This window comes from Urocitellus parryii, unplaced genomic scaffold (assembly GCF_045843805.1).
Source record: "Urocitellus parryii isolate mUroPar1 unplaced genomic scaffold, mUroPar1.hap1 Scaffold_282, whole genome shotgun sequence".
Classification (NCBI taxonomy): domain Eukaryota; kingdom Metazoa; phylum Chordata; class Mammalia; order Rodentia; family Sciuridae; genus Urocitellus; species Urocitellus parryii.
The window spans coordinates 1-228,253 of NW_027552667.1; the positions used below are offsets into that span (position 1 = coordinate 1).

At 38.6% G+C, this 228,253-nt stretch overlaps 1 protein-coding gene, 2 non-coding genes and 1 pseudogene across 3 annotated transcripts; 2 read left to right on the top strand and 2 right to left on the bottom strand.

Moving 5' to 3' along the window:
* Window positions 1-13,520: 13,520 nt before the first annotated feature.
* LOC144251911 (U6 spliceosomal RNA) lies at window positions 13,521-13,627 on the bottom strand. The gene has a single exon (XR_013342816.1). It is a non-coding gene; the product is annotated as a U6 spliceosomal RNA (small nuclear RNA).
* Window positions 13,628-89,895: 76,268 nt separating this feature from the next.
* Window positions 89,896-218,532, top strand: LOC144251909 (phosphatidylinositol 5-phosphate 4-kinase type-2 alpha-like; the record flags this gene model as incomplete). The annotated part of the gene is made up of 6 exons (XM_077794560.1): window positions 89,896-90,149; window positions 182,538-182,635; window positions 184,378-184,474; window positions 198,117-198,227; window positions 213,802-213,948; window positions 218,494-218,532. Coding segments are annotated over exons 1-6 (636 nt in total), but the record flags the coding sequence as incomplete, so codon positions are not given.
* Window positions 166,238-166,390, top strand: LOC144251910 (U2 spliceosomal RNA; annotated as a pseudogene).
* Window positions 171,228-171,330, bottom strand: LOC144251912 (small nucleolar RNA U13). Its single transcript, XR_013342817.1, has one exon. It is a non-coding gene; the product is annotated as a small nucleolar RNA U13 (small nucleolar RNA).
* Window positions 218,533-228,253: the final 9,721 nt, after the last annotated feature.

Sequence of the window (228,253 nt, forward strand, 5' to 3'; positions counted from 1 at the left end):
AAGCCGAGTTTCAAGTTGAGCAACTCTGCAGATAGATTTTGGTTCCACACCTGAGCATTCTGACAAAGAATGAAACTTAATTCTTCAGGAAAGTCCTGAAACCAAATAAAACACTAGTCCAATGGAACAAGAAGGACTTTAGTTTTCCCACACATTTCTGGATGCTTATGTGAATATACATTTCAACTCAATCTCTCCTTGTTAATGCGGAGTGAAGACAAATCATTTATGGTTGATCATAGAATATTTATTGTCAATCTTAATGGATAAATGTATTGATTTTATATGCTTTCTTGTGCCTAGAATCTCCTAATTTTATTTTCATTCCATCCCCCTCCTTTTATTCCCTATAGCACATGCATGAACAATATGGAAACCTGACTTTAATTAGGCACTGGCTCACACGTCATGTTTCAGTGAGAACTGTTTTCATTGTGAAGAAGTCTTACTGAAAAAAAACACTCATGGATCTCCCTTGAATCTCCTTGATCTAAATGAAAACCATGCTCACTTGTTTTACTCTGAGGAGAAATATTTATTCCTCCTACTCGTAATTCCAAATTGGCCCATGAAGGAAAGGGCATCTACTTATACCCCCATCAAGGAATGTTAGGGAGAAATATTCCAGAGCTTGATGACCGTCAGCCATGTTTCACATGTACAAAGGGTCACTGAGCTCCATCTTGCACAAATCCTCTATTCCTTGATAGATGAGAAGGAACAGTGCTCTTTGCTGCTTCCTGTCCCCTGAAAGTCATGATGTGCACTAACACCCATGCAGTAACCCTCTCCCCAGAACTCCAGAGTCTGGGAAGTCTTCAAAGAAAGGAGCCAAGACCTCTCTTTGGCCTCAGGTTAGAAATACACCCTCTAACACGGTTTTCCTGTGTGGTGGGGAGGGAAGTGGAGGAGATGGATCATTGATGTGGCCATTTTGAAAAGTGTGCCTATCATCAGTCCCCATAAGATAGTTGTTAATTGAGTGCAACTGTCAGAGGTTGAAGGAGATGGAGGTCTTCGGTCCCAACACCTAAGAGACATCTTTTGTTCCACCTGCAAAATAAAGCTGTCGGAGATTGTCAGCCCTTGAATGACTCCAGTGACCTTATAATGATTTCCCTTTGGATCTTATTTTATGAAGTATTAATTATACAGTTTTGCTTTGGGATACTTCTAGCTCATAAAATGTGTTTCTGAGAATACGCTGAGGATTCTACTAGGGTCTCATCCAATTGAAATGCTGCTTTCCCATCTCGTGGAGCCAAAAGCTTTCCATTTGTGTTAAACTTTAAAAATAGCTTCTTTGTCTAAACAACAGGCACCGCTTTGGCTGTCCCTGTAGCATCTGTGAGTGTATCCATGCTTGCTGCCATTCTCACACATCTAGTGTGATCCAGCTGGGCACTCCTCTCCCTGGTTCAAGCGCATATGTGGCATACATTTTACCACTTGGACCATCTTTTCTTGCTATTTAAAGAACAGCACCCTGGTCAGGAGGCCAGGCTACTGTGAAAGTTCAGATTCAATGTCATTGGCTGGTTCAGATTTTAGTGTTGTATAGAATTTGGGGTATTAGTATATCTCTAGATTCTTTTTTTCTTTTGATTTTTATAAAAAAAAATGGCTGGCAGTTCTATTGATAGCATGTTGTGATCATATCTTGGTTCAGCTGAAAAAAATAGTGTTTAGGATGGGCGTGGGAAAACTACTCTTCTCTCTCAAAGGCAACTAACAGTTCCTCCAAAAACTAATCAGGAACTCCTACATAAAATTCATGTTATTTTTTTTTTTTGTTGTTCAAAAGAGTAGACATACTATTAACATAGAATTAAAATAAAGAAAAGAGAATATAATATTCCATTTCATAAAAATGACAAATAATAAAGTGCATTAATTAATTCTGTGTATGGACTAATTGAAGGAGCCATAGACAGAGGAAGAGAGGAAAAAAACAAGGGAGAAGATCAGGTGGAGACTGAGATATGGAGAAATCCACACACATGCAGGGGCAGGGGGAAGCTCAGATAAGCCAAGTGCATAAACTTTAGAGTAACAGCCCTGAACTATGGCTTTTGAATATGTTACCATTAAATAATGAAATATTTTTATAAATGGAGCATCAATGAAGAAATTATGCACTCTCAGAGTAGATAGTGGAGGCAGAATTTGAGGCCACTGTTCTACCCCTGATTTAAAGAAAGAAATACTAGAAAATAGAATGGTTGAAATGTGCAGTATTTAGAGATTGAGCTTCTGTAGCCAGGAGTATCAAGAAGGTGATAGAAGGGGAAAGAGTGAGTCGTAAGAGACAAGGGTATTGCTGTGAGCTGGTTTCCATACACAATGTAGTCAGCATTGCCTATAAACCTGGAGATCCACAATAGAAAAGGGCAGGAAATCCTGCAATAAAAATCCAACAGCTTAAAATTTTCAATGTGGAGTGGCAAGTTTATTGAGGATAGAATACTTTTTTATTGTTAAAAAAAAAAAAAAAAAAAAAACCCAACAGCGATTCTGGCTGAGTCGACCCCACCTCCCATCCCTCTAGCCTGCTTCTCCACTTCATTCCAGTTCCCAGATGAGATACCTCCAGGAGCCTCCTTCTTGTGGAGATCAATATAGCTCTGAAAGGATAAAAAGCACAGAAGGGGCCACAGCCAATTCATACTGTGAGACTCAACAATTAAAGTTATAGGCACTTGGCACACTTGCTGGTAAACACAACCATGATTACAAACTAAAATTACATGCATATAAAATTAAATTATGTTACTATCAAAGGTAGTCAATACTGAAAACTCATCATGCCAGAATTATTTTTCATCTTTGTCTATTGTTTATGCTTACGGTTTATTTATATTTATTGCATCTATTCAGTGGAAATACTGCACAATGTTAACTTCCTAACTCCATAATGAGTGACGTCAGACTGGCGGCTTGAAATCAGCCACAATGAGAGTGTTCACACCACACAAAACAGCAAATTATATTCCCTGCATAGGTGATTATGTCAAAATGAACCCCTACCATGTATATCTAAAAAGAACAAATAAAAAATTTAAAAATGATATTATGGTACGTAGAGTTCTAATGAACTAATAAAAAGCCTTAGGGGGTGTACTGGGGATTGAATCCAGGGGCACTCAACCACTGAGCCACATCCCCAGCCCTATTTTGTATTTTATTTAGAGACAGGGTCTCACTGAGTTGCTTAACGCCTCATTTTTTGCTGAGGTTGGCTTTGTACTTGGGATCTTCCTGCCTAAGCCTCCGTAGCCACTGGGATTACAGGCATATACCACTGCACCCCACTTAATAAAAATATTTTTTAAAAAAGAAATCAGGAAACACTTTAAATCCAGTAAATTAATGCTTTTTAATTTCCCAGAGAACTAGTTGTTAAAATATTTACCAACACATCACTAAATAGAGGGAAAGGCAACCAAACTGCCAGATTTCTCCCCCCAAAATAAAATTCTGTAACCACAGGAATGAGATAGAATGGTCAAAAGTATTCTAAGTATAAATATTCACTGGGAGTTAGCAGCATCCCAGGTGTACATTCATGGTTTTCTCACCATCTGTTATATTGCGTTTGTTACTGGACTTTTGGCCAAAACTCATCATACTGCCAGCCCAGAGTGCACACAGGGTGTTGTGAACAGCTTGGGGTTGATCCTGAATCGACACACTGCTCAAGCATGCTGGAAGTTCTAACATTTCTCAAATACCCTCCCATCAGTGGAATGGCACAGCTGTGAACTTAAAAAGAGAAACCCATGATAAAAATCAATGTGGCATGTGCACATGTGCACACCTGTGTGCCTATATAAGTGGAAAATGATTTCTAGAAATAAGGAAACCACACAGAATGGGAATTACAATGGGCACTACATGATAATTAGGCACATCTTGTCAGCTATATCCACCATTCCTTCTGGACACGTATTATCTTATCCTTCAATTTTTCTCCTTTCATAATTACTCAGTACTTACTTATATCTCTATAAAGCTAGAGTTAACCAGATACAGAGATAAATATTTTCCTGACATAGAAAATATTTTATTTGGTTTATCCCAATACAACCTAAGCTCTCAGGCATAATTTTCCTCTTTCTTAAAAAATAAAATTCTTTAAAAACTTTGGGCCCTGTAATTCATGAACCTGAAGAAAGATGAACCTATGAGAAAGCAACTACCCGCCTACATGACATAGTTGGATGGATATCAGAAAAATCTTTTACTATCCTACTATTCCTTCATTTTGCTGAAGCACATAATACAAGCTTAATATTTTTAAATGAATCTTTCATCAAAGAGAGTTTCACTGCTTCGTATTTATCTTGACTGCATTCAGGCCCCCCAAAATGATACATAAGCTGGGTATGTGGGACAGAGAATTTATTCTAGAGGAATATCAGAAACAAAGAGAAGTAAACATTGAAGAGGAATGTAAATAGGTCTTTTTTTAAGACAAACTTTGATTATTTTTAAATGTAACTGAAGTTGATTTCAAAGAGCTTCAGGGATGAAGTTCAATGGTAGAACCCTTGCTTAGCATGTGGGAGGCCCTGGGTTCAATCCCCAGTATTGGGAAAAAAAAAAAAAAACCCTTACAAATAAACTGAAAGTCTGTTTACTGATATGGATCCTGGGGTTACCTTGAATCCTACAGGATTCCCAATGTACCATATGGGTGATCCCCTAAAAAATGGCCAGCATAAACCTGTGTTGGTTCTTAAGAAGTTACAGTTGTGTCCAATTCTGTTTAAGGGGCAGGCTTTGTCTTGTTGCACTTGGGAGCATTGTGCAAAGATCTGATGTTTGTCCCACTCTGGGTGGAAGTACTCAATGAGCAGCTGATTCTTGCTTCTATGGCTGATTTTTTACAACCACCAAAGCACCCTGTTCGAAGCAAAAAGCACAGCTTAGGAACTGTATTACATTTTCTCCTCTTAAAAACCTTTAGATTATTGAATTCTCTCTCAATTTCTCAAAATGTGGCATTAATGACCTCATCCTAACTTCGTCAATTTTCCACATATCTATCATCAAAAAGAAATGCTTCCTTCCATAAACTATCTCACTGGAGAGAAGTAATTCAGATTAATAATGCAGCTAAACTTTATTTTTAAGAGGCTAAGAAGTTCTTCCCTTCATAATGTCACCCTATGTGTCTCCATTCACTATTAAGGGAGAGGAAACAGTTTTCTGGGTCTCTGTGTTTTTTTAATTTGGTCACCTTTGTTCTATATTCTTATTTTATCTTTCAACTACCCATGAAGAAAAGGACCACTTAAGTGAAAAACAATCAAGATATCAAGTACAATATCTGGCTTACTTAATTTTCAGCAACTTGCTCACATTTAATATAATAATACAAATGCATTGCTCATGGGAGTGTAAAACTATACAGCCACTTTGTAAAACAGTTTGACAGCTTCTTTATGTGTAAGTAAACATACACTTACCATATGCCCCTGCAATTCTACTCATAGATATCTACCCCAAAGCAAAGAATACACGTGGTCTGTCCAAAGACTCGCACACTCGAACAAATGTTCATAGAGCATTGTTCATGATAACAAAAAAACTGGAAACAATCCAAAATCTATCAGCTGCTGAAAAGATAGACAACTGGTGGTATAAATATACAATGGGAAAATATTTTGTTTTATCCAATAAAATGGAGACAAATATTGGTGCAACCAACAATATAAATGCACCTCAAAACATTATGTTAAGTAAAAAGCTGGGTACAAAATACTGCCTATTGTATAATTTCACTTATATGAAAAGTCTAGAAAGGGGAAAATGAGACAAAATGAAGATCAGCAGTTGCCTTGGGACTAGAGATTGGGGGCCATCTGCCAATAGTTTGTGAGAGAAGCTATTGAATTATAGCAGTGGTCTAAAATTGAATTATTGCAATGGTTGCTGTCTTAGTCCATTTTCTAATTGCTAAAACAGGAGACCTGAGGTTGGGTAAGCTCGTAAAGGAATGAAGTTGTTTACCTCATAGTTCTGGAGGCTGGAAGTCAGGATTGAGCAGTCACATCTGGTGAGGGCCTCAGGTGCGTCATAACACAGCAGAGAAGCAGAAGGCAAGTGGGTGCCTGCAGAAGAGATAATATACTAGGAGCAACCTCACGGCACAACAATTGCTCTTGCAAAACTAATCCAATCCTGCAAAAACTACATGAATCCCTCTTAAAGGTTCCACCACCTTCCAACACTGCCACAATGACAATCAAATTTCGACATGAGTTTTTGGGAGTGTAAGCCATATTAAAATCATAACACTTTCACAACTATATATTGGGACTAAAAGATGTGTAAAGACACACTTAAAGTGGGTAAATGTCATGCTATGTAGATTATCCCCGAATAAAGCTGTTTTTAAAAAGTGCTCATGCGGTGCTCTACCATTAGTACATACAGAAAGAAAAACATAACTATCTTTTTACCTTTACAAAAAGAACTATAGGAAAGGTGAGAAATAAGCAAAGCAAGAAGTTGGTTACCTGTAAGAGGAATGTGGCAGTAGTAGAGAGGGAGAAAAAATAGCACCTCTTCAAGATGCCTTTCTGTATAGTGTTTCTTCTAGGAATATGACCCTTCCTATACTCAAAGATTAATTAAGGCAATAAGAATGGGACCAGAGAAACAAAAGGGAGAACAAATGGAAACAATCATTCCAATTATGTTACAAATGAATTGTACAATCACACATACGGAAAACAGGAAAAGAAAGAACTAATCCTAGCAATGAATACGATATTTGACTATGTACCCTCAGTTCATGGTGGGTGATTGGCCAGGGAGCAAAATTACAAACAATTTCTAATTCCCCCTCCCAGACTTGTTTTATGTAGAGGGAAGGATGAAGCAACTCTGAAACTATTTTAGATGTACTGAGAAGATAAGTAAAAGTATTGTTGTAGAGACCCAGAGCTCTAATTGAAAAAAAACCACAAATATGAATTATAAAAAGACAAGAAAAAAGAATGCAGAGATACATTGAAAAAGAAATTTCTATAAACTCACTAAAGTATATATGTTTACATGTATATGTATTTATCTATATATATTCATGCAGGTCCACATGTATTTGTATGTATGTATGTATATAGGTAGAAACATCCTTGTTCTCTCAACATAAAGGTACAAGAAAAAAAGATTTTCCAGAAGCAATGAGCATATCTTGCACCAGATCTTGATCCCTATTAACTTCCCTGAACCAAGACACTTCATAAAAATGATTGAATTTGAGACTAAAGCATGTACCCACAAGAAAAGCCTGGGTAATCTTTTTCTGCTACATATTAAGTGCCTCAAATGACTAGGGTTATCTCATATCATAAGAACAAAGGAGCCCACTAGTAAGGGCTTCACTAGCCAAACCTAGGGCAACTGAGCACCAAAATAATTAAGCACAGTAGTAAGTTATAAACTATGAGTCCACCCCTATGATAAATACATAATAATCGCCGTTCCTTCCTAACAACAAGTAAAAATCTGAAAGATTCACTCTTCTTAGATCCATGAGAGAAGTGAGATCACAACCAATGCATGGCCACAGGGAATACTGATGCTCCCCAAATTAGCAAATAGTAAGAATCATGACTTAATAGAGCAGAAACACAGGATTAGAAACCTACCCAAGAACCATTGCCAAGGCAGGAAATCCTAACCTGTATTTGATGAATCACTAGATGCTGAGTGTGAACAAGACTTGGAGTAAAATCTCCAAGTTTTAAAGGGGTCTCACACACCTCCTGGAGCTTTACCAGGTTTTTCTTTCTTTTTTTTTCTTTTTTTTTTTTTAAGCTTGGCTGTTTTTTTTTTTTTTTTATCCCAGGGCTGATTATAGAACCCAAGAAAAAAAAAATTTTAAGAACTTACCCATAGAGGAGCGAAAATAAGAATTACATGTGACTTCACTTTAGAAACAATACAAGCAGAAAGTGGAATGATACATTCAAAGTATTGGGAGGAATGAACTCACTATCCTAGAATTCTGTTCCTGCAAAATTGTTCTTCAAAAGTAAAGAAGAAATAAAGACTTTCTCACACAACCAAAAATTGAGGGAATATGTTACCAATATACCTGCCTTGTTAGGAATGTTGAAAGAAGTTTTTCACAGAGAAGGAAAACAACATGTCAGAAATTCAGATTGACGTGAAGAAAAGTTTTAAAAACCTCAGAGAAATTGACTAAGTGAGAGGAAAAGAAAAACATTTCTTATTCTTTGTTGATGCAAAAGATTAAAGTTTTCTTCAGACAATGAAGGCAACAACATGTTTAGTTGTGTGTGTGCACGCAGTTGTGTGTGCGTGCACACAGGGAGTCACAGCAATGATGCAACAGACTGCAGGGAGTAATTACTTGCATGACTAGAAAAGCAGCTTAATGTTATGTGAACAGGATTAGAGTCAATTATAATTATGTATTACAAACACTAGGATGACCACGAAATAATAAAAACATAATTGATATGGTTAAGAAAGGAGAGAACATAGAGTCATATCATATACTCAATTAAAACCAAAAGTAGGCAGAAATGGAGTAGACAGTAATAGGAGTAAACAACAAGTTCAACAAATTTTTTAAAAAGTGATAAATATGGTAAATAATAATCAACAATATCAATAATCCTTTGAAAATCAATGGTCTAAATGGATCAATTAGTAGATGTTGTCACAGTGGATAAAAAAAAATCTGTATATATCTTATCTACAAGAACCCTATTGTAAATATAAAGACACATGTAGGTTAAAATAAATAAATAGATGAAGGAAGATATTCATGCTAACATTAATCAAAAGAAAGTAAGAATAGCTATGTTGATTTCAGACAGAACTGTTATCAGAGTAAGAAAAGTCACTAGGGATGAAGAGGGACGTTACAGGGCTGAAGTGGTAGCTTAGTGGTAGAGCACTTGCCTAGCACATGTGAGGCACTAAGCTGGAACCTCAGCACCACATAAAAGTAAATAAATAAAATAAGGGTATTTTCCATCTACATTTTAAATTGTAATACAATTTTAAAATATTTTTTAAAAGTAGACACCTCCTATTAAAAAAGAGGTGCATTACATAATGATAAATGGGTCAACCCCCCAAGAAGAGTTAACAATTCTTAGTATTTATGCAACTGACAACAGAGTATCAAAATACATGAGACAAAACTGATGTAAATAGAAAAGTAGATAAATCCACTATTCTAGTTGTATATTTCAAGATTTCTGTATCAGAACTCAGCACCATCAACCAACCAGACATAACTGACATCTAGAACTACTTTATCCAAAGGGAAAAATCAACAAAACAAAAGGCTCAATTTTTTTATAACTGTTATTTTATTCAATTCCTGTTCTTTTTTAAATGATAAAAATAAAATGTATGACACTATGTGTTGAAATATTTACATTGTGCAAGGACTAAATCAAGCTAATCAACAAGTGCATTACCTCACATAATTTTTTGTGATGAAAACACTTAAAATCTCTTTTTGCAACAATTATGCAATACATTGTTATTAACTATAGTCATCCTGAAGTACAATAGATCTCTTGAATTTATTTATTACTTTCATCTAACAAATAGTCATTTTCCAACTCTAGTGCTCTTTCCTCATTTACTACTTGCACTTGATATTCTATTTTAAGAAGAAGCCTCCCTATTTTCCATAATTATTGATGTATTTATCGCAGATATGGACCCATAAAAAGGTTTTCTCAATGATTTATAAGTCTCTGCTCTGGCTCTAGTGGTACTTGATTATTTTGGTCTTTGAAGCATTCAGATCATTCATATACATGTGATGGAGTTTAAATTGGTATAACCACATCAGAAAACTGACAGAATCTACTAAAGCTGTAGATAAAACTATCTTATCTCCCTCCATATACACACATCTAGACATGTTCTTGAACATTCTTAGCACCAAAGTCTTAATAACCCAGTGCAGGAAACTACCCAAAGGCTCATCAACAAGAAAATGAATGAATACTCTGGTATCTTTACCCACTACAATATTATGCAGTGGTAAAAATATACAAACCACAGCTCACCAAAAAAATGAAACATCTCAAGCCTAAAGCCAGACCACACTCAAGGATATCCATAGTGTGTGTTTCCATGTACAGACACAAAACTGTCGAAATAAGTTTACAGTGCTATTTAACAGTTGTGGTGGAGGGATATGCATTTTTCAAACATGTCAAAGTCATTTTTAAAAAAGGAAAAGTTCAAGAATGAATGAGACTAAAGAAGCATGAAAATTAAATTCAATTTCTAATCAGAACCTATGTTTTGCACAAAAGAGAGGAAAATACGAAAGGCTCTCATTAGGTCAATCAATAAAATAGAAATACAAATGGTAGATTAAAGTATTTTGTCAATGATAAATTTACTAATTGGGTAAACCAGAAGTGGATATATTTCTAGACATGTACAACCTTCCAAGATGAAATCATGAAGAAATATAAAATATAAACAAATCCATAATGAGCAAGGAAATTGAATCAGCAATAAACATCTCTTGTCAAAGAGAAGTCCAGGACCTGCTGTCTTCAAAGCTGAATTCTGGAACTCTTTCAAAAAAGCTTAGAGAGAAAATTTCCAAGCTCATTTTACAAGGCCAGCATTATCCAGACACCAAAGTCAGACAAGTACACTATAAGAAACTATAATTAAAGACCTATATCTCTGATGAACATAGAAAAAAAATTCTCAACAAAACATTAACAAGCTGAATTCAACAGCACATTAAAATGATCATTCACCACAATCAAGTGGGATTTATTTCTGGGATATAAGGATAGTTAAAAATACACAAATAAATAAATGTAAACTACCACATTAACAGAATGAAGCATGAAAACCATATGATTATCTCAGTAGATGTGGGAAAAAAATTTTTGACAAAATTTAACATCCTTGCATGTTTATAAAAATTACACATAAAAGGTACATATACACATGCCTTACTTTACACATTAAAAACCATCTGTGAAAACCCCATAGATACTATTATAGTCAATAGGGGAAAACTGAAACTTTTTCTCTAAGATCAGAATTAAGATAAGGATGCCTACTCTTTCCACTTCTATTTAACATTGTTCTGAAAGTCTTGGAGCAATTAGACAAGTGAAAGCCATTTTTAAAGGTATCCAAATGATCTCTATTTGCAGATGATATGATCTTATATATAGAAAATCCTAAAGATTCCACCAAAAAAAATGTTAGAATGAAAGAATTCAATAGTTAGGATACAAAATCATTGTACAGAAATCAGTATTGTTTCTATACACTATCAATGAACAATCCAAAAGAGAAATCAAGAAAACAACCCCATTCACAATATCTACCCTCAAAATACTTTCTAATAAAGTAAACCATGGAGGAGAAAGATCTGTGCACTGAAAACTGTAAAACATTGATGAAAGAAGTTGAAGACACAAATAAATGGAAAATATTTTGTGTTCATAGACTGAAGGCATCAATACTGTTAAAATGTTCATACTATCCAAAGCCAATGCAATCTCTATCAAAATTCCAATGATTTTTTTCATAGAGATAAGAAAACATCCAAAAATTCATATGGAATCACAAATGACACACAAGTGATCTTGAGCAAAAAGAACACAGAGATGTCACACTTCCTGATTTCAAAATCTACTGCAAATATGTAGTAATCTAAATAGCATGGTACTAGAATTAAAACAAACACATAAACCAATAGAATAGAAGAGAGAGAGCCCGTAATAAATTAGTACATTTATGGTCAACTGATTTTCCACAAAGATACCAGAACAGACAATGGGGAAAAGTTGGCTTTCTCAATAATTTGTGCTGGGAAAACTAGATATCCACATGTAAGAAGAATGAAATTAGTCTTTTAGTTCACCCCATACAAATGAAAATAAATTCAGAGTAGATTAAAAACCTAACTGTAAGGACTGAAACTATAAATTTATTAGAAGAAAACAGGAAGAAAAGCCCATGACATTGTTCTGGACAATTATTTTTTAGGGTGAGGTATGACCAAAAACGCAGGAAACAAATGTAATTTGAAGCACAGCAAAGTAAGCAATTAACTGATTTTAAAAAATAACCTATGGAATGGGGAAAGATATTTATAAACTATACAGACAAAAAGGTGTTAATGTCCAAAACACATAAGGAACTCAAATTAACTGAATAGTAAGAAAACAACCCAACTAAAAAGTGAAAAAAAGAACTTGAGTAGACATTTTAAAAAAAAAAGAAAGAAAGAAATATAGATGACCAACAGGTATATGAAAAAAAAAGTTCAACCTCACGAATCATCAGGAAAATACAATTTTAAACCATAATGAGATATGACTTCACATCTGTTAGAATAGCCATCATCAAAAAGATGAAAGATCACAAGTGTTGGAGAGGATGTGGAGAAAAAGAAAGATTCATGTACTATTACTGGGATTATAGTAATTATGGAAAACAGTATGGAGTTTCCTCAAAAAATTAAACATAGAAGTACCACATGAGCCAGCAAACTGGGTGTCCACCCAAAGAATATGAAATCAGAGTATTGAAGAGACACCTGCATGACTATGTTCACCACAGCAGTATTCAGTCAGCAAGTCATACGATCAACCTAAGTCATCTATTGACAGGTGGAAGAATAGAGAAAATATAGTTCAAATACATAAAGGAATATTTTCAGCCCTTAAAAAAAGAAGGAATTCCTATCATTAATGACAACAAGGATCCTACTATATGCTGTCTACAAAAAAAGAAAGAAAAATACTGCACAATCTTAGTCACATGTGGAGTGTTTAAAAAAAAAAAAGTCTAACTCATAGGAGCAGAGAGTAAAATGGTGGTTACCAGAAACTATGAGGTTAGATGGAGTAAAGATTTTGGTCAAAGGACCTGAAATTTCAGTTAAGGAGGCATAAAGTTCAAGAGATCTATTGTATATTATGTTGATTACAGTTAATAACAACACATTTTATACTTGAAAATTCCAAGAGAGTGAATTTTAAGTGTTCCCATCACACAAAAATGATAAGTATATAAGGTAATACCTATGTTAAAAAGCTTGATTTAGCCATTCCACAAGGAATATGTACATAAAAACATCATATTGTATAACTTACATACAATTTTAACTAATTAACAAAATTAAAATTATGTTTACTGTATTTGTAAATATACTATGGTTATAGAGAATGTCCCTAATTTTAGGAAATGTTCATGAGCATTTTGCCCTAAATGGGGTGTGTGTGTGTGTGTGTGTGTGTGTGTGTGTGTGTGTGATGTATTTCCATATTAAAAGTTTAAAAATTAAAGAATCCTAAAAGTTGCCTTTTACCTCCAACTCTTTCTTCTAGGAGTAAACTAATATTAACAGTTTTATATGTGTGTTTTAGAATCAATTTCTGTGCATTTTTTACTGTGGTAAAATATACATAGCATAAGATTTAATATTTAAGCATTTTAAGTGCACATTTCAGGGCTTTGAGTACAAAGATGTAGAACTCTTCTTGAAGGCGTGTGTCATCCTTGCACAGGGCCTGTGCCAATCTTCTCTGTGTTGTTCCAGTTTTGTTATATGTGCTGCCAAAGCAAGTACTCCATGCATTTTTAAACATACATTCTCCTACACTATAAATATAATCATTCTGTACAAAAGAAAAGGTGAAAAAGAGACATTACGAGTAAAACAACATATATTCATCACTAACACAACTGCAGAAATGTTCAAGGAAGCTCTTCAAGCAGAAAGAAAATGATAACAGATGGAAATTTTAATCCACACAAAGGAATAGAGAATGCTAGAAATGGTAAACATGTGTGTATATATAAAAATATTCTTCCTCCTATTTAATCTCTTTAAAGATATTTGACAATTTAAAGGAAACAAAGTGTGAGGGTTAATAATATATGTAAAAGTAATATGTGTAACAATAATTGCACCAAGAACAAGAGGAAGAAAATGGAAGTATATTGCTGTAAGGTTCTCACTTGTCATGTAAAGTGATATGATATTGTTAAAAAGAGACTGTGACTAGTTAAATATTATAAACTCTAGAGTAAACAATTTTAAAAAATCATAAAAGAAGAGGTTAAGCTAGTAAACCAATAGTGGAGATAAACTTGAATCATAAAAAAATATTTGATTGATGCAAATGGATAAAGGAACAAAGAAAAAAACTAAAGCAAAAAAATAGATGGTACAGAAGGAAAATAATTATCAAAAAGGTAAATTTAAAGTCATCCATGTTAACAATAGTATTGAAAGTAAGTGGTCTAAATACTCACATTAGAAGACACAGATTATCAGATTAGGTACAAAATAAGATCCTACTATATGCTGTCTACAAGAAACAGACTTTACAGACATGGACAGGTTAAAAATGAAAGAGCAATGAAAGGAATTTCCCAAAAAATTACCCCCAAGATCAGACAAATGATAGATAAATATATGCTATGTAAGCTCTAAGCCAAAAGAAGGAAATTGATTATATCAATATTAGACAAAGTAAATTTCAGATCAGGTGCTCATAGTAATACAGAAAACATAACAATGCCAACAGAGCTTCAAAATACATGAAGCAAAACCAGTCAATGTAAAAGAAGTAGACAAAATTATAGTTGTCGACTTTTTTATACACATTTTTAGTTGTAGATGGACATAACACCTTTATTTTAATTACTTATTTTTAAGAGGTGCTGAGGATTGAACCCAAGGCCTCACATGTGCTAGACAAGTGCTGTACCACTGAGCTAAAACCCAAGTCCACTTGTGGACTTCAATACAGCTCCTAGACTAAAATCTACTATGCATTCCTGACAGGATATATTGCCTCACCATTAGCCCAAAAGCAATGAGACTAATCAACCATGAACTGAGGCATTCAAAACTCTGAGCCAAAACAAACCTTCCCTGTTTTTTTGGTTGATTATCTCAGACATTTTGTTACAGGAAAAGATCTAAATCTGGGAGCTGAAAACATTTTTTTAAATCCTTAAATGGCTTTTAAAAATCAAAGAATAAAATTTTGACATTTATTTTTGAAATCTAAATTAAATTTATTTTTAATGGATACATAAATATGTAGAAATAATAACCTATTAATGGTGTACAGTGTGATGTTTTGATGTAATGTGTCAGATTAAACAAATGTACTCAGGAAAAAAAAAACTGCACCTAAAAAAGGCACAAGTACACATAGAACATTTATCAGGATAAAACCACAATGGACTCTAAAACAAGGCTTGATAAATTTTAAAGGATTAATATACAAAGTATATTCTTTGATGACAATGAAATTCATTAGAAACCCCAAATAGGAAGACATCTAGAAATGCTCCAAAATTTGTAAATTAAACAGCATACTTATAAATGACACTGGTCAAAAAAAAGAAATCACAAATAAAATTGGAAAATATTTTGAACAGAGTGAAAATTAAAGCAGCATCTATCAAAAGTGGGAGATCATCTAAAACAGCCCTGAAAGGGAAATTGATAACTTACACTCTTACATTGGAAAGAAGAAAAGTTTGAAATTAATTATCTAAGATCCCACCATAAGAAACTAGGAAAAATAAGAGCAACAGAACCCAAACTACATGGAAGAAAATAATTAACCAGAAATTAATAAAATAATAAAGGCACAACAAAGAGAGAAGATGGATAAAACCAAAAGCTGATTCTCTGAAAAGTAGAACTGGTGAGTCCTTAGCCAAACTGGACAAGAAAAGCTGAGGACACAGTGGCCAGCATCAGGAATGAACAATTTCATACACACTAAAGGCGTAACAAAGCAATGTTACAAAAGTATGCCAATAAGTTCATCAAATTATTTAGAATTAATAAGTTACTTGAAAGATCAGAACAAATGACCAGCCATTCTTTTTCATTCATAACAAAATAATTTAAATATCCCTATCTAACAAAATTATGATTGTAAACCTTCCTGCAAAGAAAATCTGTAGGTCCAGAGGATTTTACTGATGCATTCTACCAAATATTTAAGGAAAGAATAAGACCAATCCTGTAAAACAGTAGAAGGAAATGTTTTCCAATTTATTTTATGAGGCTGATTTTACCCCAAAACTAATACTAGTAAAGAAATTTAAGTGACTTCACATCATGTTCAACCACAAGAATGCAAGAATTTGATCCTAATTAGAATAAGTTATACTTCATGTATGTATAATATGTCAAAATATATTCTACTTTCATGTATATATAAAAAGAACAAATAAAAAAACTTTAAAATAAATATGAAAGACTAGAAAGCTACAGACCAATATTCCTAAAGAATACAGACACAAGAATCCTTAACAGCTTTAGTAAATCAAATCCAGCTCATGTAAAAATAATACATCATGATCAAGTGGGGCTTATCCTAGAAACCTAAGATTGATTCACTATGTAAGAATTAATAAATGTAGTCTCCCAAATTAACAAACAAAAAAAGAAAATAGATAGTTGTCTGAAAAGGTACAGAAGTTTTTAACAAATTTCAAGCAGCCATCTATGATTTTAAAAATAAACCCTTAGCAAACTAGAAATAGAAGAAAACTTTCTCAACCCCATAAAGGAAATCCACCAAAAACCTAGGTAATCCCATAATGTAAAACTGAAGTATCTCCCCTAAGCTTGGAAAGAAAAGAAGAACGTCTCCTCTTGACTATGCTTTTCAAAGGTAGTTTCTAGTTAGAGTTATAAGGCCAGAAACCAAAATAAAGTTTAAGTTGTTTGGAAAGTAATATATAAAATTCTAATTATGCACTAGAAATGAGGCTATTTGCATAGAAAATCCTAAGGGGTCTACCAAAAGAGCAACAATAACTAAAAAGTAAATTTAACAAGATCACAGGATATAAAGTCAACATAGTAAAATCAATTGTATTTCTTTATACTAGTAGCAAACAAATGGAAATTAAAATTTTAAATATATTATATACATTGGTATCACAAAGTATACATTCTTTGGAAATAAATTTAACAAAATCATGATGGTATGTAGATGAAGAGACATTAAAACTTTGCAAAGATAAATTAAAGATCTAAATAAATAGTGAGGCATACATTGTTCATAATTCAATTGACTCAGTATTGTTAAGACACTTGATAAGGGCCCGTAAATTGATCTATTGATTCAACACAAACTCAATCAAAATCCAAGAAGGCTATTTTTGCAGAAGTTTACACAGAAACACAGAATCCTAAAGTAGCCAAAACAATTTTGGAAAAAAAACAATCACTACTTGCTTTTAAAACATACTGTAAAGCTAAAATAATCAGGACAATATGGTGTTGCCATACAGAGACACAGATCTATGAAACTGAATTCAGAGTCCAGAAACAGGCCCACACATAAATGGCCAATTGAATTTTCCATAAAGTGCCAAGAAATCAACAGGGGAAAGGGTTTTTTAAAAATCCTTCCAGCCAGGGGTAGTGACACTTGCCTGTAATCCCAGCAGCTCAGGAGACTGAGCCAGGAAAATCTCAAGTTCAAAGCCAGCCTTGGCAATTTAGAGAGACCCTAAGCAACTAAGAGAGACCCTGTCTCAAAATGAAAACTAAAAAGGGCTGAGGATGTGACTCAGTGGTGAAGTTTTTAAGAAAAACAATTTCAAAATGATACTTTTTCCAGCAAATGGGCCTGAAAAAAATTGAATTTTTATAAGAGAAAAGAATGCCACTCTTAACTCTTATCTTACACTACCAAAGAAAATTGACTCAATATGTATGCTAAACCTAAATGGAAAACCTTAAACCATAAAACTTCCACAAAAGAACAAGAGGAAAAATCTTTGTGATCTGGGACTAGGCAAAGATTTCCTAAAACCCAAAGTACACAAACCATAAGTAAAAACTTGCAGATATCAAAATTTAAAACTTCTGTTTCTCAAAATACAGTTGAGAAGGGAAAAGACAAGAAACAGGCTGGGGGAAAAAATTGCAAAGATAAATCTGGTAAAGGACTTGTGTCAAAAGAGCACAGGCAATGACTTCCTTGATAGGACCCTTAAAGCTCAGGAAATAGACCAAGAGTTAATAAATGGGACAGCATCAAATTAAAAAGCTTCTTCACAACAAAGGAAACAATTAGGAATGTGAAGAGAGAACCTACAGAATGGGAGAAAATCTTTGCTAGCTACTATTCTGACAGAGTATTAATATCCAGAATATATGAAGAACTCAAAAACACCAACAGAACCAATATCCCAATTAATAAATGAGCAAAGGAACTCAACAAACACTTCTCAAAAGAAGAAATACAAATGGCCACCAAATGTATGTTAATATTATTAACAATTATGGTAATGCAAATCAAAACTATACTAAGGGGCTGTGATTGTGGCTCAGTGGTAGAACGTTCTCCTAGCACATGTGAGGCCCTGGGTTCGATCCTCAGCACCACATAAAAATAAATAAATAAAATAAAGATATTGTGTCCAACTACAACTAAAAAATAAATATTTAAAAAAACCAAAGCTATACTAAGATTTCTTCTCATTTCAGTCTGAATGGCAGCCATCAAGAATATAAACAGTCGGGCTGGGATGTGGCTCAAGAGGTAGCGCGCTCCCCTGGCATGTGTGCAGCCCAGGTTCCATCCTCAGCACCACATACAAACAAAGATGTTGTGTCCACCGAGAACTAAAAAATAAATATTCAAATTCTTTCTCTAAAAAAAAGAATATAAACAGTAATGAATATTGGAGAGGATATGAAAAAAAATGAAAACTTTTACACTGTTTGTGGGATTGTAAATTAGTACAACCACTATGGAAATCAGTATGGAGCTTCCTCAAAAGGCAAGGCATGAAACCACCATATGGCTCAGTTATAGCACTCGTCGGTGTTTGTCCTAGAGAATTAAAGGCACAATGCTATAGTGATACATGCATACCCATGTTTATAGCAGCACAATCCACAATAACCAAACTATGGAACCTAATTAAGTGTCCATCAATAGATAAATGAATAAAGAAAATATGGTGTATATACAGAATGGAGTTTTATTGAGCCATAAGAAAAATAATAAACACTGGGAGTAAAACTGGCCAAATTGTATTTTTATATTGTGTGCATGTATAAATATGTAACAATAAATCTCACCATTATGTGCAACTATAATGCACAAAAAATATATGGGTAAAAAAAGAACTTGTAAAAAATTCTTAAAAATTGATAATAGAACAAATCACCTGATTTTTTTCTTTTTAAAAAAAATTTTTTTATTTGTTTTAATTAGTTACACATGACAGTACAATGACCTTGACATATCATACATTTGAATCAGATGGGATATAATTTCTCATTTTTCTGAGTGTACAGGTTGCAGAATCACATTGGTCATGCAGTCACATATATACACACAGTATGATTATTTTTTTTGTTAATGGGCAAAAGATATGAAAATAAACTTCACCAAATAAGATTATACTAATGGCAAAAACAAAACAACACATAAAAATACATTCAACATCATTCACCATAGGGAAATGCAAATAAAACTACAATGAGCTATCATCACCATGCACCCTACAATAGTTAAATTTTTTTAAACTAGTAATACAAATATTGAATATTGCTAAAACACTTGACAAATGCTCCTAAATTGATCTATTGATTCAACACAAACTCAATCAAAATCCAAGAAGGATAGTTTTATAGAAATTTATGCAGAAACACAGAATCCTAAAATAGCCAAAACAGTTTTGGAAAAGAGAACAATCACTACTTGCTTTTAAGACATACCGTAAAGCCATACAAACACTCAGATCTATGAAACTGAATTCAGAGTCCAGAAAGAGGCCCACACATAAATGGTCAATTGAATTTTCCATAAGGTGCCAAGAAATCAATAGGGGAAGATTTTGTTCCTTCTTGTTCTTTCTCCTCTTACATTTTCCCTGCCACACCTCTACCACTCTCAACACCTGGTGACCAAGGAATTCTTTCCTCTTTTCTATCATATTCCCAGGGCCTGGCACAGAGCCTGACGTAGAGTGAGTGCCTGGTTAATATTTGCTGAATGAATGAATGGTGTTGCTTTTCAATATTCATTAAGTTCTTATTTGTGCAGAATCAGCTTGTATATTCTTTACATTGGATTCTTTCTCTGTTCAGGTGAAGAACATGCTTCATTTTGACTTTTGGGGGACTGGTTGGCCTAGTTTATAAGAATGGTAAGAAAAACAGAAAAGCAAAGAGCAGAGATTTCTCCCATCCCTCCTTCAGGCACAGTCCCAGCACCCGAGAGTTCATATGTTCCTTTGGCCAAGCTTTAGAAGCCAAGTTGCAATTGAACTTTTGCAATACATCTGGCTCTTTCCTTTAGATTCATTGATATTCATAAGCCTGCAAAAAAGGAGGCTCTTTTCACTACTGGGCAGCAGAACCTTTGCTTGGTTTCACCATGCATTGGCTAGACTGCTGTCCCCCTGAGAAAAGCCCAGATGCTTCTGAAGAATTCCTTGGGTTCCTTGTGGAATTCCTTAGTTCTTCCAGATGGCTCCCCCAGCTTGAGCTGGGGCACTTTGACCTCGAGGGGTGAGTACCCAGAAGCCCAAGTCACCCTGGAAGACACTGATGAAATTTCCACCTCTTGAGTACTCTGTTGTGGTTTTCTTTCAGTTAATAACAAGTTCCCAGGTTCAGTATCCCACAGCAGTTAAGACGGAACATGAGGGCAGAGAGTAATGTCCTCAGTGACAGAGGTTGCTACAGTTCAATGGGCCAGCAGCCAGGGCGATTGCTTTTTCTTGGAATAGATTACTATTTCTGCTGTGTTTCTTGTTGTTTCCCCACACCCCTCCCCAGTTAGGTCAGAGACTCATAATATACACATGCCTTTGTTTTTCTTGATTCAATTAACCCATTTTCCAGAATAAGCAAGCTAGTTTCTTGTTTGATTATATTAACTCTCTCTTCTCTCTCTCTCTCTCTCTCTCTCTCTCTCTCTCTCTCTCTCTCTCTGTGTGTGTGTGTGTGTGTATGTGTGTGTGTGTGTGTGCATGTGTATATACATGAACTGAGGGATCTATATGTGGCACACTTTCAGGGAGTTCCAGCATATATAAAATTATAAACTAGAATGTTCTAGAATTTTTTATAAGAACACTAGCATATTTCACATTTATAGTATGCGCTACATACCAGACACTGTGTCAAATACTTTTCAAGTTTTGTCTCCTTTAATTCTTATGACAACCATGTGAGGTAGGCTGGTATTAATTAGCTCCACCTCACAGAGGCAGCTCAAGTTTCTCAAGGCAGAGCAATTGGCCTAAAGTCATCCCTCTGGGAGTGACGGGGCTGGCATTCAACCTCAGCAATCTGAGTCCAGAGCTTGTTTTTCATCTCCATTTTTTAATTCGATGGTTTAGTCCTTGGGCTAAGACGGTCAGATAAGGTGGGAGGACAATAGCCACCTCCTATGTCATATTCCTGGCTTTGGATGAACCACATTCTTCCCTAAAGTAAGGGTCAGAAGCATCTGGACTCTGACCTAAGTACTGGTTAACTTTTTGCAGAAGCAACTGCTTGGTCTTTCTCAAACATTCTGTAACCTAGACCCACAGGAACTTGACCAGGGTTCCTGGAAGGTGGGAAGGGCAGTAATGATTTTTTAAACGTTTGTGAAGAACTATAACTCTGCTGAGAAGAGAGCCCTCTGCCAGTTCTGAAAAAGCACTGGCGAGGGCCATTCCATCATGAGTTCATCCAATGTATTTAAACAACTTCTTTTTAAGGTGGTTAAGACAGCAACAGGCCCTGCCTTCAGAGAGCTTAGAGTCTGGTAGAAAAGACAAACAGTTAAATGAGCAATTATAGTAAACAACCCCTAGGCCAATGCTGTGGAAATACTGGATGTCACAGGAGCATTGCACACTAGGAGGACACCATCCATCAGAGAGGACTACCATCAGGATAGGGAGCCATGAAGAGGTACAGAAGCAAACACTGGGGTCAGTCACAACTATGAGAAGAGGTACCACAGGGTGCTACAGAGGGTGTCAATTCTAACCATCCCAGGACATTTTTAATGATCATCAAAAAAACAATTTGAGCTCTCTTGGACACTTCCAGAGAAAGACACTGGAGAGTTTCAAGATTCTGGTATTTCTGCTGACAGGCACATAGTGCCAAAACATTTTTTAAATTCTCATTGAGAGTGTCCACCACATTGCTAACTGGCTTTGCTCTACAGAAACTTTTTTATATCCAACCATTGCTAAAAGAGTTTTTTTAAAAAATATATTTGGGAACTGCTATCCTCTCAGGGAGAGTAATTCCTTTTCCAAAGTTGCTTTTTCTACGAAGTAAATTCTCATACTTTGAAAGCGTGCCATGAAGTGAGCTGGTGAGCCAGGGAAATCCCACCATAATGAAAGTGAGCACCTCAGAGCTGTCCAACTTGTCATCAAGTACCCCAAGGACAGAAGGAAGCAGGAACAAAACCCTGCCTGAAGAAACTTTGGGATTTTTTTCTTTGAAGGGTCTTCATTTATTTTGAAGTGTTAAATGTTAATTATATAATATATCATAGATTATATTAATATGAAAACAGTGCATTGCCTTCGAATCTTGGAGTCACTAATCCTCTGGGAAAAAGAGCAAGCTGCCACCCCCCCAGGGCGAGAAAACTTTTTTCACTCTTTATCATTACACATTGCTACCACGTACATGAAACTCATAGTAAAATCTGAAAATATTCCACAATCCCTTAACTATCCCTCCCCCCCTTTGGCATAGTGATCCCAAACCTAAACCAAAAACTTGGGATTCATCCTAGATCTCTTTGGATCTGTCTTTTGGCTTTATTTTCTTAATCTATAAATTGGTGACAGCAATATTTGTCTCATAGGGATGCTATAAGGAATAAATTGAATTGATGGATATGAAGTATCAGGCAATAATACATGCCCCACGAAAGTTGAGGTTTTTTTCCCCCCAGGTGCATTCATTTCAGTGCAATTGAGACAATTGACAAAGAAACAGTCAGTCCTCTAATCAAAACAGAATTTTTCATGGCATTATCTAAAAGCCAAAACATTTGAAGTCTAAAATAAGTGGTTAGAGTTCTAGACTTAAACTTTTATTTTCAACTCCCCAGCTGACTTTAGAAAATCTTTGATTCCTTCTACAATGTAGTCTTACTGTCCAGAAGTTGCAATAATAACACTGACTTGTACAAAAGTAAATGAGATTTAAAAAAAAAAAGACATTTTAAACATACATTAATGACTGCTCCGTGTGTCATCCTGGACCATGGTTTCCTAAGTCATTTGAGAAGTTTAATGAGCAACATTCTGAAAGAATGGGAATTCCTTGTCTCCTAGGAACAGATGAGAAATATGATGGACAAGGATGAGCTGGTGTTCCCAAGGCAATGTGGTAACCACTTAGCTGGCCATAAGAATATCAATGTCCCTGACATACACACCCATTGCCTGACAGCTGATGTCTATAAAGTTACCAAGCTAGCCCAACATTAGACTGACAATTTGAAACATATGATCAAAGACTCCCTTGGGGCTGGTTTTTTTTTTTTGTTGTTGTTTTTGTTGTTTGGTTGGTGTTTTGTTTTGTTTTGTTTTTTTAATCATACAGGAAGACTAAACAAAGAAAAAGAGAAATTATCATTGAGCCTCAAATTTATAACTTACTTTTTTATCACAATGTAGAATCCTACATTTTTATCACAATGTAGAATCAACAAATAAAATTTAAATGGAGAATCAATGGTCATATGCTATTAAAGTAGATAAATATTTATTATATCTTTAAAACAGCATAACCAGAGATAAAATAAGCTATGTAACACAAATAAATGGATTTATTAGGAATAGGAATAAGATAAACCTTCAAATTAATTTTTGTGCACTAAATTGTAATCCATCATTATTTTCTTATACAATAACAAAAAAATCTTCAAATATTTAGATATAAGTTAGGAAAGGCTACTTTTATAGCCAGATTACTCTAAAATAAATTTGCTAGCTTTAACCATTTTAAATAAAGGGACATTCCAACGGGCTCGTTAGCATTGAAGAAAATGAAACACCATTGCTAATACAAAAGATTCCTCTTTTGTCTTGGTAACGAGAAAAATGTTACATAATTTACTATAATACCATTAAGAATTCCTGCATGGATTTTACAAATATGATAGATGGAAATGGTTTAGGGGAAAAAAAAAGCTAGAAAAATGGTGACATTTCATTGTGCACATAGGATTCTCATTAGCTATGTGTTAGATGTGTTTATATTGTACAAGTATCATTGGCATTTTCCTTAATTTATTTTGTTCATTTACTGCATCATAATAACCTTGGTGCCCTGCAAGTCAAGTCTCCCAAATTTAATCTTTTACTATTATGCTTCATTTTCATATTACTTGACTATTCGGGGGGAAAAAGACCAGAGGAAAACTCTGATGCCAGGTTGTCAAATGAAATTAAATCTATGTCCTTAGAAATGAAATAGTGCACTCAGCATATGGCTATGCTCTTGCAGAATTAGATCTAGCATTGTTCCTGATGTTTCATGTTGCTGAGAACAATTTCTTGCTGTCTGGAAAATTCCTTTCTGAAATTATCTGTGCAATATTTCATTTAAATCACAAGAGAGAAAAATCTTCTGCATTTCACCAACATTTCTAGAATTACTATGTAAATAGACCCATCAGACTAAAGACAGAAGACTAGCTTATATGTGCAGGAAAAGAGACACAAATAGAAAAGGCACTGTATTTCCGTTTAACTATCTATGGCTGATGCTAATTATCAAGTATAATCTTTTGCCTGATTTGAGTTGTTAACACTTGAAAATCTATTTCCTGAAAATGGCCCCTTGTCATGAATATCAAGGTCTGTAAATTTCAATTAAACCAGGAGGAAGCAGAACTGTTTTAATTTCTTAAGAATTATAGTCAGACTTTTTTTTCACATATGTGTTTCTTTATTTTTTTATTAATATGAACATCAAATAACATTTGTTACAATGGCATGCATTTGTTGAATATCCTCGATGGGCCAGGCCTTGTACTTAGTACTTGACATGATTTACCTCCTATAAAAAGTAATTTCCTATGCTAGTCAACTTTCTGTTACTGTAACAAACATCTGAGATAAATATAAGGAGGGAAGGTTTATTTTGGCTCATGGTTTTGAAGGTTTCAGTTTATGGTCACTTGGCCCTGTAGCTTTTAAGGAAACTGTTCTTGTGGCACCCAGGAAAGAGAGAGGGGAAAGGTTTGGGTCCCTATGTCCTATTCAAAAAACCTCATTTCTTTCCACTAGGCCCCACCTCTGAAAGGTTGCACCACTTCCCAGTATTGCCACAGGTTAGTGACCAAGCATGCAACACGTTCCAGATCCAATCTCTAGCATTTACCAAAGGTACAGTCAGTACGTGGTGAAACAGCAATTTGAAAAGAAACATTCTGACTCTAGATCTCACGTTCCTGTACTACTATTCTGCTTCAAAAAGAATTTAAGGTAGTTTTGAAAGTTACACATTATATATCAAAAGAACTTGCATTAGAATAGGGAACAGGAATAGAAACAGGGCCGGAATTAGCCCAGTTTGTGAAATATGTAGTCCTTGCTTACCTTGAGCTACAAATTTATTCTTAGCTTTTAGCAGTCTTTGCAAGGATCCAGTAGACTCTGGTATCTATGTTACAAAATCAAACCATTTTGTCAAGTAAAGCACAAATGTTCTTTATGTATATTAATACCATGAAGCCTGTCTCCTAAGGATCCTCATAAACAGACACTATGGAGTATAATGAAATCCATTTTAAACAATACCTGTACATTAAATGTGATGGTGAATTGCCCTGGACTGTTTCCAACCGATCTGCTGACACAGGCAAATAATATAATCCCATCAAAGTCATCCAGAAGCACAATTCAGTTAAAGCAATTCTCCAGAAGGCCACCATCCCACCTCTAGATATACAAGGACCATATGAAAGCCTGAAGCCATTAATGAAGCCCAGAAAATTATTTTGGAAACAGAAACTTAGCCAGAAACAAATAATGAATTTCACTATACAGTTTTCCTTCAATAAAAATAATAACTGGCTTTTGTCTGTCGTCAAGATCTATGTTTGATATTTTTCAAGAAGCAAAAGTAATAAAAAATAGACTGGTACCTCAAGAGTTCATATCTTAGTAGTGGATCTTTCCAAAGTCCTGGTGTGGTTTTGACCCAAGTCACCCTTTGATTTCACATGCACTTGTCTTTGTATCATTTGTGCTCACTTTTCAAATATGCTTTTTAAATTTTTTTCCCTACTTGAAAAATAAAATCTTATGCATTATGGTCTGGCTTCCATGACCCCTCTATCAATTATTCTCTACCTCTGCTTACCTAACAGAATGGGTGAAGTCATATATGGTGTTTCCACAGTACTTTGAAATAGAGTAATAAACATTTACTCTACACCAGGCACTTTATCTTTAATCTTTACAATGACTCAGTGAAGAAGAAACTAGTACTAACCCCACTGTATAGATGAAGGAATTGGTATGCTAGAGGTAAAATAACTACCTCACAATCACACAGAGAGGAAATGACAGTCAGTTTTCAAAGCCAGGGAGCAGTTAGCCCGAGCTCTGTCTGCCTGGAATATACACCACTAGTTATCACTTGGTGCTAATGTTTAGTTGTTTATATTCTTATCTCTTTTCCTTCTTCTAGAGGTGGAGTGGCCCAGCCTAGCCGCCTCTACTCTTCATCTCCCACTCAGGCCTGCATTTCTTATGACGTGGCTTCTGTACCCACCACACCACTGAAACTGTTCACAGTAGCCACCGTGACCTCTAGGTTACCTGACTCCTCTCTTCCTCAGGAAACGATCCCTTCCCGGGTTCCCCCTGACCCCTCTGTTTTATTTCCTTTCTTTTTTCTTTCTGTAGTGTGGGGCTGCTCTTTCTCTGTCTTCTTGTTTTTTTTTTTTTCTGCCTACTTTTATATTTTCATCCCACCCACTCCTCCACCCCAGTTCAGTTCCCAGCATTCCTCTCTTGTCCTTCTGTGAGCTTTCCCTAGGAAGACTTGACCATTTTCCACTCTTTCTTTCCAGCCAAGAGCTTTCTCTTGTCACAATAGCCACGATGTCAGGTGTTCCCTTGTGTTTTCTTAAATAGGCTTCCATCATACACAGCATTTCTCATTCATTTTTCTCTTTTTGAGCACCTAGCATAGACCAGGTGCTTGATTGGTGCTTACGGAAGTAAGAGAATTGGGGTAAATGAGAGCAGAGTGTTTTGATAAATAAGACAAACAGATGACCCTGTGAACTAGAAAACCAAGAGGCATTCATCATACCATAAGTATAATACAGAGAGGAATGGCCTATGCCTTTGATCAGTTTTCCAGGAAATTGCCAATATTTCTTTTTATTTTGTTTAATGTTGCAATAGAGACACTCTTCCATGCAAAACAGAACCAAAAGATGAAGATGTTATGGAGCCATATGCTAATTCATCCAGCCTATAAGTACTATGAGAACTGAGGCCCTGTTGGTTGTATCTTGGCCCAGTAACTAGTATAGAGGCATAAACCAAATATGGAATAAACAGAGTGCCTTCTGTGTGCCAGCAACCGTACAATGTGCTTTGTGTATATTTTCTCCTTTGATGCTCACCCACAATGGGGGCAGGTGTGTGCTTATTTTAGGGGTGAGGATGCTAACAGTTGGAAAGGTTAAGTGCTTGTTCAAATTTATGCAGCAAACAAAGTAGCTAAGGCAAAAGTTAAACCTAGATTAGTCTGATACTAGAGGCCACCCTTTAATAAGATGCTACACATATTTCTCACATGTGGTAAAATTTTCCCAGAATATAAATTTATATTAGATAATTCAGAGGCTAGAATGAGAGAACACAAAAATATCTCCATTGGGGGATATATTTTCATGTGTTTGAATGATTTTTTTTCCCTTTATGAATTCTTACATGTGACCATTTAAAAAATGGAATGCTTTTATGTCCTCGTTCTTTCAGCACTTGATAGAATTCTCGGAATGCTATTCGATATTTTCAAAATACATAGATGGAGTTGATTCTTCATGATCTTGTGTCCGTGTGACTTGCTGCGGCTGTTGCTGTGTATGCTTCTTTGTTTTGATCAAAACTGCTACTTCCTTTCTTGGTGAGACTCTACAAGTCCTAAATCAGGAGCCCTCAGAGTAGGGAAAGTTTTAAGGGGGTTTCTGCTACTGAAGAGGAAAAGCTTTGGTAGAAAATGAAGAACTTCCCCGAAAGTGGAAAAAAAAATCAGACATAAGGAAATTTTTTTCAGTATGTAAGATGGAAAATATGAGACCTCAACACAAAAAGGGAAAAGGTTGAGGGTAGGGAAGAGAAGGAGGGACGCCCTACAGACGACAGACGGAAGTACAGCTGGAGGTGGCTGAGAGCAAGGCCAGAGGCAGGTTCTCTGAAGCAACCTTCTCAGCAATCCCACAAAGGCACATTGGTTCAATGGTTAGGAGCGTGAGAAGCTGTCAGAGGAAGAGGTGTGACAGCAAGCCTGACCGTGAGAAGAGCCCACGGCACACTGTGGCTCTATCCTCCATCGACCAGTGGCCTGGCTTCCACCCCAGTCCATCCAGGGCCGGCCCAGCCCCAACCTCACCCAACATGGACACACACCCCCATACACACCCTGATGAACTGCTGAGGGGAACCTCAGCCGAAAGCTGCTGAGTGTGTCTCCACAGGATAGCAGAGAAGCCAAATGGGACAGTGCAGCACTCTCCTGTTTGTACTTTGTATTTCTTCTATATCCTGGGGGGTAAGATAGAAGAATCAAGGGAAGCATGTCTAAGAATAAGAACATGAGAGGAAAATGTTTCCTTCCCAATAGAGTGAAATTGGAGGATCTTCTAGTCTGTTTCCTTTTAAAATAATATCCTTGCCTTAAAAAAAAAAAAAAGAGTTGTTTAATGTCCTGAAAGTTTCTTAAAACTAGCAATTTGTCCCCTATTTCTAAGCACAAGGCCAAAAATAGGAATTATTTGGTTTTCTCCTCTGAGGCAGATCTGGGTGAGGCCGGCCTGAGAAAATCCTCCTTGCCCCTTAACTAAGGGAGCTGTCAGGAAGGAATTCTGGGAATCATGATACACATGTATACACAGAATGTCCAGATGGGAAACGAAGCTGGATCTGGTTTTCTTCACCACAGGACCACACTGCTTTTTCTCTGCTCCCTTAATAGATAAGGGAGGAACACAGCTTTGGACCCACACTGCTACCACCTCTTAAATGCTCTGGCAACTGAAGTCACCAAAAGGAAGATGGTCAAGGTATGTTTTAATCAGATCTAGAAATCCTGCCCTTGACAGAGTAAAAACACCTTCTTTATCAAAAGGACCATTAAGTAATAATGGCTAACCTTGGGCAGGGGGTGTAGCTCAATAATAGAGCATTTGCTTACCATACAGGAGGTTCTGGGTTTGATCCCCAGCATTGCCAAAAAGTGAGCTTCCAATCTGCCTGTCACACTTGCTAAGCTCTTTGCATGCAATCTTATTTCATCTTCACAACAACCCTGCCAGGAAGTGCTGTGAAGACGCTGAGGCTTAGAGAAGTTGAGGACTGTGGTTACACAGTAATCAGTCTTAAACCCAGGTCAGGGGGCTGGAGCTAACTCTCCTGAGCACTTTGCTCTAAACTTACAAGTTAGTTATGGAGAGCGAACAGGAACATGCACATATAACCATAAGTGAGATTATGTTTTATACCAACTAAATGTAATGAACTTACACAGAGCCCAAGGAAAGGGTGCTTGCAACACAGCTGAGCCAGAGAGGAGCAGGCAGGGCCAGGGAGACGGGCTGCTCGCAGAGCAGAAAGGAAGTCATTTTTCACAAACACTTTAAGCTGTTATCTCCTTTGAAGCCAGCTGTATGAGCAAGCATGTGATCTCTGAGGATGTGTGTCGAGGGGCCCTTTTCTGCTGCTTGCAAACTTCTTCTCCTTTGGAAGGGCAGTTTCTTCAATTCAAGCCATCTTCCCCCAAGGCCACCGGCTGCCTGGGCCATCAGTTTCTAGTGAAAGAGACCCCAGGATAAAGTTGACAGTTCATGTGCCCTAATCTTGAACAAGAAGGAAAAGTCTTCCTCTTTTCTACCCCCACACCCTTCGAAATTGTCTTGCCTCTTCTGTAGTTTTTGGCAGACCCTTCAGGAAATATTAAGTTAAACTAAAAATCCAGAAGTCCCAGTAACATTCTGGGCTAAATTAAAATATCCAGCAAACTATGAATACAACATAAAACTATTTAAACATTGATTTTACTTATTTTAGCAAGACAGCAGCTGCCTAGAATCAGAACTGAGAACAATAAATAAATTAGAGGGAGAAAGGGAGAAAAGGAGGGATTTCACAGGATCTAAAATTAAAATGTCCTATGTCATAGGTATATTTCAATCATTACACAGTAACATTGACCCTCAAAGGAGAGTAAAAATATTAAAATTTGTTATTACCTCTCCCTTAGCCTCCCACATAGAATGTAGAACTTGACATCAGCACTGTTGGCCAATATAAAGGAAGGGTTTTACTACTTAACCCAGTGAGTGCAAGGGCCTGGCTGCAAATGTGAGCTTCCTCTTTGGGTGCACATTTAGCCTGTCTTTGAAGGACCAATTTGGAACAAAAGAAAAGGAAGTAAGAGAACAATTTCACCTTCAAATGTAGCAACCAAATGGGCGCACCCAAAATGGGAATTTGATAGGGTCTTGTATGGACACAGCATAGCATAGCATCCTTTGTGGGTTTTTTGTTTTTGTTTTTTGTTTGGTTGTTTGGTTGTCCCCCCACCTTTGGTCCTCACTTACCTTCATGCAAATATACTAAGATGTCAGAATAGCAGACATGTACAAATGTGAAGAATTCGCTCATAACTAAATTCATGCCCATGCAAATTGCACACTTCTCTTTCATCTCAGCATTGATTATACTCTTTACAAGCCACTAAACTGTGACAAAATGTGTACTTTACTGAAACAACATGTAAGCATTTCATAAATGAGCCCCAAATATTCATGAACTATTTTCAGACACCGTATTTATGAAACTATTAAAAACTCATTACTCTTGCCATTCCTTTTATAAGTTGGAAAGTAAGCACAGGTTATTTATATCATTGCCCTAGAGACGCTGGTAATTTTGGTCTGGAAGATATTTGCATTTAAGATACATCACACAACTGGCATCAGTTATTCTTTTTTCCCCTGAGATTGTTTATACACTTATCTATTGGTAGCAATTCTAGTTAGCTCTTTTAAAGGCTTGAGTGGAGGAAATATGGAAATATATCATGTCTTTATTTGATTAAGATAATTGAGAATTTTTGCTTTGAAGTAGAAGTGAAACAGTTTCTGGAGAAGGCTAAGTAGACATTTACTATCTCTCTGCTAAACTGGACCAGGAGGAAAAGAGGACCTCAGAATAAACATACCCTGAATTCTTTTGCTTGTGTAAGAAATATTGGGCTTCCCCTTACATGTGAAACAGGGAGCATGTTAGAACTGACATACACATGTCAGAGGGAGAAAGATCCCTGCACATCCAAAATCCCCTGGATATGAGAGCACAACATCTCATACAAAGTGATGTACACACATTTTGTTTTCTGCTAGTTAATTTCAAATGCACACATCTTTTCAGTGTGTGTGGGGGCGGGGAGGGGAGTATTATACATATACAGCTTGCTATCTAGCAGGAATGATTAAAGCTAGTTTCCTTCTCCATTTCACTACCACCAGTTCCCTGTCATTTTTCAGAGGCCCTTGCCTGAGAGCAGGTGTCAGAAGTGCCCTGGAGACCTGAGGTTTTCCACAGCCACAAGGTGTGTCTGGGTGAGTTGGATCACCTTTGGCAGAATGGCTCACTTCCTTGAATCTTGGAAGCCTGAGCTCCTGTTCCTGATGCTCTTGTCATTTTGCTTAATTTCTGATCCTCAGAACCACATCCCTGGATCATTGAACCCATTTCCTGGTATTTCTTCAAGCTTATTTGTTTGTATTTTTATTTTGATTTTCTAATTGGGAACAACAGGATGAGTCCAAGCTTCATTATATAAATGACCCTAGACCCTCTCCTTTGCCTCCCTGTCACATTCAGTTTACCACCATGGCCTCTCCATTCTACTCCCTAAGTACATGTTGAACCTGCCCTATGGGCTCCATCCTCACCATTGCACACCCCCCACATGCTCACCCCTCCATCCCCCACCCCCACCTTAGGACCTAGTGACCCTTCACCTGGAAAACTGTTATGGGGTCTTATCTGGCCTTCTCCAAATATGTTCCTCTTCAAACCCTCCTCCCCAGCAGGTCAAGGGGAATACTGTAAAAACTAATTTCAGTCACAGTTTTCAGAGATGGAACCCTCCCTTGGTTCCCCACCATCAATGAATTTTTTGATGTACACAAAAGGCCTTTCCCAAGTGGGCCTCTTTCCAGTACCCCAGACCTGCCCCTTGAACATGCTGAACTGCCACAGGCCACACCATTCCATAGGGAGCATGTGGCTTGTCAGCCAATGGCCTGCATCTCTGAACTCACCGCTATCTTGGGGACAATTGTTCCTATTCATTCGTTTTCAACATGGTGCTCCTGGTGCCTTGGGACACTCATCCCTTTCTCCCAGTCAGCTTATGTCCTCAGGATCAAGGGGACTGCAAGGCCTCTCCAGGCAGACACCCCCCCCCAAGCCAGGCCACACAGGACAACTGAAAACTGGTAAAACTTTGGGCGTGTGCCTTGCTGGTGGAATTGTTAGAAATTCTGAGGAAAATAATCATACCACCATCAAAATATAATCTGAAAGAAATGATGTCTAAGGTCAAGAACAAAAATAAGGGTTTCAAAGCATAGAAAATTTTGACTGAAATTCTAGTCTCAAAAATACATTTTTCCTCAAATGAATGACTCCCATAGTGTAGAACAGTGTGGAACAACACATTGGAAAGCCAAAGTGTCTCTTTCTCTCGCCTACCCCATCCCTCCACGCCCTACCTCAAGCAACTCTCCTAGCTCCTGAGGACCATGAGATCAGAATGTGAGAGATGTTTTTGTTTTGTTTTGTTTTACCTGATCTTCTATCAAAACCTGGGCCAGGCCACAATCACAGCTTCCTATGGCTAAATTAAATTCTGAATGGACAGGACAAATCTTTCCCTCAGATATATAAGCAATGACTCCCACACAATCAATCAGATCAAAGGTCAAAAGAAGAAGAAAAGGTGTGACGTTAGGAAGCATTTTGAGGAAAAGAGTACTTGGATCCCCCGGCATTTTTATCCCCTCACCCTCTACCAAGGATTTGAGTACAATGCCTCCTCTGCCCTCATCTCTGCCTCTCAATCTAGACTGAAACAATGAGGAGATGAAAGGATCAAACAAATAGAGCTTTGTGGTACAACAAAGAGGTACAGTGGAGTCTGGGGGTGGGAGAATAGGGTGGAGACAGCCTCTAGCTTGCATTCCTGGCTCAACTGTGATGGAGAGGAGAGGCCCAGGGAGGCAGCTCACAGATGGTGGAAGAGGGCTGCCTACCTCCCCCTTGAGGTCTCCTAATTCCAGCCTGAGATGATGAGCTGCTCTTTAGTAAAACAGGACTAGGTGGATATAGCTCAGTTGTAGAGCACTCTCCTAGCCTGCTGCCAGGCACCAGTACTGGAAAATAAATAAATAAATAAGCATGCATTATTATATTAATTAAGCTTATATTACATTATATTAAGTTTATACATTATTATATTAATTAATATTATTATTGTTGTGACACTTTGGGAAGGAAGGCTAGGGAGATGGGTAACATGAACAAGATCTAGTTCAATGTTTTTCTTTTAAAAATGCGGGGTAAGCCAGGCATAGTGGGGTGTGCCTGTAGTTCCCACTACTGGGAAATCTGAGGCAAGAAGATCCCTTAAGCCCAGGAGTTCAAGACCAGTCTAGGCAACAGACTAGGATCCCATCTAAAAGAAAAAAAAAATTAGGGGTGAGAGTTGCAAATGAAAAAGTTCCCCCATAACCATGGAAAAAATACTTCACTAAATGAGAGACTAGAGCCCAGCCATATCTGAACAGTCCATGCTAAACCTTGTCCTCTGGGTAGACACAGTAAGACTGATGAGGGGCCAGAGTTGTGGCTCAGTGGTAGAGCACTTGCCTAGCATGCATGAGACACTGAGTTCAATCCCTGGCACCACATAAAAATAAACAAATAAAATGAAGGTACTGTGTCCATCTACATCTAAAATAATTAAAAAAAAAAAAAAAAGACTGAAGAAAGACACACTCTAGATCCAGGCTGCTCAGTGTTGATCCTGACACCATCCCTGCTCCAACTCTGTGATCCTAAACAAGTTTCTCCCTGTGCCTCAGTTTCCTCATCTCTAACCCATTAAATCCCATGTTTTAAATTCTGCCAATATTTCAGTGAAATTGGTGCAGGGGCATGAAAACAGGTTAGAATGAAAGCTTATGCATTATTATTATTATATTAATTAATATTATACAATTTTTATTATTATGTAATTATATAACATTTAAACTTTTATATATATTTCACATCTGGGATGATGAGATAATGTGAGTTAAAATGAGAGTCAAATCACATCCACTTCTCAAAGTTGCTTTGAAGATGTTGGGAGACAGACAGATGAGGATGGTGGGAACATGAGGTTAACAGAACAATTCTATAAAATGGGCTCACTGTGCTGACCTCCACATGCTTTTAGCCAAAAAGCAATTTACCCGTAGCCCTGCCTTTGCCTAAGTGGACAGAATACGTCAAGTTTCTCAGCAAATTACCTGTTATCTGCAAGGAAAAGGAGACAAGGAATAAATGTTGTTAGAGGAACCCAAGTTACTTTGAAGAGACAGATAGTTATAACCCTTTTCACAGGCCAGATTCGGGAAGATAAGGATAATTCCTCCTAACCATAAAATCTTTTTTTTTTTTTTAAAGTTTTTTTTTTTTTTATAAAGAGAGAGTGAGAGAGAGAGAGAGGGACAGAGAGAGAGAGAGAATTTTAACATTTATTTATTTTTCTTAGTTCTCGGCGGACACAACATCTTCGTTTTTTGTATGTGGTGCTGGGGATCGAACCCGGGCCGCACGCATGCGAGGCGAGCGCGCTACCGCTTGAGCCACATCCCCAGCCCCCATAAAATCTTTAAAAAGGATTAGGAAACCAATTAGAACTAGTTAGCATGGGCCAAGGGGATTTAGAATCGTCATGGCACTAGGTACTTAAAAGTCTGATGTCATCTTGCTGTCAGTCAAAAGTCAAGAGGTGAACCTGGGTGGGATTCTCTGGGAGCTTCACTGGGATTCCCAATACAGCTAGAATGCAGGGGAAGCACACTGACCTTCTCCTCTCTGAGAGGACCCACTCTTTCTCTTGAGAGTGTCCCCTTCCCCTTTCCTATTCCTCGTTCCTGTTACTCTGAGGAACATGTCTAAAATCTGTCTGACTTAATTGTAAGAATCAAGATTTGAAGGGCTGGTCTTTGTACAGCCTCAGTTTCTCTGTAGGCCCAGCTCTGTAACAAGGGTTCAATGAGTTACAAATAAAAAGCACTCAGAATTCTCAAAAACTGTTAGTTATTACTATGTTAAATTACTTAGTCATTTCATGCCTTGGTTTATCATTATATAAAACTTTGTTTTTACTAACTTTATAGGACTTAGAAAAATTAGGAGAATATTTTGGAGAGGTTTTAAAAATTATTTCAGGTTGTCAGCTTGGGAGACACATTCAGAAAGTATCTAACAAGTAATAAAGACATGACCTTGTCCTTGTTCACACTCACTTCTTTTCAAAAAATCTCCCTAGAAGTGTCATTAGTTCTGACTTCTCTACACATCAGCAGGCTAAGAGAAAACAACCATCTGACTTAAGAAGATAAAAATGGATTTTTCCCACCAACCTTCCAAGTTCCCATGAAAACCAAGTCCGGAGGAGGAACTCAGTTCATTAGGTCATACTGTCTGAAAATTTAGAAGATAATCATTAGCTAGAATTTGTTAAATACATACCCTGTGCCAAATAATGTATAGGTAGTTTATATGCCTCTTGGCTGTAACCATAGAAATAAGAATGATATTATCCCATTTCACAAAGGAGAAGACTGAGATATGGAAAGGTTGAGGAAGAGGTCAGAGCTGTCTGATCCTAGACCCTATTGGCTAAACCATTGTATTGTGTTGCCTATTTTGATCCTAGTACATGAATGATGGTACTTTTCACCCAATACCTGTTACATTGGATATGGATAATTTGGAAGTTTCTTTCAGTTGTCAGATCCACATTTTAAGAAATACTTCCAGATTTGCTAAATACTCTTTCCTAAAAAAACCTGCCATTGTGAGATAACATTTTTCCTATTTCAGGGGATAAAAATGCCCTTCTGAAATATAAAATAATGGTACTGGTAAATGGTACATTTTCCTTCTTTCTAGAGAGCAAAACAAAAAATTCTTTCATAGATCTGCCAGTTTTTTTTTTTTTTTCTGTTCATTGATGGACTATGGGATTCAAACACCTAAGGACATTGCATCATACTTGGCATAGTCCCCACTAGACATTGAGACTGAGGACCTTGACTCTATCATTGCTCCATTTCATGGGATCACAGGAGCTTGGTTGGCCATCTTGTCAAATCATAATTTGATTTGAAATGGAAAAGATATTTCTAAGGAAATTAGGGGAATTAATTACGGTACAACACTCACATGATACCATGAAACTCATGTTAATTTGTTAGGGGTGATAATGTCATTGTTATTTTTAAAAGAAAGTCTTTACTTTATAGAGATGGGGTCTGACATGGGTAAATGGCACATCTGACATTTGCTTTAACATGCTTCCGTGAATTTTAAAAAGTAAAAGAAAAAGAGAGATGGAGCAAATATGTCAGTCTTCATTTTTTTTTATCTAAATGTTGGAGAGACATGGTCTACTATGTTTAAGTTACTTGAAATTTTCATAGAATGTGTACATACGTATAAGTACATATGATGTTCAAATCCGATCACTGAGGGCTGATACATTTCCCTCCTTACTAACTGTGAATTTAAGCAGTTTCTTCTTCTGTAAAATGAGGCAAGAATATATAATTTGCATATTTGGGATAAAAAGAGATGCCAAACCCTGAGAACAGATATTCAATCAATGTTGGTACACTTGCCTCCAACTTTTCTCCCCTTCTCATATCTTATATACACATTTAGAATTTTAAAATAATAGGTAGCACCTATTCACATTTTACCAAATGATTTTTTATGAAGTCCTAAAAGGAACAAATTTTGGTAATGCAGCTATATGATTTAATTTGTGGCAATAAAACATAAAGACATCTTTTCAGAAATATCATTTCTATGAAGTGAGATGTCGCTGAAATAGGAAATGATAGTCATTTGATAGAGTGGTTATAAAAGTGTTGCTCAGCAATTAATTTTTTAATAAATTATGCATCCTTCAAAGGATCTTTTAGATTAGAATTTGATAATAAGTATACTTCATTAATTAATATGTTCCTGCAACTATAATACTACTACTGCTTATATAACGCTATTAAAATCCTTCAGTCTCTATCACAATTAAGTTACTTAAATTTCTTCTTAATTTAATATAATTTTATGGAAATATTTTCAAAGCATACAGGATGCTAAAAATTCAGAAACTTTTTTGATAGCCAAAAAATTAGGTTTCTCTATGAGTATAAATAATTGTTAATAATTTTTATAGTTATAGTCACCCTTTTAATTGATATAATGCATGAAGATTCTTAATGAGATAACAAAGAATTATGTTTAAATTAGAAAAGAATCTTTAAAGGATTCGATAAATCCCAGAAACAAGTGACACATTAATAATACTGACCCAAAAGGCATATCTTTCCTAGCTTATCTCTCAGATCACCCTATTATTGCTTATTGAGTATAAATGCAGCACTATGGAAGGTACTTATATTTTTGAAACTTTTAAAAAGAGCAAGTGTGTTTACCATGCTGTGCCATGACTATTTCAAAATTTCAATTAAGATCTAACATTAATCATTTTCACTAGCACAATAATGTGCCCAGACCCTTCTAAAGGGCAGTGGAATGATTTAATAAGTTAAGTCCTGTCAAAAATAACCTATCATGCAGATGACAAAAGGAACCCTTGCTTTGAAGCTTGAAAAAAAAATACATTTCACTGTGAAAAATCATCTGTCTTTAGGATCTGTTTCATGTTTCTTCAAACGTTTCATGTCGACCTTTCCCTAAAGCAAAATTTGAGATGAAGTTGTGTAATTTATTGTCATGCTTTAAACGTATTATATGTATTCTTCCCTTTGATAGCTTTTTTCCTCTTAGGTCCTTGGAAACAGTAAGATCACTACAACTGACTTTTCCTGTGGATAAAGGAAAAGTGGAAGGATTTGCAGAAAACAAGAACGTGGCAGGAGAACAAGGCAGAAGACAGAATGGGGAAAGAGGAAGGTAGAGTCTCAGAATAGGAGTTTTGCTATTTTGAGAGCTGCCGTCTGGAAATCAACCCACAGGTAAATATTACATGTATTGGAAGGAGTGTGGTCCTCGTGTCTAGTGCAACTTGAGCAAATCTAACCAAGTCCTACAGTCGGTTGCACAAAGGAAGAGAAGTCATATTTGTTGAGTACCTCGTAGGTGCCAGGAGCGGTGGCAGATGGCCTTGTACGTGTTTAATCTTATGACTTCTGCATTTCAGTGTTGTGAAGTAGATGCCCTTTTCCCAATATACAGATCAGGAAACTGAGACACAAAGAAATTGTAAAATAAATCTCAAGTGACCTTTTCTGGCCAAGCTCAACTCCAATCTGTACCTTCTGAAGCTCACAGTTCTTCTCACCAAAGAAATCACCTTGCTATAAGATAAAAGGTCTATTCTCTCTGTAGCCAGCTTTTACCCAATTAGGGAGCCAAATCGATCAAAGGAAGCTGGTATAAGAAGATCCTGTCAATTGAAGTCTTTTAAGCCATAAATTAAAGAAAATCAATAGTGAAATGCATTCAAATGGGACAGAGACAAAAATCAGAAACTGGTGAGATGGTTTAAATGAGGCATTGATCATCTGGACTCATGGCTCTTTACCTTGATTTGGATCACGGGATCCTCTGAGACCTGAAGCTGAAAATTCACACACCCTCCAGAGGGATGAAGGGATTCTTAAACTCTATATTATGCAGTGTAAAATTCATTTAAATATGAAAATGTTTATGCATCTAAATGAAGGAGTTTTCAGATACCTTATGCATTCTGTGAACATCAGTTGCTTGAAGCTTTATTATGGTGACCCACATAATTTTTGAAAGAACTACTCATGCTAAGGGTTCACCAAGTACCTTGGATCATAAATGCACCATCTCAAGAAAAGCGCATTAGAAGGTAGCCATAAAAGAAGGATGTTGTTGGTGTGTAAAACCAGTGACATTATCCCACCCCTCAACGTTCTGGAGGACTAGAACCTAGTGTGAATGTAAATGTAGGTTTTTATTTCATTTACACCCATCAGATGAAATTACATCCTAATTATTTCATGTAAATTGATGCAGGAAAAGACAAGTCAGGCCCTGGGTTCCAACCAGTTCCAATCTGGGCTCTTCATGCCCTAGTCAGCCTCTTTCTAAAAGGAAAGGAAGTTGTTAGAGGAAGAGAAACTCGACCACCCACCACACTCTCTTTGCCAAAAAATCAATCCACTTCAAGAAGAACACAGGGGAAAATCAAGACAGTGGTTGAGACAATCACACAACCACCACAAGAAGAAAAAAAGGCTGGGTAGCCATGAATAAGTGAAGCACCATGAATAAGTGTTAACCCACTTAGTCGGCATCATATCCATGCTTAGATTAGAAAATCTCTGCAAAAGTTTGGCCTAAAAACACAACACTCTGGGAAAGCCAAACTACTGACAAATCCATTTATTTTTGCCCATTGTTTTAACTTGCTTTCCATATTTTTATACAAAGTGTTTATTAGGTCATGTTACAGAACCAACAAGGGAGGTTCTATCCTTGGATCTACCATCAATTTACTCTGAAAATTCAAGAACTTCTCTCTGGGACATGGCTCACACAAAAAGGGACCTAATGGGACTCTTCCAGTTTTGCTGATAGTTTAAGGAACCATAATGCACAGCAGATATATATGGAAAATTGTCCAGCGATACAACAAAAACAGGAAATAGGAAACTTCTGCACCAACTCAGATGAGGATTATTTTCTGCCCCACCCAGTCTACAATAAGGGGATAAGTAGAAGTTAGTCTACCTGGGGAAAAGGAATTGGGGGTTCAAATGGATACTTGTTTTCCCTTTCTAAGTTAAAAATTAAAGACTTAAGGCATGACCAGATACATACAAATCATCAAAGTGAGTAGTGTATTCCCAATACCACCCTCATTCTCTTTCTGCTTTTTAGGCCCCACTCTGGGGCCTCATGTGTTGAATCCTTTTCTCTCTTCTGTGTCCCCCACAAAAGTATGGCTGCATTTTGCAGGCTCTGCATGCCTACTCTTTTGAATTGTATCACATCTCAAAATTCTTCCATGACCCAGGCTGGGGGTGTAGCTCAGTGGCAAAACACAGTAGGTGAGGGAGTCATTGGGTTCTATTTCCCAGCACCAAAAACAAATAAATAAATAAAAACTTCTATACCAACAGCAAACTTTGTTATCTTTTATTTCTTGTAGGTGCTTTAAGAAAAACCACCTTATTAAGTCAATTTACAGTAAGATATGAATGGCTAATAATCCTTGCATATCCTAAAGTCATTTGCATTTTTAATGACATCCTGCAGAGAGAGCAGGAGAGAGCATGTGAGTGCCAGTCCTTTGAACTAGTGAGAAGGTGGATGCAATAAAATGCAATTTAAATGGGGGAGAAAAGAGCCTTAGGTTTGAAAGATATCTGAGCACATGGGCAGATGAAATCTGCTGAAGTCAGATTCCTGCACCTGTCTTTCACAGTTTCTTCCTTCCTTCTTTTGTGAATCTGAAGAAACTCTAAATGTCCCTTCTGACGCTCTCCCTGCCAAGACAGTTTTCCTGGAAATAGTGGAAACTCCAGCAGTTGAGGTAAGGGATAAATATTTGTAATTGTCTGCTATTTATAAGTCAGAAACAGCTTATGTTGGTAAGATTTTGAAAATTCCACCACTAAAATTGTGACAAATAATTCCTTTCTCAAATAATAAGTTGATGTCTAAAAACTAAATCAAGAAACAAAACATATCCTTCTTTGAACCATTTTGCTCTTTCACTGTTTCTGCTCTTCTGAAAAAGCCAAGCTGGGGAAGAGAAGGAGGAAGCACAGAAAGAAGAAAGAAGCCCTAAACCTCCTACCACCACAAACCCTGCCCCACCAAAGCCAATAGACTACCAGGAAAAATCTATATAGTCTTTTCAAGTGTTTGATGACGTCTCCATCATCTACAGTTTCCTGTGTAAGTTGACTTTTTGCCCATCCAACCAAGAAGGATGGGAGAATATGTGTTATAAGTGAAACAGCTTCTTAACACCTGCTTAAAGATTTATAAGCATGTGGTTTGGAAGACTACCCATATTGCAATGTTTCTATATCCCTTTGAACTTTATAAATGTGATTTGAAGTAATAAAAAAAAGATCTTTAATTTTTTGAAAATTATTCAATATTGGGAAAGTTTATATTATATATATAATATGAAAGTTTATATTATATATAATAAGTTTATATTATATAAGTATAATATAAGTTTATATTATATATTATATATTATTATATATAATATGACATATATTATATATAATATAAACTTTCCCAGTATTGAATACATGTTATATATATACTATATATAATATGAACTTTATATTATAATTATAATTATATAATATATATATTTACATGTAGATACATACACAGATATGAAATATGTATGTGCATATGTGTATATACATACACACATTCACACACATAGATGGTTGGATTTCATTCTAAATCTATATGCTTTCTCATTCAACTTACCCACTCATATTTTGAAAAGTTCATTTTGAAATCTTGTGATTACTGACACTTTACTATTGGTCACAGACAATCAAACCAGCAAACATGGTTAACTCTAAGCTGAAATGAAAGTTACAACTTTCATCGTATATCATACAAATACCAAGACCTTTAAAGTATTTAATTATCAAAAGAAGTAAAATATGTTGCACTATTTCTCCTGGCTTGATTCCAGATCTAATACAATCTGTGACTTAATGAAGGTTATTTCTACTATAGGCCATAGCAACAATAACCAAAATGCCTAACACATATTCTCCCAATTATCTAGAATCATTCTAATCTGAACTATGAAAGAGTCTTTCTTGGTTGGATGGGCAAAAAGTCAACTTACACGGGAAACTGTAGATGATGGAGACGTCATCAAACACTTGAAAAGTCTATATAGATTTTTCCTGGTAGTTTATTGGCTTTGGTGGGGCAGGGTTTGCGGTGGTGGGAGGTTTAGGGCTTCTTTCTCAATAATAGAAGCTTCATTAAGGAGAATTAGAAAATTATTAATAGTAGGCAAAACATGTAAAAGGGAAAAAGAAGTAGAAAACATTCCAATGCTTCCCTTTGCCTGGGAAAGGATATACTTCTCTAGTGACATTAGTGTTCCCCTGGGGTCAGGCAAGATCTCCAGTTAGTGAACACACAGTCTCCTCTCGAACAAAGTCTCGTTCTCTGAAACTTGTAGTGGGCAACAGGAAGTCATGTTTGCTCTGTGAAATCCAACTACAGATTGAATTAAGGGAAGAAGAGTCTAGTAGTGGAAAGGATTCGGAGTTAGAGAGAGCTGAATTCCAGTGTCATTTTTCTCTACCACCAGCTGAGTGACACAATCCTGAGCCTTGGTTTTCTCAACTGTACCCTGGGTATGATCAAGGGTAGTTCATAGGTTTGGTATATTCTTTCTAAGGGTGCTGTGGACCTGATGAGGACAGCCATGGTATGATGAACTAAGAACCCCAACCTACCGAGAACCCCAATCTCCCCTGCTCTACTCTATAATCTGTGAGGACTTCACAGCTTCTGAGTTTAATGATGTTCTTCTGGGTAATGAACAATAAGATGGAATCACTGAGGTGTCCTTTATTGGCTCTTCAGACAAGTAGGATTCCACACAGGAAGGCGGCAATGTAATTTGGAGTTTGAATTTTCACCTAATAAATTAACATTTTTTAAAGTTAGCAAAATTATTTGGTAAGGTGCGTGGCATTTGTTTTCTCTTGATTGTCTCTCATTCAAAGATCAAGGTCCAAGATAGTTCCTCCGTTTACTAGTGAGTGATTGCTGGGGTTTGACTATCCCCTCCAAAACTCATTGATATTTAATTACCACCATATCAAGAGGTGGAACCCTGCAGGATCATGGTGGAACATTCCTGAAATCCCAGCAACTGGGGAGGCTTAGATACGAAGATCACAAGTTTGAGGCCAGGCTTAGCAACTTAGTGAGATCATGCCTCAAAATTAAAAATTACGAAAAATGGACTGGGAATGTAGATTAGCAGTAATCACCACCACCACAGCAGGTTCAATCTCCAGAGAAGAAAGGAGAAGGAGAAGAAGGAGGAGGAGAAGGAGAAGAGGAGGAAGAGGAAGAGGAAGGAGGGGGAGGGGAGGGGAAGGAGGGGGTGGAGGGGGAGGAGGAGGCGGAGGAGGAGGGGGAGGAGGAGGGATGTAGGACCTTTCAGAGGTAATTAGGCCACGAGAGCCCCATGAATAGATTCATGTCATTATTGTAGGAGCAGGTTTGTTATCATACAAAGGTGCTTTTTCTCCTTCTTGCTCATCCTCTGATGCCATCTGCCATGTTCTGACGAAGCAAGAAGGCCCCCTTGCCATATGCCCACACCTTGATAGTGGCCTTCCCAGCCTCTTAAACTGTGAGAAATAAATTGATTTTTTTAAAAAATAAACTCCCCAGTCTGTGGGATTCTACTATAGAAACATAAAATGGACTAAGTTTAAGAACAAGTTCATTATTTACATCTTGAAACTTCAGTTTTCTCATATGTAAAAATAAATTCCTCATCTTTCATAACTGTTCGAGCTTTAAAATAAGGTAATGTATATACAAGCTGTGTAAGCTGTACATTTCTAGACAAATATGATAATATTTGCTAGAAAAATTAAAGTCATTCAGCAATGATGCTCAAACCTTGCCAGAAAATTACTCCCTTATCACTGAATTTAATATAAGGCAGAACTTCCTCAAGCTCATCAATGATAATTTACATAATGAAATCTCATTGACCTGATTTTAAGGGAATGTGGAATATGGATTAGGACCATTATATAGGGAAGCTCTCAGCTTTCATGTTTACCATGCTGCGTGACAGAACTCTTTTTCATATTTATACTTTAAAAAAATTAATACAAGCTCAATAATAAACTCACTGAATATGATCATTAGTTAAAATGACTGCCTTTCTAAAAATGCTTTTTTCTTGCTTTAAAAAGCATTCTTCTGTGTGACCCTCACTACTCAGAGGTAACCATTTCTCATAGGGATAACTTTCCTGTCTTTAAAAAAATGGACCCATATACAGAGAAAAACAGAGATGTAGATATCCATTGTAAAGTTTATAAAAATGTTATTTGAACTGTGTTTCATAACATGCCTTTTTTGTTCAGTAAGCATTCCAAATATTTCCATGTCATCACAATCACATTTTAATGGCCTTGTGATAGTCCACTGAGGACATGTCCCACTACTAATTCAATCCAGCCTTTTCTGGGAGATGTTATGTCTGTCTCCATTTCTTCCTGTTTTTAACAATGTCAACAACATTCTTACAGCTACATCTAACTACATATTCCTAATTATTTCCTTAGAATAAATTGACATTATTCAAAGAGTATATGAAAGGAGTATATGAATATGGTTTGGTAAATGTCCCTTCAGACAATATGCCAATTGATGTTTATTAAAGTACCCATTTCCTCCTATTATTTTTTTCTATTTTTATGCATTCTTCTTATTACATATTCATTGAAGATTGCTTAGAAAATGCAATCAAAGACATAAAAGCAAAATTTCCCATATTCTCACTACATGATTATAAGACTTTCTTGTATATCTTTATAGTATTTATAAAAACATATACTGCATTTTAGTCTGCATGTATATTCTTAGTTCTTTGTTATATCTACTTTATTAATTTGAAAAGTCTTTTCATGAAATACATGTTGCAAAATTTTACTGTTATTTATTTGTTTCTTTTTTTATTATTGGGGGAGTGTATGTCCCTGTGTGTGCGTGTTAGAATTGAACCTAGGGCCTTGCGCATGCATAGGGTCTTACGTTCATTATGTTTTTATATTCATGACTTAAATCTATTCTTTTGAAACTTTTACCTTTTGCATCATTCTTGAAAAGGGTTCCTACCCTGCTTCTTGCTGTATTCTTTTTACATTTAGCTCATTAATCCACCTGGAATCAATTTAGCATCTAGTGTGAATCTGATCATCCTTTTTTTCTCACATAACCTACCAATTTTCATGACACATTGATTTTTCTTTTTAATTGTCCTTTCACACTTGATGGGAAAGTCTTACATTCCTTGGACTTCCGTGCAGTTTCACTGTTTTCTTTCTGTTTATCCTATTCCCACACTCCTCAAGATACAAAACAACAGTGAGGGGAAGCGCCGGTCCCATTGCTGTGCCTGAGCTGCCTGTGACATTTCAATAGCATCGGCTCTGTCCAGCTGTCCACCCAAGGACACACACCTGCTGATGCACATGGGCACACACAGGGCTTGGCTCACAGGCTTCCGACTCCTCTTCAGTCATTTTTATGATTTCTGGTAACTTTAGTTTTTGAAAATTATGTTAAAACAAATCATTCTAACCATTTTCTATTTTTTAAAATTCCAGATTTTTTTCTTTACCCCAACCACTGCACATAAAATAGAATCTCAAAGAATACTAGTAACCTAAAATAATCTAGCATTTCCTTTCCTTCACTGACTAATCATTGTACATCTACTATCAATATATGTTAGAGAATTATGTAATTTAAATTATGCAATTTACGCATAGCTCTTATGCATGGTTCGAAATTCATTAAAATAAGTGGTAGATAAAAATCAAACAAAAATTATCCTCAAAATACAGAAGGGCTGCCAGAGGTTGTAGCACATGCCCGTAATCCCAGCAACTCAGGAGGCTGAGACAAGAGGATTGCAAATTTGAGGCCAGCCTCAGCACCAGAGTCCCTCAGGAAGACCCTTAGTACCTTGTCTCAAAATTTTAAAAAAATGAAATGAAAAGGGAAGGATACAGCTCAGTGGTCAAGTGCTTTTGTGTTAGATCCCCAATACAAAAATAAATAAATAAATACTATACTAAAGCCCGAACTTCAGCAACTCAAAACATTTACAAAGATTTGGTATTTAGATTTTTATGTTTGAAATACAGTACTATACAGAATAGAGGACACAGTAACCAATCCACAAAACTACAACTATCTTATATTTGATAAAGGGGCTAAAAGCATGCAATGGAGGAAGGATAGCATCTTCAACAAATGGTGCTGGGAAAACTGGAAATCCATTTGCATCAAAAAGAAGCTGAATCCCTATCTCTTGCCATGCACAAAAGTTAACTCAAAATGGATCAAGGAGCTTGATATTAAATCAGAGACACGGCATCTGATAGAAAAAAAAGTCGGTTATGATCTACATACTGTGGGATCGGGCCCCAAATTCCTCAATAGGACACTCATAGCGCAAGAGTTAACAACTAGAATCAACAAATGGGACTTACTCAAACTAAAAAGTTTTTTCTCAGCAAAAGAAACAATAAGAGAGATAAACAGGGAGCCTACATCCTGGGAACAAATCTTTACTCCACACACTTCAGATAGAGCCCTAATAACCAGAATATACAAAGAACTCAAAAAATTAGACAATAAGATTACAAATAACCCAATCAATAAATGGGCCAAGGACCTGAACAGACACTTCTCAGAGGAGGACATGCAATCAATCAATAAGTACATGAAAAAATGCTCACCATCTCTAGCAGTCAGAGAAATGCAAATCAAAACTACCCTAAGATACCATCTCACTCCAGTAAGATTGGCAGCCATTAGGAAGTCAAACAACAATAAGTGCTGGAGAGGATGCGGGAAAAGGGCACTCTTGTTCATTGCTGGTGGGACTGCAAATTGGTGCAGCCAATTTGGAAAGCAGTATGGAGATTTCTTGGAAAGCTGGGAATGGAACCACCATTTGACCCAGCTATTCCCCTTCTCGGTCTATTCCCTAAAGACCTAATAAGAGCATGCTACAGGGACACTGCTACATCGATGTTCATAGCAGCACAATTCACGATAGCAAGACTGTGGAACCAGCCTAGATGCCCTTCAATAGATGAATGGATAAAAAAAAAATGTGGCATTTATACACTATGGAGTATTACTCTGCATTAAAAAATGACAAAATCATAGAATTTGGAGTGAAATGGATGGCATTAGAGCAGATTATGCTAAGTGAAGCTAGTCAATCTTTAAAAAACAAATACCAAATGACCCCTTTGATATAAGGGGAGTAAACAAGGACAGGGTAGGGACGAAGAGCTTGAGAAGAAGATGTACATTAAACAGGGATGAGAGGTGGGAGGGAAAGGGAGTGAGAAGGGAAATCGCATGGAAATGGAAGGCGATCCTCAGGGTTATACATAAGGACATATAAGAGGAAAGGAGGGGTAAGACAAGATAATACAAATCGAAGAAATGATTTACAGTAGAAGGGATAGAGAGAGAAAAGGGGAGGGGAGGGGAGGGGAGGGGAGGGGGGATAGTAGAGAATAGGACAGACAGCAGAATACATCAGACACTAGAAAGGCAATTTGTCAATCAATGGAAGGGTAACTGATGTGATTCAGCAATCTGTATATGGGGTATAATTGGGAGTTCATAACCCACTTGAATCAAATTGTGAAAGATGATGTATTAAGAACTATGTAATGTTTTGAACAACCAACAATAAAAAAAATAAAATAAAAAAGAAATACAGTACTATACATAAAACCAGCACTTTAGTAGCACTTACCACAAGCCAAGAGCTGTTCTAAGGGTTTTTCTTATTTGATCTTCAAGATGAATTCCTCTAGGATTTATGTACTATTGTTATCTCCCACTTTACAAATTAGAAAATTGAAGCACAGAGAGGTTAAATGACTCTGCCCAATGGCACACAGCTAGTAAACAGAGAACTGAAGTTCAGATCTCGGCCTTGGATTACCATCCATGCACTTAGCCACTGTACTGTACACTGCTGCCCTCAAGATGCAGACATTTCAGAGACCATAAATCAATTAATCTTAAGAGAAGTCCTTTTAAATAATTACAAATAAGTAATTCATGTTAGCCTGAAGATCAATTAGTGATGAAATGTGACTAATAAGTTTGGAAATTAGCCTACCTGAAGCTCAGAGTTGAAAACATTTTATACTTTACAACAGTATTGGACTATGTGTCTTGCTTTTGTGCTCCTATAACAAAATAGTTGAAGTTTGGGTAATTTATAAAGAACAGAAATTTATCTTCTCACGGTTCTGGAGGCAGCTTCCATTGTCTGGTAAGGGCTGTTTCTCTGAGACAGTGCTGTGTTGGTCAACTTTCCACCACCATAAAAATAACGGAGATAAATCAATTTACAAAGAGAAATGGCTTGTTCTGGATTACATTTGGGAGACTTCAGTCCATGATCCATTGGCCGCATTGCTTTTGGGCCTACCAGGGCAGAAGCATGTTGCAGAGCAAAACCAGGAAGCAAGAGATAAACGAAGGGGTTGGGTTCCCACAGTCCCCTTTGACAGCACAACCCCAATAGCCTAAAGACCTTCCATTAGACCCCACCTCTTAAAGGTTCCACCACCTCCTGATAGCACAAGGCTGGGACCAAGCTTTTACCACATGGGCCTCTTGGGGACATTCCAGACCCAGACTATAGCAGGTACCTTGCTGCAGCACTCACAGGAGGGGACAGGAAGGGAGGAATGCCAGGTCCCACCTGGTATAAAGGCAGAGGGCAAACAAGCCAAATGCTGCAGGGAGCTTCTTTCCTAAGGGCCTTAATGCTTTCAAGGTGTCAAGGTGAGGAGCCCTCACAAACTAATCACCTCCTGGAGGCTCCACTGCTGAACACCTTGACCTTGGCCATTAAGTTTCAATGCTGGAATTTTTCAGAAGATACAGTCACATCATAGCATTGTGATATAACTCATAGGATGAGATTGGAAAATAATCAAGACAGTGGGGAAAAAAACCCAGATGCTTCTCATAACCCATCATAAATTGGAAATATCATAAGCTGAAGATCCACATGAGATACCTAAACTACCTGGCAGCTTAGCTTCACCAAGCCTACCTTAAACATGCTCAGCACACCTATGTTAGCCTGCACTTGGGCAAAATCATGTAGCACAAAACCTACTTTAAAATAAAGTGCTGACCATCTCGTGAAATTGATTGAAATCTATACACAAAAAAACACATATTTTCCGACAATGCAGAACACTGTAGCTGAATGGGTTTCTTCACATGATCAGGTGGCTGATGGGGAGCTGTGCTTGCACCCCAGTCCTGCCTCCCAAGAGAATATCATATGCCTATCACAAGTCCCAAAGACCAAAATTCAATATTCACAGTACAATTGCTATTGAATATAAATCACTTTCATGCCATCTTAAAGTTGAAAAAAAAATCACAGGACACACCACCGTAAGTGGAGGACTATCTGAATGCACACACTGAAATATACAAAGCTTTAAATAAACAAAATAGTTTGAAGGATAAAGATTAAAAGGAGGCGAGGCATTGGGGATGAATTCAGCATTTCCATGCATTTTTCAAAGAAATGTCATGAGGCTAGGCTGGAGGAATGGAAGAACAGCTGCTGACCCGGCAACACACACCCAGAAAATATTCCAAGCCATATTCAGTCAAGTGCTGCCATTAGGTACATCACCACGTGACTGGCTCAGGGCTTTAACTCTCCTGTGGCAAATCGGACAGGATTCGAATTACAACAGATGGCTGGCCCCGTGAAGGCAATGCCAACAGGAGGGAACTAAAGAGTTAGGAAGATGAGCCAAGAATTCTAAATGAACATTGTTAAGCACATACTTTGGATCTAATAGTGACAAGGAATTGGAAGGTATTTTCAAACCTGAAAATAGTTTCCGTGTTACTAATTCTATATAAAATAATACTCACCCATCTTCAAAGAAATTACAAAGTTTTTAAGATAAATATATGTGGAATATAGGCATAAAATACCACATAGATCAGTAAAACCATATTGGACACTAGACAACTGTTTTCTTTGCTATGATTGAAAAGTGTTTGGAAATTATTAAAGCGCTGGGAACTGTGTCAAGTGGTTCTTCACACAGGTGCACTGCAAATCCAACACTTTGCTGATAATTGCTTTTCAGGTTTGGATTTCTTCTGTCTCCAAAGTTTTATTATGTGATAAATGCTAGAGAAATTCTTTCTAAAGAACTGCAAATTGAAACTAAAGACATTTTTATTTGTCTTCTAAACCTAAAACAGTATTTTGTTTACCATCTGAGAGAAATGATTATTTTTAAACCATTTGGAATAGAAACAGGTGAATAATGCCAAAATCATCTTGAAAAGTTTCAAAGTTAAAAAAAAATCCTTCCTCTCAAAGGAAAAGAAAAAAATCTAAGAAAAATTGATAATGGTATTTGTGCAAAATATTTTCCTTACGTCATAAAAAACATGGAATAAAATTAATAATCATAACTAAGAACCAAGTATCATAATATGGAACTTAAATATTTTTACACAGCAATTATAGCATCATGAAACAAATTCTAGGTATACTATTTAAATGGGATGAGCTATTCCATACAACAATAACCAAACATGTATGTTGGTTTAAAAGTACAAGGTAAATGTGATCCTAGGACCTCAGGTTTTGTGCAGCTACCAAAAGTTCAATTTCATCTACAATCTTAACAGCCTTACTAATACTGACTATCATTGAATATGGTCATTCTATTTGTGCTTTTGTGCCTACCCAGAGCTACTTATGGCTTTGATTTGGCCAATCATTAGAGCAAATACAGGTTGTTTTTTAGGCTTTTCTGCTAAAATTCTACTTAGAATCATCATGGGAAACTCAAGGAGTAGAACGCCATTCTTAGAAATAGACCCTGGAAGTAGATAGAGATGGCAGGGGAGAATTTAAAACACGATGTGTATTTTGGTAATATATCCAGAGGCAAGACATAGGCTGAAAAAGTCTATACAGGCCAGACAGAGTTTGAAAGCTGTGCCCAGGAGTTCCATTTTATCCTGAGACTACTGTGGGGCACTGATAGGGTCCGATTGGCATTTTTGAAAACGTACCCTGGCAGCTGTCTACAGAATGTGTTACAGGAAAGTAAAGAAGGAGGCAAAGAGACAAATGAAGGGACTTCAGAAATAGACTAAGATATAAGGATGAAATGGGGTATGTTTAAGAGAGGTCCGACTGTTGGGGTCTATTACACATTGGATTAGAGATAGAACTAAAGAAGAGAAGGTTTCTGATTTTTTTTAAATGTCAATTAGCAGACAGTATTTTCATATCCAGAACTTGTATTGCTTTTGTGTGTGCACAAAACAAACAAACAAACAAAATTAATGGCCTTAATATGCAAAGAAGCAAAGAAAAACTTTTAATTTATTAAAGTTATTCTTTTTATCCTTAATCTTCTTATGACTACTATCCACTTTCTTAATCAATTGGCCCTGACTTATCAACTATAAAAAGAGAACTTTAATTAATTCAAAGGCCAAATAATTTACTTTTAGATACTGTCTTTACAGTAAAATTGTGACTAAAAAGATGAATAGAGGGTATAAGCATATGTGCATCCACTTTTGTGGGAAAAAAACAGAAAACCATAAAAAAGGAGCACAAGAATGAGGGACAGGTGGTGACCCTGGTCATCAACAATCATCTGTTGATGTGTCATTACATATTTTGAGTTCTTTAAGAATAGATATTTAAATGTAATACTGTTTTTAAAATCTGTAAGCTGTTTTTTCTCTTCAAAAAGAACTACCATAAAATATCAACTTAATGTCTATAACATTTGCCATATATCTCTTTTAATTACACACTTTAAAAACACAGACGTCTGGAATAGGTCTGTTCAATAACAAGAAAATAGAAAAGAAATTAAAACCTGTAGATGACAACAAAAACAAAATCTGTGATGGCATATCCTCTATATCCCAAATAAAAACACATTTGATCCTTAAACTCTGTAGCCTTCCATCCTCAGATATGGAAGTCAAGAGCAGTGAAACATCATCAATTTGGTTGTTCACATCGTCTTTAAAGTGTGTTGTGTGTGTGTGTAAAACATCGACATTCCTTATGCTTTTAGTCAGTTTCTTCATCACTGTTACCTGGATTTGAATTTTCATATGTATTATTTTAAGGAAAAACACAAAAATAATTGTTTTGAAGTACCCAGAATCCTACTTTGATGAAGGTCATTCAGTCAAGTGTCAAGAAACACTCATTTTTTAAAATTTATTTTTTCTTCTTCTTTTTTATATATGAAAGCAGAATGCATTACAATTCATATTACACATATAGAGCACAATTTTTCATATCTCTGGTTGTGTACAAAGTATATTCACACCAATTCATGACTTCATACATGTACTTAGGGTAATGATGTCCATCTCATTCCACCACCATTTCTAACCCCATGCCTCCTCCCTCCCCCTCCCACCCCTTTGCCCCATCTAGAGTTCATCTAATCCTCCCATGATCCCCTCCCAACCCCACTATGAATCAGCTTCCTAATATCAGAGAAAACATTCAGCATTTGGTTTTTGGGGATTGGCTAACTTCACTTAGCATTATTTTCTCTAAATCCATCATTTTACCTGCAAATGCTATGATTTTATTCTCTTTTATTGCTGAGTAGTATTCCATTGTGTGTGTGTATGTATGTATATATACATATATATATATGTATCATATTTTCTTTATTCATTCCTCTACTGAAGGGCATCTAGGTTGGTTCCATAATTTAGCTATTGTGAATTGTGCTGCTATAAATATTGATGTGGCTGTGTCCCTGTAGTATGCTGTTTTTAGGTGCTTTGGGTATAGACTGAGGAGAGGGATAGCTGGGTCAGATGGTGGTTCCATTCCCAGTTTTCCAAGGAATCTCCATACTGCTTTCTATATTGACTGCACCAATTTGCAGTCCCACCAGCAATGTATGAGTGTGCCTTTTTCCCCTCATCCTTGCCAACACTTATTGTTGTTTGTATTCTTAATAGTTGCCATTCTGAATGGAGTGAGATGAAATATTAGAATAGTTTTGATTTTCATTTCTCTAATTGCTAGAGATATTGAACATTTTTTCATATATTTGTTGATTGATTGTGTATCACTTTCTGAGAGGTGTCTGGAAACCCTCATTTTATTTATTTATTTATTTATTTATTTATTTATTTTAGATGAAATGATTTGCAAAAGAGAGCAGCTCAATATTGATCAGGAAGAAGAGATGGTGTGTGAACCTCACATTTAGAATTAATTGCCAGGAACAAAAGTCCCAAGAGCTCAGTGATCATCTCTGAAGGCACTGGGAACTTTGAACCAATACCCTAAAAGTTGGTGAGATGCTCCTTTGAAGAAATTGCTTTCAAGAATTTGAACCCCATATACACAGGTGGCTCAAAAATTGTTTCCAACCAGACCTCTTCTCTAAGTTACAGCCCCATCCATCCAGCTGCCTACATGGATATCTTCTGGGGAATCTCAAAGGTCTCTCAAAGTCAACATGTCTAAAACTAAACTTAATCATGCTTCCCAAACTTGATCTTTTTCCATTATTGTCTAGCTCAGTGATAGGTACCATTCACCAGAAAGCAAGCCAGCAATCACCCCTGACACCTGTCATTCCCAACATCCTATTAATCACTAATACCTGCGATCTTTCTTCCTCACTGTCTCTTGAATCCATCCAAATCTCTCCACTCCCAGCACCGCAGGTCTGCACTTAGGATGATTCTGGGGACTCAACTTTCACATTAGCAACCACAGTGAATAGAGGACCCCTTTGGAGATGGACAAGGCTGTGATCTTGTCACTATCACTATACTAGTGACATATTTGGCTGGTGTCTGATTATGGCAAAGGCCTCCAATACTGCTGCGGTTGCTGCTGCTGCTTTTTGGGGTTTTTTTTTGGCAGTACTAGGGGTTGAACCCAGGGGTACTCTACCACTGAGCTATAGCTGCAGTCCTTTTTGGTTTTTATTTTAAAACAGGGCTCACCAAGTTGCTGAGGTTGGCCTCAAACTTGCAATCCCCCTGCCTCCCATCCTGAGTAGCTGGAATTACAGGTGTATGACACCATGCCAGCTCTCTTAATACTCTTTAATACTCTTCTTTTCTGGCCCTATTTAAACTTTGCTTCATGCTTCAGACAAACTTGGAAGCCTAAATCTAACTCTGTTTCCTTTGTTTCTGAGACCATTGTGTGGTTTCTCATTGTTCTTAATGACTCAGGTCTTTTAACATGTTCTCTCATATTCTGCTTGGTCTTGTCTGTACCTACTCAGACCCCACTCTCATCATTTTCTCCAAGCTTTTCAGTCCCAGGAAACTTTCCTGATCCCTCCCCATCCAAGGATTTGCACATGCCAAGTTCATCTTTTCCTGTCAGTACCAGTTAGCTATTTGTTAGTTAGTCAATACTTCAAAACACAGTCTGTTTAAACAATAGACGTTGATGACCTCTCACAGACCTGTGAGATCAACTGGATGGTTCCACTGCTCTGAGCCAGAGTTAGCCTATTTCAGCTGGACTTGCTCGCTTAACAGGGCAGCTGCAGCCTGGCTGGAGTTAGATGCCCTCACTCATGTCTGGCAGTCACATGGCTGTTAGCTAAAGTGTCAGGAGAACCAGACTATGTGTCTCATCCATCAGTCTAGCCCAGCTTATTAATACAGCAGGGCCAAGATTTTCAGGGAATGAATGGTCATGTCCAAAGCCTCTTCAAGCTAAGTTCAGCTTTGACTTAATATCACTTCTCCATTCTATTAGCTAAAATAAGCCATAAAGCCAGTCCAGATAGAGTCACAAAATACATTTTCCAGATAGGAGAAGTTGCCAAGTGACCTTGTAAAGGGACAGAAATAATTGGAACAATTTTTGCAATCAATCTACTATATTATCTTTTAGATATTGTCTTAAGATAAGACTCCTCAGGGAAGCCTTTCACAAGCTTCCTGCCTAGATAAAATCACACTATTATGGGCTCACTCTGCGAACCTCTTCTTCATAGCACTTGTCACAGTTGGAATTGCACATGTATTTGTGTGATTATTTGCTTTTGGTCTATTTTGTTCCCTCCATATACCTCTTGCCCCTAGACCTAGAAGTCGAGAAAAATCGTACACCCCTTTGTACTCACCATGGTATTCCCAGCTCCTGGCACGTTGTAGGCATAAATATTTGTTTAATGAATGATTTCACTTCCCCATTGTTCTCTTTTCAGAAGATATGCCTTGACTCCTAATAAAAGGCTTTTTAAATAAAGTGAACTTTTGGTTATTTCTGGAAACAACCAGAGAATATTGAGTCCTATCCACAGCAGAACCACCCTCCCCATCCCCAACAAATAAAGTGAGTATTACCAGCTTTGGGGGATCTGGAGCGAAGGACACCATAAGGAACACCAAGAACTGGAAAGTGATTCACATAAAATATAGAGACTGTTTCAAGGTTTTCTCATGAATTGAGACCAAGACACATATATTGGGGGGCATTGGGAGAGGGCACAGCAGTTTATGAGAAAGATATAATGAGTTTCACTGATGATTTGTTGAGTTGAAGGTACCAGAGAATATGCATGTATCTAACACGTGGGAGAGGGCTGGAGATTAGAGACCCCTGTTGGGGAATCAACGGTGGATACAGGGGGAGTAATTTCAACCATAGACAGAGATTCAAGTGGACAGGATAAGAAGAGAAGGCTGAAGGTGGAATCAGAAGGACAATAATATCTGAGGCAAGAAAGCAAGCGAAGTGACGAACAGTGAGGAATGCTCAGGGAAACGAAAGCAGAAGAAAGGGCTCATCTCAGGGGTTAAAGGAGGAAGAGTTTCAAGAAGAAGGAAGTGGCCAGTTACCACCAGAGGCAGCTGAGAGGTCAGCAAGATAAGGCACAAAAAGACTCAATTCAAAACAACTGAAGCGATTCAGGTTCTGAATTATTTTTCTCCAAGGATTATTTCCAATGATGTGCATATTCAAAAATTTGTACATTTTACTAAAGGTTGTTTATGCAATAGTTTGCATAAATTGCAAGGTGATTTATGAGCAGTGCACCCACATGTTGTGCATTTTGTAGATGAACTGCTTTAAATATGTAGGTAAGCCCTGGTCAAGTTCCTGTCCCTTCCCGCTGTTCTTGCTCTCTCATTTATATGCACATTCAAAATTAGTTTTTAGTAATTCTTACTGCCACTCATATCAGTAACAAATACCACTTGAGCTTACATATAACTTATTTCCATGTACCACTTAACTTTAATTAAATGTCACTATGTCAGAATACCTCTAAGAAGAAATATTATGTTTTAAAAAGCAAGAACATATAATAAACTGGGCACAGTGATGCATACCTGTAATCCCAGCAGCTTGGGAGGCTGAGGCAGGAGGGTGGAGAGTTCAAAAACAGCCTCAGCAAAAGTAAGGAGCTAAGCAACTCAATGAGACCCTGTCTCTAAATAAAATACAAAATAAGGATGATGATGTAGCTCAGTGGTAGAGTGCCCCTGAATTCAATGCCTGCCCCTGAAAAAAAATGATATCTAATAAAGCAAATAAGACAAGTTAGATCCCTACCACCACATGAGAATATGGTCCTGCCACACCAACACAAATTCATTCATTTGTTTAATAAGTAAATTTGATTATTGAGCTTATCAGTTATTTCCAATAGTTGAGACTCTAGCTAAAATTTAGTAATTTTTTGCCAAAAAGTATTCCTGAAACAGCATCCATAACTTCACTGCACCAGCAAAGTGACTGAGCCTTCAGAAGATTATATGATGTGCCAAAAATTAGACTTAGACCCCAAGTTTCCCATTCCATGCTTTCCCCACCCTACCACATATGTATTTACAGTAAAAGATAAGTGAAAGTTAATAAATTGAATGTTATTTTAATCTACTAGGATGATTCTTGTTATCTAAGAAGAATCTTTTTTAATCAAATAAAAATTTCAGAATATTAATAATTTCTGTATATCATTTTGAAATTGTTGCATTGTTTATTTGTTTAAATAAAGCATGTTAGAAAAATATTATATAGTGTTTGCATTTCAGAGGGACTTCCTGAAAGACAACTCAACATTTGTACTTTGCCAGAGAATAATATTTTAACAAAAATGCTAATGAGGGCTTAGTGTTATATTATGGCAAGTACAACTCCATACCAATGTAATTTTGTCCCTTAAGGAACAGATAGTTTGTTTAAAAATCCCTGTATATTTATCCACAGCCCTGTGAAATTATTCCTATTGGAAGGTGGAGTCTGTTTCTCCACTCCTAATCTGGGTTTGGCTATGTGACTTGCTTTGGTCAATAGGACATTAGCAAACATGACACATGTACAGACTTGAAAGTCATTTGTACATTCAGACCTGCTCTCTTGCAGCTTTCCCAGCTTGTGGGAAAACCTGTGATTATCTATTAGAAAATGAGAGACAAGGTGAGATGATGTGGTCCCAGGCGAGGGATGAGCTATTCCAGCAGAACTCTCAGCACCAACCAGTTCTCATGTAACTGGAAGCCAGCTACAGAGCCTGAACAAGCCCAACCAAGACTAACAGAACTGCTTGGCTGTGCTCAGTCCAGATTGCTGATCCACAGACTCACGAGCTAAGAGATGATTGCTTTTTGAAGCCACTAAGTTATGGGGTTGATTACACAGCAAAAATCAACTAACATAGGGAGAAAAAACAAAAAGCCTTCAGAGATGTATTATTAATGTTTGGTAAACAAGATGAAATTGGAAATAAAAGAACATTATCTTTCTTATCTAATATATGGAACTGTAGCAGGTAAAGTCCCCAAACTTTCTCAAGGATCATATTTTTAATATACTAAAGATTTCAGACCAAAACTCTAAATTGCTAAAATACCAGCTGTGCTCTAATTACTATTCTGTAACTGCTCTAGTTGACCTGAAATACTGTAGTTCTATCAGATTATTAAAAGCTGATTTGGATTTTGGTGTGCTGATTACTATAGTAATGAAAATTTTAGATAATCTAGGTTACAACTAGTTGGATTCTGAAGCAAAAGGAATGCTTCCTTAGTTGAAAGAGAACATGTTATTACATTTAGTGAGTAAATTCTGGTTTTCATTGCTCTAAAATTAAAATAGAAATACGGAGGATTTTCCTTACTCATACTTTGAGTATTCTAGAATCTATATACTTACAATGGTTAGATTTATGATTTTTTTATTGTATAGTAGTATGAAAATTATACACATTCAGTAAAAACTAAAGTTCCAATTTTGAATTTGAATAACCAATACTGTATATAGTACACTGTGTCGCTCAACTATGATACATTAAATGTATTTTTTTACTTCAATATTTTCAGTCTGCAGTGAGTTTGTTGGACTGGACAAGCAGTTCTCATGGTATTGCATTCTTTAAGGTGAGGAAAATAGCCATATTTGTAATAAATGTGTAAGGTGAGGTACTCTACACAGTTTCCTAAAATATTCACATAGCTATAAAATGGCACTGGGTAAATGTAAGTTCTGAAGCTAGGTTAATTTTTTTCCTTTAGACTTCTATATTATACAAACAAGGTACAATACACTGTCGGTTGGATGAGAAGTGAGACCATTCAAGGTAAGTGGTCATGTTGCATTAGATAGAAGGAGCTTTAGAAGTGCTCCAAGCTCAAAGGAAAGGAACACAAACAGCAAATGGATAGAGTTCTGAGTTGAACACAGCGGGTGCAGGAGGAAGACTAATTGGAGAATTGTATTAGGGATACCAATAGGCAACACTGTATTTATTTGTTTGTTTAGGTACCAGGGATTGAACCCATGGTAACTTGACCACTGAGCCACATCCCCATCCCTTTTTACTTTTTATTTTGAGACAAGGTTTCACCAAGTTGCTTAGGGCCTTGCTAAGTTGCCAAGGCTAGTCTTGAACTTGCGATCCTCCTGCCTCAACCTCCCAAGTCACTTCGATTACAGGTGTGCACCATATGTCCAGACTCAAATTTTGTCTTTAGACTCAGAATAGAGGAAAGAATGCATGCATTTGGCCTGAGAGAAGTAGTACCCAAGACAAAAAGTTGAAATTATGAGGAGCAGGGAAACCCAGCACCATATGGCAAGCTACTGGCATTCTTCCAATGGCATCATATTGTCCCTCCCCATAATCACCAAAGATAAGCTCCTGCAATCAGAAGCAGCATCTATAGGTAAGCTTGAATTACCCATTACAGAGGAAGTGAGCAGGGGAAACCAGTACTCCAACTTCATCTCTTCCCTTCCTCTGATCTACTGCAAAGTTTCCTCACTTGCTAAATCTAATAAAAAATCAGAGCACCATGCAGCCCAACAATGCAACCCATGCAGATTAGCCTCCCAGGGAAGGGTAGGGTGGATAAGGGTAAAGAGAGGGTGTGTATAGAGTAAATGGAAACTGTCTGGATCAAATATATAGGGTAAAATGTTAATTACAATATTATAAGGATAAGAATAATTTTTAAACCATTGGAAGAACAACAGCAACAAACAGAGCAAAGGACATGCTTAATAGATCCATGTTCTAGTAGATTATAATTCCTAAAAGTTTGTCTACCACACCCCGCTTTACAATGATTCTGTGCCATTCCTCCCATTAAATAGTGATGTTTCCTGTTCTCCACCCTCCAACTCCAGGCTGGCTTGCTTAGACCAGCAAAATGATGCAGAAGTGACGTTATGGGCCTTCCAAGCTTGGGCCCCAAGATGCCTCGAACCTTCTGCTATCATCCTCTTGGAATGCTGCTATAGTTACCTTGAGCATAAGAGACCATATGGAGAGAGAGGCCCAGCTGAGAGCTAGCACCAACAGGCAGAAATAGGATTGAGGTCCCCTTTGAGCGGCCAAGTGACAGCACCTACATCAGTGGCCCCAGGTGGAAGAAACCTCAACTGAGCTCAGCCAGAAGTGCTGACCCACTGAAATATTAAGCAATAAAATGGAGGTTGTTATAAGCCACTGAATTGTGGAATGGTTTTTTTTATGCAGCAGGACTTTATTAACAAATTAAACTAAAGTACATTTGCACAGCAAACAGAAAGAAAATCCACTGCTACTTGCAAGAGTTACAAAAGGAAAATGACACCAATATTTTGAAAATAAGGGAACACAGAAATAACATAACTAAAAAGCAATATTAAGAATAGAAAATCCAGGCATGGAGGCACACACCTGTAATCCCAGCAGCTTAGGAGGCGGCAGGAGGATCAGGAGTTCAAAGCCAGCCTCAGCCACATGAAGTGCTAAGCAACTCGGTGAGATGCTGTCTCTAAATAAAATACAAAATTGAGCTGGGGATGTGGCTCAGTGGTCAAGTGCCCCTGAGGTCAATCCCCAGTACCCACCACCACACCCCTCAAAAAAAAAAAACAAGAAAAGGTAAAAATATTTTTGAATGAAGAAGGATATTTTAAATTGACAAAATGTACATTTTTTTTTACCAGAAATATACAAAAGTCATGAATTTTTAAATACCTAATGGTGTAACTTCAAAATATATAAAGTAAAAACTTTTAATATAAAAGGGAATTTGATTTTTAAAAATCTTAAAAATAATTGTAAAGATAAGTGAAAATAGAGAATTGTTTCATAATTAATAAACTTAATTGAAGAGATATATTTTAAGAAAATCTATACTCAACATATGGGAAAATGCATCAAATATTCTTACTTATCTTTTATGTACTATTTCCAACCTAAGGACAGAGGATAACATAAAAACATGTAACTGCCATGGGGATATTTTTAAAGCTTAACTCTTTTGCATATTTGTTTAGGTCTTTTTGTTTTGTTTTTAAGAAATAAAATGCTACAGATACAATAATACTATCCTATCCCGTTTACTTCTGCCCCTCTCTGGAAAGCACAGCTATTCTTATTAAAATGGTGAATTTCCCAATCTGGTTTTACACTTGAATTATATATATGTTTCCATAAATAATACATGGAAATATATATATATATATATATATATTTCCATAAATTATATATATGTTTCCATAAGCAATAAAAATTATTGTTTCATATATTTTAAGATTTGCATTGTAGGGAAATAAAACACAGCTTTTCCTTTACCCTTCTAGGTTTTGTATCTGGGGCTCAGGAAATTAAACTAACAGAGGGCAGATTAACCAAGAAACGTTGAATAATATATTAACATGTGTAGCTCATACATATAGGAGTAACAGGATTGGACAGAACTTGAGCTTACTTAACACTTTACAAAGAATAAATTTGTAGAGAAGTGAAAAAACAAATGAAGGGGGGAGGTTAGATTTTTAGAGATGGCAAACTATGGGAAGGTAAACTAATGGATGATAAGGGTTTTTTCAGAAGGTTAGGCGTGCAGATTTTTCCCAGTTTGAGACAAGTCAGAGTCATCTTTGATAATTGAAAATTCTGGTGATTAAGAGTTATTAACTCCTTCTGTTATGAGAGAAAGAGAGACAGTTGAACAAATGGAAATTTATGGACTGCTTTTAGCCAGATGGGGGAGGGAAATTTCTTAATTGCCTTCAACTCAAAGTAATCCTTATGCCAAAGTACCATGTTTTGGGTTGGTGTATTCTGATCCCCTACAACATAAAAAAATTTTAAATGATGTAAGTAAGTAGCTATCTGCCCACAATATTTTAAAATTCCAAATGAAATAACCAAGCTGAATCTGTTTAAATACTTAAGATCAAGTTTATTCTAAAATAAATGAACTAAAGTATAACTGTGAAGTATTAGATTCAATGATTCATTCTCCTCACTGACTGACTAAGTTGCTTCTCATTTTTTGCCATTATGATAATTCTTCACTGTGTGCCTTTGTATCTACGTTGATTGATGTATGCAAAGGCATTTCTTGGGGAAGTGGGATTGGTGGGCAATAGGTAGGGCACTTCTGCACCTTTACTATGCATTGCTAAGCTGTGCTGGAAAGTTGCACCCATTTATATTCCTCTAGCTGTGGCTGAAAGTTCTGATCTCCCCACTTTGTATTGTTAGACTTTTAAAAACTATGCCTCCTGGGAGTGATGTGGGAAAGTTTAGCTCAGAATATTATCCTAAATTGACAATTACATCCCCATTGTCATCTGGTGTCCAATGCTGTCAGTTTAACTGTCATTCTTGTGTGGTAACTAATTGCTCTGTTTTTAATATTTTTGTCTTTGACATTATACAGTTTACCATAATGTGATTAGGTTCTGATTTTTTAATTCAATCTGTTCAAGACTAGACATCCTTCTTATATAAGAACCTTTAAAATTTTTCTGAAAACTTCTCAATCATTACCTTTTAAAATGCTATCTCCTGACTTCTATTTTTAGCAATTTGGTGGATTGCGTGTACCCACCCAAGTACAGAACAATTTTTACATACATATTTCAAAAATATGTTTCTTGGCTCTCCGGAAAGCAAAGGAAAACAATCAGAGGCTATGAAGCACTAGAAAGCATGATCTGCAAGCACTCAAGCCAGCATTTAAGGAGCAACTGAGGGATGCTCCTTAGCCAGCATCTGATGTGACAGCCAAGCAGGTCAGACAGAGGCTACCCACAAAAGGCAGGAACTTCCACTAATAATGGCATGATAAGTGGTCGAACCAGAAAAGATACACAGTGAAAAAGATAGTGAGCCTGTTTTAACCTTTGCTCTGGGCAAGCCAAGAGGGGCAAAAAGTCTCCTGAGCATTTGTAGCCACAAGTATGCACTCACACAGCTTGGGGAGCCAGGTTCACATTATTTATGAAGAGGCCCACGCTAAAAACCCTCTCTAGAGGAACATTCTTCACTGACCTCAAAGAATTTCAAACTCTCGCAATCAAAAACCCCTGGACACATGAGAAGATAAACAATAATGAATTAGAGTTACAAGAAAAGATAAAATATGGGCTCAAATCTTCAAGGAATATAGAGATTAAATATACAAGAAAGCCTTTAAAACTTTTATTTATTGGGTAAAGACTTGAAAAAAGTGAAGGAGAAAGTTCTCTGGGAAGGGACAACCTCAGTTGCAGAATCAAAGTTCAAAGGTCTGGGGCAGGTGATACTTCAAACACAGCAAGAAGAGCAAAGTAGTCAGAACAGAGAAGTTTGAGAGAGACAATTGGGGCTGCTAGATCATATAGGAATGGGTATACTATTGAAAGAACTTTGACTTTAATCTAAGAAAAATGGAAAGTGTTGGTGGGTTTTGAGTAGAAAGGTGTTCAATATGACCTACATTTTAAAAAAGATCTTTCTGGATTCCACTTTGCAAATAAACTGTGGGGGTTGGGGACAAACATAAAAGCAGATAAACCAGATAGGTTATTGTAGTAAATTCAGGTGGGATTGATGATGAATCATGAGAAGTGTATTAAACTGTGAAACTATAAATGGACCTTCCTGAAGATAGAACTAACAGGATTTTATGATGTCTAGAAGTTATGTTTTTTTTGTTGTTATTTGTTTTCTAAGACAGCAGAATGCACTACAATTCTTATTACACATGTAGAGCACAATTTTTCATATATGGTTGTATACAAAGTATATTCACACTAATTCGTGTCTTCATACATGTATTTTAGATAATAATGATCATAATGCTCCACCATTAATTCTAACCCCATGCCCTCTCCCTTCCCCTCCAACCCCTCTGTCCTATCTAGAGTTCATCTATTTCTCCCATGCCCCTTCTCCCTATGAGGTGTCCCCCAAAGCCCACATGTGAGACAATGTTTTTATTAGTGCATTTTAGTTATACATAGTGGTAGAGTTCATTTTGATATAGTCATACATGTGTGAAATTTAATTTGCTCCATTTCAGTCTCCAGTACTTCCACTTTCCCTCCCCTCTGTCTTCACTCCTCTTTCTCTTCCTGTACTCCACTGGCTTCCCTTCTTTCTCTTTATTTACTGTTTTTATATTGGCACTTTATGGAAATATGTAAAGGTGGAATTCATTGTGGTACATTCCTACACATACATAGCATACTTTGGTAGATTTTATTCCATGTATATAGAAAACCCTAAAGACTCATCAAAAATCTGTTAAAACTAAGAAATGCATTCATCAAAGTTGAAGGATAAAAAAATCAAAGTACAAAAAAATTTGTTTTTCCTATACACTAATAACAAACTACCTAAAAAAGCAATTAAGAAAACAATTCTATTTATTATAGCATAAAAAAGTAAAATATTTAGGAAAACAACCAAGGAGAGCACAGATCTGCAGACTGAAAATTACATGAAAGAAGTTGAAGAAGACACAAATGGATAGATATTCCATGTTTACAGATTGGGAGAATTAATATTGTTAAAATATTCATACTATCCAAAGAAATCTACAGATTAAGTTCAAACCCAATCAAAATTCAAATGGCATTTTTTTCACAAAGATAGAAAAACAATCCTAAAATTCATACAGAAATTAAGAACCTGAATAGACAAAACAATCTTGAACAAATATAACAAAGCTAGAGGTATCACACCACCTGTTTTCACAATTCTACCACAAACTATGGTAATCAAAACTGTTAGATACTAGCATACAAACATATGGACCAATGGAACAGGATAGAATCCCCACATAAATCTATGTACTTATGGTTAAATGATCTTCAACAGGGTTCCCAAGAACACACAATGAAGAAAGGATAATCTCTTCAATAAACGGTGCTGAGAAGACTGGACATCCATCTGAAGAATGACATTAGACCCTATCCCACACCATACATGAAAGCCAACTGAAATGGAATGAAGCTGTAAATGAAAGACCTGAAGCAATAAAACTAGTAGAAGAAAATTAGGGGAAAAGCTTCTTGGCATTGATCTGGACACACACACACACACACACACACACACACACACACACACAAAATTATATATATAAGACCGCAGAAGCACAGGCAACAATTGCAAAAGTAGGCAAATGGGATTGCACAAACTAAACCATTTATGAACAACAAAAAAAGCAATCAGCCACTTGAAGGGACAACCTCTGAAGTGGGAGAAGATACTAGAAAATTTTTTATACATCTAATCAAGGATCAATATCCAAAATAAATAACAAACTTAAACAACTCAATCATAAGAAACTAAATAATCTGATTAGACATTTCTCAGAGAACACATACATTGGCCAATAGGTATATCAAAAAATGTTCACATTACTAATCATCAGAAAAATGCAAATTAAAACCATATTGAGCCCTCACCTCACACATTGTGGCCTTTCATTTAAGGCCTCGTTCCACTTTACACTTGTTAGAATGACTGCTGTCAAAAAAATGAAAGATAGCGGATAGAGTGCCAGGGATCCCAGCAGCCTGCAGCAGGGCCCCAGAGATCCAGGCCAACTGATTCGCGTGGCCTGCCCTGCGGCTACAGAAGGCGTGGCGCCTCAGTGAAGCCATTAATTGGCAAGCAGGGAGGTTAGGGAAGGCCATTAGGTGGAATCCCACCAGCCAATCCCACACGGACCCTAGGGCCGAGCACGGGATCTCAGAAGGGGAAGGAAGCGGTACAGTCCCATCCCCCACAGCGGACACTCCACCGAGGCAGTCAGCGGCCACCATCCGGGAAAGCTGAAGGATACACCGCCACTCTCCTTCAGAGTGCAACATCAAAACAGGTCGGTGTCATTCAGCTCACCCCCCAGACAGCGGGAATTCGCATAAAATCTCTCCTAGGCTTGCCGGGAGAGGGAGTATCAAGCTGAGCCTCCATAAAGACTAGGGGGAAACTAGAGACACCTGACCTCCAACCCCTCCTCCCAGTAGCAGCCAAAACGAAACCTGGCTAGCCAGCGCTGGGGGAGGGGCAAGCAGAAAAAATCAAAGTGATAGAGTGCCAGGGATCCCAGCAGCCTGCAGCAGGGCCCCGGAGATCCAGGCCAACTGATTCGCGTGGCCTGCCCTGCGGCTACAGAAGGCGTGGCGCCTCAGTGAAGCCATTAATTAGCAAGCAGGGAGGTTAGGGAAGGCCATTAGGTGGAATCCCACCAGCCAAGCCCACACGGACCCTTGGGCCGAGCACGGGATCTCAGAAGGGGAAGGAAGCGGTACAGTCCCATTCCCCACAGCGGACACTCCACCGAGGCAGTCAGCGGCCACCATCCGGGAAAGCTGAAGGATACACCGCCACTCTCCTTCAGAGTGCAACATCAAAACAGCGGACACTCCATCCAGGCAGTCAGCGGCCACCATCCGGGAAAGCTGAAGAATACACCACCACTCTCCAACAGCTTGCAACATCAAAACAGCCAGCAGCAGGACCCCGGAGATCCAGGCCAACTGATTTGCACGGCCTGCCCCGCAGCTACAGAAGGCGTGGCGCCTCAGAGAAGCCATTAATTAGCAAGCAGGGAGGTTAGGGACTGCCATTAGGTGGAATCCCGCCAGCCAAGCCCACCGCCCACGCCCGGAACAGGCCCAGCGACCTGCCAGCATTGTAGTCACGACACCCCAATTGGAATAGGGACAGAGCAGAGCCGCCTTCCACTCCCGGAACAGGCCCAGAGAGCCGCCAGGGTGGTAGACACGTCACCCCAATTGGAGTAGGGGCACAGCCGCCGCCCGCACCTGCAAGGGAGACTTTTCAAGTATACAAGAGCAACATAAATTAATAGGGGGTAAATTTCAAAACACAACAGTTGCACCAAGCAGAAAGAAAAGCGAGCAGTATGAAAAGACAAGGAAAGAAAGGACCACAAGCAATGCAGGTCAACTCAACTTTAGAAGAGGTAATAGCTGCAACAGATGGAATATCAGATAAAGAGTTCAGGATATATATGCTTCAGATGATCTGGAGTCTCAAGGAAGACATGAGACAGCAAAATCAGACAATGAAAGATCACATTGACAAACAAATCCAGGAAGTAAAAGATCAATTTCACAGGGAGATAGAGGTAATAAAAAACAAACAAATTGAAATTCTAGAAATGCAGGAAACAATAAACCAACTTAAAAACTCAATTGAGAATACTACCAGCAGAGTAGATCACTTAGAAGAGAGAACATCAGACAATGAAGACAAAGTATTTCAACTGGAAAAGAACATAGACAGCTCAGCAAGTCTGCTAAGAAACCATGAGCAGAACATCCAAGAATTATGGGACAATATCAAAAGACCAAATTTAAGAGTCATTGGGATACAGGAAGGCACAGAGCTCCATTCCAAAGGAATAAACAGTCTATTCAGTGAAATAATATGAGAAAACTTCCCAGAATTGAAGATTGAGACAGAATCCCAAATCCTAGAAGCCTACAGGACGCCGAATGTGCAAAATCATAAGAGATCCACACCTAGACACATTATAATGAAGATGTCCAACATACAGAATAAGGAGAGAATTTTAAAAGCTGCAAGAGAAAGAAAGCAGATTACATTTAGGGGTAAACCAATCAGCATAACAGCTGATCTCTCAACACAGACTCTGAAAGCTAGAAGATCCTGGAATAACATATTTCAAACACTGAAAGACAATGGGCTCCAACCAAGAATCGTGTATCCGGCGAAATTAAGCTTCAGGTTAGAAGATGAAATTAAAACCTTCCACAATAAACAAAAGTTAAAAGAATTCGCAGCTAGAAAACCATCTCTTCAAAAAATCCTTGGCAAAACATTACAGGAAGAGGAAATGGAAAATAACATTGAAAACCAACAATGGGAGGTAGGACAGTAAAGGGGGGAAAGTAGTCAAAGAGGATAACAAATCAGGTTTAGTAACATCAATAAACAAATATGGATAGAAGAACAAACCATATCTCAATAATAACCCTAAATGTTAATGGCTTAAACTCACCAATTAAGAGACACAGGCTAGTAGAATGGATCAAAAAACAAGACCCAACAATATGCTGTCTACAGGAGACGCATTTGATAGGAAAAGATATACATAGACTGAAGGTGAAAGGTTGGGAAAAATCATATCACTCATATGGACTGCGGAAACAAGCAGGAGTGTCCATACTCATATCTAATAAAATAGATTTCAAGCCAAAGCTAATCAAAAGGGATATAGAAGGACACTTCATACTGCTCAAGGGAACCATACACCAACAAGACATAACAATCATAAATATATATGCCCCAAATAATGGTGCAGCTGTGTTCATCAAGCAAACTCTTCTCAAGTTCAAGAGTCTAATAGACCAACATACAATAATCATGGGAGACTTCAACACACCTCTCTCACCACTGGACAGATCTTCCAAACAAAAGTTAAATAAGGAAACTATAGAACTCAATAACACAATAACAACCTAGACTTAATTGACATATATAGACTATACCACCCAACATCAAGTAGCTACACTTTTTTCTCAGCAGCACATGGAACCTTCTCAAAAATAGACCATATACTATGTCACAGGGCAACTCTTAGACAATACAAAGGGGTAGAGATAATACCATGCATCTTATCTGATCATAATGGAATGAAACTGAAAATCAATGATAAAAGAAGAAAGGAAAAAGCAAGCATCACCTGGAGAATGAACAATAGGTTGCTGAGTGATCAATGGGTTTTAGAAGACATCAAGGAGGAAATTAAAAAATTCCTAGAGTTAAATGAAAACACAAACACAACATATCGGAATCTATGGGACACATTGAAAGCAGTTCTAAGAGGAAAATTCATTGCTTGGAGTTCATTCCTCAAAAAAAGAAAAAACCAACAAATAAAGGATCTCATACTTCATCTCAAAATCCTAGAAAAAGAAGAGCAAAACAACAGCAAAAGAAGTAGAAGGCAAGAAATAATTAAAATCAGAGCTGAAATTAATGAAATTGAAACAAAAGAAACAATTGAAAAAATTGACAAAACTAAAAGCTGGTTCTTTGAAAAAATAAATAAAATTGACAGACCCTTAGCCATGCTAACGAAGAGAAGAAGAGAGAGAACCCAAATTACTAGCATACGGGATGAAAAAGGCAATATCACAACAGACACTTCAGAAATACAGAAGATAATCAGAAATTACTTTGAATCCTTATACTCCAATAAAATAGAAGATAGTGAAGGCATAGATAAATTCCTTGAGTCCTATGATCTGCCCAGATTGAGCCAGGAGGATATAGACAACCTAAACAGACCAATAACAATAGAGGAAATAGAAGAAACCATCTAAAGACTACCAACTAAGAAAGCCCAGGACCGGATGGGTATACAGCAGAGTTTTACAAAACCTTTAAAAAGGAACTAACACCAATACTTTTCAAGCTATTTCAGGAAATAGAAAAAGAGGGAGAACTTCCAAATTCATTCTACGAGGCCAACATCACCCTGATTCCAAAACCAGACAAAGACACATCAAAGAAGGAAAACTACAGACCAATATCTCTAATGAAACTTGACGCAAAAATCCTCAATAAAATTCTGGCGAATCGGATTCAAATACATATCAAAAAAATTATACATCATGATCAAGTAGGATTCATCCCTGGGATGCAAGGCTGGTTTAATATACAGAAATCAATAAATGTTATTCACCACATCAATAGACTTAAAAATAAGAACCATATGATCATCTCAATAGATGCAGAAAAAGCATTCGACAAAGTACAGCATCCCTTTATGTTCAAAACGCTAGAAAAATTAGGGATAACAGGATCATACCTCAACATTGTAAAAGCAATCTATGATAAGCCACAGGCCAGCATCATTCTGAATGGAGAAAAATTGAAGGCATTCCCTCTAAGATCTGGTACAAGACAGGGATGCCCTCTCTCACCACTTCTGTTCAACATAGTCCTCGAAACACTGGCCAGAGCAATTAGACAGTCAAAAGAAATTAAAGGCATAAAAATAGGAAAAGAAGAACTTAAATTATCACTATTTGCAGATGATATGATTCTATACCTAGCAGACCCAAAAGGGTCTACAAAGAAGCTATTAGAGCTAATAAATGAATTCAGCAAAGTGGCAGGATATAAGATCAACACGCATAAATCAAAGGCATTCCTGTATATCAGCGACAAATCCTCTGAAACGGAAATGAGGACAACTACTCCATTCACAATATCCCCCAAAAAAATAAAATACTTGGGAATCAACCTAACAAAAGAGGTGAAAGATTTATACAATGAAAATTACAGAACCCTAAAGAAAGACATAGAAGAAGACCTTAGAAGATGGAAAAACATACCCTGCTCATGGATAGGCAGAACTAACATCATCAAAATGGCGATATTACCAAAAGTTCTCTATAAGTTCAATGCAATGCCAATCAAAATCCCAACAGCATATCTTGTAGAAATAGATAAAAGAATCATGAAATTCATATGGAATAATAAAAGACCCAGAATAGCAAAAACAATACTAAGCAGGAAGTGTGAATCAGGCGGTATAGCGATACCAGACTTCAAACTATACTACAGAGCAATAGTAACAAAAACAGCATGGTACTGGTACCAAAACAGACGGGTGGACCAATGGTACAGAATAGAGGACACAGTAACCAATCCACAAAACTACAACTATCTTATATTTGATAAAGTGTCTAAAAGCATGCAATGGAGGAAGGATAGCATCTTCAACAAATGGTGCTGGGAAAACTGGAAATCCATTTGCACCAAAATGAATCTGAATCCCTATCTCTCGCCATGCACAAAAGTTAACTCAAAATGGATCAAGGAGCTTGATATTAAATCAGAGACACGGCATCTGATAGAAGAAAAAGTCGGTTATGATCTACACGCTGTGGGATCGGGCTCCAAATTCCTCAATAGGACACCCATAGCGCTAGAGTTAACAAATAGAATCAACAAATGGGACTTACTCAAACTAAAAAGTTTTTTCTCAGCAAAAGAAACAATAAGAGAGATAAATAGGGAGCCTACATCCTGGGAACAAATCTTTACTCCACACACTTCAGATAGAGCCCTAATAACCAGAATATACAAAGAACTCAAAAAATTAGACAATAAGATTACAAATAACCCAATCAATAAATGGGCCAAGGACCTGAACAGACACTTCTCAGAGGAGGACATACAATCAATCAACAAGTACATGAAAAAATGCTCACCATCGCTAGCAGTCAGAGAAATGCAAATCAAAACTACCCTAAGATACCATCTCACTCCAGTAAGACTGGCAGCCATTAGGAAGTCAAACAACAATAAGTGCTGGAGAGGATGCGGGGAAAAGGGCACTCTTGTTCATTGCTGGTGGGACTGCAAATTGGTGCAGCCAATTTGGAAAGCAGTATGGAGATTTCTCGGAAAGCTGGGAATGGAACCACCATTTGACCCAGCTATTCCCCTTCTCGGTCTATTCCCTAAAGCCCTAACAAGAGCATGCTACAGGGACACTGCTACATCGATGTTCATAGCAGCTCAATTCACGATAGCAAGACTGTGGAACCAGCCTAGATGCCCTTCAATAGATGAATGGATAAAAAAAATGTGGCATTTATACACTATGGAGTATTACTCTGCATTAAAAAATGACAAAATCATAGAATTTGGAGGGAAATGGATGGCATTAGAGCAGATTATGCTAAGTGAAGCTAGTCAATCTTTAAAAAACAAATACCAAATGACTCCTTTGATATAAGGGGTGTAAACAAGGACAGGGTAGGGACGAAGAGCTTGAGAAGAATATTTACAGTAAACAGGGATGAGAGGTGGGAGGGAAAGGGAGTGAGAAGGGAAATTGCATGGAAATGGAAGGCGATCCTCAGGGTTATACAAAATGTCATATAAGAGGAAAGGAGGGGTAAGTCAAGAGAATACAAATGGAAGAAATGATTTACAGTAGAAGGGGTAGAGAGAGAAAAGGGGAGGGGAGGGGAGGGGAGGGGAGGGGGGATAGTAGAGAATAGGACAGACAGCAGAATACATCAGACACTAGAAAGGCAATATGTCAATCAATGGAAGGGTAACTGATGTGATACAGCAATTTGTATACGGGGTAAAAGCGGGAGTTCATAATCCACTTGAATCAAACCATGTAATATGATGTATTAAGAACTATGTAATGTTATGAACGACCAATAAAAAAAAATGAAAGATAGCAAGTGTTGGAGAGCATGGGGAGAAACAAAGAATCCTATACAGTATTATTGAGATTGGAAATTAGTACAGCTATTATGAAAAACAAAATGGAGTTCCCTCCAAAAAGTTAAACATTAAAAAAAAGCATGTGAAGTATCAATAAATGTGATGGATTCAAACTGAAAAGTTTCTTCTCAGCAAAAGAAGCAATCTGTGAGGTGAACAGAGAGCCTACATCTTGGAAGCAAATTTTTACACCTCACACCTCAGATAGAGCACTTACCTCTAGGATATATAAAGAACTCAAAAAGCTAAATATTAAAAAAAAACAAATAATCCAATCAATAAACTGAACAGACACTTCTCAGAAGATGATATACAATCAATCAACAAATATATGAGAAAATGTTCAACCTCTCTAGCAATTAGAGAAATGCAAATCAAAACTACTCTAAAATTTCATCTCACTCTAGTCAGAATGGCAGCTATTAAGAATACAAACAACAAACAATAAGTGTTGGTGAGGACGTGGGGGAAAAGGTACACTCGTACATTGCTGGTGGGACTGCAAATTGGTGCAACCAATATGGAAAGCAATATTCAGATTCCTTGGAAAATTGGGAATGGAACCACCATTTGACCCAGCTAGCCTACTCCTCAGTCTATACCCAAAGGACTTAAAGACAGGGACACAGCTACATCAATGTTTATAGCAGCACAATTCACAATTGCTAAACTATGAAACCAAATTAGATGCCCGTCAGTAGATGAATGGATAAAGAAAATGTGGTGTATATACACAATGGAATATTAATCAGCAATAAGAGAGAATAATATCATTGCATTTGCAGGTAAATGGATTGGAGAAGATAATGCTAAGTGTAGTAAGCCAATTCCCAAAACCAAATGCTGAATGTTTTCTCTGATATTAGGAAGCTGATTCATAGTGGAGTTGGGAGGGGGATCATGGGAGGATTAGACAAACTCTAATAGGGCAAAAGGGTGGGAGGGGGAGAGAGGGGCCATGGGAGTAGAAATGAGGGTGAAATGAGATGGACATCATTATCCTAAGTACATGTATGAAGACACAAATTGTTTGACTCTACTTTGTATACAACCAGAGACATGAAAAATTCTGCTCTATATGTGTAATATAAATTGTAATGCATTCTGCTATCATATATAACAAATTAGAATAAAAATAAATAAATAATAAAAGCATATGATCCAGTAATTATATTCTTGGGTATATATGTCCAAAGCAAGCAAATCAGCATCTTGAAGAGACAGCTGAATTCTTATGTTTATTGCATCATTATTCACAGTAGCCATGATATGGAAACAACCTGAGCATTCATTAATGGACAAATGGAAAAATAACAAGTGGTGTGCATGCACACACACACACACACACACAGAGAGAGAGAGAGAGAGAGAGAGAGAGAGAGAGAGAGAGAGAGAAATATCATTCAGATCCAAGAAAAGAAGATAATTCTGTCATTAGTAACAACATGGGTAAACCCAGAGGACACTATACTAAGTGATAAATACACAAAGAGACACCTACTGTATGATCTCACTTATATTTCAGTGTAAAAAAGTCAAACTCACAAAAAAAGAGTAGAATGTTAGTTTCTGGGAGTTGAAGGAGAGACAGCAGGAAATGGGGGTAGTGTTGGCCACAGAGTACAAAGTTTCAGCTATGTAGGATAAATAAATTCTGGAGTCTAGTGTAGAGCATGATAACCACAGTTGATAATACTGTTTTATACAACCCCCAGCACCACCACCACCACAACAAAAATAATATTATATTGCATACCTGAAGTTCTCTAAGAGAGTAGATCTTTTTTTTAAGAGAGTAGATCTTAAATGTTTTCACCACACAAACACACAAAATAGGTGTGTATGTGTGATAATGAACATAATAATTAGCTTGAGTGCAGTAAGCACTTTGATATATATATATATATATATATATATATATATATATATATACACACACACACACGCACACATTACTATATATATAATTTTTATTTGTCAATTCTACCTTAATAAATATGGAAAAATTAAAAATAAAAATAAAAACTAAAAAAGACAAAATTATCAAAGTGAATAAAAAATACGATAAGATACCAGCTATATGCTGGGTACAGTTGAAAGACATCAATAGATTAAAAGTAAAGCAATAAAGATATGCCATCCTAGCATTCAGCAAAAGAAAGTTGTAGTAGCTATATTAATTCAGATAAAATAGAATTTAGAACAAGGAAAAATATCAGATAAATATCTAGGTAGACCCAACTCTACTAAAATACTTGAATCAATAATAAACAACCTTTCATAAAGGAAAGCCCAGGTATCTATGGTTTCACTGCAGAATTAAACCCAACATTGAAGGAAGAAATGGTGCTACATTTTTCCCCACGTTGTTCCAAATAAGAGAAGCATGAGGAATACTATGTAACTTATTCTATGAAGCCAGAATTCCTCCAATATGAAAACACTGCAAGAAAGAAAATTAACAGAATGATATCTTTCATTAACATAATTGCAATTGTCAAAGGAAGTTAGAAAACCAAATCCAACAATGTGTAAGAAGCATCATCCAACACAGCCAAGTGAGCATTATACCAGGTTGGTTCGACAATCAAAAATCAATTAACACAATCCACATGTCAACAGACTAGAAAAGAAAACCATATGATCACATCAGTTGATGCACAAAAAGTGTTTGACAAAAATCCAACCCCTTCTCACGAGAAAAACTCTAGTAATAGAGAAGAATTTCCTCAATTTGCTATGGAACATTTTCCAAGAAACCTACAGCTAACATCAAGCTTAATGCAAGGATCACCTCCTATTATTATTACTTCTAGTCAACATAACACAGGAAGCATTGTTAAGATGCCATTTCTTCCTTATTTGATCTATACGTTCAATCCAATCCCAATCAAAATTTAGGCAAGCCAGTTTATGTATGTTGAATACTAATCCTAAAGTTTACACAGAAAGGCAAACTTAAAAATTACTGTAAAACAATAGTAGCCAAGGCAGTGTATTATCACAAAAGAACAGACATATAGATCAACAGGACAGAATCAAGAATCCAGAAATATATCCACACAAATATAGTGAACTGGTCTTTGACAAAGGAGCAAAGATAAGTCAACAGAGGAAGGCTAGGCATGTCAACAAATGGTGCTGGAATAATCTAGAAAAAAGATTCTAGATATGTAGACTTTACCCCTTTAACAAAATTTATCTCAAAATGATCACAGACTTAAATGTATAATATGATACTATAAACATCTAGAAGGAAACATGAGAGAAAATCTACATGATTCTGGACTTGGTGATGAGGTTTCAGTGTAAAATATTTGATTATCAAATAAAACTCAATAAGTCAGATTTTATCAACATTTAAAACAGACTGATAAGAGAATGAAAAGATAAATCACAGTCTAGGAGAAAATATTTGCAAAATCTATTTCTGATAAATGACTTGTATCCAAAATATACAAAGAACTCTTCAAACTCAACCATAAGAAAACAAACATTCCAATTTTAAAATGGTCAAAAGATTTGAAAGAGGACTTCCCAGATGTGATTAAATAAACATTTTTGATTCTTGTTTTTTCTTTCAAGTTAAGTATTTTGGAGGGAAGATTATCTTAGATTATCCAGATGAGCAGAATAATCACTAAAGTCTTTATAAGAAAGAAACAGAAGTCAATGTCAGAGAAAGCAATGAGTAATAGACACAGAAAGATAAGGAGACCTGAGGATGAATGCAGTGCGCAGAGTTGGAGATCTTAAGATGTTAAGCTGCTGGGTTTTGAAGTGGAGGAAGGGGCTGTGGGCCAAGGCAAGCAGACAGCCTGTAGAAGCTGGAAACGGAGGGAATGGGTTCTCTCCTAGAGCCCACAGAAAGAACACAGCTTTATCTACACCTTGACTTTATTCAGACCACTGAAGCCCATTTTAGATTTGCACCTCCAGAAGGATAAAATAATAAGCTTGTTATTTAAAGTTACTAATTTGTTACATTCTCTCAAATCCCATGCCAGCCTCCTTCTAGGAGGGACCCTTTGCTTGGTCTAATTTGAGCAGCTCTGACATGCTACAGTGTTCTAATTTTACCATACTTTGTAACTACCACAATAGGAAACTGATACAGTCTGGCAAAACTGCTACACTGTGGACTTAGCCTACTGCAGAAGGCAGTCTCCCGCCACTCCCCTAGGTGAATGGCATGGTTTCTTTGCTCCTTGGTCAGGTAAGGGGCAGAGTACAGGCAGGACAGACTTTTGAGCCATCCTGAAAACACAGCTCAGTTCCAACATTCAAACTGTGCTGACCAAGGCCATTACTCCTGGATTTTAAAACCTTGGCAGGCTTGTCTCTCAGGCCCTTTGAGAGATCAGCTGTCACATGGACAGACATGGCACCCTTACCACTTATTTAAAATATCTCACTCTATTTCTAGCTTCTAGAGACTTCTTTTCCATTTTAGCTGAGATATTTATTGAAAACATTTTTGTTATGTTTTGACCTTCATTTCCAAATAATTGCTACGTTCAAAAAATTGAAAAGGAAACTACAAACTACTTAGAAAAGGGCAAAAATAAAATATAAAATGAGTGCAGGCAGAGTGGTACTTAGAGAAGCATTTAAGGACACAAAGGTGGATATTACAAGAGATTAAAAATAAACAAAATATCCAATCATTCAGCTCAATAATCTAGAAAAGAAATTAGTTGAGATGTAAAACCTAAAATTAAAGATATAAGAAAATGAGCCAAAGGAATTAAAATTAATCAATAAAACTTCCTTTTGAAAAAAAAGAATAAGAATAAAGAAAAAAACTGAAATTTTGGTGAATAAGATCAAGAAAAAAACAGAAAATATAATTCAAAGCATTATTAATAGAAAAATGTCTATAATTATTGGTGCAAACAATATTAATTTTCAAGAAAATGCCATGTAGTTATTTATAACCATAAAACATGAAATCTATCTAAATGGCTAATTTTCTAGAAACATATATTATAATAATTGACTAGATATAAACAGGTTAAATAACTACCCTCAAACTCAGAAATTGACATTATGTAAAGAGGTTCTACTCTACCTTTAAAGAACAGATGACTCACATCTTATTTAAACAGTTCCTTCGACAGAAAAAAATATGTAAAGTTTCCTAATTTATCTTTACTAAAACCATATAATATGTATTGATAAAGACATTATTACTAACCAAACTCACAACAAAATGCTAGCCATCAAACCTAGACAGTTTAATGCATAATATCACATCATTGGAATAAAAGAAAAATTCCATTGATAAAAAGGGCCAGGGAACACAGTACATGGAACCAAACCTAATAAGAAATGTGTAAGGTCTATGTGAATGAAATGATAAATATCTATTGAAGATCATAGAGAAAAACTTCAAAATTGGACAACTCTATCATTAGATAAAAGTCCCAATGTTGTCATATTGTAATATCTAATTTAGTCTGTGAATTTAATGCAATCTCAATGTCATCTTCAAATTCACAAGAAAGAGAAAATGTCATGGGGTGTAGTGGTACACCTATAATCCCAGCAGCTCTGGAGACTGAGGTAGGAGGACTGCAAGTTTAAAGCCAGTCTCAGCAACTTAGCAAGATCTTGTCTCAAAATAAGAATAAATAAAGGGCTGGGGATGTGGCTTAGTGGTTAAGCATCCCTGAGTTCTATTCCTGGTGCCAAAAAGACAACAAGAAAATACCTAAGTATTATCTATTTTTTCTAAATTAAGTAACAATGGTCAAATGGATACCAAAATATATAAATTCAGTGATTTTAAAGTGAGATATTAAGAGAAAAAATAGACAAAAACTGCTAGAAATCAGAAGTAAAAAAACTTTCCCATCTAAATTAAAATTTTAATTCTGGTTAGTATGCTCTCTTATATTAGTCTGTAAAGAATAACCAATTAAATGTATGGTCTATTACTTCATATCATGAATAAAAAAATAACTTCTGAGGAATTAAAGAGCTAGACATTAAAAAATAAATAAAAGCATAAAAGTATTCAAAGAAAATATGAGGGGCCTGGGGTTGTGGCTCAGTGGTAGAATGCTCACCTCGAATGTGTGAGGCCCTGGGTTCAATCCTCAGCACCACCTAAAAATAAATAAGGATATTGTGTCCAACTACAACTAAAAAATAAATATTAAAAAAAATATGAGATATTTTTATAATCTTGGAGAAGGGAGATGAACAAATTTGAGTACATAGAAACAACTAGTTTTTAAAAATAAATAACCCTTTAACAAAAAGGCCAATGATCAACTCAAATAAAATATTTGTAACACATATAATATACAAAGGATTTATATCCAAGGTAAAGCCTCAGTACAAAGCAATAAGGAAACAGGAAGCCTTTAAACAAACAATTCACAAATTCTGAATATACTGAGCATAATGTTTACTGTGCTGTGCTGTGCTCTGGTACTGAATGAAGGGTTTATTTCTCCAGTGCTGAAAGTGTTGCTGGCTGACAGCCCTAACCAGCCCTTTTTGGGAATTGCTGTCAGTGGAAAAGACTCGCCTCATCCAAGAGCATGCACTTCCCAGGTACCCCTCATCCAACAACCGGAGGATCTGGGGCTCTGACCACCATGCTTTATCCTGGGCAATTCAAAAAGCCATCTTAGCTTCAGAGATCACCAGGGGTCAGTTGAGACCTTAGTTGTGACAAGTGGAAGCAGAACTTCTCCCTTTGCCCATCTTGTTTATTCCCATCCTCTCAGATGTTAATGAATAGAGTACTCCCTAATAGCTTCCTGCACCTTAATTCATTTATTTCTTAATTTTTATTGCTTAATTCTTCATTTCAGCCTCTGCTTCCCAGAACTTGAACTACAAGAGTCTGCGAGTATGAAAAGGTGGCTTATCTCCATCCTTTAATTAGGGAAATGTAAATTTTTTAAAAACCAAAGGTCCTATTTTGCCCATTAGATTGGCAACATTTTCAAAAACTGGCAATACTAAGAGTTGGTGAGAGTGAGGAAAAAAACTGCATTTTCACACACCATCATAAAGTAAATTTCCATAATCCATCAATTTCACCTCAAGGTACTTAGATAAATCTAGTATATCTGTATAAAAAGATATCCATAAAGCAGTACATTGAAATTTTGTTCTTAGTTGTAAAAAACAAAAAAACAAAAACAAAAAACAAAACTGCAAACAATACTATATATGCTGCTTTGTAATCTGCTCAGAATTCTTCCTCTGGAAAACCAATCCTTTCTATATCACTTAGAAACGAGATGGTAGAGCTGTCCATCACAATAGCTCCTTCCTCTATCTTGGTATGATGGTGAGCACAGGACCAAGTCGTGGTCAGTTAGAGCATTGGGCTGATTGTGGACATAGTCCCAAGAGGCCCAATCTCAGATCTGCCATAGAACTGATAAAGGGATGCTGGAACAAGTAAGCTCTGTGCAGAAGTTTTGGTAAGGCAGGGTTTCTTGGTGGCCACCTTCCCTGACTTGTGAAGTAACAATGGCCAACTGGATACCAGTTTTAATGTCTGTGAAATGAAAACACACACACACACACACACACACACACACACACACACACAGAGAGAGAGAGAGAGAGAGAGAGAGAGAGAGAGAGAGAAAGAACACCTGATCAAGAGCTGGAAACATTGCTACTTGAAGCAATCATCCAGTCTCTACAAAACTGCTGGTGTAGCAGATTTCTCAGCATGGGAGTACAGTGGAATGGGCTCTGGTGTGGGCCAGAAGGCATCTAAAAGCAGAGAAGATCTAGGCCTCTCTTATTAGGGGTGTCCAAGGAGGCTGAAAGCTTGACAGAAAAGAACCAGGCAGGACCAGAGCAGTTAATAGTGCTGATCACTTGAGGGTTCAGGGGAGAAGCCCCAGGGAAGCCCAAACCACGTGACTCTCTCAGAGTGGCAATGGTGGCTAAGAGGAAAGAGCAGCTCTGCCTGGCTGAGAAGTTCCAGGAGCCCAGGCCTGAGCAGAAAAGACCGCATTGTGATGGAGACACCTTTGTGGAGACAAGCAGACCAACAATCCAACAGTGATCTCTATTCCAAAGCCCAGAGCATATAATCCTTCTACCCGCATCTTATGTCACCAGAGAGAGAGAGAGAGAGAGAGAGAAGGATTAACTTTCACCAAGTATTCTCTACTGGAAACTGAGAGAAACTCAGAATTTGTCTGAGTTTAAACTAGAAGAGACTCAATCAAGGTTTCTGTAATTTAGCTAGCAACTGAGCTAAATGCCAAATTAAGTACAGGATAGAAAGAGGAAATTACAAAAATTTTGTATACATGACATTTGTGATAAAGAAAGTCATTCTTGTTATTCTAATATGGAAAGATTGTCAAGATATAATGTTAAATAGAAAGGAATAAATGATTTCTTTCTCTTTTTTATTAATAATATGTACAGTACATTGTCATTTTTATAAAAGCGAACATATACTAGTGCATGTACATATATGTGCACAGAAAGGACCTTGGAGGACCTACTAAGACAGCAGGGGAGCACAGGGGAAAGTGGGAAGCAGGGGTGGAGGTATAGAAGGAGGGACTTTCCCTTTTTAGTCCATGCCCTTCTGTACTGTTTGTGCTTTTTAAAGAAATATAATTAATTTTGTGTAAATAAGAAGATATTATTATGCTGAATAAATTTTTTTAAACTCAAGTACCATCATCTCGGGATCTCCTTCTTTGGATGTGCCCACTCTACTTTCCCTCCTTCTCCTGCCCCCACAGTTGATCAAGTGGTTCTTCCTTCCTTGGGGCATCCAGAGAACCAACCCTAGGGCCTTGCTATAGCATGTGCTGAAAATGGTTGGCTTATGGGTTTAGTTTCTCCACCGCACTGTGACCCTCTCAAGAACCAGAGATGTGTCTTCTTCATCTTTGAGCTGAGATTCTTCTAGGATTTCAAGCTATATGGAATAAATCAATGAGGAAAAAATTATAATAAGCCTATTTCTGACTTCAGTCCCTGAGTTCTATTTTATCAAGTTTTAAAATACCAGTACTATGACCTACTTAAATTTTGATTTTGAAAGCCAAGATAGAAATGCCTCAATTAACAAAGGCAAAAACAGCATCCTTCATGGAAAGTAAATTTTATAACATCTACCAACTCTCCAAGGAAGAATCATGACATATTTAAGATGAAAGCACAAATAAATTACATGAATATGATAAATGATCAACAGTCCCATGTCTTTAAAATTCAGGCCTGGATCTTTATGTAACAATGATTTCATCTGTAGCTTCCTTTTAGTTCGACACTGGAATGCTAGCTAGCACTAAAACTATGTAAGGGAATTACAAGGTGGGTTTTTGTTTGTTTGTTTTTTGAGTCTTAAAGCCCATAGAGCCCAACTTTTTCATCTCTCTTGAGATTTTACAAGTCTTGAGAAAGTGGTTGGTGGGAGAGGTCTGAGGTGACAGGAGGAACATGAGATTAGATACATGAAAGTAGATAGCACTTTGCATCAGGCACCCAAATCTGAAATAGTGAGAAAGCTCAGGGACAGAATTCTGAGGTCTGACTAGACATGACACAGAAGTTGCAGTGGATTTGTAGACTCCAGCACAATCAGCTGGGGTAAGTCTTATAGGTTTCCCAGGTTTGGGAGCAAAGGCTTGAGGGTTTAGATGGGTTTGGGGTCCCATTAAAGCATGCCTCCTGACTGATGGTTCTGGGGCTGCTTTTGCTTCTGCTTCTGCAGGAGGTGGCAGTGACTAATTTCAGGAACTGAGAGCAGCAAGGAGGAAGTGGAAACAGCTTGGGTAGCAGTGAGAATCTCTCTGGGACTCCTGGTTCCTCTTCAACTCTTCACTTCTTACCCCTGGGGTGATGGACAGGAACTGCAGGGGCTAATCAACGCAGGCACTTTGTAGTACTAGTGGGACAGGCAGACGTTTTTCCTTCACGATGTTCAAGGCTACTGCTTTGTATCTTCTATTCAGCTCACAAATGGCAGTGGAGACTACAGATCACCCCCTCTCTAATTATTAGACACGACAGCACAAAGACGGCTGTGATACTTTTCTTTATGGTAACCTCAAGATACATTTCTTTGGATGTATTTCAAATATATTCTAGAATCATTTCTCTAGATTTTCTTTAGTGAAGCATCAGTGTGGTGTATACCCTATTTTAAAATAAAAATACCTCCATTAAAGCAGTCTTTAGGGGGGATTTCACCCTCATAAAGAGCAGGGGGTACCCTTGGTAGCAGGCATGTTAAAAGCACAAAGGAGTGACTGCAATCTTTTCCCTACAAGCCACCTTAGGCAATGAAGCCTAGTTTGCACTTTCTCTACCTGCAGCCTCTGCTGCCCCTTGTAGCCAAATTCGCCTATTTCCCCCCATTATCTTTATTGCCAAGACTTAAGTCCATTCTGCCATCATCTCTTATCTGGATTTCTGTAATTGTTTTCTTATTTCCCTATTTTGACATTTAAATCTCTTTGATCTGTTTTCCACATAGGAAAGAGCCACTGACTTTTTTTTGGGGGGAAATATTTTATATGAAGATTTTATATATATATATATATATATATATATATATATATTTTATATTTATATATATATATATAAAATCTTCAGTTTCCTGTTGTACTGATAATAAAATCCAAATTCCTTGCCAGGGTTTCAGTGACCTGATGCCTGCCTGCTTAGCCAGCATAGGCCTCCTTTGGGTCCTGGTACAAGCTCTCACGATTGGTGATACCTCTTTCCAGGCATCTCTCACTTCATTCCATATACAAGCAACTCCTTTTCTTTCAGACTTCTAGAGGTCTTCCTTGGAGGGGTTCTTCCTGATCATTTTACCTATTTTCTCCTACTACCTTTAGAAACTTTATTCCTATTTGCAAATATATGGTTGTTTGCCAGCTGGTAGTCTTTATCTTCTCAGACTGTTAACTGTATAAAGGAAGAAATCATATGCAGCACCTAGAAAATTATCTGGCACATTGTAGGAATAATAAATATTAACTGCAAAAATTCATTTTTATTTTAAATGTAAATGAAAAATAGCTCTGAGAGCAAAAAAAGTAAAAATACCCTCCTTCACAGTTGTCACACTTAACTTTTGCTACAGTCAGGAGTTTGGGCAAACTCACAGGTGTTTTTCAGGGCTTCCTCAGTTCCTAGTATAATCCTTACCAGCTTTCAAAAGGTGAGGGCCCTTGCTTCTGGCTTCTAGACATCATGGTCTCTTCCCTAGACCAGGACAAACAACTCAGGCTAAGATCAAATTCCTCTGCTTTTATGCACCATTGGCTTCTGGTGAAGACCTGAAGGTTATACCAATTTGTATGGACATTGTTGATCAACAAAGAATAAATCCTTCTGTCATAGTCAATTTTCTGGTACTATAACAAAATGCCTGAAAACAGGTAATTTATAAAGATGTATAAAGATAAATTGACTCACTGTTTTAGGCTGGGAAGTCTAAGAACATGGTGTGTACATCTGCTCAGCATCTGGTGAGTGCCTTTCCTCTGTACCATGAACATGGCAGAGGATATCATCTGGTGAGACAGAGCAAGTGTGCTGGAGAAAGGAAAATTCTATAACAAAACCACTCCTTGATGAGCCATTAATCCACGAGTGGATTGATCCATCCATGAGGGATGAACCCTTATAACCAATCACCTCCCAAATGTCTCACCTCTCAAATATTAACCTATAACTTAGGGGATTCGATTTTTAATACATGAAATTTAATAGACACATTCCAACCATAGCAACCCCCTTTTCCCAGGGCATTTAAAAACTACCTCAAGTGATGGGCATTCTTATTTCCACAGGTTTCATACATTTGTTGTATCAAACATATTAAAATACATTGATAACCTACATTTAATATAAAACTTTTGTTATAAAATACATTAGAAAGGATTTTTATAATTTTTCTCATGGAATTTTTAGCTATGATTAACTACAATTGGCTATTATTTTTATCAATTGCTATGTGTACTTATCAAAGAAGAAAAACTATCTTGCAAATTGCTTATAAGTATTGTCACTTTTGTATTCTAAATTTGGATTTAATAAACAGTATTAGGTTTTGCAGACATTAACTCAAGTGATTATTATTGGTATTGACCTTGCTGTCCTCTTTTGAAGTCAATATTTTTGTTTTGCATATTTTGAACTTTTTCCAGTTCCCTGAAAAACTCAGACCCTCTGCATTGGGCAAATGATATCCAATAGTAAAATGATGCTTCTTCTGTTTTCCTGTTTGCAGCCTCCTCCTTCTCCTTCTCCTTCTCCTTCTTCTTCTTCTTCTTCTTTTTAAGAATTCTTTGCAAACTCAGAGGAGTTCTCTTCCCTCCCACAGAGAGGACAATGGTCTGTTCTACTACAGGCTTTCTTCACCTTTACCTAATCGTAATAATAAAAGCAAGGAGCACCGAAAAGTCTGTCTTGTACAGAAATTGGGTTAGTATGTTGAATGCCATTACCATGTTTCTTATTTAATGATGGAACATGGTTGCATTTTTAAAATTTATTATTATAAAAGTAATATATATTCACCTTATAAAAAAATGGAAAATGAAGACAAATATATTTTAAAAATCCTCTATAATCCAAACTTCACCCCTGATATAGCCAACATATATAGTCAACAATATGATGTATTTTTAGTATTTTTTAGTGTTTCATATAATACACATATCAAAACAATATCATAAAAAACAATATCATATATGCAATTGTATTCTATTTTCACTTATATTACTATTATGACTTTTAATAATTAGCAATCAATAATGATTAATGATTATGCCATCATATTTTCTGTGAAAGATAAATTTGGTTTTGATGCTCTGGATTGAACTCAGGTCCTCGCACATGATAAACACACTCTACACCCCTAGCCTTAGAATACCATTTTTATTGGGTGCCACAGTCTACCATATGGATCTACTGGAATCCTGCACTTAATTGCTTTTCTAACGTTGGAAATTCCTGTTTTTATTATGAAAGTGCATGTAATAAAAATATAATGCACTGGAAATTGACTCATGTCTTCCATATAGCTTCCTTACTTTCAAGGGGCTAGCTTTAGTTCTTGGACTCTGCTTAGAGAATGAAGAGTAGACAGGCTGGAAAATGATTGGTACATTTGTAAGCCCCTCATACCTGATCTTTTCCAAGTCCAGCCTCTCAATATCAGACTAACCAAATAGGTGCCAACTAACTGGTAGATTCCTGGAATTGCTACCACAATTGCTGCCACATGTCCCAGCCAGCTACCAAAGCCAGAAGAGTCACCATTAATATTTTAATTGAAGTGGAAAACCCCAACCAGCTGGTGCCATACCCCAGTCAGTCCAGAAGGTATTTGGAAAGCATAGCATTTCCTGGGAACTCCCAGATAGTAAGCTCTGTCGCAACTGTTAATATCTCTCTCCAAAGAGTATTTCACATATCATAATTGAATTTTTGAAGTCCATTTACTGCATTTGGATCCCACTTATAGCTTTTTGGATAAGTCTGACAATATATATACTTTACAAACGGTCTTCCAAAATAATAACAATTTCAAATATGAAGGTTCTGGATGACACCACAGAAGACTGAAGAATTATCCCACATCTTACTCTGTTTTCTACATAAAGCAATGAAAAGCGAAAATGTATCCAAATAACACGAAATCAAGGGAATTAGAAATTTCCTTTCTTGATAATTTCTAGGTGGAATTCTTTAATTGAAGAAGTATTTTTTGATAAAAAGGTAATAATAATATAAATATCATAGTATCTATACTATTTCAAGTTCCATTTCTGGCTCTAGACTTAGTCATCCTAAGACTTTGAGCATTCTGCTTACTTATTATAGTTATTTTGATGATGCGGACTCATACTGTTTTATGATATAGTAAGTTGACTATAGTTTAAAAAAAAAGCAAAATCAAAACAACAGCAACAAGAAGTATAATGAATCCAGTACTGGTAGCCTTTGGATCTTCCCACTTTCTTTTTTCTTCTTAATGAACTTTGCTGCTGGGGCATTTCTTGCAACTTCAATGACTTTGGTGACTGGGTGAACAACCAACAGTTCAAATACAAAAGGGTGTGGCCTGGGGAGTCAGGGACACAGAGAACAGGTTCTTGACACAACCACGTGCCTTTCTTGAGGCTCCACTTGCTCTTGTCTCTAATCACACCTCTTTTCAAGACCTTTGGTAAATGCTGGTGGTCTGGGTTCTCCAATCCTTGACAATGTAAGCAAACTGAACCAGATGCCTAGTCAAGTACAAGCAGGATACACCAATTGTTTCAATATCATGCAAACATCAAAGGAAAACAGTGATCAAATTGTTAGATCGTTAAACTCATATAGTATTTAGCTGTGGATCTGAAACATTATGCCTAGCCTATCCTATTTCCCAATTAATTATTTATAAGTAAATCCTGCACAAACATTTCCTGTGGAAACTTCACCTATGAAATTTTCCTTTTCATTTATTCATCAAAACTTTGCTTTAGGTGCTATGGAAAAGGGGACATACCAGGTTCATGAGGAGGCTTTAGAAGCGGGTACACCCTGGACTTACTGCAAAAAGTTTCTTGGGCTGGGGTTGTAGTTCAGTGTTATAGCACTTGCCCAGCATATCCCTTGTGAGATTGAAATCTCCTGCATCACCAAAAAAGTTAGGTGCAGCAGCACAGCCTATGATCCAGTTGGCTCAGAAGACTGAGGCAGGAAGGTGACAAGCTGGAGACCAGTCTTGGCAATTTAATGAGATCCTCTCAAAATAAAAAAAAAAAAAAAAAAAAAAAAAAGGACTAGGGGTGTAACTTAGTGGTAGAGGGATTCTGGGAGTAGGAAGCAAAGTGCCAGTTTCTTGCCTCCCAACAAGTCACATTTCTCTAGAGTTCAGTTGTCTATATAATGTATACAATTTGAGAACTGGATTAGGTACTTTTTGAAGTCATTTCTGTGATTCTAGAACTCCTGCATTGTATGTCCTCCACAGAACACAAAGATAACACGAAAGATTATTGGCAAAATCATTTAATGATGTATTTGTGAATGGCATCGTGTTAAATGTCACCAAAGTAAGTTAAATCACCCAGAATTATGCCCTACCAGTCTCTTCCTATCTAAAAACACCATCTGGATTTTCATTTCCGAGGCTTTGCCCTTTGCCTCTCATAGGAATGACATTAGTCTCTGCTGCCACTCCATAGATTGCTCCTCTCCTGTAGGAAACCTTGCCTGACAATGCCACAGGTATCCATTTCCTCTTCCTGTAGGCTCATTCGGCACTTTGTCATCATTAAATTCAGTTTTTCAGCATTTGCAAAAAGCCCATTGTCTTGCATTATTAATATACAATTAAGTATAATATAGCTATTATGAAACAAATAAAGTGCTATAGAAGCACTGAAGTGGAAGGATTAATTTCAACTAAGAGGATAAGGAAAGCACCAGAGAAGAAAAGATTTGAGCATAATTGTTTTCAAGGGCAGGATCTGGTAAGGGGGTTATATGGAGTGGTGATGAAAAGCAATAATTGATAATGATGTGACACTCTCAAGCCTGGGTCAATGAAAATTTGTTAAATAAATGAACTTCTAATGGGTTGACTGAATAGTATGAATACCATTTCCAATATAATACAAGAGATGAAGCAATGTGCTTGATGCAGAAGATGATAAACTTGGTTTTAGACACCTTTGTAAAGGTGCCTGAGGACAAATGATGCAGACATGTTCAACCAGGCATTTCTCTGAGCTCAAGGGAGAGTTTGTGGGTCATTTGGAGTACTCTACATTTTACCTTGTGTTGGGTAGTTTACAAAGGGCTTTCATGGCCATTAGCTAATGTTGATTTTTATTCTAACAAACATCCTATAAAGTACTCCCTAACATGATATTTATGTCTAATTATGCCCATTAATACAAAGAACCTGAGGCTCAGAGACGTTAATTTGAACAACCAAATAAAAGGGCTACACGTGAAGCATAGTGGTCTTACTAGAAATTTAGAATTTTTTTTCTTTAAACCATGAAGGGGGCTGATGAATGATTCCAAGGAAGTAGATATTATTTTAGACAATAGTATGAAGGAAGCCAGAAAGAACCAGAGGCCTTCTGGCAACATCTGTGTTTAAAGAACCAAGGAAGAAGGGACACAACTGAAGGTGACCACAGGATCTGCTGCCTCTCCCCTCAACCATGGCCCCCATGAGGGACAATGTTCTGTCTTCCTTTGTCTCCCTGATAGAACCAAGCAAAACACCAGAGGCACAGAAGGTATTCACTATATTTGAGTGGAGTAATAATAAGAAATAACACACCTTTGGGTGTATGGGTAGGCTGAGGCGGAGGAAATGCATGGCCTCAGCTTGGAATGGCAGCTTCCTAGGGGTGACCAGGTATTCCTATAATGAGGATGAAGAGAGCAAAGAGATTTCCATAAAAGGTGAGTATACAGGGAAGAGAGAAGGGTTGGCAAGAAGCACCAAGGTGAGTATACAGGGAAGAGAGAAGGGTTGGCAAGAAGCACGGTGATGCATTCGAAGCATAAGGTACAGCTTGGGGCATGATTCTCGGCCAAACCAAGGACTTTCCATGAGGAACCCAGGGGTGGGATGGGAATAGTAGTTCAGTGTATTAGGTGGGAGTCTCCCTTCTGCAAAACGCGCAGTGCGGGAATGCCTGACAGTTAAAAGTCACAAAGGGATTAAGAAGTCCATTTCAGGGGCGCTCTGGGAGGCGGCTGACCACGTGCCACGATCCTTTCCCTAGGTGCTAGGGAAGCTCTTGTCTCGGTGCAGCATTTCAGGTCTCACTACCTCTTCTGGCCCTTGGCACTGGTAAGTCGCGGTTCCCAGGGCCAGCTTCCTTCCGCTGACCCACGCCCCTAGGGACTCCCCTCCTTAGACCTCCCACCCCCACAAACCCATCCTTTTCTCCTTTCTTCCCGGGGAGCGGAAGGCAGTGTTCCGCCGGAGTCTTCGTGGCACCGCACTGCCCACCGCGCGGCTTCCCAAGCCGGCCAGGAGCTGCTGGCCAAGCTCGCCTGAGTACAGGGGGCCACCTGGAAGCCACCGAGCGGGAGCCCGACCCGGAGGCGGAGGGCGCAGCCTAACGGTCCCGCCGCCGCGCCGCGCCCCGCCCGGCGGCGCCGCAGCTGCTGCCCGCCCGCCCCCTGCGTCATGACGCTGGCGCCCAACGCGGAAGCCCTCGCGGCGCGCCTGGTCCAGCCGCGGGCAGAGCGCGGAGCCGCGGCGGGCGCGGGAGCCGGGCGGGGCGCGAGCTGAGCGCAGCCTCCTGCCCCAGCCGGGCCGAGCGGGCGGAGCGGGCACTCGAGCCGCACCGGGCTGAGCACGCGGGCAGCGGCAGCGGCGGCGGGCGGAGCGGGACACTGCGCGCCGGGGCCGCCGCCGAGGGGATGCGGCTGCCTCCCCGGGCCGGTGTGTAGAGAGGGCGGGTCCCCGGCCTCGGGAGCGCGGCGGTGGAGGGGACGGAGGAGGCGGCCATGGCGACCCCTGGCAACCTGGGGTCCTCCGTCCTGGCGAGCAAGACCAAGACCAAGAAGAAGCACTTCGTAGCCCAGAAAGTGAAGCTGTTTCGGGCCAGCGACCCTCTACTCAGCGTCCTGATGTGGGGGGTAAACCACTCGGTAAGGGCTTGGCTGCAGCGCGCAGTCCCCTTCCTTCTCCTCTTCCTTCGCGCCCCCCTCCGTCTCCCGCTGCAGCTGTTGGCGGGGCGGAGAGCCCTAGCCGGCCGGGTCAGCGGGTCCCCAGCCCTTTGGCTGCTCGCCTTCGGAGCTGCCCGCCCGCCTCGGTGTCCCTAGCCCCACGACTTGCGCCCGCTCCTCCGGGCAGCCCCGAGCCACTTGCGCCCTCTTTGGACATAGGGCCGGATGCGGGATGAGAGGTCTTCTCTGCATCTGAGCCCTGCATCGGGTGCCTGTGCCGACCCCTGTCCGTCCACCCGCGGATCGGTCCCAGCAGCTGGGGAAGTGGGAAGTTTGTGTGGGGCACAGCTCCGCCTCGTCTGTCAGCCCCAGTGGGGGCTGCTTGGGGTCCGGGTCCGGGTCCGGGTGATCGCCCCCTTGCTGGGGGAGGGGGGAGGTGCGGTGTGGCCGCCGGTGTCCTCCACGGGAGGGCAGGTGTCGGTATCCGGCTGGTCAGGTTCAGAACCTCCTGCGAGAGGACAGAGGTGAGACTACTGGAGTGCTAGGAGATTTGGGGCAACAGCTTTAGTGCTTAGGATCTTTTTTCCTTTAAAGGCAATATTAGTGGACACGAGGAGTCTCTTTGGCAAAGAAAAAGCCAATGTGAATATGGCACTAGTGTTGAGCATCTTCTCTGCTCCTCTCCTGAATCGCGCTGCCGCTGTGCAGGCTGAAGAGCTCTTGGCGGGGAGTCTTCTTCCCCACACCTCCTCCCTCTCCTTGGGGAACCAGGCAGAAGTCACCGACTGCGGAAGGGCGGCTGGGGCGGTGACAACTGGAGGGGTCCCGGTGGACGCGGATGAAAGGTGGTCTTGAGTTGATTACATCCGCTTTTGGGGTTTGTTTAAAAGGCCGGAGGAGAACGCTTTGGAAAGGCTAGCTTAACACCACATCCAGGAGTGGAGGAAGATGCGCCGCTGCGGGCTATGCGGACTGCGGTTTGAGGGTCTGAAATAGCCTCCTGCTGATCTTACAGCAAGAAACTCCTGCAGTTTTAATCTACTTAGATATAGGATCAGGAAACGTGATAGGCAGCTTTTGACAGAGCCATGAAAGTTTAAATGAGCTTGTGAATTTTGACCGTGACCTTATCCACTGCAGTTAGCATCTGAGGAAAAAGTGTAAGCCTGCTTTCTGTGCTTTTGATTTCTCTGGGTGCAGGTGTGTCCTTTTCAGCATAAAGGAAATGTCAGAAAACCGTGTTGTTGTTGTTGTTGTTGTTGTTGTTGTTGTTTTCACTCCCAAATTGACAAAGTTGCTTAAAATAGCTCATAAACATTTTAAAAAATATTTTCCTTCCCTAAACTGAGTTGGGGAAAATGAGAAGCAATATTAGAATTGATAGTGTTTTATGGAGTGACTTTTTTTTAGTTGATAGATTATTATTTTCTGACAGATTAATTCCTCTTCCACTGAAGTTTATTTTAAGGTCCTGACAATTTAACTATTAGGAATGTAAACTAAGCCCTTAGGACAGTCTATAGATTACTGCACAGGAACTCCCCCAAGTTTTAAATAGAAAACGAAATGAAAATTTTCCTACATAATGTTTACAATTTAGTTATGTTTACTTTTGGTAAGTTTTCTTGTTGTTGAAGTTCTCTTCACTAGAATAGGACCTAATAATGAAAATAGGATGTGTACTGTAGTGCTTACTCATATTTATGGGTCTTTTTTGTCTCCTTTGGAGTTCTGGTGTTTTAGTCCAGAGAGTGTCTCTGGATTGAATCTAGAATTGTCAACAATATGCTTCTGAGGGCTGGGGATTGTGGCTCAGCAGTAAAGCACTTGCCTAGCACCTGGTTTGATCCTCAGCACCACATAAAAATAAATAAATTAAATAAAGGTATTGTGTCCAACTACAACTAAAAAATATTTTTTAAAAAAACAATATGCTGCTGAAAAAAATGTTTGTGCATTCTCTGGGAATTAGTCTGGACTTCCATGTTACTTTAGGAAAGCCTATAACTGAGCATAATTTGCTGTAATCATTTACGTTGTTACCTTATATTTATGAATTGCTACATTTGTTTTTTGAGTTTCTTTCTATTGGAAACATTTTGAAACTACTTAAACCTTATAAAAATTATGTATGATTACCAGATAGTACATTTATTGTTATTTTCTTTTGCTTAAGTTAGCATTCTTAAGTATACATAGCCAGAGTACTGGAGATTCCATAGTGTACAATGTAAGCATGTTATTCATTCAGTAAATATGTATTGAGCACATATAGTGCCACCCACTGTAGGAAAAGTTGCTAAAAATACATATCATATTTTTGTCCAGATATCTTTATTTTGAAGGCTCTGAGTTGATATAAGAAAGGTCTGTTTCACAGACTATTTTCAGATGTCTATTTTCATATATATATGCATATATATGTATATATATGTGTGTGTGTGTGTGTGTGTGTGTGTGTGTGTATATATATATATATATATATATATATATATATATATATATATTTGTTTTTTTAAAGAATGCAGGTGCATATAGAGATGAAATCCAGATTGATGAAATCTGGTTGATTTCATTTTAGGTGGCAAAGTGTGATACCAGATAAATGTTTTATCATGACCTTCTGTGCACCAAAGTTTACAGAATAATGTGGAGAAAATATGTCCAACATATTAAAAATCTGCAAGCTCAAAGGGGAATGAAGGGAAGGGAAGGGGGGAAGGAATAGGAAAGACAGTAGAATGAATTGAATATAATTTTCCTATGTTCATATATGAATACACGACCAGCATAACACCACATCATGTTCAGCCACAAGAATGGGATCCTAATTAGGATAAGTTATATTTCATGTATGTATAATATGTCAAAATACAGTCTACTGTCATGTATATCTAAAAAGAACAAATAAAAAAAGACTAATTGAAAATCTCAAAAAACAACAACAACAACAAAGAATCAGAGAGCTGAGTGTAGTTAATGGGAACATTTGAGAAAGTATAGTAGGGAAGGAATAGATAATCGTATCAGACAGAATATTTTCCGTGTGTGTGTGTGTGTGTATATATATATATATATATTTTTTTTTTTTTTCCGGTACCAGGGATTGCTTAACCACAGAGCAACATTCCCATCCCTTTTTATTTTGAGACAGGGTCTCACTAAGTTACTGAGGATGACTTTGAACTTGTGAGCCTTCCTAGTAAATCACTGGGATTATAGGCATGGGTCACCATGTCTTGCCCTATATTTCTAATATGATCAGAATGAAAAATGACTTATCATGAATATAGCATGATAAATTTTAAAATTTCTTTGGACTGTAAACTGCATGTTTATTTTATCATGTAGGCATCTTATGATGGGCATCTTTCCATTGCTATGGTGAAAATCTCACTGGATCTGTGTTTTAATTCTTTCTTTAATTCTAACTGTTGACCTTGGTGTGCTAACCGGTTTTTGCATCAGTGTTTGTATCTGTTAAATGAGGTTGTTGGACTGAATGATTTCCAAGCTTTTTTTTTTTTCTCATTTCAGATTCAAACATTTTTATAGTCCAATAGATGCTTGACATTATATTTGAACCCACAGAAGTAGTAATAGAATATAGTAGAAGTTGCATTGCTGTTATGAAGTGGCAAATGCAACAGCATTCAGGGAGTTTCCAAGCCTTGACTAGAGGTGAAAGAAATCTATGGTGATTTTAAGAGATTGTGAAGTAAGAGTTTGCTAGATTGATTGTAGTTGGACTGTGTTACAGTCTATTAAGTCAAAGTCTATTCGATAGAAATGTAAAAACTTGCAATTAAGGTGAAAATGTTCAAGTCCATTGTAGTGGTAATGAAAATCTTGATTTGGGCAATGCTCAGTGTCTGACAATAAGCCTGCCTTTGTGTGGTTAATTTGATATGTTACTGCTTTCTAACTTAAAAATACCCATCAGTGAATGGACAAGTGCCAATTTTTATTTTAAGTATTTTAAGCTGAGAATATAATTGAATACATAAAGGAAAAGATGACTTAAGAAGGCAGTTTTATCTGTTACTTTTGGAATTAAACTAAAAATGATCAGGCGGTTAGCTTCTTAAAATGACATTTTAATAGTGTGTGGAACATGTTGAATGATCTGAGCCAAGACTTGTTTTAAATAGATATTGCAAAAGATTTTTATATACTGAAATATGAGGCTTTTAGAAATTAGTATTTAAAACTCTATTTAAATAGCTGAAGAAAGATGTTCATCGTCTCTATAGAGAAATTGTGAAGGATGTTATTTGTCACACACTACTTCTATTCTTATTTAAGTATACTGTATATTTAAGTAATATAAGTATATTCAAGTAATACATACATATTCTTCTATACTTATTTAAATCAAACAAGTTATTTGTGGCTCTATCACGGTAGAAGGGCAGATCGGTAATCAAACCATGAGAAGAAACAGGTACTTGGGTGCTGTTGGGACTTTCTGTCCATTTTGGCTTCATTCTTCATAGGCCAAGGAACTAATAGTTTCTGAATTTCCCACTTTGTCATTTCTACCCCATAGAAATATTTTGCATGGTCTGATTTGGGTTAGTTATAGCCTCCTTCTGGAAAAGCAGATATGAAAACCTGGCAGCATCTGCCTGGTGGAGTTGGGAAAGAGCCAACAGGCAGTTTTTAATCTGATGTCTCTGGGTCCTGCCTTTGGAGATCTATAAGGGCCAGCCTTCCAACATCGTGCCTAGTTTTGTGTGAATTGAGAATATACAGTTTTCCAGGTATAGTATCCGTAGCTTGTGTTGTATTCCCAGAAAAGATGGGGATTCCAATAGGGTATTGGAGAAATAGTGATTTCTTTTAGGTTCATAGATTCGTATCTGGGCTCTGAAAAAAGATGAAAGAAGAAAACTAGGTTTTAAAATGATGTAAATGACTATAAAATTATATCAACTGAATATAAATTAATAAGGCAATTAAAATAAAAAATAGCATGATGAAACTCATTGAAGGGAATTGAATCAACCATCATTCAAGAACTTGTCTCCTCACACTATTTTTCTTTCTTTTCAGAGGAAAGAAGCACGCTAAGTAGACATGCATGCAGTATTATTGGGAGAAGTTGCTTAATGCTCTAAAACATGGGGTTATATCTGGAGAACAGAATACAGTTTCTTCTCTCTTATCAGATACCTTAGCATGAACTTTAGTATTTAGAATGCTCCCCAAAGCTGAAGGATCTGCTGTGCTTTTAGAAAGATTTTCAGCAAGAATTGTGATAAACGAACAAAATGTACTTTCAGTTGATAGAAAATGCACTCAACCAGAGTAATTAATTCAACTAGCATACACTTTGAAATACAAATTTTGGAATTCAAAGGAATTTTTAATGCACTTTGGTAGGATGGTTTGTGGTCAGATTAGGTTCAAATCCTGGCTCCATCATTTATGGGCTCTTTGAAAAAGGTTTTTAGCTGCTTGAGCCTTGATTTACATATTCTTAAAATGGAGACAATGATGATATTGAGGATTAAATGAGATAATGTATTTAAGGCCTAGTCCTATAATTGATCCATAATAAGGATTCAGTAGATGATGCCTAAAATGATAGAATTTGGATGCATGTAAGATGGTAGCATGTTAATAGCACTAGACTAGTGCTTCTCCAAATTTAATATGCACGTGAATCACACAAATCATGGGGGCTTTTAAAATTACCATCAGTCTGATGGGGGTGTTTTAATATGTTCTCAGGTGATGCTGATGCTGTTGGTCCATGGGCTGTACTTTGAGTAGCCAAGCAGTAGAAGGAATAGCTTTAAAAGTAAGGAGAAATGTTCAGAATTTGTCCCCTAACTGGTATGTGACGAGTCTTTAGAAGAACAGGGACCACATGATGGAATTAGGAAAGTTAGGAGAAGGTATTGTGTATTGGAAAGATATTAACTTTTTTTATTTAAAAGAAATATTGACTTGTAGGTGATGGTGGGTGGAAAGTCCAATTATAATATCCCATGGGATGTTGGAAAGATGGAATTCAAACTCAGGAACAAGATGAGGGCTGGGATAAAGAATTGAGAATTATTCATACAGAATTGGTAGTTAAAGCTATGGGGGTTAATTAGAACTCTGATGGGACAGGTTGGGGCCAACTCTGAGGGAATATCAGAGAAGAAGGAAGAAGAATCAAAGAGAAAACCCAGCAAGGAGACTGGAGAATTAGGTGCTCCCGAGAGCTTGCTGTTTGTGGATGTACTCTTGAGAGTGGTTGATTCAGAGTGTGTGTGTGTGTGTGTGTGTGTGTGTGTGTGTGTGTGTGTATAAATTCTTAAAGAGTGAATAAGTGAAATAGAGGTGGCTCCTCTTTTAGAAGGTTAGACGTAGAGAGTGAAAGGTGTCATTTAATTTAGGAATTCCCAGGGTTCTCTTTGACTCCATCTCTTGTCTGTCATTCTCACCTCTACTTTTCCTAGCCAGATTTATTTTTTTCCCTCGACTGCCATCAGATCCTCCGAGCTAAGGCTCCTACAGCTACCTTTATCTACCTTTCCTTTCCTTTTTGGTGTTGTGGAGTCTCACTGTTGTGTGAAGGTCAGGATTCTATTCTCAGAGTAATGCTCTAAAACAAAGGAAACAGGTTTCATCCTGTCAAGTTCACAGATCCCTCAAGTTCTATCCAGCGACTATTTGGGTTCTCTAAGAACTTGGCGGGGGCAATTAAGAACTGTTGAAGGAATAAGATGGGGGCGGTATGGGGTAGGAAATGGGGGAGAACATGCCACAGCCAGGAAGAATACTATGCAGACCGAACATGCTCAGGTTGAATTCATCCCTGCTGGACTCACAGTGCCTAGTTCATGGTGGGGGTCAGGCCCATGCCCTTAGCCACTACTGGGCTACCTGTGTCAGTCACATCTTTTGGATCTTGTTGTCCCTATTCTTAGTCTTAAAAGCTGTTCTTGGATGGACACATTATTAGCTATTAATATGGGGGAAGGGGCTGTTTGAAAACACTTTTTTTTCCTTTACAGAAAGAAAATCATAGCTATGTGCAAAGCAGGTGGATAGAGAATCAATATGCAATCTATTCATGAAAAATGTTTTTTAAGAGTTTTAAAACAGTAACTTACCTACAGACAGGTTTTTAAATGCTGTGTTATACTTTTCCACTAGAAGTGGTTAAGATCTGAGCTCTGAGGTCAGTGCTTGGTTGGCTGTGTGACCTGCAGCAAGTTATTTATATAGCCTCTTGGTTCGTTGCTTATGAAACGATGCAAAAGAGTACCTACTCCAGAGGGTTGTTAGGTGGATTAAATGAGCACAGAGGCTCCACTGCTTAAAGTGGGGTTACATCCTGATAACCCACCATGAGTTGAAAATATTGTTCGTGCATTTAATGCACCTAACCTATCAGACATCATGGCCTAGCCTCGCCTACCTTAGACCTGCTCAGAGCACTTACAGTAGCCTACACCTGGGTAGAATCATCTCACACAATAAAGTTGAACAGCTCATGTAACTTATTGATAGTGTACTGAAAGTGAAAAACTGTATGTTGGGGACTGATTTTGTTTCTCAGATGCATAAATAGTTGCTGGAACAAGGAAAGTTCTAGTAGATACATGCACAGTTAACTAGAGAATCAAGACTGCTGGGGGTAAGTGGTATGAAATAGGGTAGAAAGTGTATAGGCCTTGATTAAGAGGACATTGAGTGGCTGGGCGTGGTGGCACATCCTGTAATCCCAGTGGCTCGGGAGACTGAGGCAGGCAGATTGCAAGTTAAAGGACAGCATCATCAATTTAGTGAGGCCCTAAGCAACTCAGCGATACCCTGTCTCTGAATAAAATATTAAAAAGAGCTTGCAATGTGGCTTAGCACTCTGGTTTCAATCCCTGGTTACCCCCTCCCCCCCAAATGATCCCCTCGGGCAGAGGGATCAGGAGGGATCAGCCCGTGCAAAGGTCCTGAGACTATCTCTTGCTTGGCATGTCCAGGGAAATATAAGGAAGGCAGTGCAGCTGGAGCAGAGTGAGAGAGGGCTAAAGGTAGGAATGAGGACCAAGTGGTAACAGTGGCTGGATACTGCTTACTTCCATTTGGGAGACTTGGAGAAGACTTGAGGGGAGGTGACACTGAGGAGAACATCGAAGATTAAGTAGAATCTCCCAGGTGCAGAAGACAGGGAAAGAGGTATTGTGAGGTAAAGAGGTTGACCACTGGCAAAAGCTAGTGGAGTAGAGTGAGTCCTCTACGGTGGCTGTGGCCATCTCTGTAGTTCAGAGAACAGTGACATCATCGGTCACCCAGGAAGCTGTTAGGAATGCAGGGTCTTGGGCCTTCCTGCAGATTACTGGAACAGAATGCAGTTTAACTAGATGGGCAATTTGTAAGTACCTGCAGTTTGGACAGGCACTGGTTAGGGCAGTCTTTGGTTTCAAGCCCCAGGGTTCTTTGGATGTGCCCCAGAGGCAGGTGGGAGGGAGGCTGAGCTGCTGGGGGAGGGTAGCTGCAAACTCAGCTTCATCCAGAGCAGCTTGTTTTTGTCCTTGTTGTCTTTGGGGTTTTTATTGTTGTTGTTGTTTGTTTGTTTGTTTCTTTAATTAGAGCACTGAACATAATATGTACCAGGAAATGAAGGTTCTACAGACAAGAAGATTGAGAGCCACAGAGGTAAATTGTGGGGAATGTCAAGGAGATAGTTGAAAAAATAGTTTGAGGCCAGATTGGAAGGGCTAAGTAGCCGTTTGCAGGGAAGAGCTATTAGCAGTTCTGACAAGTGTTGCTTTATAATTTACCCCAAGGGGGCTCTAATACTTTACTGCTGCCTCCTCGTGTGTTCTGTACTCTCTGAAATCATTTACTTTTCCCCCTTTCCTTAAACTTCTGTTTTACTGTCTTGTCCCGTAGTCCTCCTTTGGCTGATTCCTCCCTTAGAAAACACTGGACAAGTACAAGCTTTCAATTTCTGCAATTCCCACCCCGCAGTCTGCCAACTTTTGGGCTGTTGAATTCATCAGTCCACAGACATCTAGTTAGGTAGGAACTAACCACACATGGCTGGCTACTTTGATTTCACTTAGTGGAACTTAAGTTCATTTTCTTGTATCAAGTGACCCATACACGTGAGGTTAGTGACTACTGAATTTGGACAGTGCCACCATAGTCAATTTCCATTGTTACAGCACCTTCTACTGGTGCTCCCTGCTCTAAGACCTCCTATCTTGAAACAAAGTAAAATGTACCTCTTCTCACTATCGCTCCCACGCAGTCTCTTGGTCTCTTTGCTGTCTCCTCTGACCTTTTACCCCACTCATCTGCCCTGTTCTCCTTAACCTGTCCCAATCTAGCTTCCAACCCCCTCATTCCCAGGAAGCTGTTCTTCTCAACATCAGTAGTGACACCAGGTGTTCTAATCCAGGCGTCTCCTTTGTTTTTGTCTTTTCTTGTTTTCCTTCTGCCTTGCTGGCCATCCCTTCTTAGGTGCTTTATTGAACTCTTCTTCCTTTATTCAGTCCCCACATGTTGAAATGCCCCAGGACTGTGGCTGGGGTGGGCCATCCATGACTCCATGTGTTTTACCTGCATGATCTTAATCTCAGCTTTTGATAGCATTTTATGCTGATTGAGAAATTTGTATCTTCCACTCTTACTTCTCTCTCTGACTCTGAATTTAGTTTCTTATCACATGTGAATCTCTAGTGGACATCACAGATGTCGCAAACAGAACTCTTGGTTTCTTCCGCCTCCTCTACTCCCCCCCACCATATACCCTAAACCAGTGTCTTCCTCCTCTCAGTAAATGGACCACCATCTCCCCAGGTGCTCCAGACAGAAACTTGGGTACCAGCCTGGGTTCCTCTTTTCCTTACCACTGTGTCTTGAATCTGCATACTTCTCTCTTCCCACTTAAACCCTGTCCTCAACACTGTCACTCAGTAACGATCGGTCTACTGTATCTACCCTTGCTCTACTCCCATCCAGATTCTGTACAGCAGTGACAGAATGACTTTTCTGAAATGTATATATACCAGGTCACTTCCCCAGTTAGACTTTCTGAAGGCTTCCCATTGCGCTTAAAATAAGACCCAAACTCTTTTCTGTGGCTCACAAGATTTTACTGGCCTGGCCCCGCTTCCCTCTTTTCCCTCATTAACACTCTCTCTTCCTTATTCCTACTTTCCAGCCACATTGGTCTTTTCTGGTCTTTAAATAAACAGACTCAGAACAGCCACAGAGCTTCTGCATTTACCTTACTCTTGGTCTAGAATGCTCTTCCTTTAGATTTTTGAATGGATGGCCCCCTCTCTGGTATTTTAATCTCAGCTAAATGGCTCCCTTCTCTGACCTGCTCATCTAAAGTAGTTCCTCCATTCTCACAGTCCCCCTTTATTTTCCCATGACACTTAATGTCATCTGAAACTCAGCTGTTTCCATGTTTATTATTTTTCTCTCCCAAACTAGAATGGCAAGTTCCACACAACTAACTGTATCCCCACACCTAGAACAGTGCTTCTCCATGGTTGGCGCTCAGTAAATATTAACAAATGAGCTGGACTGCGTTCAGTAGGCCATTAGTGCGCAGCTGGTGATGAGCCCTTTGTTTTAGTCAACATTTTTCACTGCTCTGACTAAAAGACCCAACAAGCACAACTGTACGAGAAAAAGTTTATTTGAGGGCTCACAGTTTCAGAGGTCTCAGTCCATAGAAGTCTGGCACCATGCCTTGGGGCTCCAGGTGAGGTTGAACATCACCATAGGCAGAGGGAAGTTCACATGATGATCAGAAAGCAGAGAGACTCCACTTGCCAAATGTAAATATATCCTAAAGCCACACCCCCAATGCCCCACCTCTGCCAGCCGCATACCCAGTTAATCCCATCAGGGAATTAATTCACTGATTGGGTTAAGGCTCTTAGAATCCAATCATTTCCCCTCTGAACTGTCTCACATTGTCCCACACATGAGCTTTTGGGGGACACCTCACATCCAAACCATAATACCCTTCCACCTTAAATTTTCACCAACACATGAAGTTTATTGTTATTATGATTGAGCACAGTATTTAGAGCGTTTGTTTTGATAAGCAAGTTGTGCAGTGCATTGGAGAGTGGGAAAAACTTGCTGCACGTTGATGATAAGAGATGTGGGATAACCGCAGGCCCCTGCCAAAGAAAGAGCTTATGTTTACAGACCATGCAGGACCTTTGCCTTGTGAACAGAACAGGGAAGGTTCAGAGAATAAGCAGCTTCTCTCAGATGGTGTCAGAATGCCCAAGGGCCATCAGCCAAACTGTGTGAAGACTGTGAATGATTTCTAAACAGTCTATTATTATGTACAGAAGTGCACTGTGGCTGTTGCTTGTGACTTGCTCCCAGTAGCTGGGGGTCTTTCAATGGCTTCCGTGTGCTCTAAAAATTCCAGTATGCAGAAGTGTGCCATAAGCTAAAATTAAAATTCATAAGCATTGAAAGAACAGTGATAATTCTAGTGTCTCAAATCCTTGTGGGTCTTTGTGTATTATTTCTGCTGGTTCTTTCTCATGGTGCCTCATTGCTATGTATATTTGGCTCATTTTGGCTATGAGCTGTTCACAGCCCTTGGACAATTATTTGCAGAGGAGTCCTCAAGTCTTAGGGTAACAGTGTGAACCTCCTAAGAGGTCTGCTTATTTATGTCAGGTGTCTAGGGGCACTATAGACCTCGACTGTTTTAAACTAAAGTCACCTCTTGGAGGTTTCTGGACCACAGAGGGATATAAATTTGGGCTTCAGGTTCCTGATGGGTAGTTTGGGTTTATTTTTGGTTCACCCTTACTCTAGGGTGTCACCCTTTCCAATGTAGTCTTATGGAGAAAGGGTTTCCTGTTGGACCCCACATCTTGGATGGGCCCTAAGTTCTGACTTCTGTTTTTTTCAACCCACGGGACCATCAGGTCTCTCAGAGCCAAAGTGACGTCCCTCACTAACTTTCAGCTCTCTAATTGAGCTTTCACTTCAGTTTTGACAGGGTGACCCTCTCCTGCTGTTTTAGCTCTTTGATGCCTTTTTTTAAATATATATATATATATATATATATATATATATATATATGTTTTTTTGGTCATAGGTAGACACAATACCTTTATTTATTTTTATGTGATGCTGAGGATAGAACCCAGTGTTAGGTGAGTGTTCTACCACTGAGCACCAGCCCAAGCCCCTCTTTGATGCCTGTAAGATGTTAAACACACACACACACACACACACACACACACACACACACGTATATAAAATTCAGGATGTATTATGGTTTGATTATGAGGTATCCCCCTAACGCTCCTGTTAATGTATTTCAGAAGTGAAACAATTAAATTGTGAGAGCTCTAACCTGATCAGTCCACCCTAGTTTCAGTGGGCTGGGTGGTTAATCTAGGCAGATGGCCTGGAGGAGGTGGTCAAGGGAACATGCCCTAGAAGGGTGCATCTTCCCTGTGGCCCCTTCCCTCTCTCCTCTCTTCTGCCCCCAGCCGTGAGCTGAAAGGGTGAGCTGAAAGGCTTTCATCCTCTGGGCCCTTCCCCATGATATGTTGCCTTAGGGTGGGCCCAGAGCAATGGAGGCAGTGGTCTGTGGACAAAGAGCTCTGAAACTGTGGGCCCCCAATAAACTTCTCTAAGTTGTTCTTTTCAGGTATTTTGGTCACAGTGACAAAAAGCTAACTAAAACCCAAATCAAAGCTGACAAAAAACAAATGTTTACTTGTTTTCAGTGGTAGTATTGATCTGAATTATTATTAGCAGCATTGGAAAATTAGCAGCATTGGAAATGCTATTAGCAGCATTGGAAATTTGCACCAAAGTTTCTTCTTTTAAATTTTATTATTAAAAATTATTATTATTATTTTGTGGTGCTGAGGATCGAACCCAGAGCTTCATATATACTAAACAAGTGTCCTATCACTGCGTTACACTCCAGGTATGTTCAGAACTTTCACAGATGTGCCTTGACCCTAAGCAACTACCTTTTTCCAAACTTTGCCTCTGTGCCCAAGAATGTTAGAAGAAAGTCTCTTTTCAACTGGCCCTTTTCTCTCAGAGGCAAGACCTCAGGCTTTTGCCATAGCATTAGAACTTGGAATACATTTCCCACAGAAATACATAGCCAATTTACCAATGCATATGTGGAATACAACCTATTTATAAATTAGGTGCTGCCTGCATCCAGGTGAGAAGTTCAAATGCTTTGGCATAGAAAGATCTGTTCAGTGATGATTATGATAAAGCCATAAGGCACTTTTTTTTTTTTTTTTTTTTTTTTTTTGGTGCATTGAGCCAAATAGGAGGACAAGAGCAAATTTAATTGACATTTAAAAAAAAGATTGGGGGAAGCTACTATATTCCTTTTCTTACTTTTCTCTTGCAGTTTGGTATCATATATTCACAGCTTTAAAACATTCCAATGAATATTTGATCTCGTAAATAGAAAATAATGAATATTTTATGTTTTATAAAACTTCTTTTTCTGTGTATTTAAGTGAACTGTACGCTCTCATGACTTCAGTGGAATTTAAACTCTAATAAGTACAAATATGTAGCACATTATCTGGAAAATGTGAAAAATAAACACAAGTATAGAGAAAATTACCATGACTATGTTTCTTTTCAATACCTTTTTTTTTTCATTCCATCGAGATTACATTGTCTACATATTTTCTCATATTTTTAGATATTCTTCACAATGATAATTTTAAACTCTTAATGGCTGCCTTGATAATCTAAGGAAGTTTTAATGGTCTATACATTGGTTCTGATTTTTTGCTGTCATTAATAATGCTGCTCTAACATCTCTCTGTATGAACTTTTTCTCATTTTGGATGATTTCCCTAGAACATATTCTCCTTTTGGGGAATTACTTGGTCAAAGTGTATGAATATTTTAAGGCTCTTGGTACATGCTGCCAAATTCCTTTCAAACAGTGTTATAACAATTTACAATCCCAGTAATGTGGTGATCACTTCACCCAATCTCCTGCTTTGAATATTTCTTTTTTTTTACCAAGAGTGGGTGGTTACTGGGATTGAACTCGGGGGCACTCGGCCACTAAGCCACAACCCCCGCCCTATTTTGCATTTTATTTTGAGACAGAATCTCGGTGAGTTCCTTGGTGCATTGCCATTGCTGAGGTTGGCTTCGAACTCATGATCCTCCTGCCTCAATTCTCTAGCCTCTGTGATTACAGGCGTGCCCCACAGCGTCCAACTGTTTTGAGTATTTCTAAGTTGAATAAGAAAAATCAAAATAAATAGATATCATTTTCAAACATATGCTCTTTACTGTATTTTGGAACTTGAATGTCTTGTCTTCCAAAGGCCCTGTGTTCAACTTGATCACCATCTTGTGTCACTCCTGCAAGATGGGGGAACATTTATGGGGGGGGGGGCTAGTGGAAGGAAGTTAAGTCATTGGGGGTGTGCCCTTGACAGAGGTTTAAGACCTTATCTCCCCCCATACCCATTTTATTCCCTTCCACCAGGAGGTGAACAGCCTCTTCCTCCTCGTGCTCCTGCCATGATATACTGTGCTGCCACAGGCCCAAATCAACAGGGCCAAGCACCTGTGAACTGAAACCTCTGAAACCACAAGCCAAAATAAGCCTTTCCTCCTTTGAGTATCTCAGGTATTTCATCACAGTGAGGGAGAGCTGAGGAACAGACCCTTAAGCCCTGTTTAGAGGGTGTTATCAGTTCAACAAAAAGAGGTGCACATATGGGTGGTGAGGGGTGTCAGCTGAAGGCTGGCCTGGCTCCCAGGTAGGTATCCTGGCCAGGGAGGCTGCCCTTGAAGGGGAGCAGTTTTCACCTGACCTGCTTCTACTGTACCCAAAGTGTTTGATGGCAGGCAGAATTCCTCAAGTATAAGTAGGTAGGTCTGTAGCTGGCTATCCAGTCTGACTGCTTAACATTAGGTTTAACCTACGGATGATTCAGCTGAAACCATTCAGAAAATATACTGTGCCCTGCCATCCACCCAGGTCCGTGTTTCTTTCTAGAGGTTATCACCCTTTTGTGGTCCTGCAGTTTGGCTTGGAGCTTGATTCCATGTGTGTCCACTGTGTTGTTCAGCATTATCTGATATAAATATGTCAGTCACCTCCGCTGACCTCAGAGCCAGCATGGCCAGGTAGGAGAGGGAGATACTTTCCCAGGTCACTCATGCCCAGGCTTAGGTCTGTGTAGGTAAGAGATCTTCTGAAGGGAGAAAGTGCTTGTGGATTTTAATTCTAACATACTATAGGGGAAGTATAATTTCTTTCTTTCTTTCTTTTTTTTTTGCTGAAGAAGATGAACCTCCTGAGAACACTGAAAAAAAAAAAAAAAAACCAAAAGAACAAAAGCAGAGCTCTCTTAGAAAGAAAGGAAAGGTTATGCATATAAACCAAAGCTACTGCAAACTTGCTGTATGTGGATGTATGTTATTGTGACAGTAGTAACTATAGCTGCCAATTTCAGAGGGCCTAAATTACTATTTAGGGGATGCAGGCTTTAAAATTAGCCCTTGGATAATAATTTCTTTTAAAATGAATCCTAATTGATTATCATTTTTTCAAGCTCAAATTAAGTAGGAAATTTAAGGACCCTTTGTAAAAGATGATAATATATACTTAATTTGTATGATTACCTAATAGAGAATTATTTCTTATTTTCTTACTACTTAAAAATATTAAGTGTTTGCCAAAACCAGATCATTCTGAATAGGTGTCAGGAAGTAGATGACTTTTTAGTATGAATGAACTGTATGTAATCTTTCACTAATTTAAAATTTAAAACAAAATTATGGATATAAATCTTTCATGTCCCTTCTACTTTTGAAAAAGTACGTTGTTTCCTTGTGTTTAAAAATTTCTGCAAGAGTTGCAAGAATCTTCAGTATAGAGTGATATTTTGGATGGAATTGCTTTCCTGTTAAACAGTATGAATAAACACTATTTTAAAATAAATTTATTTAGAGTTTTGAACCTATAAAACAAAGGTCTATTTAAGAACTCATTTCAGTTTGGGTATTTATAAGAAGAAAGGGCTTTCTGTTGGCACATGAAATTGTCTTAATTTATAAGCTAAGCTAAAAACATTTACTTGTAACTGTTGGGTACATTTGAATGGGACCCACATAACTCGCTTCCTTTCACAAATCCAAACAAAAACCTGATCTCAGTTCTTACATAATGATAAACAAGTTGAAAATGATATAGAATATCCATCAGTAGGATATTTGGGCTAATATGATGTATCTGTACATTGACACACTAGTTATTACACGTTGACGGGTTGGTGTGAAGAAATGAAGTGACTAATTCATATGTTAAGTAAGAACCTGGTGTAGATTCAAAATGTCATATGTCTCAGGAGGGAGAAGGGATTGCAGAAGATTTTTCACTTCCTGCTTATCTTTTTATAGGTTGATTTTTTAAAAAATGTTGAGTGTGTAGTCCTTTCATCACTAGCAAAAAGGGTTATAAGGTAAAACAGGTGGTTGGAAGAAATGTTTTGTATGTTGAATTTACTGAGGCAGAAATAACTCATTTTGGCTTGTAAAATGGGTATATCTGCTTGATATAAAGTACCCACTCCCAGGAAATCCCTTGATTAAAAGAAATATTGTTTGTATTTGGAGAAATAATTAAGTAATAAGTTTTTCTGATAGTGTCATTTTTTGTGAGTTTGGAAAAAACAAAGACATACTGTGATTACCACTAATTTACCTACAGGTGTCCATTTTTATTGCACATCTCATCAGAGAGAAATTTGAGCATGTCCTTTCAATATATGAATGTTTATTAATAATGGATTATTTTATTTGGTTCACAATATACACATTTTGAAAGGATTCACTAAAGACAAATATTAACTAAGTACTTGCTCTCATTAAAAACCATTATTGAGGTCATTAAAAATTATCATTAAAATATATGGGCCAGGCATGGTGGCAGACACCTGTAATCCCCGAAGCTCAGGAGGCTGAGGCAGGAGGATCACAAGTTCAAGGCCAGCCTCAACAACTTAGCAAGGCCCTGTCTCAAAATAAAAAAAATTAAAAAGGCCTGGGAGTGAGGCTCTGTAGTAAAGCACCCCTGGGTAGTTCAATCCCCAGTATCCAAAAAAATTAAAAAAATAAAAAAAAGGTATAATAGCTAAAAAAGTTACCTCACAAAGCTATACTCACATGGATGAAGTATATTGTTGACTATTCTTATTAATTATTGATTTTCATTTTCAAACTACCCTCCAGCTATGCATAAATTTTGGTTAAAATTTATCTGGCGTCTTTTCCCTAAGATCATTAAATTCTCACAAAATGTGTTTCAGTTTATATTAATAAGGATGTAGGTGGTTAAAAGTGAAAAACCTTTTTACATTCATTGAAAAGTTTAAGGTAATTTAGAAAAGTGCTTCCAAGTTCTCTATAAATGCAAAAGCACATTTCTTTTCAAAGAGCTTTCTCCATAGAATGAATTTCCCAGAAAAACCATTATTTTCTTGCACTTGATGAAGTGAGCTCATTAAAAAGAAAGAAAAAAAAAAGTACCTGATGATAGTGTATTATTTGTTTTAATGTTTGTTTAGTGTATAAATTTGGAACAAACTGTACTCATGTAAAGAAAAATGTGTTAATCATTCATTTTGTTTTGTTTAATTTTTAGTACCAGTGATTGAAACCAGGGGTGCTTTACATCCCAAGCTTTCTCTCTCTCTCTCTCTCTCTCTCTCTCTCTTTCTCTTTTTTAAATAAAAAATACAACAGGGTCTCACTGAGTTGCTTAGGGCCTTGCTAAATTACTGAGGCCGGCTTTGAACTTGTGATCCTTCTGCCTCAACCTCCAGAGCCATTGGGATCACAGGTGTGTGCCAACGCACCCAGCAATGCTAATCATACTTAAAATAATTCTATTTTATTCTGCCCTAAGAGAAATAAGCTGGAACACTTCTGTATAGTACAAAATATCAAAATATTTTTGTGTCTCACCCTACCTCATTGGGTAAAGTTTTTTTTTTTTTTTTTTTTTTTTAAATACCATGTCCCTAGCATCCTCCTATAAATGAACCAAAGAATTATGATCTATTTTTGAGTTAGGAGTGAGGTGCAGCCATCTAACATATGAATCCAAGTATGTGTGGCCCTTGTTGATAAAAGCTGCATTTCTGCCTTTTGAGGTCAGACTGACTGCAGGTACATGGTCTAGACTTTCCTGGCGCTGTTTCTTGCCCCCTGCGATGGTTTCTTTTACTCCTCCCCTGTACACAGGCCTTTGGAGATTCCCAAGCACATCATGTAAATGAAGGAGAGCTTGCGTGACTCCAGAGTCACACTTCTTCCATCAAGTTCTCTTCTGTTTCTTGGATCCCATTTCCAGAATCATAAAATGTTAGAACCAGATGGTTCTTGTGATCCCCTACCCCCAGTCCCTTCATTTTATAGATGAGAAAACTGAGACAGAGAAATAGAGGAATAGCACTGAGTGGTAGAGCCAGCACTAGAATTCTGTCCCTACCGGGCACAAGGCTTGTGTCTATTAAGTTCATCTGTGAACAACATGTAGATGACCAGCAGCTCCCAGATGCAAGCCACGGGGGAATCTGTTGACGTCTGACTTCCTGAAGACTAATTTCCTTTTCAGATCTCTCTGCTCTTTTCCTTTGCCTCCCAGAACATATGGCCTTGAAATCATCAATAGTGTTTTCTCTTTCTGCTTCCTTCTTATAGACACATGCTCCGTCTAGCTATGACTGAAATGTGAAGCAGGCTCATAAATAGATTCTCATTTCCTGAGAAGTAGCCTTCTAAGTGGATCAAGATGCAATGCAGCATCAATGAATGGCTCTTTGACTTTCAGTGATGAAGGTGAAATCCTTATCATGTGTCTATTCTCAGAATCCTTCAAGACCTCACAAATGAAAGCATAGGTTAGAAAAAACTGCATCCCCGCCCCCCTCCCCGAAATCCCTTGATTAAAAGAAATATTGATTGCAAACAAACAAAAACAAAAGAAAAGGAAAAAGCATTTAGTTAAATATCGAGTTGTAAAGAGAGGGAGGAAAAAATGTTTTCCATTTCACTTTTCGCAGTCCTGGTGAAGAAAACTGACATTTGACCATGAAACTTAGGTCTGGGTTTCTTAGCTTCCTTGACAAAACTGTGATATAACTATTCTTGTCTTATGTGAGGACAAATACTGTTTTCTTTTCATTCCTGGGTTCTGAGGGAAATTTGTTATGAAGGGGATTAAACAACAAAACAAATGACCTCAGCAGACTAAGAGAGGGCTGAGGTAGTTGGGTAGGCAGGACTATTTAATATCAAGTTCAGTGAAAGCCAAGGCAAAATGTGACACCATGTATCAGGGTGACACAGCCCAGGTGTGTGGCTTTAACCCAGTCTGACTTTCTACAGAGATCAGTAAATGATTCCTGCAAGAATCAAGTTTTCCAGCCTGACTTGGTGACAAATTGAGGTCACCAGTGAGTGCTGAAAGGACATGTTTTCATGTTCATCGTTAACTGAATTGTCCCTACACTGTGTAGGTAATAAAGACTGTATCTTTTTAGGTCGAGAACCTGATTCTTGGCCTCAAATGAGGGGCTGGTCCATCTCTAGGGAAGACTACGGGTAGGACCTGGGTATTTCTGAGAAAGCATTCCACACAGACCTCAGTGAAGCCCCCAGATTCTCAGCGTCACAGCACAGAAGACAAGTGGTAGGAAGGATACCAAATGCTTGGCCTTAGTTAGACAAGCAGCTCCGCGCAGCCTCTGGCTCCTCCGTCAGTCACCTGCTGTCCTGCCCTCTTCCTCACAGGAGCTGGTGTGGACTTGAGACTCTTTTCCATCATCAGAGACACTGAAAGACCACCAGTGGCAACTAGAGTTCAAAGACGCTTTCAGGAGCTCTTACTTAGTAATTTCTGGAAATGTGTTCTTAAGAGCACTGGTTTTTGAGAAGTTAGAGTTGTGCTTCTTTGGAGTGTATCCCTGAGGTGTTGGCAAAGCCCCCCTGGGTCATCATTTGGCTGAGAGCCAGGTTTTCTTTTTGTTGAGAATTCATGACTGAGAACACAAAATGACAACCCAACGTAGCGATAATGGAAGTGCCGTCTCATCATTTGTGGAATCAGGTAGGCCAGATGTAGAGAATGAAGGATTTTAAGTGTTAAAAGTGTTTCTGTTTTACACAAATGATGGTGTAGGGACCTCTTTGTGTTGGTGCTGGGGGTTGAACCCAGGGCCTTGTGCATGCTGAAGCTCATGCTCCAGGGAGCCCCAGCCCGGGACTTTTGTTTTATAAACAAAAGGAAGGAGTGAAATTTGAAACAAAACAAGAAAAAAACAAAGACTCTTCAGGAAGGAGAGACTTTTACTAGAACTTCTGGAGGAAAACAACAGAAATCTCTTGTGCAAAGATGCCTGTACAAAGAAACGGCACAGGCTGGAAGCAGATCATCCTGAGAGGTGAAGGAATGAGGGAGGGGGAAGGAATCTCTCTATTGCACATGGAGGAGAAAGAAAATTGATGGATATGGAAAGTATCTCAGCCTGGCTTGCTTTGTTTATTGACATCCATTTGTTTGTTTTTGTTTTGAGATAGGATCTGCCATACTGCCCAGACTCGTCCCAAACTCCTGGGCTCAAGCATCCTCCTACCTCAGCCTCCTGAGTAGCTGGGACCTCTGCAGGAGCCACAGCACCCAGTGGAGGCTTTTCACCTTATTAAGGTCCTGGGAGACAATTGGGTACCTTGGTGCTGGGGGTTGAACCCAGGGCCTTGGAGGTGGGATGATAAGGACAGGGGAGGATTCCAGCCCATTCTAGCCAGACTGATAGGAAGTCAGCCAGGGGGAAACAGCTCAGCACAACATGGGTCCTGGGAGCTGAATGGAGTGCTCCCCCACCCACCCCCCACAGGGCACAGGTGACAGCAGAGGTTGAGTCCAGCATTTCTTATAGCTTTGCTTTCTCATTTGTGAAGCAGGGATCCCACAGCTTCTGCATTCCTGTGGGGGACCACAGACACATGAGCCCAAGGGGCCCTGCCGCCCAGCCCAGCAGGTGCCGGGGTGGCGAGGCGGGTGAAGCATTTGCTCAGGGGCCCCCACAGCTAACTGTATGCCACTGCTCTTGTGCTGGATCCCTTTGTTAGTCTTTTCCCTTGTTTAGAGGAAGTACATTTCACTAATTTCACAATCGAGGCAGCATTGCATGGGAGGCGCGGGGCTGACATTGGAGCCTGACTATTTAAAATTCTAGTCTATTTTGCCTTTGACTAAGTTACTTGTCTTCCCAAGCTCCGTTTTCTCCTCTGTGAAATGGATGGTGTTTTTTGCCATGTGGCTGTGAGGACAAAATGAGTTAAGACTCTGAGTGCCTGGTGGTGTTAATGTAGTCACAGGACACCCCGTGAGCACTAGTGACCCTCCCACCCATTTCTGTGGTATTTGTGCTCCTTGAAAAATTCTCTTAAAAAAGGAAACACTTTAGTTTTGTATCACTGTCTTCCTCTGGGCAGAGATGAAAATCTTTCAAAACATTATTTAAAATGTTCCAACTTGTGAAAAACACATTAAGAGAGTAAACAATATTAATGATATTAGTGGAGTTAATGATTTCTGAGGGGGAACCCTAATGATTTAAATGTGACTTGATGCTGTTTTGACTTTGGGAGGCAGTTCAGCATAGTACCTGACAATTTAAACTTAGCTGACTGGGCTCAAATCTTGGCCCCAGCATTTATGAGCTGTGTGACATTGGGCAAGCTAATTAACCTCTCTGTGCCTCAGAGGCATACTGTTTTTCTCACCCTCATCACCTACCCCCAAATGAAGTGGTTTTGAGGTTTAGATAAGTTAATGTTCATGAAACCCTTAGAATCCATGAACAGTTAATTGCCATTTATTGTTATGCTGCTGTTGCTGCTGTAATACTAGTGAGATCAAGATTAATGTAAGTTTAAAGAAATAATTAGAATAAAATGCCTTCTTGGGATAAGCAGTTACAATTTTTTTCCCCCTTTCTGCAGGACTCAAGCTTTGAAAAGAGTAAGCAAATTCTGGCCTTATTCAGTGATGTATTTACATGATCCTACTTTTGTGCCTCAGTCTTTTTTGACATGAAAACTTTGCTAAAGAAAAGCTGGAGTGGTCAGTGGAGATACTGCAGGGCGTGGTAGCCATAGCTGTCAGTTTGCAGTGGCTGTGCTTTGTTAGGTGGCTTTCACATGCTTCTACTTTTATCGAGGTTATACCTTTATGCATTGTTTGTTTCCAAATTGAAGGGATGTATTCCTTTCCTGTTATGCCCCTTGAAATGCACGTATGCATTTCATCTAGGGGATTAGTGTGCTGTTGCAAAGCACAAAGCATTGCTTTTTCTTTTAACTTTTTTTTACTGCCTCCTTCATTTTTTATTATTGATGTTACAAATTACATTTTTATGTATTTTTTTACCCATCAACATAGATACATAACTCTTTTAACCTTTTAAAAAATACCTTTAGATATAGGGAATTTTGTTAGCTGAACACTCAGGAGTTAGCTCAGGAAGTGTTATAAGCATGTTAAAGAGAGCTTTCTGTAGGGGGAAGAAAGGGACTGGTTCCAGGGCTGCCTGGACAGTGGGGGGGGGGGGGCGGGGAGCAGAGGAAGGGCAGGCAGCACAGGGCCTGCTGTGGAGGAAGCCACTCCTCCGAAACCACCTCATACCTGCCCAGGAGGAAGAAAAAGATGGCTCAGTGTTTTCTAAAGTTACAGACAAATGCATATTTAAATGACTGCTTTCAGGAATCTAGTTGTTATTATTTTGGTCTTGCTAAGTTGTTTAGAATCTCACTAAACTGCTGAGGCTAGCCTGGGACTTGGTATCCTCCTGTCTCGGCCTCCTGAGTCACTGGGATTACTGCACACAGCTGTGAATCTAATTCATGAGAATCCATTATTTTGAGATGTGTGATAAATTATAAAAGCCCTGGGTATGCATGTCTGTAAGGAACTCACTAGGTATAGGAGTGCCTCTTTATCCAGTCTAATAATAAACAAATGACTAGATTGTACCAGATTCAAAATACTAACCATCTGACTAGTGTTAAGGGTGAATTGAGTACCTTCTAACATGGTTGCCAATGTTACACTTCAGTAAATATTTCAAGTGCTTAGACACATGGAGTTTTCCCATCACGTTCCTTCATTGCTCTTAATCGCAAAAAACAAACACAACTTCATCCATCCTGGAGTGAGCCTCGATGTTGTGCTGTTCTCAGTACCTGCCGGGTGGGAGGCGGACATGTGCCCTGTTCCATTGTGGGATGCCTCGAAAACACAGGCCCTGAATGTGATTCCAGGATTTTAAGACATATAAAAATCAAAATGGGCTAATTTATCTGTGTCAACATGAGAAATTTAAAATATTGAACTAATCCCATTTTATTCATAGAGATTGAAGCAGAAAGTAGGGTTTGCTTTCTTCAATAGTTGAGCTGCTCCTCAACTGAGAATAACTAAGAGGAAGAAGATAGTCTTTTTGATATCCCCTGGAAACCTAGGAACAATTGTCAGCCCTCTGAAAGCAATCCAGAGATAGAACGTCCTCTCCCTCAATTCATTTGTGGAGTTTAATTAAGATGTAATTTGTGGAAATTCTTGGGAGATTAGTAGATAAGAACAAATTTCTACAAGTTCAGTTTGTCCAAGGACGCAGTCAACTCTTTAGGGATAATGAATTTCCTGTTCCTGAAATTTTCTGAGTACGTGCCTGCCGGCTCAGCACGTTTCATAGTTGTTTTCCACAGTGACAGAAAAGTTGGATAAACATTCACAAGCAGAGAGGACTCACGGGCAGAGTCAGGTTTGTGCACCATTCTTGACACCAGCTGTGGTTCCATCCCTGCCCCTTTCACTCAAGAAAGAGATATGATGGGGCATAGAATCTACTTGGTTCATGTATAAACAGCAAGCGATTAGAAAAGTCTGTTGTTAGTACCAAATTACAGGTTGAGTATCTCTTAGCCGAAATGCTTGGGACCGAAATGCTTTTGACTCCTTTCAGAGTTGGAAATAGTTTCTTATATGGGAGGTATTTTGGGAAGGGGACCCAAGTTGGTGCATGGAATTCACTTATGTTTCATTTACATCTTGTACACATCGCCTGAAGGAACATTCATGCAGTATTTTAAGTGCACCTGCATTTTTGCTATGATCACTGCATGAGGTCAACCTTGGAATTTTTTACTTGTGGTATCATGTTGGTGCTCAAAATTTCAGATTTTGAAACATTTTAAATTTTTGGATTTCCAGCTTAGAAATGCTTAATCTTTACAATAACAAAATAGATAATTGAGTATTGTACAGTCACCAATATGTGTGACTGGAGTTGATGTCTGTTGACTTTACACTCTGCCATTGTTGAAGGACATCAGCACCAGGTGGGTGGAAGGATTTGGTAGCTTTTAATTTTTTTTCTTTTAAACCCTGAGACTTTGATTTTGCCATGACCAAAATTTTATAAGGAACATTTTAACGATTCATTTTCTTCTGAAATTTATTATTATTGATATTGTGGCATATTGAGAAATGGAGACTTTGATTCTTATGTACTAGTCCCCCTCTCTTTATTTTGTAGCAGGTACTTGACCTGATACTAAATATCAAAAATCTTGGTTCAAAAAACAAAAGAGCAGTTGAAGAGCATACAGCTGTACTTTGTTAAACCCCTTTTAAAAATTATACACATATAATCTCTTATGCTATGTAATTAGAAGTCACAGTAGAGTTTCCCACCCTTAGCTTTAAACACTCTCAAATTAAAGCGGAACCATTTTCCAAATCAAAGTTCTATTGAAAATATAAACATCAAAATTCTTGAGAAAAATATATATTTGTGGCAGCTGTGCCATAGTTGAAGATAAATAATATTGTCACCAATAATGAGGTCTCTTTTCATTGCATCTGTTCCACAAGTATAGCTATAATCCTCACCTCAATAGGCTGGACACTTGCTGAAATAGCCAAGAATGCGAAGGCGAAGCAGCTGTATGGGGTGGGGCGCACAGGCAAGTTGGGCAGGACCAGCACCCGAGGACCTGCTAAAGCACAGCTTCAGAGGACGTGGCAGGGCAGCGAGCTGCCCAGGAGCAACCATGGTAGACTGTGCATCTTGCCAGAAGTTTTCAGCGAATCAAAGGTACCTTATGCTGGTGGTCACCTCCCTTACATTTGAACAGGTTTTTTTCAGGTGACTCTGCTTACATGGAGGACTCCCATGGTGACTCTGGCATTCTACAGAAAAGGGATCCTTTTGATAACGGGCAGCTCTAGCCAGTACTGAGGGAGCTTTAGGTTCTCTGAAAAAACAAATCAGGTTTCAGTGATAAAATTTTTTGTTTGTGCTTGGAAATATTCTCAAGAGGACAAGGTGAACCAGTTGAAATAACTTTTTAAATTATGAAAATGTTTGTATAAGAGAGAATATAATGAAATGCGGCACAGGGCAAAGAATATGATAAAATACTTTAGGTGGGAGCAGTCGTGGGGATGGGCAGATAGGCGTCAACATTTTTTTAAGCGATTTCCCTTGGCCACAGGAGTAGAGGAATGGGCTGTAAGAGAACAAAACAATGGAGCAAGACAGAGGGCACTTACTGTTGCTCAACAGTGCTGGGTTTTAATTTAAAAAAATCACTTATATCTTTGAGGTTGCCTAATAATTGTACATTTTGATATTAGGTAGTAAAGCAGCAAATCAACGTGGAAAATAAACTAAAAGATGGTTTGCCACAGACCCAAAACTGTGAAAGTAGAGAAACTATCATACTGTGTACAGGAAGATGTGAAATAATGCATTTGGGTTCAACATTATATTTATCACATATTAAGCTCTGAGCTACTTGGTAGACAGGGATCATTCAGACAGGTTTCTAATGTCTGTTGGGCCAATACGCTGTTGATTACAGCCAATAACAGTGAGGAAGTGCTAGGCAGTTCCAGAACAGGTACGAAGAAACTACTCTAGGAGCTTATATTTTTAATTGTGTGTGTGTGTGTGTATGTGTATGTGTGTGCTAATTTACTGTTAGGTAGGAGAGCTGGGAAATTTTAAGAGGAGGCAGCTGGTAGAGGTACCAAACCACAAGAAGAAATTACAGTCAAATAGTCCTTCCTTCTTGAAAGATGAAGCTGTGATTAAGAAACAAAACCAACGGGCTCCACAGGCTTCTTTATCAAGCCCTGCAGAACTGAACAGAAGACGGCTGCTATTGCTGGAGGAGGAGAGTTCATGGAAGAAGAAGATATCTTCCGTCTGCTTCATGGTTTGCAAGGCAGTTCCACCTTTGTCATCTGAGCTGTCCCATACTGGGGGTGGGGGACACATTGTTATTCTCATCTGACAGATGAGAAGACGCTGGGAATTAGTGAGTTGGCTAGGTTAACACAACAAGCAGTGGATTGGGATCATACCCAGCTGACCCTGGGCCCTCACACCTGTCCCACTGTGTTAAACACTCCACATTACACACTCCATATTGTCTACACCCCAGGGTGGAAGACTCAGAATCTGTATATACCACCTGTCAAGTCTGTCTCTGGTGTCTTTATTCTATAGAATAAAGTAAAAAATGTAAAATGTGGTCATTATTAAGACCCTAAAGAAAAGCTTTGACTTGGGGTTGAATCCAGGAGTGCAATGTGTCATGTCATAGCTTTCCTTGTTAGAGGCTGACAGCGGTTGACAGGCATAAGTTGATTGACTTAGTCCAGCATAAAGTCCCTTCATGTTTATCTGCCCTGTTCTGAGATGTAAAATAAGCTCCCTGTTTCCTCATTGTATCAGAGATGGCTTCTGCTGGGCAAAAAGCAGAAGGATCAAAAAGATCAGTCTCGTGTGAAAAAAGGACCATAGGTAATGTGGTAGATGATTGCACATTGCTCACTTCCTCAGTTGCTGGGGTTGCCAGGATTATCAGACACACACGATGCATATTTAAGGGCTATTGGACCATCTGTGCCTCTTCAGATGCCTGGTGAGAATACCAAGTGTTCCCAACAAGAGTTAATGTGGCTTGTTCCCCCTCACTAACCCTGTAGTTATTCCTTCTTGAATAAAGGCGTAAGGTACCAAATTCAGATCAGGAGGAATTCACAGTTAAGGCAGGTTTATTTGAAGAACAGATACTTTCATTATTTTAGAAGCCCTTTCATCGTTTATATGCTTTATCAACTTGTTTCTGCTTCCGCCACCTCTAGTGCTAATAGTGCTACTTGTTCCTTTTGTGTATTAGCAAAACCAGAAAGTGTCAAATTGTCAGGACTTTTTATTTTTTAAAGTTTGTTGAAGACTGTTAATGGCATAGTCCTAATAATTCATTAGGAATAGAATGATCAGATCAGGGTGCTCTCCTTGTTGACATTTTCTAATAGTAAAGGCAAGGTATCTGTATTTGAATTTGAGAACTTTATGGCTTCCTAGCCAAGAAGATGAACAGTAAGAAATGATCAAATGGATTGAAAAAAATAGTAGTTGAAGCACAATACAAGTTTAATGAAAGGTAAAATTGCCTCTTTGGCAAACGGTTGAAGAACACTGAAAATTTTAGCAAAGATGGTCAGGGGAGGGGTAGGTAGAACGTGCTTACTGAGGACCTGGATTCGATTTTCTTTTTTGGTTCAGAGTGGTGTACTCTACATAGGAAATGTGTGTGGATGTGTGTATAAGGTACTCATCAGAGAATTTCCTGTTTAGGTATTTGCATTTCACCTTTTAGATTAACTATAGCACAGGAATTAGCAACCCATGGCATGTGGCCCAGATCTGGCTCTTTTTTGTATGTGGCTCATGAGGTAAGAATGGTTTGTATGTATGTTTTATGACACATGAAAATTACGTGAAATTTAAATGACAGTGTCCATAAATAAGTTTTATTGGAACTTGGCCACACTCATTTATTTGCCTATTTATAGTAGTTTTTGCCCTGAACTAGCAGAGTTGAATAGTCATGATAGCGCTTGTATTTTTGCATTCTCCCCAGCAGTGTATGAAGTTTCTAATTTCACTACATCCTTGCCAACACTTGATGTTGTCTTTTTGATTATAGCCATTTAGTGGGTTTGAAAGTGGTGTCTCATTGTGGTTTTGATTCACATTTTCCAAATAACTGATGGTGTTGAGCTTCTTTTCATATGCTTATTGGCCATGTTTCTCTTTGGAGAAATATCAAAAAATTTTTTTTTCAATTTTAATTGGGTCGTCTTTTTTATTGAGTTGTAAGAGTTCTTCATATATTTTGGATACAGATCCTATATCAGAAATGTAATTTCCAAATATTCTCTCATTTTGTTGGCTTTTTTTTTTTACTTTCTTTCTATTGTTTGTAGCATCAAAATTCTGAGTTTTTTTTTAAGAGAGAGAGAGAGAGAGAGAGGAGAGAGAGAGAGAGAGAGAGAATTTTTAATATTTATTTTTTAGTTCTCAGTGGACACAACATCTTTGTTGGTATGTGGTGCTGAGGATCGAACCCGGGCCGCACGCGTGCCGGATGAGCACGCTACCGCTTGAGCCACATTCCCAGCCCCAACTGAGTTTTGAAGTACTCCAGTGTTTCTGTTTTCTTATTGTGGTTGCTTCTTCTTTCAGTGCCATATCTGAGAAACCATTGGCCTAACCCAAGGCCAGAAAGATTTTAGAGAATTTCAAACATGTCATTTTATTCACTTATTCTTACCTTAGATTCCTTATTGCTAGTACTGCGTGTGTGTGTGTGTGTGTGTGTGTGTGTGTGTGTGTGTGTGTTTAATAGAAATCCTTCAAGAACAATACATGTGAAGCACCTTCTTTTAATAGTTGGTGACTGTTCTATAGTTTTAGTATACTTTATCCCATCATTACCTATTTATGGGCATAAAGTCTTTCTATTTCAGTTTTTGCCACAAACAAAACTGCAAAACTTGGACAATAATTTCATTCTGGTACCACAAGTCTTGCAGGATATTTACCTAGGGTGGAATGGGAAGGTTACCTTAAAATCCAAGTCGCTAAGCTTTGCCTCCCAGGAGAATATGAACACTGATCAGCTGGTTAGGAAGAAAGAATAAGAACCCGCTATCTAAGAGTTTTCCATGCTGTAAAACTCTGGGCTGGGCTGCCTTCACTGTCTGCTGGGCTTCAAGCAGCTGATTCTCTTAACTTCCTTTATGGTGGGAGAATAGACTGTTTCCCATCAGCAAGAGTGAGACAGAAAACTGTGCCAGTGCCCCTGTCCTCCTGGAGAGTGTGTGTATGTGTGTGTGTGTGTTTTATTGGGCTCTACTAAAAAGGGTGGAGACTGTATAAAGATAGGCACATGCATGTATTCACGTGTAGAGATGTGCAAGCCGATGGGCCCACGGGGGAAATTGGGGCCTGTGTGCCTCTTCGCTCTGGTCTTTGGCATTCAGTTTCTTGTGAGTTGTTAAAAGGGAGATTGGCATGGCTGAAACTGGAGCAACGTTTTTCAAACAATTATGACAAAATACAGACATTTAAAAAGGAAAAGTCCAACAACTAAAATTTGAGTCTGATTTTTAGATCACTTATTCATAATGGTTTAAAAGAAGTGAAAACCTTACCGGAGCTTTAAGTGATGCCCTGGCCCTATGAAATCAGTGTTAACATAATTAATGGTCAGCTTCTCATTTAGAAGAACCAGAGTAGCAGATGAGGGTTTTAGTATTTTTAGATTCTTTTAAGAGCCCACAGTGGCCTATCATATTGACTCTTCGTTAGAGTACACTTAGCCTCCTTTTAATAAACCTTCAAATTGTTGCCATTAGTTAGACTTCAGTGAGAGGACTGCTTCAGGGCCGCAGCAACTGATTGAGATGCTAACCTATATTTTAGCTCTTTTAAAAACATTTTCTGAGGTTTTAGGATCTGTTATTGCTTGACATAAGCTAAACTAAGGCAAATAATTTGTAGGAGAATTGTTAAGAGAAGTGGCTTTGAGGGTATTGTCCCCCTTTTCCCTTTTTATTAATGGAAACCTTAAAGCATTTCAAAGTACAGAAAATAGTCACACCCCACCACCACCCACGGACCTGTGACCTAGCTTCTCAGAGCCGTCTTCATTTCATCATTCCGTGTGGTCCACAAGGCAGACACTAGCTACATGTGGCTGCGAGCACTTGCTTGGTAGCTAGTCCCTATTTAGGTAGGTTGCAAATGTCAAACGCTGCCTCAGGGCTACTCTAGCAGTGCTCTTTATCTTCTGGGGCTTCTCAGGGAGCTCTTCCCTGGCCCTCATAGCTAAACAACCTACCCCCATCCTACCTCTGTGGAAGTCCCTTGTTTGCTTCCTTTATATTATTTTGACAAATTATAGTTGTTTGATGTGCCTATTAAGTTTCATTCTGACTCCCTGAGTCCACACACAGGAGGCCCCGGCATGATGACCTAGTAAACAGACACACCCCAGCAGGAGTGAATTCTCAACTCTGGTAGACCCAGTACCTCTTTTGCACAAAACCTATATATTGTAATATTGTTTGTGCATGCTGTCTCTCTCTCTCTCTCTCTCTCTTTCTCTTTCATAGTATTGGGGATTGAACCCAGGGCCATTGGGCTACATCCCAGGTTATAGATTATTTCTGGGGGGATATCGGATATTGAACTCAGGGACATTCAACCACTGGGCCACATCCCCAGTCCCATTTTGTATTTTATTTAGAGACAGGGTCTCACTGAGTTGCTTAGTGCCTTGCTGAGGTTCACTTTCAACTCGAGATCCCTCTGCCTCATCGTTGTGTCCCGAGCCACTGGGATTATAGCAGGCACCACCTTGCCAGGCTGATTATTTCTTTAAATGAATATAATACCCTAACTGTAACATAAAAGAGACATAGGGAAAGTGATTTGCAATAAGATAATGTGCTTTTTTTTCCCTTTCCTCCTTCTAGTACTGGGAGTATAGATTGTGTCAGACTAACCCACCAGTAAGTAATAGTTCTAAACACTGGCTAATGTCTTTATAACACACACACACACACACACACACACACACACACACACACACACACACACAGGAATACAGACATTTAAAAAGGAATAGTCCTGAATGGCTTGCTTCCTTGGTTTCTTCGGGTGTCTGATAGAGATACCAAGGAGGCCTTTCCTTAGACAAAACAACAATCTGTTAATATCCAGTGCTCACCTCCCACCCACCACCAACTAAGCCTTTGCCTCACAGCACTTCCTATCACTGGCCACTGGTTTTTTATCCTCTGTCTCCTCCATTGAGTATTTCCATAAGGGCAAGAAATGTTTTTTTCTATTCTGTTGGGCACTTACAATAGTGCTCAGAATCTGTAGAAGGTGCTTATTCATGAGTGATTGCTTTACTTCTTGCTCTCTCACTTTGATTCTTCAGCAAGAAGGGCCTATGAAAAGCTGGACTGGGTACAAATGTCAAAGAAATGTTTGCCATATCAGCCCATCACGAAGTTCAAACATCCCCCTGGTTAGACTGTTGCCCTGTTCCTCTGTGTTGGGAAATTTATATTAAAGAACGATGGTCTAGTAGAGGAAGAAACACACCCCATGACTTGGTCATCTCTTCATCTGGCCACCATACATTAAATATTAAATGCTATTTTCTTTAGGCAGAAAACTGAGAAATGATTGGTTTAAAGGGTGAATAAAAGGTTCTGATGGAGAGCTGACCTATTTGAAGTTGGGAGATACATCTGCACTGTGAAGTTCTGTTGATGTTAATTCTTAAGGAGAATACATGTGGGTTAATTTTAATGAAATAAAATCAAATCCAAGCTTTGCTCTTACTGCTACTTGGTGTAAAGCATCTTGACAAGCAAAAGAAAACAGTTTGTTTATCTAACAGGGTCCCTATATGTTTCTCAGGCTTAATCGATCCTCCTGCTTCAGCCTCCAGAGTAACTGGGCCTGCAGGTGCATGCCAGAGCACCAGGCCAGAGCAGGAGTTTTTGAGTTGTGATGTCAGAACAATAGTACATTTGAAAAATGCTCTGCATTGTACCTTAGAAAGAGATGAAGAAAAGGAGCCAAACTGCTCACTGCCATCACAGAGCATGGACTTGGAGCAGGCCCACTTTCTTGTGAAAAGAAATCTAGCTGACATCCCAAAAGCATTTCAGGAAGAGATAACATACAATAAATTGTTATTTTCCCAAAACATAGTTCATTTTCTTTTTTCCAATTCAGGAAATATCAAATAAATAGTGTTCAAGGATGAAGACCAAGCATTAGTGAGGCTTTGAAATTTGTGGCATTGCTTGTGACTCCTCTGAACATTGTATAAAGGGGACTTGATGTTCTCTTTGTGCAACCCAGTTCTTATGTTCTAAGAAGTGCACTGAAGAGAGCCATCTTGCATGTTCAGGAGACTGTTTCATTTAACAGAACAAAAAAACCCCAAAACTTGTTTGTTGACATTTCTTATTTACTATTTTCTTCTCAGTGGTGTTCTAAAAGTTAAATCAAAGGTGTCAGGTAATTCTTCATGGTGATGCTATGATGGAAGAATTTCATTTGCTCACCACTATCTCTGCACTTCTATTATTTGTATTAATACAGATGTTCCCAACACTCAATGTACCACTCAAGTTTGTAAAACAATATCAATAATAAGAATGAAGTTTCAGGAAGATGTTACATACCGATAATAACCATTCTGAGCTGGTCTTTTAAGGCAGTTAAGTAAGTTCTCTGACTAATGGCTACATTAGCTACCTTCTGGCTGCCTGTGAAAAGTATATTTGGAAATTTCTTAATAAAACAAAACTGTTTGGTAATCCATATACTTTTTAAAAATGCTATAAAGGAAAAAAGCAACAGAAAGACAAAGGTTGTGTATAAAACCAAGAGGGTGGTTTATGCTGTGCCTAGAAGCATTTTTGCAGAGCAAATTTCTGAAGAAAATAAGTCAGTATTTCAATTGGTAAAATAACTTTTCATTTGACTGTAATATTCCTCTGGGATGGCTCTGTGAATTCAGTAAAACAAGGCTAAAGAAAAACCTGTTCTGTTTGCAGGAATATATAATTAACCCATAGAAATTAGTGCCATCTAGTATATTACTGAGGAAAAGGATTAAATACTGGTATGAATAAAAATAGTCTCTGTTATTGTTCTTCCTAGGATAAAATTATAAGGACTGTCAGTCATCTTGTGTTAGGGTCTAGTTTATCATTGGCTAGGTTGGGAACAGTGCTTTCTATGTCCCTGTTACATAATGGGGCACAGTTACAGGAGAGTGGGATTATTTTTTGCATTTTCACCTCTTCACAGAAGGGTCTAGTGTGAGGAGCTACAGGAACAGAGAAGGAAGGAGTTATTTTGGGATTACAATGTGGTATATGTTTAAGTTGTTTTAGAATAACTTTTATGCCCTCTAAGATTTTATACCCTTTAAGATTTCTTTCTGAATATCTCATCCTACTTGGAATTTAGAACAAGACCTGGGGACCAGAGCTGGTGCAACTGGTTTTAACCCCAGGTTTTCCTTTCACTGTTCAATGAATTGATTCATAAACATTTATTTTATTCTCCTGCATTAAGTTTTGGACCTATAGAAATGTATAAAATCCAGTTCCTACCCATAGTAATCAGTTTAGTTGGAGGATCACAGAGATCAGCAGCCAAGATAGACATGAATATGGACAGTTCTATGACCTAATAAAAGGAACCCAGACCATCCTTGGTGGGAAACAGGGAGGAAGACTCCCTGGAGGATGTGAGACCTGAAGTAGCCCCTCTGGGGGTGGGAGTGGGGTCAAGAGCTTTGCAGGTCATTCAGAGCAGAAGCAATCTCATAGCAAGCAACATGGTACCCTGGCGGGGATGTAGGAGAGGAGGCTGCAGGAATGAGATCTCTGGGTCCTGGTTTCCTCACTTGAAAAATGCAGCTGTGTCAGTACTAGAAGACTTTCAAGGAACTCACTAATTTCTCTCAAAAAAGTTTCATTCTGTGGCTTCTGGTGATGACCTATTAACTTGCTGGGCAACATTTTTAGGATGCCCAGGGCTGAGTATTGACTTGGCAACATTTTAAACAAGGACGTCCTAAATCAAGGTTGGCATGACTCAGGTTTGTTACAAGACTCTTAAGTTTCTCCCTGTGTTGTCTGTTGGTCCTTATCTCCTTCCTTCTTATCTAGGCTTTGGTGTCTTTCTGTCCCTTTTTAATCTGCCCTGATGGGATTTATCTCTGCATCCATCTCCTCCAGATTTAAAACATTCATCTTGATTTTCTCTAGCCCTTCCTCATTCCTACCCCTTATGTGTAGATATCCCATGGATTTGGCTGGATTGGTTTCTATCTCACACACATTCTCATGTGCCCCTTTGGCAGACATGTATTTTCAAAAGTTGGCATTGGTAAGAAATATGCATCTAAAAGATACCAAAATAAGCATGCTTTTAAGGTTAAATCATTTGGATAAGGAATCTATCCATTTTATAATTCTCTGGAGCTAGCCATGAAGGTTCACTGTGTTGAATTCCAACTGTTAGTCCCATCCCTCCTGTAAGGGCTGCTGGGCAGCCAGAAGAGCTGATTCCAGAGGGCTGGTGCTGGTAGATGACTCAGGACATAGTGGCATTAAGTGTGCTAAGTGGCTATGCTTTCTGCTTTAAATAATAACTGCATGCTGTTGACTGTTTTCTACTGAAATAAAAATCAAAAGAAGTCTTTTTGGAGGAAGAATATTTGCTTTAGGTTGAGACATACCTTACATGGGTTTTGTCAGGGAGTGATGGTGGGTAAAGCTGCATATTATTATAATAGTTTTGATATACATGGAAATATAAACTGTCAGAAGAATTTATTGCACATTAACAAATGTTATTAGTTATTTGACAATTTACTACTTCCAGGAGGTGGTAATCCAAAACATTTTTTAATGGTAATGGGCCTGCCTACTTTATGAAAGAACAACAGCTTCTCTACATTTACCTAGACAATATTCTTGGAGGCGAGTCCTGGATCACCAATGTATGTATGTGCATGTGCATAAATGTGTGTGTGTATGTTTGTGTGTGTGTGTGTGTTCCAACTAAATTCAGAAAATCAGGCAATTAAAATTAAGAACTTTTGTTAAGAGGGCCTTTATCAAGCCTTCTTGATCTGTCCCCTACCCACGCCCCCTACATACACACCTTTTTGCTGTAGCACCCAGCATGCCTGTCAGTACCCATACAACTCTGCGTTTGTTGCTATTTCCCCAGCAGGGTCATGCTGAGGCCTCCATCACCCACAGCATCCATAGTCTGGTGGGAGGATTCAGTGAAATGGTTTAGGTAAGCCTCTCGGAATGGAGACTGACCAGATTGAGTAATCTTTCAATACCAGCTCATATTAAAAATTAATCAGATGTGCTGTCTCCATTCAGAAGAGACCAGTAGATAGATAAGTTTCATTGGGTCTTTCTTCCTTCTTTCTCTTTATTTATTCATAGTTCTTTCTCTAATTGTCTGTAGCCAAAGGCATTCAGTAGTTTATAAAATTAGCCATTGTGATATTTTAGACTAACGTTTACTTTATATATATTTGTACATATACATGTATAAATAAGCATGTGTGCGCACATGTGTGCATGAGTGTATGTTTCCCCCAGATCTTCACTAAGAAATGACTTGCATATACTAGTATTCACCACAGTGTCTGCTGGGAGCTCGTAGAGGGAGGGGCATCACATGTCAGCCTGCAGTTACTGGGTGTCCTGTGTGAAGATGTGAGTATCGTGGCTTCCTTACTCCATCTCACTTTGAGCCAATTTGTTTCAGAAACTTTGTATTCACTACAGCTATGACTATAATTGCACTCAAATAATAGTTTCCAGTGTCACATACTTACATTGCCATTTTTTAAAATTTAAAACTAGAATTATATCACTATCCTTAGCAAGAATTTTTAGGGGAAAATTTATTTTGTTTTGGTACTGGAGATTGAACCCAGGGGTACTTTACCACTGAGCTACATTCCCAGTCTTTGTTTTATTATTTTTTATTTTGAGGTAGGTTCTTACTAAGTTGCCAAGACTGGTCTCAACCTTGTCATCCTCCTGCCTCAGCCTCCCAAGTTGCAGGGATTAGAGGCATGTGCCAGCACACCCAACAAGAGTTTGAAGGTTAATGATAAACATCAGTTTTGGGCAACGTCAGATAAGAAGCAGTGTTTTTCAGATTTCTTTGATGTACAGTGAACTAACTTCTTAGATACTCTGAAGAAGTAAAAAAGTAAGTTTTTACTAATTTGTTTTCAAATTATATAAACAATATAGTCTCATAGAAGATGAAGAATATATGGATGAGAAAAATAATTTAATTATAACCATTGCTAGTTTTACTACTTACCCCTTAGAATAGATCTGGTACACAGTGTATATGCAATAATAATTGTTGAATAAGAGGAAATGTTGAACAAATGGACCCATGGGCTTTCCAGTGGACACCCTGCAGAAGTAAGGGCACAGCTATTGACATGCCAGAGAAATTCATCAGTCAAATAGAATTTAGAAGAGTGGGTTTCAATCGTAGTATTTTAAATTGTCAAATGAGTTTCAAATTATGTGTGCTATTTTGATTACTGTCTTAAAAGTCTTTAATTAATGGAAGCACTAAGAAAGACCACAAGACATTGTTATGTTAGACAGTAATTTGTAATTGGATACTTCCTGAGATCCCATTCAATAGCATTGAGATCAAGCTGGTCTGCTTCTAGTGACTACCACAGCCTCCCTTTTGCTAGTGGCAGTAAGGATGTGCACTGTGTTCATTCTCACTGCACTTCTGCAAACAATGGAATGTGCAGATTACAAACCAGAAAGCCAAATGTATTTGCAAGTAAAGATTATTTGGTAAACATTTAAAAAGTGAATGTGCTGGGTCTTCCAAGCTTACACTGCCCTAGCACCTGTTTCCAGAACTTGCCAAGTGGAAAACCACCTATCTGAGCATGAGCTGCCTCTGCCGGGGGCACACTAGGTGTGAGCTTCTATGTCTACATGTGGCTTCTTTGCACCACGAGTCTTGCTCTTTTTGCCATGTAAAGGAGTTTTGAGGGAATGGTGCTCCTTTTCACTCTTCCTTTCATAACTTAGTTTATTGTTGTTTATACTTATTTTTTTATTGGTTCTTCTTAGTTATACATGACAGAATCTATTTTGATATATTTATACTAACATGAAATATATTTTATGAAGCTGGGTTTGTTGGTTGTCTCCTTTTTTTTGTTTGTTTCCTTTTATATACACACCCATGCCTTTCCTCCCTTGTGTTTTGATCTTCAGCTTCTCTTATTTTCCTTTACACTCATTCTCTTTGTGTCCCCAAGGTCTCCTCTGATTAAAGTTGAAAAATACATGGTTTGTTCCTTTGACACTTACTCATTAAAGAATTTCAGAGTCATCTAATTTGAAGTAAAATGGGACTTAAACACACTGTTTTTGGGGCTCTGGTGCTCTTGAAACTTCATAGTTGTTTTGTCCTCAACAATTTTAAACTAATCCTTGTGTAATTATGGTGTATTGTTATCAACAGTAACAGGAGGGGTATCAAAGCTAGGCCTACTCTATTAAAAATGAAACACATTAAGACAAACAATTGGATAGCAGAAGTGAGACATAAAGATACATCCCCAATGTTTGCTACTAAATTATTTTGTGTTTTTTTTAAACAATCAAACAGATTTTCTTCAAGCACTAGCCATCAAGAGAAGTAAATGTTTCATAGATAATTTCTTTTATGTATTGTTTAATGTCTAATGTTACAAAGGAAATTATATATATTTTCTACATTGATCCACATAGCATTTCTTTTATTTTATGGACCATAACGAATTTTGTGGACAGGTTTAGAAAAACAACTTCTGTTTTTAACATCGAATTTTCAGGAAAATGCATTGAGTTTCAAGTAATGAGCTTAGAAATTCCCTTTTGCAACAACAGTTCAGTTTATTATGGGGAGCTATAAACCTTGGGAACTAACAAAGGGCTTTTACTTGGTAACTTTTTGAAATATAGTCCAGCAATTTCTAGTTCATCCAGCATTACTTTTTGCTAATTACCCCAGAAAGGTCTTAATTTTGCTTTGAAATCAACTTCTTGTCTTTTTAGTGATAGTCTGGGATAAAAAGGCCTACCAAGAATCTGTCCCAGGGCTGGGGCTATAGCTCCATGGCAGAGTGCTTGCCTACTTGTGTGAGGCACTGGGTTCGATCCTTAGCACCATATACAAATAAAGGTGTTCTGTCCATCTACAACTACAACTACAAAAAACAAACAAACAAACAAAAAGCTGTTCCAGAATCTTAAAATTTTAGTGCAGGGATTTTAAAAGATTGATTTTAAAAATACTACATAGAAGTCCACAGAAAACTGTTAAGACTTTTCCATGGCTCAGAGTCATTATCAATTCTGAAAGTATAACCTACTTCTGAGCAAATACAAAAGAGTTTTAAACTGCTGTTCAAAGTTTTTCTCAGATACCCTTTTTGCAGGTATCAGTCTCTGGGCAAAACTGTCTGGAAGATATATTTTCTAGTTATTATTTGCAGTGCTGGGGGTTAAATCCAGGGCCTTTGCAAGCATTCTACCTTGAACTACATGCCCAGCCCCCCACCTGCCCCTTTTAGGTATGCACCATAGATTGACATGCATCAGCTAGTGATTTAAGTTTCTACCAGAAACACAAATGTTGGCTATTCTGATGCTGTGCTGGCATATTATTCTTTACATAGGATTTTTTTTTCTTTCTTTCTTTCTTTCTTTTTTTTTCCTGCAATGTAATAAAATTCTATGTTAGGGGATCAAAGGGGTCAGAGAACTTACCAAAAACAAGTGACTACTTGAAGAGCTGTTTCCAAAGAGCCTATAAAGAAAAAAGTAGGTCCCTGAAAACAGTGTGCAAAGTCCGTGAGAACAACGGAAGCAGTGCTGGACGACTTGAGAACACCTGCAGTTGGGTTTTGTGCGGGCCACATACCGTACCAGCTGCAAGATGTTGACAGAATGGCTGTGCTAGGTGTTTGGCGTTGTCTTCTGAGTAGGATTTCAGAGCTGCTCCAGTTTTCTTTAAGTATTTGATTATAGCCTTTTGAATTGATAGTGTTCCAAAGTGGCTTCCGAAATTAATACCCTCATTCTGCCTAAGAGGACGCTCTTTTTTGGTAAATTGCGGAAAAAGGCATTAAAATATTCTGGTTTCACTTCTGACTTTTATGCATAAGTTTCCTACCCCCATATTTAGATGACCAATTTAAAGATGTCTCAGTGTTTTTCGGTTGTTTATTTTAAAATTTATGGTGTAAAAAATGTATAATCTTTTCTGTGCTTCACTATGTAATACTAATAATTAGATAAGAAAGAGTTATTGGGAAACAGTGGGAGTAATGAAAGTGGCACAGAACCAGATCATTGGAATTTGGGGAGAATAATTAAAATGTGCTCCATGGGTATTTAATTTCTTTTTCCTGAAGATTTTTGACCAACCTTTACTTGGTCAAATTTATTAGAAACATATCTTAGAGGCTAGGGTGTGGCTCAGTGGTAGAGAACTTGCCTATCATGCATGTGGCACTGGGTTCAATCCTCAGCACCACATTAAGAGAGAGATAGAATGAGAGAGAGAGAGAGAGAGAGAGAGAGAGAGAGAGAGAGAGAGAGAGAGAGAGAGAGAGAGAGAATGCTATCTCAGATGTTTTGGAGGATGTTTGTCTTTCAGGAAAGCTATCTGAAAATTGCTATCAGAATTTTAAAACTATATAGTTTTTGATCACACAGCCCTCCTGAAAGGAAACACTGCTTAATAAGTTCACACAGACACACATTTATTTCATCCTTATGTATATTTGAAAACAGTGAATGACCTTCAGTAGTGAAATTGCCAAATAAATTATAGTGCATTCATATTCTGGAATACTTAAAAGTGAGTTAGACCAGTTAAGTTGATATAACTCATGAAATGCAAGGTTTAGACAGTATATCTTAAGATTTAGAATTTTTAAAAAGAAATATTTTTCATTGTAGATGGACACAATGCCTTTATTTATTTATTTATTTTTATGTGGTCCTGAAGATCAAACCTAGAGCCTTACATGCTAGACAAGTGCTCTGCCACTGAGCCACAACCCTAGCCCCAAATTTAGAATTTTTAAAACACAAAGCATTTGTGTGTGTGTGTGTGTGTCTCTCTCTCTCCCTCTCTCTCTCTCTTTTGTTTTTAAATCATCATATAAACCAACCAAGTACCCACATTGGCTGTGAGGTTTGAGAGTGAGATGAGTTTTGGGGAGAAAAGTAAAGTAATAAAGACAGATATTATAAAACCAATTGTTTGTTTATGTAAAAATTAATGCTTATTTGTATATGAGTATTAAATATTGCATAAATATATACATACAAAAATGATCAATACCTTTCGGTATTGCAGTTACAGGAATATTTCATGTTTTTCCTGTTTTCTTTATTTGAATTCATTTTCAAGAACTCCATGTTCAAAAGAAGAACTCTGTATTTATATAATGTGAAAGAAAAATAAAACTTGATGGAGCAGCACATGAAGGGAAAATTATGTCTAATTTTCAACTTTGTGTTATTAGCCTTCTGATATGAACCTCAAACTTCTAATGAAATGTGCCGTCATGTCTTCATACCTAGAAAATATTTGTAGCTCTTCGATAGTAATTTGTATTGAAGTCACAAAGCTAAACATTTCTTTTGTATTAAATCCCTAAAACATTATTTATAGATGTCAAAAAGTTAAAGTTCAGGATTGTTGAATTTTTGCTTGTGAGCACATAGACACTGAACTGAAAATGCAGAGGGAAAAACTGATAGATTTAACTTCAATTCTTAACATAAGTGAACTGAAAAGAAAAACATGGAGAAAAATTGGCAACATGAAGACATACTATCGTGTGTGATCAACAAGACAAAACAATTCTTTTTAAAGAAATATAAATAACCAATGAGCCATAGTAATAATCAGTATAAATTAAAACAATAGTTATGCATGGCTTATTATATCTGAACAGCAGGTAAGAAATATACTCACACTTACATACACACATCCTTGATCTTAGTTAAAAATTCCTTTTCTAGGAATTTATCATGATTTGTCTAATTAGGGCCATCTTTTAAAGATGTATGCACAGTGAATTTTATTATGCAACTCTGGTCATAATGGCCACATGAGAAAAATAGTAATAATATTAAATTTTGGTATAGCTATGTAGTTTTAGTCATGTTACAAATCATGATGTGACTGTTTATTTATATGGAAAATGAGTGAACAAAATAATATGTATAGTATGATTTCAATTTCTGTACAAAATTCTTATGTACACTGCACAAAAAAAAAAAAAAGTCGAGAGTCCTGTGTATCAAAACATATAGTTTCAGTCCCTGGATGATGGAGTGAGTTTTATTTTCTTCTTTTAGTATTGCTTTAACATTTTGATAACCCCAGATCTATAATGAAATATGCTACCAACACACAGTACATTTCTCAGCTTACAAATATAATATGCAATTTTTTCACTTTTATAATGAACATGTATTAGTTTATAATAAGAAAAAAATTTTCTTTAGCCATGTGATACATTAAAAGAAAGCCAACCTCCCCCACCCAATCACATGGAAATTATATATGAAAAATTTCTTTGAAGTTAGAGGGGAAGAGGAAGGTAATGATAGTGAATATTTGGTATTAATTGTATGCCAGTTCTTCATATATATTATTTCAACTAAGTATTCATTTATTTACTAATTTAGCAAATATATATTGGACATCTATTACTGTCTTACAGTCATAACAAACAGTTCTTTTTAGACAAGGAAATAGTCTTAGGATAGGTCCTTTGGAAACACACAGGTAGTTCAGAGGAAAGCCAAGGATTTAAATCCAGCCAGAATTGTCAGGATCCTCTCAATTTACTTCTGACATGAAGGTCAAATGGTTGATCTACTAGTAGTCACCTCAAGTCACCTCACTGTCAGTAGGAAGAGCAGAACCTAAGAGAATATGCACCCTAATTCCAGAAATTTGGAGTTTATCAACTTCTCTCTGTTCATCCTAGGCCAGTTGATGATGCTGAACTGCATGGGGGCTACATTGCTCATCCCCAGCCCACACAGAGTTTCCTAGTTTCTCCTAGCTTGGTCAGGTATTTTCTCTGTTTCCTAATGGGTGCCTGTGAGTTTTTAAGCCATGCAAGTGGTCATCCAGCTAAAGGTTCATTTTATATTATTAGACTTCATATCTTGTCAAATGAGCTTTTAGCTAACATGGGTATTATATATCTCTCTATATTGAAAATTAATGTACCCTGCATATTAAAGGGGTAGAGCTGAATACTGAAGGCAAGGACCTCTAATTATGTGTAAAATGCTTTCAGTTGAATCTGTTGGTGTGCACACAAATGTCAAATTGTGGTTGCCCTTTGGAAACTTCACAGCACAACATTCCAGAAACTATCTTCAGCATCCAGCAAACCTCCCTGAAATATGAAACCCAAACATCCCTTCTTTAGTCTGTGTTCACTCTTCTGATCTTACAGAAGGCTTTGAATCATATTTAGGAAGAGAAGAGGATTTGGAGTATGGGGAGATAGATATAACTTATGAAGGAATATAGTCTGGTAAAGGGTTGTAGATTCTTCTGTTTATTAAGCAATTGAGATTTGGGGACATCAAAATATTTTGGGATAGGAAAGTAGCATGTAGTAAGAAAGGTGGTGCAGAATCTAGTATTAGAGGTAGTAAGGCTTTTGCCTCTACTTCCTACAACATAGGTAATGGGTATTATTTATGTTTTCTTATCATTCTTTGCCACCAGCTTTTCCGAATTGGGTTTATAATAAACTGTCAAGACTGTTATTTCTCCTAGGTAAGGAATTTCAGTTCTCACAAATCATGAGGTCTACTTTGGTTTCTGGCTAAATTTTACTGGATTCTTTCCATATCAACTTTCTTCATTTTTCACATTTTCTATATTTTCTTTCCTTAGTGAGACTGGTTCTCTAATTTTCAACCTCCTCTCTCTGAACCTCCACCCTAGGATCTCCATCTAGTATCTGTAACTCCCTGTTCTGAAACAATGAAAATAGTATATTTGTTTATTGGTTCATTCATTCAAACATCATTCACTGGGTGCATATACTACATATCAGGGGAATATAAAGCAATAAAAATCAAGTCCTCTGTTTTCAAAGAGCTGATATTTTAATTTTTAAAAGCATATTATTAGCATGTGGTATGAAGAAAGTGCTGCAGAATATAGAGGGATCATGGGCTGTAATGTGATTGTGGCTTGCAGGGGAGCATGGGTGCACATGATAGATGGAAGGGTTGGGAGGGCCTGGCAGCAAGAGGGTGGTCCGTGAGCTTGTGGCTGCTGTCTAGCCATCTTCTAGTTACCCTGGAGGGAGGATTGCCTGTATCTGGATTTCTCCCCTTTGCTGTCCCTCACACACTGTCCTTCCACATTCTTTCTTTTCTCCTGTATATTTCATTATTAGGAACCATCCCTTCTTTAGTCTGTGTTCACTCTTCTCTTTCAAAATCCATTTAATGTGAGGTCCCTCTGTTGAAGCCTTCTTGACTGTTATCATCTGGCTCTGAGGCTTCATTTCAGAACAAGTGTCACTTCCTGTCTTGGTTCTCCTATAGAAAAAGCACTTGTACAGATAAGTGTAGCCTAATATACACAGTCTGAATTAAAATAAGATGAATTTGGAGGATAAATTGTTGTGTTTCATGGGGAAATTCAATGCAATTAATTTTTAGATGCTTGCAGGTAATAATGGTTTTGCCTTAATGTGTTTTGCAGCTGTCAGGATGAATAAGTGGTCTGAGTTAAAATACTGAACTCTAACAACTTAGATTAACTGATGTGGTTCCTTTATCGTTTTAAATCAGCCTTTTTTTCAGAGCCTTTTAGGTTTATAGCAAAACTTATCAGAAGAATTTCGAGTTCCATATACCTGCTAAACCTTCATATGCATAGTAATCTCTTTTACTGTTGACATCCCACACCACAGTGGTATATATATTATAATTGATGAACCTACATTCATTTTCACCCAGAGTCCATAGTTTACATTAGGGTTCACTCTTAACGTTGTATATCCTATGGGTTTGGGCAAATATTTAATAACAGATATCCGCCTTACACAACTTTTTGCTTTAAAAAGTCTCATAAATTTTCTTCAATTACAAAGGTTCAGTGTATTGAAATATTTATTGGTATCAGGAAGTAGGGAGGCTATACAGATTATTCAAGAAAATCTAAGGAGGCACTACATTTGAAATTAGCATAAGAATCTTAGAAGTTGTTAGCAAGATGAATCAACTTTTGAATCTCCTTACCTTTCAGGAATACATCTTTTGTGTAAAATGAGATGGGCCCATACTTTGTAATTTTTTTAAATGGGATACAGAGTCATAAAGCACATAGATCACCAAGATCTTTTCTTTCATCTAATTTCCTACCTGCCTTTCAAAAAAAGAAAATTAGGATTCAGTAAGCATTTTTTGAAAACCTTTGTATGTCAGGCATTGTAGCAAAGAGGTTCTGGAGTTAGAGACATGTGAGATGTATTCATGCCCTGGGACTCAGTCTAGCAAGACAGGAAGTCCTGGAAATAATCCAGTTGTGTGTGGGGCTTAAGGACAGACATAGTGTCTGTGCCTCACAGTTAGGAGGGACTGAGTTCTGCTGTCAATAAGAGGGGTGAGGTCTAGCGGATAGCTTCATAAGACATGACATTTAAATTAAAGATAACCAACTCTGCCACAGTCATTGTGTCCACAAAAACAACCTCTAGAGAGACAGCCCCAGTAGATCTGTATTTTATGGCTATTAAATAAGAGCCTCTAGTTAGTCTTCTTGGTGCTTGCATCATCTTGTGGCTAAAAGGACACACATTATGAGTATATGGTGTGGTATGTGCTTAGGCAAAGAAAAAGAAAACCATTGGAGACTGGGATGGGGGGAGCTTGATTTTTCATATGGAATCTAATTGTTAAAGCCCCAAGGAGCCAGGACCCATCCATACTACCCTGTCTGAATTGTAGGGAAGCTGAGGCCAGTCTCCAGATTTCTTGGATTGTGGTTTGTGTATATCCCCTAGTGTTAAGCTGTCCCAAGAAGGTTGAAGGAGCCTATAGACTTGCTTAGGGACATTTAAGAGTTTTTTTTTCAAGAGGATGTGACAAGCTTTAGGCTTTCTTGTCCAATATCTGTGGGATTAAAGATGACCTTGTGACCTTGGGTGAGTTATTTAACTTCTCTGAATTCAATTTTGTCATCTTTAAAATGGAATAAAAATCCATAACTAATGGAATCACTCTGCAGATTTTATGGGATAATATATGTAAAATGCCTGTGTTATTACTGGACTTAAGATAACTACTTAGTTAGTTAAAAAGGAGGGATGCCCTCAATGTCATTCCTGAGATCTTTCCTACATAAGCAACTACATAATCCCAGTGGATTTATGAAATGGAGGAATTTTGGAGAAAATCTGGTTACAGAGGCTAATTTATTTTAAGGTTTTTCTAACTAAATGTGCACTTTTTTCTAATTCCATTTCTTTAACTCTCTCTCTGTATTTTGGCTGCTTGCTAATTTAAATCTGTTACCCTTCCTGTTTTTCTTTTTAATTTATTTGTATCACTTTAACGTGCATTTTTTAGAAGTCTTCAGATTCCTATGTGTACATAAAACATTAATATACTATGGTTGGCCTCTATATCAGAGATGGCATTATTTTGCACAGTGTTTCACTTCTTTCCAGGAATAACCTAGCTGTCCCCAAATCTCTTCCATCTTGGTTTATGTCACACTCAACACTTTTCATTCACTTTCTGTAACTATTATGTTTTCTAATTAGCAATATTTTTCTGAAATGCTGTGTATTATGGAATGACATTTTGCTGCCACATAGTCAAAGTAAAGTCAACCTTAAAACATGTAATTCTGAGAAAATCAACAAAGGAAGTTTTTAGAAAACATTTTTCCGGTAGGGTAAGTAAAGTACTTGTGCATTTTATTCATAGCTGATTGCTTAGAAAAAAATTACCCGTTTCTTTTCCTGTCTGTACTTCTGGCGCCACATATTTTTGTAGTAGTGACCTCAGTGGAGGTTGTAACCCCCCGAAATAGGAAGGTCCCATTTTATAAGTCTAACTGAAAAATGACTTCCAATTGCACCAACTTATGTCCATTCCCCCTGCAAATACTGAATCTGAAATTCATGAGCATATCCATTTTAAATATTGGTAGTGTAAATAACAATCTTCCCATCTAGTATCTCTGATCTGATATGTAGAAAGTTGGACATTAGCTTACCAACTGAACAAGCTGGCTATACTGTCTACCTTTTCAAGAGTATTGAATGTGGTGTTTACCAGTGTATAATCAAAATTTGATTTTAGCCTATATTTTTATTGACAAAGCAGTCTATCTTTTTCTTTCTTTTGGATTGGGAAGACTAAAGGCATCCTTTTGGAGATCCTTCAGGTGACGAGCAAAATCTGAAATTGCTCTTGGAGAAATTGTTCCAAATGCACAATGGTAAAAAGTAAAATTTATGAAGTTCCTTGAAAAGACAAATATTAGTCCCTTGAAATATGGAAGTGCTGATGGAAGATTGGTGCTTTGTTCCTAAAAATCATTCGCTGCCTGAGTGATTTGGGATGATTCCCAGCTATTCTCTGGGGATGTCTGGAGGTGGACACATCCTGTTGCAGAGGGCAGGAAGCACTGAGTTGCCAACAGAGTTGTCTCCACCAGCAGGCTGCAGTGTGGCTGATGTTTATGAGGGTATTTTGTTCCAATTGGAGACCTGAATTCTATAGAGTAACAAACAGATGTTTGATAGTCAATCATAGTATTAGGTGTTGGGACAGTTACAGAGCAAAATAAACCATGGACCCAAGATCAGTTTTGCAACTAGCTTAATCAGAAAGAGGGCTCACACAGTTTGTCACTGCCTGTCTCTTATTTTATTCCTTGTGTTTGCATTATCTTTACCCTTGTGGTGGCAAGACAGCCTTAACAGGCCCAGCCTGACTTTTCTCATCACTGAGTGCAGCAAGATAGTGTCTCTTAAAGTCTAACAGTGTGATTAAAGTCTCAAGCCTGGCTGTCACTGGCCCACGTTGGGGTTTATATCCACCAGGAAGGAGCTGCCATGTCCCAGCAACCAGAAAGTGCTTATTTCCTGGGAATAATTCATCTTCTACTTCTGGAGCTGGATGAGGGGTCAGAAGGGGGCTGGTATACAGGTGAGAACATGGGAAACTGTTAGCAGAAGGAGATGAGTAGATGCCCAGCAGCAAGAACCACCAGGGACCATCAGTGGGAGACAGACTAATCCAAAAGAAAAAAATTATGACATTAAATATACAGGTATATATGATTTCATTGTATGTGGTATAGGGCTGTAGACATTGAGACATAAAAGAGACATTGGAGAAGAGGGATATGAACTTGGCCCTTATGGATGGATAAAATTCTTGGTTCTATGCTTCAAAGGTGCTAATAAGGGAATGCCTGGTATCAGAATTGAAGATGTCCACTCCAACCCCTTGTGACCCTCCAGTGGAACAGTGCAGCACTACATAATAGACCCAGCCCTGAAGGCCAGCAAAGGAATCAAGAAACTAAATTCTAGACTTGAAAAAATAATGCACAGTGTGAAACTCTGGGGAGTGGCCCAGGACATACATAAACGAGTTACGGTACAGATGCATGTTGGAATGTTTTCTAGCCATCCAGTTATGTTTACATTTCAGGACGAAGTTATTGAGCACCTACTCATTAAAATATTTTGAGGAATTTTTTAATGAGATAAACTAGTCTATAGGATTGTTTGCAGTACAAGCTCAGCCATCTGTAGACTCCTTAGAACACAAAGGCCTAGAAGAAAGTGCATCAAAAAAATACCACAGTTGCCTCTGTTCTTTATACTTTGAAAAGAAAAGATCACACAGCTGTGAACTAGTGGAATCAAGAGACAGCAGTTGAAATATGGGGCATCAGGTTTCTGCAAAGAGAGAACATGAATTGCCACAGTTCTGAAAGCTGTGGCAGCAGTCACAGGGCGTTCAGCTCCTTCCAGGGGTTGGGCCCCAGAAGACCCCATCCATGTCTGCATGCACAGGCAGCTGGTACATTGGTTTAAGAACATATCTGTCCTGGGGTCCTTAGAAGTGTGTCTTCCAGCCTTGGGTCCAGTCATCGCTTTCCACCTGGAGGTGCTACAGGACCTCCTCAGCTTCCTTGGGTACATCCTTCTCTCTGTACAACACAGTCTGCTTTCCTCCTTCTCTTGAGGCACTGGCTCTTGTGTCCCAGGCATTTTTATCTGTCAGGCCCCATGTCCTCTTTAGTCACAGACTTCATCATTGACCTTTCATTTGAAATTTCACAGGCATAACCTTCATAATTGTCAAAAACATTCTTCGTTATGTCACTTAATGTCTTGTGACAGGTAAATGATGCTGTAGTCCCAGTTTAAAATGGGAGAAGAGGATCCAGAGATTTTGTTTGTTTGTTTTGGTACCAGGAATTGAGTCTGGAGACACAATGCCACATGCCTGGTTCTTTTTTTTTTTTTTTTTTTTTTAGAGACAGGGTCTCACAAAGTTGCTTAGGATCTTACTAAGTTGCTGAGGCTGGCTTTGAACTCTTGATCCTCCTGCCTCTGCATCCTGAGCCACTGGATTACGGGCTTACAACATTGTACCTGGTGCAGAGGTCTGAAAACACACCCAGAATTTCACAACCTGGGTCTCCGCCTCCATAGCTGCTGCTTACTGTGGTCCTGTGTTGCTTCATACCTGTGGGAATGCTTGGCCAGAACCAGCTGGAAGGCCGGATCCTTGGTTAGGAATTGCACATCACCTCCCCCTCTTTATGTGGCTTTAAAACTTTCTTGTCTTTGAAGACTTTGGTTTTCAGACACAACTAAACTAGCACCATTTGGTCTAGTTAACCACTGCCTTTTAACTGCCACCTTTTTTATTTTAAGGTCTTAGCCCATGTTAAGAATGCCTGTCACAGGTGTCACGGTTAATCGGGCTCTTGAATGCTTAGCTTTTTATATCTTGTAATTTGGATCATTTGTCTGCTCTCAAGTGTCTAGTTTGTACTTTTTCTCTCTCTCTCTTTTTGCACAGTAAATTCTTGGAAAGTGAGAGCTGTGTTTTCCATTTCCTTGACGTTGGTTTTTCTCCTAGGGGAACATTCAGTAAGTGCTGAGTGACTGACTGACCAATCCTGAGGAAAGAAAATAATTCATCCTCAAGGAAATTTTTCATAGCATTTTTGGAAATAATAATGAGATTAAATTTTCCTGAAAAAAATTACTGAGACATCTGTTTCTCAGATTTAAATTGGAAATATTAATGGCCCTGGGCATCTGTACTGAGCAAAATTATTTATCAGTCCAGAACCCCTAACTGCAGGGTTTCCTTTCCTCTTTTGCATTAAATCTGTGCCAGTAGCAAGCAAGGCCAGTGCAGCACTCACCAACAAGCCACTGTTTATAAAATGTGGGGTCACTTCAGAGGCAACAGCTGTTTTCCTCTTGGTATTAATACTGACCTCAGATTGTCTGATATTCAGAACACAAACCTTCACGGACTTTAATTTCCCCAGGCATGGTGGCTCATGGCTGTAGTCCCAGCTACTTGGAAGGCTGAGACAGGAGAATCACTTGAGCCCAGAACTCTGAGACTACCTGGGAAACACAGCAAGACCCCTCCCCTCAAAAGGGATAAAAAGGGTACCAATGAAAATCCTGAAGTACCATCTAGCAATGGGATTACCCCAGCAATTTTTTTTTTTCTGGTGCTAGAACCCAGAACCTTCCACATGCTGGGCAAGCACTCTACCACTGAGCTACACCTCAGGCTGTTCCTTAATAGGCCAAACTATAGCTGCTGAAAGGCAGGGACTATTTTACTGTTTTTTGTTTCACACTCAAGTGTTCCCAGTGTGCATCTGTTGAATGGAGACCTCTAGAGAAAGATTAATATGGTGGATGGAGTGACTGTTCTTGCCAAGAGCTCACTTCCCTCGCTGAAACTGCCTCAAATAGAGAAGAAGAGATTTAGAAGTTTTAATGAATTTTTTTTTTTTTTTAATTACCATGGTCCAGGGATTTAGGTGGCCCTCAGTGTGACTAGGTAGAATAAGGGCTGGGAGAAAGGGAAGGAAATGGCTTCAGTTTGCAGTGGAACATACTCAGCCTCCTTCATTTTCTCATCTCCCACACCCTCCACATGGGAGACCAGAGGGAGGACTTTTCCTTCTTTTCTATATGTTTCTCCTTATCTGTTCTTGAAAATGATTTTCCTCCTCATAGTTGTCCTTGGAATGTCCCTGAACTTACACTATGATTCATACCCCAGGGATGGCCCTTTCTTTAAAGCATTTAAAAGCAGTATTGAAGTAGAACAAGAAGCAGCATTTTTCAGTGGGGAATTATTTATATAGTGTTTGTTGAATAAATATCATTTCCCACTTCCCTGTGTTGCATACATTAACCGTAACCTGAGTTGTAAGACTGAATTTATCCCACAGTGCAGACTTTTTCAGTTTTTAGTTTTCATACACATTTGACTATTTTAAAAGCAAATGTTACCTTCAGCTCATGAAATGCTTATTTTTAACAGAGATGTTTAAACTTTTTCAGTTATTTCTTGGATTCACTACAACCACAGTTTTGGTTATGGTGAAGACATCGCTTTGTGGAGGGAGTCATCCCCGCAAATGTCGCAGCTCAGGGGTTCACTGTGGGACAGTTACTAAAGTAGGTTGAGAATTTAGTGTGTGGTTTATAAATTCATGAATATTAGTGATTATCCAACATGTATTGAGTATCAGAGTTCAGTTATAGAAAACAGGATACATTGTAGCTGATTTTGATGGTGAGGAATTAATTGTATTAGTTGATATGAACATTGGCTGTGGGCTGAGCTGGTGGGTAGGGAATTGTGATGCTGTATCCAGATCACTCAGGTCCTTGCTCGCCACTTGTATGAGAACTATAACTTTTAGCTCCTCAGCTGAGTAGTACAGGAAGGCACTCAAGGAAGAGCACATCTGCTGTTGGCACCACTGCAGCAGCCGCTGAGCCCACAGTCATGCTCTGTGGCTGTCTAGAGGAGACAGACTTCAGACACCTCAGACAAGTAACAAAGATTCCTATGGTATGAGGCTGCACAGGACAGTTCTGTGGTGTTTAGAAATAGGTATTAAGGGGGTCTAATCCAAATTGGAGGCAGGGTGGGATGCTAGGAAGGCCTTGGGAGTGGAGATGCGATGGTTGCATTGAGTTTGGCAAGTGAAACAGATATGGGGGCAGGCAGGGGAATGCCAGGGAGACCAAATGGGAGGCCTGAGTTTGTTGGGAGGGCAGAATCAAGCTCCGTGTGACTCATGTGAGAGGCAGCAGGGCCCAGAGCTGGGCATGGGTGGTTCTGATGAAAACTTGAGGCCACCATAAGGATGTTTTCTAATAACACTTATAAGTTAACTTTTAAATTCAGGAATGAGAGCAAATGAGTGTTTTAAACTATCAGTGGCTGCACTTGAAGAATAGCTTGGATGAGGGATGGGAGGAGATCAGTTAAGACTGCTGTGGCAGATGGGAAAATCTTGATGGATGATGGTGGCTTTTATCTAGGGTGGTGGCAGAGGAGCTGGACTCTGAGTGATAGGCAGTGGACACTAGAGCAAAAGACTTGCAGGAAAAAGAAAGCCCTTGTTTCTGGCATAATTCCCTGGGTGATGAGAGTGCTTTTGAGCCCTCTGAAAGGAGACACCAAGACAGTCATTGGATATGGAGGTCTGGAGCTTAGAGGGCATCAGCAAGCAGAAGCAAGAGCATAGAGAGATGAAGCTAAGAGTCATGTAGTGGGGAAAAGGAGGGTGGCATGAGAGGCCGAGCCAGAGCAAGGACAGCCTGCACAAAGTAGAAAGACATTCAGGTAAAATTGGTATATTCCCAAAGAGGAAACTATCTAATTTAGCAGGTAATATTTTTATTTTTGAAAACAGACCATTTCCAGAGAGTGTAGAGGTTGATTCATGTTTCCAGTACTGCTGGCATCTGGGCCATACCTGGAAAAGCTAATTTAAAATAAAGAATGAATTTCTGTAAAGATTATTAACTCTCTTGATATACCACAAATGACACCTAAATGTGAGACTATATGAGGCCAAAGTCCAGTTTATTAGCAATAAAATTGAGCTGAAATCTAGTCTCTATATAGTGCTATTTTATTGTACTCTGATAGTTCATGGCAAGATATGTAGGACAAATATTCTTGTTTTCATTTTATAGTTCAGAAAACTGAGGTTAAAAAAGAGTGACAAGACAGCAAGGCGTTTGTACCCACTTGTAAATTCCTCTGATAGATTGTCAGGTCATCTGTCACCTGAGACGTCCCTAAGGGAGTGGGACACAGGGCATACCACTTATGATGGAGCAACAGCCTAGCAGGGTCTTGGGCCAGTCTGGAAGCATGTTAGTTAAGTACAAATGTTTGTTGAGCCAAACCCAGGGATTGGTTCTGGGCCGAAACTTAATCTCTGTCTAGGGAGTTTATGGGTTGATGGGAGAAGATAAAACAGGTACAGATGAGGTTTAAACACTGAGATGGGTGTTCCTGAAGTTTTCCTGCAGGGCGTACAAGGGACATTTTGTGACCAGATGGGACAGCAGGGGAGGATGGAATGAATGGCCTTAGGGGAAACAAACAAAATAAGCAAAGCTTGTGGTAGTTTACTGACCAATGATTCTATTTAACGTTTCTCTCAGGGTCAGTCCATCCATATGAGGTCACCAAGGGGACTGCTGTGGTTATGGTCTATTCTACCTGGGGAGTTTGTACTATCTGGCTGCCCACCCTGTTCCTGTGTCTCCACTCATGTAGCACACTCACACCGCAGAGGCGAGCTAGATTGGTGTATTCATGTTAACCATCAGCCCACAGACAGGTGCTTGCAAGCCTTTTCCTTCCTAGAGGTCACCTCTCTAGTCACTTTATTAACTAACTCCTGGAGGACAGGGAGCATGTTTCCTTATGCTTTCTGGCCACCAGCTCTGTGCTGGGTGCAACACAGTATATCCCTAGACAAGAAATGACAGTTGACCTGTATTTTGGCCCAGGCTGGTGTCTGAAATTCAACAGTGGCTCCAATCACTGCCCATTTATTTGAAAGACAATGCATTTGGCAGCCAAGTTAATAGTTTCAAAATGAGAACTTTAATAAAGGAACTTCTTTTTGAGTGGAAAAAATACAGTTGAAGGAAAAAGAATCTGAGACACATTATAGATCCATCTGATAGTGGAATACCAGAAAACATTAAATTATTCATAAGTTGCTTGATAACTGGTAAATAAATGCATGATGGAACATTTAGAATTTGGCAAGGCCTTTTAGAGAAGCCATTAAACAAATGTGTCATGCAGCCCTAAAAGTTTTTGGAGAAATCTTTATTCAGATAAATTGGATGAAAGATCACCCAATTCAAATTAGAGCTATGAATGAAAATATTACAAAGCCCTAATTAGTGAATTATTTTTATTCGGGCTTTTGGACGCATAAAAATGACATTTTGAGGGAAATCAGAGGATTAATTCTTGAAAGTAAGATATTGGTGTGTAGAGGTACCTCTACACACCCAGGCAAACTGTACCTCTTTGAGCTATATTCTGGTGATCACAAATACCTCTTTGTGGAATTGCTTTCTTTTTGTTTGAGGAATGTGTGTAGTCTCCAGCCTTTATTGGCCAAATTGATCTCTCAAAGACATTGTGGTCTGGCACAGCTGCTTCTTGCTCATTAGGCTTGGAGTAGGTTTTAAATAGTTACATTCAATTATATTTGTTGCCTTGAAGCATGCAAAGAAAATGTGCCTGTTTCAGACCACAAGAGCAAGGGAAGTTTTTTATGTTTGATTGTGGTTAATCTGTTTTCTGTTCTTCCTGGAGAGAAACTGCACACAGAAAAGGTCACGTGTATCAGGGTCCCTCCCATAATATCAGAGAGATGTATGAAATAACAGGAAAAAGTCAAATATTAATGAGGGTTTCTCAGTCTGAGTGAAAATACTTGGAAAAGACTAACTGCTCATTGTCCTGGAACAAGTGGTTAAATACTTTCAAAGATGTTCATAAAAATTTCAATGAAAGGAATAAAGAATAAGAAGTTGTCCCATGGAAGAAACCTTCTTCACGTGATTTTTCTTCTTTGGTACAGTAATGACCTGAGGGCCATTTAATGTCAGCCAACAGAGTATTAACAGAGCCACTGTACCATGAAGACTTGAGGAATTAATTGCTTCCCCCACTTTTTTAACTGTTAGTTTTTTTAGCTCTCTGAGTAGTTTCTATACATAATGGCACTTTTCCCCTCTTTTTACTCAGTATATTGTGAGATATAACCTTTGCAGAAAAGAAGAAAACTATGCAGATAAACACACTGAATTGTGTGGCAAGTAACTCTGGAGGGAAAGAGACTGGCAGGAAGATCAGTCAGGGGTAGAATGTTCCAGGAAGCCTTTGAGGAGGAAGGAAATCAAACTTGAATGGCCTTTATGGGTGAGTAGATTTAGGAAAGGATTCAGGAGGACTTTTAGATAAGAGTGGCCCGTCATAAGTGATATGGCTGAGATGTTCTCATTGATATTTTGTTTTAATCTTCTAGATTCTTTTCTCAGAACATGGTTCTTATTTATTTTCACACATTGTTTTTGTTTTGTTTTTCTCAGCTCTCTGCTTTCAGGGCTTATAATGCTGAGTTCTCCTGCAATTCGCTGAGATTTTGTTTTCAAAATCCCAAAGGGTCACTTGCCGGTACTTGTTGTCAGTAGCATATTTTCATTGGGTCATTTACTATGGATTGATCTGGAAGCTCCCTCAGTGGACCGTGTGGCTGGCTGCTGTCATCTGTGGGGCATTTCCTTTGCTACTTGTGACAAAGATGAGACAGGCTGATGATCGAAAGAAGTGTTCTGTGCTGACCATCATACCAGTCACTTTGTCTTCTCCATGTTGTCGAATGCAGACTGCGGTATTGTCATCGTTTTTTCGCTGTTCTGTCTTCTACACTGTGTAGATCATACAACTCTCAGATGAGGTGTAATGGGGGACCTCAGCCTTCAAATCCCAGGAGCATGTTTATCTCTCCCATCTGCCTCCCCCCGCGCCTTTCATTTTCTTATCTGTATCCCTGCCTGCACCTCTGTCCCAAAAGCCTTGCATGCAAGAGCACTGTGTTTACTTTAAGACAAAGCAGGAAAACCCAGACACACACAGTACTATTTAGATTCTGAATTATCTGGAAAGACTTAGAATTTTATTCTCCTGTCCTGGGTACCACTACTGAAAGTGGTGTGTGGATACATACACACTTTCTCTCAAGAGGCTTCTAAGAGCCCATGAAATAATGAGAGTAATTATTATTAATAATAGTACTTATGAGGCCTTGTGTTTCTTATCCTGTTTTTACCAGAGAGCAATAAAGCTACTTTTGTAAAGCAAGATGAAGCAGTTTTTGCTCCTTGTTTGAAAAAGCTTTATAGTGTGAATAAACAATACATTTTGTTTATCATAATGAGAGAAAACACCCATGTGTCAGACAGGCTGATGCTCTTGTCAGTTTGCATTCTGGGTTTTATTTTTCCTGCTGATCGATCCTGTGTGAAGAGTCCAAGTTCCACTTAATTTACATAGAATTGAAAACAGCAATTACAGAAAAGTATGTATTGGCTAGCCAACCTAAGGAATGACTGAACTAGATACCTTTGTCCCTTCTCATAAGCCTGCTTAGATCCCTGGGTAGGTCCTCACCATCTTGCACTGCAAGGTGCTGAGAACAGGCCCTGCCCCCACAAATGTTCCTAGGTGGACCCACCTTGGCTTCCTATCCTGCCTGGGCCAAGGAGGGAAGGAAAAGTGCCCTTCACAGTTAGAAATGCAGTTTAAGTACTGTAGCTTTTACTCTCTGATAAACTGATCAACATTCCAGACAATTATTCTCAGCAGAACTTAAGGGTGGTCTTGATTCTTTGCCATTTAAACCAGTGGGCTTCCTGTCTCTCAGAGCTCCAGGCTGTTTGTTAGAAAAAATATATGTACTGAAAACCACCGCCCCCGCTGCCACCTAACAGATGAGTGCTAGGTAATCAGGAACTACAAAATGAAGTGCTGGAGCAGTGACAAATTATTTTATGTGAGACAAAAGAGGAAGAAAAACTCCATGAAAGGCTATCCGAATTATTTAAGTAAGAATGCAAGAAAAGCCTGTGGAGATCTTAACCTTCCTTTCCTGCTTTCTCTTGGCTCATTCTCAGGCCACATTTGGGGACAAGCAGTGTCTTCAGTGAGAGGCACATCACATGCAGAGTGGCCCTTTCAGGACCAAAGCACCAAAGCAGGGAGGACTCTGTTTCCTTCCGGAATGTGTCAGTAGGAAAGCTGGCCCTCAGATGTAGTCTCTTTGTTGACTGGTTACACGTACTGCCAGTCTTATTGGTTCTCACAGGGACTTTGTTCATGAAATTAGAAATGGTTCACCTGGGTTGATTACATTATTAAAACTATACCATATGGGCTAATTGTTTCAAGATATTTTCCACTTCTTACCTATACAAAGTTTGCAGCAGTATCTTCTTCTTGTTTGTATTCCTGCAAAACTAATTTATTTTCAATAACTCGCAAAATGCATTTGCAGTATCATAGGTTACTGCTTTTTGTAATCCTCACCCATTTTCCTGAAACAATAAAAATACTGTATTTTCAAAAATGAGTTTCTTTAGCCTAGTATGAAGACTATGCAATATAAAGAAATTGAATAATTAGCTCTCTTTAGGGAATTTGATCATCTAAAAGTAAATTCTGACCAATTGTAATGACTTTGATTACATCTGATATTTTGATATTTCTTTGCCCTTTTAGTAAGTGCCCAGCAGAGGAAGAACAGACAGTAAACCCTGAGAACCAGAGCCAGAAATTTACTGATTATAGATCTGAAATTTTGTTCCTTCTGCAATTAGGGGAAGCTGCTGCTAAATATATCATGGGGACTTAGCTGGTTATTTCATTAAATTCCTTCATTTATCAAATACTTATGGGCTGCCTACTACCTATCTGGCGCTAGTATAGGATCAGGGGATAGATAATATACACTAGGGAAGACTTGCATTCTAAGATAGGAGATAAAACATAAAAAATAAACTAATGGGGCTGGGGCTAGGGCTCAGCAGTAGCACACTTGCCTGGCATGTGTGAGGTGCTGGTTCTATTCTCAGCATCACATATAAATAAATAAAATAAAGGTCTATTAACAATTAAAAATATAAAATAAAATAAATTTTAAAAAATTAAACCAATAAAGAATAATGTCAGGTATAGCAAGTGCTCAGGAGGAAAGTAACACTGAGAAATGAGGTTGGAGTGACGGGTTATGGGGTCAGGGGAGCCTCGATGAAGAGGACATCTGAGCAGAGACTCGAGGTAGGAGGTTGGGGATTGCTCCAACAAAGGGACTGTCCAGTGCAAAGCGGTGGGGGAGGAACATGTTTGAGAGACTTCAGAGAATGGAGGGAAGACTGAAAGTCTAAGGGACTAACTAGCAAGGTTGTGGGGGCAGGGGGACCAGGAAGGGACTTGGCCAAGATAAGGACTTTTAGGGGAGTTGAGGCAAATATGAAAAATAACCTGATATTAAATTCATAAAAGATGAGTTGAGTTTGCTGGTCATGGTGGCACATGCCTCTAATCCCTGCAACTCAGGAGGCTGAGGCAGGAGAATCTTAAGTTTGAGGATAGTCTCAGCAACTTAGTGAGACCCAGACTCAAAATGAACAATAAAAAGGGCTGGAAATGTAGCTCAGTGGTGAACTGTTCCCTACCCCACCCCTGGTTAAATTCCCAGTACAAAACAAAAACAAAAACAAAAAAGAGTTCAAAGTGGAGCGCTGGCTGATAGAGAGCCAGGACCTCCCAGGGAGCTTTGCAGTATTCTGAGGAGACATGTTGGTGGCTTAGAGGAGAAGCAGTGGCAGTGAGAAATAGTTGGCTTGGGGCATGTTCTGAATAAGGAGCCCCAAGATTTGCTGGTGATTTGAATGCAGGTGAGAGAGGAGCCAAGCTGGACTTCAGGGCTTGGGATCAGAGCCCTCATGTGTGTGGAAGTGCTTCTCGGAGATGAAGAAACAGCTGGAGAGCTTGGAGGGGAAAGCAAGACCCAGATTTGTGTGAGTTGTTTGTTTTTTGAGTTGAGTGTTAGATACCCAGCTGGCAATGCTGATTAGGCAGAATATTTGAGTCTAGAATTCAGAGGAGAGATGGGAGCGAGGGTAACAACAGGAGAGCCAGTGCATCATAGATGGGCTTGCTGGCTTTTCTAGAACGATGAGCACTTCCAGGGCAGGGGACGGTGGCCAGGAGCTTTGCAGGAGGCAGAGGGGGTATTGTGTAATCTGACAATTATACTTCAAAGGAGATGGTGAGTGAGGGAGGAGGGGCAAGGGGGGTCGGGAATGGGCAAAGAGGGACACAGAGCCCCTGCCCCACCTCTTGGCCCAGTGATTCTTGGCCATGAAGGTAACACTTGAGAGGGCTGCAAGGAAGCATGGGCCTTGGGGACAGTCAGAATTTGGCTGCAAGATCAAAGAAAGCCTCAGTGGAGAGGTTAATTTTTGCCAACGACAAATCATGACTTTTGAGAGGTCCAGGGAAGGATTTGGAGATCTGTGATGTAGGGTTCAGCCGGATCAGGTTAGGAGATCTTTGGCACTAACTCAATGGGGTTGTGATTCTTGTAACAACTGAATTAACCAGGGGTGGAAGGTCTGGTTTGCCCTTCTTCCTAAGCCAGATTCCTAAGTAAACTTTTTCTGTCAAAACATAATAAATATTTTAGGCCCTACAGCCCATCCATCCTTTCTCAATTACTCAACTCTGTCCTTATACCATGAACACAGCCACAGATCACACAGGAATAGATGATCATGACTCTGTTCCAATAAAAACTTTTTATTTACACTAGCAGGAGGTAGCCAAATTGCTCGAAAGTTATAGTTTTCCAACCCTAAACTAGGGCAGTTTGTTGCTGGGTGAAAGGAGGTGGGCGGGAAGAAGTGGCTTGAGACCTGGAGTTAGGAAAACTAGAGCTTCAGAATCCAAGTCCTTGCCCTGGCTTGCATCCTGATGAGGGGCCCACTCCCTCTGGAAGTAGTTGTCATTTCCACCCCTCCTCCCTGTGGCAGCAGCCTTTGGGAAATGGCTTAATGAAAGAGGCAGGTAATCTTGGGCCTAATAGGATTTGTTGACCTTCCTCAATACCTTAAGAAAATGGACTAAAGATTCACAGGAGACACATTATGTATAAAGGAAAATTCTTGGCAGTGAAAATGGTGAAATATACAATTAACCATCTCTGAAGATTTGAAGGTTGTTAGGAGTTTAATGAACAAGACCAATTTTCTTCTCTAAACCGCACAATCTTTGCTGGTCTTTCCCTAGCTCTAGATGTTTTCATGTGAACGTGCCATTTTCTAAATCAGTAAGAAGCAGGTCTTTCAAGCACTGTCATAAATACTCATAATTTTGAGTATGTAATACCATATATTTTAAAATGTCTCAAGTTATGTGTTAAAGTTATCTTTATTGTTTGCCTTAGTAAATTGAATATTTAGTAAGATTTTGAGTGACAAACTTGATTTTGCCAGCCCATCCTCTCATTCTTTTTTATTAGTTTACTTTTATTCGCCTAAATAATGCTATTTTGCCTGAAAACATACATTAGATGTTAAGTATCTTCAAAGCAAAGTTCAGTGAAATTTGAAGGTGCTGTCTGACTGAGGTGATTGACAGAAACCCAATTCAAGCTAAGCAGAAAGAGGAGTTTGCCTCCAGGTTCCTGGAATGGTCCTGGAGCCCGCAGTTAGGGATGTGGCCGAGCTTGCAGCAAGCTGGAACCAGGGGTGCAGACACTGCCAGGACTGTTCTTTTCCTCTGCCTCTCTGCCTCCTGCAGGCCAAACTGTGTTGGACACTGACCACCTCTGTACATCTGTCTCAGCATTGAGTGGGAAGAAGCTGACATGAAGGCCCCCTGATGAGACCCTGAAAAAGAAGACTCATTGTCCCTGCTTGGGTCTGGTCAACCCTGGACTGAGCAGTTATGGCCAGGGAGCAGGGTTATAGTCATACAGAATTATTACTCTCAGGGGAACCAGGTATATTTGGAGTCCAGGGAGAGTAGGATATGGGTGGTAAATTGGGCATTCCAAAGAGAGGGTGGAGTATACATTAAATAAGCAAATATGAAGTCTCTTTAGGAGAAACATAATTCACTCCTCATGTTAAATTCTGTTTTAGTGTCATCAATGAAAGACACGTTTCCAAGATAGACTCTTAGTGGCAGAGTGGCCTTGGTCAGTTCAGGACTATGTCACTCGGACTATGGGTAAAATAGAGGCCTCTGGCTAGGCAGTCCCTGGAATTTTACCCAGCTTTTCCATGAGTGACCTCAGGTCTCAGTCTCTTCATTTATAAAGCCAGGGGATAGATGAGGTGGTCTCCAGAGTCCCCTCGAGGTGGAAAACTGCTGTGTCTGTCTGCAGCACCATGTGTCATAAAATATAATAGAATTTACAATAAGATTTATGATGATTAAAAAAACACTGCTATCACACAAGCATATATTGTCATTTATCCGATTGATAAGACATGATCATAAAAGATACAGGCATTAAAATATTTTTTGAAGGTGGAACATGAATAAAATTATATTTTGTCTCCAAATCTTTCTCACAGCTTTTAGAACCATTGATTACTTTTTGGCTTTCCCCTAGATCTTATTAGGCTCCACATCCTTGCTCTGTGTTTCTAGAGAATATTAAACCTCATTCCCTTTCATCCACTGCAACTGCTTCTGCTCTGTTGCAGCTGCACTTCATTTCCACTTCACATTAGGGAATACAAAACCAAGCCATGTTTAAGCAACTTAGTGTCAATCACTGAGTCCAGAATCCATTTTCCCAGGCCAAGGAGAGGGTAAATAAATTGGATCTAGTAAGAAGCCTGAATATTAGGATGTGCCCATCATTGTCTCTTTCAGCAGAACTCCATGAAGAGGGCAGGCAATCCCCGAGGCTCTGCACGGGTCACTGGGCGTGTGGCCTTATTACACAACATCAGCATAATCCACTCCCCAGGTCCTTTGTGGGGCAGTGGGTCTTGGCCAGCCTGTTTTCCTGCCCCAGCTGCTGCCCTGCCAGCCAATTCTGCTGCTCCTTAGGCCCTTTCATGCTTCATTCCCATGAACAGGACTTGGTTAAGAGGTGCTCTTTCTTGGGTGCTAAAATACCTAGTGCCACCAAAGGAGCCAATGAAGGAGGGATTTTCCCAGGATGCAATTCTATCACCATTCCTTCTGATTTATGAGTTCCTATTAGGCTAAGTCAAACATACATTTTCTTTCAATATTCTAGAATTAATTTTAAAAATCTAGTGAGCTTCATGTAAAGGATTGTGTTTTAATAAAAGTCATAATTCAAAACACTTATTTAACTCATGACTTTCAATTCTAATCAAAGCTCTGTTAATCTTTTGCTTGGGAAAACCTGATTTTTCTTTTGCCTTTTCTTTAAAAAAAGGAGAAAAAAGAGATGGTATACCGATTTGATTGAAATTTGATTCTTCTTCGTAAAACTGCCAGTTTTAATTAAGTTTGAAAATTGAAATACGGCAGGATATTGGATGAAAATCAGCTTAGTAATTTCCTTCACATGTTCTCCGTGTTCTAAAGCAGGAACTGTGAGTTTGTGTAGATAAAGACTTTACATGACTTTAATTGTGCCTGCTTCTATGAATTAAATACAACTTTTTATTTTTGTTGCTGCTCACAAAAATTCTTTTATACATATTGAAGGGAATCAATCACTAAAATAGATAATTCAGATTTAAAAAAATTTTTTTTTAGTTTTAGATGGACACAGTACATTATTTTATTTATTTATTTTTAATGTGGTGCTGAGGATCTAACTCAGTTCCTCACATTGCTAGGTAAGTGCTCTACCCCTGAACTATAACCCCAATCCCTCAGATTTTTTGTGGCACTTTACCACTGAGCTACATACCCAGCCCTTTTGTTTTGAAACAGGGCTCTGCTAAGTTGCACAGGTTGGCTTCAAACTTGTGATCTTCCTGCCTCGCCCTCCAGAGTCAATGGAATGACAAGTTTGTGCCACTATGCCAGCAATAATTCATTTCTAAGCTTTGGCTACTTTCTATTAACTGTCCACTTGAATGTTTAATTTTAATTTTATTTTTAATCAACAAATAATAATTACATACTTATGTAGTACAATGTGATGCTTTGTTACATGTATACTTTGTGGAATGACCAAATCAGGCAAATTAGCATACCATCACCTCAAAGATTTTGTCATTTCTTCAATGTGAAAACACTTCAAATTTTTTCTTTCAACTATTTTTTATTAGTTAATTTTAGTAATACATGATATTAGGGTTCATTCTGCCATGATTACAAAAGCATAGAATATAATTTGCTCTAATTCAGTCCCCAGTACTTTCACTTTCCCTCTTTTCCTCCCTCCAGCTATTCTCTTCCCTCTACTGATCTTTCTGTTATTTATTTATAGTTTTTTTAATTAATGCCTTGTGGATGTGCATAAGGTGAGATTCACTATGGTACATTCGTATAAGTTCATAGAAAAATTAAGTCAGCTCCATCCCACCATTCTTCCCTTGGGAGGTCCTTCCTCCTTTGCCCTCAATCCCCTTCCTCCACTCCACTTATCATAGAAAATATTCAACCTTTGACTTCCTGGGTCTGACTTCTTTCATGTAGCATAATGAGCTCCAGTTCCATCCATTTACCAGCAAATGCCATAATTTCCTTCTTCTATATGTCTGAGTACATTTTCTTTATCCTACGGATGGGCACCTACATTGGTTCCACAGCTTGACTATAATGAATTGTGCTACCAACAGTGATGTGCCCGCATCCCTGTAGTATGCCTTTTTTTTTTTTTAGATCTTTTGAATATATGCTGAGAAGTATAGATACTGAGTCATAAGGTGGTTTTATTCCTAGTTTTTTAGGAATCTCCATACTGCTATCCAAAGTGGTTGCTCTAATATGCAGTCCCACCAGCAATGTATGAGTGCGCTTATTCCCCACATCTTCACCAACGTTTATTTATTTTTTGTATTCTTGATAATTACCATTCTGACTGAATTGAGATGAAATCTCAATGTAGTTTTCATGTGCATTTCCCTGATGTCTTGAGATGTTTAACATTTTTTTTAATATTGTTCGTTTGTAATTCTTCTTTTGAGAAGTATCTGTTTGTTTGTTTTTGCCCATTTATTAATATGGTGACTTGTGTGTTTTTTGCAGGGGGTGTTTTCTGAGTTTTTTATGTATTCTGGATATTAATCCCATGAGGAATAAGTGGAAAAGATCTTCCATTCTATAGGCTCTCTGTTCAAGCTCTTAATTGTTTTTTTTTGTGCCATGCAGAGCTTTTTAATTTGATGCCATACCACTAATTGATTCTTGGTTTTATTTCTTGCATTTTAGGAGTCTTGTTAAGGAAGTCAATGCCTGCACCAATATGTTGTCATATTGGGTCTATATTTTCTTCTAGCAGCTGCAGAGTTTCTAGTCCAATTCCTAAGTCTTTTTTTAAAATGTTTTTTTAAGTTGTCATTGGATCTTTTTTATTTATATGCGGTGCTGAGAATTGAACCTTGTGCTTCACACATCTTAGGCAAACTCTCTGCTACTGAGCTACCACTGCAGCCTTCCTAAGTCTTTGATACACTTTGTGTTGACTTTTGTGTCAGGTAAGAGATAGGGGTTTTCTTCTGCTACATGTGATTGTCCAGTCTTCCCAACACCATTTGTTTAAAAGGCTATCTTTTTTCCAGTGTATGCTCTTGGCACCTTTGTCAAGTATTGCATGATTATATCTATGTGAGTTTGTCTCTTGTCTTCTATTCCATTTGTCTTCATGTTTGTTTTGGTGCCATTATCACGCTGTTTTTGTTACTATAGCTCTTTCAGATATTTTGAATATACATTATAATTCATGATATTCATCTTGCTATGCAATAGAATGTAAGAATTTATTCTTCATAGCTAAATAGAATTTTATATCCATTGATCAGAGTTCCCCTTTGTTTGGGGATTTTAATTAAGACAATTAGAGACATTTTATATTGTAAGAAATTGTGCTCTAATATTAAGAAAATTTTATAGTTGGGTATTCTGTGAATTGTGCATGCTCTGTGTTCTTACCAATTTGCATTCTTGCATGTATTATCCACTTTTTCTCCTGCTCATCTGCAAATCAATTAGGACTTTAAAAAAGTTGGGAATGTGAATACTTTAAAATCCACACACACACACACCCCTACACCTATTAATCCTAACTCTTGAATGAAAACATGAGGAAAAATACATTTTTATGTCTCTATTTTAATTAAAATGTTCATCTTTTAAAAATGTCCTTTAATTTCTATTAAGTATAAATAAATGCTCTTGGCAAACTCCTCTGGTGTGTTCTCTGCACACTTTTTGGTTTTATCATGTGCCTAGTAAAAGTTCTGTATTTGTCCTTTTTTGGACTAATTGATAGGCCTTGAACTTTCTCTCTGTTATCTCTTTTTAAAAACATTTTTTAGTCATAGATAGACACAATACCTTTATTTTATTTGTTTATTTTATGTAGTGCTGAGGATTGAACCCAGAGCCTCACACATGGGCGGCAAGTGCTCTACCACTGAGCCACAACCCCAGTCCCCTCTGTGTTATCTTTATTTGATGGATGCTCTTGTCTTGAAGATTCTGTTCTTCTCCCACCTCCTGGCCACAAGATTTGATCATGAGTAATTGTGTTTCCTATCAATATATCTAACTAATTTTATTTTGCTGCCACCATTGAAGATGTGTGCCAGTGCTACTGTCTGTGATCTTCAGAAGACATCTTCCAGCTAAACTCCCATGGCCTTATTAGTCAAGCACATCCTCAGGATGGTGTTAACAAAGTAAATGTTTTTAAAATTTTTGAAATATGTGAGGATTAAAAATGAATAATTACTAGAAAGATTCTAACATGGGTTAATATTTTTAGTCTTTTAGAAAATCTATAATAAATATTTCATGGCATCCTAATTTTAAACCTCCTGCTTCATTAAATTTCAAGGACAACATATTTCTCATAAAACAAAAGCTAATAAAGTGTGTCTTTCAATTGAACATAGAACAATAATAGAAAAGTGTTTTGTTTCCTCCCTCTTAAAAATTGATCCCAGTTTAATAGAGGAACAGTAAAAAGTTTTCATTTAAAATGTTAATAAATGAAATAAAAAATGAAAGATAAGAATCAAGAGAAAGTAGGGAAAAAGAAGAAAGGGGGAACCTAAGTAGTTATGCTGGATTCTTCCTGCCCTCTTCCTTTGGCTTTATACTTAGGTAGAAATACTTTAAAGGATATTTTAAAGAATAAATGAAGACAGAAAATCAGGAAGAATGATTCTGTATAGAAGGCAGGTAAAGAGTTATTGAGAAAAGCTGCAAGTTTACATCAAATTAACCAAAGAATATGACTGTGTGCCTGTAGGAACTTAATAAGGAGACATAAAGGAGAGATCTTTCAAAGAAAGGAGACAGCATGGCAGAGATGAGTGGAGTTCATTTAATATGATGTGCTTTTAATGTCCCCAACTCTAGTTTTATATAGGATGTTTTTTAATCAAAACAGAATACTTTCTATTTTAATTTTGTTCATTCTATGCAAGTATAGTCCACCAGGAAGATGAAACCTGCTTCAAAGTGCAAATTATTATCCAAAATCCAGCCCTCCTAGAGCCCCACTGGGGATCATTAGTTTAAATTCCACTGTAGGCCAAGATCCTGGGGGACTGCTCAGGAAGACCAGCTTATTCCCAAACGAAGGATTTCTAAAGGGCAGATTTCCCAGAGATGGAACTCATTTCCAGATCCATTACAGAACTGTCTTCACACTTATTTTCAAATTATCCATTCAAATTTTTTTCTGCAAATTAGAAATATCTGTTTCAAAGTACACTCGTGAGACCCTTTTGGTATACAAGTACTGTACATCTTGCAACTTCGTGTACATCAGGATTTAATGCCAAATAAATAGGTTCTATGGGAGTGTAAGGCAGGTGTGCTCTTTGTGCCTGAGCTGAGTTGGTGGGGTGGGTCTAAATTCTGATTTTGTCTTAGCAGTGTGATTGTCATGACCTGTTAGCAGGTATACTTGACACTGTGTGTTCGCCCCCTGGATGATTCCATCCAGCCATTGAGCCTCACTCACAGTGCAAGAAATAAAAGACCAAATGCCCTGTGTGCATTAGGGCAGGAGAAAGACAAGTTTTCTTGAAGATAACAGATCTATAAATAGAGTCTGTAGCAGCCTAAATCATGCAGGGTGTGTAGTTATGACTGGGCATTTCCACAGTCCAGAGTGCACTGGATTCAGTGGTAGCAGGTCCAGAATCTGTTTTTGACACCATAAGTAATTTGTTATGTTACTTTAGAAATGAGTCACTTTTTAAATTTTATTTCATCATTTCTTGGTCATCTCTGCATTCTTTCTACTCTTAAAATCTTGACTCCATATCTATAAATCATTGTGGATGAATCAATAGATGAGGCTATGACAATTGTATAAGATCCAGCTGGGAATGTTGCTCCGTGCCAAGGGGACCAGCTTAGGTTTCCAGTCATGGGGCTGTTTTCGATCTCTGTGGGTTTTTGAACTCCAAATCTAAAACTTGTTTTACTTTTACTCATCTTTGCGCCTCTCTCTCTCTCTCTCTCTCTCTCTCTCTCTCTCTCTCTCTATATATATATATATATATATATATATATATATATATATATATTTTACCCCTAACTTTAAATAAATCACCCCAAAACTTAGTGTCTTAAAGTTACCTTTCTCTTGGTTGATGATTTGAGGCAATTTGACCTCAGCTTGGTGGGGCAGTTCTTGATCTCATTCACATGGCTGTGATCACCTGGGGAATCCACAGGATGAATGATCCAGGATGGCCCCACTTACATGTCTGGTGGTCAGCTGGGGCTATTGCAGAAGCAACATTTTAGAAAGAGAAGTCCAGATCTCAGGCATTGAGATTCATCTGCTGATGTCCCACTGGCCAAAGCCAGGCTCATGGGGAAGATCAAGGTCAGTGTGGGAGGGTGCTGAGGGAGGGTGTGGGCACCGGGAGGCTTGACTTGTTGGGATTAATATGCAGTCTGCCACATATTTATATCCTCAACTTGTATGCTGGATGTCTGTCCTTCCGACTTAAAGTATAGGTCTATGTGCCCTGTTGTAGTTTGTAAACTTCCAGAAATGAACAGGGTGACTTCCACTTAACAGTATCTGTGCCCCTGTAATGAAAGAGGAGAGCATAATAAATGATCTGTGGTGATAGGAGGAGATGGTGTACTTCCCAGAGTGTGCTAGAGAGAGCCTGTTCCCTCCTGGCCTCCTGGTTCTTCTTTCAATAAAATTTCTTTTCATTCTCCTGTAGGGCATTGTCTTCTAGAGATTCTGGCTTTTTTTTTTTTTTTTTTTTTTGTACAAGGGATTGAACAAAGGGGCACCTTACTTCTGAGAATACCCCCAGTTCTTTTTATTTTTATTTTGAAACAGGGTCTTCCTAAGTTGTTGTGGCTGGCCTGGAACTTGTGGTCCTCCTGCCTCAGCCTCCCTGGTCACTGGTGTTATGGGTATGTGCCGCCATGTCCTGCTTCTGGCCATTTTCTTTTTTCACTCTAAATCCCTCTCAGACATTATCATTTCTTACAGCCACAGCTCTTCCAAGTTTAGGTTTGCAGATTACTTCTCTGTATTTTTAGCCTCAGAATTACATTTGTAACTTCATGGTAGACATCTCTGCATGGATCTGTGCACACTCCAAAATAATGCATCCTCTGTATGCCCTAAACCAACTTCTCTTCTTGCATTTCCTATTTCAGGCAATAGTTTCACTGTTCTAGTTTCAAAGGCTTGAAACCTCTCACGCATTCTGAGGCCCTGCCATCCCTTGCCTCTTCCCCCTTTATACTCACCTCTATCCTATGCCTGGCAGGTGCTCAAGTCTGCACTGTGATTCCTGGCCTCCAGTCTTCATCTTCTTCCAAATTCAGTTCCACACACTGAGCTAAACACCTCAGAGATGCTCATCCCACAATCTCCTAGGATCCCCCAGTTCAAAACCTTCCATGACTCCCGAATGTCAAAGAACAGAAACCAGGTTCCTCAGCCTGTCAGAGTCTGGTCAGTTTGGCCCATTGAAACCCTTGACTGTCATATCCCTTGTTTAATGATGTGTTCTCCTATCCAAACTCAAGTCCTTTCCCTACTTCAGTATCCCCTTCCAACATCTTCTTAGTCCAACTCAATAAATAACGGTCTCTTCTTTCTCAATACTATTAGCATTTCATGATGTTCACATTTTTTATTAGTAGACTTTTTTTTTCTTTAAAAGAAGTTTGGGGTTCACAGAAGAATTGAATGAAACATGCATAGGGTTTTCACATACCCTTCTGAACACACACTCAGCCTCCTCCACCTTCGACATCCCACCCCACACCAGATAAGGACATTTCATTCATCAAACTAGAGTCACATCTTGTTATCAGAGTGCCTAGTTCACATCAGGGCTCTCTCTGTGTGGTACACTGTGTTGATTTTGACTAATGTGCTATGACACGTACCCACCATTGCAGATCACAGTAGTTTCTCTGCCCTAAAAATCCCCTGTGCTCTGCCTGATGGTGCCTCCTTCACCCAGAAGCAGCTAACCCTGCTCACGTTTGTATTAGTTTTTCTCACTAAGTTATGAGCCACCTCTGACCCCTGTCTTAATTCCTCCTTACTCCATATATCTCTAAAGATATGAAAATATGTATTACATCTTTAAAATCCCAATTAAAAAGCAGTAATTATCTCCTAAGGAAGGCCTGGATTTTACACAGATTTGGAATTTTGGAAGGGGACACCAACCACCAAGTTTTGAGTCTGCTTTTAAAAAGATGAAATGTGAAGGTTAAGGGAGATGATGTTCAGCTTAGTGCAGGTGAATAAGTATCTGGTGAAATTAGAAGTGATTTTTGCTTTGTGTAATGTTTGTATGTGTTCCCTTCTGAGTGGTTTCTCCATGATTTAAAAAGCACAGCTTCCTAAAACACTTTTCACCTCTGCTAGAGAGAGATTGGATCTTGGAAAGGAATACTCCAGCAAACCCTCCTTTAAAGCAGCCTCCTTTGATAATGTGAATAATCAACCCTTAATTGACTTTCTAAATTTGGACTTCTAAAAGATGCTATTTAATTAAAATAAATAAGCAAGCAAATGCCAAAAAGGTTAGCAGGAATGTATGCAGAGCGTGGTATAATATTGCTACACGAAGCTAAACAAGAAAGGATATGGAGTTTTAAAGTTGTTTGAACAACATTGTCAGCAAGTATCAAAATGTTCCCCTCAAACTGCAACCATTACAGGAAGTGAACTTGAAAAGTAAACAAGACGCAGTATAGGAAAGGAAGGTGACGCACCAGAGACAAGCATAGTTTCTTAGAACCAAAGGTATGCTGCATGGTAGTTTAGATTTGCTAATGGTGTGGAAGGGCAACAGCTAATGCCAATTCTGGAACATTTTAGTGGAGCCTACTTCTTCCTAACCCCTTTGGCTAAGCTTTTGGTCTGTGCTGTCATCCGTGGACACACTACAGGTGCCCTGGGCAGCCCCCGCTCATCTGCAGGGCCTCTCTTCTGTGGATCATCAGCTGCAACTTTCTCAGTTTAGTCACACTCATAACAACTAAGACAACTAATCCCATTTTGTTTTAATTCCATTTTGTTTTCAGCAAACATCAGCAAAAATATGTTAAGTGTCTACTCCAGAGCAGGATCCTGGGAACACTGATGACAGTGATGGTAAGAATTGCTCAGCATGTGCCAGGCTCTGTTGCAGACTCAGTTGCTCCTTACAGCAGCCCCAGGCATGTGAGCCAGAGACATCGAGCTCCTGAGGCTCCATGTGAGAGGCTTACTCATACCAGCTTTTCTACATGTGGACTCTTGCTGCCTGGTCTTTCATTTGTTTGAACCCAGTTACTGCCATACTGGGGCAAAGTAGTACTGCCCGTTGGTAGGAAGTGTGTTTAGAGTATGTTATGAACAGCTTTCAAGGGTGGCATTAAACAATGACAGTCCTGTTGAGAAGGACTTGGCACCAAGTCTCTGACACCTCCCTGCATGCTGGGTTTTGCTCCCTGTGTCCTTTTCCCCCCTGAGCATCACCTGGCAGTTTCTTCCTGCTGGAGGATGAACTCTGCACCTTTTGCTCCCTACTCTGAGGAGCATCCCAAAGCACCCACCTGTCCTGAATGACAAGGATAAGGTTAGTTTTTCTCTATCTCCTCCACCCCCCTACTATCAGATAGGGCAAAGTTGGGATTTTTTTTTTTTTTTTTTTTTTTTTGCATGAGGCAATTTTTACTGTGAGTGGGTAAAATGAGAAGAGCAAGAAGTTGTACAAACATGAAGTGGGTGAGTGTGTTTTATATGGACACTTGTGTTTGTTTTATCTAGTTGCTGTCTACTCCCTAAGTAGTCGTCCCCCAGCCTTACTTCTTTAAGTAGCTGAGCAGCGTTTTTTTATTTTGTTTTTTTTTTTTTTCATTTGTTTATGTGTATATAAATCAGAAGGCTGTTGAAAGCCATGGCTGAGAGCCCAGGTTCTGGAGCTGCAGTGGCAGATCTAGAACCCAGGACACCACCCAGAGGGCTTCATGACCCTGAGCTGGCCATTTAGCCACTTGTAACCCAGTTTCCTTATCTGTAAAGGGGAGGAGTGTGTAATCGCTGTGCCCAGTTCACAGGGCTGCTAAGATGATTTTATGGGACACTATAAAACAGTTAAGAAATATGTATTAAGCCCTGAATAAATGTTAGCTCTGGTGTTGTGTTGTTATTGTCAGTTTTTAGAAATGATCAATTTTCAGATGAAAAAGTGCTGCACAAATAGAAAACCAAAGAATATAAAACAAAGTATAAGACTGAACTACTTTCTAAAAGTCAAGTTTATGGAAATTACGTATTAAACTTGACGATGTGTCAGAATCCATAATGTTTTATGTCCTGTTCCCCTGCCTTTGTTTCCATAATTTTTATTTTAAAATAAATGTTAGGAATTCATTTATTTATTCATTCAAAGGTGAGCTAGGCACTGATCTAGGTGCCTGGAATGTGTGTGTTTTACCCCTGAGTTACATGTTTTCTGCTGATGGAATAGAGCAAATGATATTGCTCATCCCAGTGGGGCATGGGAGAAATATTCCAATATGTAAGATGAACTGTGTGGGTGAAAAGTGCAAATTGAGCTAAGACCAAGCTGTTAACTTGTGTAAGCATAGTGCAGTTTACTAGGGAGAGAAACGGTGGTACATGTACTATAATAAAAGTACCACTTCAGTGTTTTTACTTTTCATTTTGAAATAATTTCAAACATACAAAAATGTTGCAAAAAGTAATATGAAGAACACCCACATCCCCGCCATCCAGATGCTCACATCATATGTAACCAGCAGTACTTCGTTATGGAGGTATCCACTTCCTGCACTCTGAAGTTAATTATCTTTCCCACTATTCTGAAGTGTTGTGAGGAGTTAGTTGGAGATTATGTGAATGTCCTATTTCTCATGCTGTGGGTCACTAATTTTAGTGTGCATTGTTAACTATTGTTTACCAGCAACAGCTATTACTGTAGTATTTACATATCAATGTTTTTTTATTTTCATCAATTTGTCTGCATTTGTTAGTTGGAATTCTATAAGGAAGAGCTTGCCTTTCTTCCCCATTTAATCACCTATAGTTTTAAAAATCAGCATGAACTTCAGATCAGAATTTGGGGATACAGAAAAAGTTAGATAGACTAAATCTCAAAAGATAAGCTCCCAGGAGCCATTGGAATGCAGGAAATGCCCATGAGCCTTTGAAATGCAAAACAAGCACACACACACACCCCCCACCCAAGCCTTGGCCCACACCCTTGCCTGCAAAAAGTAACCAGAGGGCAATACACAAGCCCAGGGAAAACTGGCACAGAACTGTAACTCCATCTGACTCTAGTTCAGCCCCTAGCAACTGTCCCTCTGTAAGTATGAACACCTTACCCAAAGAGGTTGCCATCTCTCCCTCTGGAGATGGCCCACATTCTCCCTTGAATGTCTATCTGCTTTCTTAAATAAATGTGTCTCTCTAACTGCTGTGTGCTGAAATTCTTTTCTGTCACATATGCCAATGACCCCTCTTGTCAGGTTTCTCCTCTCTGTGAACTCCTCTGGTGACAGACTCATTTCTGCAGGCTCCTGTATTAGTCTTCTCTTGCTGTCATAACAAAATGCCATAAACTAGGTGACTCAAACCACAGGTATTTATTGTCTCATGGTCCTGGGGTCTGGAAAGCCCAAGATTCTCGTGAGGCCTCTCTCCCTGACTTGCAGATGGCCACCTCTGGCTGTATGCTCACATGACCTTTCGTGTCCTTACATAGGTTTGCAGGGGTGGAGGTAAAGGAGACAGTGAGCTTTCTGGTGTCTCTTCCTCTTAAGGATGCTGGGCCCCAACCCTGATGTCCTCATTTAACCTCAAACTCCTAAAAGTTCCATCACCAAATAAAGGCACATTGGCAGTTAGGGCTTCTACAATATGAATTTGAGGGGACACGAACATTAAGGCCAGAACAGTCGCAACCCATTATTATTATTTACTTTTAGAAATTATTTAGAAGAAGGAATCCTTGTAAAGCATAGAGCCTGTTTATTGACTTACGGTTCGTTAGTGTACTGTGGCCATACTGTGCTGCTTTCTGGGCAGTGTGCACGACTTGATCCCAATGTGTGAGGCTGCCCTTGCAGTTCTTGCCCACCTTCCTCACCCCCCATTTCCACATTACTATCCATTAGCATTTACTCTTGTAGGAAGAAAAAGAGAGTTGATGTATCCAAACTTAGGCGCCTGAGTTTGCTGGCTTAATTGGGATGGAGGGCAATGAAAAGTGAGAAGACTCAGACCCCAGCTACTTTGCAGTTGTACCTCAAATTTGCATATTCTTTCTGAGCTTTAGGTGGGTGTGGGGTTTCTGAAACCAAGACTTACAGAACATGAGGGTCTTTTGTTTTTGTTTTTGTTTTTTTCTTATTCTCTGTGGCTCATTCTAGTGTTTTGCTGATAATCATATATTTGCTAATGTTCCAAAACAGAACAGTAGGGTCATTGCTGTAAAGCGAACAAACACAACAGTTCTAGAAGCTGCTGACTTGGTGGATTCACATCGACAAGGGAAAGCAGTTTTTGTTGCCAAATCTCCATTGCATATGTTATAAGGATCATTTCTGTCCAGTCATATTTTTAACAATCATTCAGTAATTCTGTGTCTTAATATCTATTTAAACACATTCTAAATATCTACAAAGTAGGGCATTTTAAACAATCATTATAACATCTATAGTATATAATAAACACAATCCAGACTCTCCATCTCAGTGTTCTGTGCCCTAAGGTCAGAGCAAAGAGTGTAAACCACAGGAAGAAACTTATTGTGATCATTAGAGGCAGTGTAAGTCATTGTTGGAATTAGAAATTGGGTAGAGGAAGTGGCATAGTAACACTGACAACTTCATATCAAACAAGATGACAGTTGGAAATCTGTCCTTGTAGGCACAGGTTTGTAGCCAGGTAGAGCCTGCTGACCACACACACAGAGTATCATGTAGGTGATGCAAGTGATCTGGTCAGCCAAAGGGTCAGACATTTTTGAAGAACAACTAATATAATATCTCTTTGTTTTTTCCATTATTTAGTGAAGTTTACATATCATTTGTTAACCTATTTTGAAGGGAAAAAAAAAAAAAAACTTTTAGAAAGGAAGGCTCCCTGCCCCCTACTCTCTGCCTCCTTTAAATTGAACACATCTATTGTCATAAATAACTATGGACTCGTTGTATTTGATTAATTCTAATTAGGAAGTATATTCCTCCTAGAGTATTCAAAAAGAAGAACACTAGGGAGACTAAAGTTAACTGTATCATCAAATTTGGAAATGACATTTCCTAAAGCTCTGATAAGGTTATACCTAGCTCAGTCAAAGTAGTAAACCGCTTGAAACTTAATTTTGGGTAGGTTAGTTTTTGTTTTTAAATTTATCTCCAAGTATTATTTAAAAGTCACTCGGTTTTTGAAATATAATATAGAATTTGTATTTTTATAAACGGATAACCTGGTTTTACAATTGACTCAGTGGAGAGATTGCTTTCCTCAAAATAAAAAAATGTTATCGTCTTCTAGCATCCTGCACCAGTCGAGGTATAACTGCAGTTGTTTTAGAATAACTGGAGGTCCAGGGACCTGTTTATGCATCCACATTTTTGAAGAATGTAAGTAGTTAATTTAACCAGATGTAAGTGAAATAGTAAATAAAACATACTGTTAATTGCTGTTGTCTTTTTCAAGGTTTCAATAGTCTATGTTTAGAGTTTGCTAAATTTAAAGGTACTTGTATATCAAGGCTGAACACATCCTTCAGCATTATTAACCCAAGTTTTGGTAAGTGTTCTGCTTTGTTTGATCAGCTGCCAGCAGACTGTATGGCAGTAAGAGAAGAAGTTGTCTGTTGTTTTCATTAATGTTTGATTAATAATTTAATATGGAGAACTACTATTTCCTTAGTATACAGTAACTTTTTAAAGCATTTATCATTTTTCTATGAATTTCCAGACCTGCAGATGATGACAAAGGTTTATAATATTAAAAAGATCATCCCAGTAATGGATGTGAATATCTTTTTAAATTAAAAATACTATATAAATGTATAATAATAAACCTTCCCCAAGAATTACTATGCTGGTGGAATTAGTGTTTAATAAATACTTTATTTCATTTATTTTATGCAACTAAAATAATTTTTATAAGTCGTCTTGCATTTAAGCAGAACAAACTCTGCATACTGGGGAAATAGGAATTTAATCATTGACATTGTAGTATTTGGTTTTCTGAGAGATCAATATGAGTATCCAGATTGACCTTTGCTAGATGTAATAGTAAATCACTTTTGTAGTTTATAAGTGAAAGAAGTAGTTAAAATTTTGCTCAGCAACTCTTTTTTGTAGTTTGTCCCTGGGGATGAGCAGGAACATAGAAAGATGAATAGATCTGTCCCCACCTTCAGAGAAAAAAGACATTTGTAGGCCCACTTTTCTCTCATTATGAAAAATTTTGCTTTATCCTGCTGTTATAGCTAATGATGCTTCTATTCTTGCATTTTCCTTAGACTGTCTTTACATGAGGAATCATTACAATCCTCAAATAATTGCTGTCACTAAATATCATGGGAATTCTTAAATTCACACAGGCAAAACCATGGAATAGTTAGATGGCAGCAAAGAAAAGTGTCATTTGTCGCGTGTCAGGGCAGGTTTTACAAAGCCACAGTGAGTGGCTTTCCTTATCTTTCTTTACATATTAGATTTCTGGTTTAACAAATGCAAATTTATTTCAAGCATTAGATTTCACATCCTTGATAAGCAAGGAAAGTCACCTTTGGTTGCCTGGAGTTTAGGTAAAAGAGACAGGCATTCATGGGAAACCTTTAAGGAAACAAAGGCACTGTTATGATCTGCACATTTACCTCAGAACCTTGGAAAGACCACTTAGGGCAGTTATATGTTGTTCCTAGGAATTTATCTGTAATGTTGGATTGCAAATGTTGGAATTGGGTAATTGATGGAAATGAGCAGCCTCCTGTGATTCAGAAAAAGTTCCAAAAGGTAGTTGAAATATCATGACAAAAGGAAAATTAGGGTATTTTGTAGTAGCTAAGAGTACAGTTCCCTGTTCAAACTTTTAGAGGTTCCTGAATTTAAAATCTAATGAGAACTGCCTGTATGTGTTCATAGTATATGGATCGCTTCTCTGCCTTTTGGCTAAGATCAAGCATAGTATATGGAGAATGAAAAATTATGTCCGTTGATCTAATTAAGAATTAGGATTCTCTGTCATCCAGATCTCTGGTTTATTTTGCTCATCTATTTTTATAGTTGATAGAGTATATAGAATGGTGTGGGAGGAGGTGGGGAGAAGAGAGAATTATTTATGCAACCTCATGAGATGGCAAGTGCTCTTTTTCCTAAAATAATGAATACAAACAGAAGCATTTTTGTTCTTTTGACAGTTTGAGAACAGGAGTATTTGTGGATAAGAGCTATATGTTAATTGCCACGACATGTTTTTGAAAATTAATTAATCATGAAACAGTGACAGTTATTTTTTTACCAGATTAAAAAATGTTATTTGTAAAGCACTTAAATACATTATTAGTGAATATACATGCATCTAAATAAAGGGTTCAGCCAGGTATGGTGGTGTTCACCTGTAATCCCAGCAACTCCAGAGAATTACAGTTCAAGGCCAGCTTTAGTAATTTATCAGGCCATTTTTGTTTTGAAAACAAACAAAAAAAGGGGGCTGAGGATATGGCTTAGTGAATAAGCACTCCTGGGTTCAATTTCTAGTACAAAATAAACAAACAGTTACCAATATCCTTTTTCCAGCTGGGTCTGGTGGCATTCACCTATAATCCCAGTGACTAGGGAGGCTGAGTCAGGAGGATCACAAGTTAAGGCCAGCTTGGGCAACTTGGCAAGATCTTGTCTCAAAATAAATAATAAAAAGTTTTGGGAATGTAGCTCAGTATAAAGCAATCCTGTGTTCAATCCCCAGTACCAATAAAAAATAAACAAACAAACAAAGAACAATTTCCAATCATGAAAAAGAAATTGATGAAGCTAATGATTTTTTTTAAAACCATATCCCTGTACTTTGTATCAAAACATGAAATAAATTTGTATCTCTATGAATAAGTGGTGTTCCTCAGTTCAGTGTGATGAGATAAGGGGTAGGTACGCTAAAACCTAAGCTGAAAAGTCTTATAACAATTTGCTGAACAGGGTAGTTTATCCTCAATTTTCAGAAACATTTTCAGTGACAAAAGAAAATTATGTAAGAAATGTAGTCTGGCGTGCCTTATAAACAATATCCTTTTATTCTGAATACAATAGCTTTGGAATATTGTTTGCTAAACAATTATTTCTTTTTTAGACAAAGCTTGGGTTGCCTCTTGGCTTGCTTTCTTTCAATGCATTTACACATGCTTGAAATAGTCTTTGGGGCTAAAGAATGTAACTCACCAGGGAAATATGACTAATACAGCATATTGGATAGGAAAGCTCTAAGCTTAGAAGTTTTTGTTTTGTTTTGTTTTTCCCCAAGAAGCAACTGGTGATTTTTTTTTATTTTCAAGTGAACAGTATTAGTTTCCTTTGGGAATGGCTAATTTATACTTCATTTAGTTTTAAGGATCACCTATTCCGTTCAGGACCGATGGACTCCTTGTTAAATAAGTCAATGACTACCACTTTTTGTTAGAATTTAGGCCTCAGTGTCCATTGAAGAACTGGACATTCATAATCAACAAAATGAATAGAGACAGAGATCTTACAACCCTAACAAAAATTAGCTCAGAATGGATCACATATCTAAATGTAAAACACAGAGCTATAAAACTCTTAGGAAATAACAGGAAAAAATATGGATGACCCTGCATTTGGTCATTGACTTTTTAGATTCAGAAGTTTCTGAACAGAGTGTGTTTTAGAAATTGAGGAAGGAGAAATTAACATGGAAAATTGAAATTTAAATACTGAAAGTATTAATCCTTGCAATTATTTAATATCTTTTTTAGGTGTTGTTTTGTTTTGGTGCTGAGGATTCAACACAGTCCCTCATGTATGCTAAGTTTTGTACTCTACCACTGAGCTACACACTTCCATTCCCAACTCCTTGATAATGGGTTTTTGGGGTTTTTTGGTTTTGTTTGTTTTTTTGGTGCTAGGTATTGAACCCACAGGTGCTTTACAACTGAGTTTTTTCTCCTGCCCTTTTTAATTTTTTTTTTTTTTTTTTAGTTTAAGTTGCTAATGGTCTCACAAAATTACAGAAACTGGCCTCAAACTTGGGATCCTCCTGCCTCAACCTCTGGAATCACTGGTAATACAGGCATGTGCCACTGTATCTGGCTTGGTATCAATTTATATCCCAAACTGTCAGAGTTTTGCAAACTCATCAAATGCATCCTTCCACAAGCCCACTGAAGGAGACTTAGCTGTTCCTTCGCTTCCTTGAAAAATATCATGGGAATTGCTAGACCACAGAGGAAACTCTATATGGCACTTGCTTGAGGACTCTAAGGTCCATGTAGAAAGGGCCCTAGGGTCCAGTGTCGGACTCCAGATTTCTGTGTGGATGTGCGGTGGAAGCATGGGGCTCATCCGAAGGGAGTCCATTTGTATATTTTCTTCTCATGACCTGAGAAAGCCATTTATTCTCTCTCTGCTGAGAGAGAATAACTTCACTTTGTCTCTCTGTTTAGTGAGAGTAATATGACTTCAGTGTTATAAGGGGGGAAAACCATGTCTATGTGAAAGTTTCTGAGCCATCTTTTAAATGGTGCTGCTGCGATGACTAAGTGTTGACAGTCAGCAGGAGCATGATGGGGTCACTTTCTTTTTCCGTGGTGCTTCCTCAGCACTCAGAGGAGGAAAGCATTGTATCAGGAATACCTAGGGAATTTTCAAATTCCCCAAGCCCCACAGCCAAATACCCTATTCCCAGCCCAGGAGTATAGATGAGTAAAAATAATTGTATTGTGGAGAATCTCCCTAGAACAATAGACTCCAAGATGTTGGTTTTTGTTTTTTGTTTTTAGTCACCTACATAGCTGTGTATATGTGAAAGCTGAGCATAGTGACATGCATGTGAGTTATATATTTTATTCATGGATAAATATTAATGTTATATTCATTTTACAGCATATAAAATCTAAAAAAGCCAGGTGACATTTTTAAAATATTTTCAACACTATAAAAATTCTCTCGCTCTTAAGATTAATTTTTAGTGAGAACAATGTAATTTAATTTTGATATTTTAGAAAATTTTGTTTTAATAGTCATTTTTTAAAGCCTCGCTTTAAGTTTTGCACATTTAAAAAAATTTTTTTAGTTATACATGGACACAATATCTTTATTTTGTTTATTTATTTTTATACGTTGCTGAGGATTGAACCCAGTTCCTCACATGTGCAAGGCAAGGTGGTGGCTCTGCCAATGAGCCACCACCCCAGCCCAAGTTTTGCACATTTTTTATTCTCCGTTTTCAGGCTCTCATTGTTGAAAAATATACCTCACAAAGATTTGTAAATACGAAAGGAAGAATAGTATCACTGGCCACATGTAGAAAATCATCATACTATTCTCGACCCATCCCCCTGGCTTTATGAAAGTTTTAGTTCACTTTCAGATGGCAAAATTTTATTTTTCCTGAAAACTTCAAAGGATTCTGGGAGATGTTTGCATTTTTAAACTTTTAACAAAGTATTGAAAATTCATTAACAAATGGATTGAAACTCTCTGGCCATGTTTCTAACTGGGTTGAACATTTGTTTTTGAATGCGCTGATGTGAGTTCTCATAAGTGACCCAGTCATATTGTTTTGGCAACCAGATCACACAAGTGGAAACATTTCCAAATGTCTGTTTTTTGACCACTGTTTTCAAAGCTTTGGATTCTGTTAAAAAGCAGTTACTTTCTTACTTCGTTTAAGTCTCACCTTTGACTCTAAAAGGAAGCTTAAGGTGTTTATTTTTTTGCTGCTAGGTAGCATAGTGCCAAGTGGCACCTCTGACCCCTGCCAAGGTTCACCAATTTGTAAAGGAAAAGCGCATGACTCATCTTTTAAATTATACCACTTTTTAAAGGACTTGTGCTCTGCTTTCCTCTCAACCACACAGTCGTTCTTAAAAGATAGCAAGTGATTTAGCAAATGCCAAAGCAAAGTTAGAATCATCTTTATTCTGATGCAGCTATAAAGTAAACTTCCTGTGCTGTGTAACTCATTTTCTTCTTGAGTCTTGAAATATTGACCAGTGTTTTCTGTGCATCTGCCAATGAATATTTGCTGACAAAGGAATTCATGGGAATATGATTTCATGTTTTTTGTGCACTTTCAGCCATCTTGACCTCAGTAGGAATATCAAGCTTTTCTCCAGTGGCATATGGTTTTTTTGTTTGTTTATTTGTTTTTTGGTGGAGGGCATTTTGCTATTAATGAAATCTAACAAGAAGTTCCTGTCCTGTACATTAATCATAAAATTAATACAATTTTGTGAAGCACTAAATTTGATAGTTTAGTAATACATGAGGTTGGTCATTGTGTTTGTCTTCAGGCCTTGAGTGATGAGATTTTGGATGACTTTCCCATTTCAGCAATTCCTAGCCTTCCTCAACTAATACCTCGAGGCATCACTTGGGGACAGTTATCAGTAATAAAAATGGATGGAAGCCCATGTTTTAAAATAAGTCTTCCTATTTATTTCAACTGGTTTTGAACAATTCTTGTCCTATCTTATGACACCTTCCCCTCTTAGTTAAACTGATGGAGAGAACTGCCTTGGCTCTGGCAGGTCTTTGTTAACTGCTGCTTGTTTGTAGTAGTAACTTCAGACTGTGGTTTCTTTGCAGGTATCCTTTTAAGCACTTGTTTGTTTTGTGAGGGTTAATTTAACTTAGTTCAAACCAGATGGTCTGATCTGTGAATACACTTAACTGGGCACATTTAAACCTCAGTCATTTGCAGTATGCTGTTCAAGAACAGTACACAGGTCATGGGAAAGACCCAGCATGTTCCCTGCCAACCCCTCTAAGTTATGGGATTCCTACCATTTCCTCAAGATGCCTCCTTTGTAGGAGGCAGCTAGTGATTGTTTCACATAGGGACTACTAAGGGCATATGTCAAACTGTCTAATCAGTTTTATAAAGATCATCCTTATTTTTTTTTTAACATCAGACAGATATGTGCCAAAACTTGGAAACAAGGTTTAGAGAAGGCATATCTCACACAGCATTGCAAACACCCAATCATCATGCTTATGAGCCAGGAAGATCTAAAGGTTATTCTTTTTTTTTTTTTTAATCATAGATAGATACGATACCTTTATTTTATTTATTTTTGTGCAGTGCTGAGGATCGAACCCAGTGCCTCACATGTATAAGGCAACAAACAGAGCCCTGGACCCAGCCCCCAAAGATTATTCTTTTAGATCCAAAATAAATATAAATGGAAATTCTACTGTCTCCTCCCAGAGAGTATAAATCCTAACAGGAGCTTTGCCTTAGATGTAGCTTGTGCCCTTGCCTCACATACTCTTCGGTGTTTTGGTTTTTCTGTCCTCCACTATTATGAAAATAACAATCAATATAGGATTTAAAAGTACAGAAGTACCCAACTGAAGGTGAGCTTCAACCTCCCTCAGATTCCCAAACCCACTTCTCCAGCTCTGTCTGTGCTTTCTGTAAGTTGCATGGACAAATATATGAATGTATAACCTCTGTAAGTAAGTAGATAGATAGGTATGGGGTCTGGGAGTGTAACTCAGTGATAGGACACATACTTAGCACATGCTTCAATCTGCAGTGCCAAAAGGAAAAAAAAAAAGAAAAGATGGAAAGCAAATTAAACACATCTATATCTTGGTTTTTCACTTTACACTCTTTCTTTGAGCACTTTTCATTTTCTACCTGCACTCTAGTTCACACAGACACACATAATTATTTGCCCTGGTATTTACTGTTGTATCTCAAAGTGATGTGCGTGTGCCCAGGCTGCAGGTGCAGTGATTGCAGCAGAGAGCAGTGCTGGAGGCTCAGGTCCCAGGGGTTAGAGCGTAGATTTCATATATTCCTGTGCTCAGCTGGTGCTCCACCCAGCCTGCTCTGATCTTGACCTCTCCAAACCTGAAGTCTCTTGGGTCTGGGTCTCAAGAAATCAACACCCTGTCTTCAGTGGGAAGGGCTGACATGGTTGACCACAGGCATTGCATGGTCTGTGCCCTACCTGCACTCCAGCTGGGGAGCCTGCTGGCCTCTGTGAGACCCAGGCATCAAGTGGCCATGCATGGAGCTGGCAGCTTCCTCTCCTCTCCTGTCAGTTAGAAATCCTCTACTTATTTTCTGCCTTTTAAAAAACCATTGAAATTTCTCCTCTTCTGCTGTCTGCTCTGTAGTTGTTCTCGCCATGATTGTGTGTGTCTTTTTTTTCCCTTTGTTTTGTTTTGTTTTGTTTTCCATCTCTAACTTCCTCTTGTCATTTTAGCATGGTTTCTGGAAGGGAAAGAGATAAAAATGCATGGTCAATTTATCACTTAAAACAGGAATCCAGGAAGGCTGCATAAATGACATAATGGTAACCTTCCTTACATTGTTCTCTTAGAACAGATCTTAGGCAGTGAAACTGGCTGCTCTTTCTGTTCTGTGCTCATTGTGTGTGTGTGTGTGTGTGTGGTGGTGGTGGGGGGGGACAATGTCTAGCTCTGAATCAGGAATTCAGTGTTTCCCTTCTGGAACCTTAATATAGCTTCCGACTATGAAGTCTGCTGAAGAAATCCTTGTTTTAGAAATGAAGAACTGTGCACCTCTGTCCCTTCTCCACTGTCTTGCAGGTCTTATTAATGATGTATGATAGTGATTGGTTTCTAAAGGCATGGCTATCTTCCATCACTTTTTTTTTTTTTTTTTTTTTTTTTGAGCAGATGCAGCTCTCTGGGGCACCAGGGTGGAAGGGGACAACTGTGTGACATGCTAAACTCTACCTCATCTTCAGCACGAACAGCCAGACACCACTCCCAGAGGGCTCTGAGAGTTGGCGGCCCCCATCAGAATTGCTGGGGGCCCTGCATCTTCCATTTATATTTGAGAAACTTCCTCCAAGGGCCAGGAGCTGGCGTCCAGTGGTGGCTGAAACCCTAGAATGAGTAAAGCCATCCAGGCAGAGGCTATAGGGAGTGGCAGGAACTGTGCCCAAGTAGAGGGTGCATGCTGCAGCCGCTCAGCAACAGATGAGTAATGCCAGGCTCCGTGCCAGCTCATCCCTGTCCATTTTTAAAAGAAGCCAGAAATTCAAATTTGTATGTAAATTTTCTCAAGTCTGAATTTTGGCAATTAATTCATGCATTTTCTAAATCACTGTCTGGGCCAAACAGCACATCACTTGAGATTTCTTCTCAAACCCACTTTTAAAAATATAAAGTGAGATCAGGAGAGCCAGGGCCCTTTGCTTGAGGTCAGGCAGTGAACAAGTGGTAGGACTAGCACCCAGTCACAGTCTCTTGACTCTCAGCCTGGGATCCTTTAGAATAGATCATATTGTAAGTGCTTGTTTTCATTGGCAAAGTCTTTTCTGGATATTTTTAAAAGCTAATATTACCTCCATAATAGCTCATACATTTTTGGCTTTAGTTCAGTTAGTTTCATGTCAGGTTCTATGGTTTATGTGAGGTGAAATTTTAATATGACTCCATTCTTTGGATGAAGTTGGCAGTGTGCCAGCCAACCAGGCACATCCATCGGAAGTGTCTGATCAAGTTTAAAGATACCATGTTGGCGGATGATAGAGTTTGTATCTCTATTATAAATTAAAGTAAGATTTGAAGCCAGAGTTTAAATATTTCTGAAGACATTTTAATTTTAGTTAAGTAGCCACTAATCAAAAGACTGACTTAGGGTTGGGGATGTAGCTCAGTTGGTAGAGTGACCTGCCTTGCATGTGCAAGGCCTGAGTTCAGTCCCTAGCTACACACACACACACACACACACACAAAGCAACAACAACAAAAAAATTGACTTAATGATTCTTTTTTTTTTTTAAAGAGAGAGTGAGAGAGGAGAGAGAGAGAGAGAGAGAGAGAGAATTTTTTAACATTTATTTTTTAGTTCTCGGCGGACACAACATCTTCGTTGGTATGTGGTGCTGAGGATCGAACCCGGGCCGCACGCATGCCAGGCAAGCGCGCTACCGCTTGAGCCACATCCCCAGCCCCCGACTTAATGATTCTTGTTCAACAGAAAAACAAACAAAAAAATTCCTTACGTGTATTAATTTAGACTTTGGAGTTTACAGGTACTGGAAGGACAGACCTGTGGTTGCATTCACATCTCAGCTTAGCTTTGTTATCAGGACAATTTTATTTGGCTTATCAAAATAAAGCATTTATTTTCTGCATATTGGAAGGTAGCTCACATATCAGAAGAAGGTTTTAATTAAAATGTACTCAATCTTTATTCAGTCTTATCTGTAAACATAAAGACATTAACTTTTCCAAAAAGATCTTAGAAAATGAATATTGATGAAGCAGCTGTAGAAAGTTGACCTCTTGCCCTAAGACAAATAAAAGTACATTTCACAAACATTTTCAGCCGCCTGTTTTTTTTCCTGCCTCTATAATTGACTCTAATTTGCTGTCTCTCTGAAACCTCAGAACTTTCAAATTGCTACTCAGTTTGCAGTGTAAGTTATAATAGGAGCCACTCCATTCCAAGTATGGGCTACACACTTGAGTCATACTGGGAATTCATCTTTAAAGTTCTTAATTATTTGAACCAATATTCATTACAACATTATAAAAATTATTTCCAAATGATGCTCAAGTCAGTGGAGTTCTTTTTCCCTAATATAGAATTTGAAGTTACTAATAGTTTTCAAATAAAAAGAAATAAACTCTGATACAAAAATTTTAGGTAGTTTCCTCTATCACCAAACTTACTAAGAAAATTAGTAGAAAAATGTAAAGGAATATTATGCTCTTTCTTTTCTTCTCTCTCCTTCATACTTTCTTCAGGAGATGGGATCTCCTGAAGGTTAGTCTCCAACTCCCTGGCTCAAGCTGGCAAAAATGGTCTTTGTTCTAAGGATATTGTCATTGTTACCACTTCACATCAGAAACATGAACTTCGGCACACACCTAGTGGTGATATCCACATTTTACCAAAGAGAGAGAGACAGACAGACAGACAGACAAAAGATTTTCTTCCGTCTACTCCCAGGTTTTGGGAGGAGTGGTCATAGTTGTCACACCCAAGGAGACTAATTCTGTGTCAACCAGGCAGCCTGCCTAATTGCTATTTACAATTATAAGCTGTTAAATTCTTCTCTGTCCTCATCAAACCTCCCTCCCTGCAGGAATAGTGAGTGCCGAGGCCTCTGAAGAAGAGTATGGCAAGAGAGTGTACAATCCTGACAGCTTTTCTAGGTCATACTGTGGAAAATATTTTCTTAGAAATGGGACTGAAGTGGTTTTGTATAACTGAGGGACAACTCAGTGACTTCAGTTCTAAAACCTCCAGCTATGATGCATTCCTGCATCCTGCAAGTGCCCCGAACCCCTATCTTCTAGTAGTCATGATTTTAGTTTTCTGATTATCTACTTCCTAAAGTGAATGAACCCCAAAGCAGAAAAATCTTTAAAGTTAGTGATTAGTAGGGGGAGGAATTATATGGTTTATCAACTGGAGCCACAAAAGAATTTGGGGATTTTTTTTTTCCCTTCTGGTTGTATACAAAGTATGTTCACACCAATTTGTGTCTTCATACCTGTACTTGGATAATAGTGATCAACACATTCCACCATCATTAATTACCCCATGCCCCCTCCCTTTCCCTTCAACCTCTCTGCCCTATCTAGAGTTTGTCTATTCCTCCCATGCTCCCTCTCCCTATTCCTCTATGAATCAGCCTCCTTATATCAAAGAAAACATTCAGCATTTGGTTTTTGGGGATTGGCTAACTTCACTTAGCATTATCTGCTCTAACTCCATCCATTTACCTGCAAATGCCATGATTTTATTCTCTTTTATTGCTGAGTAATATTCCATTGTGTATATATGCCACATCTTTTATCCATTCATCTATTGAATGAACCTAGGGGTTCATTCACTTTAGGAAGTAGATAAGCAGAAAACTAAAATCATGACTACTAGAAGATAGGGGTTCAGGGCACTTGCAGACTATTGTGAATTGTGCTGCTATAAACATTGATGTGGCTGTGTCCCTGTAGTATGCTGTTTTTAAGTCCTTTAGGTATAGACCAAGGAGAGAGATAACTGGGTCAAATGGTGGTTCCATTCCCAATTTTCCAAGAAATCTCCATACTGCTTTCCATATTGGCTGCACCAATTTGCAGCTCCATCAGCAGTGTATGAGTGTACCTTTTTCCCCCACATTCTCGCCAACTCTTACTGTTGTTTGTATGCATAATAGCTGCCATTCTGACTGGAGTGAGATGAAATCTTGGAGTGGTTTTAATTTGCATTTCTCTAATTTCTAATGATGAACATTTTTTCATATATTTGTTGATTGATTGTATATCCTCTTTTGAGAAGTGTCTGTTCAGGTCCTTGGCCCATTTATTGATTGGGTTATTTGTTTTTTGGTACTTAGCTTTTTGAGTTCTTTATATACCCTGGAGATTAGTGCTCTATCTGATGTGTGAGAGGTAAAGATTTGCTCTCAAGATGTAGGCCCTCTATTCACCTCACAGATTGTTTCTTTTGCTGAGAAGAAATTTTTTAGTTTGAGTCCATCCCATTTATTGATTCTTGATTTTAATTCTTGCACCGCAGGAGTCTTATTAAGGAAGTTGGGGCCTAATTTTTTTTAGGCTAAGTCCAGCAAGTGGAAAGAACTTTCAGATACTGATAAAAAGAAGTTATGGAAGAGGGGGGAGAAATTAATACTAGTGGTGACGTCATATTACATATTTTATCATGAAGTCAGGATCCTTTTGTAGAAGCTGAAAGCAGTTGAAAATCGGGTAAAGTCTGTGGACTCTGTATGGCATATTTGTTAGTTGTTAATTCACCTAAGAAATGAATGAAAGTTAAACTAGTATCCAAAACTATCATCCTTTGGTTATGTATTACTGTGCTTTTTCCATTGGGTCCTTGCTGATCATGAATCCTTGGTGCTTATTCTGCTCTGGTTTATCACCTTGAAATTTCTCACTTTATTATTAAATTATACTTATAAATATGCACTCATACTTAAGTGGTAAGAATGTTGCTTGGGAGATAAATAAGCCCTTTTCAACCTGCATCTTGAGATTTGGAGGAGGGATAGTGGGTCTTTCAAGATCATCCCACTCCACTGTCATCTCCCCTCTTAGCCCAAAGCTGCACTGCCACCATGTAGGTCCCTCTGTTAAGAGTTGATAACAGCAGTGTAGCCAGCAGCTCCCACACTGGATACTTCCTATTTCATCTCAATAAGGCATAATTTGTAGGGAATCTTCTTTACTATAATCAGATTATCTCAGTGTCTCCTCTACATGTAAGGGTTTTGTTTTTGTTTTTGTTTTTCCTTTTTGTGTATTCTTAGCTGAATGAAAATCAGTTGCTAATTATGCATTAGTCTGAGAACATTGTGTTTAGAGTGAATGTATATGAATCAATTGTCAATAATATTGCTTCACCATTTATGAACACATTCTTTGCTTGACTTAAAAATCTTATAAATTAGTGAGGTTTACTTTTAAAGTGTTGCAGCATGGGCTTTGTGGGGATACCTCTGCATGCCTTAATTTCAGAACTGTTGCCAGCTGCGTCTTGCTTATTTATTTCTTGTCCAGTAGCTATTTATTATTTCTATTTTTTTGAAGCTTAATTGCAACCTCTGTTTCCTTACCAGTGTGAATTCGGTCTCGCATCTGCAGGAGTGATGTTCACTGCAGTCAGCAAAGCTAACTCACAAAATAACAAACCTGTGTTTTACAGTGTTGGAGGGAACTTGCATTTGATGTAAATTGGAATGTCTTGCTGAGGAGAGGAATTGAGACACCTTTTCTGAGTTGGGCTATATGGCATTTTAAGAGGAAATACACATTAATTTTACTGCACTTTTCGTTAAACATGTTTTTTCTTAAAGTAAAACTAAAATAATTATTTCTAATAAATAATTTCTTTGGAAATTGATTTTACATCCTTCAAGGATACTGTTTACGAATCATTAAGATTTAAGTAGAGCTTTGGGGAATATTTATTTTTCCTTTTTGGAAGTGATAGGCAATGTCAGGGGGATGATAACTGTTCAGTGACCCAGGCCTTTTCCAAATTTAAATGGTGCTGTAGAAACCTCTGCTGGTTTAATTATAGATCATGGTGCATATTCAGTTAATTCAATAAATTAAACATGCAGTTACCATTGCATTTATACTTTAAGAAAACAAGAAATCCTTACAATTTTTAACACAGTAAAGACATAAACTTAAGGTAGATGCCTTATGGATGCACCATGACTCCCAACCTCACAGAAAACAAATGTTTGAATGGTCTTGGGTTCTGTCAGTCCTACTCCCTGAATTATGTACCTGAGGTAACTCAAGTAAACTGCCTTGACTAGGAAGATTTCAGCTTAGGCTGGATTCCAGGTACAGCTCAACCATTTAGAAGCTAGTATCTTACCTGATCTCACTATGCCTCAATTTCCTTAGCTGTAAAATGGGGGATAACGACAGTTCTTACTACATTGGGTTGTGAAGATCAGATAAGATACTGTGTCCAGAGTGTTTAACATGATGTTTGGCACATGTCCAGTAAGCACGAGCAACGAGTAATAAAGTGAGCGGAGGCACAGCTAAGCAAAACTCCTTCCTTCCACCATGCCAACTCCTCTCTGCCCTCCTGCTTCCTTCACTGTTGAATTATAATACAATCAGGGACATGTTGACACTTTGTACTAAACTTTTGCACACAACCTCCCTGCCCACTTTTGGCCTTGTTTCCACTGATATTGACAACAAAGCTGCTTTATTTCATATGTTGGGCCCCAGCATTGTCAGCACCCATGCCCGATGGCTAGGCAGAGAGGCAGTGCTGATCCACACCTGTGTTTTGGGGGTGACTGTCCCAGCATAAACAGGAACACATCATTCCCAGGGTGCAAAAATACCCAGCCTGCAGCCTCTCCACGTGGAAGTATTTCTAATACACTCACAAAATAATGAGCATTATAGAACTGTGAATATGACTATCAGCAGAAATAGAAAACCAGAGTATATTTGCCAGAGTGGTTTGACAACTGTTAAGTACTTCTCAAGTATAAAATGGTATTGCCCTTTTGTTATAAGAGTTCATTAAATATTTGCAACCTGAAAGAACTGTCAATGTGCCTGAGTAATATAACTATCGCTTTCCATTTTTAAGCTAACCTAATAAAATTTTAATAAACTCCAAAACCACTTTTATCTCCATAAATTTTGGATTTCATAATGTATGCTTATTCCTAAGGGGGGTATTATTCTTTCCTTCAAAATAGTAACAGTTAATACAAATCTTTTTGTTTCCTTTCATGAATATTATATAACCTTCATAAATATGTGTTCCTCAATTTAAGTATCTATAAAGACAGACAACATATTAATTCTTTGCTTAAAAAATACTGATAATAAATATAAACTAATGATCAGTTATTGTTCATTTTGTTATCAATTCTGGAATGGGCCATATAGAATGGTTGAGCTAGGTAGAATATCAAACCAATAAATTATAATTTTCCCAAACTGAAGACTTCTAAATCTAAGAATTTTGTCCTGAAAACGTCAAGTTCACACCCAAGCAAGAGCCACAGTTGAAATACAGAAATTAATAGGATTAACCCCACCTTATTACAGATGGTAGGTCATTCTTATTACCTGCACCAGCTCATCAATTTAAACTAGAAACAAGCCACACAGTTTAGTGTATGTAATGAATAGCACAATAATAAGCTAAAGGAGAGTGTTCCCAAGAAGTTAAATGACCTTTCAAAGACCAGGCTGTGGGGAGTTACTACAGTTCAATAAACCTGATGAATGACTGCCAATCCTCATATACAACAAAATGAAATGTGCCTATAGAAAAAAATAATATAAGGGCTCATATAGGTATACTACTAAAATATATGTGTAGATAGTTTAAGTGGTAGATTTTCTGGTTCATGAATTATTTGTTCACAGATCATTACATCTAGAAGTTTGGAAGTAGATTTGTGTGTTTGGTGGGGGTGGGGGCCAAAGGAAATTTGAACCTACTGTGAATGAAAGGCAGTCTGGAAGAAAGAGAAAGTAGCCATGAAATAAAGAGCATAACTCATCTCAACCTGCTCCTCAATTACAAAGCTATAGCTACAGCTATCCCAGGACATATTATAATCTGCACAATGAGAGATTAGACTGTATAATCTGAAGTTCTTTGTTAGTTTCAGATCTTCTGTACGTAAACCAAGCTGTAAGTGTAATCATCTTTGATTTGTCTTCTCATTTCCTGTCTTCCTACTGATGAGGACCAAGTATTCCCTAACTCTGGAGGCAGCCTGATTTATAAGAAATGAGACTTCTAGAAATAACTAAAAGTACATATTCCCTGGAGGTAGGTAGGTGTGTGTGTGTGTGTGTGTGGTGGAAAGGGGCACTGACGATCAAATCCAGGGCCTCTGGCTCTACCGGAGGCTGTATTCCCAGCCCTTTTTTAATTTATTCTGGAAAAAAGTCCTGCTAAATTGCTGAAGATGGACTCAAATTTGGCATCCTCCTGCCTCAGCCTCCAGGGTAGCTGGGATTACAGGCATGCACCACCACATACTGCTTCCCTGGCATTTTTTGTTTTTGTTTTTGACCCCAGTGCTAGACAGTGAAGCCAGGCCCTTGTGCATGCTAGGCAAGGGCACCCTTACTGAGCTACCTACATCCCTAGACCCCAGACTTCAATGGCACCTTAGTCATGGCTCACCGTTCCTCTGGCACCACATCAGACTTTGCTCCCTCCGAGAAGCCCTTCACCCTCACCTGTGACAGTTCACTCCGTGCTCTGAGTTCCTGTGGCATTTATTGACAAGACTTTGCTATTTCTTGTAGCTGCCTTGTATTTGACTCTTGTGTTGTGATGTCCTGCCCCATTAGCTATAATGGAAATTCAGTATAGTCAGAGATTGTATTTTATACCAATTTTCCATTTCCAAGTGATTGTCCTGGAACTCCCTTGCTCCTTTATCTTTATATCACACGTCACCAGCAAAAATCCTTAAACCTGAAGGACTCCTGAAGTCAAATTCTGCTGGCCTGCCACTCCTCAAGGTCACTTGCTTTCTCTAAAAATCAGCTACCATGCACTGCAAGTCGACTCTCAGTTCTGCCCAGAAGACCAACCCCAGTTCTTTCACATTTTGTTATCACTCTTTTAAGTTCCTGTGTTGTCTTTAAGCCTCTGAACCCTTTAACCTTGGCTCAAGAAAGCGTTGAGATTGGCATTAGTCTTCAGGCTTACTTGACAAACATGATCACAGTCCCTTTGGATGACACTCACTGTGGGAAGGAGAGTGCCTTGGAGACTTGCTTTCTGTGAACCCAGCAATGTGTTAAAAACTGCTGTATCAAGGAACTCATGTTTTGTTTGTTTATTTGTTTGCTCGTCTTTACTTTGGGGAACTGAGACTCCTTAGAGTACCTTCCATTCTACTGGAAGTCTAGATCTTTAAAGTGGCTTATATTGCCAGCAACAAGGGAGGTGTGTACTTTGAAAACCATGATACAAAAATGATTAATCAAGAAGAAAGGTCAAGTTTTTCACAGTCCTATGTGAGAAGCTGCCCCTGTCACTCACTGGAATTTAAACAGAACTGGATTCTACCCTGCGTCCTCTGGAACCACAGCTTTGCTTTTGTTCCAAACTCCTGTCCAGTCCGTCTTCCTCTCATGTAGTCCCAGGCCGGCTGTCTTCCTTGTTCCCTCTGAGAAGTTTCCTCTCTTGGTAACTTATGCCCTACCCCAATATATTTTTTTTAACCTTAGTTCCCTTAAGAATGGTAAAGACCTCCTGAATGTCATTATTATTATTTGAGCTCTCCAAAGTTTAAATCACGTCTATTAATCAACGAATATTTACCTCAAAATTAAAAATCCATCTCAGAGAACAGAGAGGAGTTGTCTTGGAAATATGATCAAAGGAGCCCTGGGCCAAGGGTCTAGAGGGAACGGAGGAGAGTAGAATGGGGACAAGTAGGGACAGGTGGCCTTGAAGGCTACCCCCCACCCCCAGTATCCCCCTTGGTCACTACCAGTGGCCACTAAGGTCCAGCATCAGACAGAGAGATAAGAAGCAGCAGCTAGAGCTGGATGGGAGCCGGGAGGTAGTGGATAAAGTCTGACGAGGGAGTGAGGAAGAAAGTTTGGAGTAGGAGTAGGGAGGAGGGAGAGCAGGCAACCAGGTTTTCTTCGCCAGTATGCATTTAAGCCAAGCCTTTCCCACCAGGATGGTAATAACTGGTGCTATTTATTTTCTATTTTTCTAGATCAATGAACTGAGCCATGTTCAAATCCCTGTCATGTTGATGCCAGATGACTTCAAAGCCTATTCAAAGATAAAGGTGGACAATCACCTTTTTAACAAGTAAGTACAAGTGCAACCTCTCATAGGCCTGCTGGGGCTGCTGTAAGAGTATGATTTTTGTGAATTTCTGTAATCACATAATTTTTTCAATGGGTAGGAGTAAAGTTTTGCTGATGAAGTTAATCCTGTGATAAACATAACCATCTGTCATTTTCAGAGAAGCAACAGCAGGCCCTCTGGGATAATATCCTTTTGCCATATGGCATATTGTTCTCTATGAATATCTTATACGTTAAAAGTGATACTTTCATTACAATTTAAAATTTTGAAGCTGTAAATTGCTTGAATTTTTGAGCAATGATGAACCTCTGCTCTCTTGCACAACACTTTGAAAATGATAATTTTATGAACAGCAATGACTGCATCATAGAACAATAACGAATTAAGGTATATTCCTATAACACATAATTGGGTACCATATTGGATATTAAGAATATTCTTCTTCATGGAATGTTATTTTAGGCATCATCAGGGAGCACCTATTCGATCTTAGGTAATCCATTGAGAGTGAGAAATGCAGTGATATATAAGATATTGCCCTGCCCACCAGGGATCACCATCAGACCAGTAGTTGAACACTGACACATGAACAAATCACTGTAAAGTAGTGTGCAAAGTACAGTAATAAGGGTGTATCACCAGGCATGGTGGTGCATACCTGTATTCCCAGTCATTTGGGAGGCTGAGGCAGGAAGATCAAGAGATCAAAGCCAGTCAGCAGTTTAGAGAGGCCTTAAACAACTCAGCAAGATCCTGTCTCTAAATAAAATATAAAAAAGGGCTGGGATGTGGCTCAGTGGTTAAGTGCCTCTGGATTCAATCCACAGAACCAAAAAAAAAAAGGCGGCGGGGGGGGGGGGTAATGTGTGTATGTAATTTATGTATTTGGATCCATGGGAACACAAAGGGGGAAGCAATTCTACATGAAGGAGTAGAAATTTCTCTAAGAAATCCCTCCCACATGTGGATCAATTATGAAATTTCTTTTTCATTTTCTTTTCCTTTCTATTTTCTGTGGTGCTAGGGGATGAAACCTAGGGCCTTACACATACTAGACAAGCACTCCATACTGAACCACATCCCAGACCTTCATGAAATTTCTTAATGGGGTTATTGTTCTCGTATGAAACTGACGTGTTCATACTTCCCGTAATGTTGTGTAAAGGTTAGCTTTTCTAGGAATTTTCTCCGTGGAAATGTAGAATGTGGTATCTATATACAACAGGTTATTTGGGGCCTTAGTAACAGAACAACATGGGGACCACTGTGGGGGTTGCTGGGCTGCCCCTTTCTCGCACTCCTGCTTCTTGTTCTTCACTGTTTCCCTCTACCTGGCCTCTCCACCTCCACCTCTTCTATGGGGAATGGCTATTACGCGTGGCCAGGGTTAAGGGGTCACACAGTCTAAATATATTTGAGACAGAAGGTGGTATCTGTCCCCTTCTGCCTCCTAGATATTTTTTAATTTTTTATTTTAGTTGTTGATGGACCTTTATTTTATTTATTTGTATGCAGTGCTGAGGATCAAACCCAGTGCCTCACACATATTAGGCAAGTGCTCTACCACTGAGTCACAATCCAGCCCTGTCTCCTAGATCTTACTGGGTTGTACCTGGTTCTGTGAAATCATCCAGGACAGTGAACTCCAGACACTTCCTTGGTACACAAAGAGCTAAATGGGAGCAGATTCAATGTAGCTAACTCTTCTGACTGAGCTTTATTCCACAATGTGATCATTTCAGAGAAAACATGCCAAGCCACTTCAAGTTCAAGGAATACTGCCCGATGGTTTTCCGTAACTTGCGAGAGAGGTTTGGAATCGATGACCAGGATTTCCAGGTGAGTTGCTTTTGTAACAGTTGCCTTGGCTGGAAAGTGGGTTCCATCATACCTTTTGCTCTGTAAAACTGGATTTGTATATTTTTATCATTATAAGTGTGTATATAGTACCAGTCTGCATTTTGTATAAGCAGTTTTCAATGTTCTTTCTGAAGTAAAGAGTTCTCAAAGTTAGGGCCCCGTATGCAATTTCTTATAAGAAATGACTCTTCTTTGGAAAGAGACCAAGCTGTGAGCATTTGGTGAACACTCTCATTTCCAGGTGGAAGTTTCTACCAGAGGAGCTGCCTCCTGATTTCTGCGGTCAGGTGTGTCCACAGCTGTGCCAGTGTGTGTGTGTGTGTGTGTGTGCGCGCTGAATTCACAGGAATCTCAAAAATTGTTTTCTTGCTGATTTGCTGCTTGTTGAATTGGCAAACTCTGACGCTTGACACAGTGTTTTCATCAAAGGCCACACTTTGCGCACTACAATGCTAGATTGTAGAGTGGCCATGGCACTGTTGTCACCACCAGGAACCCACCAGTTCTTGGCACAGTGCTGTGGAACATCTTCCTCTTGCTCTCAGCTCCTCCCACATGTAAATAGGCACTGTTGCTTCACTCCCTGTCTTTGCCTGGTCTTGATTTTAACTTTGAAATACAGCTTAACTTTTTAAATATTTCTTGTTGCATGATCATTTTCCTAAGAAAGGACCTGACGTTGGTTGAAGTTTAATATAGTCAACCAGATCCATAAGGATTTCCTTACGAATAGAATTCTAAGTACTGACTTATTTTAAATCTTTTCAGTTACAATAAACACTTTCAAGTGGGGCACAGTGGCACACGCTTGTAATCCCAGCAGCTCGGGAGGCTGAGACAGGAGGATCTCAAGTTCAAAGCCAGCTTCAGCAAAAGTGAGGCGCTAAGCAACTCAATGTGACCCTCTCTCTAAATTTAAAAAAACAAAATAGGGCTTGGGATGTGGCCCAGTGGTTGAGTGCCCCTGTGTTCAATCCCCAGTATACCCCCCCAACAACAACAACAACAACAAAACCACTTTCTATTACTTGCCCTAATTTAAAAAATCTTAATTTATATTGATACTCTCAGTGGCTTTATTTTTATTAAAAAATAGGGTCCTTTAGGCAAGTCACACTTAGTACTCTTTCCTAAAGATCTGTTCTCCCACTTCCCACCCAGGCTCTTGTTGAAAGCCTTCAAGAATTTTTCCCATGCTTACTCAAAATGAGATGTTGCCATACTTTGAGAAAACTGTGCTGGCCAGGTTGCCCGTGACATCCCCAGACATCCCCTTATTGTGGATCGGGGTTGTGGTCTCCACAGAAGCCCAGGCTCTGGGCTGAGGGCAAGTGAGGGGAGCAGGCAGGATGTGGGTGCTCTGCTCTTAAAACTGCACTGAAGCCAACACTCACGGGGGCTTTGTCAGTAAGACTTAGATGGCACTTACGCACTTGACATTTATTGCTGGAAAAACAAGTAATTTTTAAAGAATAATTGTTGGAATAGTAAAAGGGTTTCATATGACATAAGAAGGGATAATTCCATATGATTTAAGAACTGTTACTATATTTAAATGGGCCATATGAAAATGAACTAGTCACTTTAAAAGGAATTAATGGCAGATTACATTGACATCTTTAGGAAATCTCCTCTGCCTGACTCCCAACATGAGCGTGTCCCTCCTCTGTTAAATGCTGCATTGGCGTTTAACAGAATCTGAGTTTTAAGAGCCCAAGCCCTTCAAAGAGGCCTAAACTGATTACACTGCTTTCTGAATTCTGCCCTGAAGCAGATAAAAAGTTAGTTTTGAAACTCTGAAAATGATCAATTTGGTTGCTGAAATACTAAGATGCTACTATTTCCCCCTGAAAACAAAACAGTATAAGTTGGTATTTAAGTAAGTGCAAATTGCTGAGTACAAACTTTGAAGGGAAATGAGGCAAGTGGAGGATGATTCACAAGTAACTAATTGGCAAGTCTGTTAAACTCTTAGCTTGAGAGATCAGTACTGAGGAGAGTGGGTGTGAGTGTGATTGACCATCCCAGCACCCCTCCCTGCCTCAGCTCTGCTCACTGCTTTTGGCATTTAAATTGTGGCTTTTTCTTTGGCAACTGTGTTTCTATGAGAGAGAGAGAAAGAGAGAGAGAGTGGGGGGCTGGGGGGGGAGGAAGGAAGAGTGGGTGTTCAGAGTAGCTTTAGTAAACCTCCCATACACTTTTCTTCTCTCCCCCATCCTGCCTCCCTTTCTCAGTGTCTGTACTTCCCAAGACAGCAGTCCCTGAGTTTCAACTGTAGACAAGATTGTAAATGTGGAGATTAACCCAGTTTGTTGGCTACTGGTTTGGAAAAAGAAAAGAAGGCAGGTCTGATGACATTGGCCGTGAAATCACACCTTATAGGCCCTGTGCACTGCAGGGGCAAAGGCTGAAGGAAGGCGTGGACCAAAGGGGCCTATCACATCAGTTGCCTGAGGGTCCATTCATCAGGGCCAGTTCAAGCAGCAGATGTGGGTTGGCACATGAGCACTGAATAGAAGCAGTTTCCTTTTCCCCTTCTAGAGCTGAGCAGAGCCTCCCACTGGCCACTGGTATTGCTCTGAGTTCTGGACGTTGCTCTGAGTTCTGGACGCACAACCCTGTGTTCATTTTCTGAAGCAATTGCATTTTGGACAAGCAACTTAAAATCAATGTAGCATTAAAGAGCTTCATCATCTGATTCAATTTGTATTCAGACTTTTCCATTAAATCAAAAGGATAAATGGGCTGGACTTGTTTGTGTGAATGCCTTTTTGTTGCACTTGAAAAATGTCAGTATTGATTAATGGAAGTCGCTCTGATAAAAGTAGACCATAGTAATCTGCCTACCTAATTGACCTCTATCTGTCATCTTAAACTTCTTGAAAGGAACTGAAAAAACTTTTCTGCTAGCTCAGTAAACATTTGTGTCTTTCCTGTTTTTATTTCTTGATTATCTTTTAAAACAAAAACTTCTTTTCCTTGCTATTGAAGACAAATTCAAACAATAATTCTAGAATATTCATCATTAATAACAGTCCATCTAACATAGATGTGTAAACCTCTGCATGTGTGTACCTAGTGCTTCCAAATTCAGAACTTTCTCCAAAACAATTAGTACTTTTTAAAAGTAACATGATTGGTTTGTAATATGCTCAGAGTTGAATTTTGTTCGTCTCCACATGGCCCTTTTTTCAAAATGAATGCTGCCCTGGCTGCCTCCACTGTTACCATTGCTGCAGTTTTATTTCTGCCATGCACTGCCACCTTAAGACCTGGTCCCTTCCGTCATAATTTCACGCGCAATTATCAGCTCAGTGGGTGTTTATTTGTACCTGGTGCATGCCAGGCTCTGTGCTAGACGTTCCAGGGAATACAGAAGAGTGAAACAGTCACTTTGATGAATTCTATATTAGCTTGCTAAAGAGATTTGCAGAAAACCAGGCATTAAAATTTTTAATGTTCTTCAAGAAAATCTATGCCACTCTTTTTAGCCATGCAGGGTTTCAGAGCCTCTTGTAACATTTCCTCTTGGGAAATCAGATGGAGGCTTCAGTTCATTTCTGAGATGCAGAGAGGGTTTGCCCACCATAAACCAAAAAGTTCTGCAGGTCGGAGCCAGCTATTAAACCTAAATACACCACATAATTGAAACTGAGCCCTCTTGTTCATTGTGTTGGATAATATCAGGTTTACTTTTCCCCTACTGCGCCTCCTGAATTAGAATCCCTCATTATTCGCATTTGTTGCCTTTTCTTTGTTTTTATAACCAAGAATTCTAATTTTAAAATGATTAATTTTAAAAGTTAACAGTTTAAACTTTTGAGGTCCTTGTTTCAAGTTTCAAATTCTAAAGCATTAAGCTCTTCAGTGAATACTAACCTTTGGAGGGGGGAAATCTGCTGCTATATCTGGAATATTAAGTCTTATCAAATAAAAAATGTTCTTCAACTGTAGATTTTTCAAATTGACTTTAAACTGCCTGAAGACAGGGACTGTGGCTGTTATTTCCTGGCTGCCTTCCCAGTAGTTTGCACAGAGAAAGACCCTCAAGAGAGATTTATGGAAGAAAGGGAGAAGAGGCCAAGGGGCCATAATAGGGGTAACAGAGCTCATACATGTGAAACAGTTGGATGTTGGTGGAATTGAAGACAAAGCTGGGGGAAAGCCAGACTCACATGGGAACAGGGCTGAAGACCTCAACCCTGTTTTGCAGCCAGCTAACAGCCCTGTGGATTTTCCGCAGGGGAGGAGCCATGACATGAGGTCTGTACTTTCTAGAGATGATTGATTGGTTATGTGTAGAGATACAGATGTTAGGAGACTGTGGCGTATTGCACTGAGTAGGAGGAGGCACACCTGACAGGGCCAGGGCACTTGTCACCGACACCCTAAAGCAGAGAATGGCTTCCCAAGAACTAAGACATGTAAACTGCCAGGTTGGGGAGGAGACTGATGGCTCTCAGGGGCCTAGGACAGGAGCCATTGAGTTGGGGGCCTCTCGAAGGAGCATTAATGCAGATCACAGAGGGAAGGAAGATTGAGGGTGGGATAGAGAGGAGGAGGAAGTTGAGTTTTTGACCCCTTGGCTCTGGAAATGACTGTGAGATTTCCCCCTGAGGCTGGTGGTCAGGACAGGGTGAGGAGCAGAAGCCCTGCTATGGGAAGGATGGGCACTGACATGGTCATCGAAGTCCCCAGTGGTCCTGCCTCTTTAAAATCATACCAGCATGCTCACTACCCTGTATGTGCTTGCTCCTTGAACTGTCTATGCTCTTTTATTCCTTTGTCACTGGGTTTGCTCATTGTTCACATTTGTCCTCTTGGATTAGCTACTCTGTGCCTCCCAGTGAGCCCTGGAAGGCAGCTCTGCCCTGAGCAAAGATGCTTCTGGACTAAACCCCACAGGATTACCCTCACTGCCTGTCAACATCATTAGACTTTTCTGGTGCTTTTTCTCCTCCTCTTTGCAAGCTGAACAAATTACTAGCCCCACCACAGATTGCCCCCACCTATGAGCATACACTTCCTATCTGCCTGTATTTCCTGCCCTGAACCTCTTGGGATTGCACCTCATGCTGTGGACCCAAGACCTGACAGTCAGCCATCCTTCTCACTAGGTGCTCCTATCAAGTTAAATGCATGCTTGTTTTTCATGAGCCTTGGGGACCTGTCTCTGGTGTTTTAATCTCCATAGTTAAGTAGCAGTCTGAAATTTTAAAAGGTGATCTCATGGCACTCCATGAAGTTCCTGCAACTCTGCTGCTTTCTCTGTTGAGCATTACCTTTCATTTTTATGTTTTTTTTCTTTTCTGATAAGTTGTTTCATTATTGATAAGCACTAGATTGCTCTGTATCTTGCTCCCCTCTATAATGAAAGCCATTCTACACCTGAGATCACACTCAGGCTTTCTTTGAAATTCCCCCAAGAGCTTAACACAGGGCTTTGAACACAGTGTGCATTGAATAAATCCTTGATGACGACGTTCAAGTTAGCATGTTGGTCTTTAACTCTCTGACGAGGTCAGAAGACCATCTGTGCTCATTCAGAGATGTCAAATGTAAAACCAGAAAGCAGGCTTCTCTGGGCAGTCACTCCCATCTCCCGGGCTGTGTGATTTGAAGCATGTAATCATAATCCTGAGTTGTCAGCAGGACACAGTGATTGGTTTCCAGGTTTCAAGTCCATGAAACAGGTAACATGGTTGGGGAGAAGAACATTTCCTAGGAGTTAGAGGCCCAGTAGAGTCTCAGGTCTTCAGTGACCGTAAACCATTGACCTAGCCCTCAGGGGTCTAGGTTTCCTCATCTGCAAAATGAGGGAGAAAAACACAATGCCGAGTCCCTCCCAGCTAAGCTGTCAGATCGCTGAATCTATTATTAAGTCAAGTGAGTACATGACTGTCACTTAGGTTCTTGTATACAATGTTGACATATGCTCTTGCTACAATGTGGCTTTACACACTTGAGCATGACAGAATTGATTTTAAGTGGCCTTTCTTTTGAATAACAGTAAGAACTTTTCACATGTGATTTTTAGTCAAATGTACAAACTATCAAAATGGGGGGAAAATCTATACATACAAGACTATGATTAGTTCAAGAAAATTAAATGTGCAGAATGCTTGGTACTAAAAAAAGTACAGGAGAACGTAACAGTTACTATGTTACAGTTTTATGAGGGGTATAAAAGATTGGCCATAGGAATGAGCTAATTAAATTGACCTTTATATTTCCTCCACCCTTCTGGAGACTCACTAATCCTGGACCTCCCACTGCGGAAATAAACATTTTCCACGCAGACAGTTAGAGGAGAGGGAGTGGACAGCACCATTTATCCTTTTCTTAGGGACAATAAATTTCCAATTATAAATGTAAGAAGGCCATCAAAGAGGAAGCTTCATATCTCATTATCTTCCTTTATTTCCTGTTGAGGGCCAGCATGGCACCAGAGCTTCAAACACAGCTGTTGAGGTTTGAAGTAGGATGTCATAAGGCCAGATGTTTACATGCCAAGTTGCAGGATAGTCAGGCCAAGATGGATTGAGCAGTCATATTCTCACCTGCCCTGTACCTAGTAATTCTGCCCTAGAACTTGAACTTATGTCCAACCATTCGCTTTGTCCTCATCTCCCCCACCTGCTCCCCAGCAAGCCTTGGAGAGTCCTTCAAAGTGGCATTTATTGTCTACTACGGTCACATCTAGGGGCTGAAGTAAGAGCACCCACAGGGTCACCTTGCTTACCCAGAGTCAGTGGGGGACTGTAGCTGCACAGTAGGTCACCTAGTCGGGGATGAATGTTTAGGGGCCTTGTAAGAAGAATGTCTGGGCCAATCACATACACCTGTATACTGATGACTACTTTGGTATGAAATATCCAGACAGGGGATTGAACCCAGGGCCTCACATATGCAGAAAGTAAATTAACTAGCGGCTTCTAGGTTGGGAGAATGGGAGAGAGAATGGGAGTAACTACAAATGAACATGGGGTTTCTTTGGGGAGAGATTAAGTGTTCTAAAAATGATTGTGGCAGTATTTATATAAGTTTGTGAATGTATTGAGAATGATTGAATCATGTACTGTAAATAGGTGAATGGTATATTATGTGAACTCTATCTTAGTAAAGCTATTAATGAAGAAGAGTGCTTGAGTTTGAAATTAGTTTATATTCAGTAAGAGACTCCCCCCATACTGATTCTGGATACCTTTTTTTAAATATATCTTTATTTTTTATTTATGTGGTGCTGAGGATCGAACCCAGTGTCTCATGCATGCAAGGCAAGTGCTCTACCACTGAGCTATAGCTCCAGCCCTGGATACCTTTTGATTAAGGCAGATTATGATTGCACCATTTCCACTCTGAGCAAGTGAATTTAAGGAATGGACTGAGTGGTCATATTATATAGTTTGTAATATGAAACTATCAAATGTATAGAAGGAAAGGAGTCACTGATGAATAGAGCTTTTTTTTGCAGTTTGTTTATTTACACTTATCATCAGCATTTTGGTCCCATAAACAAATAGTAAATCATTATCCATTTCTAAATGTCTGGGAAATGACAGAGGTAACTAATGCTGAATAATTAGAAGAGCAAATAGGAAACTTAGAAACCATTCACTCGAGCTGTCTTACTTTGAAGATAATCAGATGAGAATAAGGGGTGTAGGGGAGGGGGTTGGTGAGGGGCCTGGAGCCCCTGACTTTAACTTGCTGCTGTGGGACTGTGATCTTTGTCCCTCACCTTCTGCTCACACCCTCCCCCGGCCCCACCTCACTGTATCCACTCTTTCCCTGTGGTTTGAAAGGGTGCTGGGCAGTGAGGCCAAGGATAGAAGGAAGATCGGATAAGCTGGTAATTTTCAGCTTGAAACTTCTTTGTAGAATGTTTTAAATTCCCTTTTTAAAACATAGGTTATTATTATTGAGAGCCTTAGAAAATAACTTACTACTATCACTTTTTTTTCATAAGTACATTATTTTCTTTTTTCCTGCTATCACTTTTGAACTGATAGGTCCAGAATCCCAGATTTTGAGTTCAAGTAATGTCACTCTATTATAGAACATACTTCTCTAAGCTGTGTCCATGACAAGGAATTTAATTTTTAATGAGAGTAGATTTTTCCAGATTCTGGGTAGATTTCTTAGGGTGATTTCATCTGGCAGCTGTCTCATAAAGACAGGCAAATGAGGGTAAAGACTTCTGAATGTGAATATTTTACTTTAAAAATGGGAGATTATCTTGAAGATAACCAAATGGTGCTGTTTATGCCTTGATTGGATCAGATTTGAATCTGAGGCTTGGTCTTTTAAATCCAGAGATTAAGATGAGAAAGAATTTTTTTCATGTTGCCTTCTGCTTGACCTTCTTTCTTCACGTAGATCTCCTCCTAGCTTGTTGATTTCATTTTAACTGCTTTTCCTGGTTCTTTTTTGTTTGTGTTTGTTTCCCAGCTTAGTATTGTGGAAAGTAACCTGCAATTCAGCATTCCTACTGTAAAAAGATTACTTAGGTTCTTGCCATTATTTGCCAGCGTAACCCATGCAATTCTGAGCAAAGAAAGGCAGAGGATGGGATACTGTTCTAAAGATAGAAGCCAGTGGTAGAAGGGGAATGAAAACCTCCACCAATTCTTAGACCATGTGAACTAATTAAAATAGACATGATGAAATGTGCCACATGGTCAGAAATATGAAGAATTCTTAGGGCTGATGTTGTCTCTACAATCGACAAGACTTTTATGAAGTACTGAGCACTAGGCACCCCTCAGCCTGTCTTCACGCTGCATGAATCCTCTGACTCCAAGCCCAGGCTCAGCAGCAGTTTTTCTGTCCTGAAGCCTTGTTCCACAAACACACATCTGTCTCAGCTCTTGCCTCGAGAGAAGACAGCTCCTATTCCTGTCCCCTTCAGTTACAGTCAAGCAATAAACAGCCCTAGAATCATGATAGCTTGGTACACAGGTTCATAAAAATGTAAGTAAAGGACTCTGGATTACATTAGCTGTTGTTAATAATATTTTCTGCACACTTTACTTGGCAAAATTGAAAACATAAGGACAGGTTTGGTTTTTTGCCAGCTGACTCACACCCCGTATTGGTATTAGGTGTTTGTCACCATGGAAAAACTGGCATCAACTCTCCCATCATGCTGCCCAGCAGACTGTGGGACCTGGATCCTCCACGTGTATCATCCCAGTTGATACAGCGAAAAGCTAAAATGATCGAGTCATTCATATTTTATGGGTCTCTGTTTTACTATCTAAGTTAAGTGGTTTGGAATTATTTCTAAGATTGCTTCCAATTCTAATACTCTTTGGTTAGGATATTTAATTACACATGCAAAGACTCTTTGGGGGTGCTGGAAGATCACTCTAGGCTGCTTCCCTCAAGCCTCCCCTTCTTGCTGTCCCACCTTGTCCAAGCATCCTGTACAATTCTGTGACTCATTCTTCCTTGGGACAGAACAGAGCACCCTGAGGAGTTTCATATGCAGTTTCTGCTAGGTAGCAGGCTATTGGAAGGCAGCGCAAGGACCACTTTTAACACACAGACCTCCTTCCTCCCTTTGCTCACTTGCTCCTCCTTGCCGAAGTTGTCCTGAATGCATCTGGACCCAAGGAAGTATTATTTTCATGCAGCTCTAAGAACTAGTGTTGTCTTTTCTGTAACCTTGGCCTGAATGGCCTAAGGTGATGGTATCCTGTCTTCTCACTGAATTCTCCCAGGGAAACGTGTACTGAATCACCTTCAAGGTCCATGCCCTCCAGGAGAGCAATGAGCTGTCTTAGAGTAAATATATTTTTAGAGTTATTAAAGATCTGATGTGAGTTCCAATTTAGCCTGCTCTCTCCCTAGGCTTATTATTGTCTATGAGGATCAATGAGGCTAAAGGACATAAGCAAGTGCTGATGAATGGCAGATAGAATGAATGGCGGAGAATGTTCTTTGTTCCTGACCATTATTACTTACTGCACTACCTTTAAAACATAACTTACCTTATTCCAAAGGCTACAAAAATTTGATGGTTATGGTGTTTCATAATAGCAAAAGTTTGGTCTTATCTTTGCCAATTGCCTGTTTTGTTACCTCAGAGGAAGCCTTAGGCAGGTATCTCAGACATTGTACTTGATTCCACTGTAAGCCAGATTTTTATCATCAAGTATCAAGTAGAAAACTGCACCTGGCTTCTCCTGTCTCATAGTAATGTTGTGAATAAATATGAAATAATGATGATTTTTCCAGGCTTTAGAGTCATTCCAAGGATTAGGCATTTTATGTAAAATTGCATTATCTCATCTGATATTCTACTTGTCTATTAGATGATGTTTTTACTAAATTTGATATATTTTTATGTTAATAGTGATATGAAAGGTACATTCTAAATTTTGACAAAATTTCACTGATTACTTGAAAACCAGGAGCCTTAAATTTTTTTTCCCCCATTCTGAAAGTACATATTGTGGGTTGAGACTTCTGAAGGGATTACTAAAAAGAACAAAAGTTGACACAGAATCAGGTACAGCTTATACCCAAAGGGCTTAAGAACAGCATACTACAGGGACACAGCCACATCAATGTTTATAGCAGCACAATTCACATATCTAAATTGTGGAACCAACCTAGATACCCTTCCTGTAGATGAGTGGATAAAGAAAATGTGGTATATATAGAATATATATACCACAATAGAATATTACTCAGCATTAAGAGACAATAAAATCATAGTATTTTCAGGTAAATGGATGGAGCTGGAAAACATAATGCTAAGTAAAGTAAGCCAATCCCAAAAAAACAAATGCTGAATGTTTTCTCTGATATAAGGATGCTGATTCATATTGGAGATGTAGGGGAAGCATGGGAGGAATAGACGAACTTTAGGTAAAGAGGGTAGTAGGAGGGAGGGGGAATGGGGGTAGGAAAGATGATGCAATGAGATGGACATTATGTCCCTAAGTACATGTATGAAAACACAAGTGGTGTGACTCTTCTTTGTGTACAACCAGAGACATGAAAAAATGTGTTCATATGTGTGCTATGAATTAAATTGCATTCTGCTGTCATATATAACGAATTAGAATAAATAAAATTTTTAAAAAGGATTAAGACATAGCCAGTATCCTAATGCAAAGTCTGAAATAATTGATTATAACTTTGTCTTTGAAATTGAAAGCAAAAAATTTGGGAGGAGTCAACATTATTAAATGTTTACTTAATGAATACAGTGAATGTCATGAATTTATAAAGTTCCTCATTTTAACCAAACCAGAGTTGGAGAGAATATAATGGGAAAGGCATTAATACAGATAAGTGTCATTATAACGCCTGGAATACACTACACTCTGCTCCTTATGTGCCAGATGAGACACTATCACAATTCAGTAGACCCTTGTATCTCACATGTGGTCCATAGACCACCACAATCAGCATTGTCAACTTCTTAAAATGCCCCACCCCAACCTCTCAGATCAGAATCTGCATTTTAGTGTGGTCCCAGATGATTCAGTTGCTCATTGAACTTTATTGAAAAGCACTAGTGATACTGATTTCCATTTTATTCTCCCCGCTTGACCCATGAGAGAACGTTTTACTTTCTTATCTAAGATGTACAAAAAGATGAGCTATAAGACAGGTGCTGCAGTAATTCCATCTTGGCTAAATACAGTTATCCCTTACTATTCCCCACCCCCCTAAAAAATTATTTTACATGAATTATCAGTTTTACAAAGTTTATGGTCTGTTCCACCTGGCTTTCATGAAAGTTGATCATTCCAGCTTTTATTTTATGCCTGAAGATAATTTGAAGTCTTACAATTCCTGAAGTTCTTGTTTTATTTGCAATAGATGCCCCTTTGCAAATTGGTGTTTTGGATGAGAAAGTAAAACAATTAAAAAAGAGCAACAATTGGAGAGGTTTGGGGAAACTCACACTTAAATCTCCAAAAGAGGATATTCACTTTGATTTTCTTCCTTGTTATTGTAAGTAGGAAATACAAAGGGAAAATTTTTAAGACCAAAAATAATGTTCATGTGAGTATAGTCATTTTCATCCTGAAAACCCCTTTCCTCATTCTCAATGAATTTCAGTAATCTTAGGAATGATTTAACATTCTCAAATCCTGCTGGTTAAAGTCATTGGGAGTTACACTGATTTTTTTTTTCATCTTAAGTTTTCTAATGAGCTAAGGAAAGCAGATTTGGTTAATTGACATTCTCCGTTCTGTACTTTGGCAGGTGTATCTGCCTGCACTTGGATCTGAGGTGGGCTGTCTTAGAATGTAACAGACTGCTGTGGCAGTGCCAGGACACATCCCAAGGACTGAGAATGAGCTCATGAGAATTGAGAGTGCCCCCTTCAATCCTAGGGCCTCCATGAGCTTCTGGGCCACTGTAATTTGATTCTCCCTTAGATAGCTGGACACTGCTGGATTTCATTTAGAAAGGATAAGGAGTCTTGAATATACAAGATAGCAAGGAACACTTTCATTGAAATCTATAGGGCAGAGATGCTTCCTTCCTTTCAAGGGTGTGATGTTCCCTGAATTAGACAACGTTGCTTCACTGGCCTTTGAATGCCCACTTTTAGAGAAGAAGTTGCCTTTGAATCCCACACGTAGTTCAATGAGGCCCAGCACAAGAGCACAGTTAGCAGCAATGAAGGATAGACTTCCTCAAGTGCCAGAGTTTGCTACTTCCACTAATCTAATGACCAGTGTCAGAAAGATGGGGAAAGGTGGGGAAGCTCTGCAGAAGAGGAGGCACGAATGGAATTGCTTATGGGAGAAGAGGTAGATGTCCCTAGCTAGTGTCAACAGCACAAATGAGACACCATAATGAAATAATGCCAGGAGAGTCCTACTCAGAGGCCTTCCCTGTTTACCCTCCAGGGGATCAGTAGTGCTCAGAAACATCAGGAGAGGGGTGGGTAGAGGATGGACCCATCTGGAATCTTCTGAGAAGCTCTTATAGAATAAGAGGTTCCTTCCTCCTTTATAGGCAGCATAGTTTACTAGTTGAGAACTTGATCTCTGAGCCAGCCATACCAGAACTGGAATTCTAGCTCTTTCCTTATTAGCTGTGTGACCTTTGCCCTGTTATTAAACCTCTCTTGTCCCATTTCCTTACTTACCAAAGGATGGTGATAATGATACCCCTGCAAATGAATCTTATCAGAATGAGAAGTGCCCTGTGCAAAATGCTGGTACACACTCGTCATGTAAGGGAAAGCTTGGTGGCTGTGAAATTTTCTTTCATAACTGGAACCTAATCTTATCCAGAAGAAAAATTTGAGCTCATGTCTAATTCTGAAAAGAACAGCAAGGTGAATAAAGTAACTGTGACCTTAATTCTAGATATCAGCCTGCTCTGAGAATATTGGAATCATAGTACTTGCCCAAGCTGTTTCCATTTCATTTGAAAGTTTCATTTGCAGTTTGAGTTACCGTGAATATAAAATAGTGTCAGCCTCCTTGTCAACTTTTTCCAAGCACAAATGTTGCTATCACAACAAATTACTTGGGTATCAGAAATCCCCACCTCTAACCAATTTTCTTCCCTCTCCCCCCTTACCCTAACCGGGAAGAATTCCTTGACCAGAAGTGCACCCCTTCCTAATGATTCCCAGGCACGCAGCGGGGCTCGTTTTCACACTTCCTATGACAAAAGATATGTCATCAAGACCATTACCAGTGAAGATGTGGCCGAGATGCACAACATCCTGAAGAAATACCACCAGGTAATTTTTCTTTATTTGTATTTTTTTGTTGTTGTTTTGTTTTCTTTTTTCTTTCTTTTTTTTTAAAGAGAGAGAGAATTTTTTTTTAATATTTATTTTTTAGTTTTCGGCGGACACAACATCTTTGTTTGTATGTGGTGCTGAGGATCGAACCCGGGCCGCACGCATGCCAGGCAAGCGCGCTACCGCTTGAGCCACATCCCCAGCTCTCTTTATCTGTATTTGAATCTCTGAGAAGGTTAACATCCATGACCAAGTGTCATCAAGGCCAAAGGTCTCAATATGTAGTTAGGAAATGATGAGACATGTTTGACTTAAAAATCTCCTGTCACCCATTGTTCTAAAGGGAATGTGGCCAGATTCCTGACAGTTTACGTTTAAGACTGCGTATGTTATAGAGGTTATTATGTATATAATGCTTTTCCTAAATACCTTCTGTATGATCACTTCAGTGATCACCACTGGTCTTGAAATCATTCTGCTTAAGATTTGGAAACTTTCCAGAAGATTTTACCTGTGACAGAAGTTAAATGTTGACTTCAGAGTTTTTAATCCACCTACATCTCCAAGTCTCATCTTGCTCCCACTTTTCCTTCCTGTCAGAGTTCTAGAAAAATGCACCGAATAGCCCCATTCTACTGTGGAGGAAATTCTCCAATTGTAGGTGTATTGGTTTACGTCTTGTCCCTTTTCATTCCTAAGCATTATCCCTTTGTAATTGCCCTTCAGATTGAAACTACCAGACCGTTTTGGGTTCAGATCTCAGCCCTATCACTTACTAACTGATTTCTGGACTTTGAGACTGAGTTTCTTCATTTATACAATAAGGATATTAACACCTAACTGCAGAGTCCTGAAAAGTAAATGGGAAGTATATACCAAGTACTTAGCACAGTATCTGTCACACAGTAGGAGCTGAGCATATGGTGGATGTGGTGGCAGCCACACTGTTACCAAGATAATGTCTATTGTATAACAATAAGTCATCTTGAAAAATTGTGGTCTTATGGCATGAATATGACCATTGCTGCAACATTATAGGAATCATCCTTAGATGATTAGAACTGGTATTTGAAACACACAGAACACACACGCGCGCGCACACACACACACACACACACACACACACACACACCGTCTGACCTAGTTGTCTCCTTTGTCTGAAATAACAAAACACCATAAACTGGGTGGACTAAACAGTTCTGGAGGCTGGAAACTTGAGATAAGGGTTCCTGCATAGTCAGGTTCTGGCAAGGCCCTCTTCCTGGCATGTAGATGACTGCCTTCTTTTGGTATCCTCACATGGGAGGAAGAACAGAAAGCAAAAGCTCCCTGCTACCTTCTCCAATGAGGGCACTAATTCCATCACAAGGACTCCACCTTCGTAACCTAATTACCTCTCAATGGTGATTTGGGTTTCAACATAATGAATTTGGGAGGATACAAATATTCAGTCTATAGCAGAGTCCAAATTCTCCTCAGAGATAAAGATTGTCTTTCATAGAGAATATTCAAAATAAAGTGCTTCAAGCCCTGCCTGCATTAGGATAATGCTCAAAGACTTTAAACCATCACAATTATTAAGTATCAGCTTCTCAGAATATCTACTTTGAAGGCAGCACTTATTTGTATTTGTGTCTGTTTAAAAGTATTACTTTGGGTCATGCTTCATGTTCACATACTACACATTATTTCTTGGCAGTGCTATTCTTCCAGTCTTTGCAAATGTGATCAGTGGCATTTTGCTTGCGCTGAAGTCTATAACAATCTTTGAACGACGTTCTGTTTCTGTAAACTTGGTACCGCCTCTGATTTATTTTCTTAAAAGCATTAGTCAGTCTCTAAATTCATTTAACATCTCACATGTCTTTTATAGCATCTATTGCCTTTAAAATTTGTTCTGCCAGGCTCAGGCTATTGCCTGTGACAAAGGGAATTTAAAGTGCTCAGAGAGTACCTACCAGAGGGAAGACACCAAGGCACTGGCTTCTGAATGAATTAAATTGCAGGTTGCTGCTTTTAACTCTTCACCTGTTCATTTTTCATATTCGGGTTCCCCGCTCTTGAATTTGATGCATACTCACACATTCTTTTTACACTTCCTTTCAGTTGGCTCACAACATTCAAAGCAAAGAAATATCTCATGACTCATGAAAACATATTATTCTGACAAGTGGCTGTGACACCATTCTAATAAAATGTGACACACAATTCAGGTAGCCACTTCTTGATGACAACTTTTGAGTTCACAGTCTTTTGATGTTACAGAAATCACAGTTTGAAATGTTTTCTCTGGGGTACTTACTATGACCTAACACTACAGATTAGACATACCCCCAGTGTCACAAAACACATTGGGACCAGTCTGTTGGCACACTGCAGGAGCTATAAAGTGCTAAAGATTTCTTTTTGTACCACTTCTACAAAATTGTTATTTTGGGTATTTTTTTTTACTCAGAAAAGTTCATTTAGCCCATATCTATTTTTTGCCTTCTTAAAAATAGAATATTTTAAATATTATTGAAAGGGTCATGATGATTGAGAATGATTATTGTTATACAATTTACTTAAAGGACAATAAGTTGAAATCAGGAGACAATAGATCCTACCTTGTTATGAACCTGTTGTGTCAGCAATCTCTGAACTGAGTTTTCCTGTCTATATTTCATTCCTTTACCTATTTTATTCAGGTATTTACTCCAGAAAAGATGTGAAGTAGCCTTCAAGAAAGTTTGAAATACAAGATAGAATAAATGGGGGAGAAAAGGGAAAATAGAATGCAGGAAGGAACAAGTTGGAGCCTGGAAGAGTCTTAGTAGCATGTCTGCTACTCTGAGGGCCACTAATTTGAGCCAAGCTTCCTAGCAGCCAAAGTAGAAAGAGCAACCTGAGTTAGCTGCACTCTTGCTAAGGAGAAATACAAGTATTTTTGATATAAAATCCAACAGGATTGTCTCCAGGGAGTTCCCCAGAGAAGACACAGGACATCCAATCCTATGAACAACATCCTTTCCACAAGCTGTGAAACACAAAAATGTTATAGATCTTTTTTAAAAAATAATCATCAGTCTGGGCTGCTAAAACCACAGTGACATGTCATTTCTATTTAGTGAACACAGCTCTGCAGAGAGGCGGGGAAACAATGCTCACTGGCCACCTGACCCTCCATCAGACTGGCTTCCATGGAATATTCTTCAATTGCCCTTCTCAAAACCACTTCCAGGCAAGGTGTTGATAAATAGTGCATGGTGGGAAGCTCAGTCTACATGCCCTTATGTGATTCCGTGTGCCCAAACACAGGCCTCCCATCTGGAGTCCTCGGAGGTCCTCTCAAGCTTTGTCATTCTCTCATTCTGTTCTGAGATGCTCAGAGACATTTGAGGTGTAACTATTAGACCTTTATTCTTACTTAAAGTAGGTCTAAACTGCTTCTGTCCTGTGCTTCAGTGGTGACTGTCAATTCTTCTGTTTCAAAATTTTTGCTTTTTGTTACTTTTACTTTATAATTAGCTGTGCTTCTCAGGTCTCAGCATCCTCAGCCATGTGTTCCCCACAGAGTCTAGAGGGCTGCCCCAGGACATGCCCCAGCAAGCAATTAAGTCTGTTCAAATTGTATAGCAATAGAGGAGATGGGCTCTGGAGAGGGCCTCTCCTGTGGAGCATATTAGATGGACTTTCTGGTAGCTTTGGTTGCTCCATAGCCATTTCCTTGCCTTTTCTTTTCCTTTGTTGTTTTTTGTTTTAGTGAAATAACATTCACAGTTGCAGCTATATTCTGGAGGGTTAAAACTACCACAAAACTAACATCTGGAGAGGTTGCTTGTTATTCAACTAAATTCTTTTGGGATTAATTTTCTGACAAATAACCCTTACCACAGTGTGGTGTGGCAGGTAGTATGGAACAGAGACTGGGAAACATCACATCCCAGTTTTGCCCCGACCGATGATGCAACCTTGGGCAACCTTTTGGCTTCAGCTTCTTAGTCTAAAAATTTGGATCTTAGTACTCCTTTGTTTGGGTATTGTGCTTCTTAGGCTTATGGATTCGTACTTATGCTTAGAACTTCTTATTTATATAAGAAGTGCTATAGAATTGATTGAATAAGATAATTAAATGCCATTCTTGTTCCACTTCTTATATCCCAATGCTGAAATGATCCCAATGTCAGTCATTAACTCTTTCAATCCACTAGAGGGCCTGTTTCTGGCAGAGCCCAGCACTGATGTAGGTTTATGAAGATTTGAACTATAAGGAGTTAGGATTTTCTCGCAGGTTTCAGGCTCTTGCCCTATTCTTTATTTGATGCCCAAATTCTACCCTGATTCCACTCTGTGCTAAGAATGGACAGCATCATCTCTCAGACCACTGGTAAATTCATATTATGTATTGCACACTTCATAAATCTCTTTCATTTAATTCTTTCTTGAATTAGGAATATAATGTTTTGGTATAAATATCCTTTTTTTTCAAATTTCTGCTTGACTACAACAAACTCAGATCTTATACATGATGATTAACAACTAATTAGCTAAGCATATCAGAAGAACATTAAAAAAAATTAGTCAGGAATCTTATTTCTCCTAAGTTGACTGATTTCCCCCCACCCCCGCCACACACACACACCTGAACTATTGGCCATCATATAGCTTCAGCTTAAATTAAAATTAAAAGGTAATGATGTTCTGGCCTTTTAGCTAAAATCTAGTATAAAATTTAGTGACACTGTCAATAAAATTTTAGAACTTTTACAGGACTTACAGTATAACTTTTGGAAAGTTACAAGGTAGTGTGATCAAGGAAGAACTTACAAAAATAGCATTAAAAATAATTATTTTAAGCTTCTGAAATGTAGGGTTTAAACAAGAATGGGAAGTTATGATCCACGTATGTATGATATGTCAAAGTACATTCTACTGTCATGTAATGCTAAAAAGAACAAATTTAAAAAAACTACAAAAAAACAAATATAGGGTTTAAATTTGTTTTTTATTTCAAAGTGACTGAATCAATAAATTGATGAAATTAATAAAACAAGTTCAAATCTGTCCTTAAGTTAGTGCCTTAACTTTCAGTAGAAGATTTTAGTGTGAACATAACTTCCTTAGAGCACCTTTGTTTATCCTTCCCTGGGGGACAGTGGCATTGGTATTATTATTTGAAGGATGAGGCATAAGTAGAATAAAACTGAGACACTAAAAGCAAAAGAATAAGGTGGGTGGTTCCGAACGAGAAAAGGTAATGGGTTACATTAGTGCTTCTCAGGCTTTGACTGTGACAGACCTGAGAATCCTGTGGAAATGCAAGTTCTGACTCACTGCCCCAGGACAGGTCAGTACCTGCGATTTGAAACAGAACCTTCTGAGCTCTCTCCTGAGTCTGCCCTTGGACTTTCTTGTTTGTTTTTGTTTTTGTGTTTTGTTTTAGAGACAGATAACTTGCTATGTTGTCCAGGCTGGCCTCAAACTCCTATACGCAAGCAATCCTCCCACTTCAGTCTCCAAAATAACTGGGATTATAGATGTGCACCACCACTGCCCTGGTCTTTGTCTTTTCATTCACTCTCTGGAGGAATGGCCAGTTGGAATTTGAAAAGTACTTTAAGATTCTGCATCCTATAAGTACCAAAGCACTATGAGACCTGAGCTCCCACCAGACCTTCTGCTGCCAGAAAAAGCTGTGATACTTTTCTTGCTTTCTCCTGGAAACCTCAGGAAGGTGTTTGTCATCATGGAGTTTCTTCTGCTCTCAGAACATGTGTAGTCCTCTGGTCTCAGCATTCTCAGCCGTTTGGTCCCCCAGCATCTAGAGGGCTGCCCAGGACACTCCCCAGCAAGCTTTCCTATAACAGTTTTTCTCCAGTTTCTAGAAATTTCATAGTTCTTTTCTCTTTAAACATTATCTCTGTCCTGTATTTTCTTCTCCAATCTCTCTGGGAGCTATATATTTAATATTCTCACTGTGGCCCTGCAGTCTTTAATTTTAATTGTTCTTTTTACCATTTTCCATTCTGCTCACTTCTAGGCAAGTTTCTCTGCTGTATCATCCATTTCCTAAGCAGCAGAGTTTTGTATTTACATTGTTTTAATCTATTATCTCACCTGCCCGATGATTTTTTTTTTTATTTCAACAAGTATCTTTCTAATCCCAGAAGTATTCCTAGAAAATTTTTCCAAATCTGCCAGTTCATTACTGGGGATTTTTGTTTGTTTGTTTGTTTATTTGTTTGTTTTGTTTTAATATGCTTGTCTCTGAAACTGCATCTTAAAAAAAAAAAAAAAGTGCTGGGGATTAAACCCAGGGCCCACATGAGCTAAGCAAGAATTCTATCACCGAGCTCCGTCTCCAGCCATGATATTTCATCCTTTAAAACATTTTGTGCAAAACTGCTCAAAATCTGTTTCTGGTGGTCTTAACCTCTGCAACTCCTGGTTTCTGAAATTTGCTGGGTCTCATGTCTGCTGACGCTCATACAGTGACCTGCCAAACCATATGCACACCCAAACTTTAGGGGCAGCATTTGATCATGGATCAATGCCTATGCAAGGCAGAGGAAAGAAGTAAGATTGGGGAAAGGGAAAAGTCACAGTGCCATGATGTCCTGATGGAGCCTCAGCCATGCTGGTGGGCACTGTGGAGTGTGAGAGCCAGAAGGAGCTGCACCTGTGGGCCATCTACAGCTAGGTGGCAAGGCATCTCTATAGAGATCTAATTATCACTTCTCCCTGTACCATACTTGCTTTGCTGAGCTCATTGCTTATCCTCATCTCTGGAAGGCCTTGGAAGATCTCAGAGGCTGATTAAGGGGAGCTGTTTCCCCAGAGAGTTTTGTCTCTGCAGAGAAAGGTGCTCCCCATTCAGGACCCAACCAGCCCCCTTCACCCTCCTCACTGAGGATTTCTGTGATGGGTTCTATCCAGCACTTCCTGACTGCTGCCAGCTCTGCACCCCACACTATCTGGGGCCCTGAACTCTCCACCTGCTCTTGGGCACACCTGCTCCAATGTCCACCTCCTCCCCACCTTGGTCCCAGGCTATGTTACTCAGGACACAGCTCTGGAATATTTGAGGGCTGAGGGGACAGATCTAGAACCCTCCTGGCTTTGATAGCAGCTAAGCTTCCTGTTAGGCATTCCCCATTAGTTGTGATGCTCAAGCAGCCATTCTGCTTCTCAATTATAGTAAATTCCATCTGTGCTCATGATAAAGTACTTTGTGATATGTTTTATGAAGTTATTTCATTCTTGATGCTATTTATAGATCTTTATTGTAGCATGGAACAAATGGAATTAAGAGCAGCACTTGCATTTGCACATATTCTTTCTATCTTAGTGCTAAGAATCACTGTAAGCACCACAGAAGAATGTTTGTTCCTTTTAAGCCTGGTTTTTCTGAAGCTTAAGAAAAGCAGTAGAGTTTTGTATTTACATTTGCTTAAATGAAGTTATCTTTATGTTCTTCTTTGAATTCAGAACTATTCAAAGCCAGTATTCTTATCAGTATTTTATTAACTGATACTTATAGACCATGTCTCAAAACATACCAAAGCAGGAATTCAGTGAGTTTGGATTATTTATTTCTTTGGTCATTCTAAAACAAAGCAATCAGATTGGCTTGAGTCCTTCCTCCCCCGCCGCCACCCCCACCCGCCTCCTCCCTCCCCCTGCCTTCCTTTCTTTCTCCTTTCTCCTATCTTCACCTCACTCTTTCTCTCTGATGTTGGGGTGGCCTGTAAACATAGCCAGAGGCACAATAAGGATTACAGATAATTTAACCTTTCAAAAACATTAAGTGAAACAAGACTTTACATTGAAGTATTAATTTGAAGCTATATTAAATTGTCACTTCAAGCCTCTAAAAAAAAAATGAGTGAAACGTGATAATAACAGCAATTTCCGAAAGCCAGAGCCCAGGTTCACACTATCACACGGAGATATAAATATTTATCTGTTGGAGCACATCACTTAGAACCCTCTCTGCTGAAGCCTTCAGTCAGCTGTGAATCTTTTAATGGCATTTCATTTTGCATGAGAAGAGCAACAAATCAGGGATTCATAATACTTGTTATTCTCAGTGACTGCCTAAGAGCAAAGAGAACTGAGATCTTGTGGCTGTTAACATTTTATGTTTTTGAAAGTCTGCTTCCATGATGTCAATTTATCAGTGCATCACAGTTGTAACAAGCCCACAGTTATACCAGAAAAAGTTCTAAGGAAACCAAGGAAGAAAGAAATTTTGCCTCTATTGATGATACCATGTCATCACTTATAAATGCATTTTTTAAAAGAAGACAGAAAACAGTAATAGCTGTTAATGTTGAAACCAGCATTTACAGACCAAACATAACCAGCAAATGTAAGTTTCTAAGAACACTCTTAGAAAAAAACAGAAGCCCCTGCATGATAAATAACTGAAAGAGGTGACATGACGTGCCCTGCTATGAAAATAAAAGGGTGAACAATGCATAATTAAAAACAATTTTTAAAATGCAAACATAGCTAATGCAACGAATTTAATGTGGAAAATATGGAAGCTGACCCCAAAAACAATTGTGATTGATTGATTGATTTTACTGCATATAAAGAGTATAATAAGAATAGACGATAATCAAGTTCACTTTTTAAAATTTGGAACTAAATATTCAGCATCTATTCAGAGGAAAGCTTAGTGTTATTGTTGCATTATAAGCATCTGAAAGTCACTGCTACAGGCCAGATGCGGTGGCTCACGCCTGTAATCCCAACAATTTGGGAGGTTTAGGCAAGGAGGACCGAAAGTTCCAAGTCAGCCTCAACAACTTAGTGAAGCTCTAAGCAATTTAGTGAGACCCTGCCTCAAAATAAAAAAGTAAAAGGGGCTGGGGGTGTGGCTCAGTGGTTAAGTGCCCCTGGGTTCAATCCCTGGTACAAAAAAAAAAAAAAAGTTTGAAAGTTATCACTACAGATTCCAGAAAGGGGCTTCTTTGATGTTGGAAAAGAACTTTGCTATAAGAGACCTGGGGAGCATTGTACCACAGAAAGCAATGTGTGGGGTGGAGAAAATCCGGATCTGAGGAGCCACTGACAGGAGCGCTCTTGAATATTACACAGATGTGCCTGTCCTTTCCCTGGAGAATAATCTCTAGTCTAATGTGTGCTCCTAATTTCAGGCCACACATGTGATACAATGGCCAGTGTTGCTAAATGTTGGTCCAACAGGGGCCTAATCTCCTTTGATGGTACCTGTTGAGCCTATAAATTGAAACGTTGGTACAACAGGTAGCAAACCCCATTTTGATTATGCCTTTTTGCCAGTGGAGAAGGAGTACCTGGTAGCTACAAGAAGACAGTGGTTGAACATGGAAGAAATATTTGTACTTTTCTTAAAAAGTAATCTTGAGGATTAAATAGTTACTTTTCCATTCTTACAATATAGAAATTAATCTTGCAGAAGGGAGAAAGCAGCCATCCTTAGATTGTCTTGTAATTGAATCAGTAACGTTAAAAGGAAGTGGATAGATGCTGAGAATATTTTTAACTTATGAAAAATGCTCATGCTAAATAATAGATTATTAAAAGCATAACATTATGGTGCTCCCAGTGCAGCCTTATTATTTTTGAAGCACTTATTATCAAGTTATTTTGTTAATTTGTTTGTGATGTTTAAGTTCTTAAAGGGAACAGTCTCAGTTGTGAGCCTAAAAGTATCAGAAGGTAGAAATAATGTTTTTATGTTTCTTGTCTATGTACAAAATATTACCTTACTTGATACACAGATACATCAACATATGCAACATTATTCATTTTTGGAAGGTATTTTATGGAGATTCCTTAAAACTTAGAGTTTGCATCATGCATTTAAAATAAAACCATTTCTCAGAGATCATTTTAGGATCCCATCTGGTGCTCCTGGAAGTCTCCCTCCCTCCCTTCCTGCCTGCCTTCCTTCTTCCTTCCCAACTCCATTACCCCCTAGACCCCCAGGTCTTGCTCACGTTATTCTTCTTTTTCCTGCTTAAGCCATCCGCAGTCCCTGTGTCCCTCTCTTCCTGTTCTTAAGAGAGGGGCATCTTAAAAACAGCATGTTTCTCCCCTGTTCAAATGGAGGACCCCCTAAGTACCACATCTAAGCAGTATTAAAACAGAAGACCCCTTCTCCTCTGCAGGGGTGAAAATAGGAAGGAATCAAGGGCAGGGAGCAGACAGTCTTGGATTGCTGTGATCCTGCAGTTTAAAGAGGTCATTATTTATCAGTTTTATAAGTTCACACATTCTTGGGGAAGTTGGAACAATTTTAAGTGTGGATTCTATAGAAACCATTGAGCATTATTCTTTGGTCTTATTTAGCAATAAATTGTATCAGAAATTCTATGATTCATCTCTCCCTCCTTCCCTTAAAGTTGTATTCCTCATGTGTGGCTTTATGGTACAGAGCGTGCTGAAACACCCAGCAGTGCAGTTTCTCCAGAGAGTAAAAGCTCTAGAACATCCGCATTCCCTTCCAAGTTTACCCCTAGGTTAACCATGCAACAGTGTTTTTTATAAGATTAACATCCTTAAAGAATTATTTTGTGATACCTTCTTTTTCTCCTTTTATGATTGCCATATGCCTTTAACTACCCCCATCCCCCACATTTTTCTCATATCATATTCTTCATTTATCATAGCCATCATGCATCATGATAAAAACTCCTGGACTTGTCTTTCATCACAAATCACGTTGGATTTTCTTCTGTTTTCAAATTCCAGAATCTTCACATTTACAACAAAGGTGAAAGTCATGGTATTAATTACGAACATAGTGGAGAATGTAGGCATCTGTAAGAAAAGTCTTAGGTTACTTTTTAAATTAGTTCCATTCATTTATTTGTCTAAGTCATTTATTAAGTACCCTTACATGCTACGTCCCACCCACTAAGCACAGGAGATCTTACATTGAATAAAATTGACACAGTGTTACCTTTATGAAACTTATAATTGGCATGGAAACCTCATTAAACTAATTTAATTCTGTGAGTGTGAAATTCAATAGAAAGATTGTTGACTGGATATGATAAGCTTGGGAGGTACTAATAGTATAGAATGGGATGAGAGAGCCTGCCTAGGTTGAGGCCCTGAGGAAATCCCACATTTCATGGGCACATAGAGGAGGCAGAATTGACCAACAGGTCGGAAAAGGGTTGAAAGAATGAAAGGAAGAAAACCAGGAGAACAACATGGTATCTCAGAAGCCAAGGAAGAATGTCAGTCAGGAAAGATCCTAAACAACAGGGTCACTTGCTCAGAGAAACACTGAGAAGCATCTATACCGATATTTGACCACTTGAGCGTCGCTGATGATCTTAGTGAGAGTAGTCACACTGAAGAGGAGGAGGGCACGATTCAGGAAGCAGTGTGTTCCAGAATGGATGGGAGATAAGGAAGAACCAAAGTGTAGACAGATCTTACAACAAGTTGTGAGAGAGAGAAAGTGACACCATAGATGAAGAGATGTGAGGTTAAAGAAAAGATTTTGTTTACTTTTATTTTTATTATAAAAATTTTCAAACATTCAGAAAATTGGTAGCTTATACCCATCATCAAGGATTTAACAACTGACATTTTACCATGTACACATTATTTTGGTTTTATGCTGAATTATTTCAAAGTAAATGGCAAACACTATTCCCTCTATGAATACTTTAATATGCTTCTCTGAAATATATCTTATCACACTAACAACATAGACAGTTAATTCCTGATATCACCAGATACCCAGCGAGTAGAGTTCTTACATGTCCCCAGCTATTCTCACAAGGCCTGTCCAGTCACTGCCAGACAGTTCTTCGTGTCACTGAATCCCTAGTTGAGGGAGTGTTTTGATTTTTGTACTTGTTTTATGCTGAGAAGCTACAGGTGGAGGGACCCAGGTTGAGGCTCCTGGGCTGGAAGTGGATGGTGTCTGAAAACCCAATGAGGTAGATCCCAGGATGAGCACAGAGACTGGTCCAGGATGAGCACAGAGACTGGTCGTTGGGAAGGAGCTCCACCATCACCCCTCCCACTAGAGCATGAGGTGGGCTGTGGAGCCACCCTGCAGCTGCTGGGAGATTTGGCAACAGAAAACCAAGAATGTAAACTTCTGGGTGTGAATTTTATTCCCACCGCTGAAGGATAAGGTACATAGGGATGAGAACCAAGTCTGTTCCCCGCTGTATGGTTGGCACCACTCAGTGCTAGGCATTTAATGGATGTTTAATAAGCATTTTTAATATGAATTTATGAATGGATATTAAGAGCTGGGGGGTTAAGGTTTGGGGAAAACATTAAAAGTTTGAATTACAAATAATATTTCCATACTACTTTTAATGCTTCAGACTCTGTTCTAAGAATTTTGTAATCAATTTAGTTATCACAGAGACACTATGCATTAAGTACTATTCTTACCCCTATTTTCCAGATGCAGAGAGGTTGAATAACTCTTACCCAAGTTCACAAAGCTAGCGATTGGTGTTGAGGGCCCAGCTAAAGCCATGAGCATGAATTTACAATCTCCCTGGTTTGGGGATCACCTCTAGCACTCTCTACGTGCAGGAGTCCTTGTAGATAAGCCCACTTGTGTTAGGAGTTTGTGTGTGGCATCTCCATAGTCAGCAGGTGCAAATTTAACAGCCTTTTTTTCATTAACTCCTGCACATAGCAGCATGTCATGATGAAGTACAGTGGACCCCAACCCTGGCTTCACAGCCCCAGCTCACTCTTCCTTTACTAAAAGGCAGCAGTGAATCCTTTTCCTAGCGTCCCCACACACAAATACAGTGAATGGGTAGAATTTTCTGTTCCACAAAATTTTGACCTTTCAGTGCTCTCTAAACTTTTAACACCAACTACATCTTGGCAGCGTTGAATTCTAATAGGTAGGCTTTGATATGCTCTATGTCTTTGTACATGTGTATACACTCAGGAGTTTGAAGTTCATTTAATCTATATTTTTCAAGATGTTCACCAAAGAGCCCCACAGGTAAGCCACATCTTTGAGAACAAGTACACGTTGACACGTTGATGGAGTAGATGAAATCTGATCTGATTTTTCATTGTAGAAATGTATCTAATTGTAAAGGCAGAGAAGTTATAGAATGTAATCTGTATGGGGTGTTTTTCCCTTAAAAAAAAAAATTGTCCATGATGTCCTGTATAACACTGGAAGGACTGCTTTAATGTATTCAGCATGATCATGGTTAGCATCCACTGTGAGCCAGGCATTATCTGAGGTTTTAATCAAAGAGACATTCTCCACTGGCAGGACTTCTTACTGGTTGTCCAGGATGAGAATTCTATGAGCAGAACAGCATAAAGAGGAGTCGAGCAGCCAGTGCCCAGGGCAGTGGCGTATCTTATGGGCCTGAAATAACTACCACACACACAAAGAAAAATACTTACCACAGAATCCCTCTCGGAGCATACCTCCAAGACAGGGCTGCATTTGGAGCCAAAACTCCAAAATAGGAATAACATTAAAATTTCTTCTCCTCCTCCTCCTCCTCCTCCTCCTCCTCCTCCTCCTCCTCCCTCCTCTTCCTCCTCTTCTTCCTCTTCTTCCTCTTCTTTTTTTTTGTATGAGGATTGAACCCAGGAGTGCTTATTTACCGAGTCACATCCACAGCCTGTTTTTATTTTGCATTTTAAGACAGGGTCTATCTAAGTTGCTGAGACTGGCTTTGAACTTATGATCCCTCTGTCTCAGCCTCCCAAGCTGCTGGGATTACAGGAATACACCCTGAGCCCAGATAAAATTTCTTAACAGGGTTATGAAGGAAAATTATTACCATTATCTGCAGCTGGAGGAAGACTTTATTTCAGTACACAGCTTTGCATGAGGTATTTTAACATATCGTTATTTGTCATCCCCACAGCCACCTTCAAGGTAGGATTATGGTACTTGTTTTCTGGGGAGGAAAAAAAATGAAACTACAGTGCAGAGTGATTTAGTTCCTTACACAAGATTCCACAGCTAGTAAATGGCAACCTGAAGACATGCATGCATGTCTCTCTAGTTTGCAAACCTTCCATCTTTTTACCTCACTTACACAGTAGAGATGCCAGCAATCTCTGTTAAGGCCCATTCGACCACCTTTCTCCAGGTGGGAAACAACAACCCTTTTTATTTTCTAGATCACATGTGAGACATTTTCTTCTCAGCCAAGCACTATCTCCCACCTGTTGTGCATTAGTAAAACGCAAGTGGATTTATTATGTTTTGAAAGGAAAGAAATAGAAAATGTTCTATTCATCTGATTTCAAAAAACAAGCTAAGATGAAACTCGACTCAGAAAATACATCGAATTAAATATATAGCTCAATTATTGTCAGTAAGAAAAAGTGTGGTGCATAGCATGTTTAAAATTTGTCAAAACTCTGGGTGGCCAAAATTAAACCCAGATGCTGATGTTGTTCATCTTCAAAGATAAAAACTAAGGCTCTTTAATTCATAAGATAGTTAAATGTTAACAGTGTTTACCACTAAGAAGTTTGGTAGAACATCCTAATTATTTTTATTAAACGTTGATTGTAAAGGGAAAAAAAAGAAAATTTCAAGCCATATAATTTTTATAAAGGATCAAAATTGCCCAAAATACAACCATTACCATTAGACAAGCATTCTTATAGGCATTTCTGTATAAATATGCTTATGATGTGCACAATATAGGAATCATGGTATTCATGCTGTTTTTTATCCTGTAGATTTGACACAAATGTCATGGATATAAAAGGGCTTTATGGGAATCTTCTTTTTTTCCCCATTTTAAAGAAAGAAAAATGTAGCATTCCTTTGAAAACCAGTTAATAAAGAGCTACTTTCCAGGAGAAGTAGCTCCATCTTGTGGCCCTATGGGGTATTATCATTAAAGACCTCCAGTCATGTTGTGTTTTTGCAACTCTTTTTTTTTTTTTAGTGTGTGTGTGTGTGGTGCTGCACACCCATCCCATGTTTTGGCAACAGTGTCAGCCCTGGAGCTTGTCCAGTAGACAGGATGGAAACCGCACAGGACCAGAGACTCTATCACTGTCTATGGAGCCAGTGTGAGCACCATGGTAGCCAGGGCCCCTTCACACCCCTGCTCTTGTGAGCAATTTAACTCTAAGCCTTAATGTCTTAGTGAGCAACAGAAAGCCTATGCTTCTAACACAAGGCTTTCTACAATTTCCTCTAATCTTGACATCAGCACCATTAAAGAAACTGATCTTAGTGACCAACTCACTTTCCCTCCACCACATAAAGTCAGGACTTCTGAAGTGGAAACAGAGGCCCCAGGTAGAAGGGAATTTCAGAAAGGACCAATTGCTTGTGCTCATACCTTGCACCATCATATCAAAGTTTTTGACTTCACAAACTAGTTTAGAATGTTGTGAAAAAAATCTTTGCAGATAAAATTGAGTTTTCTAACCTGTGTCTGTATCTAATGGGTGAGTAGTACAAATGAGATCATTTTCTGTAAATAGATATTTAATAGTTGCAGGTTTTTGCCTTGTATAAGCACCTGAGGCGGAAAATTTGTGTTTAACATCTAAATGAGCATCTTTTGATTGGAGATTTCCTTTTTCTTTCTCTCCTGTGCAGTACATAGTGGAATGTCACGGGATCACCCTTCTTCCCCAGTTCTTGGGCATGTACCGGCTTAATGTTGATGGAGTTGAAATATATGTGATTGTTACAAGAAATGTGTTCAGCCACCGTTTATCTGTATATAGGAAATACGACTTAAAGGTAAGATTGACTGTATTTTCATTAAATGACTCAAGCTTATTCATTCATGTAATAAATGTTGTATTTGATTATAACGAGTGTTTAGGAGGCACTCAGAGCTTAAAATTACCAGAAAATTAGCAGTGCACTCCTTTGGGTAAAACAATCAGTGCTTTCTGACTTACCAAAAGACACTGTACATATTAGAGATGTTGTATCTCTTTACTCAACATCAGCCGCCTACTGGGCACTGTCGTAGGTGCTGGGAATAGCATGATGAACAAAACAAACCAAATCTGCCCTCAAGGAGGTGGCATTCTGGCAGGTAAAGGCAGACAGTAAGAATAATAAGTAAGCTACATAGTCTATTAGGAAAGTGGCAAGTGTTTAGATAGAAACAAAGAGGGGAAGGGATATAGGTTTAAATAGGGAGGGCATCAAGGAAGATTTAGCTGACAGGATGACATTAAAGAGACTTGAAGATGAAGGGATGAGCTAAAGGAAGAACATTCTTGGCCATAATCTTTGAAGACTTTTCCCCAAGACTTAGAGTGAGGAGGGCCGCAGGAAATTCAGAGAGTAGAGTGATGTGTTCTGACTTCCAGAAACACTGACTCAGTGGGAGAATGCCCAAGTTAAAGACTGTCACTCTATGATCTGCCAATCCAGCTTGGGAGTCATTTTATAAATAAAGTTTTATTGGAATGTTGCCCTGCCCGTTGTTTCTGTATTATCTGTGGATACTTTTGCACTGTGATGGTGGAGTTGAGCAGTAACTATAAGGACCATTATAGACCACAAAGACTTGATTATCCTCTGACCCCTGGAAAAGTTTGCCTATCTCTGTTCTATAGCAGTTGGTACTCAAGATTTTTAGTCTTAGAACCCTTTCACGCTCATAAAAGAAGCCCCCCAAAAAGCCTTTCCTTTATGTAGATTGTGTCTATAGAGATTTATAGTATTAGAAGTTAATATGAGAAATATTTGTTTTATTTTAAATAATAAGACCATTACACATTAACATATTTTTATGAAAACAAAAGGAAAAACTTAATGAGATAAGTAGCATTGCTTTACAATTTTTGTAAATCTCTATAATATCTGAATTAATATAGAATATCATATCTGATTGTGCTATCAGTTTAATATGATGTTATTTGATTTCAGTAAAGGATGAAAATCTGACATTGCACAATAATGTAGTTGGGAAGGAAAAGGGTGTGTTTTAATGACTTTTTCACATAATTGTAGATATTCTTCTTTTATACTACATCAAAACTTGACTGTTGGTAAATTCTCAAAGTGTAGTTTCATTGTGGAATCTGATATCATATCATTGAATATTTTGTGCTCTTTATATTAAAATCTATTGGTCTGTTTGTACACATAGGTAATTTTCTGCCACGTGTCATCAGGAACATATTTACTCCCTAAGTTATGTGGTTCTTCCAAATATTGGCACATTTCATTATTTTGTATCAAAAAAAGTCATATCAATATCATCACCAATCTCACTGGGAAAGTCTCATGTACTGGGAAGCTGGCAAACTCAAGGTAGATATCAGTTCTTCAAAATTCTGGTTTTCTCAACAAATTGTGAAATGAGAGCACATAGCTCCCCAGCACATACAGGAGGCTAGCAGCTTTGTTCACATTTGAGCAAACATTTGCCAGTCTCAGAGCTAAACAAATACAGATTGTCAGTTTTTCTTTCAAGTAAAAATATTGTTTCATGAAAAAGGTGGCTAGTTCAGCTCATAACTGAAACCATCACAGAAATGGTTCTTGAGAAACATTATTTCTTTGTAAACAAAAGTGCTTCATGCATACTTCCACACAGAATAGTGGAGGGGTATACTCCATGGTCAAGAGCTAATGCAATTAATTTTAGTGCTTCATCAAGGACATTCTTAAGTGATGAGGTTTGTTTTGTTGTTTTTAAATGAGCAATATATCTAGTGCCGCTCTGTGCTTGATTTGGGCTAAGCTGCTGGCAGTTTTGTCCACTGGTGTTTTTGCAGTATTCGTATAAATAGCAAGACAACGAAAAGACAAGTAATGTCTCAGTATTATAAAAGTACTCAGAATTACTAAAATCAGTTTCGACTCTACAGACTCCTATAAGAGACCCAGGTTCTCAGCCACACTGAGAAATGCTAGTCCTAGTGAAGGAAATCTAGGCTTATCTCCCAGACCCACTGGATCAACCTATCACATACAGCCTTGCCCTGTCTTGCTTCCAAGTCTTAGCTCAAGCCATTTTGTTTCCCTGGAATTGTCCCTTGGGAAATCCCAGCCACCCTCCAGGGCTCCTGCCCCACTGGCTCTTTCTTGAAGCCTTTGCAGAGCTGCTCAGCACATTCAGTCTGTGTGCTAATTTGACTGTCCCATGTCAGAAAGCCAGAGTGACCTCTAAAAGCACTTATGCTAGGGCTTTCTTTTTGTGTGATGCTAGGAATTGAACTCAGGGCTTTTCCCATGCTCGGCAAGTGCTAGCCACTAAGTTATACTCCCTGCCCCACACATGTGTGGGTTTTATGAGTTGGTAGCTGTATGCAAGTTACTGAACCTTTATGAGTCTTAGTTTCTTCATCTGTTAAAACAGGGATGAGTTTACCTGTGTTTATGAGGTTGTTGGGAGGATTAAATGAGATACATATGTGTGCCATCCAGAGTAAGGCACAGCTGTTATCCCATCCATTTTGCTAGCATGTGAGCACCTTCAAGGTAGGCTGTTGTTGTTGTGTTTTTTTGTTGTTGTTGTTGTTGCAGTGCTGGGGATGAAACCCTGGGCTTCATACTTGCTATGCAAGCACTCTACCACTGAGCTGCATTTCCAGCCAATTCTCTTTAATTTTGGGGCCCCAAAATGCCTAATTTGGGGCCTCCTACAAGTAGGCATCTAGTAAACATGTCTTGGTATAAGTTATAATTGTAGATTGGATATTATTTTTTAAATTTTGCCTTACATTTCATAATTTCATCTCCCTAAATAAATTCTGCACAGTAGAAAGTTACAAGTTCAAGGCCAGCCTGAGCAACTTAGTGAGACTCTGTGTCAAAACAAAATATAGAAAGGGCTGGAGATTAGCTTAATGGTAGAATACTTGTCTAGCATGCACAGCCTTGGGTTCAATTCCCAGTACTGCAAAATTAGATAAATAGATTGTGTGCTCCTCTGACTGTCCCCAAGCACCAGTAGCATTTTCTGTGCTGCATTGGTAAGGTCTCTCACATCCACAGTGCTGGGGACACTGGGCATTAGGGGATGGACACTGATTCTGGGGGACTGCAGCTTGGTCTTGGCTTCCCTCCCTCCCCTTCAGCCCAAATGTCTTCATACGTGAATTTTAGGCCACTTGCATCCCTATCAACACCTGAGCTGCTCTGAGTGACAGAGCTGGGAGCTACTTTCATTTTGCCCAAATCAAATATAAGGTCCCTCAATGGTTGGCTAACCTTAGTATTCCGAGGCAGTAGCTACAGTCTAGTTAACAAACAGTTTGACTGGCCTGTTGTAGCTCAGGTGTCTAGTGCAGGGTTAAGGGGGACCATCATTGATCTGTGATCCTTCTCCCACTTATTCAGCAAATGCCTGCTGTGAGTAAAACATCCCAATAGAGCACAAAGAATAAGAAATGATTGTTGTGTTAACATATTTAGGAATATACTGGACCATTTGTGTCCCGGCTTCTCTTTTGAATTAAAATCTTCCACAAAAAAAGAAAGACAAGAAAAGGGAAGTTTCTCTGCTTGAACTGTACCCCCCCCCAAAGCCTCCCTGTTGGCATCTGGGGTGAATCTGGTCGTCTTGGACACCCAGAGCTCCGAGGAACAGTTTTGAAAACGTCTGCAGTAGACTAGACACTGCTGCGATCAAGGACTGTGTTTTCTTCCACTTTGTACCTTTCTGCTCAGCATAGGGCCTGGAACAAAAGAGGTACAAGTAAATGTGTGTCTTTGAAGGAATCTCCAAAGTAAAGGGATCAGTAAGTGCTCACAGGGGACTTGCTTAGGTGTGAGCAAGGAGAAACTGCCCCTCAGTAACTCTTAACACATGAGAGGAAACAGTGGGTGTTGTAGAGAAGACAGTCCAAGGGTTAGGATGTGCCCTCATCCGCAAGATGTGATGCAGGGAAAAGGCACTTACTGCCCTGGCAGTCACCACAGCCAACTGATGACTGCCTTCCCCTTTGAAAATACTAAGACTAACTGATGTCTGACAATGAATGTAGTTTTAATCGAGTACTTAAGTTATTGCTCAAGTGATTGTCAGGTTTTCTGACTTCCACCAGATGGATATGAACCAGAGAAAGATGGACCAGGTAAGGACAACAGGGGTGGGGTTGAAGAAGAGTGTTCAGTAGATAAGAACACCTACAGGGAGGCCCCAGATGAGGCTGAGAGCTTTGTTGGGGAAGGAAGAGGAGCTCTCTTGGAAGGAGCCTTGGAGCAGAACAGCACTCAATGAATTCTCAGCTCTGCCCATGACCATTTTCATATTTCATATGTTTGAGACTTGATGCCTGGTGTATGCACATTTTTTATTATTTCTTTGTGTTTCAGGGCTCTACAGTGGCTAGAGAAGCTAGCGACAAAGAAAAGGTAAGCCTTGTGCCATTCTCAGTGTGTGCCTGGCCTTTGCTGGCTCCATCCCTCTAGTGTTAATTCTTTTTTTGCATCTTCCATCACTGTTTCTTCCCATTTCCTTCACATTTTTGGACTGAGGACTATTCTCCTTCATTTCCTTTCCTCAGATTATTGAATAATGAAATAGTTATTAGTTGTAAGTGTGATTGAAAAAAAGCATTTCATGTGCTGAAAACCTAGTTAACTGAATAGTGAGCCTAACAAGGATGGCATCTATAGCTCAGGATGCTCTCCTGCACCTGGACCAGGTCTCCAAGGCCATTTTACCACTTACTACCTAGATGTGACCTTGAATAAGTTTCTTGACCTTTCTAAGTCTTTATTTTCTCATCTGTAAAGTGTTGGCTTGGAGGAGCTTCCAAAATCCTTTCCAACTAAGATAGGAAATAGAGCATGATGTACACCTGTAATCCCAGCTACTCAGAAACCTGAGGCAGGAAGATCACAAGTTCAAGGCTAGCCTGAGAAACTTAGCAAAACCCTGTCTGGGGGTGGGGGCAGGAGGAAATTTTATATATATATACATATATGATTGCTTAAAAATTAGGAATAAAGAGAACATATTTTTTAAAATATTTTTCTGACTTGTGGTACAATAGGTAATATTTGAATCACATTTAGTTGATTAGACAAGATTAGAGGCATAGGCAACTTGAAGGGTCAGTTTGAATAAGAATTTGAATTTGAATTGAGAAATCGATTCCTATATGTAAATCTAAACTAACCCAAATCAACACATGCTTATATGAAAGGGATTACCGTTTCCTACCCTCCAGCTTCAGAAGTGCCTTTTCTTAACTATTCCATTTGAAAAGATAGATTCAAGATTTTTGTTTAAACTTTCATTTTAAATTAAATTTTTAGCATATCATTCCGTTTTGATTTAAATTTTATAAATTTGCTCATTTGCTTTCACTTATTCACTCAGAAGTGTTTGTGAATATCTTCATGATTAGTGTCCCAGCTTCAGAGGCTTAAATATTTGGCCACCCAGATATATCCATCAGGGGGCATTGCCAGTAAGTAGGAAATAGTGGTATCCTGTGAACTATGATAGAGAGCTTAGAGCATGTAGCAAGACCATCTGACTCAGGCTGGGCAGGGTCAGGCAAGAACTTCCCAAATGTGGTGATGTTTAGGAACCTGATAAATAAGGAAGAGTGAGCCAGAGGACGAGGTGAGGAAGAGCAGCAGGTGCTGAGGCCCAGTGGGTACTTCATATTAGCTGGAGAAAGAGATAAGCCCACCCGGAAAAGAGGGCCAGTTGGAGAGACTGATGGGGTGCCCCCAAGAAGATGGGGCCTGAGCTGGTATGGTGTACATGTATATAATACAGAGAAATTTGGGAGAAGGATCAACAGAACTCAGAGATGAAATACAGGTGGTGACTAGGACCTGGAAATTCCAAGAGGGAGGGGAATTCAGGATGACCCCTGCGTTTCTGGGTTGGACAGTGAGTAGCGATTCTTCGCACTCACTGAAATCCGGCATAGCAGAAAGGATGGTCTGCAAAGAGAGGAGTACGGGAAGTCACCCATCAAGAATGTGTAGAGTAGAAGAGAAGCAAATATAGTCCAGCCCAGAAGAACATCACCATATAAGGGGAAGTCCAAGAAGAGTCCTGCAAAAGGACAGCCAGAGACAGGAAATGAGCATTCTGGATCATTTGCACAAATAATTCTTGAGTATCTGATGAGCAAGCATTTTGACAAATATTATAGGAAATGCTTCAGGAACAAGAAAGATGGGACAGTCCCCACCCTCATGAAACTTGCACTCTAGTAATGTCCCAGAAACTAGAGGAAGAGAACTTTCTAGAATTGGATATTGGATGCTTTTGTAAGGCCAGGTAAGATAAGCATTGAGAGTTATCCCCTGCATTTATGAAGAGGGAAATTTCTGGGGATCTGGTTGAGGGAGATGGGTGGGAGCAGAAGCCAGATTCCAGTGCATGAAGAGGTGAGGAAGAGAAAAGGAAATGGGTTCTCCTTTAACCATTTGTGTTCTTAATGTGCTTTAGTGGGGTGTGTATTTTTACATTTCAACCCCAGTGCAAGTCACCTTGAAGACAATGGCGTTAGCCCTAAGAAGCAGCAATGATGCCTGCCAACTTCCAAGCTGCTCTAAGTGTGTCAAGTGCCAAACACTTAAGCAAGCAACCTCTGAGAAACTCAGCAGTTTAATATCATTGGGATTTTCTCTTAGGAGAAAATATCTGATTGTAAGAGCCACACATATCTTTGACATCCTAATCCATGCCAACCTAAGTGAGAACTGTGGACACGCTGATGTTCCTATTCCACATCAGTTGCTCTGTTTTTTCTTTATCCCCAAGTCCCTTAAGACTACTATGAGCAGCATCAGTTTCCTCTGTTGGTTTTGATTTCTTCAGGTTCAATCCACAGGGCCGGATCTGCTCCAATGATAACCAGTGCCAAGAAAAGACAGTTGCAGCTAATGGTATGATGGCTGCTAAAGGCTAAATCACAACACATGAGCACATAGGAGGGAAAGCCACAACTATGTGATACCTTATAGCTGTGAGATTTCCCCAGAAGAAGAATGTGCAGTTCCCTATGTCCCTCTCCAGTGTTCTGCCCACAGGTCTCTCTGCTTTTTAGAACCCTGTGTTATTAACCACAGTTCCACTGCCCTGAACCAAAAAAAGTTCAGCCCCTTGCCTAGTGCAGATTTCTGTGGAAAGAAATAAGAATATAGAATTTGTTTGAGCAGAAATATTTTCTCAGGACTCTGCTAGGCTGCTTTATGAATGTGTGATCCTCTTTCCTCTCAATATCTTCTTTGGAGGTAGCCTTAGAGAAAGGGCAAACCCAAGAGGGTTTCAGATCAGGGTCCAGCTTTCACCTTACCTAGGGTGGTACCCAGGCAGCCTCACACAGCTCATGGCAAATGCAGAAACCCTGCCTTGATCTGGGATTTTTTTTTTTAATGTTAGTTTCAGTGTATTGAGAATTGTAGATGTGAGCAATATCAACAGATATTTTTTGATAAAAGCTATATGCCCCAGACTATTTTGAATCATACATGAATTTGGTCATGTCCAACCACCAGATGAGAAGACTTGCAATTATTAATTCCTTTGAGTGCCAGAGTGACTTCACAGATAGGTTCAGTAACTTGTCCCAGGTCCCACAGTTAGGATCCCCAGTGCTCTAGCACCAGAGCCCATATTTCTAACCACTGTACCATTCTGTCTTCTAAATATTTAGGAGTGTTTCTTTCCCACCCCCTCTCTCTGTGTCTTCTTTCTTTTAAGGATATATCAAAAATTCATGTTAATTCCATTAGCCTTGAAAATGAATGAGGAAAACTTCACTACATTGACAGAAACATTGTGAGAGAGTTATATACATGCTACAAGAGATCATCCTGGGTCTTTTTTTTAAAGTAGTAAAATAAGTCATTTAGTATCATACTATGTTGGCAAAACAACTCTTTTGAGAAGTTTGAATGTTTTTGTACATACTTTCAAATGTGCATTTTTGGACACAGAGCTTTCTCCCTGTATCTTACACTATGTAAACATTTGAATTGTCCACACTGTTGACCTGAGAAAGAATCCAGTGCTCTGTACTTCTTTGGGGGCTTAGGTTTTTGATAGCTCTTCTTCCCCAAAAGGCAGAGGCTCCACAAGGCCACCTCATCTGTCATTGTACATTACAGATGCTCACTAGAAGGGTAGAGGAGCAATATAAGTATGGAAAGTAAAAGTAATGCAATTAATAATCCACGGTAGGAGTGGGCCCTGGCAGCAGAGCATCTCCTCGCTTACAGCAGAAACATTTTGTTAAACTATAATAGATTACATAAAATTCATTAGTGGAGCTGATCTCTTAAAAAAAAAAAAAAAAAAAAACTTTGGATTTTTAAGCTCTGAAAAAAATTTTTTGCTCACCTTTTCTGCCAACTTTCATAATCAGCTAATATTTTTGACTCTTTCCCAAAAAATAACATATAATTCTTTTGTCTTCACAAATAAAATCATAATGCTATCAAAACAATCACTGCTATCTTTGGTTTGAAATATTTGGAAGGCTAAAAATATTTATTTTCTGCATCTTTTTTAGAAATGAAAGCAAGTGATTTGCAAGAAAATTCTTCTCATTGCTATCGTTGTACAATGATGTTCTCTTCAAATGATGGTTACAGTGCAAAGAACGATTTTTCATAGAGAATCTCCATTGACATGGCTTAATTAGTAATCTCAATTCTTAGGTTTTCTTTCATTGGAATCATTATAACTGTTTTAATTTCCCATACTTTTCACTTGTTGATGACAAGTTTTGAAACTGTCATTTCAAATATTTAGTGATATAGGTGCAGACAAGTCCCATCCCTTGGATTTCAGCTTGACACATAATTAGTGTGATTTGCATTAGCATAATAATGAAGATGGAACAGAAGGAAATAAAGAAGTTATATTCTAACAATAATGGGATCACTTTCATGGCAACAAGTATCAGAACATGCATGTACAGATGTCTGGAATTTTTTTAAAAAAGAGCAGAACACTACTTTTTTTTTTTTTTTTAACCACTGTCAAATTCTGACAGCTGCTATGACTTGTTTTATTCCTTAATTCTTTCCTTTTTAATGGAAGGGCATCTTCCATTCATGGCTCCAGCAGTTTCGCCTCCTCTAAATGAGACAGAGAAATGCGAATCTCCCTGGTGGTCGATCTTTTCACAGCTGCGCTGCAATTCCAGTGTGACATCAAATTAGTAATTATAGCTGAGCGGACTGCTTTTTACAAATGACAGTCTTAGCATGCTGCCAGCTAGCAAGCTACTCAGCAGGGAATCCGGGGAAGTAAAAGAAAACATAACTGGACTCACTTGATCTCTGGGGGATTTGACCTGACTCTTTAAAAAGCCCATGTTCTTGAGAGAGAGAGTCCTGGGGATTTATACAAATATGCATTTTGTTCATCGTTCTGCACAGTTCTTCTCAAAACTCATGTCTGATTTTATTAGGTAAAGTAAAGCCTGTGTAATGGAGTCATAGGGTCACAATAAGAAGATTCCTTTTAACACACAGCCTTCTCCCTGGAACCCATTTGAAAGAAAACAGCTGCCCTGCAATTGGCATTTGTGTAACTATATTGGCAATAATCATTGTTGACACTTTGATAATGGGCTACAAAAAGCCGCCTTGTCGATTCTTATGCATTGTGAATTGCACTAGCAATTAAGAGACTGTCACCATCTCTGACACTTTACCTATTACTGACTGAAGGTTCGGGAGAATTAAGCATTAATACCCTTACATCTAAAAATGCTTTCCTAAACCAATTTTCAGCATTTCTTTTGAGATCTTTAAATTGTAACAAATTATAATTAATTATCTCTATCTGGTCCTTCAGACTGCAGTCAAAGGCAAGGTAACAAGGGTGGCAGGCCCCTATAGAAGGTACAAAAGCACAGCAGTGCTTCCTTCTGGAAGTCTTCCTTTTCCTCTCCATTAAAAGGACCTGCTTTTCCACTGTAGGCAAGTAATCAGTTAAAAAGAGATTGCCACGGTTTTCAACCCTCAATTCAACTAATGCTTTAACCTTGTTCCGTAAAATTTATTTTCTCCCAAGACAGAAGGGAGCATCTCCCTCTGCCAGCAGTGTTAGGAACACCTATCCCACCACCCAAAGCACAGGACAAAGTCCCCCTCCTGGGCAGAGGTAGGACTTGTTTCTCAGACCTTAAAGGCAACCCTAGTAACTTCTGCCTCCTGGACCAGAGATGTTTTATAAAAGGGAGTTTGTGGGCAAAGGTACCAAACAGAGGATCAGGGAATCTGAGTCCCATCCCTGGGGGAAGGAGATATTTGCCATTAATGGAAGGTTGGGATTTGGAGAAAGGTCATTTAACTTTGTCATCGTTATAAAATTAAAGGATTTGAGTGTATCATTGGTTCTCATGCTTTCGTGTTTATGAGAATCTCTTGTTTCATATGAAGCTTCTCTGGACCCTCCTTTAGAAATTCCACTCAGCAGTAGACTTCACTTAGGGAAGTCCTAGATTTAACAGTTGCTAAAATCTCCTCTGTTCTACATATAGGTTCAAGTGATAGCTATTACAAATGCAAAAGTGTCCTGTAACATTATAACAGCAGATGTCTAAGCAGTCCATAAGAACCCTACCTGCAAACCATGAGGGTGTTCTAGGAAGTGCGTTTTCTGGAGGGTTTGGTTTTGTGCTGGGGATTGGATCCAGGGACCATACATGCTAAGCACGCTAAATATGGCTGGGGCTACCCCCACCCCCAGCCAGGAAGTAGGGGTTTTCAACTTCAGTGCATTTGGAATTTTTTTGACTAGTAAGTGTGGCATGTGAACAAAGAGAGAGAGTCTCATCTTCCAGATTTTTCTCTCAGATTACAGCATTAAAGTCCTCAAGCCTTTTGGATTTACTGGCTTAGAGTGATATATAAACTCTAAATTACCTTAATTTTTATTTCATTAGATGAACTCAAGACACTCACAAGCACATATGGAACAGTGCTGTTAGTTAATGGAATTATTTTAAGATAACAACATTTTCAGTTGGTTCTAGAAAATCTTGGAAGTAGAAAGAAGACATGAAATTTAATGTCGCCTGAATTTAATCCAAACTGCTACAGATGTGTAATCCTTATAATAATAAAATAATTAGTATTAAGCCAGAAACAATAGGACTAGCAGACTCCTTAAGTGTTCAGCCTTTGATATTTGGATTGCCACTGTAGACATCTATGCAACATAGTCTTCTGATCAGATGGGAACAAAGCTGTTTCAAAGGTTCTCTTTTTGTAGGTCCTACATACAGATCAGTGGTCACATCACTGCTTGTGGAGGAAGACCAAACTGTCACTTTGGCATTGCTACCTATACTTACATTTATAAAAGTATGAAAATATCATAAAAGGAGTCAATTTCACATTTTACATATCAGCTTAAATTTTTTGAAGATTAAGCCGTGTATGGTGGTACACACCTGTAGTCCCAGTGACTAGGGAGGCTGACACGGGAGGATCAAAAATTTAAGTCCAGTCTCAGAAACTTAGTGAGACCCTGTCTTAAAAAGGGCTGAGGATGTAGCTCAGTGGTGAAGTGCCACTGGGTTCAATCCCCAGCAGCCTGTGTGTGTGCTCACACACACACACACACACACACAAACACACAAAGAGTTTTTGAGAAAATAACCAACAGCTAGGCCTCACCAGTCTTAACAATTCAAAACAGCAGAATTATAGCAAAGTTTATCCAGTTTTGTGCCTCTTAATTATAGCACTGTTTCACAAGAATGTCGAGGTGTATCTTTTTTCCATATTTTACATATATACAGGCACACAGATTCAGAATTAGAATCACAGAACTTTCACACATGGATGATGGTCACAGATGTGTACATTCTCCCTCTTTTCTTTATGGAAATTAGAAGTTAGTAATGAGCTATTGGATCATTTTGCAAACCAGGAACTTATGTAGACCTTCTGTTTATATCGTTAAGGGAGGCTGCGATATGTGCTTTTGTGAGAAAACACCTGTTATCTTTGCTGCTTCTGAAAGAACTTTATCCACATTCACTAATTTGCCTTTGCATGTATCAAATTTGTGGCTTAGCTCTTTTGAGAAGCAGAACTGATTTTATTATAAATCTCTAGCATCTCTTGTTACCCCAAAATTGATACCACATATATGATATTATTCCATCAAATTATTTTTATCCTGGCTCCAGTGTAAGGATTATCTGAAATTTTCCCTCTGATAGAAATGCTTCGGGAGTGTATTTTCAACTTCATAGGCTCTGATTTTTGTGAAGTTTTTTGGCAAGCATGGTAAAAGAAGTTTTATTCTGTTTCCTAAGTTTATTTTCATTTAGGTACACTTGGAATAACAAGTAAATCGGGAACATAAGCTGTCCCTAACATAAGACAATAATTAGTATGTATATATTTTAAGTCGTGCGTGCAGCTGAGAGGGTCACAGTATCAGCCCATCAAAGGGACACCACGCAGCAATCTTTGACATCAAGGTTTACAATTAGATTCTTTTTAATGGTTTACTAAATGAGTACATTGAACAAAAGTTCATTTCATTCTAAAATATAAGTCCTTTAATCACAGAGTATTTTGATATATATTATCCTTTGCATTGAAACCTTCTGGTGCCAAAATCCTGTTTGCATTAAACACTCAAGTGTGACCGGGTGCATTTCATCTTCCCAGTAAGGTTTATATCCAGACTAAAACAAAAACTTGGCTCTGTATTACAGAGATGTGGGCTTCGTGCACTTTAAGAATTTGTATTTTTCACTTTCCTGTTCTGTTGTTAATGGTCATGTATAATATAGTTGGCTCTTTTCTTACAAAGTATAGAATTATAATAAAATCCTGTATTAATTTAGTTTGAATTCTGTATTTTAAAGTCATGTTTCTAATCATAGACACAGATGTTCAATGTGTTGTGATATTTTAAAAATGTTTTTTTGACACCTAAAAGTCAATTTAATTTTTTTTTAAACTCTCACTAAAACAAAATTCCCCTTTAACTTCTGGTTTTATTGAATCGTAAGATATCCTATGATGCTATCTTCCATATAAATGACAGTAGTTAAATATCAAATCACAGAACCAAATAAAATAAGTGCCCACATGCGCGCGCGCGCACACACACACACACACACACAAATGGGGTAGGTCCCATTTGAAATAAATATATTTAAATCCTTTCAGTAACACTCTGATGTGTTGGTTTTCAGAGATTCTGCAAAAATTCATAGTAATTTGAAATTTTTAAATATAAAAGTGCTAAGTATTTTTATATTAAACAAATTTCGTTTCCTTTCTACCCAGTTCCAATGGGAAGCAAGCAGAATCCAGTGTCTCTTTTGCCTGCGGGATCCTGTGCTCTCTCAGTTCTTGGGTCTTTGTCTGTCTAGCTGTCCACAGAGGCATATGTTCATTTCTAAAAATAAAAGCACTGAACTTTGTAGCCATTCTGAATATTTTAAAATCTCAAACCCCTGGCCAAATCTGTCCTTAGAGATCATTTATGTCTTTTATTGAACCCCGGGGGATAATAAGTGATTATTTATATTCAGAGGCTTTTGTACATTTTAAAAGTATCCACTTGCTGTGTACTTCAGGCTCCGGCACAGTGGAGTGGACATCTGGACCTCATGTCCATATTAATTTGTCTCTTAGTTACACATAAACCATTTGACCATGACCAATATTGTTATAAAGTGTATTTCTTACTATTGAAGAATATAGACTTGCTCTGAGACAGATTATAATCCTGTGCTTTAAAAGAAAAACTTCACAAAAAATGTCAGGTGTTACAGCTCATACAGAGTTCAATGTTGGCAATGAATTCGATACTTACTCCTTAAGAATGAGTTCACTACTCCCTCATATTTGGGTTGTATTTTCTGGCTTCTAAGCTTTCAGTTCATGGATTTTTTTACTTTAAGTCAGCAAAATATCATTCACTAAATTACCCACTATTATAATGTGCTCACTAGAAAAACTAACCCATGGCCCAGCCAGCAGAGGCTCCTCAAATCCAACCCCACTATGACCCTGGTTCACATTCTAGTCCTAATAAAAAAATTCTCACAAAAAATATCTTATACATTTTTTTTTCTGAAAACCAAATAAAAGTAAAATGTCTATAGATTTT